The sequence below is a fragment of the Schistocerca gregaria genome, chromosome 2 (genome assembly GCF_023897955.1).
Source record: "Schistocerca gregaria isolate iqSchGreg1 chromosome 2, iqSchGreg1.2, whole genome shotgun sequence".
Taxonomy (NCBI): domain Eukaryota; kingdom Metazoa; phylum Arthropoda; class Insecta; order Orthoptera; family Acrididae; genus Schistocerca; species Schistocerca gregaria.
In genome coordinates this window covers 282929002-283212396 of record NC_064921.1, presented here as the reverse complement: position 1 = coordinate 283212396, position 283395 = coordinate 282929002, and the positions used below count along the sequence as shown (strand labels likewise).

The 283395-nt window shown below is 43.0% G+C and overlaps 1 protein-coding gene across 2 annotated transcripts; it reads left to right on the top strand.

Moving 5' to 3' along the window:
- Positions 1-40091: 40091 nt before the first annotated feature.
- LOC126336870 (protein gooseberry-like) lies at positions 40092-254554 on the top strand. 2 transcript variants are annotated; one of them, XM_050000976.1, is made up of 7 exons: positions 40092-40292; positions 163932-164260; positions 171891-172008; positions 204427-204598; positions 208330-208490; positions 213329-213677; positions 251939-254554. In XM_050000976.1, the coding sequence occupies exons 1-7, from the start codon at positions 40238-40240 to the stop codon at positions 252075-252077; spliced, it is 1323 nt and encodes a 440-aa protein (XP_049856933.1). In that variant the 5' UTR covers positions 40092-40237; the 3' UTR covers positions 252078-254554. The 2 variants fall into 2 exon arrangements, with proteins under 2 accessions (XP_049856933.1, XP_049856935.1); XM_050000978.1 differs by having other exon boundaries at positions 163932-164245; positions 251939-252168.
- The last annotated feature ends 28841 nt before the right edge of the window (positions 254555-283395 follow it).

Here is a 283395-nt window from a genome sequence, read left to right as displayed (position 1 = left end):
ATTTGTTTAATGAAGTCTTTGGAAATCGTTTTAGAAGAGTTACTTTCTTACATCGACAAAATTGCTGTTGAATAAATTGAATTTCACTTCAGCACCTCTTTCTATATACACTTCATCCCTTACCATCTGTTATAATTTAGTCCTGAAACATAGTACTCTGTTCTCGTTAATAAGCATCACTTTTTCGTGGAACATATCGTAGACCTGTAAGATGCTATGCTGTTAATTTCCGTTAACAGCACATCATGATCAGATAGTTCATTAACAACTGAGTACACATTAATTGCTTCAGCCGGAGCACAGTCAATAAAAAAGTTACCAATCAGAGTTACGCTACCTTGTTGCAGACGAGTGGGAAAATTAAGTACTGAATCAGACTAAAACAGCCAAATAATGATAGCAGTTCATTTTCCTTGTGAAAGTATTTTAATAAATCTATACTGAAATCTCCACAAACTACTAACACCCCCTTCTAACCTAACAGGTAGCTCAGTGATGCATGCAGACTTCTCATAAACAGCTGTAAGTTTCATAAAGTGTATCTTTGTAGGGTTACAATTACAAGACAAATATTCTGCAGTGACAATTCACAATTACATGTTTCTAGGTTGTGATCTACACAAAAACAACATAATATTTCTGCCTTATTATAAATGCCGAAATAACTGTCTGTTAAGCTTTCACGACAAAACCACTGAACCGGATTTGATAAAATATGCTATGGAGATAGACTGAACACTGACGAATAAAAGATGATTTGGGAATGAGGAAGCCTGGAGTATATAAAATTTCCTGTTATTGCCAAAAAGACGTATGTAAGACTGACTACTCGTACGGTTCATGATCGATGTGTGGAACATCAGCATTATACACATTCACTTCAGCCTGAAAAATCTATCGTCGATGAACATTGTCTCAATGAAGGGCGTACTGTGTCCTTTAAGGAGACGCAAGTTACACTACTGGTCATTAAAATTGCTACACCAAGAAGAAATGCAGATGATAAACGGGTATTCATTGGACAAATATATTATACTAGAACTGACATGTGATTACATTTTCACGCAATTTGGGTGGATAGATCCTGACAAATCAGTACCCAGAACAACCACGTCTGGCCGTAATAACGGCCTTGATACGGCTGGGCATTGAGTCAAACAGAGCTTAGATGGCGTTAGATTAGATTAGATTAGATTATATTATATTTACTTTCATTCCAATTGATCCAAAGTGAGGAGGTCCTCCAGGATGTGAAACATGTTAGAAAAACAACAATACATGACAAATATTTACAACTAAAACAAATAAGCAAATGTACCATTCCATAGGTCTCAAGTGGAATGATCGTCATTTTTTAATGAACACTATATGAAAGAGTCATTTTACAAATACTGATGCACTGAATTTAAAATAAAAAGTTTTTTATTTATTTATAAGGTAATAAACATGTAATACAACTACTATAATACTTATTTACAATGAACACATTACTGCACTGAAATGGTGCCAAAGTTAGATTTTACTTACACACACATACAAATTTACAACGAACACATTACTGCACTGAAATTGTGCAGAAGTTTGAGAAATTCATCAATGGAGTAGAAAGAGTTGGCCACCAGTAAATCCTTGAGGCTTCTCTTAAACTGAATTTCATTGCTTGTTAAGCTTTTTATGGTTGCTGGCAAGTTATTAAAAATGTCTGTTCCTGAATAATGCACACCTTTCTGTAGAAGACTAAGTGACTTTAAATCCTTGTGAGATTATTCTTATTTCTAGGACTGATTCCATGAATTGAGCTGTTGGTTTGAAAAACTGATATATTTTTAATGACAAATTTCATTAAGGAATAAATCTATTGCAAAGCAGTAGTTAGTATCCCTAGTTCCCTAAACAGGCTTCTGCAGGATGTTCTTGAGTTCACATCACATATAACTCTTACTGCACGTTTTTGTGCCCGGAAAGCTTTAGCTTGACTTGATGAATTACTCCAAAAAATAATCCCACATGACATTATGGAATGAAAGTAAGCATAGTATGGCAGCTTTTTCATTTTTATATCCGCTATGTCTGACAAAATTCGCATTGCAAACAAATATTTGTTAAGACACTTCAGCAGTTCTGTGGTCTGCTCCTCCCAGTTGAAATCATTATCAAGCTGTAATCCCAAGAATTTAACACTGTCCACTTCTTCTATCTTCTTGTCGTCATTTGTTAGACATATTCTCGTGGGACACCCCTTACAATTTCTGAACTGCTTGTAGTGTGTTTTTTCAAAGTTTAGTGACAAAGAATTGGCTAGGAACCAGTGATTAATGTCCACAAATATTTTATTAGCTGATCTGTCTAAGACTACACTTGATTTGCTATTTACTGCAATGTTTGTATCATCGGCAAACAAAACGAACTTGGCATTTGGTAATGTTACTGATGAATGGACATTGATATACACAAGAAAAAGTAAGGACCCCAAAATGGAACCTTGTGGGACCCTACATGTAATTAGTTCTTAGTTGGATGATGCCTGATAGCTTGATACATGTCTTTTTCCTAATAACACCCTTTGTTTCCTGCCAGATATATAAGATTTGAACCATTTTGCAGCATTCCCTGTTACACTATAATATTCTAATTTACTTAAAGGGATATTGTGATTTACACAGTCATATGCCTTTGACAGATCACAAAAAATACCAGTTGCCTGCTATTTTTTTCTAATGAATTAAGCACATTGTCACTGTAAGTGTAGATAGCCTTCTGAATATCAGAACCTTTTAGAAATCCAAACTGTGGCTTTGACAGTATGTTATTTGAAATAAGATGGTTATAAAGCCGACTGTACATTACTTTTTCTAAAATTTTTGAGAATGCTGGCAACATTGAAATTGGACAGAAATTTGATGATATTTCTTTGTCTCCCTTCTTAAACAGTGGCTGAACTTCAGCATATTTCAACCATTCAGGAAATATTCCACTGATAAACGACTGGTTACACAGATAGCTTAATATGTTACTTAGCTCAGAATCACATTCTTGAATTAACTTTGTTGGTATTTCATCATACCCACTAGATGTTTTTGATTTTAAAGATTTTATGATGGACATTATTTCTGTTGGGGTAGTGAGGGTCAAATTCATATTATGGAAGTTACTTGAAATGTCTCGTCTGAGGTATTCCATAGCAGCATCTACCAAACCTGACAACCCCATCTTTTCAATAAGAGTTATAAAATGTTTGTTAAAAAGCTCTGCAACACTATACACATCTGTCACCTATGTATCATTTACTCTTAATGCTATTTGTTTCTCTTCATGTCTGGTTCTACCAGTCTCCTCCTTCACTATATCCCATACTGTTTTTATTTTGTTATCTGATATTACTATATTTTCCCTTGTAATATATTTGCATTGATGTCTGTATTACAGTCTTTAATATTTTGCAGTATTTCTTGTAATGTGCAGTAGCATCAACATCGGAACTGTTTCGGATTGACAGATACAGTTTTATTGGTCAGTTTTGGGGGGAAACAGTGTTCGAATAAGGTAAGCACTTTATTAACAAAAATGTTATATTTTTCATTCATGCCATGAACACTGTAAACATCAGTCCAGTGAATGTCTCTAAGGAGTGTCCTAAAATAATAAATTTTTGGCTTATTGATTACCCTCTTGAGCTCAGATTTAACAGATTTTATATCATGTTCAGTATTAACATTTAACAGAAGGAACTGCATGTCATGGTCTGAGAGGCCATTGACTATTGGTTTTGTAATATAATTTTATTCATTGGACTTTTCTATAACGATATTATCAATGGCCGTTTGTGAGCAAGTGGCTACCCTTGTGGGGAACTTCACAGTGGGAATTAAGTTGAATGATAGTGTTACTAACTCAAATAAGTCCTTATTGGGAAAGTCTTTAAGGAAATCTACATTGAAATCACCAGCAACCACAATTTCTTTGTTTTTTTGTTGTTGTTAAATGGGCCAGTACAGCTTCAAGATGGTTTACAAACAGATTAAAGTTACCTGCAGGTGTTCGATATACACTTAATATTATGAAGGATTTTTGTGAAATTCTAATTCTGTTGCACATGCTTCCATATACTGTTCTAGGCAAAATTTATGATAGTCTATGTTCTTAAATTTATGACAGTTCCTGATGAATGTGGCAACTCCTCCTCTCTCCATTTTTGATCTACAAAAGTGAGATGCTAACCTAAACTCTGGAACACTTAAAAGTTCTATACCAGTGGTCACATGATGTTAAGAGAGGATGATTATGTCAGCTGGGTTTGAAGACTCTTAATTCATCTATGCAGATAGTTAATTCATTAATTTTATTTCTCACTCCTCGAATATTTTGATGCAATAAAGCAAGCTGACATTTCACATTGACTGAGTTAAAATTGGGTAGAGTTATAATATCTGCTGACTGTTGAAAATTCTTGCCCAATAGCTGTTTATGCTGATGTAATAAGCTGGAATTATGTTTTTTGATTTCTTTCTCAAACTGAAGGTTTGTCTCAGTTTTAACCTCTCTTAAAATTTGCTTTCCTTCTGTCCTCCCTACCCTAAAAAAGGGTCTTTTCTGAACCCTATAACCACTGGTATTTTACCACTCATGACATTGCCTCCCCCATTTAACTTTCCTGCTATTTCCCCAGCCAATTTACCCTTCCCATTCCTGTTGAGGTGAAGACCATGCTTAGCATAATCCCACCTACTGAGAGAATCAATAGGAACCACACCAATGTGTGACCTTGCACCCGACATAAGCAGCTGTTCCAGCTCCAAATTAACTCTCTTGACAGAAGAGTTCAAATGAGGTCAGTCATGGCACCCAAGAACAGATACAAACTCAACACTAGTATGCTTCGATGCTGATGCAATCTAACCCAGATCACACTCTATACTGTACCCAGGATCTCTGTCAATACTGTTACCTGCCCCACCCACTATAACCACAGTGTCTTCCTTAGTGAAATCTTTTCAAAGTGATCCTAAATCCTCTGTCACCTGCTCCATACAGGTACAGGTAAAGTTACCCATGCAGCTTCAACACGATACCACAGTTCATCAAGAGTAGTGACTGGCGTATTGTGACGAGCCAGTTGCTCGGCCACCATTGACTAGACGTTTTCAGTTGGTGAGAGATCTGGAGAATGTGCTGGCCAGGGCAGCAGTTGAACGTTTTCTGTATCCAGAAAGGCCTGTACAGGAGCTGCAACATTCGGTCGTGCATTATCCTCCTGAAATGAAGGGTTTCGCAGGGATCGAATGACGGGTAGAGCCACGGGTCGTAACACATCTGAAATGTAACGTCCACTGTCCAGGTTGCCGTCAATGCGAACAAGAGGTGACCGAGACGTGTATCCAATGGCACCCCATACCATCACGCCAGGTGATACGCCAGTATGGCGATGACGAATACAAGCTTCCAAAGTGCGTTCACCGCGATGTCGCCAAACACGGATACGACCACCACGATGCTGTAAACAGAACCTGGATTCATTCGAAAAAATGGCGTTTTGCCATTCGTGCACCCAGGTTCGTCGTTGAGTACACCATCGCTGGCGCTCCTGTCTGTGATGCAGCGTCAAGGGTAACCGCAGCCATGGTCTCCGAGATGGTAGTCCGTGCTGCTGCAAGCGTCGTCGAACTGTTTGTGCAGATGGTTGTTGTCTTGCAAACGTCCCCATTTGTGACTCAGGGATCGAGACGCGGCTGCACGATCCGTTACAGTCATGCGGATAAGATGCCTGTCATCTCGACTGCTAGTGATACGAGGCCGTTGGTATCCAGCACGGCGTTCCGTATTACCCTCCTGAACCCGCCGGTTCCTTATTCTGCTAGCAGTCATTGGATCTCGACCAACGCGAGCAGCAATGTCGTGATACAATAAACCGCAATCGCGATAGGCTACAATCGGACCTTTATCAAAGTCGGAAGCGTGATGGTACGCATTTCTCCTCCTTAGACGAGGCATCACAACAACGTTTCACCAGGCAACGCCGGTCAACTGCTGTTTGTGTACGAGAAATCGGTTGGAAACTTTCCTCAAGTGAGCACGTTGTAGGTGTCGCCACCGGCGCCAACCTTGCGTGAATGCTCTGATAAGCTAATCATTTGCATATCACAGCATCTGCTTCCTGTCGGTTAAATATCGCGTCCGTAGTACGTCATCTTCGTGGTGTAGCAATTTTAGTGGCCAGTAGTGTATTATGGCTTCTTCTCGTTATTGTGATTGTGTACTTAAGGAATCCACGGAAGTACAATTACACTATGACATTATCAATAGAGATAAGGATTTTCCTTTAAACAATATGTGAAATCCTATTTTATTAGGTACAAAAGAACAATGGTCTGGTTTTTAACTTGCTGTACCTTAATCTGCGATTCATCGCTTTTGTATTAGTTTCTACTGCCGGCGGCGCTGCAATTCTTCGCTTCGCAGAGGGCAGCCCTTCCGCTTTTAGTGCACGCGCAGCGGCTTGTTCCCGATGCATGAAGGAGCCGCCGTATCTGACGTTACCTCAGTTCCGACGTGACTGTGCACCTGCAATCTCACCTGGAGATGGCCGCCAGTTGGACCGCCAAAATATCCTGTTGTCAGGACGATGAAATCCGGCTGCGTATCCGTGAAAAGCATGAACTAATCTGGCTTGTTTTTCAGCGCACTAATAATCTAATGAAGCAAACTAATTTTAATTTTTTGGAATTTGTTACACGTGGTAACGTTCTGTACTGTTCTAATTTATTTCGAGACTGTCTGTCTGCAACCTGATCCTTACCTAAAAAATCTGCCCTGCTGACTTCAGTAACCATAGAGATTTTTACGTGTGTGCTTCTGGCCTCCCTTACGCTTGCTGCAAGATACTCAGCTAATCTGTCCTCCCCTTCCTATTCAGGTGCAATCCATAATTTTTGTATCCCTGCTGAAAGATACATCGCCGTCGGAAAGGATAAACCATGAAGGGTTGCAGGTGACCCGCAATTATTTTATTCAGTGCACAGATGCCATAGGGCCATAGATTACTAATGTAAGCCCTATGGAAGCCCAGCTGAATGTCCTACCATTGTATAGTAGAAAAACTCCGGCCGACCTGCGCCAGGCGTGTTAGAGCAGCCCCTCAACTGGGCGTATCCAGACATAACCGTCAATCTTACGTAGCGAGGAATGTGATTCGAACTATCAGACGACACGTTCCCGTTGATCCACGGTCTAACTTTGATTATACCTTGTCCACTGCAATCGTAATTGATTGTGTCGTTGGGTGAACATGGACACAAGTAATGGTCGTCTGCTACGGAGCCTCATTTTCCGATAATGTGTGCTGAAACACTTGTGCCTGCACCAGCATTGTATTCTGTTGTCGGATCTCTCATATATTTCCATCTATCTTGCTACACAGAGCGGCCAAGCCTCCGATCTCCACGTTCTATGAAGAGGTGTGGATGCCCAACACAACATCATAAACGCGTAGTTTCTCCGTTCATCAACCACTTTTGATGGTTGCTCACGGTAGTAGCATGTGAACAGATTACGAGGTTTGTCGTTTCCGAGATACTCGTTCCCGACCATCAGACCATAATAATAAGACCTTTATCAAAGGCATTTATATCAGTTAATTTCCCGACTTGCGGCCAGTACCGTCATTAGAAAGATTTGTCTGTTAGTACCTGCTCAGGTTATGTACAGGTTGATTATAAATAAACTTCCGCTCCTTGAGCGAGTGTGGGCTGAAAACTACACTGAAGCGCCAGAGAAACTGGTATAAGCATGCGAATTCAAATACAGATATGTTTAACCAGGCAGACTACAGCGCTACGATCGACAACGTCTATATAACACAAGTGCATGGCGCAGTTGTCAGATCGGTTACTGCTGCTACAGTGGGAAGTTATCAAGATGTAAGTGAGTTTGAACGTGGTGTTATAGTCGGCCACGAGTGACGGGACACAGCATGTCCGAGGTAGTGATGAAGTGGTGGTTTTCCCGTACGGCCATTTCACCAATGTACCGTGAATATAAGTAATCTGATAAAATATCACATCCCCGAATCGCTGCTGCTGCAAAAATATCGTGCAAGAACGGGAGCAACGAAGACTGAACACAATCGTTCAACGTGGTAGAAGTACAATCCTTCTGCAAATTGCTACATATTTCAATCTTGAGCCATCAACAAATGTCAACGTGCGAACCATTCAACGAAACATCATTGATACGGGCTTTCGGAGCGGAAGGCCCATTCGTGAAATTTTGATGACTGCACGATACAAGCTTTACGCCTCACCTGGGCCCGTCAACAGCGACGTTGGACTGTTGATGACTAGAAAAATGTTGTCTGGTCGGACGAGTCTCGTTTCAAATTGATTCGAGCAGATGGACGTGTACAGGTATGGAGACACCTCATGAATCTACGGGCCCTGCATTATAGCAGGTGACTGTTCAAGTTGGCGGAGGCTCTTTAATGACGTGGGGCGTGTGCAGTTGTAGTGATATGGGACCCCTGATTCGTCTATATACGACTCTGACAGGTGACGCGTACGTAAGCATCCTCTCTGATCACCTGCATCCATTCATGTCCATTGTACATTCCAACGGACGTGGACAATTCCAGCAGGACAACACAACAACCCACACGTCCAGAATTGCTACAGAGTGGTTCCATGAACACTCTTCTGTGTTGAAACACTTCCGTTCGCCATCAAACTCCCCAGACATAAACATTGTTGAGCATATCTGGGATGCCTTGCAACGACCTGTTCAGAGAGATCCCCATCACCTCGTACTCTCGCTGATTTATGGGCAGCCCTGTAGGATTCATGGTGTCAGTTCCCTCCAGTACAACTTCACACATTAGCCGAGTCCATGCCACGTCATGTTGCTGCGCTTCTGCGTGCTCGCGGGGGCCTTACACGATATTAGGCAGGTGTACCAGTTGCTTTGGCTCTTCAGTGTATTTACAGTATGAGTACCCAACTTAATGTGAATATTGTTCAGACTGAGAGCTGCAGGATATATGTTGTTAGTAGTGCTGTGTCATGTCCTGCCGTTAAGGGCCAATACTAGTATGGGGTCGTAGGGTTGAAACACAAGCATCAGTGTGCGTTAGAGTTGCAGACAGCACGGTCCTGGTCAAGGTGAGCAGAAATTTTCTCATAAATCTGTTTTATCAAATCAACATCAATAGTGCTGCTACTCTTCGCGAGTACCGACGTATTAAAGAGGTCCTCTTTCCGCAACGGGGCTGAAGGACATGATTCGGAAACTCTAAAACTGGCAATTTTCGAATTGTTTATGGGGGAGGTGTGTGTGTGTGTGTGTGTGTGTGTGTGTGTGTGTTTGTGTTTGTGTTTGAGGTTTACGGGCGCTAAACAGCGTGGTCGTCAGCGCCCAAACGCATAAAAACAGGAACACATGCAGTGAAGGGACTAAGACGAACAGCGAACAAGGAGAACAGCTAAAAGACACAGACCTCACGCAGTTCCAAATCCTCACATACGGAGGCAAAACAAGAGGAGAAGGAACGCACTAAAAAAGGAAAGGAAAAGAGAACAGAAACCGAAGGGAAACAAGGAGGTAATCGTGACTGGCGGACCTCTTACCTAAAACCTGAGTGAGCCAGACACCCAACAGCACATTAAAACCCTCTTCCCAAAATCCGAGACAACAAATTGGACAGAACTCAAAACTGTAAGACCTTAACCACAGTCGTTGCGTCGTCTTGCAAAATAGAGGGCAAATCCGGTGGCAAAGAAACCACCGCCCCCTGGTCGGAGAATAAAAGACAGTCAAGTAAAATGTGGCGGACAGTAATCTGGACGCCACAAGCACTGCAGATTGGGGGATCCTCCCGCCGGAGTAAAAAACCATGCGTTAAGGGACTGTGCCCGATGCGGAGGCGAGTCAGGAGAACCTCATCCCGCCTGCATGACTGGTAGTACGTACGCCATGGCCGCGTGGTGGCCTTGACCAGAATCAGCTTATTTTCACCGACCGCCAGCCACTCCTCTTCCCATTGACGCATAACACGAAAACACAGGAGGGAGGTAACAGCATGGAAGGGGGCGGCACATTCATCAACGTGAGGGAGGGAACATGCATCTTTGGCAGCCACATCCGCCAGTTCGTTTCCCCTAATACCCACGTGCCCCGGCACCCAGCAGAAAGAAACCTCCTTCCCCTGCCGTTGCAGGTGGAGTAGGGCGTCTTGGATGTTCTGGACGACCGTATCCGCTGGGTACAAGTGTTGTATGGTCTGAAGGGCACTCAGGGAGTCAGAAAAGACGAGGAACTTAAGAGTGGGAACACACCTCATCTGCTCCAATGCCCGCAAGATCGCAAACAATTCGGCATCAAAGATGGTAAACGCCGCAGGAAGCCGTAACCTGACGACTCGATCAGGGAAAACAACAGCACAACCTACAGAGTCCCCCTCTTTAGAGCCATCCGTGAATACTGGTACATTGTCGGGATACTGGTGTAAAATATCGGAAAGTAAGGAGGTAAAAACAAACGCAGGAGTGCAGCTCCTCCTGTACTCCGACAAGTCGAAAAGGACGTTGGGCCTCTGAAGCAACCAGAGAGGCAGGAGAGTAAAACCTTGTCGTTGGGGGGCCACACGCTCTACACCAAGGGACTCAAGCAAATACTTGGCACGAATCGCAAATGGTCTCGTAGCCCTGGGACGACTGGCTAAAAATGGTTCAAATGGCTGTGAGCACTATGGGACTCAACTGCTGTGGTCATTAGTCCCCTAGAACTTAGGACTACTTAAACCTAACTAACCTAAGGACATCACACACAACCATGCCCGAGGCAGAATTCGAACCTGCGACCGTAGCAGTCGCACGGTTCCGAAGTGCGCCCCTAGAACCGCGAGACCACCAGGGCCGGCTGGGACGACTGGAAAAGAGACGTTCCATAGGCGGTCGGGCAACGGTAGGGTACGCAGGGGAGGTAGGTCATGCAAGGAAATGACACACCCGTCGCACCATGAGTAGTTTCCGCCGGATGGCGAGCGGCGGTTCCCCTGCCTCAGCACACAGGCTGGGGATGGGACTGGTACGGAAGGCACCAGTGGCCAGCCTGATACCCTCATGGTGTACTGCGTCAAGTATCTTCAGATACGAAGGCCTCGCTGACCCATACACGGTGCAACCATAGTCAAGACGCGATCGGACGAAAGCCCTATAAAACTGCAGCAGACGCGCCCGATCTGCTCCCCAGGACCGATGGCTCAGACACTTCAAAATATTCAGTGCCTTCAGGGCCCGCACCTTGAGGTCTTTAAGGTGAGGCAACCACGACAACTTGGAGTCAAAAGTGAGGCCCAGGAACCTCACAGTGTCTCTAACAGGAAGAACGGTGTCCCTCAGACGCAATTCAGGGGAGGTAAGAAGACGTCGAGAACGATTAAAATGAACACATACACATTTGTCTGCAGAAAAGGTAAAACCCGTCTTCGCAGTCCATGCCTCTAATCGCTTTATCGTTAAGCTGCAACTGATCCGGATAGTGGACGTGATACTGTTAATGGCGACGACAAAGAGGGTGACACTTAAAACGCTTCCGTGAGGCACACCATTCTCCTGCACGAACAAATCAGATAGGGCATTACCAATCCGATATCGAAAGAGGCGGTGGGAAAGAAAGGACCGAATGAAGATGAGGAGACGGCCACGAAGGCCCCACTCATGTTGATTGAGGATAAGGCGGCGCCAAGTAGTTTCATACGCCTTATAGCTGACAATCAAGACGTAGCTGTTAAGTTTCTTGCAGGGGTTAAAGTTGACGACATGCGGTCTTGCAACATTTTGCGGTATGGTGAAGCACACTTTACATTCACTGGTGCAGTCAACACCACAATTGTCTTAGCTGGGGATCGTCAGCGCCAACGAACGTTTATGAAGTTCCTCTGTATTATGAAAGCGGCACTGGATGGTGTGGCTTGACGGCACAGTTCCTGACCGGTCTATTTTTCGTTGAGGAACATGGACCCCAAAGACATGCAGCGTCAACGTACAGTTACTGTGATCTGCTTCGCCAACCTGCGATCCCTACTCTACGGGAGAGAGGTGTTTTTGACTGAACTGTTTTGATGAATGATGGAGCTTTACCTCACAGTGCTCGTAAGGTCACTCGGATACTACGTTTGGAGAAAGTTGAATCATTGGCCCTTCGTTCCTGACTGTGTGGCTACCAAGATGTCCAGATTTTAACCCGTGTGGTTTCAGGCTGTGATATTACCTGAAGGACAGAGTTTATCAACGGGACATTAACACACATTGGGAGCTGAAGATGGACATGGCGAGGGAGGTAGCCAACATCCGGCCTGAGACGTTTCTGGAAGCAGTAGAGCGGTCTCTAGTGCGGTTCCAGGCTGCGGTGGGCGCAGATAGTCGTCGCATTGAGCAAAATTTGTCACCTGGTACGTAAACATGGTATGCGGTTAACTAACGTTACCCTCTCAAGTAGAAATCAAAATATGTTTCTTTCAATGGTTTATTCGTTATTGCTCTTCCGCACGTCCTCACAAATGTTTCCACGTTGTTTCGTTGTCCTACAATCACTCGATTTCATGAGCGAAAGTTTAATTATAACCAAACTGTACCTCGGAAATTTGTGGTAAGGTCCTATAGGACCAAACTGCTGAGGTCATCGGTCCCTAGGCTTACACACTAATTAAACTAACTTACGCTAAGGACAACACACAGACCCATGCCCGAGGGAGGACTCGAACCTTCGACGGGGGAGCCGCTCTTACCACGACAAGGCCCCCTTAAACAGCGCGTCAAACTGTACTTTCTGTATCGGATAACAACACCCGCAACGCCACCGGAAAGTATTTCCTCTCGCAGTGGGCATTGGTTATAACAGGTAGGCTCATCAGTGTACATCCAAACAATGTGTTATTAAGGATGGATAGAGTGCTGGAATATATTTCAGATAAGAAGTTATCATGCTTTGGTAACATAACGTAGTTTCTTCGAGATTCTATTTTTCTGTAGCACTGTATGGTTAACTTTATACTGAGTTGACGTTAAGTAATGGGATGGCTACATGCCCTTAACAGATGACGGTAGTATCGCGTACACAGTGTATAAACGGCTGGTGCATTGGCGGAGCTGACATTTGTGCTCAGGTGATATATGCGAAAATGTTTCCGACGTGATTACGGCCGCACGACGGAAATCGACAGACTATGAACATGGAATGGTAGCTGGAACTAGACTGATGAAACATCAGAGACCATTAGGGAATTCAGTATTCCGAAATCCGTAGTGACAAGAGTATGGCGAGAATACCAAATTTGAGGCATTACCTCTCACAATGGCCAATTCAGTGGCCTTCACTTCACGACCTAGTGCAACGGCGTTTGCTTGAAGTTGTCAGTTGTAACGGGCAAGCAACACTGCGTGAAATAACAGCAAAACTCGATCTGGGACGTTGGACCCTAGATTACTGAAAAGCCGTAGCATAGTCAGATGGTAAGAGCCGATGGTAGGGTTCGAGAGTGTCACAGCCTCCACATAGCCATGTAGTCAAGTTGTCAACAAGGCACTGTGCAAGCTGGTGGTGGTTGCATAATAGTGTGGGATGTGTTTACATGGAATGGGCTTGTATTGCTCCATAATGGTGTGAGCTGTGTTTACATGGAATAGACTGAATCCCAGTTATGTTGGGGTCTTTAGAACCATCTGCAGCCATTCATGGGCTTCACGTTTCCGAACAAAGATGGAATTTTCATGGATGACAATGCCTCACGTCAGCAGACGAGAATTGTCCGCGACTGGTTTGAAGGACGTTATAGGCAATTCGATCGAATGATATGGGCTCCCAGATCGCCCGGCATGAATCACATCAAACATTTATGGGGCATAATCCTGCACCGGCAACACCTTCGCAATTATGGACGTATATAGAGGCAGCATGGCTCAATATTTCTACAGGGGGCTTCTAACGACTTGTTGAGTCCGTGTCATGTAGAGTTATTGCACTACGCCGGACAAAAGGAGGTCCGACACAATATTAGAAGGTATTCTATGACTTTTTTCACTTTAGTGTATTACAAATTCAACTGAATTTCTTATAGAAACTGTCTTTTCGTCTCGTATTAGAAACACGGAATTAATTAACCAAACGAAAAATTTTGCAGTGTCGTGGGACGATCACTCTATTTTTAAAATTATTGAAAAGCCACGATCGCTTCAATATCGTTTACTAGATGACCGGTTTCAGCACTCTGAAGGTGCCATCATCGCAGATGGTCACCCAAAGCAGGATTCGAACCATAAAATTATTGATATGCAGCAAGGTATGAAAATCTTGCATAAAGCACGGACAAGAAGAAAACTCAACGTTTTGGAAAACATCGAAATGTAGAAAAACAGAAAGAGGTTTCCGAGCAAAAGTGTTGAACGACCAGTTAGAATCGGTGGATCATAATTTCTTTGACATATTTGATGCGGTGCTCTAGGGACCCTGTGCGACCTATTTACACATTGTGGTTGTGTGTATCTATTATGCCCGGATAGCCACCTTTTGAATACTGCTAATGTTATTTATGTGTTTTTAGTAGGGCCTACCTTGGTAAAGTACATACTTGTTATACGGCTTGAAGTGTAGTTGGCCAGCTACGCCAGTAAGCTACTCGATGTTTTTACTATTGCCCGCCAAGCGTGTCTTCGTTACGTTCTTATTTTTTTTTTATTTTACAGACATATTTGTGTATGAAGCCAAAACGCTTGTGTTTTTGGTATCATAGTAATGTGGTTTTTATTATTCCCCATTCGGTGAGGCCTATGGACGAAACAAGTGCCATGCCGATGGGAGCGTACATGGAGTCACTGTGCATTTTGGTCCGCATGTCATTTTCCCCCCTGTTCCTGTGCCCTTCGGTTGGCTTCTGACCTGGCATTCCTTAATTCCATGTGCCTATGCAGGTTTTCGTAGTTGATTCGTACCTTGCTCATAACGAGTGTATAGATGGTGAGAGACTTTATATCAAGTTAATACGTTATTTTGTAGCGCTTACAATACCTAAAACCACAATGCCTAGACAGGTAAAGCCCAGCATACAGGTTTTAATCGCTCGTCAAATTGTACATACGTCGTGTTATGAACAGCCTTCTGTGTGCATGTTCTTGGCGTCCTTATATGAATAAAGGTAAATTATAATATGTAGTTTTCTAAGGCACTAATGGATAATGTCTGTGCCTCGGATGCTTTTACTTTGTAATTGACGTACTTTATAGTGATTATAATACGCACAGGAAATGTATGCGCAAAATGTATGAATATGTGACAATCAGTTATAATAATGTTTTAGTAGTAGTAATGAGATGTTACACCGTGGGACTGTGTATGCGCTGCTTGGACAGCGCTATCTGGTGGCCTGTTGTGAACCGCTAGAATCACAGCAGGTAAGCCTGCGCGGAATAGGGCAGTGACGATGCCGACCAGTGTTAGGCGAGCAGTGGTAGTTTCATCTGGTGACTTCAGTTTTATGTTTTATGGAAAGAACGACAATTGGAGCACTCTCTTATTATTTTTTATTGTGACAATGAATCTTATCAGATGGCCTGCTTCATGTGCCATGATGTCCATATGGTTTTATAAATGTTAATCCACGTTTCAGGTTTGTGGTTCTGTAATAATTGTAATGTATATAGTTAACTCATGCGAGCCCTCCCTCAAACCTGTTATGTTATACCTTCACAGATCCGATGATGGCACCTTTAGAGTGCTGAAGCCGGTCATCTAGTAAACGATATTGAAGCGATCGTGGCTTTTCAATTATTTTAACAACAGAAAAATGAAACACATAAAGAAGGCACCTGAACGGATATTCCTGGTCGTCCAGCAAAGCTGACAATTGTACTTTCTGCTTAATAACATGATGACTGACCGTGTCATCGTTGCCGTGTACTGCAAGTGAGGAAACGATGAATTTTACATCAGGATACACCACTACTTCCCGTTATGAAAATTACATGATAAATAAATTTATCAGTCGCCCAAAAATATTCATTCTGTTAACACATTCGTTGCAAGAAAAGACAAACACATATTCATGTGCACCATGTCTGTAACCGATTTTTCTGTAGAAATATGAATAAAAATTATATTCCAGTTGTGTTCCTCGTCGGATAATGAACTGAGGATGGTAATAATTCCCCGTGAAAAACTGCAGCAATACGCCAGAAATTTATGAGAAGAGAGACCACAATTAATTTTCGATAAAAACGACGGGTAGAACAATTGGCAGTAAATAGATTAACCATAAAGAACTGACAGACCTAATAACAAACTTCGGAAGAAATGATAAATAGTATGATACTTACGGCGGTACGAAAGCCATTTAAAGCCGTAATGTATCTCAGCGAGGAATGGAGGTATGAGTAATGGAGGAGCTAGCTGGTGGAGTGGAAGGGGCTGGATTAGCTAATAAACACATAATACTTGAAAACATGTTTATGACAGATTAAATTTCCCAGAGGAGAAAAAGAAAATTACGCCTTTAATTTATTACATCCACTATGGGCTTAAGCAAGAATGACAGAAGGAAACTCAATCGCAGCTTCTCACTTAAACCTTGAAACGCTCAGTTAACTTTAAACTTCAGAAAATTTCTGCAGCTACAAGAAGTGAAAAAAATTTTCCAGTGACAAAATAAAATTGCAAGACAATAATAGAGTTAAAAACCAGTTAAACACTTACACAGCATTCTATTAAATGAATTACTTTCTGAGCCATTTAAATAATTAAATATCACATCCAGAACCAGCGGGCGTAGCTAACGGCATCAAGTGACGGATTAATTACACACAGCGATAAAAAAGGACCACTAAGCCATGACACACACTACGCTCGTCAGCCATCAGTAAAAGCTCTAGGATGTACAAACACAAGTATTAAGCTATCTGGAACGCATGAAAGAAATATAAGAACAGGCTCAGAAGAATTGCACACACTGGTTAAAAGAAACCCATGCAGATTTCCACAAATGAACGAAATTTAATTACTTGGGATTTAGCAACTAGATTTTTATTGAGTATACTGTTGTACTTTGTTGTACTGAAATATTCGTGCAAAACATTCTGTTAACTCTATTGCTATTTGCACATTCGCGTATGATTTTTGGAGAATAGATTTGTCAGAGGCATACTATTATTTTTACAATATTTTTGTTTTCACATAGACATGATTATTTACGAAACGTGAAGAAATATACTTGTTATAAGGCTTTATAACATTATAACCTCTCACTCGAGTAATTCCATTGTTTATGGTACACCACGAGTCTTTTTCCATTCGTCATAAATCTTCTCACATGGTTTGTTGTGCATGGTAAGTCGTGAAACATTTGTCCAAATAAAGGATGCTTTACATGTCACGTTCAAAACAGGCTTCCCCACTATGCCCTCGATCATAACAAATTTTGCACCTTCTGCTGCAGTGGTCGTCAAATTGAGACCCAAATTAGGTGTTCGTGTTACCCGCTATTCTCAGCCGTATGCTTCTAGCAACTAACAGCACAATCCAAACACGTCAGTGAACGTCAAGAGCTCCCCAACAGGGCATTTTTCTTGCTCAGTACCAAACAAAAATAATTACAGACACAGTAATATTTTAAGATGTGCTTAAATTTAATTGACTTTGGAGAATTCGGCAGTGAGCCAGGTAAAGTTCGCCACTTACGTCAAGAGCAGAGTAGTATGTAGAGCAGCCACTGCGGACTTAACAGAAGTGAGAGGGAGAATACTTTGTTGTCCAATGCTGACAGCTCACAGCGTAACACCGATCACCTGCTATGGAAGTGGTCATTGCGAATTTTTTTTACTGTGAGCAGTGGTGCTGCTTGCCGAGAAGTGTTCAGATTAGTTCTACTATACATCGGCATAGCTGTCAGTGACACTGGCAATGGAAGCTTGTTCCGTTACTTTTTAGCAAAAACTTTTTTGTTTCAGTCGTCTGATGTAAAGTAAGTCCTTTATTATTCTCGTTCCCTCACATGTGTGGAAAGTAATAATTTTTACAATATCGACGTTTAAACAACGTCTCTTAGCGTACAAATGTAGTTCCTTTTTTTTCACTTTGATAGTTCCTTCTGTGGATCACTAACACTAATACGGCGTCCGATGGTGATAAGTGGCCACTCTACTCGTCGGCCAAGGTATTTACCCCAGGATAAGTTAGTTACTTCCAAAAACGCGCGTAATACAACAGATAAAACTGATTTTAATCTCTTTTATGTACATCATCTATCATTCTAAACCTTTGTGACAATTTTGAATTTATTACGTTATATAATTTGAAATCTGTTCCGTTACATTGAGCCTAATATAAAATTCCAATTGTAATCCTAATGCGATGGCACTGGCCATATTATTCCCTTAGGTGGGAGAAATACTTTTTTATTTTTTATTTTATTTTTTGAAGTGATCAGTCTTGTGACTGGTTTATCTGGCCACGCCATGAATTCTATTCCTGTGCCTCTTCACCTCAGAGTAGCACTTGCAACCTACGTCCTCAATTATTTGCCAGATGTATTCCAATATCTGTTACCCTCTACAGTTTTTGTCCTGTAGAACCATGGAAGTCATTCTCTGATGTATTAACAGATGTCCTACCATCCTGTCCCTTCTCCCTGTAGGTGTTTTCCACATGTTTCTTTTCTCTCCGATTCTGCGCAGAGCTTCCTCGTTCCTTACCTTATTAATCCACGTAATTTTCAGCATTCGTCGATAGCACCACAGCTCAAATGCTTCGATTCTCTTCTGTTCCGGTTTTCCCACAGTCCATGTTTCACTACCATACAACGCTGTGCTCCAAACGTACATCCTCAGAAATTTCTTCCTCAAATTAAGGCTTGTGTTTGATTCTCTTGGCCAGGAATGACGTTTTTGCCAGCGCTAGTCTGGTTTTGATGTCCTCGTTGCTGCCTAGGTAGTAGAGTTCCTTCATCTACTTCATGACCATCAACCCTTACCTTAACTTTCTCGCTGTCCTCATTTGTGCTATTTCTTATTGCTTTCGTCTTTCTTCACTTTACTCTCAATCCATGTTCTGTTCTCATTAGGTTGTTCATTCCATTCAGTAGATCATGTAATTCTTCTTTACTTTCACTCAGGACAACAATATTTACCAATTTATCATTGGTATCCTTTCACCTTGAACTTTAATTCCACTTCCGAACCTTTCTTATGTTTCCATCATTGCATGTTCGACGTACAGATTCAACAGAGTCATATCCTGAACCCTTTTTAATCAGAGCACTTAGTTCTTAGTCGTCGATTTGTATTATTGTCTCTTGGCTCTTATATATATTGTATATGACCCGTCTCTCCCTTTGGCTTTCCGCTATTTTTCTCAGAATTTCGAATATCTTGCACCGTTTTAGCCAAACTGATCATCTTCTGACACATCATCAATTTTGTTTTCTAGATCCCTTAATCGGGCAGGTAGGTTAGAAAATTTAAAAAGGGAAATGGATAGGTTAAAGTTAGATATAGTGGGAATTTGTGAAGTTCGGTGGCAGGAGGAACAAGACTTCTGGTCAGGTGACTACAGGGTTATAAACACAAAATCAAATAGGGGTAATGCAGGAGTAGGTTTAATAATGAATAGGAAAATAGGAATGCAGGTAAGCTACTACAAACAGCATAGTGAACGCATTATTGTGGCCAAGATAGATACGAAGCCCACACCTACTACAGTAGTACAAGTTTATATGCCAACTAGCTCTGCAGATGATGAAGAAATTGAAGAAATGTACGATGAAATAAAAGAAATTATTCAGATAGTGAAGGGAGACGAAAATTTAATAGTAATGGGTGACTGGAATTCGATTGTAGGAAAAGGGAGAGAAGGGAACATAGTAGGTGAATATGGATTGGGGCTAAGAAATGAAAGAGGAAGCCGCCTAGTAGAATTTTGCACAGAGCACAACTTAATCATAGCTAACACTTGGTTTAAGAATCATGAAAGAAGGTTGTATACGTGGAAGAACCCTGGAGATACTAAAAGGTATCAGATAGATTATATAATGGTAAGACAGAGATTTAGGAACCAGGTTTTAAGTTGTAAGACATTTCCAGGGGCAGATGTGGACTCTGACCACAATCTATTGGTTATGACCTGTAGATTAAAACTGAAGAAACTGCAAAAATGTGAGAAATTAAAGAGATGGGACCTGGATAAACTGAAAGAACCAGAGGTTGTACAGAGTTTCAGAGAGAGCATAAGGGAACAATTGACAGGAATAGGGGAAAGAAATACAGTAGAAGAAGAATGGGTAGCTCTGAGGGATGTAGTAGTGAAGGCAGCAGAGGATAAAGTAGGTACAAAGACGAGGGCTGCTAGAAATCCTTGGGTAACAGAAGAAATATTGAATTTAATTGATGAAAGGAGAAAATATAAAAATGCAGTAAATGAAGCAGGCAAAAAGGAATACAAACGTCTCAAAAATGAGATCGACAGGAAGTGCAAAATGGCTAAACAGGGATGGCTAGAGGACAAATGTAAGGATGTAGAAGCTTATCTCACTAGGGGTAAGATAGATACTGCCTACAGGAAAATTAAAGAGACCTTTGGAGAGAAGAGAACCACGTGTATGAATATCAAGAGCTCAGATGGCAGCCCAGTTCTAAGCAAAGAAGGGAAGGCAGAAAGGTGGAAGGAGTATATAGAAGGTTTATACAAGGGCGATGTACTTGAGGACAATATTATGGAAATAGAAGAGGATGTAGATGAAGACGAAATGGGAGATACAATACTGCGTGAAGAGTTTGACAGAGCACTGAAAGACCTGAGTCGAAACAAGGCCCCCGGAGTAGACAACATTCCATTAGAACTACTGACGGCCTTGGGAGAGCCAGTCATGACAAAACTCTACCAGCTGGTGAGCAAGATGTATGAGACAGGCGAAATACCCTCAGACTTCAAGAAGAATATAATAATTCCAATCCCAAAGAAAGCAGGTGCTGACAGATGTGAAAATTACCGAACTATCAGTTTAATAAGCCACGGCTGCAAAATACTAACGCGAATTCTTTACAGACGAATGGAAAAACTGGTAGATGCAGACCTCGGGGAGGATCAGTTTGGATTCCGTCGAAATGTTGGAACACGTGAGGCAATACTGACCTTACGACTTATCTTAGAAGAAAGATTAAGAAAAGGCAAACCTACGTTTCTAGCATTTGTAGACTTAGAGAAAGCTTTTGACAATGTTGACTGGAATACTCTTTTTCAAATTCTAAAGGTGGCAGGGGTAAAATACAGGGAGCGAAAGGCTATTTATAATTTGTACAGAAACCAGATGGCAGTAATAAGAGTCGAGGGGCATGAAAGGGAAGCAGTGGTTGGGAAAGGAGTGAGACAGGGTTGTAGCCTCTCCCCAATGTTATTCAATCTGTATATTGAGCAAGCAGTAAAGGAAACAAAAGAAAAATTTGGAGTAGGTATTAAAATTCATGGAGACGAAGTAAAAACTTTGAGGTTCGCCGATGACATTGTAATTCTGTCAGAGACGGCAAAGGACTTGGAAGAGCAGTTGAACGGAATGGACAGTGTCTTGAAAGGAGGATATAAGATGAACATTAACAAAAGCAAAACGAGGGTAATGGAATGTAGTCAAATTAAATCGGGTGATGCTGAGGGAATTAGATTAGGAAATGAGACACTTAAAGTAGTAAAGGAGTTTTGCTCTTTAGGAAGTAAAGTAACTGATGATGGTCGAAGTAGAGAGGATATAAAATGTAGACTGGCAATGGCAAGGAAAGCGTTTCTGAAGAAGAGAAATTTGTTAACATCAAATATAGATTTATGTATCAGGAAGTCGTTTCTGAAAGTATTTGTTTGGAGTGTAGCCATGTATGGAAGTGAAACATGGACGATAACTAGTTTGGACAAGAAGAGAATAGAAGCTTTCGAAATGTGGTGCTACAGAAGAATACTGAAGATAAGGTGGATAGATCACGTAACTAATGAGGAGGTATTGAATAGGATTGGGGAGAAGAGAAGTTTGTGGCACAACTTGACTAGAAGAAGGGATCGGTTGGTAGGACATGTTTTGAGGCATCAAGGGATCACAAATTTAGCATTGGAGGGCAGCGTGGAGGGTAAAAATCGTAGAGGGAGACCGAGAGATCAGTACACTAAGCAGATTCAGAAGGATGTAGGTTGCAGTAGGTACTGGGAGATGAAGCAGCTTGCACAGGATAGAGTAGCATGGAGAGCTGCATCAAACCAGTCTCAGGACTGAAGACAACAACAACAACAACATTCTTCTGTATACTGTTCTTGTCAGCAACTTGGATGCTTGAGCTGTTAAGCTGACTGTGCGATGCTTCTCGCATTTGTCAGCTCTTGCAGTCTTCGGAATTGTGTGGATGATGTTGTTGTTGTGGTCTTCAGTCCATAGACTGGTTTGATACAGCTCTCCAAGCTACTCTATCCTGTGCAAGCTTCTTCATCTCCCAGTACCTACTGCAACCTCCATTCTTCTGAATCTGTTTAGTGTGTTCATCTCTTGGTCTTCCTCTACGATTTTTACCCTCCACGCTGCCCTCCAATACTAAATCGGTGATCCCTTGATGCCTCAGAATATGTCCTACCATGCGATCCCTTCTTTTAGTCAAGTTGTGCCACAAATTTCTCTTCTCAGCAATTCTAATCAATACCTCATCATTAGTTATGTGATCTACCCAACTAATGTACAGCAGTTTTCCAAAAGCCAGTTGGTCTGTCGCCAGGCTCCTACATTCTAGGTACCAGCGTGAATAGTAGTTGTGTTGCTTCTTTCCCCTATGAATTTAGAAATTCTGATGGAATGCTATGTATCCCTTCTGCCTTATTTGATCTTAAGCCCTTCAAAGCTCTTTTAAGTTCTGGTTCTAACACTATTTAATCTTCAGAAAAATGCATCTAGTCCTATATATTAATATCTTTTTCACCTAAAAATAATTGTTGTGATACCATGTAATTGTAGATTTGAAATGTGTAAGTGGCAAATTTCTATCAGTAAGCATGTTTCTCTCAAAACTGAATATATGAGTTGCGACTTCCCGCACTCCCACCCCCACCCCTTTCCGACCCTCCCGCCTCTCCTATGCAACACGAGGTGTTTCCCTACAACGTGAATATTGGCTCAAACAAAAAAGTTTGACTACCACTTTTATAGAAGGAGAATTTCCTTCTCTGTCGGGGTTATTTTCGCAGCAGAATGTCCCAGTCTCGGGCTTAAAAGTTTAGAGGGTTCTCTGCTTTGCTTGGTCGACGCTTACAGGAGTAGACAGGGAGAGCTGCATTCTTTAATAGTTGCTCCGCGACACGGAGCCAGAACGTTCGAGTTTCAATTTTTTTTCTTTTCATAAGCTTTCTTGTATACAGGTTCTTCGTGTCTGTAGAAAGAAGATAATCATACTCACAGAATTCTTTTAAGGCACGGGTTCTACCAGTATATGTTTCAAAATATTTGTAAATTTTGAGGGGAATCATCTCAACACCAACTGGCTGACTGTCTGCTGCAGATTGAACAATAGTGTGCCAAACGTGAGCATCACAGCCAGCATCAACAAGTTACTATTTTATTTTGCTTGAAATATCTGGTAAGCATTCTGTGTTCCATTAGTGTTGGATCCGCCAAAATTGGTATTTGCATTGTCTGTAGAAAATGCAATTACTCGTGTCTAAATTTTCTCCATAAATCGAATTTGTGTATCAGCTGTTTCGTCTGAAACATTGCTTATGACCAAAATTTTTTACTTCTGTGCCAAAACCAGGAATGTAATATCGAACTACTAATGAAATCATTTTCATTGCTTTGAGATTTGACGCATCAGTCATTATGAACACATATTTTGCTTCTTGTAGTTAAGTACGTATCCATGGCATGCCACGCAGGGTAACAAAAAATGGGGTCTAGAATACCGTCGGCATATAGTTGTGTTGTAAGGGTTTCGCGGATGACAGTCACAAGGGCCCTGCGATGAAATGAAATGGCACCTCAGACCATCACTCCTGATTGGCGGGTGACAGGCCAGTTTGGTATCCCACCACCCTCCTGCCGCCTCTAATCACTGAAACATCCCCTTAGAAAAATTTATGAATTACTGTGCTGATAAACCTCTTACGTTATTTGATTTTCAAACAGCTGAGCAGAACTGAGCGTACTCAGACATTTCTCTCTTTACTTATCCTGATCAACACTAAATTGACACACATTATTTTCAGAGCAACGCAATTTGACTTTCAATAATCCCTACAAAAGAATGGCCCTGACTAACAATAACCTATACGTTTCATGAATCACTTACCTCACAAAAATCTTCGTTACTCGAACTACTGCAATACAGCGAGCGCCATTACTGCCAGCTAAATAAAGGATTCTAACTACTGATAGGCATAGTTAGCAAATGAAAGATTTTGATAGAGAACAAACAATGTATTTACCTTAATAGTGTTCAAAAGTCACCATATATATATATATATATATATATATATATATATATATATATATATATATATATATCAGTTCATGATATCCGTAACACAAACTTACTCTTTTTGATGGACACACGTCCAGATCGTCCGCTCTGAAAATTCTGCCATCTCTCTCCCCACATCCACCACTGCTGGCGGCTCACCTCCAACTGCGCAACACTACGCGCTGTTCACATCCAACTGGCCAACACTACAATAGCAAATATTCCAACAATGCAAACCAGCCACAGACTGCACACAGCACAGTCGGTGATTTTCATACAGAGCGCTACGTGGCGTTGCCAACATAAAAACCTAAACAGCCCACTTACAACTCATCTTCTGCCTAGAATCTCATTCACTGGAGTAGAACTGTCTTCAGTGATGGGTCTCACATTCAGCTGAGCTCCGACGACTAGCGAAGACGTGTCTGGAGACGCCCTGGACAACGGTTGGACACCAAACTCACTGTCATACGGCCCGATAACCAAGAGTAATGCTCAGGGTGCTTTTTATTTTCACAGTAGACCCCTTTATAATCCACGGCACCCTTACACTCAGCACAACAGTACGTCGACTATATTCTACGCTCTGTTTTTCTGCCCTTCTTGGCAAGCTATCCTGGGAATACATTTCAGCAAGATAATGCCCGGCTGCACATGGCAGGAGTTTCTAGTGCTTGTCTTCGTATTTGCAAAACCCTACCTTAGCCAGCAAGGTCGCAAGATCTCTCCGCAATTGAGAACGTCTGGAGCATTGTGGACAGGGGTGTCCAGCCAGTCCGGGCTTTTGACGATCTAACTGACCGATAGGACAGAATCTGGGAAGATATCCCTCACGAGGACATCCAAGAACTCTGTCAATCAACAGCAAGCCGAATAACTGCTTGTACAAGGGCAAGAGTTGAACCAAGTCTTTCTTGACTTGCTCAATTTGTGAAGCTCATTCTCTTGAATAAATTATCCAGTTTTTCTACGTACATCATATATACCGATTTCCGTTCCATTCGGATACTTGGATGGTGGTGCGTTCTTTTTTTGTGTTTCTGTTAGTATATATACATGACCAAGCGGAAACGCCCTAAGTTCCATGAGGCTTTTCGTGGATGATATAGAAAGTCGAAATCTTGAAAATTATAGAGAAATGCAAAGGATTAACGCTTGTTGCAAGGATTGGCAGTTGACTCTCAATATGAACAAATGTAACTTACTGCTCCTAAGTAGGCATAACCATTATTGTATGATTACACGAGTGGAGAGGTGTCACTGAAAACAGTAACATCTATTCAATATCTATGAAATTTAAAGTCTAAAGAGCAGATAGAAATAAACATGGTTAAGGCAAATGCCAAGTTGAGATGCATTGGGAGAATCCTCAAGAAGGCAACTCACAAAACCCTCGTTCGACCAAACAGATACTTCTTGAATGTTGCCCTTCAGTGTGGGATCCGTGCCAGATGGGGTTCATGGGGGAAACAGAAAAGATCGAAAGAAGAGCAGCGCGTTTCGTTGCAGCCTGATTTGGTAAGCGCGAAAGCGTCACGGAGATGCTAAGACGCCTAAGTGACAGACGTTGGAACAGAGGTGTATTGCCTCACGGAGTGCTTTATTGTTGATATTCCGAGAACGTGCGTTTCTAGAAGAGTCAACCAATACATTGCTTTCTCCTACGCACATCTCGTGAAGAGACCATGAAGGTAAAATGAGAGAGATTCGAGTTCATACAGAGGCTTGCCAACATTCATGAGTAGAACAGGAAATGGACCAAGAGACTATGATACATAAAGAACCCTCCTCCATACACTGTTAGGTAGCTCGTGGAGTACAGATGTAAATGTAGATGTATGTTTTTTGTAATCCTGTTATCTTGTATGAACGAGTTGTTATATTTAGAGCCAATGTAGCTAAGTTACAAGGTGGACATGTCATTTTTATTTTTGTTAGTTATCGATGATATGCCAGAGAAGGAGAGAGAGAGAGAGCAAGTTGTGTTACTCTTAAACAATCTTTAGTCTTCCAGAATGAGATTTTCACTCTGCAGCGGAGTGTGCGCTGATATGAAACTTCCTGGAAGATTAAAACTGTGTGCCCGACCGAGACTCGAACTCGGGACCTTTGCCTTTCGCGGGCAAGTGCTCTACCAACTGAGCTACCGAAGCATAACTCACGTCCGGTACTCACAGCTTTACTTCTGCCAGTACCTCGTCTCCTACCTTCCAAACTTTACAGAAGCTTTTCTGAGAAACTTGCAGAACTAGCACTCCTGAAAGATAGGATATTGCGGAGACATGGCTTAGCCACAGCCTGTGGGATGTTTCCAGAATGAGATTTTCACTCTGCAGCGGAGTGTGCGCTGATATGAAACTTCCTGGCAGATTAAAACTGTGTGCCCGACCGAGACTCGAACTCGGGACCTTTGCCTTTCGCGGGCAAGTGCTCTACCAACTGAGCTACCGAAGCACGACTCACGTCCGGTACTCACAGCTTTACTTCTGCCAGTACCTCGTCTCGTAGGAGACGCGAAAGGCAAAGGTCCCGAGTTCGAGTCTCGGGCGGGCACACAATTTTAATCTGCCAGGAAGCTTCAATCTTTAGTCTTGTTGTGCCACCGTCTTTGCCTCTGCGCAGTCTGATACATTCTTAGTTGAAGTTGCGTGATGGATGTACACTATGTGATCAAAACAAAAGTATCCGGACACCTGGCTGAAAATGACTTACAAGTTAGTGGCGCCCTCCATCGGTAATGCTGGAATGCAATATGGTGTTGGCCCACCATGAGCCTTGATGACAGCTTCCACCCTCGCAGGCATACGTTCAATCAGTTGCTAGAAGGTTTCTTGGGGGACGGCAGCCCATTCTTCACGGAGTGCTGCACTGAGGAGAGGTATCGATGTCGGTCGGTGAGGCCTGGCCAGAAGTCGCGGTTCCAAAACATCCCAAAGGTGTTCTGAAGGATTCAGGTCAGGACTCTGTGCAGGCCAGTCCATTACACGGATGTTGTTCTTGTGTAACCACTCCAACACAGGCCGTGCATTATGAACAGATGCTCGATGGTGTTGAAAGATGCAATCGCCATCCCAGAATTGCTCTTCAACAGGGGGAAGCAAGAAGGTGCTTAAAACATCAATGTAGGCCTATGTTGTGATAGTGCCATGCAAAACAACAAGGGGTGCAAGCCCTCTCCATGAGAAACACAATCACACCATAACACCACCGCCTCCGAATTTTACTGTTGGCAGGCACTACACACGCTGGCAGATGACGTTCACCGGGCATTCGGCATAACCACACCCTGCCATCGGATCACCACATGGTGTGCCGTGATTCGTCACTCCACACAACGTGACAACGTTTCTCCACTGTTCAATCGTTCCATGTTTACGCTCCTTACACTAAGCGAGGCGTCGTTTGGCATTTACCGGCGTGGCGTGTGGCTTATGAGCAGCCACTCCACCATGAAATCCAAGTTTTCTCACCTCCGAAGTCTAACTGTCATAGTATTTGCAGTGGATCCTGATGCAGACTGGAATTCCTTTGTGATGGTCTAGATAGATGCCTGCCTATTACACATTACGACCCTCTCAACTGTCGGCGGTCTGTCGGTCAACAGACGAGATCGGCCTGTACATTTTTGTTTTGTACGTGTCCCTTCACGTTTCCACTTCACTATCACATCGTAAACAGTGGACCTAAGGTCGTTTAGGAAAGTGGAAATCTCGCGTACTGACGTATGCCACAAGTGACACCTTATCACCTGACCACGTTCGAAGTCCGTGAGTTCCGCGAAACGCCCCATTCTGTTCTTTCATGATGTCTAATGAGTACTGAGGTCGCTGATATGGAGTACCTGGCAGTAGGTGGCAGTACAGTGCACCTTATATGAAAAACGTATGATTTTGGGATTGTCCAGATACTTTTCATCACATAGTATGTAGTGGTGCTGTGTTGACTTGTGATGGTGTCTGTTACATGAAGATAGATTGTATTGTAAAGGACGGCAAGGATGAATATGTTGTATCTATCGAAAGGCGAAAGGAATAATGCTATTTTTGAAGAGAAGGAGTTTGAGGTAAGACTGCAGTACTGCGCATCTAAACTGGTAGAAACGATTATTGCAGTTAGTTTGTTCACTTGCTGAGGGCTGAGAGAAAGATCACCCCACTTTCCTGAGCCTTGCTCTAAGATATCAACTGAATCAGCTGTCTGATTTTTACAGGAATTCTCTGCCAACATTGTACTCTTTTTAAATCATTGTTCACTTTCTTAAGCATAGTATTGTTCAGACCGATGTTATGTGTGAAGCTCACGCGAAGTTTTACTTTGTCCTTTTGAATACATACTTCATTCTAAAATCGTTGTCTTGGAATATCATTTCATAGCAATAGCTACTCTCCGCAACCCACATTTTTCATTATGCAATACCACACTGCACCATGTTGTATGCAACAGTCTGAATATTTACTTAGAAATCTAGCTTAACCACTGCGTGCTTGTTGTTTGCCGCTGTGGTCTCGTGAAAGCTGCAACAACGTTATGAAGACGCGGGTAAGTGGAAATTTTGATTAGAGCCACATAATTGTGTTACTTCAGTTGCGCATTTAACAAAAGACGAAACCAAATACAGTTCACTCCAAACAAGATTCTGTTCAGTAAAAGGTTAGAATACCAATTTAAGTTGGATAACAGTTTGTAATTAAATAGCTTTGGTAGGACGCTGATGTTTTATAGAGTGGGACGTAAAGTTGGGCTAAATTCCATGCAGAAAAAAATATAGTGGGGAGGTTAGAAAGCACGTCATGGCAAACCAATAGAAAGAAACATTTGATGAATAATCAGAAATAAACAGACGAGTAAAGATAAGGACTGCAGTGCTATTGCTAAACTAAATAGGCTTTTCAAACCAGAGCCTCCAATTTGTCTAAAATGGGTCATTTACTGTCAACATGTACTGCAAGGTTTGATTTGGCGGATTATTAATGCAAAAAGGCTTTCTAAAACAGAGGGCTGTTCAGTGAGCGATGGGAAGATACATCCTGGGGGTTGCTGGGACAGACAAGAAAGGAAACAGAAGCATCAGTCTGTAGGCTGAAGTGAAAAACGCAGTAATAACTGCAACGAAAATTAGATGGATGTGAGTGGGACACGCAGACAAAGTAATGGGCCGTAGATAGACAGTGCTTTACAGGATTCCAGGATTCCTAGCTTGAAAAGACGACCTCCTGGGAAACATGCATGAAGGACGTGGAAACGCGTAGACGATAATGATGCATGGAAAAGGCTAGAGGAACAAGTCCATATTTAGGTCCAATAGAACGCAAGGCTGAGACTGTCGTGTGGGCCCTAACAGGGAAAATCCTGTGATTCCTAAAACGCAAAAATAGACTACCTAGCTACGGGCCCTGGCTTCGTACAGATAGCACAAAGTATATACGACCAGACGACTTGTCAGGCGCAGTGGTAATAAATGGTGTACACAAACCAGGCAAGTGAATCATTTTACCTATTAGTGAAAAACTAATCCAAATCCCTACGGTAGTTCCTGAATTTAGTTTCACATACAAGGAGAAAAACATGGTGGGGACTTCAATTTCTAATTTGTAAAGACTTTTTGTAATTGTATGAAATTTTACTGTAATTTCTGATTACTGGGATAGCTCTCTTTTCTATGACGTTGTCATTGTTAGCTTGCAATAGCAGCCACGGCGATTGTCTATACTGTATAGTGTACTGCGGCTGCGTTGACGGGCCCAGTCGCCATAATGCAGTAACCGGTATATGGACAAATTTTGGACTAGTTTTCATGTGGTAGTAGTACAGGTATTATGACAAAAATATTTTTAATAAAAATAGGATTGTATTTTCAGAAGCATTTGTTTATTTAATTTTGTGAATTTCTCGTTGAAAAACTATCGCTGGTCTCTTGACCTTGCTGTGACGTCACGAGCAAGGAAGAAGTCTCATTTTATTTGACCTGCTCGTACCAATAATACGTAAGTGGACATTTAGAGATATACACTGATGGGCCAAAACATGATGACCACCTGCTGAAAAGATTGTTTGTCCGTCTTTGGAACGAAATACATCAATGATTCTGCGTATCAGGGATCTGACAGTTTGTTGGTAGGTTTGTGGACGCATGTGGCATCAGATGTCTACGCACAAGTCATGCTGATAGAGAGCATCATGACTGATACAGGGATTAGTGATCACAAGGTCGTTGTAGCTAGGCTCAATACCGTTTCTTCCAAATCCACCAGAAACAACGCAAAATAATTTTATTTAAAAAAGCGGATAAAGTGTCACTAGAATCGTTCCTAAGAGACAATCTCCATTCCTTCCGAACTGAGTATGCAAATGTAGGCGAGATGTGGCTCAAATTCAAAGATATAGTAGCAACAGTAATTGAGAGATTCATACCTCATAAATTGGTAAGAGATGGAACGGATCCCCCGTGGTACACAAAACAGATCCGAACGCTGTTGCAGAGGCAACGGAAAAAGCATGCGAAGTTCAGAAGAACGCGAAATCCCGAAGATTGGCTAAAATTTACAGACGCGTGAAATTTGGCACGGACTTCAATGCGAGATGCTTTTAATAGGTTCCACAACGAAACATTGTCTCGAAATTTGGTAGAAAATCCGAAGAAATTCTGGTCGTATGTAAAGTTCACAAGCGGCAAGACGCAGTCAATACCTTCGCTGCGCAGTGCCGATGGTACTGTTACCGACGACTGTGCCGCTAAAGCGGAGTTATTGAACACAGTTTTCCGAAATTCCTTCACCAAGGAATACGAATGGAATATTCCAGAATTTGAAACACGAACAGCTGCTAGCATGAATTTCTTAGAAGTAGATACCTTAGGGGTTGCGAAGCAACTCAAATCGCTCGATACGGGCAAGTCTTCAGGTCCAGATCGTATACCGATTAGGTTCCTTTCAGTTTACGCTGATACAATAGCTCCCTACTTAGCACTCATATACAACCGCTCGCTCACCGATAGATCTGTACCTACAGATTGGAAAATTGCGCAGGTCGCACCAGTGTTTAAGAAGGGTAGTATGAGTAATCCATCTAACTACAGACCTATATTATTGACGTCGGTTTGCAGTAGGGTTTTGGAGTATATACTGTATTCAAACATTATGAATCACCTCGAAGGAAACGATCTATTGATACGTAATCAGAACGGTTTCAGAAAACATCGCTCTTGTGCAACGCAGCTAGCTCTTTATTCGCACGAAGTAATGGCCGCTATCGACAGGGGATCTCAAGTTGATTCCGTATTTCTAGATTTCCGGAAAGTTTTGACACCGTTCCTCACAAGCGACTTCTAATCAAGCTGCGGGCCTATATGGTATCGTCTCAGTTGTGCGACTGGATTCGTGATTTCCTGTCGGGAAGGTCACAGTTAGTAGTAATAGATGGCAAATCATCGAGTAAAACTGAAGTGATATCAGGTGTTCCCCAGGGAAGCGTCCTGGGACCTCTGCTGTTCCTGATCTATATAAATGACCTGGGTGACAATCTGAGCAGTTCTCTTAGGTTGTTCGCAGATGTTGCTGTAATTTACCGTCTTGTAAGGTCATCCGAAGACCAGTATCAGTTGCAAAGCGATTTAGAAAAGATTGCTGTATGGTGTGGTATGTGGCAGTTGACGCTAAATAACGAAAAGTGTGAGATGATCCACATGAGTTCCAAAAGAAATCCGTTGGAATTCGATTACTCGATAAATAGTACAATTCTCAAGGCTGTCAATTCAACTAAGTACCTGGGTGTTAAAATTACGAACAACTTCAGTTGGAAAGACCACATAGATAATATTGTGGGGAAGGCGAGCCAAAGGTAACGTTTCATTGGCAGGACACTTAGAAGATGCAACAAGTCCACTAAAGAGACAGCTTACACTACACTCGTTCGTCCTCTGTTAGAATATTGCTGCGCGGTGTGGGATCCTTACCAGGTGGGATTGACGGAGGACATCGAAAGGGTGCAAAAAATGGCAGCTCGTTTTGTATTATCACGTAATAGGGTAAAGAGTGTGGCAGATATGATACGAGAATTGGGATGGAAGTCATTACAGAAAAGACGTTTTTCGTCGCGTCGAGATCTTTTTACGAAATTTCAGTCACCAACTTTCTCTTCCGAATGCGAAAATATTTTGTTGAGCCCAACCTACATAGGTAGGAATGATCATCAAAATAAAATACGAGAAATCAGAGCTCGAACAGAAAGGTTTAGGTGTTCGTTTTTCCCGAGCCCTGTTAGGGAGTGGAATGGTAGAGAGATAGTATGATTGTGGTTCGATGAACCCTCTGCCAACTACTTAAACGTGAATTGCTGAGTAGTCATGTAGATGTAGATGTAGATGTAGATGCAATTCGCGTAAATAACGGGCCGCTGATCTGTGTACGCGTTAGTTGCGCCCGATAGCTGCCCGGGCGGGTTCCATAGAATTTACATCAGGCGAATTTGGTCGCCGAGACATCAACGTGCGATCTCTGCTGTAATACTCCTCAAACCACTGTAGCACGGTTCTGGCTCCGAGACACGAACAATTATACTACTGAAAGATGACGCCGCTGTCGGGGAAGATATCAAGCGTGAATAAATGAAGGTGGTTCACAGTTGTCATCGTGTTTTCCATTACTACCACAGGCCCCATCTAAGAGCAGGAGAATGTCTCCTATAGCATACTAATGTAGCCACCAGCCGGCGTCCATGGCACGCTGCACATTTCGAGTCGCCGTTCACCTCGATGATGGCGCCTGTGGAGACGACCACCGACCTAGTGTAGCAAAAATGTTATTCTCCCGCAGAGCCAACACGTTCTCATTGATCGACGATCGAATCCAATTGTTCCCGTGTCCACTGCAATCGTTATTGACGATGACGTTGTACCAACATGTGAACGCTTAGGGATGGTCTGCTACGGAGCTCCAGTTCAGCAATGTGCAATGAAGGGTGTGTTCCGAAACACTTGCGCGTGCACCAACATGTGGTCTTTTGGTAGAGATTTGACAGATATACACAATGCTACTTTATAGAGCAGACAAGTCTCTGAACCCACGTTCTGTGAAGAGTAGTGGACGTCGAACCATTTAACGCCCAGTAGTAGTTTTCACCGTCGAGTAGTTTTGACGTTCGAGATAATCGCTCATAGGATCTGTGTAATAATAATCTGACCTTCATCAATGGAGTCCCCCATTTGCAGCCTATATCATCGCTAGGGTGATCCTCGCCCGTGTCTGCTCCGCTTACATACTTTTGTCACCACGTCACGTGCCCGCAACGTCACCAGGTTGCTCCAACTTCACGGTGGGCAGTGGTCATAATATTCTGCCTTATAAGCGTAAAAGCTCAAGCTGTCACAATTTTTTCTATAGTAAATTTTTAACAAAAATAGCTTTAGAAATAAATTAAATGCTTTTTGTTATCATTTGACACATATACACTACATAAAATCATAAAGAATACGGCCGGAGCAGCCAGGCGGTTCTAGGCGAGGCAGTGTGGAACCGCGCGACTGCTACGGTCGCAGGTCCGAATCCCGCCTCGGGCATGGATGTGTGTGATGTCCTTAGGTTAGTTAGGTTTAAGTAGTTCTAAGTTCTAGGGGACTGATGACCTCAGATGTTAAGTCCCATAGTGCTCAGAGCCGTTTGAACCACTTTTGAACGTAAAAATGAAAATTTGAACAGTACTAAAACCTACAGATTTTTTCTTATGCTATCAAGGAAAGTCACAATCACTTTATAACGGCGAGTGTCTGCAACAATTCCGATCTTACATTGTGAAACTTGGAATACGAAAACAAGATTTGTTTTACATTAGCTCCCAGTTCAAAATCACACTCGCATGTAGAAGAACAGTAAATGTTGCTTCTATGTAAATGTAAGAGATGAAAAGAGGTGAGGTTAAAGTAGGAGCGAATGATGGTGGAAATCGTTCATCAGTCCAAATGTGTAAACCACGGCCTTGGAGGAATTTTGAGGTTTTAATGCCGCACAATAACCACCTTCCGTTTGTTGGGACACGTCCCACATATCGCGCCAGTGATGACTTTCTGGCTCTTGGCCCCCACGTAAGTAATCTGTAAACGACAATTTCAAATTAAAGACAGTGCGTATAGATGCAGTTTGCTTCGCTAATTCGTCAATTACCTCATTACAGAGGTTGCCAGCGTGGGAATACAACCTAAGCAGATAGACAGTCCGCCCCTCACCGTTTACTTTGAACATACTGCAGTACCACATTCAGCATACAACGACTGGTTGTTTTATTCTATCTCAGACCTGGAATATTTTTAAGAACACCCTGGGAGTCGTAACGATTAATATCTTTGAGAAAGTACTTGAAGGTACAAACTTGAGCGATTCCAAAACTGCCTCTGTTTCCGTCGTAAAAATTGAAACGCCTTTAGATAGTTTGTAAACTGTACTATACTATATCAACAGGCACAGAAAATCACATTCAGTATACTTGTCTTGGGAAATTTTGGATCCATCGGTATACATACAGTTAAAACCAGTCCATGAGCTCGAACGAGACGATTAATTCTGCAATTTCTATTATACTCTACGAGCTTGTCGTATTGAAAGACTCGTAATAGACTGAAATCTGGCAGCTGAGTGTGTCAAGATCATATACAAATAAAGGCAAACGCGAAGAATATCGTATAGGCTAGAAAGTTAGATGGGAGATAAAATGCCAAAGACGGTACAAACGGCCAGAGTTTTATTTCTCCTGCTGGAGGCAACCCGCAATTAAAACGAACAGTCAGTCACACACTACGAATCTTATGATATGTTGTATGTTCCGAACAATATTTCGTTAACGAAGGATAGTTATCTGAAATTTTTTTCCTCAGCTTCAAGAGCTCATGGATTGGCATCTGGCAAAATGAAATTTTATGGTTCATGGTTTGAATGAAATAACGTATGGAAGAAATTGACTATATCGGAAATCAAATTTAATTGAAATTGAGAAAATACCGTTAACCATTCTTCTTTTAAAAAAATCTTGGCGATTTGTTCTCTGAAGGGCCACGCGTCAGGTCGTGCTCCACTGGAAATTTGACTCACAGATGCATGGCTTTTAAGAGGTCAACGTTGACTTAATTCCGAACTGTCCACTGATAAATTCTACGGAAAAACGCTTGAAAAGTAATTACAGCTATGTGCTCCACATAAAGGTCCCCGCCACAGTGCTGGAATTAAGATATTTATTTATTTCAAATGTTTGTGATATGGGCACTTTCTAGAGTGGGCTCCCAGGGTTCGGCCTGTACAGCCTGTGCATAAATGCGGGCCGCCCCTTATGTAAAGCCTTTACCAAGCAGTGGGTGTCAAACGACTAATAGCGTTTATAGACGGAAGAGAGGAGTCGTACTGGGTAGGAAAATAAGGATAAATCATAAAACTGTTTGGAATATTTGTAAACATAAATTAATGAACTAGTGTTGATCATGCTTGTTGGAAACGCATTGTTTCCAATGCGCCACTAGGAGGAACAGTTAAAGTTTACCTTGCGGTTTGACGTGTGTAACAGTATTTTTAACAACATTTTGAACCAACAACTCGAAAATACAGAAACCTGCTTTGTCGTCATTTTGATTACCGCGTAAATATAATTCATTTAGAAACATTGCTATTATTTCTTTAAAGATAAAAAGTTACTTAAAACTGCAGTTTCTCTAGAAGCAGACAGGATTCTATGAAATTCTGAAAGTTATTTTTGTTTGTGGATGTATTTGCCTGTAGGCGGATGTTTCATACGCGCATTTGCTGGAATAATTTATGGATAATTTATGTACGATATGCAGATATGGAAGAAAATGTGCAAGATTAATGATCATTTAAAAACAGCTGTTCCACATACGTCAGATAAGGGACATTGTATTTAAGAATTTTACATCTATACTGAAGGAAGTAACCGAATTTTACTATTTAGGTAGCAATTTGGAGGACAACAATACATGTCTCAAGAAAATAAAGAAAAAAGTGGCACTAATCAAGAGGGTCTTGCGAAATAAGAATCTTCTGCTGAACAAGCACATAAGCGCCCCCACCAAGAAAAGGTTTGTAGGGAACTTTGTATGGGGTGTCCTGAAGTACGAAAACCTAGATGTTAACAAAGCAGGAAAAAGATCACTCCCTAGCTGCGTGAATGTGGATTTGGAGGAGAATTGCAAGAAATAGCTGGACTAACAGAAAAACGAATAAGATATTTCTGCAGTAAGTAATAGACTACTGAAAGTTATAGGCTACAGCAAAGCAAAACAAGTTGAACTCTTTAATTAGACATGATATTCTGCTGCAAAAAAATCTTCGAAAACAAGATCGTAGGAAATAAAACGAGAGGCCTACCGAGAACATAATATTCAAAAAATACAATTAGTAGATAGGGATGTCGTTAGTACATTCAGATGTAGGGGACTGCTGATGAGAGGAAGCTGTGGTTGCAGAAATAAGGCTTAGCTTTTTGAAAGAAGAAGAGAAGATCTGTACTAAGTAGCCTCACCGTACGATTTGCGGCGGAGGGTAATTTGTGTACCAGTGTCGTTTCTCACTTTCCGATCCGGTGGCAAGTAGTGCGTCGGAAGAATGATTGCTGATAAGCATCGGTGCTGGCTCGAATCTCTCTAATTTTGCCGTCGTTGTATACGATGATATGCGTAGAGGGAAGCAATATATCGGTTCACACTTCTAGGAAAAGACGCTTAGCACATTTTAACAGTAAACGTCTATCAGATAACGTCTGGAACTGCACTTGGATCAACACCTTCACGACGCTTTCGTGCTTTCTAAGCAAACCTGCGACGAAGTGCGCGGCTCTTCTTTCGATTAGCTTCCTCCGTCAGTCCTATACTGTACGACCGGTAGACGAGCAATATTCATGTATCGGTAGAACGTGGATTTTGTCAGCTACCCCATTCGTCGATGGAATGCGCTTATTCTAAATCAGCCCATCACTCTCCGTGTTACCTCATTTCTTTTAACAAGTAACATGGGAACACCGCGTTTCGGGATAATATTTAAATACGAAAGGCATTTGCTGACAGATGTGAAAATTATCATCTTGATAAGTCACGCTCGCAAAATACTAACACGGAATATTTACAGAAGAATAGCCGCCCGGGATAGCCGCGCGGTCTTGTGGCGTCTTGTCACGATGCGCGCGGCTTCCCCCGTCGGAGGTTCGAGTCCTCCCTCGGGCATGGGCGTGTGTGTTGTCCTTAGTGTAAGCTAGAAGGGTAGTGCGTAAGCTAAGAGACCGATGTCCTTAGCAGTTTGGTCCCATAAGAGCTTACCGCAAATTTTCAAAACAGACCAATAGAAAAACTGATAGAAGCCGACATCCGACAAGATCAGTTTCATTTCTACAGAAATGTTGGAACACATGAGGCAATAATGACCCTACGTCTTATTCTACTATATAGGTTAAAGGAAGGTAATCCGACGTTTGTAGTAATTGTAGAATTACAGAAAGCTTTTGACAGTGTTAACTGGAATACACTTCTTGGAATTCTGAAGTTAGCAGAGAGAAAATGCAGTGAGCGAAAGTTTATTTACAATTTGCACAGAAATCAGACGGCAGTTGCAAGAGTCGTAGGGCATGGAGGGGAACCAGTGGTTGAGAAGGGACTGAGACATCTGTACAGTTGTAACGAAAGCCAAGGGAAATATGGAAAGGAAATTAAAGTTCCGGGGTAAAAGGCAAAAACTTTGAGGTTGCCGATGAGATTGTAATTCTGTCAGAGACAGCAAAAACGTTGGAGAACTCGTTGAGTGGAACGGATAGTATCGTGAAAAGAGATTGTAAGATGAAAAGTGGCAAAATTAAAACAGAAGTAATGGACTGTAGTTGAACCAAATCAGACGATGCTGAAGAGATTAGATTAGAAAATTAGACACTAAAAGTAGTAGATGAGTTTTGGTACTTGGGCAGAAATTAACTAATGGTGGACTAAGTACTTAGGAGATATAACATGCAGGTCAGCTATAGCAATAGAAAGCATTTCTGAAAAAGAAGAATTCGTTAACATCTAATATAAATTTGAGTGTTAGAAAGTCTTTTCTGAAAATACTTGGGCGTGCTGAAAAGTAATGTCTTCGAATTTATTGCGTGAAAACTCTTAAAGCTTTTTAAATAAAACAATTGTTTATAATATTCTACATCTTAATTTTTCAGGTCTACATAACTATCTAGAAGCCTCTTCCGCTAGAGGGCTCCGAATTGCAGTGGGTAACGTAACGATGTCGGTGCGTGAAAAACAGTCAGCTGTAATCTTGTTTCGAATGTGAAGCGTCTGTCCGCATACGGACCATGAAAATGCTAGACCACACACGAGCACTGCGACATCTGGAACAGTCCGACGCCTTGGGTTCATTGTCATCGATCATCCTCCATACAACTCTGACTTGGCCCTATCCATTTTCACATGTTTCCAAAAAAAGATTCTGATGACGCGGTAAGAGAAGAGATGACGTTGTGGCTCCGTCAGCAAAGTCAAACGTTCTACAGTGACTTTGTCAACAAACAGGTTTCTCGTTGGGAGAATTGTGTTTGTCGCCAGAATGACTATGTTCAGAAATAAATACTTGTACATGAAGAATAATGATGTAGAATGTTAATAACCTTTGTTCCATTAAAAAACCTTTAAGAGTCTTCACATAAAAAAACCGGAGGCGTTACATTTGAGCACAACCTTGTATTTGTATGGAGATTAGCCACGCACGAAAGTGAAACGTGGGCGTTAAGCACTTCAGACGAGAAGAGAATAGAAGTTTTTGCAATGTGGTGCTACAGAAGAATGTGAAGATTAAACGGGTAAACTGAGTAACTAATGAGGAGGTACTGGATCGAATTGGGGATACAGAGAAAATTATGGCACAATATGAACAAAGGAAGGTAGAGGTTTATAGTATGTATCCTGAGACATCAAGGAATCTTTGATCTGGAAACTGCAGGAAGTTAGGGTGGTAAAAATGTTAGAGGGAGACCAAGGCATGAATACAGGAAGGAGGCTTAAATGGGTGAAATTTGTAGCAGTTATTCGGAGCTGAAGAGGACTGTGCACTAGCATGGCGAGTTGCGTCCATCCAGTCTTCAGACTGAAGATTACAACAACAAACGCATAACGTACGAACTTGTTGATCGCTGTGCGAGGTCGAAGCCCAGCAAATTTATTCTACATTTCAGTGTCTACAAAACACTAAAAAACTAATAACCATTTCATATATGCCACAGAGGCAACAGCTGGGGAAAAGGCGTGTTTTTTCTCTCCCGTGGTGTCCCCGGAACGTTTTCATGCAGGCAGCAAGCAGCTGGAAGCACGGCCTCCCGCGATACAGTTGCTCAAGCAGGCGCCTCCCCTCCACTGACGGGAGGGCGTCTGGGCAATGAACGTAATCAGCTGTGCGAAACGGCTGCGAGCACCCTGGGAGCATGCGTGGGCGTCGCCCCGCCCCCTGGCCAATGGGAGAGAGGGGCGGGGCTTCGGAGGGCGCGTGCGTGGGCGAGAGGCGTGGCCGCAGCCTGGCGCAGGCTCCCCGGCTTGCGGACGCGGGCTGGGGGCTCAGTTGGGCCTCTGCGCGAGGTAAGACAGGTGAGGGAGTTCTCCACGACCGCGGCGCACAGGCGACAGACGACCGACCACCGACCACCGACCACGACTGGGACGTAGCAAGGGCGGCGACCTCGACACCTCAGCTGTTGGCACGCACTACTCACAGCACGACCACATGGCGGTTTCCACCCTCAACATGGCACCCTACTTTACGGGATACCCTTTTCAAGGTAAGTTGTCTCAACGTATTTTGGAATCTTTAGTGATGATTTTCGGAAGTTCTATTGTCGTGGAGTGCTCAATTCGCTCGACCCGTAACTCTCCAACAAGTTCCTGTGTTGTGAGATTTTATCTAACCTGTTTATACACCGAAAAACACCTCTGTGATGTTACGACGTTCTACGGTTTAGCTGCTACTCAGCATCTGGTGCTGCATAATGACGAATTAGAAACTGACCGAAATGTCACGTCAGGACAACGACGCTATTACTTCACTGATTATCCGGAAAGGTTTCGACCGACTTTTTTTTGTACAAATAAACAGAATTTGCCAGTTACAAATTCCATAAATGCACTTATCACGTTCTGTAGCTCGCTTAAGACCATATCTGTATCACAGTTTCCGTGGATTATTTTGGAACATGCTTAAAACTGCTTCTTCACCCGTCAGGGAGTACAAATGAAATTCTTCTAGTGCTCGCTTCGTTCCTAATGTTAATTTCGTGATTTGTTTTGCATGTATCTCCGTACTTTTACGCTCCCTTGAATATTACTCCTAATAGACACCTAATATCCTTAATCCTTTGGAAAGCTCGTTTTACTTCGTAAATGAATGCGTGGTGCTTCAGCCACCGATTCGTACAGGACCATTTGTATTCTGTGTCGTGTACGATCCAGCCTGTCTGTTAGATATCACAATGGTTTTGAAACCGTGTTTATTTTTCTAGTGTCATGAATACAACCACTCCCTTTTATTGTTAATGCCGACATGAAACGTATTTCAGCGGAACCACCACGAATGACGTGTAAATTTGTCAATGGTTTCCTCGCTGTAATTCAGACGTTACTTTCAGGAACACTGTTGACTCGTTTCAGTCTTATATTTTAACGTCTTTCAGTCTCTCGCTTTCGTTAAGTAATACGTTTCCGTATAACAAAATGCACAAATTTCTGTGCTTCATGTCCGCTCTATGAATGTTGCCTGTTGTTTTAACCTAGTGTCATGCACCCGAGCGATTCCAAATGTTCTGCATTATTTTTCCTTGACAGAAACTCTGAAAATATAACAAGTAGTACTATTTCCAAACAGGAATCGAGTACCAGTGTCACAAAATGGAAATCACAAAATATCAAAACAAAATCAGCTTAATAATTTCAGCGGACTCTCTACTTCCATATCTTGTCCTAAACAACAGGATGTTAGTTATTATCGGATCGGCTGTATTCCAGAACAGCCGTGTATACATGTCACGTACATAGAGCCATAAAAAAAATTTGTTGTTAGAGTTCCTTTATTGTGAATTGGACGTGGAACTTTGCCTGTCAGAAGCAACAGAAATTCAGTCTCCTTACCGTTCCCATTTGCATAGAGATAGCACGTATTTTGCCTGATACTGCTGTTCGAATAAATCGTATCATAAATCCATAGCTTTCTGTATGCCGTAATGCGGGATGAAGTAGACAGCTAGAAGCAACTGCGTAAAAAAAAAAAAAAAAAAAGGACAGTGTCTGTTTTCAAAGTTGTGCGCATTCATTCTCGTACCTTTTTCACTGGTAGATTAACGTTTTTGACCTTTGATATTTCAGATTGAATTTGACCTATTTAAAGTTTATTTTTAAATGAGTTTTCGTACTATAGGCCAGTTAATCTTCTTATCCCTCGGACAATGTGTTTATACCAGCCTGAGGATGAATTCGCGGTGCTCGAAAACGGTGTGAAATAAACTAAATTTCTTTGTAAGTAGCTGTCCCAAAAATGGTTCCAAAATACAATATATATTACCGTATTTTACCCTAGAAGTAACACAATCATTAATTAAGGAAAACAAGTGACTATAACGAAGTTTATTTTGCAGTAACTCAATGTTTTTAAATAAGCTGACAACTGTAATTCAAGTCTAAAAATGTGGTCTATTGTATCGTTGGATAACGCAATGTTACTTCGCAGGATACATTTAAGCTCTTCGTGATAATTAGTGTCTGTAGGTCACATGTGTTACTGACATTAGTCATTTAGAATTTAGAATTTTGTTGCGTAAAACCTTGTTATGTAGAGTAAAATCTTAAATTCAAACGAAGGGAAAAAATTTGCTACTGTTTCAGCTATTTAGTTTTTAGACTTTAGCTCAGCCAAACATTTATAGTACTCTACCTTTTCATACATTTATTAAACAGCTAAAATACACGACTCATACGGATGTGTAAATAAATGTATTTTCGCGAAATGTAGCGTTCATTGGCTATCGAGGCAGCTGTTGTCACTATCATTGTACTGCAAAGCATTATATGAGACTCACTATCTCGGCAGCTTATCATTTGTCAATGTCTCGTGAGTCGAACATAAATTTGTTCGTAATCAAATATAAAATCAGAAAATCCAATGTTACGAAATGAAATTCGCAGTCCTATAAATTGTAATCTTTGATTTTAATGAAATATGATCCATCCGCGAATGACACCGACTTCCGATGTATGTTCTTAATTTTTAAGAAACTTAAAACGAAAAAAGGGAACACAATACATCTGCCGTAGCAGAGAAGCCATCAGGGAGCTGGCCTTAAGGATAAAGTATTATTTGTTGCGGTAACGTTTTAATTTTTGGGTAGAAAGGGATATTTTATATAATATGTGTACCATTATTATGTTTTTCTTACTTACTTAGTGCATTGTGACAGATATTTCTTTTTCCATTTGGTCAGCCATACATGTCACCTTCACCTTAAAACTGGAGACGTGAAGTGCTTATTAACCAGGAGTTGCTTTTGAAAAGTCTAGTCTTTCAGATAGCATTCGCTGTTTGTGGAGACGTCTCCCAAAATGCTGTCATGGAAACTGTATTTTAAAGATGAATGTTAAGGCACTCTAAGCATTGCTAATGCTAATTCACACTGACTGCAAAAAAGCTTCGCAGTAAAGTGTAGATTCTTCTTTTAGTATATCGACTGTCAAGCAAACTCGAGAATGTACTTGAAATGATATCGTGGCCCTGTTTAAATCATGATGAACGTGCATCATTTCTTTTTTATTGTCCAAATTTTTGTAATCTGGAGGAGAACCATACAGGATACAAAAATTGTAGAAGATGTAAGTTACTATAGGAAAATGACATATGCTTTTTGCAGATCTGACTTCGAACAAGGAGACTTGTAAATCGTCGTGGCATAAAGGTACAAAATAAGCGCAGTTTATTTCCAAGCTATTTAGATATAAGTAAGCTGAAAACGTTAATGAGATAGTATTTAATAATGACAGCTGCAAAATTATCGCTCAGACATAAAGAAAGAATTACATTTGTCATTTCACGAAAAATAGGAAAAATTAATGAAAATGAAGAAAACTCGTGTAGCTTTATTAGTCTGTTTTTTACGCCAGACTCGTTTCATTATGTCTTTTCCTTGACGTGTCCCAAAATTAAGTATTTTTCGTTTCCACACAGTCTTTATGGCTATTTTTTAAATGGAAATTTTCGTGTCGTTTGGTCATGTTTAGCATCAAGTAAATAACACACAACAGACCGAGACAGCTGGTGTGAAAGAACGACACATAAATGGAAGACGCGAGGGAACGTGAAACACAGCTAATGATCTGTCAAAACTTTGTGAACTTCTTCCGGAATAAATTAATACAAACGAACAGATCCAACCTGCAGATTCTCTCTCCCCAGCTTCATCATTACTAATACGCTGCCCGATAACCTTGCTAAAAGTGTCAAAAAAATTTTTGTGTGATTATTCTTCTTCTAGTCCTCAATAGATTTTGGCTTGTCAGCATACACTTTAGATTTCAAAAATACCCACAGAAAAAAGTCACAAAGCGAATCATGTGTGGCCAAAGCGGAAAACAAGACGTTCTGGAGACATTTTGCCTAAGGCTGCCATGAATGTTCTAGCTATGTGATGTAACGCACCGTCGGAACTACAACGACTTTACTATTATGAACATTCTTGCGTCGCATTTCCTACATGGCGAACAGTGGCAACATAATAATAATAATAATATCACTCTGACGTTACTGTGGCAGTGCCACCTCCTTCGTTCTTTTAAAAAATATGGACGCTTCGTAGCACAAAAGTTACTTTGTGATATGGCTTATATCCTGTGTGCAAAACATGTGACGTGCTTGCTGATCTCTGGGCTATGGTTGTTGCACCACTCGGAGCTTGTGATGCCAAGTAATATCACATGCAACAGCCATCGTAGACTTATTTCCGGGATTTGCGAATGCCGACTAACTGATCGCGCTGGACTTTTGATAACGACTAATACCAGAATGTTGCCGAAACAAAAGCTGCGTTCTACGACTCTGCTATACATTTGAAAAACTTTTCAACTGCGATCGTACTATGTACGTTTGAGCAACGGTTCATTATGACGTAGTGTTCTGAACCGCGCTGCGCCTTGATGCCAACTCAACTTTTTAGGAAGCCGTATTCAACAATGGCGCGCAATTTAAAACAGGTCATTGTTTCTGCCGCACCCTGTGAATGCAAATGGCGCTGTGAGAAAATAGTTGTGGTCTCCCAACAATAATAAAACTATGCTATGAAACTGCCGCCGGTCACCAAACTGATGAAATATTTAGAAATTTTATTGATATAACAGGTTTAGGGCAGTGAGTTTATCACCAGATGCGTCTCCGTATATTTATGGGAGTAATTTAGCAATAGGTAGCTGTCTCACAATACTGATCTCATCATATAGGAATGTCTGTCCTCAATATGTCATCCGTTGACAAAATATGTAGCGTGAAGAATAGTCTTTTTTCAACGTTTGATAACATTATTGATGACACCTGAATGAAACGTTGGTTATAGGAATTCTTAAGTAGCGAGGGTATCACCACTGACAAGCCTTTGTTACACAGTGGGTCGTGTAACCCGTTTCGTAGTCGCAAGGTATCCTAAAGAATATTGTGTCCGGTCAATAACTGCTTTACTTAAACATCCAAAGCAAATCAATAGACATTAATGAAAAGTCGTTGTCTCGTTGTTTAGACGAAGTGTTCATCATACGGTGCGATAAGTAGGTGCCCTGTCAAGATAATCCTCATAATTATTTATAAACAAATATTTATGTAGCATATCGCACCAGCTGTTACTATAGCTCGTAGAAAACATTTAACTTTTCCTTAAGACACCGCAAGCAAGCGAAGAAAATCAGTGAAGAGCATCTGTGCACAGCGTCTGTAAACGAAACGAAATAGAAAGGATGTGTGCTCTGTGCCTATTTTATTTTCTCCGAATGTTTTCTAACACTCAATATCAGATAACTCCGAGTCCTAAAATAAAGAGTGAGAAGATACTCTTGATTCTCTGCTCGCATCACAGTAACTAAAAGCGTATATTAACTTATCCATTTTAACGTAGGAAAAACGTTAGCTAGCTGTTTTTACGGTGATGTCGTGTGGTATTCAGCGCCACGGTGGATAAGCGCAACTCACTTTTATGTGTTTTCTACCGTTGCTGCAGGGTCGTGTTGGAAGCAATAAATGAAACATGTCCCTGTTTCTTGCAGGTGCTTTGTAACAGTACTTTGCTGCATATAGCCGGGTTTTAAGCTCCATTTTGCTATGTGTTACAGCCGCTGCTGCACAATTTACACACGGAACGGGGAACGTTAGTCTTGATCACAAAAGAATATTTTACGGGTCTGTTTGAGGTAGCTAACACCTTGAAAGTATTTATAACGAGGTTTTCTGTATTTTAACAACGTTTTTCTAAGAAAATGTGAAACAGTCAAGAGCGATTTGAATAACAGAGTTTGGATTTGTTGAGAAAAGGCATTGTCAGTTATATCTGACTTCCATGTTTTACTAAGGTAATGATGTTGGATTTACTCCACTCAGCAGCATTGCTCTTTCTCCATATCACCGTAATATTACTCGATATCAACATGTACTTCTTGTGTTTTGAACAATGTTCTCAGAAGCGAAATTGCTGCGACGATTCCCGAGGAACACACATTAGCAGTTTTCTGAGTATGGCAGCTTCGTAGACACAAATGCATGGTTCGTCACTGATAAAAATAAATTGATCAGATGCACTTAAAATATTGCGCCCGCTGTTTCCACGATGATTGGTTAATTAGCGTCTTTCGTAGTTGAAGAAAATATACTGATTGTGACTTGAGACGCTACGTATTGGAACGAGAGTAGGATGAACGAAAAGGTTAAAACTGCTTGTTACATGTGGGTAGTCAAGTATCTGTGATGAACTATTGTCCATACATATTTCCTAATTATTCTGCGTTTGTAATTACTTCTGTAGCTCTATTCGCCTATGTCGACGTCAGAATATTTTTATGTTATTTTACTGTCAGAAAATGAAAACACTTCATGCACGATTTTCATTCTGAGTAAATTCCGTGTAGTAAATTCCATTTTTAAAAGTGAGGTGCCTCATAAGGCTGACAAACCGCACTCGAAGGCTATTTTGTCACAAAAAAAGGAGAGAGACTATGTCTTACAATCTTTCTGGAAACAAAAATCAATAGATGATCATTTGTTAGAATTTTTAGTTTGCTTTCGGTCGATGGTAGAGCGAAGCCTCAGGATGTGTAGCTCTTCAATGCATTATTTTATGTTCGTTACAGAAAGTAAAAATAGCGAAATATATAAACGAAATACCACTATAATTAATGTGATTTTATTTCCCTCAATTGATCCTTGTAGGTGTTCTTGTGCTTGAAGACACGGGGGAGAGAGTCTAAAGAAGAAACAAATAAATGCTCACAAATGCTGAATGACGACAAATATACTCGTATAACTATGTTTTGCTAGAAGGCAGATAACGTTTAACATTTTCTATGTAGGCTAGGTCTAGGAGTTCGGACATCCAGGATGAAGGTTCCTTCGTTTTGTCAGTAGGAAACATGAAACTAAGTACCAACACCGTGCGTAGGTTCCTGGGCGATAACTCGAAGCAGACAAGAAAATCAGCAGCATATCTGTCTACTCACATCTTAATATGTTGTGGAATAATTTCATTCATATGAGACCAACAGCTGTGTGTTTGCGTATATTTGTTAATCAGTGCTCAACGATAACTGCAGCAGTGTTTCGTAGCACTCGGTAAAATATTGTGCCTGAATGAAACCAGCTAGGAAATTTACAACATACGAAACATTTAGATGTGTGATCACAGCAGATTTGGCTCAGACGTCGGCCATTATTTCAGACACTAAAAGGACGTAGTGTTGTTACTGACCGACGAGTAATGTAAGGCAATATGAATAACTTTGTTTTGCGTTTTGTTGGTAGGAGACTTTTATTTGGAAGTGGAACATCATTTGATCGGTCATTTGCTAATATAAGGTCTCAAAATTACACTCGCACTGCCCATACATTTATCGGGTTACATTCTGCTGATTCCGGTCCCAGTTATTAGTGAAATCACAACTGGTGGCCGAGGTCAGGCAATATCAATGCCACAACAGGCATGTGCGTGCGTCTGTGTGTGTGTGTGTGTGTGTGTGTGTGTGTGTGTGTGTGGTTGTGTGTGTCAACCCCCTTTACACTGGAGAGAATGGAAGCGAACATAAGGGAATGCGCATTAGTAACAAAACGCCATTGTTCACTACCGTTGTGAACAGTCCGCCTCCATAGGTGAGGGTCAACACGGCAGGATGCCATGCAAGGGGCTCGGGTTCATTCCCTGTCGGGTAGGAGATTTTCACAGTTGGGGGACTGCGTGTTGCGTTGTCTTCATCATGATTTCATCATTTTCGACACACAGGTCGCCGAAGTGGTGTTAACTAAAAAGATTTGCGACTGGTCTACGCAAAGGAAGGCTATGGCCATACGCACATTTCATTTATCTGTGAACAACTTTTACCCTAGCGCTAACGGAAGGGAGCACGAGACAACGAACAGCCTGAAACGCTGCGTCATTAGTTTTTGGCGCTAATAATCGGCACACGGGATACAGCACTATGAAACTGGTGACACGATGCAAAATCGGTGATATTAAAGGAGGGTTATTTTGCTTGGCGAGCGCACTATTTTTAACGAAGTAAGCAAAATGGCGTGGGAAGGGAAGGATTTATGTATCTCAGTTTGTACGTAAACGTGAGATTCATGGAGGAAGTGCACTTAACACTGATTTGCAACTTCACCTTTCCTTAGTACTAGTCCAAAACTTCACACATATTCCTGTTGACAATTTTCGATCGTTTTCACAGGTGAGGATAAAATTTAAACGCAGAATATTTTTGCCGAAGGCCAACACAACCTACAGAAAGGCTAGCACTTACGCTCTGTTTACTATTAACAAGAGACATTTATGTTAGTGATTGTTTGGCATTTCAGTGGCTGCTATATATATCAAATAGTTTGTGATGTCTGCAGTGACATACTCCAAGAAATTCAAGGATGTCATTAAAGTTGACGTAAGGAAGATAATGCCAATAAAATATGATTAATGAAATATACGTATGACCTCTCACGTAGGCTACTTGGTAAAATCTGGTATGTAGCCTAGTTTGTTAGAAGGCAGAAAACGTGATCCCGAGTGAAACATTTTTATTTATGATTAAAAATCTCTTAACATAGCAGTGATGCATCAACCATGTCTGTACAGATATCGTGGAAATAGGCAACGAGAATGATTGGGTATTTCGTATATTTTTAATTTTAACAAGTGCAAGAGATAGGTATTCACGCTTGTTTACTTTCAAGGAAATGTATTGTGCTTTACATTTTGAATAAGAAGAATTACAAAGCTTGTGCTTATTCACTCCGTTCCCGCGTGATGCAAGCATCTAATGAATGTATCATCTTTCTGACTTCCCTAGAAGGGCCTTTGAGTACTTAGGTACTTTTCTACCAGTCTTATTTCCTTTCCTTCGGCGTTTGTGCTGCGGTTCTATTGGAACCCAGAAGCATACATAATACACTCCTGGAAATTGAAATAAGAACACCGTGAATTCATTGTCCCAGGAAGGGGAAACTTTATTGACACATTCCCGGGGTCAGATACATCACATGATCACACTGACAGAACCACAGGCACATAGACACAGGCAACAGAGCATGCACAATGTCGGCACTAGTACAGTGTATATCCACCTTTCGCAGCAATGCAGGCTGCTATTCTCCCATGGAGACGATCGTAGAGATGCTGGATGTAGTCCTGTGGAACGGCTTGCCATGCCATTTCCACCTGGGGCCTCAGTTGGACCAGCGTTCGTGCTGGACGTGCAGACCGCGTGAGACGACGCTTCATCCAGTCCCAAACATGCTCAATGGGGGACAGATCCGGAGATCTTGCTGGCCAGGGTAGTTGACTTACACCTTCTAGAGCACGTTGGGTGGCACGGGATACATGCGGACGTGCATTGTCCTGTTGGAACAGCAAGTTCCCTTGCTGGTCTAGGAATGGTAGAACGATGGGTTCGATGACGGTTTGGATGTACCGTGCACTATTCAGTGTCCCCTCGACGATCACCAGAGGTGTACGGCCAGTGTAGGAGATCGCTCCCCACACCATGATGCCGGGTGTTGGCCCTGTGTGCCTCGGTCGTATGCAGTCCTGATTGTGGCGCTCACCTGCACGGCGCCAAACACACATACGACCATCATTGGCACCAAGGCAGAAGCGACTCTCATCGCTGAAGACGAAACGTCTCCATTCGTCCCTCCATTCACGCCTGTCGCGAAACCACTGGAGGCGGGCTACATGATGTTGGGGCGTGAGCGGAAGACGGCCTAACGGTGTGCGGGACCGTAGCCCAGCTTCATGGAGACGGTTGCGAATGGTCCTAGCCGATACCCCAGGAGCAACAGTGTCCCTAATTTGCTGGGAAGTGGCGGTGCGTTCCCCTACGGCACTGCGTAGGATCCTACGGTCTTGGCGTGCATCCGTGCGTCGCTGCGGTCCGGTCCCAGGTCGACGGGCACGTGCACCTTCCGCCGACCACTGGCGACAACATCGATGTACTGTGGAGACCTCATGCCCCACGTGTTGAGCAATTCGGCGGTACGTCCACCCGGCCTCCCGCAAGCCCACTATACGCCCTCACTCAAAGTCCGTCAACTGCACATACGGTTCACGTCCACGCTGTCGCGGCATGCTACCAGTGTTAAAGACTGCGATGGACTCTGTATGCCACGGCAAACTGGCTGACACTGACGGCGGCGGTGCACAAATGCTGCGCAGCTAGCGCCATTCGACGGCCAACACCTCGGTTCCTGGTGTGTCCTCTGTGCCGTGCGTGTGATCATTGCTTGTACAGCCCTCTCGCAGTGTCCGGAGCAAGTATGGTGGGTCTGACACACCGGTGTCAATGTGTTCTTTTTTCCATTTCCAGGAGTGTATGTTTCCTTCTATGAGCAACATTACATTCCCTTCGCACCGCTCGGTCGCTCACGCTACTTCATGTCAACAACAACAAGAGCAGACAAAATAGCAGACCAAAGCTCGCTGTACTGCTAATGGCGAAGCGGAGAGTTTGCGAACTTCCTTTTTGCTGGTCTGCTGAAGACGGATAACCAGTGGAACACAAGGGAATGCGAAGCGAACACGACCGAATACCGTTTGCTCGCACGCGTGAGCAGAGAGGATTCTCTTTCGCTGTTTTACGTTCGTTCCAGTATAAACTGAGTTCAGAGGCAGCACTTCTGATGACAGAATATTGCCCATATAAAAATAGGTGCCACTTTACAGGTGGTCTCTCGTTAATAACCGTTGGACATGTACCGTAATTGAAGTTCCAGAGTGGAATAAAATATTTACAGATACTGTCATTATTTTCACTTACGTGTAGCAATGCGTATAAGCCGATATAAATCGCTATACTAATAACTTTGCTTGTATGCTCAGAGCATGGTCACTGCAACTTTTGTTAACATACAATAAATTATTTATAACAATGAGATGGGCGATGTTCGATACATATCGTGCTTCATATTGTTGATCTGAAGCACTTGAAGTAAGGTAACAGAGTCGGAATTTCTGGCATTGATCACGAAGTAATTCATTTCAACTTCGTGTTAAACGCTTTACACAGCAATATTTTCTACCGTTTCATTCACGTTTATTTTTTTTTATATTTCTTTCACTCTTTTTCTATGCTTCTCTCTTCTAAAAATGGTTCATTTAGCCTCAGTTTTTCTAATTAGTTCTTTTTCTGGATATCTTTAACTTTATAACTTGTCATTCAATGAGAAAAAATGTGGTTCCTCAAGGCCTCCGTCGTTTAAGCCACCGGTGTCGCAGTACATAGGATATTCAATAATAATATAAAATATATACGATATTATGATTGACAACATTTACAAGTTCTTGGGTTTTGCATCCAAAGAGCCATTTTCTTTTTATGCGCTATTTCGACAACTTAGTTGTCTTGTTGGGTGTCGAGGGCCTGAAGGATAACATGATTGGCAATGAATTAGAATAAAGTGCCTAGACGTAATTTATATATCAGACAATCGAATGGAGAACTTGAATATTACTGTAATCTTCTTTCCTTTTGCTTGACCTGGAAATATTCCTTCCATCATTAAATTCGCATCAAATCATTTATTCTAAAGTTGTTTAATTACTTGCGTCTGCTTTAACTATCATCTTATTAACTTATCGGCCATAGTTGAATATGCTTTGCCTCGGATGGTTTTCTCATGTAATTCTTTCAGCTTTTTCTTTCATTGTTTTGATATATACAATAAATGCCCGCAGAGTATCTAAATGATTTTAGATAATTATCATTTAGGCAATAGTGTGGTGTCTTGCATCTTTCCTAAACTTTGATTTACTCTGCAGAAAGGAGCCGCAGGACATAATTTTCATTTACAGTGCCAGCGTTTGAAAGATTGTGAGTATCCATTCTTTAATACATTCAGTGCTGACAACATTTCAAGTAGTAATTGACAGACTCATGCTATTCTTCATATCAGACATTCTCCACGAAATCTTCTACATTACTGACAAGAGGCGTTCATGCGTCACTGCAATGAAAGAAAACTACGTTACTGGTTGGTTGGTTGGTTTGGGGAAGGAGACGAGACAGCGAGGTCATCGGTCTCATCGGATTAGGGAAGGACGGGGAAGGAAGTCGGCCGTGCCCTTTGAAAGGAACCATCCCGGCATTTCCTTGGAGTGATTTAGGGAAATCACGGAAAACCTAAATCAGGATGGCCGGACGCGGGATTGAACCGTCGTCCTCCCGAATTCGAGTCCAGTGTCTAACCACTGCGCCACCTCGCTCGGTCTACGTTACTGATACCAACAGAATTTCTTCTGAATTCCTGGCTTCACCCTGAAGTTGAGCGTTCGGACAGTAAATGTTATGACAGACCCAGCAAAAACGTCCTCAAGTAATTTCGCTCTTTGAAGACAATTATTTTGCACTTGATGCGGCAGTTTATTTGAAGCTTCAGATAAAAAATGATAGGGAAAAGTCCACTTACTTCGGCTAATGACGTTAAAAAAAATTCAAAGTAAGCCACACCAGCTCCTACTTCCATTTGGGGTACAGCTATTGTTTCTGAATCGATGAGTTCTAGTCTCTGTTCAACGGTAATAAAGGCACACGATATTAGAACTAATACTATAGCCCGACATTTAAAATGCATTCAAAGTCTTATGCGAGAGGGCGCTGAAAGTAATGCCTCCGAATATTTTATATGAAAAGTCTTAAAGCTTTTTAAATAAAACAAACGTTATTAACATTCAACATCATTATTCTTCGTGTCCACGTTTTTATATAAAAAGATAAGTCATCCCGGCGGCGAACACATTTCTCCCGACGAGGACCAGTTTCTTGTGCCGTCACTGTGGAATGTTCGATTTCGTTGACGGAGCCACCAGCCTCGCCTCCACTTGCACCGCTTCATCGCTATTAGTGGGAAGTCCTCGAAGGTATTCAAGGTTTGGAAAGATATGCATATCTGATATCATGCAAGAGGGTATTTGGCCCGAGAAGACGCGCCAGGCCTCAGCGCCACACACACCCGGCACTCTGTCCCACTCCAAGCAGTGTGTAAGCCTAGGGACTGCTGGCCTCAGCAGTTAGGTCCCACAGGAACTTACCACAGAATTCATTTCATGAACAACGCAACGTCTCACATTACTGATGATATAAACACCACCATACACAACATTTATGGTATGGATTTCAATTCGGGGCACGTTTTCTGCGGTTATAAACTCTATTAAAGCGTGCTGTTTCCGATTCAACACATATTTCCATTACACACCGTTGTGTTACACGCTAGTTTGGAGACCTCCAAAGGCAGAGGGTTGGAGCTTACGTCAGCGAAGCGGGAAAGTCGACTGAGTAATAGGCATGACACGTCATACCTCAACCGATATTGAAAACAGAAAAAAAATCAGAAGCATTACTTTTCAGCACATCCTCCTGTGTTCCGTGTCATGTGCGGATGCACACATACTCCCCGAACTCTTACGGGATTTGGTAAGAATGCCTTCCACGAGTAATGAGTGTGTTGGGTTCGAATGGTTCAAATGGCTCTGAGCACCATGGGACTTAACAGCTGTGGTCATCAGTCCCCTAGAACTTAGAACTATCTAAACCTAACTAACCTAAGGACATCACACACATCCATGCCCGAGGCAGGATTCGAACCTGCGACCGTAGCAGTCGCGCGGTTCCGGACTGCGCGCCTAGAACCGCGAGGCCACCGCGGCCAGCGAGTGTGTTGGGGTGGAACACTACGAATGTAGTGTGTGGACGTACAAGATGAGAATGTGGGTCTCGCGGGAGGCTTACGCGCGATAGTTCCTGCAGTCGCACTATCCTCTGTGCCCTCGGTGGCTCAGATGGATGCCGGCACGACAGCTCAGCGTGTTCGGTCAGAGGGTTAGCTGCCCTCTGTAATAATAATAATAATAATAAAAACTGAGTCAACGGCTCAACACTGAACTTCAACAGGTGTCATAGGACATCTACACCGAACAAATGCAACGAACAAAATCGAACAAAATGAGAACAATAATAAAAAGATGGTAGAGCGTCTGTCCTGCAAGCAGGAGAGCCCGGTCGGGGCACACATTTTCACCTGTCCCCGTTGATATATATCAACGCCCGTCAGCAGCTGAAGGTATTAACTTAAATCTAATTTCGTTCTAGTAACATATGTCCATCATCTGTTTTGTTAGAAGATATCTGATTTCATCTATCCAATCCATTTTTAACATCCTGCTATCGGCCACATTTCACAGACTTCTAGTTATTCTACTTCACTTTCCAAACTATTAACTTTTTTTTTAGTACATCGCTGTGTTCCTATACTCGGTTACAGTTTCAGAAACGACTTTCTCAGGTTCCCTCCAGTACGTGTCTTTCATTGAGGTACGCTTTCGTCAGTCAGTCACTAGATCGCTACATTCCACTTTCCCCAGTGGGTGGCAGTGGAAATGTTCATAGAAAACACAGCATACCTATTACTGCTCCACAGTGGTATTCAATCATAATACGGTACTTTTTTTAATAATTAATCCCTTTGTCGAAACTGGCATGTCATTGGAAATCTCACTAATGAAAGAGCGCTCTTTCGTTCCAGACGCAACGTTTTGTTTCTTACAAGGGAAAGAGCATGCCTTTTGTTTCTATCGTCTCTATATTTGGTATCACTCATACTCATAAATAATGATGTGAATGATGAGTACGTCTGTTAAAAGGAAATTGACGGTATTGTGAGTTCTTATGAGTGCCGCTGGCAACACGATGAACGTTCGGTGCTTTTACGACAGGTAAGTGATGAGCAATACGAACGTCGTCGCGAAAGATGTACTGCCATTATGTTAGACTTGAGAACAAATAACTGACAGATTCCCACCACTGTTCTTTTGAGCGGTAAATTAGTTGCATTTTCTTATTCTATGTCTGATTATGTAGCTGTGTTTTTCCTTCAATTCTCAACAAGAGCCATAAATGATTAATAATCGTTACCATCGGAAGGAAATCAGTGACTCTCCGCAGACAACAAGAAATCGACGATCGAGTTTCAGCCCTACCTAAATAGGGATGGAACTGTGGTTTATATAAATTACGTCCACATGTGGCCTCTGTCTTGAATTATTTTTGAGTGTGACTTACAAATTTATTTTTCTCCTACGCTGAAACCCCCATGTGCCACACCGCTTTCGGAATTAGAGTGAACCAGTACGAGAGAGAGAGAGAGAGAGAGAGAGAGAGAGAGAGAGAGAGATCATTTTTCTTCAGTGATGAAAAGGAATAAGAGCCTGTTGCTGTATCTTCATGTCTGTGTTACTATCAGTGACATGGCAATTACGCCCAAAAGGTACTTTTTCCAAGATAGGTGACTGTCTGTTATCTTTAAGAACCATATTTTCGGTAAAACGTTGTTCTTTCAGTAACATTCAAAAATTCCGGCTGACCATTGTAGTATTGCTACCGCTACTTAATTTAAGACAAAAAATGAAAATAAAATCACAGAGGTTTTGAGGGGTGTTCGCTGACACATACATTACTGTTAAAAAGCAAAGGAATATGGCAGCGGTTTTCTTGCATTTTTCGTCTCATTACGTCTCGGAAGGTGAAAAATCAAACCTCAACCAAAGCACTCCGACTGTAAGTCTCTGAATTTGTTGTTACTTGCCCATAAAACTGAGCAGTAAGAGCAGAACATATATGACTACCCGTCTGTCAACGTTATGCATACAGATTAACAGCGTTCCAAATAGACCCGACCGGCGATTTAGGTATTTGGCTAAAATTTTATATTTATTTTAAGAAAATTTCAGCCAGTGCTATGAAGGAAATTTCATTATTTTTTTTAAACATTTTGGGAGGTAATGGGCAATTTTTCAGTATAGAAATATTGCAATAGTTGTGAAATACGCTTTTAGTTTGAATTAACGTCCCACACATTTATTCTTAAAGCCTACATATATGCAGCCCTCTGCTGTTAGAGGGCTCCCAGTTGTAGCGGGTGACATGGCGATGTGTGACGGAACTGTGTTGGTTCATGAGTAACAGCGAGCCGCAATCGAGATTCGAGTCGGAAGAATTCGGCCACACATGGAGGACCCGCTCCGTTAGCACGACAATGTCAGACTACACAGGAGCGTTGCAACACGTACATTAGTCAGATGTCTGGGGTTCACTGTCCGACCATCATCCTCCATACAGTCCTGAGCTGAACCCACCCCATTTTCATATGTTTCCAAAAAAGAACAGATTCGAGGACTTTACTTTGATGGTACTCCGATGTACTCTAAACTAGAAGCAGACAGACGGGATACACAGATTCCTTCCTTAGGAGTGAATGAGAGACTGATGACCTTAGATATTTAGTCCCTTCAAATATTTAATCAGCAGTAGCAGCCGTAACGTTAATTTTTTCTAAATCTATTCAGCACCCATTAATTAGTTACCCTTCAGCAAATAGCAATACTCAAATCGTGGTGTACTGGTTAGCGTCGCTGCTTCTAGATCGCAAGGTCCTGAGTTCGATTCCCCATCGTGTCGGGGATTATCTTTTCTCGGGGCCTGGATGTTTGCATTGTATAAATCATTTCTTCCGATCTTCGTCGACGGGTAAGTCACCAAAGTGGCATCATACACTGAGGTGACAAGTCATGGTATAGCGATATTCACATACCCAGATGGGATAGCGATATTCACATACACACGTGGCAGTAGTATCGCGTACACAAGGTATAAAGTGGAAGTGCATTGGCGGAGCTCTCATTTGTACTCAGATGATTCATGTGAAAAGTTTTCCAATGTGATTATGGCCGCACAACAGGATCTAGGCATTCTGTTTTGGAAATCGTTAGCAGCGCGGAGTGGCCTTGCGGTTTGAGGCGCCACGTAACGTACTGAGCGGCCACTCCCGCCGGAGGTTCGAGTCCACCCTCGGGCATGGGTGTCTGTGTTGTTCTTAACACAAGTTAGTTCAAGTAGCGTGTAAGTCTAGAGACGATGACCTTAGCAGTTCGGTCCCTTAGGAATTCACACACATTTGAACATTTGAAATCGTTAGGGAATTCAATATTCCGAGATCCGCAGTGACAAGAGTGTGCCGAGAACAACAAGTTTCAGGCATTACCTCTCACCATAGGCAACACAGTGGCCGACGACCTTCACCCAGCAATCGACGACAGCGGCGTTTACGCAGAGTTGTCAGTGCTTGCAGACAAGCAACACTGTGCGAAATAATCGCGGAAATCTGTGTGGGACGTACGAATAACGTACCTGTTAGGACAGTGCAGCGAAATTAGGCTTTAGTGGACTATGCTAGCAGACGACTGACGCGAGTGCCTTTGCTAACAGCACGAAATCGCCTGCAGCGCCTCTTCTGGGCTGGTGACCATATCGTTCGGAGACCAGAGACTGGAAAACCGTGGCCTAATCAGATGAGTCCACATTTCAGTTGGTAAGAGCTGACAGTAGGTTTAGAGTGTAGTGCAGACCTCACAAAGCCTTGTAACCAAGTTGTCAACAAGGCAATGTGCTAGTTGGTGGTGACTCCATAACGGTGTGCGATATGATTACACAGAATCAGCCGGGTCCTCTGGTCCAACTGAAACGATCGTTGACTGTAAATGGTTGTATTCGGCCCCTTGGAGACCATCTGCAGCCACTCACGAACTATGTTGCTAAACAACGATGAAATTTTTTTTTGATGACATTTCGCCGTGTACCCGCCACGATTGTTCGCGATTGGGTTAAAAAAACCTCTTGGACATTTCAAGCGAATGATTTAGCCACCCAGATCGCCCTGCATGAGACCCATACATTATAGGACGTATTCGATAGGTCAGTTCATGCATAAAATCTTGCACCGACAACACTTTCGCAATTATGGACAGCCTTAGAGGCAGCATGGCTCAGTATTTCCACAGGGGACTTCCAACGACTTGATGAGTCCGTGTCGCGTCCAGATGCTGCACTTTGAAGTGCAAAAGGAGGTCCGACACGATATTAGGAGGTGTTCCATGACATTGTCACCTCAGTGTGTAGCTGACGGGCAACAGGTGGCCGAACACAGGCAGACGAGGTCTCCCCGTCAATAATATTTTACGGTCATTTCATTTTCCTCTAGTAACATACTTCTACACCTATTTTCTTTTCGTCAAAACTACTTATCGTCCATGTTTCACTTCCGCACATGGCTACACTCCAGATGAATACCTTCACAGAAGATTCCTAACATTTAAATTTATATCAGATGCTAATAAATCCCTCTATTTCACAGATGCCTTTTTTGGTATAGCCAGTCTGTTTTTTTATAATCTTATAAAATTCTACCTATTTCTCCTCCTCCTCCTCCTGTTACCACTATTCTCGCTTTTGGGTAGTGTACAAGAGTGATGCTTTTACGCCTCGTCAGTTTGAAATTTAATTACGTGGTTTCCTTCCTGTGACCAGCACACCTTGCTGTATGTTGGAGGAAAGGGGAGAACACCATCCGCATCATATACTTCATGTTTATATTTTTCGAATTTCAGTTGCTTGCTTGATGCGCATTTGCATAATATAGTTAACATCCCAATAGTTATTTGCAAACCAAACCCGATACGTCCAATTGAACCCGCGATTCTGAATCTGTCAGATCTGTAGCTCTACCGAGGTTTGGTTTGACTCCATTGTTCGCACACCAACCCTCGGCTTAACGCCAGATCGTACGGCAGACAAGACCTCTGCGTGTCTATAGAATACTCCTGGGAAACAAGTATTGGCACTGAGTACACATGTTCATTGTTCTGTTACTACGGAGACAGAGAAGCGACCTTCGCGCCGGATAAAGGTGTCTAAACGCAGCACCAAATATAATCACTAGATGCTTGGGTTTCCAAGAGGAGGAGGAGGAAGCTTAGTGTTTAACGTCCCGTCGACAACGAGGTCATTAGAGACGGAGCACAAGCTCGAATTACGGAAGAACGGGGAAGGAAATCGGCCGTGCCCTTTCAAAGGGACCATCCCGGCATTTGGCTGAAGTGATATAGGGAAATAACGGAAAACCTAAATCAGGATGGCCGGACGCGGGATTGCACAGTCGTCCTCCCGAATTCGAGTCCAGTGTGTTAACCACTGCGCCACCTCGCTCGGTTCGGGTTTCCAAGACATAGAGATGAAAGTAAGTTCCATATGATGTGTCGGTGGCAAGTAACATACCTCAATGAAATTTGGGCGATACATAGAAAGCAAAGAAGATAACTAAAAGAAATACGAAGTGGGACGAACAGAAATGAATATTTTATTCAAATAAAATAATTACACTGAAATCTGGACTGTGCACTTGATGGTCCTCTGGATTTTACAAAAGGCAGAGTGTGGCTTTTAATTAGGTGGGTGATCACCACGGACGACAATGCATGGTTGCAACTTGCTCGCATGCTGGCCACAAGGTTCGTAAGGAAGTCTTGTGGTAGAGCTTTCTATTCCTCAAAAAATGGTTCAAATAGCTCTAAGCACTATGGGACTTAACATCAGTCACCTAGAACTTAGAACTACTTAAACCTAACTGACCTAAGGACATCACATACATCCTTGCCCGAGGCAGGATTCGAAGCTCCGACCGTAGCAGCCGCGTGGTTCCGGGCTGAAGCACCTAGAACCTCTCGGGCACAGCAGCCGGCTTCTGTTCCTCCACCGGTGCGGTTGACAGGTGCTGGATGGTCGCTGGTGCACACTGAAGTGCTGCGAAACGTCTCTCTGACGCACCTCACGCATCCTCAGTGGGATTTAAGTAGGGGCAAAGGGCACACCAGTCCACTTGCCAAATATCCTCTCGTTCCGAGACCACCTCCGCTTGCGCTGTTCGATTATGTTGTGCATTGTCACCCATAAAAATAAAGTCATGGCCGATGGCATCGCTGAAAAGCATACAGGGAAGGAGTATACTGTCACAATAACATTGACCAGTAAGTTTACAGTGTCCAGAGATTTGTAGGCAACATTATGCTTCCCCACACCATTATACCTGGTCCGCCAAAACAATAACGCTCGATAATGTTATTGGGAGCATTACGTATTCTAAATCTCGCCATATGACGGTACGTCCAGTATTTTGGCCAGCATGAAACCACATTGCAAAGAATGCTTTACCGTCCGTGGTGATCACACACTCTATTGAGAACCATGTCCCGGGGTTTTTAATGTCAAGGGGGCAGTCGTGAACCACGGTGACTTAACTGTAATTAATATCTTTAAGTAAAAATATCCAGCAGGTCTTTCCATGAATGGTCCAAATCTGATCGAGCTATGTTACTTGGCAGTGACACATCTTTTGTGTCCGTGAAGTAATCGCAAACCTGACGCTGCAGCCGGCCGGAGTGGCCGTGCGGTTCTTTGCACTACAGTCTGGAACCGCGCGTCCAGTACGGTCGCAGGTTCGAATCCTGCCTCGGGCATGAATATGGATGATGTCCTTAGGTTAGTTATGTTTATGTATGTTTATGTAGTGCTCAGAGCCATTTGAACCATTTGACGTTGCACTTGCCCTAATAAGAATGAATACCACATTAAAGATCTATTTGGAACCCAGGTCGTCACACCTAGATGTCTGATCTATGTTCTAGCGTTCAATAAACTGACAAACCTCAACTGACAGATTGTCCGGAGTTTGTTGGTTGATCGGTCCCATCGGATTAGGGAAGCATGGGGAACGACGTCGGCCGTGCCCTTTCAAAGGGAGCATCGCGGCATTGGGCTGAAGCGATTTAGGGAAATCACGGAAAACCTGGGTCAGGACGGCTGGACGCGGGTTCGAACCGTCGTCCTCCCGAATGCGAGTCCACTGTGCTAACCACGAAGTTTGTTGAAATTTGTAGAGATAATTGTTGAGTGAATGTTAAGACTGGTTAATGTAATCTGTAAAGTACTCTCATTCCATTACAGTAAAGAAAGCAATGTTGAGAAATGTAACGTAAACAGGTTGTGTACGCTTTTCATATATTTGTAGCTGTCCCCGACATCCATACCCAAACATTTATTTATATGATTTTTACAGAATAGTTCCCCTATCGAAATATATGTTATATAGAAAAAGTTGTTGAGTCTTGCGTTACTTATTATGTAAAGAAAACGAAATTGGATAACATTTCTGGGAAATCTACTGTTGTCATAACTGGCTGACTGTTATGCACGATTTCCTTTGGCAGTAATTAGGAACAAAATTTTCGCCTACCGTAGCTTCCACTTTAACGACGCAAAATCGTGTCCTGACCCTCGTCCACTAACAAAGTACTCCCAGATATTCGGTCTTCGACGAGTTATGTTAGTCTTGACTTTCTTCTCGAAGCCAATGACTATAAACGAGTCTACAGTAATACGAAAGTGAGTGAGGTATGTTATATGGAGGAAACGTTGGGAACCCCTTTGAGACGTCACTCACATTATCTAATTACATTTGATAAAGAGAGAAGAATTCCACAAGTACATTTTAAGCGCAGTCCTTTACTGCTTATTTGTTCTCCCAACCACGCATATGGTTGGATAGCAGTATAAGAAGACTGCCCGTTTTCCGGCACAGCTCAGCTCAGTGTGTTCGGTCAGAGGGCCCATTGTCCTCTGTAATAAAAAAAAAACTGAGGAAGGAATCAACGATCAACTTGAACACATGTCATGTGACGTCCTTCCAGACCAAACTAAACGAACAATGATGAAAAAAATTATAAAACAAAAGAGACCCTGAGCTGGCACACAATTTTAATCTGGCAGGAAGTTTCAAAAGAGTGCAGACTCCCCTGTACAGTGAAGGGCACAATCCGACAAAAAAAAGAATCAGTGGACAACGCAGTATTTATGAGCACTAGTTTTTCGTCGTAACCTTATTGCAGTTTAAGCGTATTTTTCACAGCGCGTTTCGCTTTTATTTATAAAGCACTGTCAGTGGTCACTCTGGAGAGATCGTACACATATGTCAACAAATTTTGATGTTTTTAAATACCGAAAGGTATTGACGTATTATGTAAACCATATTTCCATAATGACCTGAAGATACTTCATTAATAGAAGTGAAACCTGTCTCGTGTGAAACCTTCCCGTCTAATATTGGATGAACGTTTGCTTGCTGACTGAACGCTGCGTCTCTTAAAATCTTTTAACTGCTGCTCTGTCAAGACTACCTGCTGATTATTACGACGAAACATAAAATGTGTTGTCGCCGTGGCCCTCAGTCGTTACCTGAAATTATTAAGACTGATTCTTACCTTTAATTATTTATACTGGATCGCCATCTGACTGCTACAGCAAACTGTGGAATGAATATACTTACTTCTCTTTAACATAATTATAAGCTGCTGGTGGAGTTTTATAATACTTTGTGACTGGAATTCTTTAAGTTGAAGTTAATTTAGATTTGATAAAAGCTGAAGCTCAGTTTAGACTTTTCTTTTAAGATAACAATAAATTCCGTAAAGCATTTACGTGAATGATTTTGGGATAGAAAATTCTTAATGCATTTAATCTGGTAGAAGTTAACTATATTCTGAGAACGATCTTGACAAACAATTACAAGGGGTATAGTTCTTTACAAAAATTCTTAAAAAGTAGCGTTGCGCTACATACCTAATTTTCCATCAAAATTACATAACTATATTCTGAGAACGATCTTGACAAACAATTACAAGGGGCATAGTTCTTTACAAAAATTCTTAAAAACTAGCATTGCGCTACATATAGCGAGTGGCTGGCGAGCACACCGCTTCTTTCAAAGTGTTAATTCATACCTCGCCTTACAGCGACCTCCTCTCATGTCTCGCTAGCTACGACTGCCTCGTCTCACATCTTACTCGCAACTGCTCGCTTCCAACGCTCAATGCTACAAAAGTGCGGTCTCGCCGCCAACAATGGTTTTTGGTGCAGACAATCCCTGCTACCATTACAGATGTATTACTGCGCGCTGTTTCCCGCTCTTTCTCAAAATGTATCTATGCGCGGTTTCCCGCTCTTTCTCAATAATACACAATGCAATTTAATTAACAAAACAATTTAAATAAGAAACAGTTCAGATAATTACATGCTAAAACAGTTTAAATACGCCTATTACATAATTACACGTGGTAAATGGTCTTAAACTGCAATTCGCTTAAGACAGAAAAATCATTAATTATTGATAGAGTTCAGCAGTAATTCTCCAGAATTGTCCTTTCAACAAAAACAGAGAAACTTCTTTTTGTTATTTTTATGGAATATGGTTGTGTTCCATTTTTGATGAGCAGACGTAAAATTCTTATAAACATTATGCTTTTGTGGTTTTTATTTCTGCTCTTTTGGTGAAGCTAAATAGTTATTTATCAGGAAAGCTCTAATTTCCAGTAATCAATGTTTCCGTTTTAGTGTTGCAGAAAGCGAACTGGAACTCTAGAATACAAACCGACAGCAACCACAGTGGGAAAGGAGCTAAGCATTAATTCTCGCGTAAACGTATGTTTATTGGTATCCTTAATGATCATTGTCCCCCGTCACTAATCTAAACAATGGTACATTATTGTGGGACACTTGTGAAATGAAAAGGAAGCATTATAAGTAAAGAGCCTCTCTCATAAGACCTTCAAATGTGAGACAATACAGCGGGAACTCTTGAGATGCATTATTTCACGGAACGCAAGATGTTTGACATAATTATCACCGAAGAAAGTAATTGATATCACACGAACTTTCATTTTCTGTTAATCGTTGTTTCGAGCATTTAATTAAAATTTATAATGAAGGTGTATACAACAAAGAAGTAGTTGTGATGTCTTTCGCCCTAAATCAAATCAAATATCTTTAACAGGAAAACCAGAGCGAATTAGAGAAGTCTGAAGAGTTTTGATTCGTAGCAGATATGTGATTTATCGTCGGTATGGTTTCATTAATAATACAATGAAACAGTACATCAGCTAAAAGTTACCGAAAATGAATCTTTAATCCTGATGTAAATGGAAATCATGACAATAGTACTATAATTCTGAATAATAACTAGAATACCAGTGTCCTACAGTCGAATGTCACACGCTGTTATATCTGTACAAGTGCTAGAAAAGGGTGTCCACATTCGCTTTTGTTCTGACATCTCTACGTTGACTCAAACACAAATTCTTACACTGACCCAAATCCAAAAAGTAAGTGCTGTTATGCCGAGCAAACTGTCCGATACTATGGCGGGTATAACTGTTACTAGGTATCTAGCACAATCTTTATCAACGATTAAAAAAACGTTAAATAAGTAAACGTGCACTAGCATGAGTACTGAGGCGACCTTTGTAGCACGCGAAGAAAATAACTAAGCACTAAGAGGTATAAAATTTATAATTTTCACTGGGGCCCAACACTTACGATCAGAGGTAACAAGATGAAGCATATAACAGCATCCAGAGTTTCGTTTTACCGTTCTTCCCTCACACATCTCACTGTATCGTGCGGTTTTGTTCCGAATTCTGTAAATCATCCTGAACCTGTCACGCTCCACGCCTATGTATTTCGATCAGTAAATCATTCACTTTTTATTATCTCACAGCGTATGGTGTATGATCTTCGCACACCCTCCACAGATACACCAAAAAAAACATAATCAACCAATAGACAAGTGTTGAATTTATATGGCGGAAAACCTTTTCATTTTACATAATTAAAAGTCCTGCCCTAGCACACGTTCAACTAACAACCGTTTCATTGCGTAGAAGATTGCATGCAGAGAGCTGTTTTCATCTGTGTAAATAGCAGCTGATCCACTTGACAAAGCAATGAAAGAAAATACTGAAACATATATGAGAGAAAAGTAAATTTTCTCTTTGAAGAGGAAAAAATAATCTGAATAAAATTAATACTGTCTGATAACGGTCGAAAAGAGACAACTCAGCAACTAGAACTAAAGCTTAGAAAAATTATGAGAGTAATCATCGGCTCCAACAAACAAGATTATGCTCACAGAACTGGACACGACAATAGAGCCTACCAACGTATGCAGCTGATTTTAACTGCAGTGAGAAAGAGGAGGCTAATCTATGGCCACGCAATCTAGATGGACAGCTAGAGAGTCACATCGGGGATCGTCAGAACAACAAATGGACAATACTGGTTAGCAAAGACCATGATCAACTCAATATTGATCACGACATTTTCGACAGAGCTCAGTACACGATGCTCATCGCAACATCGGATTCTCTCCAGTCTAATCACAGTAATAGAACTTCCGCGAACGAGGCGAAATGGACGAAGAAACGGAGCAAAGCACCTGGCGCGAGGACGACAGACTACTGGGCTAAGAGGAAATCTCGCCAGAATTAAGAACTATGTGATCCAGCGTAGGCCTAAACTGAATACAGTAACAATATACATATTCAGAACAGAATACACTGGAAAGACTACGATCTAAGGATGGACGAGATTTTGTCCGCGAGTATCACACTAGCGTCAGGAACGGCATCTAGCTGCTCTCTAAAGGTAATATTGCCAGATTCAGTAATTAATATGTCGACTACGTGAAGATACGGGATAACGCCACAAAAAAGAGGAAGACCCTCGAATATCATCCTGCTGGAAGATGAGACGTTGGTCGTCCCATGAAATGATGGCCTGAAATCTGAGGTTGGAATCGACTACACGTAAGTACTTAATGAAGTTAGTAAAAACTGATCGTTCAGGCATACGAAACAGTGATGATGTATTGACTGTTGTCATTTGACAGAATGTCATTAACTGCAGAGATACATAGCATCACGTGTTAAGCGACCAGTTAATTGGAGAGCACCGATCCACTAACGAGATCACATTTAACTGGCTGGAATATATGAGAACAGTCACATTTCAAAACTGCCAATAACTGCTGATAAAATAATTCTTTATGTACTATCTGTTTCGATCACTTGGTCATGTTCGGGTATCGTTACAGCAACGGAGAGAACATGTGAGATACATTTAACGTTTAATTATCAGTGTAATGATTTGAGTTGTAGGTCTACGTGCCCACGAAAATTGTCGCAACACAATGTAACATAATAACAAAAAATTATTTACAAAATCCTGCATGGAAACATTCTCCCAGTGGAATCGGATAACATAAAGGCCGACCTGAGTCACTGAAATTAAAGTACAAAGTGAAACAGTATAGTTTTTATTGTATTTGACATCATTGTGTTATGAGGATGTACGCCATATATCGTTACACCGATAGTTAAAAAGTAAATGTATCTCGCATGTTCTCTCCGTTGCTACAAGGATATCAGAACATGAATAGAGGATCGAAAACGGCAGTAAAATGATGTCTGTTTTACCAGTAGCTCTTGACGGGTTTGAAATGTGAGTTCTTTCAGATGCTGCGACGTGTGGCACACTACTTGTAAAATTAACTCATCGATTCTACATAGAGGGTGTGAAAGAGTTTGCCCCTCTTCCATCAGCAGTACATCGTGTGTAGCCACAGGGGCGAAGCGTTCCTAATTATTGGAAATAGCACAGGTCGTTCCGATTTTCAGGGAACGTCGTCAAACAGACGCACAGCACAATAGTCGTATATTTTTCCGACGTCGGCCTGTTCACAATTTTGCATCATACTTTATGCTCGCATATTATGAATTTTCTAGAGATGGAAAATCTTCTCTGTAGCAACCAACAAGGTTTCCGAAAACAACGATCGTCTGAAACCCAGCTCGCTCTGTTCGTTCACGAGACACAGAAAGCAATAGATACATGCGTCCAGGTAGATGACTTGTTCCTTACCTTCCGGCAGGCATTCGAGCATTCGATACAGTTCCCCTACTGCCATCTAATGAACAAAATACAAGCGCACGTAATATCAGACTAACTATGGAGTGAACACTTTCTATCAAACGGAACACAGTATGTTTTTCTGAACGGAGATAAGTCTTCAGACGTAAAGTAGTAGCAGTAGTAGTAAAAGTAGTAGAGGGGTTTTTGGCGCACGACGGCAAGGCCTTCAGCGCCCGTTCAGTAACATAGTGAGACAGGTGTCAAGAAAAATCCCAGAACAGGAATATCAAACGGAACAGAAAACATGGGTAACAATCGTTGAAAAACGTGTTCACCCACACCAAAGCGTGGAATGAAGCAGAGCGTCAGCAGTAAAACATGGACAACACAGGAAGAAAATGAGAGAGAGAGCTAAAACAATGTAGCAAATAGAAGTGGCTGGCTGCCCGCAAGGAAAAAAGAGGAGGAGTCAGCCACTCTGCAATACACTAAAACCTCCAGCCTAAAAGTTTAGGCCAGAGTCCAGACACATCACAAAACTTAAAAACCCTGGACACACACGTCTCATCATTAGCTAAAACAGAAGGCAGATGGTTACTTCGGATGCTCCTTTGGGGAGTGTTATAGACCATTACATTTTACAGTGTATCGAAATGACCAAGCAGATAACTTTGGAGTTTCATGAGGCTTTTTGCAAATGATTCTGTTGTAAACGGAGAAGTCGTGGCGCTAGAAAATTGTAGCGTAACGCAGGAAGACCTGCATGGGATCAATTGAGCCTCAACATAAACAAATTTAGCGTAATGTAAGGAAGACGTTAAAAGTAGACTAGCACTAGCAAAAAGGGCGTTCCTGTCCAAGAGAAGTCCCTGTAGAAATTTCTGAGGATGTACGTTAGGGGCACAACATTATATGGTAGTGAAACACTGTGAGAAAACTGTAACAGAACAAAATAGAAGCATTTGAGGTGTGGTGCTAGAGACGAATGTTGAAAATTAGGTGGACTGATAAGGCAAGGAATGAGGACGTTCTGAGCAGAATCGGAGAGGAAAGGAATATGTGGAAAACACTGACAAGGAGAAGGGACAGGATGATAGGACATCCGTTAAAACATCAGGGACTGACTTCCGTGGTATTAGAAGGAGCTGTAGAGCGCAGAAACGGTAGGGAAAGCAAGGGATTGGAATACAGCAGATAATTGAGGACGCAGGTTGCAAGTGCTACCCTCAGTTGAAGAGGTTGGAACTGGTGAAGCACTGAAGAGGAATTCATGGCGGGCCGCATCAAACCAGTCGGAAGACTGGCCACTCAAAAGAAACCTAATACAAATACTTAGACAGGAAAACCCTTTATCGTATAATTACTCAATTGCAGAGTAATCGCTGGAAGCAGTTACTTCCATAAAATATCTAGGAGTATGCGTACGGAGCGATTTAAAGTGAAAGGACCACAAAGAAGTAAGGCAGATGCCAGACTGATATTCGTTGGAAAAATCTTCAGGAAATGAAGTCCAACAACAAAGGTTCAAAAATGGCTCTGAGCACTATGGGACTTAACATCTGTGGTCATCAGTCCCCTAGAACTTAGAACTATTTAAACCTAACTAACCTAAGGACATCACACACATCAATGCCCGAGGCAGGATTCGAACCTGTGATCGTAGCAGTCGCGCGGTTCCGGACTACGCGCCTAGAACCGCTAGACCACCGCTGCCGGCCAACAACAAAGGAAGCAGCTTACAAAACACTCGTTCGACCAGTACTTGAATATTGCTCGTCAATATGGGATCTATACCAGACAGGACAAATAGAAGAAATAGAGAAGATGCAAAGAAGAGCAGCACATGTTCATCTAGTAAGCGCGAAAGCGTCAGGCAGATGCTCAGCCGCTGCAAGAGAGGCGCTCTGCATGACGTTGTGGTCTGCTATTAAAGTTCCGCGAGTGTACGTTCCAAGAAGAGTCAACCAGTTTACTGCGTCCTCCTACGTATATCTCGCAAAAAGGCCATCGTGGGTGAGCCCACGTGGACACTTAACAACAATCGTTATCCCGGCGAACCATACGCAACTGGAACAGGAGATGTGGGAAATGACACTGGTACAGAAAGTATCCTCCACCACACACCGTCAGCTGGCCTTGCGGTTATAGATGCAGATTTGAAATATGTTGACTGAAGTATATTTACGTTATTCTCAAACGTAAGAACTTTCCTTGCTCGCTGTTTGAAGGTGGCCTGTAGTACTTGCTCATTTAACAAGTGGATCAATGAATAAGTGCTCCAACAAATTCGTTAGGACGCATATGAAAAATAAAACTGTATCAGAGGGTCACATCCAAGTGCTCCAACAAATTCGTTAGGACGCATATGAAAAATAAAACTGTATCAGAGGGTCACATCCAAGTTTCGAAACATGGCGCTGCAGAACTGCAGTGTATGCGGCTGTATCTCTCGTAAACGACTTCTAGTTTTTGCGTCGCGAGCGAAAGTAAGAATCACGAAAAAAAAAAAATCATCCCGGAGTAATGAATTTTCTTATCGGTATAGCTTTCCCGTTTTACGAGCCAAGCAGAAGAATTGTTGACAGTTCCTTAAAGAGCCGCAGCCATTTTCGGACGGAGCACGCCGTCGGATATCGCCACGAAATAAGAAAACACGCTGTCGTAATGAACGAACGTAAGGGAGGTGTTCTCCTCCTCGCCGGCGTTCGTCGGACTTATCGCCTACTAAAACACTTGAAGCGGCGGCCATTACACGCTCAAAGCTCCGATCGGGTTTTAACAGAGCCAATTTCCGGTGGCAATTCGGGGAGATTTAGGAGCGGCGCGGGCCACGGGCCGGTAATTGATGTTTCCTGTGTTTCCCCAGCGCAGCGTCTGTTTACGATAGGCACCGCCTCGCGACGATGCCACGATACGGGCCGGCGCCGAAATAGCGTCGGCGCGGCTTGCACGGCAGGCGTCGAGTGCTCGAGACGGGCGCTGAAGTGTGGCTGCGCGCTCCGCGGAGACGAGACAGGGAGCGCGCTCTGGAACTGCTGACGTCATTCTCACTCAGGGACGAATTTCTTCCTATAGAAATCGACCCGACTGTGAATGGGGATGGTGGAAATGACATTACTTCGTTAGTGATTCAGTCTATAGTAATTTTTTTTTTTGTGTCTACTCCCGCGAGAGTCATTTGTACTTAATAGCGGAAAATTACGTTAAATGGCACGTCTGTGAAACTTTTAACAGTCTTGGCTGCAAATTTTGGAGGTTGCACGGATAAAACACAGGGAGTGAAAGCTTATATACAACTAGCAAGGAAACTAGACGGCAGTTTTAGAGTCGAAGGACATGAGAAGGAAGCAGGGATTAGAGAGTGAAACAAACTAGTTGTCTCTAACGTAATTCAGTCTGCATATTCAGCAAGCAGTAAACGAAACCAAGGAGAAATTTGAAAAATGAATTAAAGTTTGGGGAGAAGAAGAAATAATAACTTCGAGGTTTACTAATGGATTCGTCATTCTGATGAAGACAGCTGCGAAGGGCAGTTGAACGATATGGATAGTATCTTGAACTCGATGAACAACAAAATACTGAAACAAGCGTAAATGAATGTACTCGTAATAAATCAGGCGATGCTGAGGAAACTAGATTACGAAAAGAGACATGAAAACGAGTTTTGCTATTTGGCAGTAAAATAGCTGATGCTGACTGAAATAGAGAGGATATAAAATGGAGATTTGCAACACTAGATTGCTTTTGTCAAAGAGAAATTTCTTAACATCGAATATAAATGTAAGGCGATGGAATTTTTTTCAGAAGCCGTCTGGAAAGTAAACTTAAACGACTGTGAAATATGAATGGTACATTATTCAGTTAAGAAGAGAACAGAATCACTTGTGATACGGTGCTACAAAAGAATGCTGAAGGTTTGGTGGGTGGCTGAGGAGGTGCTGAATCGAATTGAGGAGTAAAGAAACTTATGGGATAACTTGACTAAAGAAGGCATTAGTTGATACAACACATCCTGAAAGCCAACGGAATAATCAGTCTGGCAAGAAGGAAGTGTGATGAGCGAAATCAAAGCTGCACTCTGCCAAATATCAAATAGATGAGGTTGCAACAGTTATGTAGACATAAAGGGATCCGCACAGGTTAGATAGACTTCCGTGGAGATCTGCCCTAAACCAGTCTTCGGACTGAAGACCACAACACAACAACACGACTGTTGGCAGCAAAATTTTTGCAATCACAAAACAAATCTGCAGTGCAGTGAACAATATGGCGGTCAAAATACAGTTGGTTTCGATTTGACTATCGATCTATGTGGTGTCAGATGTGTAGATGTCTTCTGAACGTCTTGTTAACGTATTACAGATGTACTGCAGGTTGACGAAATACGTTACAAATTTAGCACCTGTTACAATATTATTGTAGAAATCGTGATATAAACTATTTTTTTTACATATTTCCTAGCTGTTGCTGGGGCTAGAGTCAAACGACTGTATGTTTTGTATCTTTTATTCTAAGAGTAGTGTAGTGAAACTGGAAAAGAAATGTGTATCTTTGAAGTCTGTCATTTCATTCAGGATCTCGTTATTCCTCATGTGGTCATGGATGAACATTTCCATTTCTTCCAAGATGTACATTTTTCAAAATTTTAAAAAGAGCTGAAAAATGGACATCTTAGAAGAAATATTCATCCATGGCCTCATGTGGAATAACGAAACCCTGAATGAAATTACAGACTTTATAAATACACATTTTTTTTCCTGTTTTACTACAGCGCTCTTAGAATAAAAGATACACAAATATAGTCGTTTGATTCTAGCCCCAGCAAGATTTATTTTTGTGAATGTGTTTCCAAGTTACTAATACTTTAGGGAAAATTTGAGAAAAGTGATCAAGACAGTCAAGAGAGCTACGGAAATGGAAACACCTCATTTCATCACAACGAGACTGCCACGCCAGGAGAACAAAGTTAGTGACTGACAAAAAACATTTTCATGCAAACATCTGTCCAGCTTCCAAAGTGACATCGCCTCTTACAAAGTTTTCTCTTCTTTCAGAGGAAAACCACAACATTTATGAGAAGACTATGTAACATCATTACGATCTTATTGTGAAATTGTTTTTGTAATGCCATTTAGCCTGAAGATGAGGTATTCCGTCGAAACATGTCGCACAATTAATAAATTATACAATAGTTAACAAAGTTTGTGACTGGTAGCGGGAATTAAAAAAAAAAACCTTTACATATTTCTTGAGACAGTCACCTTCGAGAAAAAAAAAAAAAAGGCTGCAGAAAGATACCCGTAGTTTCTAGTTCACACTACATCGAAAACCTACTGTTTGGAGGCAGGTTATGTTATATAATAGTCGCAGCCTGATCTGTTACGTGCGTGTGTCTGATGACATCTTGTGGCAATCCACCGCAGAATTTGAAAGGTTCGTTCAATTCTAGAATATAATGTGGTGAAGGTGAGTCTGTGGGGGACGTGCAGTTTCAGCGCGTACATTTTCTATTGAGGAGAGATCAGTCGATACTGTGAGCGGTGGAATTGTATCTGCTACTTCCCAACAATTCACACGGTGTCATATGATGTGGTTAGTATTTTTCTACTGGACGATTACGGCAGGATGCGAGATCAAGAATATCCTGGTAGATGCTTGGTATATCAGCTCTAACATTGTTAAATCTTTTACTGCAGGCAGTATCATCCCATAACATGACACTTGATATTGGACCAACGTGGTGTCCAACGCTGACCTGAGTTCCTTCACCACCCAGGCAGAGGCAGCTTTCACTATGGAACACCACATGTTTTCATTCTGGGGTGGCCGAGTCTGCATGACACCATTGCGCTTTTTCCTGGCAGTGAGATCCTTGCAAAACCGGTAAGGATTGTAATTTTTCTCGGCGAACCCTCCTCTCTCATGAATGAAACAAGGATGGCGGCTCGTTCTGTAGCTGTCGTATCATCCTCCGGTCTTCTCTGGGCATGATCATTGTGAGCCTTATAGACCCCTCCTGCGTCCAATGCCGTGCATTGGTTACCGCTGCAGACCCACGTCGGAACGACCAACCAGCTTCACTGCGACTCAGACTGCAACCCCTCGCGAACTCATGCAGCTGTTCATATTGTGCTGCGAACTGGGGTGTCTTCCCTGTCGAAAGTCCCCCATGCACATTGGAGACTCGGCAACAAGGGCAGCAAAAGACTTACGGCAAGAGACGCCCCACTATGGGCGGCAGATGATCTGCGGAAATCACATCATCATCTACTAGCGTCCACTACATTCAGGTGAAATGATTGAATACGTTAATATCTCCTAACGTGAAAGCTGCTCTCAAATCAGAAACCATTCCTTCACATCGCACCACGTCATATTGGAAGAGTGCATTAACTGAAATGATAGGCGACCAAAGGCATGACGAATAGCTGCACATATGGGTCACCACCCAACAGACGTGATGCCAGAGTTAACGGAATGCTTCAACTTATTACAACACTGTGCTCCATTTCATAACTTTCCAGACGAATTCCTCGAGACCTTTAAAAATTAGCCACGTAACGAACCCCGTTCACCGTCTGTTGACGGTGATTCCAGCGATGTGAAATCATAATTAGAAAGCTCAATTTAACTTGAGGATTAAAGTTGCAGCGAGCAATTTCTTTGCTCGTATACGGGCATTCTTCAATAGCTTAAAAAAGTTTTAGTCAATGTGTTCGACGTATTACGTTCGTCGAGTGATCGACTCAACTGAAAAAAGGGCTAACTATAGAACAGTGAATCTGTTACCATTTATAATATCTGCAGGTCTCGGTGAATGAGACTAGGTAAAGTATAAAGAGTGATTTATTCTCTTTTCGATAAATTAATTTTTAAAAAGTACTGGTATGCATTTTCTTCTATCCGACGGTTCAAGAAGAACGCGGTTAGTCATTTCGCATAAAATTGCAGTATATATATATATATATATATATATATATATATATATATATATATATATATATATATATATCAACATAATGAGTGAAAATGGATTTGTGTGTCTGGAAACACCAACGTCGTATTTATATCTATAAAGAAGAAACAAATGTGAAGACACATAAGTCCTTTCTAGCTATTCACTTAATTCATTTCCATATCAACCGTTTTCTGGAAAACGTAGTGTATTTTGTCACCATTTCGCATTAAAAAGCAGCAGAGGTGCTGTACCAACTCACCTGCTGATAAAAGAAACAAAGGAAGGGGAAATATCTGACGATGACTTCCATGTAACACTGATCTATATGTGTTACTGTTCAGTGAAGCATCACGGCAGTACTCCTTACACAAGAACGTTGTGCGTGTATATTATTTGAAAGACGTTATTTGTTCTAATTCTTTGTTTTAAATGTTAGCAGCCTACTTGAAAAGTAAATATAATCAATGTAGACTGCAGTAAAGTTTAAATCACGATTCGGATTGCACAACATTTCCCCACAGTCCAGGAGTAGTAGGTAGTGTGGGTAGCAAACTAACTGATGATGGCATAGCAAGGAGGACATAAAATTTATGGCGATATCAATAAAAGATTTTCTGGAAGAGAGAAATATATTAATATCAAACATAAATGTAAATGTTAGGGAGTAATTTCCGAAAGTGTCTGGTATATATTTTTGTATGTATGTGTAATTGGGGTGATAAAAGATAAAGACAAGAAGAGAAGCTTTTGTAATGTTACAGTAGAATGCTGAAGATTAGAGTGGTATATGGAAAAGCTACTGAATCCTGTCGATATGAAAAGTTCTGTGTGGATCAACTTGATCAAAAGAAGGAACATATTTAAAGAACACTTTCTCAGTCGCCAAAGGCTAGTTATTTTGGTTATGGAGTGAAATGGTAGTGGGAGGACGGGGGGATTGTGAAACGACATCACGCTCGACTACAACAAGCAAGAACAAACACGTTTAGATGCATGTAGTGCAGTAAGTATACAGAGATGAAACGACACACGGGACAGACTATAACGGAGAGTTGCCTCACATGACTCTTCAACGCGAGCGATAAAAAGTCTAAACCAGTTGACACCCAAAGAGAGACGAATATTCCACGAAAACCAGCTTAGAAAACCTGAGAAACCGCTTTCATGATATAACCTGCCATTTTTCAGCAGTTTATTATGCGTTACTTCCCTACAGCCTGTGAACATAACTAATATCTTCCACAGAGGCATGTAAGTAGTCGTTCTTTCCCATGCTGTATCGGTGAAGGAAACGGAAAGCAATCCTTATACATGGAACAATAAAAACTACTGTCTGCGTGTACTTCATATTGATTTACCGATAACTGTTGTAGAAAAACACTGGTAGTCATGATTGCGTAATGTATTATTACATGCAGCGAAGCGAATCGCAAATGCTGCAGCTAGAATTTTTTTTTTTCTCTGCTATCTGTGCATGGCTGCTTCACTCAGAAGGAGAATACTCAGCAGTTTCTATTCCCCACTGATCTATAACGTATCTGGAGCCGTCCATAATATATTAAACGTCACGTAGGGCAGTAGACAATATGCCGTATGGAATACCAGTCAGACCATGTCCCAACTGCATCATCGTTTCGCTTCTATCACAAAAAGAAAGGTAGGTGAAGTACCGTCTCTGACTGTCGTTAAATACAGCAGGCAGCCGGCAGTTGTTCAGATACACGGTAGCCGTAAACGCTTCCGGAAAACGGTATTATGTCTCGGTTTCGTGGGGTGTTTGAACAGGGATCTATGTAGCTGTCTGAACACCAATGATAATTATTCGCTGCTTAAGGACTGCCATAGTAGCGTAATTTTCGTGCTTTACATCTGTGACATCATTTTTCCACGTTAAATGAAGGACCGAGATGGACGATTTACATCTACATCGAATTAGTTACTCTACAAATCGCACTTGAGTGCGTGGCAGAGGGTTCATCGAACCACCTTCACATTAATTATTATTATTCCACTCCAGAACAGGGCGCAGGAAGAACGAACACCTATATTTTCTCGTGCGAGCTCTGAGTTCTCTTATTTTATTATAATGATCGTTTCTCCCTATGTAAGTCGGCGTCAATAAAATATTTTCACATTCGGAGGGGACAGTTGGTGATTGAAATTTCGTGAGAAGATCCCGCCGCAAAGAAAAAAAGGCCTTTGTTTTGGTGATTTATACTCCAAATTCTGTATCATGTCCGTGACACTATCTCGCCCATTTCTCGATAATACAAAACGTGCCGCCCTTCTTTGAACTTTATCGATGTACTCCGTTGATGCTATATGGTAAGGATCATATACCGCGCAGCGTTACTCCAAAATAGGACGGACAAGTGCATTGTGATTCACGTGTCATTTTGAGCAACACGTTGCTATAACTTTCAGACGCATCAATAGTAACACCAATCAAGCTATCCAGAACAGTGACTTACATTCGACAGGTACATTTTTTGTGAAACTTTACGTGCCTAAAGTTGCATATTGCAGAAATGAGTCAATACAAAAATCTGTTATGTATGTTTGATAATTCCATTTCTACCACGTTCAATTGTTCTCTACTATGTATTTAATACAAATGTAATTCCTGTGCATCTGATTCAACGCTATTAGCGTTGACAGATGACATCATGCAATTATTTACAAGATGCGGCAGAAAGTGGGTTGCTAAGTAAGTCTAATGGAGAAAGATAGGTGGTTGGAGATTAAAGCGAAGTGCTGGACCCTAAGAAGGGGCTACTGCTGCTCCGTAGGCAAATACTCGTCATCAGGGCTCGAAGAATTTTGCACAATAATAAACCTGTAGCGTTTTGTGCAATTTAACACATTTTAGATTATGAGAACTACTATTATTTCATCCATCATGGGCTGCCTTGCAAGGACTGTGACCAAATTCCGATTCACCATTCGATTCACAATGCATTTCGGTGATCGGGTTATCTAAAAAAAGAATCGCAAAGTACACCAACTAATAATGATGGTATACGTACCTAATCTCATAATGGGTTGTGTTTTAGTGTAATTCGCGGACCATCCAGTGATTAGTATCTAGCCATTTATGCATCTGTCAAGTTTCGTTTGCTAGTTTACGTTCATGGGGAAACAGCCAAGGATTATACAATTATATCTAGATGGTAAATGAGACTAATGACTCCAAAAACCCACCAAGGAAAGGTAACAACTGACGTACCGTTGTTCCCAAATAAAGCGAATGAGCATGCCGTATAAACGCTCTTCACACTGAAGCAACGACAGTTTCTAATTGACCACGTCAGTTCGTTGACGATATTACTGCGGGTAAACCCTTTTAATCTTTATAAAACAATTAGGAATTCGAAGCAGATCCATTTAAGATTGCAGATCGAGTTCGGGTTTTTATAAACGCGTGAAATCAAGTTGAGCGTAAAATGACGCAAGATACTGAAGCCGTTAGGCTGCGAAAGCCGGGTGTTACGTAATAGAATCCATCATACAGTGGTACGAAATGAAAAAACTGCTGCTTGGGGCCGCTAGTAATCGTATTTCATGGGGTGTAAATGGCTCGTGTACGAGCTTGTAGATAGTGCCTCTACACCAGCTGGTTCACTATCACATGTTCCATATTATTTCCTCTAATGCCAACAGTAACAGTTACAGCTCGAAAACTCAATAAGTTTCACAATCCCTGTTACAGGTGGATTGTAGATGAGGATTAGTAGATAACAGTTCTGACAAGGAAGTCCAGAAATAAGTTTAAGTATTGAATCACTTTCGTATCTTCCGCTTCACGATAAGCACACAAAAGAAGAAGAGAACTCTGACGTCAGTCCATTTTGTAATTATAACGTCACGTAACATTTTCGTCCGGTTACATGAACGGATACGAGAAACTGGTACGTTCGAAACTAGAAGAATTGGCTGTGGTGCTACACGGGCACGCTGCAGTCTCGACTTTCAAGAGAACGTCCTTCGTCTCAAAACACTGCCAATGTCATGGACTCTCGTGGAACACACAGGTCTGAGTTCCTTTCCTCCACTGCGTGCGTACTGTCGAGCGGGAGATTTGAAAGTAATCCTATCTTTAAACTCATTTTGCATCCGGAATGTACATTTCCGGCCATGGATTCCTTATTAAAACTTTATCTTCTAAGTCTGCAAATCTGCGTTCTACGACTCCTAGAAGACTGTAAAGGAACTGAGACGGGGAGCAACCTTCGACCATAGCAAGCATGTTAAGATGGATCCAAGGTTGTAAGTCTTTTCCTGTCTGTCACAGTATTACAAAATTCACCTCTCTTATTTGTTCTTTGTTCTTCTTGAACTTTAATTTCCTTTCCAAATATCTCGTTGGTATATGCTCGATAACGCTTGTTAATTCAACCTGATGCGGGTTATATAGCTAGTTTCAAGCTATATATAGTAAAAGGGGGGGGGGGGGGTTGCTACGCACGTCTTTAGTAGGCAAATGCAGATCCTCAGTAGCCTACCACTAAATCTGAGCTTTCCATTTACCTGTCTGTTTTACTGGGCGTATGTGCTACACATCAGCTTCGTATCCCCAGACACTATGATTAAACAATGGTAAACGCAGGATGAGCTGTAAGAATATTATAAAGAAAGTTGCTACTCAACATATAGCGGAGACGCTGAGTCACAGACAGACACAACAAAAAGACTGTCACAAATAAAGCGTCCGGCCAGTAAGGACTCCGTCAAAAATAGACAAGACACCCACACTCACAAACTCAAGCAAATGCAACTCACACGCACATGACTGCAGTCTCAGACAATTGAACCCACCCTCACACTGTGGCTTCAGTTGCCTGAGACTGCAGCCATGTGCGTGTGAGTTGCGTTTGCGCGAGTGTGTGTGTGTCGTCTATTTTTGACAAAGGCCTTACTTGCCGGAAGCTTTATGTGTGTCAGTCTTTTTGTTGTGCCTATCTCCGACTCAGCATCTCCGCTATATAGTGTTCAGACACCATGATTCCTAAATATTTGTATCACAGCTGACTTGAATTGACTCATTAATGATCAAGGTAAAGGCTAATATATATCTCTGTTGTAAGAAATAGCTTAATTATTTGATATTTAAAATAAAATTCTGCTTGACATTGCTGCAATTTTGTCTGATAATTGTTCTTCACAGAATACTTCCGTCCTAGGTCACACTGAGCAGACCACGTAAACAGCTCGCCCGCTGTCCCACAAGACTCACCACCACTTTCAATCGGTAGATTTGACGAGACCATGAAACGGTCCACGTGCAGTGCTATAAGGTGTCATAGCTCGATTCCACTGCCATCTAGCGAAACGCCGACGTAATCGTTGCGTAAAGGCACACCGTCGACGTCTTTAGATATAGATAACGCACCAGCTCACTAACATTTGATGACGTGATAATCGCCGCCGAAACGTCGTTACAAATTAATAACTATTTTAAGTGCTGTAGACCAATGTTCGACGAATGTAGCAGACGTTTAGAATCGGACCTTTACATTAAGCCACATATAAGAAAAAAGAGACGGTTTTAAACTACATAAGTCGTCTGATTTATGTTATTATGTTATTAGTGTTACCTCACTTGTATGGATCGTGATATATGTTTACGATATCAGTGTTTAAGCATCTTGTGCCCTATAAATACCGTTCCTTCGTGTGCGTTAAATTACATAATTAGTTCAAAATCGTCGCAAAGAGATAGAATGGCGGATGATAGCTTTGTATATAAAAGGGTTTAAAAGTCAGTTTTATCTACTGAATTGTGCGTGTTTTTTGCAAGTAACTAATCATTATCGAGGTGAGCAACATGGCCAGTTTCCATGACGAATAGTGTGGCCGCTTTTTCCGATCGGATGCCAGAAGAAATTATCAGTCACCAAGGAACTGTATTTATAGGGCACAAAATGCTTAAACACTGATATCGTAAAAATATATCACGCTCCATACAAGTGAGGTAACAGTAATAACATAAATGACTAATCTTACATCAGACGACTTAAAACGATAAAACAAACTTATTCGGTCATCCTCCACTAACAACAATGCCAGTGTGTATTAGAACTGCTAAGACTACTTCTCGGCAGCCAGCAGCACGGTTCAGAACAAAATCATTTTGCAATGGACACTTTTTCCGTGCTGGCAACTTCCCCACACCTTCCCCTAACGATCTAACTATTAACAAGTCATCTGTATAAATTAGTATGTTACATTATTTAATAACAGTAATTCCAATATCATACACAATCACAAATCTTTGTTAAATGTTCTGAACGTTATTCCTTTTCTCATTGTATTGTATTACAAAAGCTTTAATTTGACTTGCTACAGACACGTACCACATTTGAAGTTGACCGGCTCGGTAAAGAGCGTTCAAGAATTCAAGTTATTTCCGTCTGACATTTATCCCATAGTAACTGATCGGTGCCAGTTGCGCTAGCTCGCGAGCTATCAGAATTGGAAGATAAACAATAAAATAGTCCCCATGTCAATTCTGTTAAGTCTGCAGTACCCGCGCCACATAGCACTCTGACGCTGATATAAACGATCGAGTTCACTAACGTCACGTCTAAAAATATTACTATGTTTCTGACTACTTTTGTTTGTTCCTGAGCAAGAAAAATACGGGGTGTATAAAAAAGAATCATCAGATTTGGCACATTTATATTTCTGAAACTAATAAACATATATAATGAATTTTCTTTTTTGATGAACAGGGAACTCTAGAAGTTTCTTTCATACCATTTCGTAGGATTCAATATGCCCTCTTGAGATGCACAGCGTGTCGGTACGGCATTCAAATTGTTCCCACACTGCAGCGAGCATGTCTTGAGTTATAGCTTCCACAGTTGCTTTACGTGATGGCTCAGTTCATTCATTGTTGTTGGTAATGGAGACACATAAGCAGTCTTGTACAAACCCCCCAGGAAATAATCACATACAGTCAGGTCTGGTGATCTTGTAGGCCAGTAATGTAAGGCTGAATCATTTGGTACAGTACGACCGATCCATTGTTCAGTAATCCTTTGCTTTAAAACTTCCCACACTTCCAGATGCCAGCCTGGTGGTGCCCCATCGTGTTGGTAAATGAAGTCGTTCGAATCAGTCTGCAACTGGTGGAAAAGAAAGTTCTCAAGTATATCGAGATATGTGCATCCTGTAACAGTGTTCTCCGTAAAGAAAAATGGACCATACACCTTTTCCCGTGAAACTGCAGAAATGACTTTTAATTTCCTAGAGCCCCTCTCATGTTCTACAATTTCATGTAGTTGTTCTGTACCCCATATTCCCACATTATGACGGTTCACCTTTCCATTTAAATGGAATGTTGCCTCGTCACTAAACACTAAACGTGGGAGAAAACTGTCATCCTCTACTTTGCCAAGAACGAAATTACAGAACTCTACAAGTTGTTGTTTGTCACCTTCACGAAGAGCTTCCAGTAGCTGAATTTTGTATGGTTTCATGTGCAAACGTCGACACAACACACACCAGACGGACATCGGGGGCATGTCGAGCTATCGTGCGGCACGGCAAACGGGTTTCTCTGGACTCCTTGTGAAACTACGGCGGATGCGTTCGACGCCTATGTCAGACACTCGGGGACTTTACACGAACAACCCGATTCTCAGAATTGTTGATACCATCGTCCAATGCTCTGTGTTGTAGGAGGATCCACACCGTACCTAGTGCGAAAGTCTCGCTGAACTTTTACTAACGAAATGGGCGCACACTGCTGCTACCTAGCGGGAACCATGTAAAACTCGAGAGTTTGCTCTTTCCCAAAGTACGTTGTTCATGCACTTATCTGAAATAACACAATAGTTATGATTTTTTTAAAAATCGGATGATTCTTTTTGGTACACCCTGTACATGCTTAAGATGGTCTTACCTTTAGTTGACGTTTTCGGATACTGCTGTCAGTTGCTAGAACTATATTATGGAACACGGCTTAGAACCGCAGGCCACACAAATACTCGTTTCGGGTAGCATGCGGCCGGTGGAACGCAGCTTGACGATCACTGCTGTATACGGCTTTATTCAGGAAAATCTACAGTGATCGCAGACTTATTTAGGAAATTTGTTTCCTTTCTTAATTACGAGGGTGAGTCAAATGAAAACCTTAAATATTTTTTAAAATATTATTTGCTGTGCAGAAGTGGTAAAAAGCTGTATCACTTTTCAACATAATCTCCCCCACGTTCAAAGCAATTCCTCCAGCGCTTCCTTCGGAAAAAAATTCTTTTAGTAGTCCGCGCAACCACTCATGCACCACGTGGCTTACCTCTTCATTAGAATGGAACTTCTTTCCTCCCATTGCGTCTTTGAGTGGTCCAATGATATGGATATCACTTGGGGCAAGGTCTGGTGAGTATGGTGGATTAGGAAGACACTCAAAATCCAGGTCTGTGATTGTTGCAACTGATGAACGGGCAGTGTTGGGCCTTGCATTGTCATGTCGCAAAAGGACACCTGCTGACAGCAATCCACGTCGCTTTGATTTGATTGCAGGCCGCAGATAATCTTTTAGGAAATCTGTGTATGATGCACTAGGCATGTAATTCTCCAATATGACTAATTTTTCTTCCCAAAAGAGAGTCAGCATAACCTTCCCTGCTGATGGTGATGAGGAATAGCGCCATTCCTTGCTCGCTCTCTTCATTTCCGGTTGGTGGAAGTGAACCCAGGTTTCGTCCCCAGTAACGATTCTTGCAAGGAAGCCATCGCCTTCTAGTTCAAAGCACCGAAGAAGTTCTTCCCAAGCATCAACATGTCGTCCTCTCATTTCAGGAGTCAGCTGCCGTTGCACCCATCTTGCAGACACTTTGTGAAACTGGAGCACATCATACACAATGTGGTGTGCTGACCCATGACTAATCTGTAAACATGCTGCAATGTCATTAAGTGTCACTCGGCGGTTTTCCTTCACTATGGCTTCAACTGTTGCAATGTTCTGTAGAGTTACAGCTCGTTGTGCCTGACTTGGACGAGGAGCATCTTCCACTGAAGTCACACCATTTGCAAACTTGCTACTCCATTCGTAGACTTGTTGCTGTGACAAACATGCATCACACCTTCACTACGCAAAAACCGAATAACAGAACGCTGTTCTTCCCTGGTGCAAGTCGCAAGTGGGGCGGCCATCTTTATAGTGACACTACGACGGTATGTGTGCATCTGCACTATGCTGCCACCCACAGGCCATTCTGCACGCTGTTTTTAGCACGCTTACCAACTTACAGGATAACGGCGCGAAATTTCGATTTGTAATTACAAATTTAAGGTTTTCATTTGACTCACCCTCGTATTTTCTAAGTGACTGAGAGCATGCTTTCTTTGGAGAACAACGGAGAGAGAGAGAGAGAGAAAGAGAGAAAAAAATGGCTCTGAGCACTATGGTACTGTGGTCATCACTCCCCTAGAACTTAGAACTACTTAAACCTAAATGACCTAAGGACACCACACACATCCATGCCCGAGCCAGGATTCGAACCTGCGACAGTAGCAGTCGCGCGGTTTCGGACTGTGCGCCTAGAACCGCTAGACCACCGCGGCAGGCAAGAAAGAGAGAGAGAGAGAAGGAAGTTAGAAGGAAGTACGAGCAAATAAAGGAGAAGTGAGAGCATATGAACATGCAATGAAACAAGAAGGGGAGAAAAAGGTGGTTTCTTGCTGTGACCTTTCAAGGATTTTTCCTTGAGGCAGTCGGGGTCGAAAAAACTGTATCTGTACCGAGAAGTAGTAATTATAAGTACACGGAGCGGGTAAAGATCAAAGAGCATCGCGCTGCGGTTACTAGTGCGCTGCAGCCTGCTTCGACGCCCGTTTAAATGAGTAATGAATTTCTGAAATGTGGAATTAAGGCGGCGTCCGATACGGACGTGCCGTCAATTAGTGGCGCTCATTTAAGGAGGAAGCTGCGTATCTGGAACAATTAGCCGGCCGCCGCTCACGCCCACGGCGTCGATAAATCAAAATTAATAATCAGCTCGGCCGGGGCCCGATCGAGAGCTCTTTTTATGCCCTCCTTCCCGTTGCTCGCCTTTCCTCCTCTCTCGCCTCGTTTTCTTTTTTTTGTATTATTTTCTCCCTAGAGTTCGCTGGTGGCGCAGCCGCGGCCGCTGCCGACTGTCGCAGATAGGAGAACCGCTCCAGTAATGAAGCCGATGCCCCCGCCCTGACACCATCGCGAATGCCTCGGAAAATTGATTTCCTGTCTTCAAACGCTCGTTACGATCTCTTTCAGACTACTATCGCCTGAGCACTCAATTTCGGCAGACGGTGCTGTAACACAGTTTATTCTGTCGAACGGAATGCCTGTTGAGATTGCGTACTCTAAACATATGCGTAGAATCCCATTCCATTACACAATGTGTTATTAAACTTTGATTTAAAAAAAATACCCCGTATCGATTTAGATGGTGACAAGACAAGTGATTTAATAGAAGACACTGGGGGTCGCAAGCGTCGGGAAATACCCGGTAGTGGATGACAAAAATACTAAACATGTGACGTCACATCCAAAATACGGAGGGTATTTTCGAGCGGGTGAAGGGATGATTGAGCGATGCAATACTTGTATTCAAACGAATGTTGCGTGTTTCGAACACCTTTTGTAAATGTGATCTGTTGGAAATGTAGGAATTACCAAATTACTGCCCTCGCTGTAACCAAGCAAAACCTGTTCTTATTTTCAGAATGAGATTTTCACTTTGCAGCGAAGTGCGCGCTGGTATGAAACTCCCTGGAAGATTAAAGCTGTGTGCCGGACCGAGACTCGAACTCGGGACCTTTGCCTTTCGCGGGCAAGTGCTCTACCACCTTTTTTTGTTTAATCTCATTTTGTTCGCTTTATCTGCTCGGGGCGGACGTCGTAAGACATCCGTTTAAGTTCGTTGTTGATCGATTAACTCATTTTCTTTTATAACAGAGGGCAGCTAACACTCTGACCGAACACGCTGAGCTACCGTGCCGGTACCAACTGAGCTATCCAAGCACGACTCACATCCCGTCCTCACAGCTTTGCTTCTGCCAGTACCTTGTCTCTTACCCTCCAAACTTTACAGAAGCTCTCCTGCGAAGGTGAGTTGTGCTTGGGTAGCTCAGTTGGTAGATCACTTGCCCGCGGTAGGCAAACGTCGCGAGGTTGAGTCTCGGTCCGGCACACAGTTTTAATCTGCCAGGAAGTTTCTGTTCTTATTTTGTTTATTTACATTTCTTCCTTCCTTTTTATTTCCAGGCTTTAGGTAGGAAAGAAATGGTAGGTCAGTTAGTAGTAACAAAGCAGTTCGGAAGCCTTACACTCACTCACTTGTTACGCAATACGCTAGGTTATTGTTGTACTGTGCTTTCCAATAAACCAGCGGAGACAGTGAGATCGGTGAATAATTAACACTTCATTGTAAACACGTAATTGTCACACACAATGAAAATGAAGAAGCTGCTAGAGCGGCATGATTCGGACCCTGAGCCGCACGCGCTGAAGTCGCGCACTTCCGGCGCTGAACCACACTAACGTGAATACTTGACTTGGCTTGAGATAATCAGGTGGGACAGGCCCACTGGCTCAACCGCTGCATGTCCGGTATGGTACGTCATTTGGTGACGTCACATGTCCAGCATTTGTCCTCTACTTTCGGGATATTTCACGACGTTTGCGACCCATGTGTCTTTTTTCGAATTACTTCTACATCTACATCTACATCCGTACTCCGCAAGCCACCTGACGGTGTGTGCTGCACCGCTGCTCGAACCCGGAACCTTGTCTCAAGCAGGTAATGCGTTGGTACCTGCAACTTATTTTGTGTGCCAATCGGAAATGCCAACCACACGTTCCCTTATACTTTCAACTATTAATGTAGATGTTATAGATTTTCGATTCCACATTCTTGCAACGAAAAGACGAGAAGATCCCAGTCAATGTTTTCTTCTTTAATATCGAGAGCTGGATGTCACCACACAACACGTGAGTACACAGACAAACACAACTAATACAAAATTTTAATTTCTAATCTGGGACAACAGACAACACTGTCACAGAAATAAATTATTGCCACATGATAAAATCCTACTACTACCCAAAATACTGGGGCAAAGAGCGAGTATATATCAGTGAACAGTACTACTGGCGCCACTTCCGTATTTTCTCAATACTGCGGACATACAGCTGCCAACCAGATGGAACGAGGGACGGCCACTATTTGTCGATGTTACGGTATACTGGAGGGTCTCCTAGAACGAACTGCCAAAACATCGAGAAACTAGAACCAAGGCTAGAAATGTAAATAAACCACTTTACAGCACGAGCTAGTCACCTAGGACGGCCACTATTTGTCGATGTTACGGTATACTGGTGGGTCTCCTAGAACGAACTGCCAAAACATCGAGAAACTAGAACCAAGGCTAGAAATGTAAATAAACCACTTTACAGCACGAGCTAGTCACCTTCAAACGTACGACAAAAGACAGAACCCTAGCGCGGCCCCTCCCGCCGGAGGTTCGAGTCCTCCCTTGGGTATGGGTGTGTATGTTGTTCTTAGCATAAGTTAGTTTAAGTAGTAAGTCTATGGACCGATGACCTAAGCAGTTTGGTCCTTTAGGAATTCACACACATTTGAACATTTTTGAGCAGAACCCTAGACCCCCGAAACATCTCTATCGGTCTTGGGCACTAAACATCCTTCTGAAGGGAACCTCAAAGTGTCTCGGCGTAACTCTAGATAAAATGCTGTCCTGTGAATACCAACCAGAGACGTCTGTCGAGAAAGAAATGCGCAGAAAGTGACAAGTCATGCTGACCAGGGTAGATGGCACATGGATGTTTATGAGGCCCTTCCCAATTCTGTAATATTCTGTGCGATTCTGGATGGCTCACAACATGGAAACGCCAAAAGTATGCGTTAGCAAAAAGGCTGTTTTGGTGAATGAGTTTACGAGTATCAAACTATGTGACGTAAATGGCCGTATCTTTCGACTGAAGTGAATTAGAAATTCAAAATTTTCACGCCGCCATAGGACCACAGCAATATGTGACATAAAATTGAGCTTGATATGTCTACCCGTTTCTGAGAAAAAGTGTTCTTAACAGTCGGACCGACAGCCGCACGGACGGACAACAGAGTAATCCTAAAAGGGTTCCGTTTTCACAGACTGAGCCACGGAACCCTAAGAAATGGGGGAACCATAGCTTCACGCAGTGTCTTAGAACAGGTGTAGCCGTGGGCTGTTTGAGGGAAGCGTTTGTTGGAATCGCGTGGCTGCGCGATGCGGCGGCGTCTATTCCTGTTTTGTTTGGCACCGTGACACGCCAGGGAGAGGCGCGACGAATCACGGCCGGCTGCGGGCAGGCGCTTCAGAGTCCGCGAATGCCAGCCGCTGTCCGCTGTGCAACGTCACAACCCGATCATTGTGACGTCACACTCGTCGGCTTGTCCGCCACACTTCGCGAACGCTCGGCTCCGAGCAGGGCCCACAGTAAATCACAATTTAATTGAAAAGTTGCAATTTTGCACGTGTGTTATCGGTAATTTGCATGCATTTAAACACGCAGTCAAGGATTGTTAAATCGTCTGACACAGTTACTTGCTCTCTGTCGAGAACGGCTGCTGGCATTCGTAAGAACGGCAGTGTCACTTGCTCTGACGCATCCGCCACGGCCTGTCCTTCTCTTGGATCTCGCCGATCACTGTACCTGGCCGGGTTGCTCTCCGTCGTTACTGATAACCACAGTGCCGACTAGAGCAAGAACGGTGGCGGCGGACAGACATCGCGCAGGTATCCTGGATTTAGGTTCAGAGCTCTCCACAGCGTCTCGTGGAGTGAGGACCCGTGAAACTTTGGCAATGACGGTACATGTTTAATCCTTTTTTAAATAGCGGGTAACCGCAGCCAAATTTCCAAATTTTGTTGTGTTGCCAGAAGAGCCAACACCGTGTTAATAGTGGGGGCCGTATGCACGCGTTTTAGCTCACGCAGGCTGGCGTGAGGAGGGAAGGACTCTACTGACGTGAGGCCTGGAACATGACAAGGAATTAGGATTCAGAAAGTGGACGTAATTAGTTTGTTACTTAACTTTAATCCATTAATGATGAACGTCGCTCTTGAGGTACATGATTCACAATATTATCTGTTCAGAATAGTAACTGGATATGGCGCCTTGCTAGGTCGTAGCAAATGACGTAGATGAAGACTATGCTAAACTGTAATCTCTGCAAATGAGAACGTATGTAGACAGTGAATCATCGCTAGCAAAGTTGGCTGTACAACTGTGGTGAGTGCTAGGGAGTCTCTCTAGACTAGACCTGCCGTGTGGCGGCGCTCGGTCTGCAATCACTGATAGTGGCGACACGCGGGTCCGACGTATACTAACGGACCGCGGCCGATTTAAAGGCTACCACCTAGCAAGTATGGTGTCTGGTGGTGACACCACAAATTTTGAAAGAAATGATCCACAATGGACGCTCACTTTTTATTAAAATCACAACTGGTTTCTCGTCAATTGGAGACGCATCATCAGGTGATCCATACAAATAGTAAGGAAAAATTCTTTTACAAACAATCTCTAACGCTCGTCTTAAGAATAAAGGGATACCGAACAGTAGCTTTATAGAGCTGTGCTTGAAGAGTACGCACAAAGGTTAATACGTCATCGGCGAATGGTAACTGTCATAGAGCCACTGCTCATCATTCACGTCAAGTTGTGAACAAATAACGCGCTAAAAGCGGTAGTCCATATTTAATACGAAGGGGATAGTTGTTCCTATAAAAACAAAATATGCATAAAAACTAAATGGGCCAAACCAAACTCTAGACTAGTAATGCATTGATACAATTTCAAAGTATGATCCCAGTAAACAAGGATTGTCTTACCGTGCTATAAATAGTATGGTAGTTGAGCGACAGCAGGCAAGACAGTAGTAAATGTTATGCAATGGCGAATATGTTTACGGGTAGTGTCAGAGGCGACGGGAACCAACCGTCGCAATTTCTATAGGTTCTAATATCCCTTTCGTTTTAAATAAGTACTACCGTTTTTAGCGCGCTGTTTGTTTACAAATTGACGTGAATGATGGGTAGTGACTGTAAGACTTGTAAGACTGTAAGACTTGTTAAAAAAGAATCTTTGTTAGCACTCATCAAGCACAGCTCTATAATACTACTTTTCAGTCCCATTATTCTTTAGATCATCATTACGGATATTTTGTAAAAGAATTTTTCCTTATTATTTGTACAGGTCACCTGAGGATGCGTCTTCAATTGACGCGAAAGTGGTTATGACTTCTAATAAAAAGTATTCTGCAGCCAATGCGGATCACTTCTTTAAGGTATCTATTTCGTTAGCAAAGTTCATATGCCAACGACGCTATTATTATCAAGACAAGAATAACAAACCGCAAGAACCATGAGTTTCTTAAGTTGAAACAAAGCACAGTATTATTCGAAGTAGTTCCCTAGGAGTCCTTCCAATCAGGGTCTCCAGACAACATATGAATTTACATTTACAACACTGCTGAATCTGCAAGTGTCACTACACCACATCAGTAGTCTCAGTTTGGAGGTAACTGTTTCTACTCTATTTCTACTCTAGTGCCTTGATGCACTTTGGTGTGTTCCTTTTGTCAGACAGATAATATCGATCCAGTGAAGAACATGAACTTGGTTTGCATATATCGTTTCCAGTTTCGGGAACTACTACTGTTTATTTTTAATTACTATTAAAGGCTGTCCTGTAGTCGGATCAAATATGTGGTGCAAAAAACAAGGAAAGAAACAGAATAGTTACCGTCGTTTCAGTCGTTATCGTATCCTCGTTTTGGATTACTTTTGTTTCCGGTATTTTATTACCCGTGAGTTATTGCATGTACGCGTTATGGCCTTGAGACTGGTATTTGGGAGGATACATCTTTTTTCCACGCTGGTCGTACTTATTTAATTAAGATCATGTGCCAGTTACAGGTTTTTCAACATGGCAAAGACAATGAAATACAGTAAGTATGAGTTTTGCAAGCAGAGACAAACTGCAGCATTATTACCAGTAATTTTTGCAGAAAGATCATGTTATGGATCCAAGCAAAACATATACACAGTAATGTTGGTTTGATTCTAATAAGAAACTGATGTGGATTGCTAAATCATTTATCTTAAACAATAATTTTAGCTTGAAACTCTCCCACTGGTCTTTGTTTGCATACAAAAACCAAGAATATGAGATTGTGGGTCCGCCTTGAAACCACTGCCTCTTTACAGAAAGAGAAATAAATAACAGAAGAAGTCAGAATTGCTGCTACATTCTTCATAACTTTCTTGCAATACGCGATACATTTGTAGCGACAGACGCGAACAGCAAACTGGAGTAATGTTTTGGATTACGAACAAGGTAGCTTTCTATGTATGTAAAAGTATCTGCAAGCCGTCCAACGAACGTGAGTACATGACATTCTACGTAACAACCTATTACACACCAAAACTGTATCCACAACATTAACGCAATACCAACTGTATAATGCTGGCATACCTAAGTTCTTGTTTTTGTATTCGTTTACTAACAGCCACTCATACAGTTCCGGATGACATGATGAATGCTGAGAAAAAAATGCTGATAACAGCGGAAATCATACTTTGACGTATAGTAAATAAGGCATTATGAAATTACTCACAGAAAATATTTGGAACAAAACAGTACACATGTAATAATGTTTCATAGTGTTTCATACGTATGCTATTTCTGCATGTTAGTCAAAGGATCCACTGGTGATGGCGACATTTGTCGCTGAAACTTATATGGGAATAGATAAATAACAGAAGTCTTTTGTATCAAGGAGCGCCCACAATCTCATATTGTTGTCATTTGTCTGCGTTGTAACAACTCACCTCTAAGTCAAACTATTTAGTTGCACGTAGAAACTCCTGTTCCTTGTCAGGACGATGTTAAATTTTAAGCAACAGCAAAGTGCCAAACGGAACGAAAGCAAGAAAAACAGTGAAGAAATTGTCGGTTTTAGAGTAAGCGTGATTCAAATTTGAAACATACGTTACAGTATGCGTGGAAGGGAAATTGTAGTCGAGTGTTGGAACGGCATTTACCAACTGCAAGAACTCTGAAATTGGTCAGTATGGCATGAGTTAGTTCTTCCGGTACGTGATCGGCATACCCTAATTGATACTGACGTAAGGTCATTAATAAAGGAGTGCTAACAGTGTATAAGAACCAACACCAGCGCCGGGTTATCGGGCATACGTTTTCCTGGGAATAAACGGCGTAAAATCGCAACCATAAAAACGTTTTCAAAAAAGTAAAGAGACAAGACGTGATATGTTATTTGTGACGAACAACTCTTAAACGAAAAAAAGAGCGGTAAACGGCTGGCTTACATAATTCATGAAACCCAGTCCGGCGGGGAGACTATCGTGGCGTTGTGGCCTGTAATTACTTCGCCCTTTTTGGTGGCGATCGGGTGAGGCAGATACTGAGCCGCGGCGAGGGCACTCCGAACCCCGGCGGGCTCGCGATAGCCTATGCAGATGACGCCCGCCGCGACGATTACCGACACCAGTGAAGCAACAGGTGAATCCACTGTGCAGCCCCGAAACGGGCGTGTCGCGTAGGCACTTGTCCAGCTCAGATCGATACGTACTTCACCAGCCTGCAATGCCTCCCCAGCTACGTTCGCATGCTGCAAAGGGATCGCTCCTATTTCGGCAGAGTATCAAACTGTAATGAACAGAGTGGCTATAGTCACGTCGAAGGTGTACATCATGCAACGCCCAAATATCCAGGTTAGATGCAGAGTGTGGTGCCACCTACATTGGATCTTATGTTGGCCGACCATAAGACGACATCGGAAGGAAAACAAATGCCAGAGTTACAATGTGAGTGCCTACGGTTCATCGTTACTAAATTGTGATGTGAGTCTATATATGCTCCTTTGTACGCCTTACAATTCAATATATGACTTCGGAATCTGTGTTTTATCCAGTTAGATTCTTCCCGTGTCTCTGGGCCTTTTCCAAGTATACCTCTTCCACTTGTGATACTTGAACAGTATATTCGCTATTACAATCTGAAATTTATTGCAAAATTCAACTGGTCCTTCTCCTCTCTCATTTCTACTGCCGAGTCCATATTCTCCCGCAATCTTTTCTTCTATTCCTTCCCATGCAAAAGCTTTCCAATGCTCCTTGATTGTAAGATTTTCATCTCGCTTTACACACTAAATTACCTTCGAATATCCTCATATACGTTACCTATATCTTTATATTCTGCTTGCGACGTCACCATGACGTCAACATGTACACTATGAGACAAAAAGCTTTATCTGAACTGGGTGGCACATAATGGCGAGGAAAACTGACAAAGAGTTTTCAACTGCTCTTGTGAAGAATGAGTACAGCCCATGGGTCTAGCGAAGTAAATACGACCATAACCAGAACATTAAAAGTGAACTGTATGTGTCTAATGGGCAGCCACTGTTTCTAAAAGTTAAGTACCAACTAAATATTTTTAATGTTGGTTTTAAAATTACTTAATTTTACTACAGACAATTATAAATTGCAACTGAGTTATAACTATTATCATTTAATAGTTAAAAAGCCAATAATTGTTATTGCTAATAGGCGATTTCGTATGTCTTGATTCGAAAGTGCCTCTGACGATTTCAGCCCGCTGTGCCGGTCTATTGAAGATTCTAGTTCAACTACTTCGTTGAAGTGATGATTCCACAGAAGAATCTAATAATTTCGCGGGCCTGAAGAAACCACCGCCTTCACGGTCAGTCGTTATGTTGTGCTATAAACAAATACATTAGACTACTCTCTGTGCTTTGTCAGTTTCATTTTCTACATATTTTCGTGATAAATGCAACTTAGTAGTCATAATACTGGAGACGCATTCCGCGTATCTTCTTGCCCTCGATAGCCTGTATTTGAAAATCCTCTCTTCGTATGAGAGACGTCATTTGGAGTAAGATCTCATTCGATAAGCTTTCAAAAGATTTCCATCGTCTCCAAATATGGGCTAGCTTCAACAATTCCTCTGACAGGTCGTTGTTCGGATAAATTGGTATGGTGGTTCTCCTTGAATGTAAACACAGTTTGGTAGTCCTTGAATACACCTGGGGAATTTCGTAAAGGTTGTCAGGTTCCAGAAAACTTCCCTGCAGATCTATCCTCATTAAACTAGTGTATCCATACGCATTTTATTAGTCTCTTATTAAGGAGAACGTTCTTCTTCAGTGCAAGCAAAATAAATAACTAAGTAAAATATAATCTTCAGAGTCACTCATGTTACCACCCCCATTCCCCCAACACAACTGCAGCTGGCTCCCGATCGGATATTAACCGAAACGTGTGCAGACGCTCAACGATGAATGGCATCGGGCGACGTAAGGTCATGTAATCACCCTGCATCGCATCACGAGAAATACGGATGCAATGTAGGTACAGGGTAAGACGTAAGGAAGTGTAGACGCGATGTCCCTGCAGTCTACAAGGTGCGACAATAAAATAATGAGACTGATGTGAAAAAAATGTTGATTACCGTTTGAGTCAAGTTAAGTGTTGTCTCCTTCAAAGTAGTTCCTTTCTGATTGCACACACTTATTCCAGCGCTTCTGCTATTGATGGTAACATTTCTGGAACTCATCTTCTGTAATATCCCCCACGACCCTCGTCACAGCTTTTTGGACATCTTGTGTTGTTTGAAAGTGGTATCCCTTGACCGCCGTTTTGACTCTTGGAAACAGAAAAAAGTCGCACGGAGCGGTGTCTGGTGAATAAGGTGGCTGTGGTAGTACTGAAATTTGTTTTGAGGTTAACTGATAGAGCAGTATGGGATGGTGCATTATCGTGATGCAGAATCCAATTACAGCAATGTTGGCACGGACCGAAGAACTCTTTTACGATGCTTTTCTGAAATTTCCTTGTAGTAATATTGGTTAACTGTTTGTCCATGAGGCACCCACTCTTTATGAACAATTCCCCTGGAATCAAACAAGCACATTAGCATGCATTTCACTTTTGACTTTGATATGCAAGCTTTCTTTGGTCTGGATGATCCCTTTGAGCACCATTGCGAACTTTGGCGTTTTGTCTCTAGTTCGTACTGAAAAAAAACAACTTTCATCACCAGTGATAACATGGCTCAACAATTCTGGATTGATTTCCGTTTGCTCTAACAGATCAACTGCAACATTTTTCCGTGTTTCTCGCCGTTGTGGCGTGAGATTTTTGGGGACCATTTTTGCACAAATCTTTGTCATACCAATATCTTCAGTTTTATTAGACGAACTGTTTCTCGATTGATGTTCAGTTCTTCTGCATTTTCACGGATAATCTTCGATCAGATCGTACGAGTTCACACACCCTGGCCAAGCTGACATCCGTCCGTGAGGTTGATGGTCGTCCACTCCAGTCTTCATCTTCAACATTCGTTCTGCCTTCACTAAACATTTTATGCCAACGAAAAACTTGAACTCTTGACATAATCTCCTCTCCAAAAGACTTCTGAAGCTTACCATAAGTTGTCGTCGCGTTCTCACCCAATTTAACCCCAAAAGAAATAGCATACCGTTGCGAAATATTATGCGGTTGCACTTCCATGACGAGAGACATAAACATGTGTTAACTTATTACCGCACAACCCACGACCGAGCATTGCATCGATGTGCCGCTTGGACTAGAAGGGGCTTATAGACCAAGGTCAAAGATATTGTGCCTACGCAAGCCTGCAGCGTTGCCAAGCATCTTCCAAAGAAAATCAGTCTCATTAGTTTATTGTCCCACCTCGTAATACAGACAGCTTTGTAGAGAAAACGGCAACATGTCGTAAGTTAATCTACTTTTAACGTGGTGTGATAATCGATGTTAACGGTTAAGACAAGATTAGAGTAATTGCAGCACGCCCAAAGGCTTTGAAGCAGTCATTCTTCCTGCTTTTCATATGCGACAGAAACGGGAAGAAATGCGTGTTACCATGCTGAGTAATCCTCTGAAGTACGTTTCACAGTGTTTTACGGGGTATGTGGATTCAGATGCAGGTGTACGTCGGCTACCACTACCATTTCCGGGTTTCCTTATTCCATTCGTGACTGTCGCGTGGGACGCGATTATTACACTCCTGTAAATGGAAAAAAGGACACATTGACACTGGTGTGTCAGACCCACCATACTTGCTCCGGACACTGCGAGAGGGCTGTACAAGCAATGATCACACGCACGGACACACCAGGAACCGCGGTGTTGGCCGTCGAATGGCGCTAGCTGCGCAGCATTTGTGCACCGCCGCCGTCAGTGTCAGCCAGTTTGCCGTGGCATACGGAGCTCCATCGTAGTCTTTAACACTGGTAGCATGCCGCAACAGCGTGGACGTGAACCGTATGTGCAGTTGACGGACTTTGAGCGAGGGCGTATAGTGGGCATGCGGGAGGCCGGGTGGACGTACCGCCGAATTGCTCAAACACATCGATGTTGTCGCCAGTGGTCGGCGGAAGGTGCACGTGCCCGTCGACCTGGGACCGGACCGCAGCGACGCACGGATGCACGCCAAGACCGTAGGATCCTACGCAGTGCCGTAGGGGACCGCACCGCCACTTTCCAGCAAATTAGGGACACTGTTGCTCCTGGGGTATCGGCGAGGACCATTCGTAACCGTCTCCATGAAGCTGGGCTACGGTCCCGCACACCGTTAGGCCGTCTTCCGCTCACGCCCCAACATCGTGCAGCCCGCCTCCAGTGGTGTCGCGACAGGCGTGAATGGAGGGACGAATGGCGACCTGTCGTCTTCAGCGATGAGAGTCGCTTCTGCCTTGGTGCCAATGATGGTCGTATGCGTGTTTGGCGCCGTGCAGGTGAGCGCCACAATCAGAACTGCATACGACCGAGGCACACAGGGCCAACACCCGGCATCATGGTGTGGGGAGCGATCTCCTACACTGGCCGTACACCTCTGGTGATCGTCGAGGGGACACTGAATAGTGCACGGTACATTCAAACCGTTATCGAACCCATCGTTCTGCCATTCCTAGACCGGCAAGGGGACTTGCTGTTCCAACAGGACAATGCACGTCCGCATGTATCCCGTGCCACCCAACGTGCTCTAGAAGGTGTAAGTCAACTACCCTGGCCAGCAAGATCTCCGGATCTGTCCCCCATTGAGCATGTTTGGGACTGGATGAAGCGTCGTCTCACGCGGTCTGCACGTCCAGCACGAACGCTGGTCCAACTGAGGCGCCAGGTGGAAATGGCATGGCAAGCCGTTCCACAGGACTACATCCAGCATCTCTACGATCGTCTCCATGGAAGAATAGCAGCCTGCATTGCTGCGAAAGGTGGATATACACTGTACTAGTGGTGACATTGTGTATGCTCTGTTGCCTGTGTCTATGTGCCTGTGGTTCTGTCAGTGTGATCATGTGATGCATCTGACCCCAGGAATGTGTCAATAAAGTTTCCCCTTCCTGGGACAATGAATTCACGGTGTTCTTATTTCAGTTTCCAGGTAAACTCATATTTTTCTTGTAGTCCTCATTTCGCCAGACGTGTGGGAGGAAATAATAAAGTGAAATCTCACTTCCTAGCGAGCAAAAATCATTAGTTTGTAATATGTATTCCGTAGATATTGTGATTTTGTTGCTATACCTTTTTCGATTCCTCATGTCTGTTTGTCAATACTTTGCATATCCAAGACAGAAAGGTTATTCGTGTCATGCACTGGATCCCATTCACCAGGTTTTCCACAGCTTCTTTACTTTCGATATGAAGACCCTTATTCTCTGACTTTTCTAAGGCGGCTAACTACAACGACTGTGTGTCAGTCTGTTGTGCAAACCAGGTTTCGGCACACAGATTGAACGTATCAGGTACTGTCTCTGCAGCGTCCACTCCGTTGCGTAGTGAAAGTTTCAGTTTCTTTCGATTACAATCGCTTCATCTACTCCTGTGAAACCTTCTGAAGATCATTACGCAGTTAAGATAGAGGAATCACAGTTTATGTTTCCAGGACGGTTCTTTCAACACTAGTGCGAAGAATGGTTAATGTCCCGTCGACACAGAGGTGATTAGAAATGGAACAAAAGCTTTGAATTGACAATGAAGAACGAAACTGGCCACGGTCTATTAAAAAATACCATCCCCTAATTCACTTTAAGTGATTTGGAGGTAGGATGAAACACGAAACTCTAGGTGGCTAGATCCCCGCTCATCGCTAACATGGTCCCAGAGTCTTAGACACCGCCGAATTTCTTGGTTCCTCAACGACGTAATGGCCGATTTACTTTTCCACTCTTAATCTTTAAATTGAGCTAACAATAAATGAACCAAGGAGAAATTTATAAAGGGAATTAAAAGTTCAGGGAAAGAAATAAAAACCTTGAGGTTTGCAAAGGACACTGTAATGCTATGAGAAAGGACAAATGATTCGGAAGAACAGCTAAGTGCAATGGACAGTGCCTAGAAAAAAAGAAATTATAAGATGAATGTCAACAAATGTAAAAGACATGTAATGGACTGTAGCCGATTAAATCAGATGAAATGGATATAAAATATAGACTGGCAATAGCAAGAAAGCATTTCTGAAACAGACAAGTATATTTATTTATACATAAAAAATAATCTGAGTGTTAGGACTCCTGATATTTATTTGCCGGTGATGTAGTGTTGTTCGGAAGTGAGACGGGCACGGTAAACAGTTCAGATAATAACAGAGGTTAGGCTTTTGAAGTGTAATATTGCAAAAGAATGTTTAGTATTGGTTGGGGAGATCGAGTAATTAGTATACTGAGTCGAATTGGACAGAAAAAAGTTCATGGCGTCACTTGGCTAAAAGATGGCATTGGTTGATGGAATACATTCTGCGGCATGAAGGTTGATAGTTCCGAAATGGAGGAAGAGTAGGAGAGTAGAAATTGTCCAGAAAGACCAAGGCTGGACTATAGCAAACAAGTTCAAATGGATGTAGGCTGCATTAATTATACAGAGATGAAAAGACTTGCACGTGCTAGAACAGCGTAGAGTGCTGCATCAGATAAGACTGATTTGACGACCGTAACAACAACAACAACAACGACGACGGCGACAACGACAACGATAACAACCACTCAGATTTGAGCTTGCAATCCACAGATTCGATGACCACAATCAGCTGCTTTGTACTGGTGAAATTCCGAAGCCTGTAGGGGAGTACACAGGAGGTATCTTCAAAAGCAACAGGCATTTTGTATTTTAGAATTCTGTATTAGTGCGATTCGCGTCTTTTTCCTTGTGTTTATGAACATGTCTTGTTTGTTAACCATACCAGACATTTAATCTGTTGTGAACTGCCACAAAGATTACATGTGTTTCGGTAGTAAGGGCAATTATTTTGGATAAAAATTAATCAGAGTATTTCTATTAAATTTTTCTGTGAGTACGGATTGAACTATGGAAAAATTTCAGAAATGTTAAATATTGCTTTTGGTGAGTCTGCTATGACTGAAACAAAGGTTTGCGAGTGATATAAGCGTTTCCAAGATCGCTGTGAAGACGTTGAAGATGACGAGCGCCCTGTACGCCCCAGCATCAGTCAGTGGAGGTGTCGGAAAAGTGAAAGAATTGATAACGAAAAATCGCTGAATAATAATTAGAAAGTCGCTGATGAGGTTGGAATAGCGGTTGGCTCATACGATGAAACTTTTCTCATGTATTTTGGTTGCGAACGTGTGACAGCAAAATTTGTTCGAAAAATGTTTCATTCCGAAGAGAGGCAGCGATATTTGCAAGTTGGCCAGGAGTCGCTAGATTAAAACAAAGACAATTGAAACTGGTCACAATAGGTGAGGAAACATTAGTTTATGGGTATGACGTCGAAAGTAAGGCTCAATCGTCCCAGTGGAAGCATTCTGAGTTGCCAATATCGGAAAAAGCTCGACAAATTCAGTCAGATGTGAGCGTTGTGCTCACTGTGTTCTTCGATGTTAACGGCATAGTGCAACACTAACTCTTACCACAAGGTTGAACGATCAACAATGAGTTCAACATCGTTTCCGTGAAGTAATTCGAAAAAAAATATACGTATTTGTGGCGGACCAATCGTGGCCTTTGTTCCACGATAATGCACCTAGTCACAATTCATTGCGTGCTCCTGATTTTCCTAGAAAAACAATAGTGTAATGATGCCTTAGATCCCATATTCGCAAAACATGGCCCTATTAATATTGTTGTCCTCGCAGAAGTAAACAAAAACCCTAAAACGCCGCCGTTTTACAAGCGTAGAGGAGATTAAAAAACTAATCGCGGAGAGCTAAAAGCTAGTCCAAAGACAGACTTTCAGAGATGTTTCGGAGACCGGGAAAAGCGTTGGCATACATGTAGGATGTCAGTTCAGAACATAATCGAACATTTTAAATTACGTGCCAACAATTTTTCGGGACATGCGGTTGGCAGCACTGCCCGCTCATTAACTCGTTTGTAACTACGTATTTTTGGCCTGTTGATATCCCATTTAGTTTTCGATGTATTGTTATTTTGAGTGGTACGAGTTTAAGTGTTAGTGGCGATTTTTAGAATGGGTGATTTTTCGGGAGCAACGACGTAACTTATAATTTTGCGTGAAATTAGGGAAAACTTTTATCGAAGTGTTTCAGCTTTTGGCAGAGCTTTGGTGTTCTGTGTCATACGCAGTGTAACAAACGGTTTTCACTATTTAAAATTGGCCGCCAGTGATTTGAAGATGATCCTCGGCCAGGAAGGCCTTCCACATCCACTGATGACCAACACGTTCAGAAAATCAACCATCTGGTGCGTGCAAATCGTCAGTTGACCGCTTTGGAACGGCTACGTGAAAAGAAAAACACAAAAAGAGACCAGAGCTGTGACGAGACAACTAATGGCTCTTGCACCACACCTGTTCGCCCGCACACTCAGCTCTGTCAATTCGTCAGTTTTGTGCCAAAAATTAGATGACTGTCCGCTCGCAGGATCGGTACTCGCCAGATCTGGCACATTGCGATTTCTTCTAATTTCCGAAATAAAAATCAGTGCTGAAAGAACGCCTTTTCCAGACTGTTGACCAAATCATAACAAATTCATCACAGACCTCAAAGGCCATCTCAAATGAAGCTATCCAGGACTACTTCGTGAAATGGTAACACCTTTGGGAAAGGGAGTAAATTGACGGGGACAAGGAACTGTAAAATTAATAATAAAGTTTTAAAAAATAAAGTTCGATTATTTCCTGAACAGACCTCGTAAAATATTTAATAGAGACTATTTCGAAGATTTTTCAGGTAATTCATGGCACTTGGGTGCATTAGAACGATTTATTAATTTGCTACCGGTTTCGCCCACTGACCATCATCTGGCACAGAAAATTGTCTACTGCAGGTCACATGTCATCACGTTGGACCATACAGTCGTATTAATTGTCACTTTCATGAGCGCTAATGTAGAAGAACAATACTTTTTCGTACTTCAACAACCTTCTTCATGCACACAAAACAGGAAATTAGTTGAGTTTCCAGTTGTGTGTATAAGGAAGGTTGATGAAGTATGAAAAAGTGTTGTTATTCTAAATCTTAAACATGGCTGCGAAGCACCAACTGTGTAAATATTAAAACATTGAAAAATCAGCCAACCAGTTGTAAATAAAAATTTATAATCTCTTGACGACGGTCTCGATATTTGTAAAAATATCTTCTTCAGAAGTAGTGGCCTTATTATATGACATGATGCACAATAGATTAGATGAAGCCAAGCGGCTCTTGTCATAGACAAAATTGATAAAACAAGAATTATTGCAAGCCAAGGCGTTAGGTAGCACCACATTACATATAGCGTATTTCAGAATGAATACTCATCAGTAAATGCCCACAGGTAGAGGCTCTTGTCAACATAAAATTGTAATAGGCGTCACAGGGTGAAATATTTGTATAAGTGACATGTATCTTATGCCAGAATCTAAGGCCACTACTTCTGAAGAAGATATTTTTACAGATATCGAAACCACGATCAAGGGCTAGCAAACATTTATCTGCAACTGGTTGGCTGATATTTCAGCCTCTTATTATTGTTCTTCTGTATTAGCGCTCATGAAACTGAGAGTCAGTACGGTTGTATAGTTCAGCATAATTGACATATGTGTCCACTCCGATAGTTGAGTGGTCAGCGTGACGTAATACCGTCCGACAGGCCCGGCTTCGATTCCCGGCTGGGTCGGAGATTTTCTCCGCTCCGCGACTGGATGTTGTGTTGTCTTCATCATCATTTCATCCCCATCCGGCGCGCAGGTCGCCCAATGTGGCGTGGTCTGTAATAAGGCCTGTACCAAGGCAGCCGGACCTGTCCCGAAAGGGGCCTCCCGGCCACTGACGCCAAACACTCGTTTCCATTGATATATGTCATGCAGAAGCTAATTTTTCGTGGCATATGACGGCCAGTGGCCGCCCGGAGTGGCCGTGTGGTTCTAGGCGCTACAGTCTGGAGCCGAGCGACTGCTACGGTCTCAGGTTCGAATCCTGCCTCGGTCATGGATGTGTGTGATGTCCTTAGCTTAGTTAGGTTTAATTAGTTCTAAGTTCTAGGCGACTGATGACTTCCGAAGTTAAGTCGCATAGTGCTCAGAGCCATTTGAACTGTTTTTGATGGCCAGTGACCGAAACCGGTAGGAAATTAATAAATTGTTCTAATTCAGCCAAGTGTCATGAATTTTCTGAAAGATGTAGCCGCTGCTGACAGTTGCCTGGAGAAAACAATTGCTGTTTTGACGGTGATAACACTGACGTGATGATAATGAGGTCGCATACTCCGAGGAGCGTAGGGGACGATGAGGAAGACCCGCACCGCTGTACTAGGCAAGGTCTTAGTGGAGCTGGTTTGCCATTGCCTTCCTCCGACCGTAATGGGGGTGAATGATGATGATGAAGACGACACAACAACACCCAGTCATCTCGAGGTAGAAAAAATCCCTGACCCCGCCGGGAATCGAACCCGGAATCCCGTGCGCGGGAAGCGAGAACGCTACCGCAAGACCACGAGCGAATAAAATTCTGTCCAGACACAAAAATTTTCTGAACACACGTCGTACACGGTGCGTGAGCTGTCAGTGACTGAGCAAAGTAGTCGTATGTGTATCAGTAGAGACTTTTTCTCAGCAGTTTTCTGGGGTAGGAAACTGAGTCGACGAAAGCTGTAATAACGTGTTGGAGGGAAGGCGTCTCCTGGCAGACCAACTGCCGCCCCCTGACGAAATTAAGGACAGATGCGTGTGGAGGACAAATGCGCTGGCGCTGCCGCTATAATGGCCAGCGACGGTAAGGGCCGAGCCGCGCTAGACGCCGCACCGCGCCGCCTCATCAGTTCTCGCGGCTGACAGCGGGCTCTGCGCCCGCAGCGCCGCGCCGCGGTGGGCCACCCACTGCCGCGCCGACAGATTGCCTCCTGACGTCACAGCGCCGCTTCTGCCCTCTCCTAACGCAGGCCTGTCAGGCGCCGATGAGCGTACGGCAGCCGCAAGCGATGGCCACTACTTATCACCTGGCAGCCACACCGAGGAGATGTTCCAGATGGAAATACCTTGCTTCGCACGCCGGTTAGGATTCTTTCAAGGGAACCTCCCCATCGCACCCCCCCCCCCCCCCCCTCAAATTTAGTTATAAGTTGGCACAGTGGGTAGGCCTTGAAAAACTGAACACAGATCAATCGAGAAAACAGGAAGAAGTTGTGTGGAACTATGAAAAAAAATAAGCAAAATATACAAACTGAGTAGTCCAGGTGCAAGATAGTAACACCCAGGATAATTTGAGCTCAGGAGCGCCGTGGTCCCGAGGTTAGCGTGAGGAGCTGTACAACGTGAGGTCCTTAGTTCAAGTCTTCCCTCGAGTGAAAAGTTATAACTTCGCTCTCCAAAATTCCAGGACATGTTCATATTTGCTTGGACATATGCAGGATTTGACGGTCTACACACGGAAAAATTTGAAAACGTTAAAAACATATGTTTTGACAGAACACAGGGAAAACTGTGCGACTGTGAAACTGTTGCATTCATTTGTTGCAGTTTATGTGAGAAATTCATATGTTTTCATCACTTTTGGGGAGTGATTATCACATTCACAAGAAAACCCAAATGGGCATGGTAGAAGAATCTTTTTACCCATTCGCCAAGTGTACAAGTTAGGTGGGTCGACGACATATTCCTGTCATGTGACGCACATGCCGTCACCAGTGTCATATAGAATACATCAGACGTGTTTTCCTGTGGAGGAATTGGTTGACCTATGACCTTGCGATCAAATGTTTTCGGTTCCCATTGGAGAGGCACGTCCTTTCGTCCACTAATCGCACGGCTTTGCGGTGCGGTCGCAAAACACAGACACTAAACTTATTACAGTGAACAGAGACGTCAATGAACGAACGGACAGATCATAACTTTTCGAAAATAAAGAAAGTAAAATTTTCACTCGACGGAAGACTTGAACCAGGAACTTCTCGTTCCCCAGCTCCTCATGCTAACCACGGGACCATGGCGGTCCTAAGCTCATACTGTCCTTGATGTTGGCTGTTTTCCGCATGGACTACTCAGTTTGTATATTTTGCTTTTTTTCATAGTTCCACACAACTTCTTCCTGTTTTCTCGATTGATCTGTTACGCTGAACGATTCGTGTCAGTTGTCGTTGGTTCCGTTCTTGCAGGAACTTTTTCCAGCCGCAGCGATGATACCGGAGATTTGATGTTATACCGGATTTCTGATATTCAAGGTACACCTGTGAAAAGGTAGTACGGTAAAATCACCAGTTTATCGCTAACTCAGAGATGCCATGTCACTCGCAGTTTGCCGTTGTAGCAGCATTAACCGGTCTAACAACTGCGCCAGACACTTTTTGTCTTTTATAGGGTGGTCCATTGATAGTGACCAGGCCAAATATCTTACGCAATAAGCATCAAACCAAAAAACTACAAAGAACAAAACTCGTCTAGCTTGAAGGGGGAAACCAGATGGCTCTATGGTCGACCCGCTAGATGGTGCTGCCATAGGCCAAACGAATAACAACTGCGATTTTTTAAATAGGTTCCCCCATTTTTTATTACACATTCGTAATCATGAAACGACACATTATCGATATGGGCTTTTGGAACCGAAGGCCCAGTAGTGTACTCTTGATGACTGCACGACGCAAAGCTTTATGCCTCTCCTGGGCCCGTCATCACCGACATGGGACTGTTGATGACTGGAAACATGTTGCCTGGTCGGACGAGTCTCGTTTTAAATTGTACCGATTGAATGGACGTGTACAGGTATGGAGAGAGCTTCATATATTTATGCACCCTGCACGTGAGCAGGGGACTGTTCAAGCTGGTGGAGGCTCTGTAATGGTGTGGGGCGTGTGTAGTTGCAGTGATATGGGACCCTTGATACGTATAGACACGACTCTGACAGATAACACGTACGTAAGCTTCCTGTCTGATTTCCTGCATCCATTCATCTCCATTGTGCATTACGACGGACTTGGGCAATTCCAGCACGACAATACAACACCCCACACGTCCATAATTGTTACTGAGTGGTTCCAGGAACACTCTTCTGAGTTTAAACACTTCCGCTGGCCACCAAACTCCCCAGAAATGAGCATTACTGAGCGTATCTGGGACGCGTTGCTACAATGCTGTTCAGAACAGAACTCCACCCCTCGTACTCTTACGGATTTATAGTCGACCATGCAGGATCCACGGTGTCACTTCCCTCCAGCACTCCTTCAGCCATTAGTCGAGTCCACGCTACGTCGTGTTGTGGCACTTCAGCTTGCTCGCGGGGGCCTTACACGATATTAAGCAGGTGTACTAGTTTCTTTTGCTCTTCAGTTTATAACCGAACGAGGTAGCTGAATGCTTACAATGTAATTCAGTGCTCCTGCCCAGATACAGTTTCTGCACGGGTTCCTTCAATCACCTAGCATAACTGCCAGGAAGGTCCCTTCAAACAAACCGTCTCAGCCACCTGCCATACTCATAAGAAAAAAAGATGCATGCCGTACACGCTTTGTTTGTGAATTTCAAAAAGATACACGACTCTGTCGACAAAAGATCTCTGTTTCAAATACTGGCGGAGTTTGGTGTGGGTGATAAAACAACAAATATAGTTTGCCAAACACTTGCAAACACAAATCCAAGGAGATATACCCGAAGCTTCCGAGGTGTGAGCAGATGTTGGACAAGGAGATGTTTGCCCCGAGAATGAGAAGAAAAACGTAGAGTGTCTGGAGTACATTTATTCATAAATGTCTCGTCTTGGTCGCACATTACTAGGTAATTCACATTGACAGAGTTCAAACCGTCATGAGGGCGAAGGATGGGCACACCCCAGGTTAATGTCCAACACACAATTTGAAAGTATTAGCTTACTCATACTGAGTATGAAGGGGTAATATGTATTTGCTTTCTTAGAAGAAGAAAAACTTCTGGCCCAGATCGAAATAAAACGATGTATTGTGGATAACCGGTTTCGATAAACTATGTTACCGTCATCAGATCTTCGTGCCAGATGCACTCAAAATCTTTCCAGTAAATTTCCAGATGCACAGGTGAAATTAAATACTTTGTAATGTATACTTCTTTAAATTTACCCCAGTTTTCCATCACGAATGAGAGCATGTTATAATGTGCGAAAATTCCGTTCCATTTGTGTGAATGTTAAGACACGCGTATGCTCTCTCGCTTATTTATCTCTTTATAAGATGCTTGCTGACGATATCTCAACTGCGACAATTGATTCAGTAGGTACAAAGGAATGTATGCTTACTACTAACGCAGAAATTGTTACTTTTGTAGGGCCTATGTACGCAAAATAAACACTGTAGGATTTGCGTTATGCGATTGGATTTTCCTTTCGAATACGGCTCTCGCATCTCAGTTTTCTGCCTATAGTTGAGTATGTTGCTGTTAGCAGGCAATGACGCATGAACTGGTGCTTTGTGCATTATCCGCAGTGATTTAATTATTCATGTTTATACAGCTGTCGGATGACCCTTTACCCATGTTGAGACGCTGTGATTTTGACACATGTGTATTATTACGTTTTACTATGTTTTCGTTGAATTACTTATTGTTATTTTTCATAGAAAGAATTATTGTTGCAAACTAATACTGCTTCAGGCTTTTCGATCTCAATCCGACGTACATGTGGCAAGCAAATTTATTGTTTTCGTTCACCTTGGAATAGAGCAAACAGACCCCCAAACTGAGATCAGCTGAGGAGCAAGTTCTAATACGACATTCACCTTGCAAAGGTATTTATTGTGTGATTGTGACTAACAAAATGTTCAAATGTGTGTGAATATCTAAGGGACCAAACTGCTGAGGTCATCGGTCCTGGAGTTACATACTACTTAAACTAATTTGTGCTAAGCATAAGACACACAAGCATGCCCGAGGGAGGACTCGAACCTCCGGCGGGAGAGGCCGTGCAATCCGTACATGGCGTCTGAGACCGCGCGGCCACGAAGTGCGGCATTTTGACTAATATACGAGATCAATGTACTTCATGTTACTGTATGAGTATTCTCACGCTCAGTGGATCTACGAGCTCTGATACATACGAATAAATCTATTTACATATTAAACACCGGGCGAAGTCGAACAGTGGTTAGCACCGTGGACTCGCATTTGGGAGGAGGACGATTCAAACCCACGCCCTGCCCTCCTAAATCACTTCAGGCAAATGTCGGGATGGTTCCTTCGAAACGGCACTGCCGATTGCCTTCTCCACACTTCCCTAATCCGATGAGACCGATGACCTCGCTGTTTGGTCCTCTTTTCCGAAACCATCATATTAGACCTTCCGTAGAGAATTGTGTCTATAGACTTTGGCTTGCAATTAAAATAGTAAACTAGTCACTAATTACTATGGTTAATTGTCCCGGTTTTTTCGTAATATTGTTACTGAGGAACATTAATTTATCGTTGTTCCATATGGCAATCACTAGGCAATGGATGCGCGATATCGTAGAAAGATATCACCAGTAGCATGTGTCAGCGGCGGGGCCAGTAATGTACAAAGTGGCTATTAGCCGTGGAACAAAGGGAAAATGTCGATTATACACTTTTAAAACCATGTGTAGTGGTTTTTAAATGCCCAGTTTTACGGCGTCTTACATGACGTATAAGAATGTGGGAGTCCAAATGGTTAGTTTCCAATTAGTACTGTTGTATAATAAATTAATAAATAGCTGATAGTGTTCAGGGTGCAGTTAGATTACCTTTCCGCTAAAGATCGCTGTCAGCCGGAGAGTAGCACGCTGAGATATCAGACCAGTGGGACGTTAGTCGCAGCCTTGGCGAACAGCGCGTAAACACGGCCGGAAATGTCTCAAGCAACGAGCCGGGTGACTTCATGCACGGCAGGAAAATCGAGCAACTCGAATCTGCATATAAAGCTAGATGGTAGAACACCAAGAGCGTAGTGTCCCACTATCATTTCGAGGCTGCGGCAAGCCCCTCTGCGATGGGAACATAAACCCAAGAATGCAGTACATGATTTGCGTGGCACTGCGTTGTTTCCGTTGAGTACTGATGTAATATTTAGCGAATTTAAAAAGCAGTTAATTGTTTGTACTGCTCCCTTAAAGTCAACAATGTTATACATTCGCAGAAATGTAAGGTAATGAAAGTGTTTGAAGGAGAAAATACGAAGGCCATTCGGAAAGTAGGTCGATGAGTAACGAAATGGAAACGACAGAGAAACTCCAATGAAACAGATGTTTTGGTCGGTGTCTCTAGTATGCCCGTCGATCACATCACGTCGCTATTTCAGTGTTAGCGCGCAGTAAACATATAAAGATGACTAGAAAGTAATGTTTCCTGCCAAGTGTGAGGGTCTGGTGAGAGATTTCGCCTGATATCATGCAGCCAACATAAAATAACTGGCATGCGTTTCTTTCACCATGACAATTCTCGACCGCACTCTGCAGGGGCAGTGAAGATGCTCCTGCAGCGTTTTCGATGGGAAGTGTTTGATTACCCACAACACAGCCCGTAATTGGCTCCCACTGAGTTTCGATTCTGCTCACATGAACTGCTTTGCTGTGAAGACACCATTTTGGCACAGAAGCGAGCTGTAGACCGGCGTAGAGATTTGGCGGAAAAGGCAGGCGGCTGTCTTCTATGACGAGGGCATTGGAAAGTTGGCACAACGCTACGACAGATGTTTAAGCGGGGGCGGCGACTCTATAGAGATTTTTTCACAGTGGATTCCACTTCGCGATTGATCGGACATTACTTTCAAATAGCCCTCGTAAATTACATTAGCATATAAATAATGTCAGTATTAGTTGCCTTCCTACGACTTAAACTTATTACGTGTGGGAAAAAAACCTTCGTAGATTCTTACAACTAAAGTATTATGTCATCTACGCCTATAGCCCTCAAGTCGTATTAAGGTGTGTGACAGAGGGCACTTTTGGTATCAATATCGTTCTCCCTTTTGTGTTCCATTCGCGAATGGTGCGTGGGAAGAATATCGAAAAAACTCCACATGAGCTCTAACCTGTCTGATTTGCTGGTAAGGGTCATCTACAGGGACACATGTGAGAGGAAATAATATGTTTCCCCAGCCTTCTTTGAATATGCGCTCTCAGAATTTCAACAGTAAACTTCTCGGTGATAAACAATGCCTGTCTTTTAGTGTCTGCCGCTGAATTTGTTAGTAACTCCGTAAACAACTTGATTTTACTGTATGATCTCATGAAGAAACCCGTCTACTGCCGTTGTATCTTCTCGACCTCTTCTATTAACCCAAGGTCATACACTGGTGAGAATTACTCAAGCGTTGTTCTTAATATCTGTTTTGTGACACACTATCAGGAGCATGCGGTCTTGCGGTTAGTGTTGCTGACTCTCGATCACGATGGCCTGGGTTCGATTCCCATCCAGTCGGATATTTTCTCCAGCACCAGGCGACCGAACATCCCAGATTGGGTCTCCCTGCCAATAATGTCATACGCACACTTTTTTCCGAGCCACTTCTCTCGAGCATTAATTATATTTACTTAAAATTGTTCCAGTGAATCTCAAACTGACATCCACTTGTCTTAAAACAGAGCAAAATCCGAGATGGAATACTGACAATATTATGATAATGATAGTTGCTACTCGCCATATATCAGATATATATGTCGCTGATAGGCACATCCAAAAGACAAGGCTTTCGGCCAAACAGGCCTTCATCATAATTAGACAGTGAACACATACACACACAAACGCAACTCACACACACATGATCACAGTCTCTGGCTGCCAAGGCAGAGTATATTACTATATTGCACATTTTATTGCTGTCGAAATCATACAGTCTGGCCTTGGCAATTAGGGAATGCGGTCATGTGTGTGTGTGGCTGCGTTTGCAACAGTGTGTGTGTGACATGGTTTTTGTTGTGTTATTTTCGACTCAACATTTCCGCTATGTTCGACGCGCAAGTCGCCGAATTGGCGTCAAATCGAAAGACTTGCACCCGGCGAACGGTCTACCCGACGGGAGGCCATAGACCATAGTCACACGACATTTACCTTTTTCATCTCCGCTATGTGGTGAGTAGCAACAATCCTTTTCAATGTTGTCTTACAGTTAGTTTTATGCGGTAATTCCAGTTCAGGTCGGTCCGAATAGCTAGGTGGTTTTCGTTTGTTGTCAGTCATTTGTCGCATAACCGAACAGTGACGGATTTCTTCGCCTGTTACTTTTTTCTTTATTTCGCATATAAAAGGAACTGAAAACGACACAGTGTGGGATGAGTACTGTATGTTTGCAGTTGGATAGACACGTAATATTACCGGCGAATGTAGAAAAATAATTCGTGTAAGACACCCCGACTTTCAATAAAAGGCGGCAGCAATCTCATTTAATAAGGAACAGGATAATGTCTTGTTCTGTGAGCTTAACAACATTAGCGTTAAATTCGTTCTGAAACGTTACGCAACGAATTAAAATCACGCTCTAGTTGATCATTAAAGGGTGCAACGAAATATAAGTACGGCTGCAGTTATTAAGTAATTATAGGAAGAAAAGGGAAAGTGAAACCTTCGTCATTTTCTCCCTTGGGGTCTTACGCCCACACGGCCCTCGTAATTCCGAGTAATAGCGGGTAATGTTACCGTGCGGGCATACCAGCCGGCCGGCGTGCTTCACACGCACTCCGACCGAACGTACGTCCGTACATCGGAGGTGCGTGCGCGAATTACACACATTAGACGGGGCTCTCATCACCGTCATTATTCCGGCCTTTCTCGCAGCGAAATTTCTCTCCTCCTAATGCCGTACAGAATGGCGACAGAGCAGAATGAAGAGTGAGGTGTGGGCAAGACGATCCAAAGTGCTTGTACAGTGCAGCGAGCAGGGTGAGGAGGAGGCGGAGAGAGAGAGTTGAAGAGCGAATGCTGGGAAGAACGAGTTTGAAAGGGGAGGTGGGAGAGTATGATGGGATGCTGGGAGATGGGGTGGGGGGAGGCAGAACGGACAGGCCGGCTGGCCCGCGGGAGGCCGGCAAAGGAATACTAAAATCTCGGTCTTTAAGAGACAGTCGGCTCCTTTGATCTCGCTAATTCCATATCCACAGCCTCTCGACGGTACAGTAATGCTCCAAAGATTGTGCACCGACTGCGAGGGGTGGCCAAAATTACACGCGAGCTGTTGACGTGTGCGGCGATGACGACACGATAATGACGGCGGTCGCGAGACACGGGCGTTTAACGCCGCAACCTCTCTGCTATATTTAGACGTCAGCACTCCTACCGAACTGTGCTGCTATTAATATCTCTACTCCACATACACACTCAGATTTTATGACACACCTGCGGAAGTGTGCGTCTTATTTCCTTTCTATTTCGCTCAAAATTTACTACAGGCGGCAAAGCGGCCGCTACTAATAAGTTATGAAGATTCGTGAACTGCGCACGGGAACGATTAAGAATCCAAACTCGGTTCTCCCGTCCTTACCTTTGCCTCATTTTCTATCTCCTCGGCTGTTTACGGCGGAGCTCTTCGTTACCCCTCGTGGCTGTGGGAATAAATCCGATGTTTTTATCTGTAATTTGCCTGACGCGAAATTACCTGCGACGCTGTTTGCGGGCGTGGACAGGGATGATGAAAAGAGGATTCAGGGATGACGCGGCTTTTTCCCAACAAGAAAAAGTGGATAGGTGCAAGTTGAACGTCCCTTCCTTTTTCTCCAGGCGAGTGACGCATGGCAGCCAGCCAGTGAAAAGTGAGGATAGGAGGCACGTGACACAGACTACTCCTGCCCCACGTGTTTCTGTCTGAGCTTGTAGTTTGGCCATCTCAGACTTTTCATTATCTGCAAGATGAAAATGAAAAATCAAGAGAAGAGAGGTGCTTCTGTCGAACTGCGGTTGTATATCGAATTATTTTTAATAACTGCTTCGAATCTTTTCCTCCTCTACAAGTCGTTTCCCAAGATAAAGATATAACACTTCTCCCTTGGAATTCTCATCTTAGCTATGGGCCGAAAGGACATTAAAAAATTAAACTCTACAGCGTTCCATGATTTCGAAAAACTAACAATATAAGTTTACTGGATTTATATAGTTTCATCTTGAAAATTCAATATTTCTGCCGAAATCACCTGCTGAAGTATACGCTGGGACATGAAACTTTGTTTTGAGATTTTCTACGGTTTGTATTCGATGCACGCCCTAGGACACATATAATATGGAATATATTTACGCGAGTTGTACGAAAATATTGATTAAAATGACAGCAAGTGCTCATATATCCAATAAAAACTGGAAGCATATTTCTGATGATATTCATGACAGCTCCGTACTTTGTTCCTCCATGCCAATTACAGTTCTTTAGGGTCATTTACAGTTCTTTAGGGGCAATTATAGTTCTCTAGGGTGTTAATCGAGAGTTCTCATTTCTTATCTGATCCTCAGCAACAGAAAAATCATGAAATTGTAAACGTTAATAGTAAAAATGCTTGTTGATGTTCGCAAAGAGACCTTCACTTTCTTGAAGTATTTAACGGTGTAGTAATGGTTTTCTTAACTTTAGCGCTGGTAACGTGCGTAAAGCGGAACTTGTATACTGAGGGTGTACTATCTTCAATGTGGTTAGGTCTCATTTGAGTTAAGAGTAAAAGAGAACACGTAGTAAGCAACAAAGTTTAGAAGGCGATTAAACTTCATTCTTCACTTTTTTTGTTTTTTAACGATCATGCTTTTAAATGACGATAAATAAGTAACAGTCAGTCAACGTTACAACAAATGTAACTGTCGTGTTATGTAACTGATTAAACGAGGAAATAACGTATGAACGAAACTTTCGGTACCATCTACTTCTCGTAATACTTATATATTCAGTTTGGTATCATCCAATGTACACCGAGAGTCGTGATCCAAGTTCATTCGCTTCCTAGCTTTTGTTTTCATTGATACATGACACAAAATTCACTTTCACACCTGCAGGCTGTGGCGAAAGGAATCAGTGTTCTTGCATCTTTTTCCAATAACGATTGATACTTGCCAAAAACTCTTCATCAGTTACAATTTTGCAAAGTCTGGTTTCAGTTTGTTGTTTTCGCAGAGTACTTTATGAAAATGTTCCTTCATTTGTTCTAAATGGTCTTAGAACCCAAGCATTTAACTTGTCGAGTTTAAAAATCTGGAAAGCTATTGGTAAAGGAATTTTGTTAATGGTGGTAAGTGACGGCTACTACGACTAAATGAACAGAGACAAAAATAGAAGAATACATAGGGCATAGACGGCTTTTGGTAATTTTAATAAAGATTTCAAAATTAAGGTGGGAGTGCCTCTAGATCGGAGAGCCTACAGTGTATCAAAAGTTGTGACTGAAAGCAGTGAGACAGACTTTTGATGCTCAGACTATTCAAAAACCGCTCAGCTCTCAATTTAGTGATGCATGTAGGGAATTATTGCAGGAGACTAGAAAGCTAAGAAATGTATCAGCGAACAGGCTACAGCGTGAAAGATATTATTATGAACGTAATAAGAATAAAACAAAGATTAAGGGCTTACGTTGCTATGTGAATGAATGATAGAAGGACAAAGGAAACCGTTTTACGAAGACAGAAAGAAATCGAGACAATGTCCCAGTGGAAGATGGAAAAACGTCATTAGAAAACATGCAGGAGTGGTATGCATGTTTGTAGCTGTAGAACATAATGCATGGAGGTGCCTGGAGAGGCCCTTATCCAGTAGTGAGTGTAAAGTGGCTGACGGTGGCAACGATCTAAAAAGGATTAGAATCTAACTAAATCGTGATAAGAGCTTGTTCTTAAAAATAGTTTTCCTCCGTGACTGATTCACAATTGAATCACTTTTATTTTGATCCCAAAAGAAAATTTAATATTAGTCCCTAGAGGGTAATTACTCCCAATTGAATATTTTTGATCTAAGTAGATTATTAAGGTCACTTCATACCGACTGGCCTTGGGATTTCCATCTTCATAATATATTCAGACATATACGCTGAAACTGGTGTTCTAAGGATCGGAGCATGGAATGTCAGATCCCTTAATCGGGCAGGTAGGTTAGAAAATTTAAAAATGGAAATGGATAGGTTAAAGTTAGATATAGTGGGAATTAGTGAAGTTCGGTAGCAGGAGGAACAAGACTTTTGGTCAGGTGACTACAGGGTTATAAACACAAAATCAAGTAGGGATAATGCAGGAGTAGGTTTAATAAAGAATAGGAAAATAGGAACGCGGGTAAGCTACTACAAACAGCATAATGAACGCATTATTGTGGCCAAGATAGATACGAAGCCCACACCTACTACAGTAGTACAAGTTTATATGCCAACTAGCTCTGCAGATAACGAAGAAATTGAAGAAATGTATGATGAAATAAAAGAAATTATTCAGATAGTGAAGGGATATGAAAATTTAATAGTCATGGGTGACTGGAATTCGAGTGTAGGAAAAGGAAGAGAAGGAAATGTAGTAGGTGGATATGGATTGGGGCTAAGAAATGAAAGAGGAAGCCGCTTGGTAGAATTTTGCACAGAGCACACAACTTAATCATAGCTAACACTTGGTTCAAGAATCATAAAAGAAGGTTGTACACATGGAAGAGCCCTGGAGATACTAAAAGGTATCAGATAGATTATATAATGGTAAGATAGAGATTTAGGAACCAGGTTTTAAATTGTAAGACATTTCCAGGGGCAGATGTGGACTCTGACCACAATCTATTGGTTATGACCTGTAGATTAAAACTGAAGAAACTGCAAAAAGGTGGGAATTTAAGGAGATGGGACCTGGATAAACTGAAAGAACCAGAGGTTGTACAGAGTTTCAGGGAGAGCATAGTGGAACAATTGACAGGAATGGCGGAAAGAAATACAGTAGAAGAAGAATGGGTAGCTCTGAGGGATGTAGTAGTGAAGGCAGCAGAGGATTAAGTAGGTAAAAAGACGAGGGCTAGTAGAAGTCCTTGGGTAACAGAAGAAATATTGAATTTAATTGATGAAAGGAGAAAATATAAAAATGCAATAAATGAAGCAGGCAAAAAGGAATACAAACGTCTCAAAAATGAGATCGATAGGAAGTGCAAAATGGCTAAGCAGGGATGGCTAGAGGACAAATGTGGATGTAGAGGCTTATCTCACTAGGGGTAAGATAGATACTGCCTACAGGAAAATTAGAGACCTTTGGAGATAAGAAAACCACTTGCATGAACATCAAGAGCTCAGATAGAAACCCAGTTCTAAGCAAAGAAGGGAAAGCAGAAAGATGGAAGGAGTATATAGAGGGTCTATACAAGGGCGATGTACTTGAGGACAATATTATGGAAATGGAAGAGGATGTAGATGAAGATGAAATGGGAGATACGATTCTGCGTGAAGAGTTTGACAGAGCACTTAAAGACCTGAGTCGAAACAAGGCCCCCAGAGTAGACAACATTCCATTGGAACTTCTGACGGCCTTGGGAGAGCCAGCCCTGACAAAACTGTACCATCTGGTGAGCAAGATGTATGAAACAGGCGAAATACCCTCAGACTTCAAGAAGAATATAATAATTCCAATCCCAAAGAAAGCAGGTGTTGACAGATGTGAAAATTACCGAACAATCAGTCTAATAAGCCACAGCTGCAAAATACTAACACGACTTCTTTACAGACGAATGGAAAAACTAGTAGAAGCCGACCTCGGGGAAGATAAGTTTGGATTTCGTAGAAATACTGGAACACGTGAGGCAATACTGACCTTACGACTTATCTTAGAAGAAAGATTAAGGAAAGGCAAACCTACGTTTCTAGCATTTGTAGACTTAGAGAAAGCTTTTGACAGTGTTGATTGGAATACTCTCTTTCAAATTCTAAAGGTGGCATGGGTAAAATACAAGGAGCGAAAGGCTATTTACAATTTGTACAGAAACCAGATGGCAGCTATAAGAGTTCAGGGGCATGAAAGCGAAGCAGTGGTTGGGAAGGGAGTGAGACAGGGTTGTAGCCTCTCACCGATGTTATTCAATCTGTATATTGAGCAAGCAGTGAAGGAAACAAAAGAGAAATTCGGAGTAGGTATTAAAATTCATGGAGAAGAAATAAAAACTTTGAGGTTCGCCAATGACATTGTAATTCTGTCAGAGACAACAATGGACTTGGAAGAGCAGCTGAATGGAATGGACAGTGTCTTGAGAGGAGTATATGAGATGAACATCAACAAAAGCAAAACGAGGATAATGGAATGTAGTCGAATTAAGTCGGGTGATGCTGAGGGAATTAGATTAGGAAATGAGACACTTCAGGTAGTAAAGGAGTTTTGCTATTTGGGGGGCAAAATAACTGATGATGGAGGAAGTAGAGAGGATATAAAATGTAGATTGGCAATGGCAAGGAAAGCGTTTCTGAAGAAGAGAAATTTGTTAACATCGAGTATAGATTTAAGTGTCAGGAAGTCTTTTCTGAAAGTATTTGTATGGAGTGTAGCCATGTATGGAAGTGAAACATCGACGATAAATAGTTTGGACAAGAAGAGAATAGAAGCTTTCGAAATGTGGTGCTACACAAGAATGCTGAAGATTAGATGGGTAGATCGCATAACTAATGAGGAAGTATTGAATAGGTTTGGGGAGAAGAGAAGGTTGTGGCACAACTTGACCAGAAGAAGGGATCGGTTGGTAGGACATGTTCTGAGGCATCAAGGGATCACCAATTTAGTATTGGAGGTCAGCGTGAAGGGTAAAAATCTTAGAGGGAGACCAAGAGATGAATACACCAAGCAGATTCAGAAGGATGTAGGTTGCAGTAGGTACTGGGAGATGAAGAAGCTTGCACAGGATGAGTAGCATGCAGAGCTGAATCAAACCAGTCTCAGGACTGAAGACCACAACAACAACAACATATACGCTCATCGTCAGTGATTCACATAGCCTACTTATGCTAGTTCGTAAAGCACGAAAAACTTTTTTTGTACAATGAATGTTCGTTAATTTCTTTTCTTGCTTCATTTACATGAGTTTGCGCAGGAGCTACAGCGACACAAAGGAACCAATATTTTGATAGGGATATTGTCGGTTTCCTGAGGTTTCTTCTGTCAGACTCAAAAGACGTCATCTGTAACTGTGACGAGGGACAGAGTTTTATTTGACGCTGATGTTTAATATCTGATGCGATTCTTCAAACTTTCCCGATATGTTGTAAATAGTGTTTACGGGTCTGCCGCCGTATGACGTTGTGCAAATTCCACAATATTTCCTCAGAGTAACTGTCCGAAATCTTCTGGTGGTTGAACCTTGCTGGTGGCTAGGTATGTTTAATATCTGCCACACAAAGTGAGAGGCCTAGTGCCTTGTTGGTATAGAGAATACAAGCCGATTTTCTAAATTCGAATCGCGTTATATCGAAGGGGGCATTTGAATCGCTGACATTTGTTGCTACGGTGTTCACGACCTGACATGTGTAACAACGGCAACTGAACGATAAATAAGAGTCTTCAATCCTATTTCTGTCACATTCTCGAGCTTTCGCTCGTCCCGCGTCTCCGAGGATGATTTTGCCTCTGTAATTGATTTTCGATAGAGGAAATACATTCAGTTTACCACGATATATTTCGTTTCTTAGGCATTAAATTATTCATTAATTTTCTTCGACGTTTCATTTGAATGTAGAAATTCGAAGTAAATCGGCCAAGAACTTTGAAGTAAATCGCGCAAGTCTTTTCAAGATTTTTGATAACAACGTTTCACTGTTACAAACATCTAGGACTTGCAGAGTAGAGTGAATACATTGTATTTTGAATAGGAATCCACGTACGGAAACGGTACAGTTTCAATTCAGATGATTAGTCCAATCATCTCTGCGTGAGGAATTGTTTAATGGTAAATCACCTCAATTATTAGGTAACAAGTCGGAAGGAAACATCAGGAAACATCCTATTTATCACTTAAGCAGATTTGTTTGTATTAACGTACAGTATGCTAGGTGCATTTTGGTTTTGGAACAATGTAAACACGTAATGTTGAAGTGTTGATACAAACAAACGTGTTTGAGTGGTAAATCAATGTTTCGTAATGTTTCGTTTCGAATTTTTACCTAATAATTGTGTCCGTCTGGCCTAATTCAGTTCCTCAGATGGAAGTGGATGAGTTAAACTTTTGAATTGAAACCATCGTAGAATGTATGTACTCACTCCACGCTACAAGTCCTAGAAGTTTGTAACGGGAATTTCGTAACACCCTGTAACTGTGTATATAGCATGTGCCCGTCCAAATGTCAAACGTTCATGAGGGTATCGTGTATAAATCTTATATCGACAGTGATATACGTCCTTTCTTGAAGGTGAAGTGTGCAAAATCTAATCAATATCAGAATAAAACTGTAGAGTTGTATGAATTACAAACAAAAGGATATGTGTGTGTGTACGTGTGTTTAGGATGTCTTATGAGTATTATTCTCCCCAGTTTCCACAAAACGTGTGGTAAGTAGTCTTCGTTTGATGTATTATCGTAACGAAGAAGTAGTGGTGGTATTGGGACGTCGAGTTCAAGAAAGAGCAGAGGACTGTATCTTTATTGCCTTAATGGAGAACCGTGGTAAACGTTGGGTCAAGCGTATAGACCTCTTATTATAAAGTCAGCCTCGCGAACGATGCAGTTGAATTATCCAAGTACTGCGTCCACAGTTCAAGAAGTCATCTAGATTGTGCTGTCACTGTTGCATCATTTCGGCTCCTGCCAAGAGCGAATTGCCGGACGACGCTCCGCTTTATCAACGGACTGCGCCATTTCGTTTTGGTCGATCTAGCGGCATGCTACAGTACCGTAGTGAAGAGAATTCAATGTGTGCCAGGACTGCAGACATGCACCTGTAAACAAACCACACATTAACTGCGGCATGTAAGTAAATACTGGTCCAAGCGCCAAAAATCTGATTTAATCAACAAAATGTGTCTAGCAGTTATACAACATCACCATAAAAGCTGAGGCTTGCGACATAAACACAAAAACTATACAGGTTTCACGTCATATATGTGTTTTTATTCTACGTCCGTAGCTTTAAGAAAAAAAATATGAATTGTTCCGTATGCAATGGCTTTAACATAAATAATGATACAACCGGCATCATACCAATTTTCACTCATTTCACAAGGTTCTCATAAAACCACTTATTCTCCTCTTTTACAAATAGAATAATTTTAGCTAAATCCGCCCTTTTTTTTAAATCAGGCAACCTGTGTTCCAGCTGCACCTGCTGAATGTCAGAATGCTTCACGTTTAAGATGTAACGTTCCTTGAACTATTCAGTTGCATTGAGAGCCGACCGAACTCGTAACCGTTCAGCAGTCAGCCTCATCCACTGTGATTTTGAAATATGCACATTGGTGAAATTCATATTTTTTTCCAGCAGATGACTTAAAATCGGAAAAATCTCTTTCGTGTGTAACAATTGCTGTGATTGGTGTTGTGCGCTTACATCACGTGATGAGGCTAGCTAAATCGTTCCGAACTCCACACGCAGTTATCCTCTCTCGTTTCTCAATGTAAGCAAAATCACGATCGCAAGACATTAATGAGTGTCCTTTCACCAAAAACTTGTATTCTGTTTCCGTAAAGTAACCATTTTCACTTAGTTAAGTACTTGGTTCCATGCAAGCAATCAACTATAACGTCGTAATCAGAACGATGATTTTTGTCGATACGAAATTCGTTTCAGTAGTAAATTTGTAAGCAGGCTGTTTAGGTTTTCATGTTTGTAACGTCACGTAGCGCTCTGTTTGAAAACCACTGGCTGTGCTGTGTGCAGTTTGTGGCTGGTTGGCAGTGCTGGAATATTTGCTATTGTAGTGTTGGGCAGTTGGATGTGAACAGCGCGTAGCGTTGCGCAGTTGGAGGTGAGCCGCCGGCAATGGTAGATGTGGGGAGAGAGATGGCAGAGTTTTGAGAGCTGACGATCTGGACGTGTGTCCGCCAGAAAAAGTAAATTTGTAAGACCGTATGTCGTGAACTGATGACTTTTGAACACTATAGTGTTTGTTCTCCATCAAAATATTTTAATTGCTAACTATGGCTATCAGTAGTTAGTGCCTTCAGTAGTTGGAATCTTTTATTTAGCTGGCAGTAGTGGCGCTCGCTGTATTGCAGTAGTTCGAGTAACGAAGATTTTTGTGAGGTAAGTGATTCATGTAAGGTATAGTTAGTCAGGGCCATTCTTCTGTAGAGAGAATAAGTAAAGAGAGAAATGTCTGAGTACGTTCAGTTTTGCTCAGCTGTTTGAAAATCAAATAACGTAGAGGTTTCCAGCACTGTCATTCTTTTCATACTAAGGGGATGTTTCAAATTAAACGCATGAAAATACTTTAAGATTGCTTACATTGATTCCAATCCTTATAATAAATGCTAAAATGATAGTCAAGGTGTGTCTGGTGGTCGGGAATCTCTCTATTTGGAATCACAATATCGTCTTTTCTGGTATATTCCTTTCCTTCATTGCCTAGTTTCTTCCTTTCACTTTAACCTCTACATCCAACTCTCTTCCTCCGTTTTGTTGCAGTTTTCCTTTCCATTTCGCAATACTGTATATAACATGTAATAATTAATCTAGCAATACGTTATTGATGCAAAACAAACCACATAGCTACATCCATTGTCAGCAACTGAGACGATTGCTATCTTTAAACAGCTAGAAAAAATGCTACCCGCCGTTCTGGTGCTTTTGTCAGAATATAAGTTATTGGCCTTTGCATTTACGGGGGAATTTCACCAGTAACTTGAATTTTCCTTTTCTGGCGCTTGACCCGTATTTACTTACGTGCCAAAATTACGTAACTTTATTTCCTCGCGACGATAACTTTGTAATTACTGTTCATATTATTGTAGTTCGTTGTACAAAACGTGTGTTCTTGGATCAGCGATAGTCTCATTCCACAGGGACTCGGAGGCAGAGAGGCCAGACCCGTTTTTAAGTAGACTGGCCACGTGAATGCAGACGACCGATAGGTACAAGGGTTAACAGCGGTAATCGTGTCCCGCTCATTGATAGGGCGAAGAATGGCTGGCACCTGGAGGCGGCGCGGCAGGCACAAAGGGCGGCCGGCGGCGTGATTTAGGGCGGGGATTTCATTAGGCCGCTTGTCGGCTGCCGCGAGGGTGCCAAGGGACCGCCCTGCGCGCGCCACCCACCGCCAGCCGCTGCCTCACTCTCCCTACTTTATTACTCGACTCCCTTATAACTAGTTTATACCTCGCACTCCATTCACCTCAACTCGGGATTTTTGTTTTCATTCTCTCACTTTTCCATATTTACCTCGTCTCTTCTGTATCACAGACGAGGTACCATAATTCCCTCAACCGAGCGAACTGGCACACTGCTTAAGACCCTGCTCTGCCATTTGGGTGGAATGTTGAAAAAGTGCTGTTTCTGTCTTCATTGCGAAGCATACACGTAACTATGGTGGCATTTACTCTGGCGGCATCCATACAGTTACGAATTTACTGATTAAGCTTATCCATTATGTACAGGGTGTTCTGAAATTTCCGTTACAAACTTCTAGGATTTGTAGATATAATATTCTGAATAGGAACGCACGTCTGGAACCGTAACATTTCCCTTCTACGATGGGTTGAGTTCAGATGTTTAGCTCATCCACTTCTTCTTCTGAAAGTGGCCCTCAATAGCAGGGAAATAACAACGATCCCGCTGAACTGTTGACCGAACTAGAGCTGTCAGTGCTGTCGGTGTGACAGCCGCACAGGACGCCTCGATGGTTTCTCATAGCTCATTCAGTGTAGCTCGATGGGGACAGCTGGAAATGTGTGCCCGGACTGGGACTTGAACCCGTGATCTCCTGCTTACATGGCAGACCAGCAATGCTTGTACAAAATGGTACCATACGTTTCCTGAGTTCTGAGAAAAATTGTTACCTATTTTACTGGAACCTGGAACAAGCGAGATAAAGCTGCTGTGGTTGAACCTCATTGGAGTGATAATAGTTTTGGGATCTACTGACACGTTATCAAAACAAGGAAAGCAAACCATTTGGGGTTGAACCAGCACATAATACTTTATTTACATTTGATATTTCCCATTCCTCTTTCCCGTGGACCTGACTTCCAGATTTTTCTTGGTGTAATCAGTCTGTGTAATTTTGTTTTCTCTTGGGCTGTGCCACGGCTGTTAATCTGTAACTGCTTTATTGGAATTTGCACTACAGACCTATGCTCTTCTATGCTTATTATTTTTTGTGTTTTTTTCCCTTCCTCTGGACCTTCTCAGATGCACTTTTGTTCGTGATTTTGGTTCACAGTCATATAATGTTTGTGTAACATTATTATTACTATTATTATTTAATGTTGACACGTAGTGTGATTTTCGTTCAAAATGGCTGCATGTCAGAAGTAACATTAGCGGATTACATGAATAAATGTGCCACTTTGAATATATAAAATAAACTTCCCCACTCCCCCTCCCCTTCCCAGTGCAAGAGCTGTAATGGTATGTCATTTTCTTCCATTAATATTGACTATAAAAGAGTGTGTACGTTTATTGGACTCCTGTTTCTATGAGTATTGGATTTATTTGGTCAGTATTTATGTAATGAACTTCAACAGTGATTTATTTAGCGTAGCTGTCATGTCATTGGCTGTTTTAAGAAATTTAACTATAAAACTATAACTACAACAGTGAGTGTTCTCTGATAGGCTACTGGCTCGTAATATACACGTAAGTGCCATTAAGAACTTAGAAGAGAGAGAAGAGGGTTGGCTTAGAGATATTACTAGTTGTCACATCTTGGAATTTCTGCAGGAATTTTTTTCCCAGTTCAGTCATGTCATCGAGAAGTTGGTCTGGTGGTTCAATAAACATATATGTTTGTTGATGAAAATTTCACCTATATCAAGGAGGTAAACTTTCATACCTTTGTTAGCTAGACGGAGGACTGACGGTTCTGTTGTCTGCTGTTTGTAGAATGGCTGTGTTGAGCAAGACCTGTGGGAAAACTGGATTTATTCCAATCGTTATGCTAGTGTCGCAGGTTCGAATCCTGCCTCGGGCATGGATGTTTGTAATGTCCTTAGGTTAGTTAGGTTTAAGTAGTTCTAAGTTCTAGGGCACTGATGACCACAGCTGTTAAGTCCCGTAGTGCTCAGAGCCATTTGAACCATTTGAACCAATCGTTAAATCGGAGTGTATTCATGTGTTCGACAGCCGCTAGGTGGTAACGTAGTTCCGCGTATAAAACCATACTCTGTAAACCACTATGAAGGGCATGGCATACGTACTTTCGATTTTACTATTTATTACAGGGTCTTTTCCTTTTATTCGCGTATATAGCACGAGAAGAATGTTTACATACCGCTGTGCGCAACATAATTGTGGTATAGCAGTATTTGCACTGGCAAGTACGGTGACCCTACAGCTCATGGCACACTGCAGTGGTGCCGACATAATTTCTCCGTTGCGGCACAATATTTACTAGGCATCAGGTGAGATGACTGGACGCGTGTTGATGTTATAGTACCGATTGTGGCATTGCAGCAAACGTTAGGCCTACATACAAGGAAAAGAAAACGATGATGTTCGATTCGAAATAGGATTTCGCACAGGAATAAAATGGCGCAACAAATACAAATTAAAGGAAATAACTCACTAACATGAAAATATCTGGTGTGTAAAAACAACCAACAGTTGGCTTGTAAATATCAGTTGAAGGCGCACCACTCTATTAGGATTTTAGAATTATAGTGTATTCTTTAATATTGGGTTTCGAATAATTGTAGTATTTGCTTTCACAGTTACCACATCACACTCAGGGCTGTTTCTCCCTACATACAATCAATGATTTCTACAGTTTTTAGTCTCTGAAACCACCAACTTCATAGAACTCGTTTCTTTGCTTTCGTAAAGGTTGCTCTTTACACTGTTCCAGAAACTACAAAACTGTACTTGAGAACTATATTTTGTGAATTTTTTGCAATAGTGAAATCGAAAAAACAATGAAATAAACGGACCACAGCAAAAATTATTATACAAAAAGCATGCAGAGTGCTTGGTGTTTCGGAATAAAACTACCAGAGAGCAGTGGGTTGGTGGGAGAAGGGTAATGGCGTCAGTAAGTGCTCGTAAAATCGAATAGCGTTTAGTACCGTTGCAGGAACTGACACCCTTCCAGTGATGCAGAAGACAACTGTGTGTTCGCACATGCAAATGTACTGCCGCTGGAGTCTGCCAATAACATGGAAAAGGGCGTGACACTCATAGTACCTCTATCATTGTGGGCGGAGACGGACGTGTAAGGTTAGCTCTGGATTGTCAGGAGCAGTTTCAACCAAACTTGGTACTCACTTTGATGATCCAGAATATTATGTCTTCTAATAGTGTATCATCTATCTTGCTGGAAGGAGGCATCGCCGTCGGGGAAGACTTCAGGCATGTAAGGGTGCATGTGGTCCGCAATAATAATGACGTAGTCCAGAGCTGTCAAAGTAACTTCGATTGCTACAGGTCCCGTGAAAGCACAGCTGAATGTCCCTCCATAGCTTAATAGTGCCCCCAGCGGCTGCGTTCGTGGCGCGGCGCATGTCTCGCGCAGCTGTTCACCTGGGTGACGTATCCGGACGCGATTGCACACTTGGTGAAACAAGAAATATGAGTCATCCGAACACGAGATGCGTGTCCAATGATCCACGGTCCAGTTTCAATGACCAAGTTTTGTCCCTTCTTCCTTCCGTGCCTCGGAGCTTTCGTTATTTCACGAGAAAACACACTCGCGTCTACGACCAGAATCCAGGTGCTATAAATCAAATGGCTCTAAACACTATGGGACTTACATCTGAGGTCATCCATCCCCTAGACTTAGAACTACTTAAACCTAACCAAACTAAGGATATCACACACATCCATGCCCGATGCAGGATTCGAACCTGCGACCGTAGCAGCAGCGCGGTTCAGGACTGAAGCGCCTAGAACCGCTCGGCGACAACGGTCGGCCCATGTGCTGTAGCACACTGTGCAACAGAATGAAATGATCACTTTTTCGAAACGCCTTAATTGCCTTCTGTTGCGACGCTTTACGTTGAAATTTGGCTCATAGGTGCATACAACCTTACTCTGTAAAGGTGCATAAGTTTGGCGTCGTGCGACGTCACATCCCGTCTTGGCGGCGCTCCAAACACCAAGGTGTCGACATATGCCAAGAGAAAGAAGTTAATGTGATCTATTGGTTGGGTTAACGATGTCACATTGGCGCCAAATTTCATAGAAATTCTGGCCAACGCCACCTGGAGTGGCTTGTCACAGCCCTCTTGTCAACATTTCAGCTCTTCTTTCGGAGCCACATCGACGGAGCTCAGAACCGCGGCGCCTAGCCTTGAAATCACGCGGTTTTCTTACGAGTGTCCGAGGGAAACATTCTAGAATCAGCACGAAGAGGTCTCAGGGGATGGTATGAAGGGCGTCAATGAAACCACGTCTTTACCTGGGGTCCCAATTCTCACGTTTTACGCGGTCGTAAATGACAGCTCAGGGCATTGTGGGGTTGCATCCCCGTTAAACGTCTTCGAACCACTGTGCAGTGCAGCGCAACCGTAAGTTTTGATCTCGTGTGCAGGTTAGAACTACTAGGTACCGTTCAAAACCATTCGACGAAATTTGAACTTTATTCGAAGCAGTAAAGGGTGTTATTATTTTCCCAGCCCTCTTGTTTGGCCAGTTCGGGAAAACCTTAAGTGGCATCCGGCCTCCTTTATTCAGAATTTTTAAAAAATGAACATGTAAAGTAGTTCCAGGAGCCTGTAGGGAGGCAATTGCTTGACACCACTCTGATTCCAGTTGCCTGCCTGCTGGGCCTTAGACTACTTTATAGATTGTCTCTGAACACTAGATTCATTTTTAGAATTCTCAATAAAGGTGGCCAGGTGCCACCAACGGTTTTGCCAAAGTGTGGGGTATTTACCCTTTGTCATTTTATTCATGCATGTGTCTACGTCGCAGCCGTCCAGCATAACGCCACAGGACGACACGAGACAGGGTTAAAAAAGGATAAGCACCGTTTCCTGCTTCGCATCATGGATTTCGTCGAATGGTTTTGAACAATCCCTAGTGATTCCTTCCTGTACAGCAGAGCAAAAATTGCTGCCGCACTGCACTCCAGAGCGGTGAGATCACATTCAATGGGGGTTACTAGACCTTAGAGAACAACTGAAGTGTCAGGGATATATCTGTAGTGACAAAGATTATCAAGAACATCTTCCTGTTGCTCATCTCACTATGAACTGTCATTTTCGACTGCGAAATGTGTATGAATCAACTTCCCAGGGGAAGGCGTGGTTTAATTGATGCCCATTATGCAACCCCCTGAGGCCTTGTAAGTGAGCAGCCTCTACTTGTGTGTGTGTTGTCGTAAATACAAACCTGGGGATGTGAACTGACGCCTTAAATGTGCTACCTAATTGTACTACTGAGCTCAAAACCCCATCACTTACAAGAAAATGAAAAGAATCCTGTGTGTGTGGAAATCGATCTTATTCGTAAGCATATAAATAAGCAACCCAATAATTCCTCGCTGAGTAGACTTGGTGGTCAGTGCGAACTGTTTGGAAAAAAAGTAACTGCATAAAAAAGACAAAATGTAATGTCGACCTGTATAAGGATGTAACCTGAAACGCACGAGACGGCGCGGCCTTTCGGACTGCGCGGCCCCTCCCGTCGGTGGTTCGAGTCCTCCCTCGGGCATTACTGTGTGTGTTGTTCTTAGTATAAGTTAGTTTAAGTAGTGTGTAAGTCTAGCGACCGATGACCTCAGCAGTATGGTCCCTTAGGAAATCACACACATTTGAACATTAGAAACACACGAAAATTTCTGCACTGCCATATTGCTCTGGTAAAATAAAGAAACTGACATAACCTACATTGCGCAGAGGAAACGAAACAATCACGTATTATGAATCTCACCTGCAAAATGAAGTACTGGCAGAAAGAACAACACAGCAACACTCCGCTATTGCTAAAAAAAAAAAAAAAATACTGCTAGAAACTAACTACAGTTAGTCCTGGCAAACTGGATTCATAATCTGGATACAGCATGCCAGTGAAACACATGACTCAACATTTAAGTTCTGAAATTTCAGTTAGGGAGGAACTCATAAAGAAAACAATTATAGATTCTAATATGAAAATTTATTTAATCCAATGACATCCATGGTACAGTAAATTAACTCAGAAGATCAAGCAATAGAATAATTCGATTAGGACGAGGGTGAAGTGGACCAACAATGCAAGTCTATAAAAGTAAAAATAAACTTTTTACCTCATCAAATAATACCTTGTTCTTCATTTCAAACTCTTTCTTATGTCCGTACACTATTCAGCCATTTTCTGAGTCATCATTCCTCCTCGTAATAAATCTGCTACTCGCATAGTTCCAAAAGTGATTCTATGCATTACACTGTACACTCAACGAACTCCCCCCCCCCCCCCCCCCTCCGTTGATGCACACTGCAGCTATCTACAACTGACTGCTACTGCAGACACTGATACTGTTGCTTAACAACTGTTTCTCTGACCACAGTTCTTCAAATATACCATTTTCCTTTACAAACATTAACACGTCCAATAACATCATCAAAAAATAAGCATTCGAATAGCGTCGCTACCAGTAAATGACCTACGTTTTCTTTACTAAAAATAAGGCCCGTGAAAAGAAGAACCGGGTAAAAGGAAAGAAAAACAAAATAAGAACAGCCTTTGCTTGGTTACAGCGAGGACAATAATTTTATAACTTCTACGTTCACAACTGGTCACGTTTTCAAAAAGTATAAAAAAAGTTGTCCGTCGGAGCGATGCGCAGCATTGCCCCTACCGGCGAGGGCAGGATCGAAAAGCCGAACTGCTCCTGCTGTGGCGAGGTACATCATCTGGTGATGTCACATGGTCATTGTCAACCAGTTTTTGGGCACTTCCCGACATTTGCAGTCCACCTGCTTAGCTGAGTGGTTACGTAATTGGCTACAACGCCGCGGGCCCGGGTTCGATTCCCGGCCGGTTTGGAGATTTTCCCCGCTCCTGGACTGGGTATTGTGTTGTTCCCATCATCATCTACTCATCACTGACACGCAAGTGGCGTCACCTGAAATAAGAATTGCACTCGGCGGACGAACTTCCCCTATTGGGGCCTCCCGGTCAACAGAGCCGCGCGATCATTTCATTTCCCGACATTCGCTACCCCATGTATCGTATGTTAAGTTACGTGTCTCAGCGTCGTCTACAATGTTCTGCGTTTTTTTAAACGTTGATAAGAATCACCCTGTATAAGAGAAACGCAGAAAGAGGAGATGGTCCGCGTTGCAGACATGTAGCACATGGCGGCGTTACGGATTCCCTGAGTGTCGTCACTATTGTTGACTACTGCGTGACCGCCACAACGGCAGCTCCCCGGTCAGCGGGCAGCGGAAGGCCGCCCTCTGTGACGTCGTGTGCCGTCAGTGTAATTACAGGCTGGGCGACACGGTACGACTAGGCCGCGCGTCCTTCTTCCTCCTCCTCCCCCTCCGCCTCTGCCGCCGCCGGATTTATGTGGCTACTGGTCGGCGCGGCGCGGTGGGCCCCGGAATGTGAACCGCTAAATCACGGCGCCGCGTCGGCCGGCACTGCCCGCCGCTCCCGAGGTTCGGTTCGGCCCGCACCCGCTGGCTCCAGCTTTCGGCAGCGCGACCGCAGGAATTGCCGCTTATTTGTCTTCAACGTGCTATCCAGTGGGCACCGTCATCAGTGTCTCACGCTTTTAAGAGCTCTTAAGGCCTCATATTTCCCGGCTACTCTTTCGACATCTCGTGACTTCTCCTTGCTAGTTGTAATGCGTGCAGCCCACGACGGCTAGGATCATACAAACGGAACAACGAACGTGCAGTCCCTCCGCCTGCAGTCAGCAACGTTCTTATACGCCACCGCCCATTAAAGTTGCTACACCAAGAAGAAATGCAGATGATAAACGGGTATTCATTGCACAAATATACTATACTACAACTGACATGTGATTACATTTTCACGCAATTTGGGTGCATAGATCCTGAGAAATCAGTACCCAGAACAACCACCTCTGGCCGTAATAACGGCCTTGATACGCTTGGGCATTGAGTCAAACAGAGCTTGGATGCAGTGTACAGCTACAGCTGCCCATGCAGCTTAAACACAACAGTTCATCAAGAGTAGTGACTGGCGTATTGTGACGAGCCAGTTGCTCGCCCACCATTGACCAGACGTTTTCAATTGGTGAGAGATCTGGAGAATGTGATGGCCAGGGCAGCAGTCGAACATTTTCTGCATCCAGAACGGTCCGTACAGGACCTCCAACATGCGGTCGTGCATTATCCTGCTGAAACGTAGGGTTTCGCAGAGATCGAATGAAGGGTAGAGCCACGGGTCGTAACACATCTGAAATGTAACGTCCACTGTTCAAAGTGCCGTCAATGCGAACAAGAGATGACCGAGATGTGTAACCAATGGCACCCCATCCTTTACGCTAGGTGATACGCCAGAAGGCGATGACGAATACACGCTTCCAATGTGCGCTCACCGCGAAGTCGCCAAACACGGATGCGACCATCATGATGATGTAAACAGAACACCATCGCAGGCGTTCCTGTCTGTGATCCTGCGTGAAGGGTAACCGCAGCCATGGTCTCCGAGCTGATAGTCTATGCTGCTGCAAGCGTCGTCGAACTGTTTGTGCAGATGGTTGTTGTCTTGCAAACGTCCCCATTTGTGACTCAGGGATCGAGACGCGGCTGCACAATCCGTTACAGCCATGCGGATAAGATGTCTGTCATCTCGACTGCTAGTGATAAGAGGCCGTTGGGATCCAGCACGGAATTCCGTATTACCCCCCTGAACCCACCGATTCCATATTCTGCCAGCAGTCATTAGATCTCGACCAACGCTAGCAGCAATGTCGCGATACGATAAACCGCAATCGCGATAGGCTACAAAAGAAAAAGAAAAAAAAGGTTAAAATGGCTCTGAGCACTATGGGACTTAACATCTATGGTCATCAGTTCCCTAGAACTTAGAACTACTTCAACCTAACTAACCTAAGGACATCACACACCTCCATGCCCGAGGCAGGATTCGAACCTGCGACCGTAGCGGTCACGCGGTTCCAGACTGAAGCGCCTAGAACCGCACGGCTACACCGGCCGGCGATAGGCTACAATCTGACCTTTATCAAAGTCGGAAACGTGATGGTACGCTTTTCTCCTCCGTACACGAGGCATCACAACAACGTTTCACCAGGCAACGCCGGTCAACTGCTGTTTGTGTATGAGAAATCAGTTGGAAAGTTTCCTCATGTCAGCTCGTTGTAGGTGTCGCCACCGGCGCCCACCTTGTGTGAATGCTCTGAAAAGCTAATCATTTGCATATCACAGCATCTTCTTCCTGTTGGTTAAATTTCTCGTCTGTCGCACGTCATCCTCGTGGTGTAGCAGTTTTAATGGTCAGTAGTGTTGTTATGATATGTTGTCTGCCCAGTAAATGAAGTAACAGCTTAGACCTACATCTACATTCATACTCCACTCGGCAGTGGGTACGAACCCTTGTACCAGCTATAAGTGTTTTTCCCGCTCCATTCACATATGGAGATCGTGAGGGAGTGTTATACGTAGTAGATCCTTGAGTCATCATTTAAAGCCACTTTTGAAACTTAGCAAGTAGCCTTTCTCGGGACAGTTTGCGTCTGTCCTCAGGCGTGTGCCAGATTAGTTTCTTCAGCATCTCTGTGACACTCTCCGACGGGTCAAACAAACATGTGACCATACACGGTGCCCATCTCTGTACGCGTTCAATATCCTCTGTTAGTCGTACCTGGCATGGGTCCCACACATTCGGGCAATGTTCTAAGACAGGTCGTTTTATTGACTCAATGCATTTCCCTAGTATACCGCCAAAAACAAAAGTCTGCCACTTGCTTTCACACGACAGGTGAGCATTCCATTTCATATCTCTGCAAATTATTACATCCAAGTATTTGTATGAGTTGACTTATTCCAGTTCTGACTCATTGAAGTTGTAGTTGTAGGATACTGCGTTTGTTTCGTTTTGTGATGTGCACAGTTTTACATTTTTGAACCTTTAAAGCAACTCATCACTCTTTGCTCTCTTATGAAAACTCATCAAGTAACACACTACGCACCTGAATAGAGTATCTTTTTGTTCATGTCGCTGTCTGTCACCTGCAGCGCTGCTGATATTTTAAAACACCTTGTTATTTGCTACTAATAAGGATTTCTCTACAGTACGTTGCTTGTGTCGGAGAAGGAAAGTTGTTGTTGATTTTGGGGTTATTTTAGGTTTATTTTAGTTTTATTATCCTACTGTTATTGTTAGCGCGTTAGTTCTGCTGTCAACATAGCTAAATTACAACTATCTTTTAACGTTTGTTCGCTAGATTATTGTGTCCTAAACTGTTGTTGTTTGTTGGTTGTGGCGAAAGGTTTTGAGTGTGTGTGTGTGTGTGTGTGTGTGTGTGTGTGTGTGTGTGTGTGTGTGTGTGTGTGTTTGTCTGTGTTTGTGCGTCGCACACGAGAATGTGTGTGTTCACCTACTATTTCATTTCCTTCTACTACAGCTTTCTGTATACGGTGATTTGATCAGTTACTAAATACTTGATACATTGTAAAACTAAACATCAGGAATAAGTGTTCCGGAAGAGGTCTCAGAATCCAAACGGAAAACGAGTTTGTGTTACATAATCTACTGGAAATGTGTTGATAATGGCCTATGAAATATAACATGCAATATTTTAGAAGCAGGTAGCTACCAGTTTTCAGCAACGTGTGAAAATAAAGAACTACGTTCTCCGCTATTTTTCATGAAGGGTCTGTGTGAAAACTCACTGAATGCTACAGCGGCTGCGTGCGATTGTGCGTATGTTTACATGTGACGCGGGGGTATGAGTGACCGGGGAGGGGTGGTTAGGAGCCAGCTACCTGAGTTCAGTTAGACACCGGAAAGACGGACTAACTTTCAGCTCGAATTATTGAATATCTGCTCGTTCAACATAGTACGTAAATAAGCTAATAGTATTTTTTATAAATTAAGGACAGAGAACGAACTATTCAACATTTTTAATTATATGCGGATATCTCCTGCCAATCTTTGTAGATTTATTTGACCAAGATCGCAGGGTAGGAAACAGAGATTACTATTTTCAACTGCTTAAACAGTCATCTTCGGCGTTTAGGATAAAACATGCGGTGTCTGAAGCAGTCAGACATTTCGTCATTACAGTGTTAAGACCCTTGATAAAATGTCAACTTACAATCGCATTTACAATATACGTATGTAAAACATATTGTACAAGCATCGGTATAGTAATTTGAAAACGACGTCTTACAAGTCGTAATGTCCGGTCGTACTGTGATTCAAAGTTGAGGCGATCAAGGTAACAAACAAACTGTTTGCTAAGCTGAAGGCAATGGTTTAATCGGTTGCAACTAGTAATAGCTGTTTTCTACACTGCGCTATTGGCCAAATACCGGTTTTAGTAAAAACTACAAGATTCAATTTTACAGACTGCTGTCTCCATGCTGACAGTGTTAGGTAATTACTTGTAGAAATTAGTGAAAGTTTGTTGTTTTAGTTAGTAGTTTTTTTCATTTCGGATGACACAGTTACGAATATATTGAAGGAAAATTCCATTTTCCACCCTGACGGTTATAAAATCGCTATTATTCACACCAGCTTAGGTTAGGTTAGGTTAGTGTTTTTTAACGTCCCGTCGACAACGAGGTCATTAGAGACGGAGCGCAAGCTCGGGTTAGGAAAGGATGGGGAAGGAAATCGGCCGTGCCCTTTCAAAGGAACCATCGCGGCATTTGCCTGAAACGATTCAGGGAAATCGCGGAAAACCTAAATCAGGATGGCTGGAGACGGGATTGAACCGTCGTCCTCCCGAATGCGAGTCCAGTGTGCTAAGCACTGCGCCACCTAGCTCAGTTTCACACCAGGATCAGCACTTGCAGATGACTAACATCCGAAATCAGTGTTATATACATCACGACCAGCACTTGAAAATGGCTGAAATCAGCAAATCGTGGTGTAAATAATTATGATTTGTATAACAACCTGGGGGGAAAACGGAACTGCCTTTTAAACACAGTTGGGTTCGTGGCTGATTTGGTGTCACGCCACATACCCAAAACAATGCAATTAAATCGACAGTCACTCCTAGAATTTTTCTGGTCACTCATCGCTTCTTCCACCTCTGTAAATAGTTTGTTAATGAGGAAAATGTGGAATTTATAAGAAGGTCAGACAATATAGGCGTTATCAATTATAGAGGAGATCAACAGTTGCATTTTAGTGTACCAACTCTAGTTTTTACAATATAAAATTTAAAGTATTGTGTGGCTGTTGTAATGTAAATGCCTGTACTTATCTTCTTGAAGGCTACAGTGGTCCAGCAGATGTCACAGTTTCTTTGAAATCTGAGATGTGTTGGTCCGGGTCTTCCACTCTTAATTACTGAATACACTACTTCTATTTTAAAATCGCTGTTCTGTTGTGCAGTCCTTGCACTTGACACAAGTGACAACAAATAACTCTCGAGGTACGTTTTTCTTAAGTATTGGTTCATGATATCACAGTTCCTTGACAATAAACTTCGAACTATTTCAGTCTATGTGCGACCATCCTTCTACGTTAGAAAAGCAACTTCCAACACACTAACTCGCACTAAAGGAGTCAATGACAACTACAGAGCGTCTTCAAGTCGGAGACATATATCTGAGTATTTTCTGTAAAATTAATATTCTCTGTGTTTTTGACAACGTCGGTGAAATACTAATTTTGTGTGATTGTTTGTCACATTAAAACATATTTTTACTTTATACAGTGTCATTCTGTTTACTTTTAATTTAGTTGTGAGAAATATCATGATGATTAGCTTGTTGGAGTCAAATTATTTTTTATCTGTCTTACTGAAATGTTTTAGTACTTTATAAAACGGGTACTGAACTTGCCCTGAGTTTCTGAGTAAACAGTGAGAATTCAACAGAAAGTGGCAGCGGACGATTCATCTGCAGAGAACCCAGTATCAAACAGTTTAATTTACATGAGACAGTTTTGGGTTGTTAGAAATTGCATCTTAGTTGGAAGTTCGCCTTAAAACGGTCAGTTCGAAAGTCTCTTACAGGGTATACCACATCGAACTGGACCTTACCTAGTCAGGCGCTGCAACATCTAAACCAACTGTCGGGTTGACGTCAGCTTCACCTCACCTCTACTCAGATGGAGTATTTGCCGACACGCGACCAAAATTGTCTCTGAAAGTATCGCCTCCGCATCTCTCACCGACGGTTCGGTACGAACTTTGGTCTTCTTGTACACATATCTGTGCTCTAGCTATCGTTTTTAACGAGCACCCTGTTGCGTTTCATGTCAACTAATTAAATCTTCCGGCGAGGTGTCCCAATCCTTCCGATACGGAAAAGAAATAAGTAAAGCGGACCTAGCACACACTTAGAATACTTGCAGCAGCTCAAATATTGGTTCAGTGCGCCAGTTTTAACGACAAACAGATTTTCACTAGTTCTCACGCCAATAAACCTCACTGGTTCACTGGCTCTGAGCACTATGGGACTCAACATCTGAGGTCGTCAGTCCCCTAGAACTTAGAACTACTTAAACCTAACTAACCTAAGGACATCACACACATCCATGCCCGAGGCAGGATTCGAACCTGTGACCGTAGCAGCCGCTTAGTTCCGGACTGAAGCACTTAGGACCGCTCGTCCACCGCGGACGGCTCAATAAACATCTTCCGAGTGTAGTGGAACAAGTAGTTTCATTGCAGCGACGGCATTAACTTGGTTTACATCTTAGTTCTTCCAAACGTCATGTTGATGCCTCCATTCTGTTTAGCAAACAGAATGAGTGGTCTTGCAATCTATATTCTAAAATACCGCAATAATTATTCCCAAAAAAATGGAAACTGTCATTTATGCAAAGAACGGCAAAAAGAAGTTAATTTTACATTAATGACATCGTTTCTTCCCCTACAAGACGTACCAGGTTTGAGGAAAAAGAAAATTATACGGAAGAAAATGGACAAAAATTGTTTCATATTCTTCAGCATCAAAATTTAATTTCTTTTGACTGTCTGCCATTCAGTAAGCAAGTAGGAACGCCACAAAAACGAGAGAATGCAAATACTGAACACTCTTCTTTCGGTATTCTCTAGGAAAATGTTTAGGGGTAACGCAATGCGATGGTGGTGTCAAGAATCACCGTAATTCTCTTTCTAACTTCTTGATTTCTTCTGTTAGTGTATGATATATGTATGTAGTTAACTTCTCAAACTGATCAGAAGCTCATTCTGAATTGTAATAGGCCTATGTTGAGTAACAAACATACAATTTCTTACGTATTTAGTGCAATAATTCCGCCCTATGACGGAGTCTCCGCAAACAGCATTGAAAAAAAAATATTCATTCACCGAATTAGTTAAAAAAAACTACAAACAAACCTGTTGATGACGGTGTAAGATCGCGGAAATGGATATGGACGTAAGCAGAACAATGTAACCTTGTTCTTGCTCTTGGAGTGAGACGAGCTATTTCACATTTTGCACATTGATTTTTAGTTGTTCTTACAACTTGTTTTCGGTACTCTTAGTTTATGTTTTATGAGTAATTATGAGCGTAACTGACTTTTTTTTTTTACTGCCAGTGAAGTTGTGGAAAAATCAAAGCACCATCGCACACATACTTTGCAAAATCGTGCTGTGAACCCATTATTTCAGTTAGTAGAAATGTACGCTTTACGAGCAGCGGTATTGGCCTTGTATCCAGGAGAAACGTGGTTCAAATCGCGGTACGATCAATCAGATTATTTTCCCTGGTTCCCCGAGGTCGCTTTGTCCCTTGGAGAAAAAGAAATAACAATTGCAGATTTCCTGTGTCGTCCTTGTCCAGCCAGAGTTTATTATGAGATCCTAATGATTCATTCGGCGGCAGGACGTTAAACACTAATCTTGCTTTCCGAAACAACTCTACCTAGGAACAAAATTACGCTTCGCCCACCCATGTTGCTGAGATTCGGGGTCGTGAGCTGATAGTCCTAAAATGTTTGGACGGAGACAAGACGGAACTTACTACAGAGGGCCAGAAAAGTGGATTGAGTCATTAGGACTACCAATGACGGAAAAGGATCGCTCCGCGACCCGTTTGGAGCTGGGGAACGCGACTGTACGCCAGCGCGCTAGAGGAACAATCATTTCTTTCCCGCCAGCGCGCGTCCAAACACGTATATTAGGGGAGGGAGATGACCCGTCGCTGGCTCCTAATACCCTCGGCGTGCGATGAATACAAAACGCCGGCCGCCGCTGCGGCCGCCTTGAAATATAAGCGCGGGCGTCCCCCCCCCCCCCCCCCTCCCTCCTCTCCCCTGCCACCCTCTCCCCCTACCTACGGGGCCGGCCTCCTGTGTAATTTAAAATTAACTACACACCTTACATATTGATTCCAGGCACGGCGCGGCGCAAGTATAAGGAAGTGGAGGCGGCCCGCCCGGCCATGGGTATAGGTATGGGTACGGGCCTTTACCGGCTGCTGGTAACGGGACCCCGGCAGCCACGCCCCCCACAGTCAGCAGGCGCTGCCCGCCTAGCTCTCTGGTAACGGCATCTACTTCTGGCGCCACACACACATACACGCACACACACACACACACACACATACTAGCAACACCTCAGCCGCGGTTATATTGCCTCGAGACGTGGTTCCAAGGCTGACGCAATGTAGAGCTGGAAACGTTCCTGGAAAAGGAAGTTCTGTTTCGTTTTACTTGCACCAGCGTATACGTTCTGAAGTATGACATTGTGCCACTTATTGGATGGATTGAAATATCCCTTTATTGACGGGGATGAGAGAGCCCAGTGGCCGGCCGGTGTGGCCGAGCGGTTCTAGGCGCTCCAGTCTGGAACCGCGTGAACGCTACGGTCGCAGGTTCGAATCCTGCCTCGGGCATGGATGTGTGTGAAGTCCTTAGGTTAGTTAGGTTTAAGCAGTTCTAAGTTCTAGGGGACTGATGACCACAGATGTTAAGTCCCATAGTACTCAGAGCCATTTGAACCATTTGGCAGAGAGCAGTGTAAATAACGTTTGTTTCTATTTCAAAAACTTCAAGAGTTTTAACGTAAAAAATTCAAAGACATTATTATTTCGCACGCCCTCGAACGTTCAGCCACGTCTCGGATGATATCAGTTCAAAGAAACTGCACTGTGCTAAGCACGGCCATATTGTTTGTGTTTATCATAGAAGCAAATGCAAATGGCTCGGACACTTCGGGTGACTAGGATCAAACACAGAGTGGAAACCTCGGCCGAGAGAGCTGTTGCGATGGTCGAGACTCTGGACCCGCAACCGCAATGGTGGCAGATCAAATCGCGGTCCGAACGCCCACATTTTGTAAATCACTTAAGGCAGTTACCTGTATGCACTGTGAATGTACATTACGCATTTTGTTGACATCTTCGGAAATGCCGTTTTCGATTTCATTATGTTGATTTGAAAACGGGTCTCGGCTCGAAACTGGTAATCGAACGAAAAATAAAATATTTGCAACTTCGACTGGTTTTTCGTTCTATCACACAAGGCAAGTGCCTGAGTTGTTCCTTCGAGAAAGGTGCCACCGATTTTATTCCCCATCCCTGCCAAATCTAAGCTTGTTTTCTGTCACTAATGATCTCGCTGTCGACGGGTTTCAGTAACTGACCTCCCATTAATACTCTTGAAAAAGTCAGTCGAAATCAGTAACCATATAATCTGCAATGAAAACGCTGTATACTTTCATAGCAAGACAATGAAAAATAGCCAACCAAATAAATGCGGCTCCTGATACACCTTTTGTGTCCAAAAGTACTTCTTAATTCTTTTAGTTCAGAGCAGATCCTGACCTTATACATTTTCAACGTTCTCCGTGGTCCAAAGAGTGTGGCACCAGCAGTCACCTTTCTTCGTACTCTCGTCACTTGACTCTTACCTGCGAATTGTAATTAAAAATGGTGTTCCTTATCTGTCATCTATAATTCGTAAGTAACGGCCGTGCAAAGCACTCGTGTGCCGCACATGTATTTCAGCCGAGCGGTATAGGTCGCGGCGCGTGCAACGCAATCGCCGACTCTCGTCTGTGTATCTGACGTTATCGTTGGGGCCGTTAACGTTCATGCTACGGTGCTAAAATTATCCGAACTGCGAACAGTTTTCCGAGCAAGTTCATCCACCTCGGAGTTAACATACGGCAACGGTCACCGATTCAACGATTGGCTGCAAAGAAACTTCGATTTAGAGTTTTGTAGCTGTATAAACGATTTGCTTAGAAAAGGTCTTTCCTTCACCGAGATCTCATTTTACTTTTAGCCTTTCGTAGAGCTTCACGTGCAAACGTTGGCGACGTCACTACAGAAGGATCACAAGCTAGTTCAAACAGTGGAAGGATGGATAAGAAAATCACTGCGCATCTCTTAAAGAAATCATCTCGCGATTCTTCTATATCGGTTTAGAGAAACCGCAGAAAACCTGGATGGCCAGAGTGGTTTGAACGTACCTACTCCCGATAATCCAAAGTACAGTGTCGTTAACCACTGTAAGTAGAGATAAAGTGAGTCTTGGTTTCGTCAAAAGATGTCTTGTAAGAGAAATCGTACTGGAAATGACTTTAATGGCCTGGTCGAAATCTGAAGTCCATGGTGGAACTGCTGGGCCATTTCAATATGGTCAAAAGTACCATGTGCTGCATATCCCGCTTATGGAGTGACCTCCGAATAATCTTTAGCTCTCCTTTCTCAGAAGATTTGTTCAACTATAATTTTGTGATATGTAGAAGGAAGCAGTCTAAAGCCCGTCTCACATGGAGCAAGATTCGCTGTTAAGTTTCCTTGCTGGCTCGCGCGACAGCTACCTTGCGGGCTCCGTCGTCTGCTAGCGGGCTACCTTGCTGGGAACCTAGTAAGATTTCCAGGGTAGGTCCGGTGCTATTTCTCTTGTAAGGTTCCCTGCGTGCTACCTGCGTTGGCCAATCATGAGACGTTCCGTTTGTGACGTCAGATGCGGAAAGCTTGAGCGGGAAGCCTTTGTTGATAATCGCTTTAAAAAAAAAGGGGGGGGGGGGGTTCAAATGGCTCTGAGCACTATGGGACTTAACATCTATGGTCATCAGTCCCCTAGAACTTAGAACTACTTAAACCTAACTAACCTAAGGACAACACACAACACCCAGCCATCACGAGGCAGAGAAAATCGCTGACCCCGCCGGGAATCGAACCCGGGAACCCGGGCGCGGGATAATCGCTTTTTTGCTGATGTGAGGTGCGGTAGGAAGTTCATTATAATTATTAAATAATGGCACCGCAGTGGTCCAAGGAAGCGATTGAAGCATTGATATGTACTTATAGGGAAGAACAGTGTCTGTACGTCGTGAAAAGCGCAAACTATTATAATAAACAACTTGCTTGCAGAAGCACTCGAAAGAGCTGCAAGTGCCGTATGTCTTTTTCGACCATATACGACGAGCAAGGAGTGCTATAGCAAAATGCACAATTTACGTGCTCAGTTTAAAGTGGTGTACGCCAAAGTAAAATCATCGAAAAGCAGTGGCGCTGGGATGAACGACGTAAGTACAAAACTACTACCTGAAAAAAAATCGGACACATTTAAGACTATTTCCTACAAATATCACACTGAATATTCACCAGATTTTTGCAAGCGCATAGTCTTGAATGGTAATGGATTACGTCATTATTGGTATATTTATAAATTCAAACAGTAATGAAATGGTGATACTTTTCAAACAAAAGCAGGTGTTAGGCGAACTAACCTCAACTCTTTACGAAGCATGGAGAGCACATCTTTTCCAGCGTTTCTCCTCTTAATCCAGTTTTTCGTCCATTCTTGCTTTCTTCTTTCATTAGCATGCATTTCTGCATCGTTTAGCACCAAAACAGCTAATAACGCCAGTTTGCTCTGAACTTCTGTACCTGAAGCAGCCATCTTGGTTCGATACAACATGCAGCCGGGAACAACGCAACTAGCTGCCGATATTTCACCGTGGGAGAGCTTCGACATGGAAGATAGCCGGCTCCTTTCCCTGCAAGGCGGCAGGCACGCACGCCATCTCGCAAACTAGCGGCGAACCTTGCTCCGTGTGAGACGGGCTTAAGCAAAGACTAGTCCCAAGAGGTTTCGTGTGTGGTTCTGGTTCAGCCGAAAGACGTTTTACGTTTTCACTACGAAGAAAGTGTTTAATGTGTAATAACTCTGGCAGTCGATAAGGCTGCATCGCATGAGCTTGCCTCGATATTCGATTCAGGGATATATTTCACTGAGGGAAACAACAAAACGAACAGCATCAAAATATACAGCATCAAACTAAGGAGTACGCTGCATCGCATTGACTCCACAGTAGCGAGACGCCGGCCGTTGTGGCCGAGCCGTTCTTGGCGCCTCAGCTTGGAACCACGCGACCGCTACGGTCGCAGGTTCGAATCCTGCCTCGGGCATGGCTGTGTGTGATGTCTTTAGCTTAGTTAGGTTTAAGTAGTTCTAAGTTCGAGGGGACTGGTGACCTCAGATGTTAAGTGCCATAGTGCTCAGAGCCATTTGAAGTACGGCGACGCTGGTGCCGTAATCGGATTTATGACAAATTTTCTACTATCAGTCACTGGTGTCAGCTAGTTTAAAGCGGTAATGTACTGCAAGTTGCAAGTTTCTACTCATCGTCAAGTACTGTTACGTCGTTTAACTGAATATCGCGACCAACTGGTTTGACGCCTTCCTGTGCATGGGCTATATATATATATATATATATATATATATATATATATATATATATATATATATATGTGTGTGTGTGTGTGTGTGTGTGTGTGTGTTAGGGAAATCACACAAAAACTAAATGCTGAATGATCATTCGGGGATTTGTATTCAAGTCCTTAAAGAACTTCTTTCAACTGTTCTCCCAATATTCATCTCCGAAAAAGATAGAGCAGTTCTTTAAGTGGTTGACTTGCACTCCGGAGGACCTGAATACAAATCCCCGAATGATCATTCAGCATTTAGTTTTTGTGTGATTTCCGTAAATCGATGCCAGGATGGTTTCATTAAAATGGAGAATGACAATTTAACCCCCTAACTTTTTCTTATTCGAGTCTTTTCTTCATATCTAATGACTCACCGACGGGTCGTTTAACGCTGATCATCCCTACTTTTTCACGGAGGGTCTATCCAGAAATGAGTGATAGTAGTTCGCTCTTTACTGGCGGGCGTACACGTCTTGAAGTTTGGACGGGACTGACCAGAGTTTAAAGTCGCACACAACTGGCCCGCCACATTATCCCAGTCCATGAGGTTGAACTATCTGAATTTGTCAACGAGACTTTTCCAGTGACTGAATGCATCCTACATATTTATAACCAACGACTGAATATTTAAACGGCGTCACCCACTTTATGAGGTGCATTCTTCGTTTGTGCCTCAAGTTTCAACTTGTCGCTGTTGGCAGATTGTGCAAAAAAATGGTTCAAACGGCTCTGAGCACTATGCGACTTAACTTCTGAGGCCATCAGTCGCCTAGAACTTAGAACTAATTAAACCTAACTAGCCTAAGGACATCACACATATCCATGCCCGAGGCAGGATTCGAACCTGCGACAGTAGTGGTCGCTCGGGTCCAGACTGTAGCGCCTAGAACCGCACGGCCAGCAGATTATGCACCGCGCTCTGGATTTGGAGGGAGATCTTCTAGCTGGAGCTTAATGTCAAAAGAATGTGAGCATCATTTCATACGTAGTATCCACATTTCGCTTTTGTTTGACGTGTCATACAGTCAGACAAAAAAATCTTTATATGAATGTTGGTTTCAAAACCTTCACGAAATGGTGAAGCTAGACATTAATAGACGCAAGAATGTTATCGCCTACAGCAGTGTTCAAGGAGCTTACGCCATACAAGCGGAATCAAAATACTTTAAAAGTACTGTAGGTGGACAAAAAAAGGAAACACCAAAAACGCAATACACACCATGCCTAATACGGTGTAGGAAACCCGTTGATAAAACAGCTTCCAGTTGTCTTGGAATGGATAAATACAGGTGGTGTATGGTTTTCGAGCGTTTCGTGTACCAATATTCGTGCAAAATAGTGACAAGTTAGATAGCAATGATGGAATTTTCCCTAAAGTAGACCACAAAGAATCAATCATTTTGAGATCTGTTGACTCTGGTGGCAAGGGAAGGTGCGACAATTCATACCGTTGCTCACAATCCTGGTTCTGGTCTCCGCGAGCTGTATGAATAGGGTCCTTACGTTCTTGGAACTTAGTGTCATCATTGCTGAACAAACGTCGTACCGAGGGATGGATCTGGCGAGTCAAAATGGTAACATAATCCTTGCGACCTTGCAGAGTAGCCGTGGGGCAGAAGAATACCACGATATGGCTGCCCATTAAACATCGAATTCTCGCCATGTTTCATTCCTGGAACATAAGCTCGGCGCGAATTTGGAAATAGTATGAAACGAGATCCGTCCGACCAAATGACTTTCCTCCGTTCCTTAATAGTTCATGTTTTCTGGCGTCGGCACAGCGTTCTCCTGTTGTATCACTCAGCTCGCCCTGCACTTCCCTGTTTCTGGAGCTCCCTTAGTGTTGTTTTGTTACCGGCGGGGATCGCCGAGCGCGATGTCCAATTCTGCAGTGACTTTGCAGCTGCCGTCTTCTTATTTTTGGTCATAATCACCTTCAATGGCCGTCTGTCACGATGAATCAACACAAATTTTTGTCCATGTCGTGACTTAGCGGATGAGGTGTTTCCATTTTCCCTGTACGCGGCGCAAATCTTCGATAAGGTGTCCACGAAACATGAGACTTGGGTATGGAACCGCGCACCATACGAGCACCATCGATTTTCAAATTCAGTTAGCTCCGACATAATGCGCCCACAAGTACCGGGAACACGGTTCTGAGCAAGTCTGGCTCTTGCAATTTATTGAGGACATTGCACAGCTGCCGTTCGTGCTCCAGCATAACAGCGAAACTTGCACATTTGGCTAGGATCTGAATTTATGTCAAGCCTGTATTTCTGACGATGCTTTCATTTTTTTGTCTGACCCCTGTCTGGGGAGAACTAATTCTTTGATGAGAAGGACCTGGTCGAGTGAGCAGTATACCACTGAGGAGCGATAGGCAGGAAGGGCACGTTGTTGTGTGGTGGGCGCCGTTTGTAGCCCGCGCTCCGTACGAGAGTGAATGAACACAGTTTCTGTCGACGCTTATGTAGTTCCCGCGAGATAAACGGCTGCGCGGCAGGATGATGAAGTGCCCTCCTGAAGGAGGGGCGGCCGATCTGCCTTTGGTGGCTCGCCGCCAGGCGAAGGGGAGCCACGCAACACCCCCTCCCGGCGCGCACAGTGAATGGGGTGGCGACAGCGCCGGACCACCCAGCCGCACTCGCCTCTCGTCGTAGGCGTTACCCTCGGCGGCGCCTTTAATAGCAGATCTGAGCCCCCCATGTGAACTTTTGGCGACCTACTGTGACACCACGTAGCCTTAGACGAGATTTAATAGTTGTATTCGCCTGACTTTCTCTTTTTTTTAGCCATCAGTTTGATGTAGCCCGCCAAGAATTCCTCTTCACCTCATAGCGACACTTGCACCTTACAACCTCAATTACTTCTTGGGTGTATTCCAATCTCTGTCTTCCTCTAATACCATGAAAGTTATTCACTGATGTCTTAACACACATCCTGCCACTGTGGCTTCCATATTTTTCTTTCTTCTCCGATTCTGCGGAGAACCCCATTCCTTATCTTACCATTCCACCTAATTTTCAACATTCTTCTGTAGCACCACATCTCAAACGATTCGAGTATCCTCTGTTCCGGTTTTCCTAGTACCCATGGTTCACTGACACACAGTGCTGTGCTCCAAACGTATGTTCTCAGAAATTTCCTCCTCGAATTAAGACCTATGTTTGATACCGGTAGACTTCTCTTCGCCAGAAAGCCCTCTTTGCTTGTGATAGACTGTTCCTTATGCTCTCCTAGCTTCTTCTATTATGGGTTATTTTGCTTCCAAAATAGCAGAATTCCTTAACTTCGTATACTTCTAGATTACCAATTTTGATATTAAGTTTCTCACTATTCCCATTTATGATACATCTCTTTACTTCCGTCTTTCTTTTATTTACTCTCAGTCCATATTCTGTACTCATTAGACTGTTCATTCCATTCAGCTGATACTGTAACTCTTCTTCACCTTTGGTGAGGATAGCAATGTCATCAGCAGATCTAATCATTGGCATCCTTTCACCCTGAATTTCATTCTCAACCTTGAACCTTACTTTTGCTTACGTCATTGCTTCTGGGATGTATAGATTGACGGCTGGTCTCGGTGGAGGTTCGAGTCCTCCCTTGGGCACGGGTGTGTGTGTTTGTCCTTAGGATAATTTAGGTTCAGTAGTGTGTAAGCTTAGGGACTGATGACCTTAGCAGTTCAGTCCCATAAGATTTCATACACATTGAACAGTAGAGGCGAACGACTGTGTCCCTGCCTTTTTAATCCGGACACTTTGTTCTTAGTCTTCCAGACGTAGTGTTCCATCTTGGTTCTTGTACACGTTGTTTATTACCCGTCTACCCCTATAGCTTACTCCAGTTTCTCTGAGAGTTTGAGGATCTTGCACCATTCTACATTGTAAAATGCTTTTTCCAGGTTGAGAAATCCTATGAATGTGTCTTGAATTTTCCTCAGTTTTGTTTCCATCATCTAGCATAACGTCAGGTCTGCCTCTCCGGGCCGGCCGGGGTGGCCGAGCGGTTCTGGGTGCTACAGTCTGGAGCCGCGCGAACGTTACGGTCGCAGGTTCCAATCCTGCCTCGGGCATGGATGTGTGTGATGTCCTTAGGTTAGTTAGGTTTAAGTAGTTCTAAGTTCTAGGAGACTGATGACCTTAGAAACTAAGTCCCATAGTGCTCAGAGCCTCTGCCTCTCTGGTGAGTTTACCCTTCCAAAATCCAAACTGATCGTCATCTAACAGGTCTACAATTTTCTATTCCATTCCTCTGTATTTATTCTTGTAAGCAACTTGGATGCATGAGCTGCTCAGCTGGGTGTTCTATAATTCTCGCACTTATCTGTCTTTGCTATCCTCGGAATTGTGTCGATGGTATTTTTCCGTAAGCCTAATGACATGTTGCCAGTCATATAATTCTAAATACCAACTTTGTGCTTTACTTGTCACTTTGCACAATTATTTTAAAAATGCCTTTATTGTCCTGAAAACAACATCCATAGGAAGAAGAGACTGGCAATTCATCCTGAACTTAAATAAATGTTGTATGTTGGTCATAAATAGGCGAAGACATCAATTACTCTGTAATTACGCAATCAGCGAAAAATCATTGGATATAGTAACAACTGTAAAACACCTAAGAGCGGCCAGGGCGACTTAGAAGTGGAATGATCATATAAAACTAGCTGTAGGAACAGCAGATGCTAGGCTGAGATTCATAGTGAGCGATTCCTTTCGTGGATGAATTGCATTTCCTCAGAGTCTTTCAGTGAACCCACTCAGCCTAGAATATATTTTTTCAGAGTCAGTATAATGTGGTCATTCGACTTTAGGTTATTGGGGGCGGTTGCTCCTAGATACGGCTAGTCGTCAACACTTCTGATTCTTGAGCATTTTTTATCAGATTGGGACAATTACTAGATTGGATTAGTGGAAGAGGCATAGAAGCTCCAACGAAGGTCGGCACGTTTCGTCACGGGATCCCTCAGTAAGTGTGAGAGCGTTACAGAGATTCTCAACGAACTACAACGGCAGACGCTAGAGGAGAGCCGTTGTACATCACGGAGGGGTTTACTTTATAAATTTCGAGAGAGTACGTTCCAAGAATAGTTGGGCAGCAGTTTACTTCTTCCCACATAGCCCTCGTGGAATGACCACGACAAGAAAATCAGAGGAATACTTAGGGTTTGTCGATTGTCGATCTTCTCACGACCATTCCTTGAGCGGAACAGGAAAGGGGACCAATGAAGTATCAGAAATACTCCCCACCACATACCGTAATAAGGCATACGGAGTATAAATCTAAATGTATATGTAGAAGGGATGCTCAGAATGGAAAACTTATTTTTTTTCGACCCTGTTTGTTTGAAATTAGTACTTTATAGGGAACTGGTGGCCAGTTTCAAACTTTAGCTCACTGTACCTGCACAAATGAATGTGGATACGTCTACCTCGTAAATATATAAGTCACATGCCATACATAATAACACATGACATGGTCGTGTCAACGTACACAGCCTAGGAATATACACGAGTATTCCGTGGTTTCTGGATATTTATTCCAGTTTTGTGATCAGTAGGGTCCAAGCCACTTTGCAGATGTGTGTGGCATGTGACTTTTGAGTTATAATGTATAGAACGGAGTGTCCACATCCATTTGTGTGCTTGCAAATGAGGTAAATATCGAAGTTCACCCGCAGCGATGAATAAAGTACTTATTTTACCCGGACCAGGGTGAAAATGATTTCCAGGTTTGAATTTATCGTGGCTGAGGTGGCTTTCGAACAAAACTCAGTTGATCTCAACAACTAAAACAAAACTCTGTAATTAATTGTGCCTGTAACTTTTATTCAACTTTCACCCAGAGCCTTTGGTTTCGTAGGCCAGATCATTTATTACATCATAGAACGCGTATTTGGAAAATTTACCGCATTTTGCTTTCAGTATACGCTAACATCTGCTATTTTTCACGTGTTTTTTCTGTAATTTTCATTTATTTTCTTTTCTCGCGATTTTAACATTTGACACCCAATCTTCTATTTACATGAATGCGCTATTCCGAATCACCAGCTCGCTCAAGAGAAAGAAAATGTGAGTACCTACCTATATACATGATATGATGCGGCCCCAGGGCCTGAAATGCAGTGTGCAGTGTAATAATAAACAAACAAGGCGTTGTTTAGTATACTTTTCATTGTATGTAAAACGCACTGCCAAATTATAAACTAAACCCGATTTTGAACGGTCTGTAACAACAAGAACTGAAGTAACAATGTAAAGAGACGACAGAGTATTTCAGCTATATAAATCAACTGTATGCAAAACTCAAATGAAACTCTCAACAGTAATTAGAAGAAGGAAAACAGCTATGCCATTAGCAAACACTTTTCGCGAGAGGGAACAGATATTTAGCTACTTGCGCTCAGTTTATTAAAATATCAATAATTCTGTATATAGGAGATCGACAAAAGAAGATACCGGAAAACAAATGATATCACACCGGACTAACACAGTAAAAGAACGAATCAAATGGCCGGTGACTCATTATCTCTTACTGGTAATGCTTGGTTTACTAAGAAGAGTATCACGAAGAGAAATTAGTATCGTGGAACTGGTATTTTCCACTACATTTCCAACTTCCAGTATGAAATTAATTGTATTACTATTATGAATAGCATACTTGCTAACTGTAACAAGTCGTTTCATGCTTACCGTGCTCGGGACGGTAACTGTACTGATTTCATTTTTCTATAGTTTGCAAGAAAGACTCGTCTTCCACAGCTGGAAAGGCAGTTATATCAGCTTACATGGATCACTTCTGTTTAGAACATGGAAGGAAGAACATTTTTTTTCTTTTCAAATTACAGGGTTAAACACGTTTGATTTATCTGTCAGGACGGAAGTGCGCAAGTGATTGAGAGTTACGAGCAGAGTTTTCTATTTACTGAATTCGCCTGTTTGACAGAAACATGCTCGTAATGAACACCTGTTTGGAGCGTACCCTTCACGTTCTTTGCTGGCAGCGTTTCAAGGGCAATAACGTGTAACTACCCCACTATTTAAAAAGTATGTCGCGTTTCGATTCAAGAACGTAAACTATTTTGTGCTGCTGCAGTGCTGATGCTCCACACGTTTCTTCATGATCTTCGCCTAGCCGTAACAAATAATTGTTTTAATACAATTTTTAGGATTGTTTTATGTTCTGTTCTACCAACTGAAATTTGCGATACCAGTTTGCGACACGAAACACAGAACTTAATCCGTGTTACGTTTTATCACAGCTTTCCTTCTCACCTTCCTACTCTGCTCCTCACCCTTTGTTTCGCAATATAACCAATACGTAGTCACAAATTAATATCTGAAGTAAATTGTCCAGAGAATTAAAGTGATTCTATATCAAGAGTCTGGTACATGCTCGCGTGTTACCCCATTTACAAGCTACAACACTATTGTATCTGTTTCTCACTATACCAACACTACTAGGGCTCTCACATATATGAAACAACATTGTGTAGCATTAATCTCGTGGCATACTTCCGTCCAAAAATTACCAGCGAACGCCTGAAGGACTCTGTTCTGGGGCTGGTGGCTGCTTGCCTTACCGTCCACGTAGTTAGTCGTTCAACGATTCAGCTGATTCGGCTCAGATATTATGCTTCCTATTCATACCCAGCATTGAAAATATGAACTGCAACTGATATCACAGATGATCTGTAACGATTAAATCGCATTCTTGCTATTTAGTGTGCAGTATCGCCCTGCAGGGTACTACCAACGTGAATGCTGTTAGCTCCGTCACCGACGTATTGAGAAATTATAATGAATGTGTATTCACCTATTACTTAAAACTTTTCGTTGTTCGCCTTAGATTCATTCACTTGCTTTCCATGTAGTTAACACACTTTACCGCCACAAGCCACCTGATCTATTTTGCTTCTGCTATCAATGCTATGCACTTTTCGAGGTCCACCGTATGAAACTACTTGCTGAACGAGAGGTTAGTTACTTGGCTCTCTCATGTTACTCACTTCAAAAGAACCTGATCTATGACAGTGAAGACTGTCGAGAGAATCATCGACTTTGCTCAGTGTAGATATGAACACACACATTAATACAAACAGTAGGCTTTCTTATCATTTAACTGGGACGTATTATCCCAGAATTAAATAAAAATAAGTCTGCTCCACTCGATCTGATCAAGATTTTTGGGATGTTTCTCATAGTTGTAAGGCAACTCCCGAAACTGGAAACCTTCCCCTAAATATTCCCTGTTGTCCCACAACAAGCTCGCCTTATATTTGCCTGGAGAGGCGACTTCTGTGTTTACCGTGAACATCAACTATAGGTAATTGGTACACCAGTTATCGAATCATTGCTACATTATTGTTTTCTCTTTTTATAATTTTTATTTTACCTTCAGAGTGAGTACATTCTTCAGCCGTCAACAGTTACGCTACGTAGCCTTCAACAATTGCCCATTTAGTCATCAACAACTACAACAAAAATCAAATGGTTCAAATGGCTCTGAGCACTATGGAACTTAACATCTGAGGTCATCAGTCCCCTAGAACTTAGAACTACTTAAACTTAACTAACGTAAGGACATCACACACATCCATGCCCGAGGCAGGATTCGAACCTGCGACCGTTGCAGCAACGCGCTTCCGGACTGAAGCGCCGAGAACCGCACGGTCACAGAGGCCGGCTCTGTGATTACAGATTCCAGCTGTGACTCAATAATATTATTAGGTTGGTGCGTACGTTTGTGCCGTTTCTGATTTGCATTTTGATATTCCGGTTGCTATGGGTTTATTTGTCGATTGTAATTTTTTTATTTGTAGCCGGCCGACGTGTCCGAGCGGTTCTAGGCGCTTCAGTCTGGAACAGCGTGACCGCTACGGTCGCAGGTTCGAATCCTGCCTCGGGCATGGATGTGTGTGCTGTCCTTAGGTTAGTTAGGTTTAAGTAGTTTAAGTTCTAGGGGACTGATGACCTCCGATCTTACTCATAACCAACTGTCGGATTTATCAATAATAACAGGAGACTCTTGCCTTTAATCATGATGAAGTACATTATATTGGGGACAAAATAAGAACAATAATTAGGCATTATTTATGTTTGTGCACGTAAACCGTATTTTCATCAGAAGTAAGTCATTGTGTTACAGAAAAGCGCAGAAGTTACACGAACAATAATTTTTTGTTGCTTATGCAATTTATATTCTTCAAGGATAAAAAAGACACAACGGGACTAACACTGAATGACGCCGGGTTCTAATTATGAGCAAAGCAAAAAAAAAACGAAACAAGCACAAAAAAGAGAAGTCGCCGGCTCCCAATTTCTCCCTTAGGCATTCATTTATGTATCTTTCAAAAATGGTTCGAATGGCTCTGAACACTATGGGACTTAACTTCTCAGGTCATCAGTCCCCTAGAAGTTAGAACTACTTAAACCTAACTAAGCTAAGGACATCACACACATCCATGCCCGAGGCAGGATTCGAACCTGGGACCGTAGTGGTCGCGCCGTTCCAGACTGTAGCGCCTAGAGCCGCTCGGCCACCCCGGTCGGCTATGTATCTTTCTCTACCAGTGGTACCAATGCTACCGTTATTGCCTCCATTTGCTACGTCATTTATGCAGTGTACCAAAAAGTACCGAATCGTAGTTTTGGTAGAGCGGAATTCTGGTACTAACAACATCATCATACAGCCGACAGTCAGCTGGAGTAGTGTTGAGGAGCTGCGAGGAGAACATCGAGCCGCTACTGGTCCAGTGCACATTCGAGTTGAGGGAAGCGGTAGCTTTTACGCCGGTTAAGTATCGAGAGAACACAATCGCGCGGAGGAAAGGCGATCAGTCCGCGGTCCGGTGCCCCAGTAAGGACTGCTAAGTGCTGCACAAGAGGCGGCCGGCCGGCCGCATTGAGCGCAGGGCAGGGGGCGCGGGCCTCCGCAAACACGGCCGCCTTCGGCGCCGGCTGCGGTGCGGCCGCGCGGAAACTCGCCGCCGGTGGTCCTCTTTCAGCGGCTGCGCCAAGTTGTGATGTCCAGGCACGCGTGCTGCGCCCTGTGTGCGCGGCGTGTTGTGTCGTGTCACGGGTCATCGCACTCTCCCACTCCGCGCTACACACGTTGCGCTCCCGTTGGGTGTACTTAAGGGGATGTGGCCTGACAGGTGCTTCAGAGAAATTCAGCGCGGGCCTCTGATGCTACGCTTCTGTAGCCGGGTTCCTGTCTTGCTATTAAGGATCATTGTATATGGCTGCAGCTACCTGTACGTTAGCAGGCCTGGTGGCTCGATGGTAGCGATTTAGAAGTACTAGATATTAGGACAAAATCCATTGCTCATTTCACGCAAAATACACTGTCGGAAAAGAAATAAGTACACCTTTCTTGAGGACTCCAGTTCAGTCAAGAATTAATGTTGCCACACTGTATATGGAGTATATGAAATAATTACAGATCAGTAGTATAAGCGGTTCTGAGATACCACGTCTCTCTCGCGAAGAGACCATGAGGATAAAATCAGAGAGTTTAGAGCCCACTCAGAGGCATACCGACAATCCTTCTTTCCACGAACAATACGAGACTGGAATAGAAGGGAGAACCGATAGAGGTACTCAAGGTACCCTCCGCCACACACCGTCAGGTGGCTTGCGGAGAATGGATGTAGATGTAGATGTAGATGTAAACCCATGCTGACACATTCATATTAGTACGTGGCGGAGCCTCCACAGGCGACAGTGCAGGCGCTAACTCTGGGATCCAATCGATCGGACAGATGGCGTATACTGTCCTGGTATACGTTATGCCCCACCTGTTGGACCATCACGTAAAATCTGTAAGAGTTGTTGGCTGACGCTGGCCGGTGTGGCAGAGCGGTTCTAGACGCTTCAGTCTGGAACCGCGCGACCGCCACGGTCGCAGGTTCGAATCCTGCTTCGGTCATGGATGTGTTCGATGTCCTTAGGTTAGTTAGGTTTAAGTAGTTCTAAGTTTTAGAGGACTGATGACCTCAGACGTTAAAGTCCCATAGTGCTCAGAGCCACTTGAACCATTTGTTGGCTGACGAGTCGTAGGAGTCACATCTTGTCCCATCATATCCCCCACGTCCACGATTGGAGACAAGTCCTCAGATCGCGCTGGCCAGCGAAGTTGCTGCACCTCTTGCAGATCACGTTGGGTTTCATTGTGTGTGGGCGAGCATTATCCTCATCACATTCATGATGCAGCAACAGCAAAATAATGACTATAAGAACATTTTGCACGTAGCGAGCTATGAATGGCGTCACCTTCACGAACACCACAGGTGAACGACAGTTGGAGCTTATTCCACCCCAAATCGTAGGGCCTGAGGTGGGGCCAGTGTGTCTTGGAAGAATTCACCCTACGAGACAGCACTCACCAGGTCTACGTTCGTACGCGCAAACGACCATCACTTGCTTGTAGACAGACTCTGTTTTCATAGCTGAAGATCACGGCACGGTATTCCAAGTGATCCTCTGACGGGACTAGTGGAGCCGGGCACTTCGGTGCCGTGGCGTGAGGGGAAATCAGGCTAGACATTTACGAGCCCTTAGTCCTACTGCTCATAGCCAGTTGGCAATAGTTCGTGTTAAGTCTGGGCTCACAATCCCTCTTATCTGTTCTCCGGTAGCTTTCCTAGTTTTCGATCTGCCGTTGCTGCCCTTACAATGCGACCCTGGCGGGCGTCTGTGCTGCGTTGACGTCCAGAAGTGTCAGAATGTTCACGTGACCACTAATACCAGCATCGTTGCACATCTGGCGCAGCACGTCCAACTTGTGTGGCATTTCTCCGGAAGGACCATCCCGCCACTCGGAAGGTCACAATTTAACCTCTTTCAAACCCATTCTTTCAGACTCGCTTAATTGGCTATAGGAAGCACGAGTGCGGCTCCGTGCCCAGGTTTCCTGCGTGCTTCCCACGTTTGCAGTGCACTGGGTCTTCTGGCTTTAGTATTCCCTATTAACGGGTAGACACAGATGGCGCCCTGGAGGTTATGCCATTACGCCAGCTGTTGGAGTACGACGCTGAAACGATTGTCAGCACGTGAACTATCCCCCACGCGGCTTATGCCATCATCGGATCAAAATCGACGTCGTCTTTCCAGGCGAAATAATTTTGTTTAAGGCAGTGTATGTTCTATGATCGGAAGTTATTTAATTAAAGAAACAGAACAGCAGAAGTATCAATTGACTGCGATCTAAAAGTAGGAGGGCTGTAAAAATAGTGACTAAATTTTGTAGCATATGCATTCGATATTGTCGTGTCACTTTACTTTCATTATGACACATACGAGGGTAATCCCAAAAGTAAGGTAAGTACATAAACCTGTTTATTTCTACAATGATTTACATCAGTTTACAGCTTCAACATTTAGCTGTTTTCCGACATAATCCCCATTTCTGTCGATGCATTTTTGTAGACGCTGTTGCAGTTTTTGTATGCCCATGTCAGACCAGCTCGCCGCTATGCTGTTCAAAAAGTTGTGAACCTCTTCTTTCACCTCGTCGTCGGAGCTCAATCGCTGGGACCAGTAATTAACGCTGACGGGTACTGTGAGACTCTGAAAAAACTCAAACGGGCAATTCAGAACCGGAGAAGAGGAATGTTCAGCAAAGGCGTATACATTGTCCATGACAACGGTCGCCCACACATCGCTCGGCAAACCGTTGCGTTCCTGCAACAGTTTCAGTGGAACATAATCACCCACCCACCCTATAGTCCTCACTTGGCGTCCAGTGACTATCACCTGTTCCCTAGGTTAAAAGAACATTTGGCCGGAAAGCAATTCAGCTCCGACGACGAGGTGAAAGAAGAGGTTCATAACTTTTTGAACAGCATGGCGGCGAGCTGGTATGACATAGGCATACAAAAACTGCCACAACGTCTACAAAGATACATCGACAGAAATGCTAAATGTTCAAGCTGTAAACTGATGTAAACCACTGTAAAAATTAAAAAGTCTATGTACTTATAAAAAAAATAGGAGACCATACTTTTGGGAATACCCTCGTGAATAGTTTTTTGCTAACCTGTAACAGTGAAGTCTTACAGGTGTGGTTGGCTGGGAGAACCTGAAGTGCAGATTCAGCCGCCCAATTGGAATGTTTTTTAGTATCCCTCGAGCACTCTGGCATTTTTTTACTGTTCCGTACCTCAATCGGTAAAATCGGAACCCTTACAGGATCACTTCGTTGTCTGTTTGTCCGTCCAACTGTTAAAAACACTTTTTCTCAGTAACAGGTGAACTATCAAGTTGAAATTTCTGTCATATACTGAGATTTATAGTCCCTTGGTGGTGTAAAACATTCAAGCTTCTAAGTCAACGAAATACAGAGGTACGGCCACGTATTGCTACACTCGCGAACTCGCTATCAAAACCTATAGGCCTAAGGCACTTACCGTTTGCCTAGAATCATGAAATTTGGCAAAAATCTAGGTTTCACAGTACAACCAAAGGAAAATATCCAAAAACTGTGAATTTGTAATTGTAACACATGAAAAAAATGTTTAATTCATTCAATGTCTGTCCGTCCGTCTGTTAAGAGCCCTTTTCCCCAGGAACTTACTAGTGAACGAGTAAAAAAAAAAAATAAAATAAAATAAAATAAAAACCCTAGCTGTAGAAGTAATGCTAAAATTTTTCGTTTTTAAATAAATCTTTTTTAAACTAGGAGTAATTTTTATTTGTAAAATTTGCATTAGTTTGACATGTTGCGGTACTATAGGAAGTGTGAAGAGCGAACAGTACTATTTTAATTACACCGCCGACCGAGTATAGCAACAAACACATGGCGTAAGAAAATTGGTACACTACTGCTGAGTCAATTACGTCCCTCTTGCCGTGTGCCGCGGCTTAAGGTACACGTGTTCGTGCAGTGTGCAGGATTTGCCCTCACTCGGTCTGTACTGTAGTTTCTCGGTGTCGTCGGCGTACAACCGTTGTATTGCAAATGGCACCAATACTAATATGGAAATATTTCTGAAAAGTGACGTAGCAATTAAGTACAATGCGTCATTTGCTTTGAAAGATGAAAAATATGTCTGTCGTTTCTGCGTAATAATAAAAGAGGAAGTGAATTATAGTAACAGTAACAAATTAAGAAAAAATGTGTGTGAAGTCCTACGGGACCAAACTGCTGAGGTCATCGGTCCCTAGTCTTACACACTACTTGAACTAACTTATGCTAAGAACAACAAATACACCCATTCCCGATGGAGGACTCGAACCTGACAATTCATTTAAAATATGCAATAAAAACTGAAAGTAGTTGCTGCATTATCTGTGTCTACGCAATATGCCTTTATTTGCTTGTTGCAATTGGAATCTGACAAATCAACACAAGAAACAGAGTTCTTCAGCCACAGTTCTCACCTTTTAGCACTGACTATTCATAACGCCCAAATAATCATATTAGCCCCGAGTACGACATTATTTCTGAGCAGACTTTAAAAAAATAGGACAACACTGGTGATTTTTTACAGAATTCAACCACTTATCTCTTTTCGAGAGAAACAGTGAACGATGAACGGTCTAAGTTTTCTTTTATTTGCCTGTTTAATTTAAAATTTTCGATTGTAAGAATCTTGAAACTGATTCAATTTTTTTCAATCTTTGTTTGATTTCTAATTTTATAACAGAAAATAATAAGGATAAAGACCGCAAATCGGTTATTTCAGAAACTGGTTATTTTGAGTTGTTTAAACAGTCAGGCTAATCTGTCCAGGGAAAAAAACAATAAACAGAAAACTGGTTGTTTTAATGATAATGGCCGTCCCTACTACAGGGGCTAGGCATGGCGACATACAGTCGCCGGACGTTATTAGCTGCGTTCCGGCAACGTCAAACCTCCGTTGAACGTTGAGAGCTACCGAAAAGCAGGCGGCGGTCGTACGGTGGAAATCGCAGCATACGGAAGAGAAGGGTGGGAAAATGGGGAATTTCACGCGAGTCGGACACGAACTGCATTTGAGGAAAGAAACCACGCCGTGTGAAAAAATGTTTTCGAAGCCCAATGTCACTAACGATTCGCTGTGCAGAGAATAAGAAATTGACTGGGGAATACATAAGCTACTGGTTTGGCCAACATCTGGCACGTAAAGCGTGCGTGGAAGAACACGCACGACCAGCGAAATATTTCAGGGACTAACGAAATGGTACTTCGGAGCTAATGGAATACTCGTCACGCAGTAACAAATTCATATGCAACAACGCTACCCACATCACTACCGAACGTTATTTATGGAACACGGCTGCGTCTACAGAACCATAAATCGAAAGTTAACGACTATAAACCTGTATCGCGCAATTCAATGATCGAAAACAAAAACCGGGAACAGGCCAGTCCTAATATTCACGACCTATTGATTAGCTGCAATGTTTGCTCGGTGTAGTCCAAAATGGCGTTTAGAGAGATCACAACAAAAACCCGGTTACACGATACAGAACTTTGTCTCCCAGCCATGCGACCGTCATACAATTTGCAAGACACAAAAGATAACAGACTGTTACGTTGTCAAATACCAACGATGTGGGTACGTACGAAAATTGGCTAATGAAATGAGATTATCGCATCACAGAATAATCGAAGATGATTTACTGCTTTTTTTTGTAAAAAAAGAAAGAAGGAAATGCACACAGCTGGTTACTGGCAATCTGTACATACAACGTGACATCGAGAAAAAGAAAGAGGCAAGTCTGACAGAATACTAGTTTTACAGTAGTAGGGAACATTACGAATTACAGAAATACAACGGAAACGTCGCAATATTCTTGATAGTAATTATGCCGTATTAGCAAATTATAAAATAAACACAGCACAAAATGAGAAAGAAGAATCACAGTCGAAAGGAAACGATACAAACGTGAATATGCTACAAATTAACTATAGTTATAGACTCCCTCCTCATAAATGACAAACGAGACACATAATACGTAGAAGTACTTCCACAATTTTGTTATTGAATACTTAACTGTGCATGTGTTTACAGCGTACAAAATTGTTCACGTAGTGAGTTTATTTTGTTATTGTAAAGAAATTATGTGAAATATTTTACTTGTGAAATTAAATTTCGTGAAAAAAGGTAGTAAAGTACTAATAGAGGAGAAGGTCATGGCTTCGATCCCTGGTCGGTGCTAGGATTTTTACTATAATCAGTTTTTTTCTCCTCTAGCAATGTCTGTCAATGTGAAAAATGCAAGTTGCACCATGCAGTTTAAGCTTTGAATCACCACATGACTGGCTGGATGAGGCAGTTGAAAGACCGAAGGAAAGCAACGGGATACCACCTCCACCTAGGCAACCAATGTGGTGCGCAATTCAACCTTCGGGGTGATGTCAGCCATTTTTTACTTGTACGATCTTATATCTTTTTCCAGGTTTCAGATTTATTTACAGAAGCCAGTGACTGTAAGCACGTAATAAGACTTTTTAAGTTTTCGTGGTAGTTCAGAGTCATATAGAACCGAAAGACATTACCGTCGTCTACCATTCCTAAAACTATTTATTCATAAATTCTACTATTGAAATTTTGGTCATTTTCTTGTAGACTGTAGAAAAATTTTGTGCTTCAGCGCATGTCAGAATTTTTAAAAATACCTTTAAGAATGTCATATTTAGATACTCGCATATATTAGCTACATGTTTTTAAAATTTTTAACATGTGCCGAAGCACAAAATTACAATATATTTATTGCTACGTAGCTGAAATTGTAATTGTGGACTTCATGCACAAATAATTTTAACAGTCATAGTCGACAATGATGTCCTTCAAGGGATGTAAGACTTATAAATTACAGCAGGGAATTTTGTGCACTAATCGCGTTTATGTTACAAAGTGCAATAAGCAATGGAATAGTCCTGATCAGAATCTGTACCTACTGTTTACAAAAATTAACTAACGTTGTTGTTCCAACTGCATTACTCGCCTGTAATCTCTGGAAATTCACAGCCAATGACACTGGTGAACGATAATTATTTGTATTTCGTATTCCGATATCGCAACTTGTTTGATACGACACATCACGATTTCCTTTGCTGTTCCCATCTCATCCTTTCAGATTTGCCAAAAATAGCCGACGGATACGGCAAAGCAACTGGAACCAAGGCGCTAAAGCGAAACTAATTATATTGGTACTGCTATTGATAATTCTGACAGCAAGCCAAAACACAGTTGTGTCCCATTTCAATCCGTCTCGCCAGTACTTGAACAAGACAATCATAATGGAAGGGCTCTATGCTGTCTGAATACAAATACATTGTTTCTCCGACGGTTAAGACTTCCTATCTGACATATCAAGCTACAGTCTGATAAAGATTTCACAGGTCTGTTGGGCAAGTCCACGTAACATATTTTTCTGTGGTAACAGCTATACATAATAAAAATGTTTCGCCCCTAAATGCACTACGAACAAAGTGAAATCCAATATTTTACTAACTGGTGCTCCGCAGCTACTAGGTGCACAGCTTTTCTTTTGTGGCCCACTTTAGTCATTTAGCACATCTTCAATTACACTGTACTGATGTTTACACCTGAAATAGGTTTGAAAAATCCAAACTGGTCGTAAAGAAAAAGCAATTGATTCTGGGGCCGCTTGTATATCTACACGTTAACAGTTTTGTAAAGAAGCAGGAATACTGTGCTGGCGTTGTATCTCACATACGTGTCCAGGTTTCCACAGGGATGTGTTACTTTTGTCATTTTGTGGCATGGAAGTGTTTCGTAGTGACTCTCTGAAATGTTAACGCTCTGTTTTCAATTTTTCAGTGATTGCGCAGCGTATGAGTGGCTGTAACTGAACTTTGCCTTAAATTTACGATGTTTGGTTAAATGTAAAACATGTTGTATCTTATCCTCAGTTTTGTCAGGTTTCCCAAACGTTTGACCTCATTCAGTCCGTGTTAACTAATTTAAAAGGCGAGTTATTCTGTGCATTATGGAACTATTAAGTCTGATGAAGTAGGGATACAAACCAGTTATTGCCAAGGTATGTGAGGGTAATTTGTAGATAACGAAACCAGGACGGAGAAATGGTTAAATCCCTAGTGTTTCTTCTTATTATTATTTTAGACATGTAAAAATTTTTGTTTTACATTTCGTTGGCTGTGTAGCCTACTATATGAAGTGAAAAAGAAGAAGGAGAACATTCTGTTCTGTCTTGTCACAAGATGATATTGTCCCACATGTTTCACGTATTTATCAAGGTGAAAAATCTGGCTCCGAAGCTAGTCAGTAATCTCCCTTCAGTTACGATACTGAAGATGTATGATAGATAATTTGTGGTGGAAACGGGGTTTAACTGGTTTTTAAAATCGATGTTGAAAGTTAGTTCAATGCAAATATATTTAGGGTAACTTAGTTGACAACCTTCCTTCTTGAGAGAGTATGTAGTTTTTTTCTATAAATGACGTACCTAAGTATAAATCAGTAATATCAATATTTCCAGTACTAAAATGTTGCTATTAGGGGAAACTGTTGTACCTGGAAGATAGTGTACCCAGGAACTCATGACATTTCCGAATCAGTGGGTCAATCTAGTGACCTAGTTTGGAGTCACATGAAGGAATGCGCATTAGAAACCACAATAAGCAATTCCCGGCATTTCTACTGTATTTGTTGCTTTGAGACTCGAGTTTGTGATTTGTGCAGCGATTGTAAATATTAACTGTCCTACGTATTTAAGTTCTACATAATAACTGCATGACAGCAATTTGTAGGACATGCTAATTCCTCAGTTACAGAGCTTAATGGTGAGTAAAATACAACATATTTTTAAAACTAGTTAAATAACGTCTTGAGAGTTATGCAGTATTTCGTTGGTAGTGTACCACCATCTTGTACGTTGAAACGGAGGTCTTCTACCATGAACCACGTGATATTCGGAACTTAACTGTATTTCTTCAATGTCTTAACAGTTTTTTATTTCTCGAAAGTGGAAATTTGTATTAGTTACCAGTAGCTTCTATTTCGACACGTTTTTTACTTGTAACTGGCTTTTGATTTTGCTTTTTGGAAACTTTAACTTTCCCGAAGTAATTTTTGTAATTTCACAAAAATATAGCAGCGTGCATGAAGTGAACGCTATCTTTTGAAAATGTAATAAGAAAGTACAGTATGTTAAACTTCTTTACTGGGCTGGCTAGAGGAAGAAATCTGAAAAGAGTTCAGAGGTACAGGACTCTTACTTTTAATGAAAAGAAAAGCTAAAGGAAGTGTTCCCAGAGAAAAACTGGCAAAAACATTTTTAAAATGCCCTAAGAGAAGATTACATCGTGATGCTTGTATACCTGAAGATTGGTTCATGACAAAAAAAGAAGTTTATATAGTTGTTTTAGCCTGACACTTCGGCTTTTCTTTTCGTCAGGAAATGCGGGAGTCTTTGACCCGACATGAAACATCTGTTTTGAACGCTACGATGCGGAGCGTATTTCACAGCAGAATTTCACATTGTGGAAGTGTGTCTACTGTCACTTCATCAGTAGCTTAAGCGTTTAAGTCAGATGGACAATCCTGTTTTGAGGAATGTCAAACTAGAAGTGAAAGTATCATTAAAAAGTAATGATGATTGTTTCTCACTACGGTTAAACATCAACTGAATATGGTTAAACATCATTCGAGTAATACTACCTCGAAAAATAGGAGCTGGTTCTTCAGGTTCTTTTTTTATGTCCTAGGGAGAGTGAATAAAACGAATATAACAGCAATTATGTTCCATTGGTATCGCACTGATGTCTTGTAGATGACAAACCTAACCCCCATATTATCTTTGTTATTTAACACGTTCTCCAGGAAAATTTTAGACTAAATACAGTGAAGGCAGCCGTTAATCTTTTATTGAGTCGACTACTTAACATGTAACACCGCGTTACGCAGCACCCCTCTTTTCGAATTACTGTCGAGAGCTCATGGTTCTCATTGAATGAAAAACTTATCATGAGATACACGCAACTGCTCTGCCATAAAATCTTGCAGGAACCATAAAACTTTCCTGTGCTTGGTTGCTGTTCTTTGTATACCCCGCTTTCATCTATGGCTATAAACAGACGTTAATTTAATTTTTCTTCGGACTTGAATAGACGTCTTGTGAAAGGATTTATTTCAATAAAAGCGCTGTTGTAGGTATTACTTGCTGCTTTGGAAATTTCATGGTCCAGAACGACAAAAGTATCAAGAATTTTATGAAGATTTTTTTGTGTTTCGAACATGAGATTATAACTAGTTAGTTCGTATCCGATTTACAGCTGCACTTCGATTGTATGCACATGTACAAGTAATTTTTTATCCTCTTTCATATGAAAGCCATTAATGCGTTACAACAGATGGTGTAAGACAGCTGAATAACATCACTGAAGGAAACGAGACGCAGTGGAAAACATTGTTGAACGTACGAAGGCTCGTATAACTCTCAAAGTAGTGTGCTGTACAGACCGACAAAAGATCGGTAAAAAAAGAAGGCAGTGTACGAACGTGACTGAGATTAAGTACGCTTTACTGTATGTAATAATTTCTTCCAGTAAAATGAGAAGTTTCATTCTGTCTTATTAAGTGAAAGACAACGAAATACTTCACTTAACCGGCTATGTTTTGATTTATTGGCAGATGATCATAAACTGCACATGCTTCGTAAATGTAAACATTATTTGAATTTAACGCCGATCCGACAAAGGATTCTTTATGGACGCAACATTCAATTTATAGTGGCTGGAAACATATAAGGAACCGCCGAAAGTCATGGTGTTTAGAGTGCCGTGTTTTGTTATAGATTTTCCCGAACTATTTCCCTTGTGGAATTCTCAAGAAATTACTCATTTGTTACCTGAACGATACGTTGCAAGTCTTTTACAGTTGTTGAGCACGCTGGGATACTTCTAGGTAAACTTTCATTAAGTTTACTAGGGCTGCTGAAATTATTCGATTGTAAATATGACTGTAAAAATTGTCAAGGAACCGCAATGTTCTACAAACATTTTTAGGGATGCACTGTTGGATCATCGAGCAAATTTATAGACTGAACGTAAACACCGGTCTTTGAACCCGACATCTCAGTCGTTATATTATGTTACTAACTATTCAGCAGTGAATGTAGTCTTCCGAAAAGGATAAGAGTTTGATAATTTTGTGCCTGTCTTTTTGTGGCCAGCTGTCTTCCTCTGAGCTGTTGAGGACACTGACTGCCCCTCAAGTGAATCTACGCTCTAAAGAGAGTTCATTAATTCTGTCTCGGAACCAGGCGTATAAAATCATGCAAAGACACAATAACTGTTATTCTGAGAAGGATACAAATGACGGGAGATGTTCCGCATGATACGCTAATGGTGGCGCGCCTGGTCGGACGCTATCTGATCCCAGAGTGTCAACTCCCAATACTTAAAGGTCTTCAGACGCTCGTTCATAGCGGAACTGCGGTCCACGCCCATCTTTAAGATCTTACTGATACTGCATTCGGAACCTACGTCCTCTTAAGATTTAACCTGCGGTATGACGTCACGGCGAATGAATTTCAATAGTTCATTAGTGCACGCTAGCAGAAATTGTTTGATCACGCAGTTTCAAATCAGCGACAGAGTTATTTTTCAGTGCACTGTGATTCTGTTTATCACACACATAATTAATGTCTGCGATGGGCAGAAGCCATGTCTTCGTGGCAGAAGCCATTCCATCTTAGAAAATATATAATAGCAGTGTTCTCTTCCTGCACAAAGTCTGTTTTCGATCGAAAATCGATTCGTACCACACACACACACACACACACACACACACACACACACACACACACACACACACACAGACAGACAGACACAAACACACACTCAAATACACAAAATAGGCATAAAATTATACCTGCCAGTTAGCTGCCATCCTCATATTTCATAGACTCCTGAATTTTTAGGTCACTGTAGTAGCTTCCAGCTAGAGTGATTTCCACAAAGCAAACATCTCACAGGGCAATTCAGTATTCCGACATTATTGAGTTCTCCACTAATTAACGCTTCCATCTTTCCACGAAGTCAGAACCTCCTACTACGTAAATAACTGTACCGCCTTGTTATATTCTCTTCTTTAAGCTCTAAGAACATTATTGTATGATCCTAAAATACTCGTAAATCACCGAAAACTGAGCAATATACACGACAGAATTATCGCCATTATCCCGCAGAGGTTCAATTGCGGACCCAAGTTTACTGGAAAGTTTTTGGTTCTAAGGTAGGAGGAAGAGCAGCTTCGGTCGTTAATCTTTAATCTGTTTACTGAAGATCGGTTCAGCTGCTGTGGAGCTATTTTCTGTGCCACATGAATAAATGAATATAATGAGAATCAGACGTTAAAATATCAAATAAAACCGGGTCACAAATACAGCACTTTTAAACCATGAATTTACGTGCCATATTCAAGTTATGGTGACTCATCGTAAATAATATTGCACGTGGATACCACATTGCCATTACAGACAACATACAGTCAAAATCAGATTGCTGCGTATATTTCCATGCCGCTAACCTCAGTATGTGACGTCAGTAGTAACTTTTTGTTGTCATTTGCATACTACATTTAAAAAAAAAGTCACAAATAAAACTACAGTGACATCCTTAAATACTAAGATATATTCAGTAATCATGTTAAAACCAGGAGGAAGAATCCACGTATAGGTGGCTTAAATTGATATACTAATAGCATTTGTTTATGTGTGAAACCTAAAATCTATACTAATATTAAAACAAGATACGCGTTATACATATCGCACACTGACTGCATAATTATCTCTTCCATCTTAGCTTACATTACTAAAAGTAACTTATGCAGCTGAAATTGTGAAACAATGGGACGGGATCAAGGAATTACAACGTAAAAACTGACTTATAAAATATTATAACTGTTTATTACAGAAACAGATGTAACATGGTGTCGTGTTGATAATAATACAAATACATGAACTGTCAGTGGCTTCTGGAAAATTAAGTTGGTTCGTCAGCTATGAATTTTGTTCGCCGTGAGCCATAGCACAGAAGTACACACAGCCTTGGGTTTGACGTGTCCTTTAGACCTCTGGAAGCCTTTATTTTTATTAGCTAGTTGGCTTTGGGAAAGCTCTTAAAACTGGGTGATTGTCATTGCTACCTACTCATTTATCAAGGTGGCATGGGGTGAACTTTGATGATAAAATATCTCCGTTTCCCCAAGGAGATCCCAGAATCTACCATTATCCCCTTTTTGTTCCTGTACTTACAAGATTTTGCGAGTCCCTCTTTTGACATCTGAAAACCCTTTATTTTTCTTAGTTAGGTGGTTTTCGGTAAACTCCCAAGATTGGATGCGGCTTTCGGTAAACTCCCAAAATTGGATGCTTCTCGTTGTTACCTGTTCATTGAGTAATGTGGCATGGTGTCATCTCTTTGACAAAAATCTCCATTTCCCTCAGGAGATCCCAAAATCTACCCTTATCCCCTTTTCGCTTCTATTATTATATAATTTCATCCGTGTCATTCCCCGTTGTTAATTATGATACACCCTATACTAGGAAAATAACAGAGATCCTAACATTGATCTTTGAGGGACACCCGATGTTATGTCTCCCGAAGTTTTTTCGTCCCCTTCATCACACACATTTTGCGCCTTCTTAGAAGTGAAACAAGACGAAGCAAGTAACAAAATCAATATTTTCTCGTCACGAATAGTTTTGTAGAGGTAAGATATTGTACCAAGTAGGCAGCTGCACTGGATTCAATTTCGTTACGAAGGGCTGTTGTCTGTATTTCAGGCCAGGGCCGCGTGAACCAGTTGGGCGGGGTGTTCATCAACGGGCGGCCGCTGCCCAACCATATCCGGCTGAAGATCGTCGAGATGGCGGCGGCCGGCGTGCGGCCGTGCGTCATCTCCCGCCAGCTGCGCGTGTCACACGGCTGCGTCTCCAAGATCCTCAACCGCTACCAGGAGACCGGCTCCATACGGCCCGGCGTCATCGGCGGCTCCAAGCCGCGCGTCGCCACGCCCGAGGTGGAGGCGCGCATAGACGACTACAAGAAGGCCAACCCGGGCATCTTCAGCTGGGAGATCCGCGACCGCCTCATCAAGGTAGGCGACCCACAGGTACGGCTGCAGTGCCCTCACGTCGCTAATTCTGTGTTCTGCGTGTCTTCAGCTCTAAGCGAAATTTTACGCTAGCAACTACAGTTCCTGCTTTCATGATAAATCTTGTTGGTCGTAATTGTCTTGACCGCATTTACTGGTTTCGAATCTTGTGAGTCATCATCAGAACCAGCATCTTGTTACGAAGGTAACGGGTCAAGTAACCATCTAGTGCTCATCATGGTAACTAAAGGACCATTTCCTTTCTTTTTTTTAATGCGAAAACATTATTTGGAATTTTCTAATTAATTTGGTGCACGATTTATTAAATATGGTTGACTGGAAGCATATTTAATTTAATTAGGTGCATATGACATGTTTTGAATTTCAAAAACCATTGATCAGTTACAAATTAGTATTCGAGAACCATCAGATCTTAAAGGCTGTAGTCTGATTTAAATTCCAGTGAGTTACCTTGCGAAGGAGTTGGTAGGTCTGGAATAACAGTTCTGATTGTTGTTTACGTTGTGTACGTGATGTTCTTGGTCTAATGTATGTATTTTATTCTTTGTGCTGTTGTTTTAATGTACTGTTGGTCTAATGTATTAATTGCTGTATTTGATAATGAAGGTAGCAAAATAAATGTTGGAGTAAGTGAGAAACCAAGGAAACCGGTACTGCTAAACTTATACTGGTGTGTCAGAGATCGCGAGTGAGGTTAGGAATAAAAGTTCAAACAGTACTTCAGCTTCAACCTCTACTATACCTTCGAATCTCCTCCAAAAAGAAACTTGCGAAATGTGATAAACTGGACTCAAATAAGTGAAATGGGAATGATGAAGAATTAACATCATTAGAGATTTCAGTATTGTCGGTTCAGTGTTCAATGAATTTACAAATTTTAATTAGTGTAGAGGGAAAATAAACATAAGGGCACATGTCTCTCAAACATATGGGTTATTTTGTAGCGTGAAAATTTCATTTGAAAATCGTAAAAGCCATAATTAATATTTTACTTCAGATAATTGCAAAGATAATGATTTATTTGAGTCAAACACAAACTGTTTGTATGGTTGATAGAAATGGAACAATGAGAAGCCATATGATTGCATTACTTGTTTATTGTAGTCTTTTCAAAGAAGGTCTTTGAAAGTGCTACAATAAACAGCTAATGCGGTCATATGGACTTTCATTTATTTTAATTGTAATTTGCTGATAACACCTTGCGTAATATTATGTTACTAAAGTTCCAATTCTGTCAGTCATGTGCGATTTGAACTGTGGTTGTCCCACCTATAGAGCAGTTTGTATTTTTATGGATTGAGGTGCGCTGGGAAAGGGCCAACTGATGGAAAAATATTTGTTGTGTAATGAATATACCACGCTCCACTACAAGGACATCGAGACACAGAGACATTTTACTAGACAATGTGTGAAAGTAGCAAAACAATCAATTAAAACTGCAGCACAGGATTTACCTGAGGAAAATAGAGACAGCAAGACACTACTGACCTAACAATTGTATTTGATGGCAGAAGAGGGGCCATCAGTTTTTCAACTCCTGTGGAGCTGCCGCAAGTATTGACAAGATTCGAGATGTAGGAATTTTATGCAGGCACTGCCGTGGATGCAGTATTGCCATCTCAAATCCAGACAACAAGACACATCATGAACCAAAGTGCACCAAGGAGTTTACAGGCTCTAGCGGAGAAATTAAATGTACCTCAGATGTAAACAGTCTTCATCGCTCTCTATAAAAACGAGGGGTACGCCACGTGCAATTCATTGGTGATGTTGACTCATTCATTAAGGCAACAAGATACCATAAAAGCTGGAGTGTGTCAACCACGTACACAAGAGAATGGACACACGATTTCGATGGCATTTTTAGCAAATGACACGTTTTCTCCGAAACTATTGAACATTTAACATTTTTTACAGTTAACGTATGCTACCCTTACGCAAATATACATCTAAAATGATAGAGATACCTTATACATTTCCAGTACAAGGGACAAAAATTTAGGGAAAACTGTAATATAGAATACAGTAGGAAAATTCTATCCTAATTCCTAGAATATATACTTGAATCAAACTAGAGGAGTAAGTACAGGAAGCGCGCGTGAGTAACCTGCAAAAGTTTCATTGAACTGCGTTAAGTAGTTTTTGAGAAAATGGGTCATGGAATTAATAAATTGAATATTAGCAGGATAAGCCACTCACACGCTCCTTAAAATGTCGGGTTAATTTTAAGTGACCACGATGGGTACTACGTGCCTGTTTGACTTGCTAATTTCGTAACAAGACGCTGGTGATGATGATGACTCTTAAGAACCGAAGTAAATAGACAGTCAAGTCCGCCAAATGCCATCAACGCAGTTTTAAGTAAAGAAGTCTTTTTTCCAATATAGATCATGAGGTCCGATTTAAAATTTCAAACTTCATTAATTTCTGGAAGTATTTTATAAAGAGCACTCAATAACACGTGTACTAACAATTTAGTATAAAGCGCAATAAAAGCAACAACAACATACATAACGTTGTTCTCATATTGAAACCATTATTTCAGGAGATATTACTATCACAAATTGTTAAAAAGTTCATTTTATTGACATGAAAATGTGTTCAGAGCAGTTGCTTTTTATGTTGTGGCTACAGTTTAAAAATCAATGAACTGTATTGTGATCCATTTTGCAAAATGGAGTTTTTGGGCGTTCAGCTGTTTTTATTAATAATACATGTTTGTCTTCATTCCTGCTGTTTACAAACAAAATATGTTACTGATTTCAGACCTATGTAAGTCAGTACAGATTTACAAAGAATGAACTATACAATTCCGAAATGGATAACGTATTGGACGTAAATAAACAGCAAAAATAAAGTCAGTTGTTTGGTACAGGTCAAACACAAAATAACCAAGAAACTCTACATGGAAACTGTCTCGAGGACTAATATATCTTGTTTCTGACACCTCGTTTGTTGTTTGTCGTGTGTGAGAGAAAGCCTTCTCTTAGTGGAAACAGTGCTAAGCAACTACTGTTGTAGATAAGCTAGATACAGAGCCGATTCAAGAACATTCTTCCATACAAGCGTCTTATCATTTGCCATCCCCCTCCCCTCACATCCCTGTTTTCCGTCGTTGTCTTTCACTCGGGTCAGTTTTCGCTACAAATTGTGATAAACACTACATAGAAAACTTTCATTTGGACGCCCCTGGCAGCTCTCTCAGCTTGGCGCCCTAAGTGGCCGTTCCTAGTTATTTTGTACAGAAATACACATCTGTGTTAAACCGGCTCTAGCTGCGTGTACACTATAAGCAGACATGAGCCACCAGTAACCAACTTAGTGTTTCCCAACACATTAGTGTGTGGCCAATATATGTCAGGTGTATCGTGAGATATTTAATGTCTTGAAATCTTCCAATAAAATACAGAGAACACAAAAAATTATCGCCAAATCGTTTCCGGGAACAGCCCAACCTGCAAGAAATAACCCATAAAATGTATTTGCTTTATGTGATTGCTTTTTTGTCTCTAGGAGAAAAAATCACGTGTTGGAGTGTCTCATAACTTTGAACTGTGCCCCAAAGGAACGATTGTTGAGAAACGCGGATCTAACTAGTAGGTAGCACCACACTAACAGGCCAGAATGAAACAAAATACAATTAGGAACACTCTGAGAAGGCTTTCTTCCACAATCTACATTACATTATAAATATTTTTAATCTTTTACGAGGTGCATTCAAGTTATAACACAGTCTTTTCTTTTCTCTGGACTGGAAAAAGAATCATGCGGTTTGTTCTAAAAATCATGTACTCTCGTCGTGAATCAGTGACAGAGATGTCAGCACTGTACGACACACAGAACTCTTTTGCTGGTACTTAAAATGGTGACATTTTCTTTTCAAGAATACCGTGTGATCATTCGTTTTCTCAGTTTATGTGGCGTGACACAGACTGAAATTCATCGCCAGGTAACTGAAACATGTGGCGATGATGTCATGGGTGTGTAAAACTTGCCTTCGTGGGTGCGACAGTTCAAAGAAGGCAGAACGTAGTGTAAGAACGTAACAATCTCAGCCTCGCACTAGCCGGTCTTGTGACATGAGCGAATGAGTGGAGGATCGCCGAATGACTCCGGAATACACTGTCTCCAAAGTTGGCGTTTCAGTGGTATCTATGCACACAATCCTGCATGAAGAGCTGGAAATGCAAGTGCCCTCCAGGTGGGTGCCACAAACGCTTACGGATGACCACGAGGCTGTCTGTATGTCATGTCGGCAGACATTGTTAATGCGTGATGACGGCGTGGATGGAACTTTCTGTTATTAACCGAATGTGAAAATGGATGAGACCTGGATGTTGTGTTTCAATCTGGAAACGAAGTGCGAGTAAATTCAGTGTAATAAAGTCTCAACAACAGCATTCACTCTCGCCACTGCCGCGGGAATTCTGTGTATCCTGAAGCGCTACCACCCCTGTCTGTCTCCAGCCCTGAGAAAAAAATGGAATATGTTATAACTTGAATGCGCCTCGTATTTGTGATTTAGAAGTCATAAGTTTTCTACTAGTAGTTTCAGACATCAGTTTTACCAGTCAGAACGCATTTGTATACACCCTGAGTGTCCCTGAGGGTATGTTCAGTTGAGTTGTGAACTAACATATTCAAGTGCCTACAATTGTTTCGAGTAGTTTGTAGTTTGATTTGCAGTTTAGTTTATTAGTATGTTACTCGCCCCGTATTTGTTTATTTTTAAAAATTTCAATTCTCTGATGATGAGTACTTGGCTGTTAATAGAAATCAGTAATGATGCCATTTCTGTGATCTGATGATAGAATAAAAAAACTGACCAAGTGCGATTAGGTAGCGCACGCGCTCTGATGGTTTCGTACACACTCAGTTATTTATAAGTACAGATAACACATTCATCCTGGGAACAGAGAATCTCTTCGATTTTTGCCTGTTATCGATATCGATACAGCCAAGATACGGATCGAGGGAGTTATAACTTTCGAGTTTACTAGGTACGAAATATGTGACATAAATGGCCGTGTCTTTCGATCGCATAGACATAGAAGTATACTTTTACACCGCCAAGGGGGCGTAGACGTTAGTATGTGGCACACAAGGTGTTCGGAAATTCCCGTTACAAACTTACAGGACTTCAAGAAAGGTGGTAGGAGTAATCCACAAAAATTACAGGCCCATATCGCTAAATTCTATATGCAACAGGATTCTGGAACATATATTGTGTTAGAACATTATGAATTACCACGAAGAAAACCGTCTATTGACACACAGTCAACATGGGTTTAGAAAATATCGTTCCTGTGAAACACAACTAGCTCTTTATTCACATGAAGTGTTGAGTGCTATTGACAAGGGATTTCAGATTTATTCCGTATTTCTGGATCTCCGGAAGGCTTAAGACACTGTACCACACAAGCGGCTCGTAGTGAAATTGCGTGCTTATGGAATAACGTCCCAGTTATGTGACTGGATTTGTGATTCCTGTCAGAGAGGTCTCATCTCGTAGTAACTGACAGAAAGTCATCGAGTAAAACAGAAGTGATTTCTGGCGTTCCCCAAGACAGTGTTATAGGCTCTTTGCTGTTCCTTATCTATATAAACGATTTGGAAGACAATCTGAGCAGCCGTCTTCGGGTTTTTGCAGATGACGCTGTCGTTTATCGACTAATAAATTCATCACAAGATCAAAACAAATTGCAAAACGATTTAGAAAAAATATCTGAAAGGAGCGAAAAGTGGCAGTTGACCCAAAATAACGAAAAGTGAGAAGTCATCCAAATGAATGCTAAAAGGAAGTCGTTTAACTTCGGTTACACGATAAATCAGTCTAATGTAAAAGCCGTAAATTCAACTAAATACCTAGGTGTTGCAATTACGAAAAACTTAAATTGGAAGGAACACATAGAAAATGTTGTGGGGAAGGCTAACCAAAGCCTGCGTTTTAATGACAGGACACTTAGAAAATGTAACAGACCTACTAAGGAGAATGCCCACACTACGCCTGTCCGTTCTCTTTTAGAATACTGCTGCGCGGTGTGGGATCCTTACCAGATAGGACTCACGGAGTACATCGAAAAAGTTCAATGAAAGGCAGCACGTTTTGTATTATCGCGACATATGGGAGAGAGTTTCACAGAAATGATACAGGATTTGGGCTGGAATCGTTAAAAGAAAGGGGTTTTTCGTTGCGACGGAATCTTCTCACGAAATTCCAATCACCAACTTTCTCCTCCAAATACGAAATTATTTTGTTGACATCGACCTGCATAGGGAGGAACGATCACCACAATAAGAGAAATCAGAGCTCGTATGGATAGATATAGGTGTTCATTCTTTCCGAGCGCTATACGAGATTTGAATAATAGAGAATTGCGAAGGTGGTTCGATGAACCCTCTGCGAAGCACTTAAATGTGATTTTCAGAGTATCCATGTCGATGTAGATGTAGATGTAGACTTGCAGAAGGGAGTGAGTACATAATCATTTTAATAGGAACCCATGTCCGAAATGGTACAATTTCCGTTAAACGGCGGTTTCGTTTCAGATGTGTAACAGCCCTACGTCTGCTGAGCGAAAGAGGCAAGTCTCAGGTTGCTTGTCGTCGTATGCAATAGGATAGACGGAATGATGTGTACTACTTCTTGTGGGGTCGTATGCAAAGTTTAATTTCGGAAACTCCTGTAGAGACAGAGGAAGACCTGCTAGCACGATTTGTGGCTGCTACGCTAGGGACTGAAGGCAACTGAACGAACTGTAGCAACGTTGGTGGTCGCCACATCGAGCCGCAGTTGCAATTGCATCAGTACTGTTCTGTACGTACAGTATGCTTGTTCTGTTTTGTTTACGAATAATATAAATACGCAATATTTGAGTGTCATTACAAACAAATGTGCTGAAGTGATAAACGGGTGTTTTCGTTATGTGGTGCGTCACGCCTAATCCAATTCGTTAATCACAAGTGGATGAGTTAAACATCCGAATCGAAACCGTCGTAGAATGGTAAAGGTACGTCCTCGGATATGGGTTCCTGTTTGAAATGTTATGGACTCACTCCCTTCTACAAGTCCTAGAAGTTTGTATCGGGAATTTCCGAACACTCTGTACATTTCAACTTGATACGTCTGTCCGTCACTGACGAAAAGGGGTTGTTAAGAGTCAGGCAGACAGACAAGCGAACAACAAAGTGATCGTGTAAAGGTTCCGTTTTTACTGATAGAGATAAGGAGGCTTAAATAGTGTTTTTTAATTTGTTTGTGCTACAATTGCAAAGGTCTAGTGTGGATATGCACAGCTATTGACGTGTGTTCCAGTGTAAAACAGATGAGTAGCGTGAGTGAAGCTTAATGTATCTGGTACCGTGTGATAGTAGATTGACATAGCAAAAAATATGAGCCAATACCGATAGGGAACAAGACATCTTGTGTGTGTGTGTGTGTGTGTGTGTGTGTGTGTGTGTGTGTGTGTGTGTGTGGGTGGGTGGGTGGGTGTGTGTGGACGCGTGTGTGTGTGTCTGTGATATATATATTGCTGTGACGTGTTGTCAGGCAGATCGTTGCTCGCGTTGTGTGATTGTGTGGCAAGTGCTTGTAACGCGGGCCCGTGTTTCCGTGCTTGTGCCGCAGGACGGCGTGTGCGACAAGAACAGCGTGCCCTCCGTGTCCTCCATCAGCCGGCTGCTGCGCGGCGGTCGCCGCGACGACGCCGACCTCCGCAAGAACCACTCCATAGACGGCATCCTCGGTGAGTACCAGCAGCGCCGCCCGCTTGGTTAACCGTTCGATCTACCGCACTGCTTTCTGGACGGGATTAGTGTCGAGGTCCGGTGTGCCGGCCTGCCTGTGGATGGTTTTTAGGCGGTTTTCCATCTGCCTCGGCGAATGCTGGCTGGTTCTCCTTATTCCGCCTCAGTTACACTATGTCGGCGATTGCTGCGCAAACACTTTCTCCACGTACGCGTACAACACAATTACTCTGCCACGTAAACACTGTGGTCACACTCGTCTGGTGTGAGACGTTCCCCGGGGGGCCGAACCGCACAATAACCCTGGGTTCGGTGTGGGGCAGCGGTGGGGTGAGTGGACTGCTGTAGCCGGTTGTAGGGTTGTGAACCAATGAGGGCTACGGCGGGGACGAAGCCTCTCCGTCGTTTCTAGGTCCCCAGTTCCATACAATACAATACCAACAGTGCTCCGCGCGACGCGTACGAGAAAGACTCTGCGCGGAGTGCGTTTCATGAAGGTAGGCCAAGCTCACCAGCTCGCTCAATTCAGCAGACAAACTGCGTTTTTACGACTGTTAACTCGCAACTGCGTGTATATGTACAAACGAGAATTGTCCCGGCAACTGTAGCCGAACGGGTTCTAGGTGCTTCAGTCCGGAACTGTGATGCTGCTACGGCCGCAGGTTCGAATCCTGCCTCGGGTATGGATGTGTGTGATGTTCTTAGGTTTAAGTAGTTCTAAGTCTAGGGGACTGATGACCTTAGATGTTAAGTCCCATAGTGCTCAGAGACATGTTTTGTGCATCTTCTACTGGAATCCACTATTATGGAATCATACTGGTATTAGTCCAACAATGATAGAAAGTCCATCGTCCTACTAATATTTTGTTGGGGATATACTGCTGTACAAAAAAATTAAAATAATGCCAAAATGATTATCACTTGCATAAGGTACGACTTCTTGCATGAAATGAGGGCTGTTACGCAGAAGAGACTAAGTGCTATAAACAATCTGTTATACCACTTACATCTAATAATAAGTAAGACTTCATAACAGCAGATTCCAGTAGAAGATGCAATTCTCGAGAGTACGCACACACACAGGTGCGAGTAAATTTGTTTAGAAACGCATTTTGGGTGCTGAGCTGAGCGAGCTCAGTCCTTCGTTCGTGACGTACGCGACGTGGCCTGTCTTTCTCGTGGGCCTCGGCCCCGCGCTGATAACGTCATGCCTGTCGCTGGCGGTGGCAGCAAGTACCGAAGTAGCGGCTCCTCTGACATGGGTCTCATAGCGCTTCCCATCACTACAACGAAACGTTTCACTTCATGGCACACATGTACGAAAAAGTCTTTGTCGGTTCCCAGCTAATTCTCGCAAACATTACAGATAAATCCCTTTCCTATCGTTTTACAGAATGTCGTTACCTCCGCCCACGAGAACAAACGACGCAAGGCTCACTAAATGATAAACGAACGTGCCCTCGATGTACGACACAAAGGAAAGTGGTACCTTCTGGCGTGTTGCTATGGTATTTTTTAAAAACACATTGCCTTCCGAAATAGTGAAACACCGATAAGCCAGGGTCGGATGTCAATGAAACTTAGTACATGTACACGCCATTGACTGGTACGTAAGTGATTAGAGCTGCATTTCTCTGTATAATGTAGAACGGCCACCAGAGTGCGTTAGTGTTGCTCGTGTTCAGTGTTGTTACCGGGCCTCTTACAGTGCACGCTGAAGTGACAGAAGTCACGGGATGGCGACATGCACACTTACAGATGGCGGTAGTATCGCGTACACAAGGTATAGAGGGGCAGTGCATCGGTGGAGCTGTCATTAGTAAGCAGGTGATTCATCTGGAGAGGTGTCCCACACAATTATGGCCGGCCGGAGTGGACGTGCGGTTCTAGGCGCTTCATTCTGGAGCCTGCCTCGGGCATGGATGTGTGTGATGTCCTTAGGTTAGTTAGGTTTAATTAGTTCTAAGTTCTAGGCGACTGATGACCTAGAAGTTAAGTCGCATAGTCGTCAGAGCCATTTGATACAATTATGGTCGCACGACGGGAATTAACAGACTTTGAACGCGGAATGGTAGTTGGAGTTAGACGTGAGAATACCGAATTTCACGCATTACCTCACAGCACGGACAACGCAGTGGCCGATGGACTTCACTTAACGACCGGGAGCAGATACGTTTGCGTAGAGTTTTCAGTGCTAACGGAGAAGCAACACTGCGTGAAATTACCGCAGAACTCAATGTGGGCCGTGCGACGAACGTATATGTTGCGGCGACATTTGCGGTTAATGGAATACGGCAGTACACAACCGAAGACAGTGTCTTTGCTAACAACATCTCCTAGCCTCGTGACCATATCGGTTGAAACCTAGACGACTGGTAAACCGTGGTCTGGACAGACGAGTTACGATTTCAGTTGGTAACAGATGATCGTAGGGTTAGAGCGTGACGCAGACCCCACGGAGCCATGGATCCAGTTTGTCAACAAGGCACTGTGCAAGCTGGTGATGGCTCCATAATGGTGCAGACTCTGTTAGATGGAATGGATTGGGCCCTCTAGTCCAACTGAACCAATCATTGATAGGAAATGGTTATGTTCCGCCACTTGGAGACCATTTGCAGCCATTCATAAACTTCATGTTCCCAAACCACAGTAGAATTTTCACGGATGACATTGTGCCTTGTCACCTGGCGACAGTTGTTCGTGATGGGTTTGAGGAACATTCTGGACAATTCGAGCGAATGATTTGTCCACACAGATCGCCCGACATGGATACCATCGAAAATTTATGGGATATTGTCAAGAAGTCAGTTCGTGCACTGAACACTGCATTAGCAACACTTGCGCAATTATGGACGGCTTAAGAGGCAGTATGGCTCAGTATTTATGCTCCAGCGACATGTTGACTCGATGCCAGGTTGAGCTACTGCACTACACCAAACAGAAGGAGGTCAGACATGGTATTGGGATGTATGCCATGTGTTGTGTACATAGTTCCGCGTATGTCAGCGCGTACACAACTTTCCCACTAGAGCGCGCCCCGCTAAGCACAACAGCGCAGGCGCAGCGCTCGTCCGTCTCCGCACTACGAGATGGCGCTACCTTAGAGATGGACCAAACTCTGCTTCCGCCGATCCGCGTATTAATATGTAACGCAGCCAATGAGATTGCTGCTAACGTAGAACCTTTTCTCCTCGCGGATCACACTCGTACAGTGATACCTGAACGATCGAGGTATTATAACGAGTGTACAGACTTCCGATTAGTCAGTCTGCATTAGCCTGCATTTGTCTGTACCAGTCTACAGTCAAGTTTCAGTCTGCGCCTACTAAGATTGTCATATTCCTGTACATAGCCCTGAAGAGAAATGCATAGACACTTTGTCAAGTATCAGAGATATGTGAGAATAAGATTTAACGTATCAAGACCAGAGGAACTTCTGATTGTCAATTGTAAACAGTATCCAGAATCAAGTTAAGTAATCTCTATGCTTTTCATTATTTTAATAAATGTGTGTGAAAATTAATCAAGTTCTGTTTAAAGTTGGTCACCGTCAATCTGCTACTCTAAGCGTGCAAGTGGCATTTCTGTCGTCTGACCTAACGGCAGAAGATAAACACGCCACGATAAGACCACGCCTATTTCGCTAGAGTGACAAGTCAAATAATCTGATGGTGTGTGTACCGAAGGTCTTACAGTACGGACACCACACCATGGCTTCCGTCACCTCACTGCACGTAGCTGCATCGAGAGTGTTTCCGTTGCGCATTATGGTTCGCTCACAAATGTCTGTGAGTGAGCCAGCCGGCGGTGCGCGGCGCGTACAGAACGCCGCCAGCTGTGCAGCGGTGCAGCGGCGGCGCGCGGGCGTCACGTTCCGATATTCAATCGGTGATGAGGCGGCGGCGGCGGCGGCGGCGGCGACGGGGGGCGGCGCGGGGCGGCGCTGCGTGACGCCGGCCTGTGTGGTCCGGCCGGCCGCTAATTGTGATTAACAACTGGACGGCCGGCCGGGCCTCGCCGGGCGTCACAGCCGACACCCCGCCGGCCATTACTCAGCCGCCGCCTGTCAGCCTGATAAGTGAGCCGCCGCCGGCCCTGGCGATGGCGCTCGCGCAACGCCCGCCTCCGCCATTTCTTCACCTGTTGGCAGTTAGGTTTTTGACGGAGACTTGGGGAACAGGCGGGATGAAATGCACGCCTGCCACTGAAATACTCGTAGCGCTGACAGGAATGAGGTCGTCTCTCTTCGCTAAACTCGTACTACACGCCTTTACTGGGATTCATACACTGCAATGAAGACGGCATGCATCAAACTTCAAATTTCCGTGAAGTGTAATTACTCAGTGGCAGTTCGTCGCAAAAGTTTACCAATGTACTACAATGTGGTGCCCTAAAGGCATTTGTCTTGCAAGGGTAGTAATGGTAACTAAACTTATTAATTTTAATTATGAGCGGTGAATATTAATAGAACCAACAATCAGCATTGACGGATTTCCGACTGGGAATGGAGATAAAAAGGTCCTATGAACGTGTGTCCGAAAATGCTTCGTTGTCACGGTAGATGGCGCTGATAAGTGACAGTTCCCCTGACCACGTGTATTTCAGGCCGTGTCACAGACGCAGCGTACTGTAAACAGCAGAATGGTCCGGTATGCATGTCCATAACAGCCAAGTGAGGAATGATGAGGTTCTGTGCAGAATCGGAGAGAAAAGGAATATGTGGAAAACACTGACAACTAGAAGGGACAGGATGATAGGACATCTGTTAAGACATCAGGGAATGACTGTCTGTCCCGATAGCTGAGTGGTGCCGGCACGGTAGCTCAGCGTGTTCGGTCAGAGGACTGCTCACCCTCTGTAATAAAAAAAAACTGATTAAAGGAATCAGCGATCAACTTGAACAGATGTCTTGTCACGCCCGCCCAGACCAAATGCAACGAACAAAACCTAACAAAAAAATTAAAAAAAGTGGTCAGTGTGACGGATTGCCGTCCTACGGGCCCGGGTTCGATTCCCGGGTGGGTCGGAGATTTTCTCCGCTCAGGGGCTGGGTGTTGTATTGTCTTCAACATCATTTCATCCCCATCCGGCGCGCAGGTTGCCCACCGTTGCGTCGAATGTAATAAGGCCTGCACCAAGGCGGCCGGACCTGCCCCGCAAAGGGGCCTCTCGGCCAATGACGCCAAACGCTCATTTCCAGGGAGTGACTTCCATGGTCCTATTTTGAAAGCCAGTCTTTACTATTGCTTCTTAAAGTGTACCTTTTCGTATTGTGTCCGTGTCGGCTGCCTCATTTTTGATATCTCCTTCCATATGATCCTGGACTTGTAATTCTTTTGTAAAGGTTTGTGTAGTTGTTCTGTGTCATTCATGCAGCGTAGATATTCATAGAATTTTGATCTCCTCCTTCCCACTACATCCATTAACTTGGCAACTTTCAGATAAAGTTCTGTATTAGATGTTAATTGGTAGTTTAATCCACTGCTGCTTTTGGGTCCTAGTATTTTCTTATGATTCTTCTTTCAACTTTTTCTAATTTTTTAAACTCTCCTTTTGTAGTCAGCTTAAGAGTTTCCACTGTATGGAGTATTTCTCGTGTCACTACTGTTTCATTGTTTCAGTTTTCTGTTCCAAGGTAGATATTTTTAGTGTATTTATTTTAAACCTTTGACTGATGTTAATCGTGAACTGTGTTTTTCCAAGCTACATTTGTAGACCCACTTTTGCTGCTTGACAAGCTAGTTCTGTGATTTGTTCTTGTGCACATTCAAATGAGTGCAGAGGGCAAAAACTGTAGAGGAAGACAGAGATTGGAATACATCCAGTAAATAATAGAGTACGTAGGTAGCAAGTGCTACTCTGAGATGAAGAGATTGGCACAGGAGACGAATTCGTGGGGGGTCTCATCAAACCGGTCAGATGACAGATGACACATGAAAAAGGAGAGATGGTGTTTGTGTACGGCCAAGCAGATGGAAACTACAGAGAGCAGCACGGCTCCGCTATATCAAAACAAGCACCCTCACAGACACCAACCACATCACATAACATTTCAAGCCCTTTTTGGGCGTCTTTGTGATCATGGGCTCTTTCAGACAGACGAACGAGCAGGGTGGAGACGGACTGTGTGTAACCAGGATATTTAGACGAACACTAGTACAAGCTGCAGGCAAAATCGTGGAGAAAGCGCTACAGAACATGTTTTCGTACAATTTATTTGCATACCAACTCGCATTCGAAGAGAACTGGCGTCATTTTAGTGCGATGTACAGGGTGGTCCATTGGTCGCGACCGGGCCGAATATTTCATGAAATAAGAGTCAAACGAAAAAACCACAAAGAACCAAACTTGTCCACCTTGAAGGGGGAAACCAGATGGCGCTATGATTGACCCACTAGATGGCGCTCCCATAGGTCAAATGGATATCATGTAGCATTCTCAACCCCGAGGTTTTTGAGCTATCTGATTCTCGTGCAATTTTTCTGCTACTGGTGTGCGGATTAGCAGCGCCAGCAGCTAAAACACCTATTTGGGCATCATCATTTGTTGCAGGTCGTGGTTGACGTTTCACATGTGGCTGAACACTAATTTGGCCATAGGAGCATCATCTTTTATCTCTGCTGCCCCTAGTTTTGTAAATTGCGTGTCCATGATGACATTGTACTAACTAAATATGTCTGTGGCATATAGTAATCCTGGAATCGTAGTTAATGCCACTTCGAGTTTTAAAGCCTGCAAGGTTTAGAGCGGGTGGTCCAAATTTGTCGCAACGAAATAAAGTATTATTTAAGACCAGGTTTTGGTGGTTTGGAAACGTCTTTGCATCTGCATCTACATAAATACTCCGCAAGCTACCTGATGGTGTGTGGCGGAGGGAAGTGCTTCTGTTACTGCTACCTGTCCCCTCCGCCTTTCCGCTGCACCGGGGAAGAATTATTGTCAGTAAATTAGCTCGAATTTGTCGGATTTTTCTCGTTTTGGTCATCTCTCGAGGCGTATTTGACAGGAAGTAATTTATTGCCCGTATCTTTTCGGATTGTATTCTCTCGGTGTTTAACTTTCGAGTGATGCACAACGCCTCTCGTGTAAGGCCTGCCACTGGAATCTGTTGAGTCTCTCTCTGCAACGCTATCGCGCGGACTAAACGATCAAGTGACGAAACGCGCCTCTCTTCGTTGGACCTTGTCACAACGAAGGATTACGTGGATTATCTATGTGTGAGAGGTACAAATAAATTGATGTTGACCTTCTTTTGTATGTGAAAAAAAGAGCGATTCTCTCGATAGCTTTATGTCGTAGACCCGAGTTTGCAAATCAAACATAGATTAATGCTGACAAAAAGCTTTAGTTGTAGCAGATTTTTATTGGGAGAAAAAGAAGAAAGGTGCACAGATTCTGTCATTTCAACAACATCGCGTGTTTGCTATATTTACAACATTAATGACGCCATTTTACGTGACACAACCAGAGCTTCTGCTTCTGTCTGTTGAGGTTTCTTGCTGTCAGGGGACAGGTCACCACAGTTTGGGTACAGTCTAGACGACCATCAATTGAGATCTGCGCGAAACACACTTTAAGTAGACAGACTGGAAAATAGTTTTCGACATGCAACTCTAAACTTTGAAGCATGTTAAACATTCGCATGAAATAGTGGAAGACAGTTCTGAAACTATTCGTCTCGGGCACAGCATTCTATGAAAAAGAATGAATCGTGGAAAAAGTGGAAGCATTTGAAATGTTAAACTGTACAAAATTTCAAAAATAAAATAAATTGATGCTGTACGGAAAGAAGCCGAGACCGATACACTGTGAAAAGAAGCGAAACGAAATATAAAAGAAAAGTAAAAGAAATTTTATCACAGTTTTGAACATGGCTGTCTCTCAGCAACCGAAGATAAGTTCCAACGGAGAAATACCACAGTCAACCCCTTGCAAATAATTTTTAATACATTGGCCTAGGTTTCGACGCCTCTAATGATGTCTTCAGAAGAATGAAATTTTAACAGCCCTAAATTTTGTGGAGTTGTTGAAATTTCGTTCTGATTAAGACAACGTTAGAGGTATCGAAACATAGGTCAATGTATAAAAAATTATTTTCAAGCGGTTGGCTGTGGTATTTCTCCGTTGAAAAATCTTATCACATTATTCTGGTTTATATTTGCACTTAAGGCTATCAGGTCTATCAAGAGGAACCAAGTTTCATCTAAACCGAAGAACTTAGTGGCAGTGGACGAGCAGCTAATGCAGATATGTATTCTTTCATCCCTCGGTGAAATTTAGTATACAAAGTTTTACACAAAAGTAGTGAGACTGATGGTGCTAATTTCTTCGAATTTTATGCGATTAGCTTGAATTTCAATGCACGTAAGCCTGTGTTCGTTTGTTATATTGCTCAAAAAAATTTGTATGTCTTTTTCTGTGATGTTGTGGAGAAACTTTGCTCTTTTTGCTTCCGGGGAGTGCAATAAAACGGGTATAGTACGGTTCTCGCCCACGACCACTTGGATTATCGATTTTGGCGAAATTTTTCTCAACGTAAGATAGTCAGAAACAGCTTATACGTGCTGACACTAATTATTCGGGCATTGTCATTTATGTCCTGCTAGACCTGATATACAGACTTATCGGTTTACTGAGCTCTCGAAGGAACAACAGAAATAAAAAAAGTGTAGAATAGACAGAGATTATAATATACAAATATATTATTAAAAACATTTGGCAGGGTAAATACGAGGTTTGGAACTTGCATAGTGGCAATTATTTATTTACAACTTATACAAAATATATAGGCCTACGCATCTCGAAGTTTTACTGTCCTTCAGAGTAGTTACCATCATTTTGCAAAGCCCGTTGCCAGCGTTGCAAGTCGTAGGAAACCCTTAGCAGCCCCAGTTGCGTTGACACTTGGAGTGGATCGGTGTGTTGCCCCACGGACCTCTGTAACAGTTATGAAGCGATCGCCATGAAATGCTTCCTCCAAATTAGGATATTAGTTGAAATCTCAGGGGGCTAAGTCCTGGAGTGTGATGGGTGATACAGCACTTCCTAGACCCATCGATCGAACAACTTCTACTACTTGCTCCCGAGCATTTGCCCTGCCAAATGATGAGAGGATCCTGCAAAAAATGTCGCCGCTTCTTTTTATTAGCTGTTTGGAGGCTGTGTTCCGTAAACGAACAGTTAGAAAAACCACGGCGCAACTTTCTGCAGGACTCGCCCATCATTTCGCAGGACGGTGCTCTAGCGCATGTAGCGCAAGTTGTGACTGATTTGTTCGATCAGTGGGGCTGAGAAGTTCTGTACTGCCCACCACACTCCTCAGACTTAAGCCCTTGTGACTTCAGATTGATTACTAAATTGAAAGGAGCCCTTTTGGCATTCAGAACTGTTACAGAGATTCGTCTAGCAATATACCGCACCTCTCTATCAACACAACTGACTCTGGTAAAGGTGTCCTACGACCTCCACGTCACTTGCAACCGGTTATTCGCACTGTTGGTGACTACTTCGATGGACAGTAAAATTTTGAGTTGTAAATAAATAGTTGCCACTATTGAACTTCAAGCCCTCTTATGTAGAGATGAAACATACTACATTTTCTCCAGCCGCAAGACTTATCAAAGCCGAGAAACAGCTATGTCTGAAAAGCATAGAAATGGATTACTTCAGCGTCTGCAGAGATTCGGAAAGATAGTTACATTGCGTAATGTGTTAAACTCCAGATGGCCGTAGTTGGCTACAGTGCTAAACTCCGAGCCCTGAGGTTCCAGGATCAGTCTCGGATGAAAGCAAACTTTTCCTTGTTCCATTCTCTCCAGGACAGCCCCTACACTCACTCACTCTGCCGTCAGAATGAGTACCGGCGTTCTTTCCCAACGGTTGAAGGGGGGGGGGGGGTGATGAGCTAGCTGTCCTCCCCTTCGTAATGATGCAGCGAACGAAAGTGTGAACTCAATTGCACTCTGGCCAGAAGGGCATTCACGACTTTAGCGCCCTAATTCCGGAATATAACTGTTTTAATATTTAACACAGCAGACTTGAACTCAGGGCGACCACAGCCTAGGTCTATCGTTTTGAAAAGATAAGACCGCCATAGCTGTATGTCCTGTATTTATGGGCTCGGCCGGTTTCATGGCATTTTAGCTGCATCATCAGGTACAATAAAATCAAGTCATGTTCCGATCGAGTAAAGAGAATGGTATGACCCTGCGTTCACAGTCAGCAATGTTCGGCTAAGTAGCGGATTCAAACTTAAAATAACATTGAACGCTCCCGTGATATCATGAGTAATAGCATCTGTTGAGCTAACGGGGCCCCATACACTGAGTAGTGATGAAAGCACGGACCATATATGATCCGTTTCGATAGCTGAGTGGTCAGCGCGACGGAATGCCATGCAAAGGGTCCCAGGTAAGATTCCCGACTGGGCTGGAGATTTTCTTCGCTAAGGGACTGGGTGTTGTGTTGCCTTCATCATCATAATCTCGTCCCCATCTACACGCAAGTCGTCGAAGTGGCGTCAACTCAAAAGAATGCACCAGGTGACAGGTCTACCCCGTGGGAGACCCTAGCCACACGACATTTCGTCTGCGGGATAATAAAAAATGTGAGCAGCTAACTCTCTCTCAATTGCTGACAGCGACCCCGTGTACTGGACAGTGTACTCTTAGGCCATGTGTGAAAATGTAACATTTAGGACGCTGGGTCGTCCCATTCTCTTTTGTCGATCGGAACATGACGTAATTTTATTGCTCTTGATGACTAACTAAAATGTTGAGCAACCGGTCGTGCCTGTATATAAAGGATTTACAGCTATAGTAGTCATATCATTTCAAAATAATGTTTAACATTTTTCCGCAAGAGAGAGAAAAGCGTCGGTGAAATGACAAAAATTTAAAAATTTCATGCGAACAGTTTTATGTGAATTATTTTTGTGATTGAAACGTCGCTGTTTCTGCTTTTAAACATCTAGCAAAACCTCATAACTTTTTCTGGCAGAATACGTCACTTTTTACTATGTAGCTGCAGAAATCTGCTTTCGAGAACATTTACGTGCTCTGAAATGTCTTGAATCGAAAACAGTAATACGGAAACCGCGTTTCGAAGCGATGAAGGACGAAGTGTAGCAAAGATTTCTGTAGTGCCTCGCACGCGTGTGGGATAATATACTAACTGTTTACAGCATACGGAGCTCCTCGGCATTGTCTCACCTCAACCGGTTCACCGCGAGCGGAAAGACTCGAGGCAGCTGTCGCGAATCATTGCAGGACACATTAGTAGGAGGGAAAACAACATGTCGGGTGCTAGCAGCGCGTCTCCAGTTGAGCTGGATTCAATTGTTACAAGACTACTTGCTAATCAGTCGCCGAAGAGGAATTTTTGATAGAGTACTTCGACGTTTGTATCTTGTAGTACTGTACGATATTTTCCATGACATACCTTTCTGATCCCATGAGCTCCACTATTACAGAACCAGTTGCTGTTCTGGAGCTCGGAGTAGTTTATATTTTAAGAGCGATACCCAGTTCATCCACTGTTTTCCGACAAACGATAAATTTTGTGGTTAATTCAATACAGGCATGCTGTTCCTGGCACTTATATCAGATTCAGGTAGTTAATATACATTAGCCTCCTTGTAACTTTGGGGTCAATATGATCCCAAAAGTATATCGGAGATGTACTGGCCATTAAAATTACTACACCATGAAGAGGACGTGCTACAGACGCGAAATTTAACCGACATGAAGAAGATGCTGTGACATACAAATGATTAGCTTTTCAGAGCATTCACACAAGGTTGGCGCCGGTGGCGACACCTACAACGTGCTGCCCTGAGGGAAGTTTCCAACCGATTTCGCATACACAAACAGCAGTTGACTTGCGTTGCCTGGTGAAACGTTGTTGTGATGCCTCGTGTAAAGAGGAGAAATGCGTACCATCACATTTCCGACTCTGATAAAGGTCGGATTGTAGCCTATCGCGATTGCGGTTTATCGTATCGCGACACTGCTGCTCGCGTTGGTCGAGATCCAATGACTGTTAGCAGAATTTGGAATCGGTGGGTTCAGGAGGGTAATACGGAACGCCGCGCTCGATCCCAACGGCCTCGTATCACTAGCAGTCGAGATGACAGACATCTTATCCCCATGGCTGTAACGGATCGTGCAGCCACTTCTCGATCCCCGAGTCAACAGATGGGGACGTTTGCAAGACAACAACCATCTGTACGAACAGTTCGACGACGTTTGAAGCAACATGAACTATCAGCTCGGAGACCATGGCTGCGTTTACCCTTGACGCTGCATCACAGACAGGAGCGCTTGCGATGGTGTACTGAGCGACGAACCTGGGTGCATGAATGGCAAAACGTCATTTTATCGGATGAATCCAGGTTTTGTTTAGAGCATGATGATGGTCGCATACGTGTTTGCCGACATCGCGGTGAACGCACATTGGAAGCGGGTATTCGTCATCGGCCATACTGGCGTATCACCCGGTGTGATGATATGGGGTGCCATTGGTTACACGTCTCGGTCACCTCTTGTTCGCATTGACGGCACTTTGAACAGTGGACGTTACATATCAGATGCGTTACAGTCCGTGGCTCTACCCTTCATTCGATCCTTGCGAAACCCTACATTTCAGCAGGATAATGCACGACCGCATGTTGCAGGTCGTGTACGGGCCTTTCTGTATACAGAAAATGTTCGACGGCTGCCCTGGCCAGCACACTCTCCAGATCTCTCACCAACTGAAAACGTCTGGTCGATGGTGGCCGAGCAACTGGCTCGTCACAATACGCGTCACTACTTCTGATGAACTGTGGTATCGTGTTGAAGCTGTACCTGTACATGCCATCAGCTCTGTTTGACTCAATGCCCAGGCGTATCAAGGCCGTTATTACGGCCAGAGGTGTTTGTTCTTGGTTCTGATTTCTCTGGTTCTATGTACCCAAATTGCGTGAAAATGTAATCACATGTAAGTTCTAGAATAATATATTTGTCCTATGAATACCCGTATATCATCTGCATTTCTTCTTGGTGTAGCAATTTTAATGGCCAGTAGTGTATGTCCCTTGTTTTCAAAACTATTATTTTCAAAATATATGATTTCCTCCCTCTGAGTCAGTTGTATGCAATCATGTTTCGTACAGTTTTATACTTACAACACACCAAAATTTATTTACTATGTTTTTGCGGTGAGTACCAGTGGTATTAATATCACCCCAGGCTAAACTTCTTGTGTCGTGAAAGTAATATTTCTGAAAATAGTATCATTACTGTCACAGTAAACAACTGTAATGTGTGTTTTTATGTTAGTTCATTAAAATATTGCCAATATATCTAGTGTAAATTACTTGGGGTTTATACGGCCCAAGAGGTACTCAGCGAGATAAAACAAATCCTGGTACTCGGAAGTTAAACAATCTATGCCGCTGAGTCGGGTGAAAATTGCATTTTAACGCTGCTGGAGAGGGCCACATTAAATGCTGGAATAGATACGGAATACTATCTCGCGATCACGTTCGAGACATCGGAGTCTTTAATCAGAAATCAGTTTACTGAGTGACCAAGATTTTCAACCACGTTCCCGCCGTGAAAGTCCTCGAAGTGCCGCCAGCTGCCTCAGCGCCAGAGGCGGCTCTTGGACAGCCCTGCCACCTTACAAACAGCGCCGCAGGGTCAGAGGCCCGGCAGGCGGCTTTCTAATTATCTGGAACCTCCCGTGCGGTCTCTGCTCGCCCTTTGACACTTCCATTCATTCACTGCTCGCCACCCGGCTTAGGCCCCAGTTCTTGATGCAGAACAGTGATTTAAGGCGTGCATAATTTCTATAAAGTGAAACTGTTATCAAAGTTTAATTTCATTCATCACGATCGATGATTTTAACTTGAAACAGTTCCACCAAAACAATATGGGTTTGTGGGTCCCCCCTGATGTAAAACACTTTTGTTTTATTTATTTTCCCTCCCAAACTAGATTCAGCGACAATATCGCCATTAATAGCGGGTTTTCTTCATTGTAAAACATGCAAAACTAGCATCACTATAAACATTCTAAAATGCTTTTACATGTGTACTATTTGATTCCAAACAGTGTATCTATATTCTGTGAATAGTTTCACAGTACCTTATTAAATTTAATCACAGGGTCGTTTCTACGTTTGTAATCGTTATTTCCCTGTGTTTTTGCTATCGTTTTGTCGGCATACACCATGTCATCTGGAACTGTATGAGTGGCTGTTATTAACAAATATGAAAAAGTGAAATTATACAGGGCGAAGAAAAATTCGGCACTCGGATATTACAGCACAATTTCTCACATACTGTTGTTGTTGTTGTTGTTGTGGTCTTCAGACCAGAGACTGGTTTGATGCAGCTCTCCATGCTACTCTATCCTGTGCAAGCTTCTTCATCTCCCAGTACCTACTGGAACCTACATCCTTCTGAATCTGTTTAGTGTATTCATCTCTTGGTCTCCCTCTACGATTTTTACCCTCCACGCTGCCCTCCAATACTAAATTGGTGATCCCTTGAAGCCTAGAACATGTCCTACCAAGCGATCCCTTCTTCTAGTCTCACATACTGGCAATACAAAAACGTCACGAAATTTCGTTCTGCGCATATTTTGGGTAGTAAATTGACGTTAAAGATCGGCAATCTAGCGACAATGTAATCACTTGAACGGTAACTACCTCTGAGAGGATATATAAGTAGTGCTGTGCGTTTGGTGCAGTGAACAGCGCTTTGGGTTAGTATGCAGGAGTTCGAGGGTTTGATTCTGGATAGTGGATTATTTGTTTTTATTTGCTAAAGTAGTCTGCATGGCACAGTGTCTGGCGTCTTACTCGTCATACAGTGCCTACAGTGGTTCTTTTCAAAACTTTTGCAGTTACGTACTACGAACACAGAAATGGAAATACAATTGTTTCCATTGTTCATCTGTTAAAGATACTTTTTGCATGTCGTGGAGCACTGTATCTAATACATTCTAAACCTGTTTTCTGTGTACTCTCCCCCAATGGTCCCATCGATTCCTACAATTATTCTCGCCACGTTCAGGTGTATTAATTTTCGTTAGGGCCTTACGTCACAAGTATGGCTCGCGACGTGCATTGCAAATAGTTTCGACGGGACAATTGGGGGAGGGTACACAGAAAAAAAGGTTTGAAATCTAGAAGATGCAGTGGTGCGAAACAGTTCCTTTCACGACGTGCAAAAGGCTTCTTTAAAAGCTGACCAATGAAAACGATTGTACATCCATTTCTGTGTTCGTAGTACGTAATTGCAAATGTTTTGTAGAAAACCCACTGTAATCGCTGTATGACGTCATGTAGCGTACCAAGCAGACTACTTTTAGCAAATAAAAACAAGTACGTCTCAACCCAGAATCGAACCCTCGACGTCATGAATGCCAATCCAAAACACTAATCACAGCACCATCTGCGCAGCATTGCTCTATTTGTTGACTGAGGCAGTTACCTTACATGCGGTCACAGTGTTGCCAGATTGCCAATCTTTAACGTCCATTTACTGCCCGAAATATGCGCAAGACGAAATTTTGCGAGAGACATTTTTGCACTGCTGCCAGCAAGAGGAATCGCGCGGCGAAGTCCGTGTGCACAAATTTTTCTCACCCTGTGTACGTCAGCGTTATGCAATTGGCAACTGCGGTAGTGTTGTGAATACAGTTTTGGTGTACACTAGGTTGTTACGTAATTTGTCATGTACCCACGTTCGTTGGTCGGCTTGCAGTTACTTTTAAATACAGTATTATTTCACTGTCCTTAAAAGCAACCACAGGCCGACAAATCAACGTGAGAACATGACAAATTACGCAGTAAAGAATGGAAACTACAAGTTGGAATATCAACAATGCAAGAAAAAGATAGATTACTACTTACCGTAAAGATAACAGACTAAGCTGCAGGCAGGCGTGCTTACCTGTCTGCAACTTAACTTGTCATCTCTAGGGTAAGTAGCAATCTATCTTTTCCCTACAGCGTTGAAATTACGTAAACAACCTAGTGCTCTCCAAACTTGTATCCAGTATCATAATGCTGACGTACATAAGATCAGTTTTTCACATTCTTTAATAACTGCCACTCAGGCCATTCCTGATGACATGCTGTATGCCGATGAAACTGCAACAAAAACACAGAAAATATTCCGGACATAACGGGAACAAGCGTAGAAACTATGCTGTGACAAATTAAATATGGTTTGACGGATCTATTCACAGAATACAGTATTTGGAACCAAACGGTACACATGTAATAATGTACCGTAATGTTTATAACGATGCTAATTTTACATGTTTCATATTAAAGAAAAACCCCTAATGATGGCAATATGATCGCTGAAACTTGTTTGAAGAAGAAAGTAAATGAAACAAAATGTTTTTAATTAAAGCGGACTCACAGTCATATTCGATGTTTTCTTGGAAAGCTTGTAACTGTGTCATTCATTATTTAAATAACGAAAACTGCACCAGATACATATTCTTTCACTCTTAGCACGACGCGTTTCGAGAATTTATTCTCGTTGCGAAGTACATTTCTTCATATAAATATTTTATATGAAGCTATAACCTCCATCCATATACTTACCCTTTAGACTGTTAGTTTCATTCAGTAGGTTCTCTTTCTCTACTTGCACTGAGGAGAGAAATGTCAGCAGCGAATCGTATCGGTGAAACCCTTTCACCCTGAATTTCAATCCCACTCTTCTAACTCTTTTCTTTATTTCTGTCTGAGCAGTAGTTGCGAAAGCCCGCATTCCTGTCTTACACCGTTTTTAATCCGAACCCTTCGTTTTTACGCTTCCTTTCAGATTTTTCTTACACTTCCAGTGGCTAATAATACGAATATGTTACAGCAGACCTGCAACAACTGGAACAGTTCTTCCCGTGATACATTACATTACACTACATCAATCACGTTTTTATTGTGAGACTTATTCAGTAATGCAGTATTAATCGTATATTACGCAATATAGCTGCAAGTTTTAAATCGTTTTCTGTTTGTTAACTCCTCACCATAATGATTATTTTTAGCTAGCAGCAAATACAAAAATTATCCGTTCACTGCCTAACCGTTTTTTAAAATAAGTTTCGTATTTAAAACTCTCTGAAATTTAAGTAAAAACGTAATCATTATCAGCTGTTTGATATCAGTGCTTGGTATTTTTTCATGCAGTGCGGTCTGCCAGACTTGCGTGCTTAATGTAGTTACGTCTTCCGCACTACTCTGTTCTCCGATATATTCACTTCAATTTCTCCCTTTCTAATTCATAACACGCATTTGTCCATTGACTGAAGAGAAACCCTCAGTTTACGAACGATTTTCAAATTAATAATACCTACTTCCCTGTCCACCAAGTTACCTTCAACTGTCCTAAACGCAAAGGGTAAGCTAAAAATAAAGGTAAACCCGGAAGTTAAAACAGTTGAGATGAGTTGTTTACACGTCACACGGGGGTAGGATGTATGATTCAAAACGAGCTGGAAGATATTAAAAAAGGGAAGAACACTAAACGGTTATCGTTTCTGCATGTCCTCCAAGATCACTTTAAATCAACGACAAAAGTTTAAAAACAGCGCGCTTTGCTTTTCGTGTATCCAATCCCCATACAGCTGAATTTTTTCCATATGCACAACTAATTTATGGAAGAATGACATTTCATGGATACTGGAAACGCCAGTGATCCCTTGTTTTGGAAATAATTATTTGTCCGTTTTAGTCACAACAATTTCAATGCGAAACTGTATCAGGTGGTATAATTCACTCTCAGTACTACGGAAACCACACTGACATTGACAATGTGGTTTCCGCAGTGACGAAAGTGAACCACGGCATCTGTCTTACAACCTGAGGATGGATGTTGACAGCCGAATTCCGTAATTTCGTGTTGAAATTGTTCTGACTGAAGTGAACACTAGTTTATTTTCGGCGAAAGTAGTTATCACAGATGGGCGTTACGTTAACTGCTGCAGAAAATAATCCTTGAATCCAACGTCCATCGTTTCGACTTCTGACACTGAACCGAGTAGTTCTCAAGCTACAAAATGTTATGCTTACATGGCACAAATTTAGTTGTTATATGACAGTTTTAGTATGTGTTATGCCGTCAGTATTTCAAGTACACCTCGCTCTGCGTATGAAAAATGACATAAGTGATGGGTTTTATACACAATAACAGCTGTAGCAGCTGAGTACTGACTGAGTCGTAGTCGCTTGGATCCAAAGTTATAGAAAATTAGAATTAATTTACACTTAAAGCGTAACAAGACGAATATTATTTTATTTATTACTAGTTTGTCATCGGACGTAAGAATCTTCAAATATCAATTTCTGTGATGGCAATAGGTACATCCAACTCGCACCACTTTTTGCTGAGGACGGTTCCGATCGGAGTTTTAAACTTTTAATGTATTGCTGTCAGAGTGATGAATAACTGATGACGCTCACGTCCGGTGAGCGAAGGCCACGAGGAGACTTAAGAAAGTAAGTAACACATTATCAGGACAGCAAAATAACTTACACTGAAAGTAGCACTAATTTCATAGTGACACAGATACATGACACTCTTTTCACCGTGGTCAACGAGGTTTTTTAAACACTGATCGGAACGTTCTATCAGTTGTTCAATTCCTCAATGGAAATCCGCTCACTGGTCACGGAGCCATTCGAGAACCGTTTGCCGAACGTTTCAGTTTGCCGAAAAGGTAATCTCATTGCGCAACATCTGGAATTCGCGATGAGCATCAGTCACGTTTGTGCGGCCATGATCATATTATTGTCTCCATTTCACTACGGCTCGATGCGAGATTGCATTTGGTTCTTATATCACCAGAAACACACGGTGAATCTGTGTGCATACCAGACGTTTTGGCCACGAGAATCTTGCTGTCTCGCCTACTTCAACTTTGGAGTATGTTTTAAGTTGCCGCCCCATAAGGCTCAGACGCTGTGATGCACCTGTTATACGTGCCGCAGCAGAACTGTGTCTGCAGGAATGCCTGAACGCGTACTCACTTCTGACAATGCGCCATTCTTGTTGCGCAATGATCTTAGCGTGGGACGACGTGTGCAACTTCCGTTCTGACTTCGTAGTAGTACAAATAACACACGATGTGAGGCAGTTTATACCGACATTAAACCCAAACGCTTGGCGGTTACCGCTGCAGGCGAAGCTTGCCTTTGCTGTGGAAACTGGAATGTTGAAGATTACGAGCTGACGAGCACAATTTTATGCAGGTGGGGATAAAGATAACGGGATAACAGCACGTCCGTTTATAAATGTCAATATCGCTTTACCACTCTTAAAAAAATAAAATCGACTGTAGAAGGCTAAATCCGGCCGCAGTGGCCGAGCGGTTCTAGGCGCTTCAGTCCGGAACCACGCGGCTGCTACGGTCGCAGGTTCGAATCCTACTGCGGACATGTATGTGTGCGATGTCCTTAGATAAGTTAGGTTTAAGTAGTTCCAAGTATAGGGGACTGATGACCTCAGATGTTAAGTCCCATAGTGCTTAGAGCCATTTTTGAGCAGAAGGCTAAGCAGAAATGCGTTTCTCCCGCGACACTCTTGAAGTAACACCGTGGTTACTTTGGACTGGAGCCAGTGACGTACTGAAGAAGGGATTCGGTGTACGTAGCGTTTTCGGTTGTGCCAGTCCGAAGAGGACTGGCTGCATATGGCAGGTGTACGTGATCGGATTCCTGTCCAGTATACGGGCTGATTCAGCTGTCCCTACCGATGTCGTTTTATGCAACCTGCACTGTTATAGCTGGTCTGCAAAAACCACGATCCGCGCAGACTAATAGTCCTACAGAAAAAAATGAAGAGGACCTTCTTGCAGGAAATTTCAAGTAGTTAAATTTTTTGCTGGGTTGCGTTTTCACTGGAGGCCACGGTTTCCAAGTTATTCAAGAAAAACCTACAAAAGTGACTTTCAAACACACCTGCACCTCCACACTCATCCATCACCAATCATGATTTCGTGGCAGTCACTCCTATTACAGTACAAATATTCCCGACTACACAAACTGTTCCGGATATTCGACCTTTTTCGATCTTTATTGATTGGGCTATTACCCCGCCAGCGTAGTCGGCTATTTCGTTGACATTAATTTAAACGTGGCCGTGAAGGTAATGAAAGAAAAAGCACTTTTGTAGCTTTATACCAAAACAAAGTACGTCGACAGTTTGATGGAAACTTAACTATTACAAGCACGGTAGAAGGCTTGACTAGTACAACGATGTAATTATTTATTTTATGCTGTTAAAATCCGCAAAACTAGTAGGTAGGTTTACGCAAACGTCAGTTCTACACTTTACTCAGACGAAAATGTTGCAGTTTGTAATGGCCCGACTAAGCCGGTGGTTTAAAAGGGCCACTCAATGAAGAACAAAAAACGTGAATATCGGACACAATTTGTGCAGGCACAAATTTTTGTAGTGTTAGGAGGGACTGCCACGTAGCAACCCTAGAAATCCTGACTGATTTGAGCTGAGTGTGTGAGTGTTGGTTTGGTCACATTTGTATGTTTTTCTTGAAGAACTCGAAAACTACGGCCTGCAGCGAAAACGTATTCCAGTACAACAAGGACATTCATAACAATGTGTGTTGCATAAAACACTACATACCGGGTCATCAAAAAGTCAGTATAAATTTAAAATTGAATAAATCACGGAATAATGTAGATAGAGGGGTACAAATTGACACACATGCTTGGAATGACATGGGGTTTTATTAGAATCAAAAAAATACAAACATTCAATCTATGTCCGACAGATGGCGCTATATCTGATCAAAATAGCAATAATTAGCATAACAAAGTAAGACAAAGCAAAGATGATGTTCTTTATAGGAAACGCTCAATATGCCCTCCATCATTCCTCAACAATAGCTGTAGTCGAGGAATAATGTTGTGAACAGCACAGTAAAGGATGTCCGGAGTTATGGTGAGGCATTGACGTCGGATGTTGTCTTTCAGCATCCCTAGAGATGTCTGTCGATCGCGATACACTTGCGACTTCAGGTAACCCCAAAGTCAATAATCGCACGGACTGAGGTCTGGGGACCTGGGAGACCAAACAAGACGAAAGTGGCGGCTGAACACACGATAATGACCAAACGACGCGCGCAAAAGATCTTTCACGCATCTAGCAATATGGCGTGGAGCCCCATCCTGCATAAACGTCGTACGTTGAAGCAGGTGTTTGTCAGTCAGGCTGGGAATGATGCGATTCTGTAACATATCGGCGTACCTCTCACCCGTCACGGTAGGAGTTTTGCTGTCCAGCGCCATTTTTTGGGCATTTTGAGAATTTTTTTTTTGTTCTAATAAAACCCGATGTCATTCCAAGCATGTGTGTTAATTTTTACCGCTCTATCTACATTACTCTGTGGTTTATTAAGTTTTCAAATTTATACTGACTTTTTGATAACCGGCGGTAGGTCGGGGCAGCTAAATCACACTGTATAGTTTTAGCTTGTCTTTAGCACTTTAGAATCGATTAGTCTGTTGTCATTCTTGCTACATATCTTGACACTCTTGAATCCTGTAATATTTCACATTAATGACGAATAATACTAAACTTGCCCAATTTTGTGTGTGTCTTTTAAGAGCATTTACAATATAACTGACGTGACACATAGAAATGAAAGCAACACTACTAAATACTAAGGGATGTTCGCTACATTTGTGTGCGTCGTACATGTTTCTGTATGTCTCACTTCCATGTCCTCACACTTTCCCTTCCTCGTTGTTATCTCCCTCTTACTTTCCTTTCCTTACCTTCTCTTACGTTTTGTCGAACGCCAGTAATACTCACTTTAAGGACGCACGGAGAGCGTAGCCCAGACGATTCCATTAGAATGCATTAAAACCGTAGCGCACGGGACCTTCGATCCGGGATTCCGTGCAAGCGCCGGCACGTGGCCGCGCGCACCACAGGCCGTGGAAGGCGCTTCATTATGCCAGCATTGTTCTCTCCAGATCGCAGCAACACCCAGCCATTAAGCCGCACTCGCGTTATCACAATTTAGCGCACACCGCTACGGCCGTAATACCTTTAACGGGTCTGTTGTCATTAAAATAATAAGTTAAGTGAGCTGGATTGCTTAATGGTGCCAGCCCTCTGTTGAAGTTAGTTCTCCGTGAGGCCAGGAGTAACCTCTACTCCGTATATTACGGTGAAGGAATTTTTCGTGAAACTATAACGAAACTTGTACACTGTACGAATCTTTGTTGATTCTACAGCAACAAACTAGATAATACTACAGACTGTGCTAAAATTAAACTGTAATTTTAATTATCGGCTGTTCTTCACAGTAAAATCGTTGGCAAAATAATAAAGGTCTCTAGTCATCAAGGACGCTGACTAAAAAATATGTAAGAAAGGCATGAGACGAAGCAAAAGAGAAGATATTGTAAATTATATGCGCCGGCCTTTGTGACCAGGCGGTTCTCGGCGCTACAGTCTAGAACCGAGCGACCGCTGCGGTCGCAGGTTCGAATCCTGCCTCGGCCATGGACGTGTATGATGTCCTTAGGTTAGTTCGGTTTAATTAGTTCTAAGTTCTAGGCGACTGATGACCTCAGAAGTTAAGATGCATAGTGCTCAGAGCCATTTGAACCATATTAAAATTTTAAAAGCTCGTTAGAGAAAAGTAAAGATTTTAGTCATTAACTGTGCATAGTCGTCTTGGAATCCTTTTCTGGGCTTTCGGCCGCTGATGACGGCGAAAATATAGTGAAGAAATCCTTCCTTGGGGCTTTCCGAGGAACTGCCCCTAAACTAATCGTGCTTCTGTAAGTCCCATCAAGACCCTGGTAGATCACGTCAAATGCAAAAAGAACTTACCGAATTGCTCTATTTGCCTAAGCATAAAGAAGTTTCTAATATTCATACTTTGACCCTGTACCGTAGTATAGTGAAACTGAGACGAACCTTCAGTTGGGTATACAAATGGTCCCTATCGCAATAGCCAAAGGGCTACCCGAAACACTTTACCCTACCTTTTTATATCAATAGAAACCTATGCATGAACACCAAAAAATCACGTTTTAATGCGCGGCTTTTTAGAAAATAAACATATTAAAAAATCATCGTCAGGTACGCTGTCTCTGTGACAGTCTCACCACTGATTGAAGAAGTACTTCTGAATTCCATGAAGATATGCAATGAAGTGGCGATACAGAGGATAGGAAAAGACGTCAATCGAACGTCCTTACAAAAGGAAGCGACAGGTTAGCAGGAAATCTGCTAAGTCATTCTTGCTGTAGTTCTTAGTACTTAGCAATGTAGGTGAAAATTGTAGGGGCAGACTAATAGTACATAAGAAGGTTATCGAGAATGATATGTGTTTTACAATTGAAAAAGAGAGGCAAGCTGGTCGAATAGCTATTTAAAATGTGACACTACTGAACATTCATGGAACAGGAAGTGTTGGAATGATGTAATTTTAGCAAAGCAAGTTGACCATTAAACAGCATTTATGCGAGAGGAAATGCAGAAATGCTTACATTAAAAGGACAGTTTCATTGCTAATGCACTGCCGTTGCTCCCAAAGTAAGACGAATCTGCGGACACAAACTGACAAAAAGTGCTCGGCACTGGCTTCACGGGATCAGCGTACTGAGGTATTTACGACTTCACTAAGAGACATCAGCTGAAGTCTCGTCATTCAAATGCTGCTTCTAACATTATTGCTCGGTGAGCACAGGATTTACGTCAGACACCAACTACAGTACTGAGAGCAGGCTCATTACAAGTAGCGTCTGAACGGTACAAAGTGATTTTAAGCCGGTGTCAGGAGGACGGCAGCTAGGGGATCAGCGGCAGACAACAGCCATGCCTGGGCCGCTTAATCGACTGCATTACGGGGTATCACTGGCACGCCGCCCTTGAGTAATGGCGCGCCATAAATCTACCAGTGGGGCCTCCTAATGAGAGATGGCCGGCCCACATACAGATGGGCCAATCACTCAGCCCGGCTGGTTCGCCGACCCCAGCGCATCCGGGGCTGTACGTGTCCTCAGCGGACGAAGAGGCGAGTGTTAAATCAAGAGGCAGGCATACCCGCCAGTGCATCTACTGTAGTCACGACTGAAATCCCGAATAGATGCTGGCCATTACGGAAGTGTATCGAATATAATACAGATGTTGGCGTAACTTCTCTAAACTGGTGTGCAAAACTTACGAGACGAAAGTAACTTTCGCATGATCTGTTACCCGCAGCTCGTGGTCGTGCGGTAGCGTTCTCGCTTCCCGTGCCCGGGTTCCCGGGTTCGATTCCCGGTGGGGTCAGGGATTTTCTTTGCCTCGTGATGACTGGGGGTTGTGTGATGTCCTTACGTTAGTTAGGTTTAAGTAGTTCTAAGTTCTAGGGGACTGATGACCATCGCTGTTAAGTCCCATAGTGCTCAGCGCCATTTGAGCCATGATCTGTTTCTGTCTTGTAACACAGCTCGATGAAACTTGGACCGTACAATAAAGAACTATTACAGTATAGTATAGAAGGTAACTGAAAGAAATACGCAATGAGACAAACATAAATGACACTTTTATTATTCAAAGACGATAATTACAGTATAGTCACCGTGATTTATGATGGTCCCCTGGACCACGGATGGCAATGCATGCTCTGCACCAAGCTTCCATGCTGGCCACGGAGGATGCTCTATTAGCACAGTAAATACTGAAGGATAAATGGTTCAAATGGCTCTGAGCACTATGGGACTTAACTTCTTAGGTCATCAGTCCCCTAGAAATTAGAACTACTTAAACCTAACTAAACTAAGGACATAACACACATCCATGCCCTAGGCAGGATTCGAACCTGCGAGCGTAGCGGTCGCGCGGTTCGAGACTGAAGCCCCTAGAACCACTCGGCCACAATGACCGGCCACTGAAGGATAGTCGTTGGTGCTTGTGGACATACTGAAATACCTCGTTCCAAAGCATCTCACACGTGCTTGATGTGATTTTAGTTGGAGAAATGAGCAGGCTAGTCTATTCGCTGAATATCCTCTCGTTCCAGGAGTTTCTCTACTTGCGCTGATCGAAGCGGCCGTGCATCCATAAAAATAAATTCAGAGCGAATGCATCCCTGAAAAGGTCTACATGGTGTAGAAGTACAGTGTCACAATAATACTGACCAGTGAGTGTACTATGTTCAAAGATTTGGAGGTCAGTACGCTCAGGCAACATTTTAACTCCCCATATCATAATACATGGACCATCAAAACGATTGTGTTCGACAATCTTCCTGGGTGCATTAAGTTTTCCCAATTGTCGCCAGCCGGCCACGGTGGTCTCGCGGTTCTAGGCGCTCAGTCCGGAACCGCTCGACTGCTACGGTCGCAGGTTCGAATCCTGCCTCGGGCATGGATGTGTGTGATGTCCTTAGGTTAGTTAGGTTTAAGTAGTTCTAAGTTCTAGGGGACTGATGACCACAGATGTTAAGTCCCATAGTGCTCGGAGCCATTTGAACCATTTTTTGAATTGTCGCCATATGACGGTATGACCAGCATTGTCGAACATGACCGTTTTGCTGGTCCAGGTGTTATGGCGCAGGGGCGCATAATGTTGTATATGCATACTGATGTCCAAATCCTTGAATACGGTAACCTCACCAGTTATTGCGACACTGTATTCCTTCCATACCTGCGTTTTTTGAGTGGTGTATTCGCCACTGACATCATTTTTATAGACGACATCGAACACCACATGTGGATGAGCTCCCGAAACCGATGGATATTCAGCGAACAGACTGGCCTGTCCGTCCCCCTGACTTAAATTCCATTGAGCACGTGTGAGATGCGTTGGTGAGACGTATTGCTGCACGTCCATACCCACCAAAGATTATACAGCACTTGTCAGTCGCGCTGGTGGAGGAATGGAGCGCCCTACCCCAGGAACTCCTTACCAATCTTATGCCTACCATGGGGGCACGTTACAGATATTGCATTGCCGTCAGCGGATATCACAGACCCTATTAACAAGCACGTCACGTCTTTTGTAGTGACGAGTGTGTATGTACAGGCTTTCATCGCCTCAAGGAGAACAAAACCAACTTCCAGCCCACTTTGAGTCTGGGTTAGAGAGCCGGGTTCCATTGTACACAAGCTCGCAGATACGCCAGGCTTTACACAGTATTATGTACTGTATTGTTACCACAAGTCAGTTGTCAGCAAGCGCACGGAATGTGACGCTTTTGACGCCCGAGTCAACTTGTTCCTCGCTGGTCATGGTCGTGTCCTACAACAACGTTAATTTTTAATGCTGGGTTGCCCCTTTTGTGATATTCTTCAGGCACTTGTGCTCATTGCTTTTGAAGAAGTGTCATCTGCTTACATATTCTATAGCGTTTTGTTTATGTCAAACGGCTGGTTTCGCTTCTTCGTCGAGAACTCGATAAGAACACGTCGTTTCGCAGTCCATTGTTCACTAGCAATGACACAAGATCCTGTGTAGAGGAAACTTGTCGTATATCAGCTAGCAAAGAAATCGAGATAGTTAGTGCATTACTTTCAACCCAACTTCTGTGGCTCAGTGATGTAGCAGACTGCGCGTCTAAATTTTGTAGGATTTTTGTCAGTCACTCGTTTCTTTTCCTCAAGCAGTGTTTGTCAGTGTGAAAAATGCTGAGATGGGCTGCGATTCGGAGTCCACCTTAAACTGTACGTCACCGTACAACTGGTTAGGTGAGTCAGTTTAAAGGTCGAAACAAGCCCACCTCGAACAGGACTGCGACAAGTAGAGCGCAATGGTGTTCAAAGTAGCCTTCAAGTTGATGATACATTTACTTACCTTACAGCACTCGTACGTGCCAACTAGAACTAAGAATTACAGGAAAGAACTGAAACTATTATCACAAGGAAAAAATGTTTATGATTTCACGGAGAAGCGCGTATCGGCCAACTCCGAATTGCGCGTTACTACGACGAGAGGAGAGCGTGAAGAGGCGAAAGCAACGCTGCCTGGGTCTCGCACGCCCAGCAGAAAATCTGCAAGCCTCAATGGCGCCGTTAAGAGTATTCGATGAAACGGAGGGGCGGTAGTGCCCTTTAAGGCTTCGGAAAGTGTCAGGAGCGAAAGGATCGCGGTTCCCCATATTTCACTGCATCCTTGGCCGTTACGAGCTGCGCTGCAGTCGCGGCATCCTTGAACGCCAATGCCTTCGCACCCCGCCGCTGGCATTCTGGCGCGCTGAGCTATCTCTCACGCTGGAAACACTTTACATAGTGACGATACGACGTGACTCGACAGGGTGACAATAGGGAAGTCGAAGTGAACTCTATAAGAAAGCAGGATGCTCTCCACAAAGAGTTATCTACCTTTGTGTCTAACGATTTTCTCTATTTTAAGGCATGTTAATTTATACACGGTCCAGTCGCATTAAGGTGACTACCGGCTCTGTTCGAAGTCAATATGCAATAACCACTCACAGACGACAGAGGGCTACAGTAATAGTGGAGGATGCATAAAGCGTGTTGGTGGGATGCGGAAAACGGTGCAATCGTTGTCATAATGGAGAAACGGAAAGATTTATCTGACGGCCAAAAGGGCATGATCATTGACTTCGAGCCAAGAGTGGAAGCATTTCCCAATCGGCTAAGTTTGTAAATTGTTCACGTGCCTTGCTTAAAGCATACTGTGTATGGCAAAATGACGCTCTGCAAGCCGGCGAGAGTCAGTTGTGTTGAAGCACGGACAATAGGAGACAGGCGTGCGAAGATTTGTATTGGGCGAATAGCGGTGCAACTGTTGAGCAACTAACCGCTTAAACGAACCAAGTCTCTCAACTACCGTTTAGCGGCCGTTGCTGTGTATGGGCCTCCGCAGCAGGTGCCTGGTTGCTTCATCCACTGACTGCTGTTCTTTGGCGACGAAGGCTAGAATTTTCATGCCAGTGGCGTCCACTGAGTGGCGACAGGTGATCTTTTCAGATGAATCAAGTTTTATGCTCTAACGGACAATGGTTGATGGCGTTTATGGCCCTGCAACAATTATTATCGGAAGGATCCAACCTGAAGAGAGTGCGTTATGGCCTGTATTTCTAGTATTTCTAATCTATCTAAATTATAACTTAATGCCAAGCATTTGCTAGCGTATAGACATTCTGGCTTCACTACTGTGTTGTAATACCTTATCTTTGCATAGGAATGTTTTATTGCAGATGTCTTTGGTGATTCCATATGGTTTCCACTCCTCTATTAAAGACTTTTCCAAAGAACTTTCTTGGATTATCTCCTCTGGATATTTGAATTTTTGTACCAATTCTATCTGGTCAGTATCTGTTTTCAGAAATTTTGGAGGATGCTTATCGTTTCTTACAAATTTTGTTTTTTCTGCAGAAAATCTAAAGCCAGTTCTGATAGCTATCTCTTCCAGAAGATTTATTTGAGTTATAGCAGATGCCACATTTTCGGAAAATACACCAAAATCATTTGCATACTGCAAGGCAGTTCATTTCGATCTTTTTGCTTCGTCTTCCTAACTTTATATGTGAGATGATGAGTTCAATAAGTTTTTCGTTCCGAATTCTTACTGTTTACTGTAACACACTATTAAAGATAATTGGGGATTGGCCGTCACCTGGTCGTACGCATATTTTAATTTTGAGCCTGCCGGGGTGGCCGAGGCGCTACAGTCTGGAACCGCGCGACCGCTACGGTCTCAGGTTCGAATCCTGCCTCGGGCATGGATGTGTGTATATTCTTAGGGTAGTTAGGTTTAAGTAGTTCTAGGGGATTGATGACCTCAGAAGTTAAGTCCCATAGTGCTCAGAGCCATTTCGAAAGGCTGTGAAATTTTTCCCATAAATTTTACTTCTCGCTCTGTTTTTGTAAGTGTTTCACTGATTAGGTTTGCCAGTTTAGACATTATGCCGAATTCTTGATTTATTTTGCTTTACTTTTATTGATTTTCGTCTTATAGCCAACATGCCGTTCATTCCGTTCAGCTGCTTTTCCATGTCGTTAGCTGACTCTGACAGAATTGTAATGGCATTGGCGACCATCAGACTTTTTATTTCTTCTCCTTGAATAGTATCAAGGGTGATTTTGGGGAGGATTGGACACTTCAAGGAACAAAACATGCCACTCTGCGCGCGCGCACACACACACACACACACACACACACACACACACACACACACACACAGACAGACAAAGTATTGTACTCAAGAAGAACGGTAACCTGTAGTCTCTTAAGCGACAGGTGCCCCGTGACATTAGGACGTACCTCCCGCGCATCTGGCGGCTGCCGGTGCCTCAGACAACGGCAGAACCGTTGTACGAAATGACCCGCTGAGGCACGAACTGTCAACTTCCGGGAAAAGCCCGCCGTTGTCCTCTAGTGGAACAAATAGGGCGCAGCGGGACGGCGGGCGTCCTTTGGAAAGCGCGTCTCGCCGAATGGGACACCCGGCGAGTGTGACGAAGCGCGCCCGGCGGCCGCTGGCTGCGATCCGACACGGCGGCCCCACTGTTCGCCCCCAGCTGCCAGGCGCCCCGGGCCGTTCGCGGCGGCTCTTTTCTGGAGCGCGGCTGCAGGAGTCTGCAGTTCTCACACAGCGGAGGCGCTGTCTCCAGGTGTGTCCATATTGATCTGGTAGGAGCAGCCTCGCAACCAGGGTAACGCTCGGCATTTTACGACGCTGCTTAGGACTTGTTTCACACGTATGCGGTTCCATTCCGTTCGGTTCGTTTTCTCTTCTTTTTCAGTCGCTGCCGACAAGATTGAAACAGTCCTTCAGTATGTTCGGTACCTTGTAGAAACAGGTGAGCACCGAATCCTCAAAAATGGTTCAAATGGCTCTGAGCACTCTGAGACTTAACATCTGAGGCCATCAGTCCCCTGGACTTAGAACTACTTATACCTAACTAACGTAAGGACATCACACACATACATGCCCGAGGCAGGATTGGAACCTGCGACCGTAGCAGCAGCGCGGTTCCGGACCGAAGCGCCTAGATCCGTTCGGCCACAACGGTCAGCTGCAGAATATGGAGTCAGTGGGTTCAGGAGGGTAATACGGAACGCCCTGCTGTATCCCAACGGGCCCGTATCACTAGCAGTCGAGATGACAGGCATCTTATCCGCATGGCTGTAACGGATCGTGCAGCCACGTCTCGATCCCTGTGTCAATAGATGGGGACGTTTGCAAGACAACAACCATCTGCAAAAACAGTTCGACAACGTTTGCAGGATCATGGACTATCAGCTCGGAGACCAAGGCTGTGGTTACCCTTCACGCTGCATCATAGACAGGAGCGCCTGAGATGGTGTACTCAACGAAGAACCTGGGTGCACGAATGGCAAAACGACTTTTTTCGGATGAATCCATGATCTGTTTACAGCGGTGAAGGCACATTGGAAGCGTGTATTCCTCATCGCTATACTGCCGTATCACTAGGCGTGATGGTATAGGTTGCCTTTGGTTACACGTCACGGTCACCTCTTGTTCGCGTTGACGGCACTTTGAAAAGTGGATGTTTCGTTTCAGATGTGTTACGACCCGTGGCTCTACCCTTCATTCGATCCCTGCAAAGCCCTACATTTCAGCAGGATAATGCACGATCGCATGTTGCAGGTCCTCTACGGGCCTTTCTGGATACAGATAATGTTCGATTGCTGCCCTGGGAAGCACATTCTCCAGATCTCTCACCAACTGAAAACGTCTGGTCATTGGTGGCCGAGCAACTGGCTCGTCACAATACTCCAGTCACTACTCTTGATGAACTGTGGTATCGTGTTGAAGCTGCTTGCGCAGCTGTACCTGTACACTCCATCCAAGCTCTGTTTGACACAATGCCCAGGCGTATGAAGGCCGTTATTACGGCCAGAAGTGGTTCTTCTGGCTACTGATTTCTCAGGATTTATGTGCCGACCGGAGTGGCCGTGCGGTTCTAGGCGCTGCAGTCTGGAACCCAGCGACCGCTACGGTCGCAGGTTCGAATCCTGCCTCGGGCATGGATGTGTGTGATGTTCTTAGTTTAGTTAGGTTTAATTAGTTCTACGTTCTAGGCGACTGATGACATCAGAAGTTAAGTCGCATAATGCTCAGAGCCACTTGAACCACTCAGGATCTATGCACCCAAATTGAGTGAAAATGTAATTACACGTCAGTTCTAGTATAATATATTTGTCCAGTGAATACCCGTTCATCATCATCATTTCTTCTTGGTGTAGCAATTGTAATGGTCAGTAGTGTATGTCTTTGTGACTTTGAGAGAAGGGTGCATGATCGTTATCCACCCCTATCATCGGTACCTGCACTTGCCACTATTTTTGAGGAAGAATGGTATAAGATTCACTTGAAAAGCATACAACGCCTGTACGTGTCCATCCCGACACGACTGGAAGCTCTTTTTCAATACCAACGGTTTTCCTGCACCGTAATTGGCTTGGTAATGTGTTTTTCGTGTTTCCATATTTTTGTCCGCCCCTTGTAGATAGACTCCCGGTATTACTTTGGGGTTCACGAGTGATTCCTTCCGCTGATTTCACGCGATTTTGTACAACCACTCTCCGCAGTGTTCAACAGTGCTTGTCCATCAGTTCGTACAGTCTGCCTGCTCTTGATTTAGCTGTGGGTGTTGCTTCGCATTTCCATTTCACACTTATATCAGCAACATGCGCCAGCTGTTGTGACCGAGCGGATCTTGGGCGCTTCAGTCGGAACCGCGCTGCTGCTACGGTCGCAGGGTTGAATCCTGTCTCGGGCATGGATGTGTGTGCTGTCCTTAGGTTCGTTAGGTTTAAGCAGTTCTAAATATAGGGGACTGATGGCCTCAGATGTTAGGTCCCATAGTGCTCAGAGCCATTTGAACCATTTTTCACCACCACGCGACTTGGGCAACTTCAGAAGGTTTTAAATGTCCCTGACGAATTTGTTACTCAGCTGTCATGCAATGACTAATCCGCGTTCGTAGTCACTCAGCTGGCCTGACTGACCCATTCTGCTGTTACTTCGTCTCTGCTCCCCGTCTCCCTTTACACTAGCGGGTTGACCTCTCGTGACTTCTAGTGGCCAATTCCGAGCTACATAGTGGTATCCGGATTCTCTTCACCGGACAACGTGAAATGACTGTGTCATTCACATTGCGGAACTAGCACAGTGATTTTAGTTCCTCATTATTAAAAGCCTGTTTTTCAAAATGAGGGGTAATAAATCTCAACTGTATCTTGACGTTTGGGGTCCTCGCCCTTCAAGAGAAGGAGAAAAGCATGTATAGTACGTAAACACACTGCAGTAATTTAGTGTTGCTGCAATAAACACACACACACACACACACACACACACACACACACACACACACACACACAGAGAGAGAGAGAGAGAGAGAGAGAGAGAGAGAGAGAGAGAGAGAGAGAGAGCTGACACTTTGTGCCACAGGTCCGAGCAGCGCCGACGAGTCGGACACGGAGTCCGAGCCAGGCATCCCACTGAAGCGCAAGCAACGGCGGTCGCGAACGACGTTCTCAGGAGACCAGCTCGAGACGCTGGAGCGCGCCTTCCAGCGCACGCAGTACCCGGACGTCTACACCCGCGAGGAGCTCGCCCAGAAGTAAGTGGCATTCGGTAAAAAAATGTTTGAGCAATGTTTATAAGCTCATTAATACGAGTACCTGTGTTTGTCATTCTGCATGACTGGAGGTGGCGTATTTCTTGACCGAAACTTAACGACATACAGCTATTACTCCAAATCCAGAGCTTTTAAAAATATTTTAAAGTTGTAAATAATCGCCCCTTTAATATAATATTATGTATCAGGTGCTGATAGGCGTGAATATTACGGCACTATGAGTTTAATAAGTTATGGTTCCAAATTCTGGCACGAATTATTTACAGAGGAGTGTAGAAACTGGTAGAGGCGGACCTCTGAGAAGGTCAGTTTGTGTTCTGGAGAAATCATGAAACACGGAGAGACAAAACTTTTGAGAAAGTTTTTGACAATGTTGACTGGAATATACTCTTGGAAATTTTTACTTAGCAGGGGTAAAATACAGCGAAACGTTATATTCAGTTCCCAAAGCGAAAGTTTTATACACACAACTTGTACGATAACCAGTTCAGACATGAAGAGAAGCTTTTGAAAGGTGATCCTGAAGATTGTTTGGCATAACGTGACTAAAAGAAGGGCTCCGTTGATAGAACACAGTCTGAGACATCAAGGCATCGTCAATTTGGTATTGGAGCTGACTGTGGGGGTTTAAAGCTGCAGAGGGACTTCAGGAGACGATTACAGTAAACAGGATCAAAATGGATCAGGGTTGCAGTAGTTATTCGGAGATGGAGAGGCTTGCACACGATAGAGTAGCGTGGAGAGCCGCATCAAACCAGTCTTCGGACTGAAGACCGCAACAACAACTCACTAGCTTACTTGGAACAGGACTGGGAATTAATAGTGATTAAATCAAATATCATGACGTCTCACGGAAAACTACTGGAGCACATATAGTAAGAAAACTTTGAAAAAATGGTTGACTTCACTTATCTAGGAACCATTTTGACTGCAGACAACAATGTCAAAGAAGGCGTAAGTGGAAGAATACAACTGCTGGACATAGAACGAAACAAAGATATATCAACAAATTCAAAAAGACTCATAAGCTAAACTTGTTCAAACATACACTTGTGAGACACTGAGCACTAACAAAATTAGAGTAAGGGAAAACCAAAAATCCGTAAAAGAGGAAACTGAAGAGAGATATTTGGAGAAAATAAAAACACAGCAGGATGGAAAAAAATTAGCAAACACATAAAGTCTACAATTTATTTAGAGAGCCATATAAATATCCAAAATTAAAGCAAGGGAACTCCGTTAGTTTGGACACTATTCGATCTCTGCAAGAATCGAAAGTTCCCAAACTATGTCCAGGACGGAGACCTCTCGGAAGAACTAGTCTACGTCTCTCTGACATCATCAGAGAAGATTAAAAAATCCTATTCGGAAATTAAATACGTAGACGGATCTACGCAGGAAAGTTCTGCAAGATCAGTAGTGAAAAGGAAAGAAGAAAGATTATGGTTTAACATTCCTTGGACAACGAGGTCATTAAAGACGGGGCACAAGTTCGGACTGGGGAAGGAAAACGGCCGTGTCCTGTTAAAGGAACCGCCCGCCATTTGCCTTGAGCTATTTAGGGAAATCACGGAAAATCTATATCTGGATGATCGGACTGGGAAATCAATAGTCAAGAAAATTTGTAATCTGCAAAGATAGCTAATAATAATAATAATAATAATCTTACAATAAATTTGCAGTCCTTCACTTATGAGCTTTATTATATGCAAGATAACTTTACGGCAGTGATCGAGTAACAATGTCGAGCACGGCGGAAGCCTGTTTGACATCATGAAATGCATTACTGATTCGGGCAATCAGCTCACAATATTGACAGCTCCCACCCAGAAAAGGAAGAAAAAAAGAAAACATTAAGTGGTTTTAAATCAGGCGAAACGCTGAGCAGACGACCGGCCTACTTGACCTATCCAATGTTATCATTGAGCTGAGCTTACCAATGAATGATGCTGTATCGTTCTGGAATCAAAGATTGGTTCTCACATCAAATGTTAATGGGCCCAATATATCCCCAAGTGTTGTATGCGGAAATTGAAGAGTAGCTGTTGTATGTAAGCATGATGTCTGAGATGCTACTCGAATGTTCACGGGAAATCTTTTCTGGTGATATATGACAGCAACCACATATCGCAGATGTGACTAAACAGACTGACTAAAGAACCAGCACAAATGAAACAGGCCTCATCTGTGGAAAGACTCGCTTATTGTGGAAGCTGAACGCGCATTACTGGCAGTGTTACCTCAAATACAGGAGTTCTCATTGAAACATCCAGCACTCACACGCTTCGGCAGAAGTATCAAGGCGTGGTCTGCTGGAGGTACAGCAGCACATCAACAACCAATAACGAATTCGCTTCATACATGCGTTCAACATAAAAATTAGAGGTTAAAAATAGGGTGTTTCTTGACAAAATATGGGTTAGTGAGTGATTTACCGTTCCCCAAAGTTTGCTGGAGAGATTCTGGAGCTCTCTATGTACAAACTGTAGTATAAGGGCTGAGTCCTAAATGAGGAAAAGTAATACGAGGATTGGATGCTGCTACACATAACCAGTCATGATCAGTTGACTTGTTTTCTTCGTGAACTTATTGTTTTACAAAGCAACGAAAACTGGTAAGAGTTTAACAAGGCGCTGAGTAGCCTCTAGCTCCAGAAATGTTATTCTATTGCAGATATATGACATAATCCACCAAGTCATGATTTGTAGAAAACAACAGTGGGAATATATCAAAAAATAAACCACTTATCTGAAAACGCATGTGCACTTGTGAAGCAAACACTGACGAATTTGTACATCAGCTCACGGGAAGTTTGAGCTGTAAGCGGAAAGACTGGCCAGCATAGACTACCACAACACACTTTACAGTTCTGTTGCTCTTTCCTCCTGGTTTATGTCGGTACGCACGCAAACAGAAAAGTTGAAACTTCGTGGCTGATTAAAACTGTGTGCCGGACCGAGACTCGAACTCGGGACTTTTGCTTTTCGCGGGCAAGTGCTCTGCCACCTGAGCTACCCCAGCACGACACACGACCCATCTTCACAGGCGTAATTCCGCCATTACCTCTTCTCCCGCCTTCCAAACTTCACAGAAGCTCTCCTGCAAACCTTGCAGAACTAGCACACGTGGAAGAAAGGATATTGCGAAGACATGGCTTCGCCACAGCCTGCAGAGTGAAATTTTCACTCTGCAGCGGAGCGTGTGCTGACATTAAACTTTCTGGCAGATTAAAACTTTTTGCCGGACCGGGACTTGAACTCGGGACCTTTGCCTTTCGCGGGCAAGGGCAAAGGTCCCGAAAGGCAAAGGTCCCGAGTTAGAATCTCTGTCTGGCACACAGTTTTAATCTGCCAGAAAGTTTCATATCAGCACACGCCCCATTGCAGAGTGAAAATTTCATTCTGCACACTAAAGTTCCACGTACAATTCTATATTTCATGAAATTCAGTTGCATTGCCTTTTGCCGACACAGATACAAGGAAAAAATATTTTAATTTTAGTAGTTCAGAGAGTGAGTGCTACTGTAAACAGAATAGTATTCATTATTTATGATTCACAGAGTACAGCCCTCACTCTTCAACAACGCTATAAAATCGACATCTCTTCACACTGTATGTCAGTAAGGAATAGTGCTTTGATGCTACTGTTGTAATAGGATTAAGAGGTATACACTGTAATGAACTGAAACTTACGTATTCTTTGTCGTTCTTCAGGACGAAGCTGACAGAGGCACGCGTGCAGGTGTGGTTCAGCAACAGGAGAGCACGCCTCCGCAAACAGCTCAACAGCCAGCAGCTGAACGCCTTCAACTCCATGTCGCTACAACCGGCATTCCCCACGCAGTACGATCCCACAGCCAACTTCAATGCACAGGGTGAGTGAGGCTGAGATACTGACTGTTTTATTACGACAAGGATCGAGAGAAAATAACAGGACTGGCATGAGCGTTGGAAAAAGTCCCATTACTATAGTCAGCAATACTTCAGAGCGTTTCATTTACTGTTCTTCGTCTTACATGTCGATTAAATGCCAAGCGGGTGTATTAGTTTCGCATGAGTGGCTGTGAGGTGTCAGTGAGCAGCGTTATGTTGTGTTTGTCTTGTGTTGTGCTAATACATATGATATCAAAGGAAGGAAGTCGGGGCAGATAATTACAACGGTGACTTATAACGTACAATAGCCAATCTGCTCCTCTTAAGAAGTTTGTGAGAGGACTCTACAACAGATCCGAGCAGAGGAATTTAAAATAGGACGTGATCACACAATCTCTCAACTGACCCAACTTTAGTGGTTTAGAGATATTGATAATTATGGTGGGGAGCTCATCTGATGTGGTTTTCCGCAAACATCACAGGTTGGATGGTACAGGTTGGATGGTACAGGTTGGATGAAACTACCGTTCACCAGCTGATGGTTCGTTCCAAGTAATGTAAGTATTCGAGTTACTGAAGTAACTGGGGAGTACTGATAGCCAAATATTCGTCATTGTACTGAACAGCTTTGAACATTGTTCTTCTGCCATGTTTAATGATCATTAGGATGCAAACACATTTCGGTAATGAGTCAAATGGCTAATTATTTCGATTACACCTTCAATTACTCTTTGGTACGACAATTTAGGAACGGAGGTGTTACCTGAGATTAAGTTTCAAAGTTTTGACCTCCAAACTTAAAAAATGGAAACGTCAGCACACAGCAACAACGTACATGTTCTATACCCCCATTCGGTCGGAAGACGTTCCGGTGCTCTGCGAGCTGCCTTCAGCGTCACAAAGAAGTTCCGCTCTTCAGATATCCTCTGTAGAGGTGATTAATAATATTTTCAAATATCCGTTTATGAAAAGAGACGAGCATTAAGTATGTGTACACCGGAAACACCTCACAAACGGCTTTCGCTTGACGCCTAGCGCCAGGAACCGTTTTTAAATGCAGTCTTTCATATGCCGTAAAGTTACTCCCTGTATATGGCTGTCTGCATTAATTAGCAACTCGTGAGAATGAGAGAAATGTTGTTCAAAAGTACTGCAGCGAAGTTGGTGCATATACTGGGAAGTGTAAAATTTTGCGAAAAGAATCTGTTCGAGGAAAAGGAAATACAAAATATTTCTTTGAGAAGGACTTTTAAAATATTTAGACGCTTCTGAATATATATTCTGCAGAAACACATAACATGAAACCAAGCGTGATCTCACCATATTCCATTTCAGTCGCACAGCAAAAAACTAAGAAACAAGCGACTCTTAAAAGTTCGTAGGTCCACAGTAAGTTTCAGTTTTAATAAAATCATTTTGCGCCTTAGGCCCGTCATTGTGAAACTGTAAAACAACTAAAATATCGTCGTTCCGAGCGTCTTTGCAACGACCCTTTTCAGGGCGACTCAGCGCTGGAGAAGATGGTTTAAACATCAGTCTTTTAGTTGTTTTAGTGCTTCATAATGATGTGGGCAAATATCCAAAACTATATGATTCAAAGTTACTTGAATGTGAAATCGACAATAGTAGATGATGAGCACACAATTAAAGGGAATTACACTTTAATTTGTGACATGATTGCCCCTAAAAACCTCCCGTGTAATTTCTTTCTATACATTACTCATTTTGTGATATAACTAACTTTGTTATGTAAATAAAGAAACTATCAATTTTATGCAGGGTTTTTGATATTCAGAAATGATAATTACGTACATACATCCTCCAATCTCCGACTTTTATTACGAAAATGACCATCAAAAAAAGCAACCGATGGCAAAGAAGGCAGCCAAAGGCGCAGCAACAGAACCTCCCTGACCCGGGGCGTTTGCCACCGCCATGCAGCAGCGCTATTCGGCCCATGCTGGAGTACTGGTTAATCATCGTGTCGAATGGGCACGTAAAATTCAGTTTTAAAACTCATTTTGTTTGTAACGGGAAATAAACCGACGCTTACTGTCTAAACTGGACGCCGATGGAAAGATGTGACGAGCAGATTTTTTTTGTGCTGATGCCGACTATACAGCGTGTTACAAAAAAAGTCCGGCCAAACTTTCAGGAAACATTCCTCACACACAAAGAAAGAAAATATGTTATGTGGACATGTGTCCGGAAACGCTTACTTTCCATGTTAGAACTCATTTTATTACTTCTCTTCAAATCACATTAATCCACATAACATCCTTCCTTTATTTGTGTGTGAGGAATGTTTCCTGGAAGTTTGGCCGTACCTTTTTGTAACACCCTGTATATTGCAAACACGAAATTACAAATAGCTACTAAAAGCACCAGAGAATATGTGCCTCAAGGAACAGACCTCCCGCAATAATTCTTTGTTCAGAAGCAAAATATCAAGCAAATGTTGTTGCCAGGGGTACATTAACCAGCATAATTACCTTTATTGTAACAGTGATCGTTACGGAGCTGTACGCCATTTTCAAACATCACGCTGTATCTTATATTCGCTAATCCACTTCGTACCAGCAGTATGTGCGGAAGAACGTATCACAGTTGGGATATTGCGTGTGTGACTGCCCGCTCGCCTTGGCTACTGGAGAGCGCAGAACTGACTCTTGGCACGGAGAGAGCGGAGTATCGCGACCTGTGTGGGCGCGTCGGCGCACGGTAGCCGCGCCGGCGCCTGATGGACGGCAACCCGCGGTCCACAGCTGGCGACAAGCCGGCCTTGCGGTGTAGATCACGGGGCCCCGTCGCGCCGCTCAATGGACCCTTAGCGTCAGCCGTTTACGGTCGCAGCAGGGCGTCGCGTCGCTGGCGGCGGGCGTGGCGCGAGATCTCCCTCTGTGTCGCGGGCCGGGGCGAGCGACCGTTTCAGCAACGGCATGCATCACACGCGGGGACGCCAACTGCGCACCGTAAATCAGCGCCAACAACTGCCGCCTAATTGGACGAGACACTGACTCGGACCCCGATGAGCATCCACTTGTTCTACTGTCATTAAGGCAGGGTATCGATGTAAACTAGTGATGCCCACGTGATAAAGGGAGTTAGCGAGGATCCCACATGCTAATTTGGAGTATTAGTGGATAGCACCTGTCCATCAGCTTCGTCCTACGGTTGTGAATCTACCCTTGTATAATGGAGATTGTGTTAACAGTTAGCTGCCACCATCGCGCAGTCGCCTTACTTGATACTAATGTAACAAGTAAGGTAGACTGCCGGATCCAGAGTAGAGTGTTGTTACGCACGCCCATACGACTGTGACCTATACAACCGAGACAGCAAAAAAGCCTAAAAGAAAAAAAAAAGAGCTGGCAGTTACGCAGTAAGATACGAAACATCAGAACATCGAACGATGTTACACAGCTACGAAATACGAAAGCCATGTTCCTACTTGAAAAAAAAAAAGACCTACTGATCTGTGTGAAATGTTGCTTGTCTAATTTTATCTGCACACTAAGAGGTAGAGATGTATGGGTTGAAGAACGTTTGTAGCTTCTGTCCTGAAAGATGAAGAAGATCCTCGCGAGATGTCCGTAACGCCCCTCAAAACGTCAGCCAATTGACACCAAGATCACAGATTACTTAACTTTTGTTCATATACGACATGATATTTTTGGGTCCACCTTCACAGTAAAACCATTGATATAATATAATCGTTGTATTTTCTGTCCTCTTTTGACATATTGTCATTGATTGATTTGATTTGATATAATGATGAAGACAAAAACAAGAGTGGATATAGTTCGCCCGCATCTCGTGGTCGTGCGGTAGCGTTCTCGCTTCCCACGCCCGGGTTCCCGGGTTCGATTCCCGGCGGGGTCAGGGACTTTCTCTGCCTCGTGATGGCTGGGTGTTGTGTGGTGTCCTTAGGTTAGTTAGGTTTAAGTAGTTCTAAGTTCTAGGGGACTGATGACGTAAGATGTTAAGTCCCATAGTGCTCAGAGCCATTTGAACCATTTTTGAACTGTTAGTCTTGACCACTAATTTATTAATTTTATACTGCCTTACCCGTTTCAGCCTTACACCATTCCCAAGTTCACAAAATATCTATAACACATTCTTAGGCAAAACGAAACAAGCTGCAGACTCAGAGGTCATCAAATAATATACACCAGATACTTTCTATCGAAGTTTGATAAATTAATTGTCGTTTCACATAAGAATGTGTCACAGGTATTTTGAACGTTTGGGAACGACGTAAGGCCGATTGTGTAAAGCAGAATAAAATTAATAAATACAGTGGTCAGGAGTAGTATCAGTTTCTAAGTGCATGAAACTTCTCTATGCCACGGAGTCCACAATCCTTACGCTCGCACATTTCGTGATTACTCACAGGGACGGATATATATTTTATCGCCAGTTGACCCCTTCGAGGCAGGGATACGTCATTTATGGCAACAATGTCTGTATTTGTAGTGTCTGTATCTTCACGTTACAATGTGCTTCAGACATGCATGCAAGTCTGAAGGACATAGTAATATGAATATAAAAAAGCTGTATAAACACGGACATTGTAACCATCAGTCATATATCCATAAGTTTAATCACGATAGTGGAAATAATACAAAATATGGAGTCAAATGGTGATACAGTTTTCATTTTAAAAAAACGATAAGCATTGGTTTGTGTATGTATGAGTGTGTTTGTATTTGTTTGTTACAGTCTCATTTGCGTAACAGATTGTGTTTGATTTTCATGCAATAGATGCCGGAATGGCTTATGTTCGAAAGCCAAAAATAAATGAAAAATATAACAGGGGGCTGTTGTGTTGGCGGTGCAGGCCACGCAAGCTCGTGGGCGCAGTCGGGCTACCCCACGGCGTACAACGCGGCAGCAGCCGCCGGCTACGGCGCAGCGGCAGCGGCGGAGGCGGCTGCGGCGGCGGCCGTGGCAGGGGGCGGCGTGGGCGGCGGCGTCGGCGTGGGCGGCGTGGCGCAGGCGGCGGGCGGCGGCGCCGCGGTGGCGCAGTTCGGCGGCTACCACGGAGCCGGGAGCGGCGCCGCAGCGCAGCACTGCCAGGCGTCGCCCTGGACGCGGCCGCACCCCCAGCACCCGCAGCCCGTGCAGACCAAGCAGGAGGTGTCGGCCGCCGCCGCCGCGGCCGCCGCGTGCTGGCCCGACAACTACAGGTAAACCGCGCCTCTGCTTGCGGCTGCGCTGTTGCTAAATCACTTTAAAATACAGGCTGACTCTCCCGTGTGAACAGAAAATCTAACGACACACAGATAATGCTGAATGACATCGAAATCGAGCGCGGTGGCAGCACACTGGACTCGCCTTCGGGGGGACGACGGTTCAATCCCTCTTCCGGTCATCCTGATTTAGGTTTCCCGTGATTTCCCTAAATCGATCCAGGCTAATGCTGGGATGGTTCCTTTGAAAGGGCATGGCCGACTTCCTTCCCCATCCTTCTCTCATCCGATGAGACCGATGACCTCGCTGTTTGGTCTATTCCCCGAAACAATCCAATCCAAATCCAAAGACATAGAAAAAGTTACGTACTATTTTCACTCATCAGTATGAGTGGCTTTCAATAAGGAACGAAATACATTTTGTTCTGAAAACAGGTTGGTTTTATTCAGGATTCCAATACACAGTATTATTCTCCATTCTGTTGGTTACAAAACCCTGTTTTCCAACGTAACCTCAGTTCAATGTGACGGCTTCACGTCACCTTACTGACAAGGCCTCTATGTGTCGAAGTCGGAGCCAACATCTCGCCTCATCAATAATCTCCCCATCATCCACGTATTGCTTCTCGCGGAGTTCATCCCACATTGGACCAAACAGATGGAAATCGGAAGGTATGAGATACTGGTTTTAGGGTGGGTAAGGAAGAACAATCCAATGAAATTTTGTGAGCTCCTCTGGAATGCGTAGACCTGCGTGAGGCCTTGCGTTGTCATGGGGAAGAAGCTGGTTTGGAATATTGCGAACACGCTCAAAACGTTTCTTCGGTTTCCTGTGCGTAGCGCAATACATTTCAGAGTTGATCGTTGCAACGTGAGGGAGGACATCAAGCAGAATATCCCCTCATAGTCTCAGAAGACGGTCGCCATGACTTAACCGGCTGAGGGTGCGGCCTTGAACTTTTTCTTCGGACGAGAGGTGATGTGGTACAACTACAAGGATTGCCGTTTTGTTTCCAGTTCGAAGTGATGAATCCTTGCATCGCCATTGTTCGACAAAAAAATTGTCGCCATGAACTTCATAACGCGCAAGCAGTTCTGCACAGAAGGTCCTATGTTGCTTTTATGGTCTGGTGTTAGGCTGTGATGAACCCAGCGGGCACATACCATCCGGTGGGCGTGTCTGCCAGCACTGTCAACAGAGAACATAGCTGGGCAGCGAGGTGTTCGGATGTGATCCTTCAGTAACGTCCAATGAGAGTGTCTGCACGCTCCAACAGTGCAGTAATCACAGCTGTATGAAGCCGACCGGCACGCGGAAGATCGGACAGTTCTGTGCGACCATTTTGCGACGGTGACAGACAACCTCGCCCAATGACTCGCCGTGCTTTTGTTCACTTCCAGGTCTCCGTAAACGTTATGAGCACCTACGATTATCTGCGAAAGATCTGCTTGGAACGTTTCTCCGTTCACACACTATTTTTAAGGCTACGGATAGCGCCTCCACCCATCGGAATTTCGTGAAACTATAGGGGCTGATGCAAGAATATTCCATGATGTCCCACAATAAATTCAGAATTTTTTCAACCGAAATTTGGCAAGAAAAAATTTATTGCTTTACTTATTGAAGGCCTCTCATAGTTACTGATGAATTCTCTTTTCCTGTAGAGCCACAGAACAACAAATAAATAACTGAAAACAAGACTAAAATTTCGTATCTGAAATGATATAATTATAAAGACTTTATGAGGGCGCCTTCCTTTAAGCGAACTGCAGCGATCTGAAAAGACACGAAAAATATCAATACTGAACGAAGCAGAAGCTGGCTGAAGTTTGGAAACACGGTTATTCTGCTGGGCTTGAGCGGTGAGGTACTTGGTGAATGGCGTCAAGCTAAGTTGCATACTTCGCACAGTGAACGCTTTCACGACTGGTTGACGTAATTGTTGGTGAAGCTTCCACACTGTATGGTTGTCTTCCGTCAGAGGTGCTCCTGGTTCCTTTGAGTGTTGCCGGCCGACGGGTCGGACGTCCGAGACACATAACTACCTGGAAAATGGCAGAGGTAATACTTATCAAAGATGAAACTTAACTATTGAGCTGTCATCTACCAAAGATTATCTGTTGATTCTGTGGAGCTACTATCTATGGCTTCTTCATTTGTGTTAAAACTGTCGCTATTCTTATGTATTTCCCTCGCTTCTCTTACAGCCCTTGAGAGTAATTCATCATAGTGGACAAAAGTTTGGTTTCGGTAAACCTCACGCCGTAATCTGCTGACTAAAGAGCGTGTTATTCAACAACTGATTTCTCTTCCTTCCCCCAGCCGGCAGCGGTGGCCGAGTGGTTCTAGGCGCTTCAGTCAGGAACAGCACGACTGCTACGGTCACAGGTTTGAATCCTGCCTCGGGCATGGATATGTGTGATGTCCTTAGGTTCGTTAGGTTTACGTAGTTCTAAGTTCTATGGGACTGATGACCTCAGATGTTAAGTTTGATAATGCTCAGAGCCATTTGAATCTTCCTTCCCTAGTCGACAAAGCCTTTCTTTCAGACCTCTATATTCACGCTTCTCTCTATAGTTCCAGTATAGGTCTTGATGCAAGTAAGTACCCTGCACGCCCACGGAAAAGGGCTTCTATCCTTTTCTATCCATTATAGATGGCTTGACTTATTTTCTCTGTTGGTCTAAAAACCGGCCTCGTGTTATTTTATGTAACAACTTACTGAGTTGATTAGTTTTTAATAAAAGGGCCAGAACTGTGTTCTTCCATTGTTGTTTTCAATCCTTACCCTACTAACTTACACCCAGAACTCTATTTACTTTTTTTCCGCCGCCTATTTGCGACTCGGACGAGTAAGTCTCCCTCTAGGCTACTCTGTTCTGATATCACTACCTGTTGGAAGTATAAAAATGGAATAGAATCATCCTTTTCAAATTACCTGTAATTTCTGCATGCGACGTTCGTGTATTCATCGAACAGCACCGCATACAGTAGCATCACATAGTATATTAGTCACATTTTTTGCTTCATTGATTTAGCCTATTTTGCTACACCGAGGACAACTGATTCAAATGGCTCTGAGCACTATGGGACTTAACTTCTGAGGTTAGCAGTCCCCTAGAACTTAGAACTACTTAAACCTAACTAACCTAAGGACATCACACAGATCCATGCCCGAGGCAGGTTTCGAACCTACGAACGTAGCGGTCGCGCGGTTCCAGACTGTGGCGCCTAGAACCGCTCGGCCACCCTGGCCGGCACACCGAGGACATATACTACTAAATTATTCATGTTGGCAGCTTTTAACAGTTCTACAACAACTATGGCGCTACAAAGCGTCCAGTGTGTTCTCTATTCAAAAAATGGTTCAAATGGCTCTGAGCACTATGGGACTCAACTGCTGTGGTTATTAGTCCCCTAGAACTTAGAACTACTTAAACCTAACTAACCTAAGGACATCACACACATCCATGCCCGAGGCAGGATTCGAACCTGCGACCGTAGCAGTCGCACGGTTCCGGACTGCGCGCCTAGAACCGCGAGACCACCGCAGCCGGCTGTTCTCTATTGTTCGTGACTATTTTGACCAGTGAGTTTATGTATATCGAGAAGTATTAGTGTTTGACTGTAAGGAAGCCCTGATTAAAGGAACCTTCTCCCCAATAGTAAAATTACGTGTGATATCTGATACGAAATCGAGAAACACTCTGTATCGGACTTGCTATGAAGGCCGTAGAATTTGTTGAAAACTAAAACAGTGAGAGAAATACGACATGCGAACTACTTTACACGAGTATAAAAATAGCACGGGCTCCAGTAACAGTGAGCCGTAAGGCATCGTGTTACAGTAACACAGAGGCTCTGCTGGGCTCTCAGTATATCTTTTCTGACTGTAACGTGTCCATGAGGGGCTTTATAAAAACAAACATTCAGACGCTACACAAAACACGTGACACCGCATATCTTACCGCAGTGCAGAGAATATACAACACGCCTTTAAATTATCGTCGTGTCACGTCCGCCTTTGTATTCCAGTGCGACCTGCTCCAGCGGACTGCTGAATGAGCATCTGGCCGTATTCACGCGCTCTGCGCTATTGCAACCGGCGTGGACCTGATCGCCGAACGAATTGTTCACCCGCCATCTCACGCTCACAATGAACGCATAAACTTCCGACGGACGCGATCTGTGTTGGTGTACGGACGTATCTGACGAAAATTACTCCCGTGTGAGGTGTGCTTTCATAAGCTTCAGTTTCGAATCAAGATCATTCTCCTGCTTGCCCTTCTTGTGGTAGGTGCTTTTGCTTCCAAGCCGACAGCAGGAAAAAAATCTGTGTCAATCAGTATTCCAGTTGAAATTCCTAGAAGATTGAAACTATGATGTTTAGAGAAGTGGCAGACTGAAGCTTCATGACGTTGTCTGATGGCTCATTTAGTAGAATTTTGAATCTTCGTAGGAGGTTGCAACAGGCTGCTGGACCTTGTTTCGAAACGGATACCTTGCGTTTTGCGGGCCTTACCGACTAAGGTATCATGCACTGTCAAGCTTTACTTCTGCTCGTACCTCTGTATGTATGAAAATTATTGTAAGTATGGCTCCTTTTTTCTCGGTCTTCAGACTTTTGACTCATATGGTGCAGCCCACCATGAATTTCTCTCCTGTACGACCCACTCCATAATTTGCCCTCAACGTTTCGACTTCACTATCACATCATAAAGAGTGTACCTAGGGATATTTAGGAGTGTTGAAATTCTCGTACAGTATGACACAAGTGACGCCCTATCACATGACCACGGTCGAAGTCCGTAAGTTCCGCGAAGCTCCCTGTTCTGCTTTCTCACAATGTCTAATGACTACTGAGGTCGTTGATATGGAGTACTTGGCAGTAGGTGGCAGCACAATGCCAATGCACCTAATATGAAAAACGTATGTTGTTGGGGTGCCTGGTAATTTTTGATCACATAGTGTACTTCTCCCATATCGATACCCATTTGTTCTTCTATCACTTCATCAGACAGTTTCTCCCCCTCGTAGAAGCCTTCATTATACTCTTTCCACTCATCCACTGCGTGCAACAGTGTAGTTCCTCTTACACTCTTAATGTCGGCGCCCTTACTTTTAATTTCAAAAATGGTTCAAATGGCTCTGAGCACTATGGGACTTAACTTCTGAGGTCATCAGACTCCTAGAACTTAGAAGTACATAAATCTAACTAACCTAAGGACATCACACACATCCATGCCCGAGGCAGGATTGGAACCTGCGACCGAAGCGGTCGCGTGGTTCCAGACTGAAGCTCCTAGAACCGCTCGGCCGCACCGGCCGGCTTTTAATTTCGCCAAATATGTTTTGACTATATGCTGAATCAGTCCTTCCGACGCACATTTCTTTTTTTTTAATTTATGCTTTACAGTCTAATATATGAGCTCGGAATCTCTGTCTAACCTGACGTATGGTAGCTGGAATTTTCTCTTGCCCCTGGGCCTTTTCCAAATGTACCTTCTCCTCCTGTTAATTTTGAACAGTATATTCTCTATTACTAGCCGAATTTTATTGCAAAACTGAGTCTTTCTCCTCACTCATTTCTACTATCGGGCCCATATTCTCACGTAACTCTCTCTACTACCAAGTTCCAATCACCCGTGATTATTGGCGTTTCATCTCCCTTCACTATTGTTTCCGTCGTTGGTTTGTCATCGATTATGATGAAAACAATCCTATCACGGAACTTTTCGTAGAAAATCACATTTTGGTGTTGATATTATCTTATGTTCGTCTTACCAGAAACATTTATCTTCTCTCCATTTCACTTCACTGACTTTCTCCACGCCACATCCGTTGTATCTAGATTAAGGTTTAGTATTTCCCTTTACAGAGTCTCGATAAAAAGCCGTATGTCCTTCCCTGTCTCTATCTTGCGAACAGGACCGACTAGTTAGTTCTTGAAAGATTGTGAAATCACTATCGTGCATGAAAGATTGTTAGAAACGAAAGACGTGTTAGTCGATCTCAAGGATGGACCGGATAAGCCTATTTCTGTTCTCCAACCATTACAATGGTAGTACACTACTGACCATTAAAGTTACTACACCACGAAGATGACGTGCTACAGACGCGAAATTTGACCGACTGGAAGAAGATGCTGTGATAAGCAAATGATTAGCTTTTCAGAGCATTCACACAAGGTTGGCGCCGGTGGCGACACCTACAACGTGCTGACATGAGGAAAGTTTCCAACCGATTTCTCATACAGAAACAGCAGTTGACCGGCGTTGCCTGGTGAAACGTTGTTGTGATGCCTCGAGTATGGAGGAGAAATGCGTACCATCACGTTTCCGACTTTGATAAAGGTCGGATTGTAGCCTATCGCGACTGCGGTTTATCGTGTCGCAACATTGCTGATCGCGTTGGTCGAGATCCAATGACTATTAGCAGAATATGGAATCGGTGGGTTCAGGAGGGTAATACGGAACGGCGTGCTGGATCCCAACGGCCTCGTATCACTAGCAGTCGAGATGACAGGCATCTTATCCCCATGGCTGTAACGGATCGTGCAGCCACGTCTCGATCCCTGAGTCCCCAGATGGAGACGTTTGCAAGACGACAACCATCTGAACGAACGGTTCGACCACGTTTGCAGCAGCATGGACTATCAGCTCGGAGACCGTGGCTGCAGTTACCCTTGACGCTGAATCACAGACAGGAGCGCCTGCGGTTGTGTGCTCAGCGACGAACCTGGGTGCACGAAAGGCAAAACGTGTCATTTTTTCGGACGAATCCAGGTTCTGTTACAGCATCATGATAGTCGCATCCGTGTTTGGTTACATCGTGGTGAACGCACTTTGGAAGCGTGTATTCGTCATCGCCATACTGGCGTATCACCCGGCGTGCTGGTATGGGGTGCCATTGGTCCCACGTCTCGGTCACCTCTTGTTCGCATTGATGGCACGTTGAACAGTAGACGTTACATTTCAGATGTGTTACGATCCGTGGCTCTACCGTTCATTCGATCTCTGCGAAACCCTACGTTTCAGCAGGATAATTCACGACCGCATGTTGCAGGCCCTTTACGGTCGTTTCTGTATACAGAAAATGTTCGACTGCTGCCCTGGCCAGCACTTTCTTCAGATCTCTCACCAATTGAAAACGTGTGGTCAATGGTGGCCGAGCAATTGCCTCGTTACAATACGCTAGTCAGTACTCTTGATGAACTGTGGTATCGTGTTGAAGTGCATGGGCAGCTGTACCTGTACACCCCATCCAAGCTCTGTTTGACTCAATGCCCAGACGTATCAAGGCCGTTACTACGTCCAGAGCTGGTTTTTCTGGGTACTGATTTCTCAGGATCTATGTACCCACATTGCACGAAAATGTAAATACATGCCAGTTCTAGTATAATATATTTGTGCAATGAATACCAATTTATCATTTGCATTTCTTCTTGGTGTAGCAATTTTAATGCCCAGTAGTGTAAAACTGAACAAAAATAGCCACTACACCCTGGAGTGGCGGTAAGCGTGTCGCAGCGATAAAATATGTCGGTGAGTTTTCGGACTCGTGGATGAGATGTGCAAAGCACGGTTTATGGTGGATGTGCGGTCCACGGAGGGCCGGGAAGAGTTATTGGTCCGTGGGCCGCGCCAGGAGAGAATATTGAAAGGTGACGTGGGGCGTGCCAGGTAATCGCTGGCCGCGGCGGCACCTTTGAAGCTGCAGCGGTAATTAGCACGTCGCCTTCATTAGCCGCCCCACGTGGCCGGTCGGGGCCACACCGCCCGTGCCCACGCGCGTGCGGTCGCGCAGCTGCACGCCTGACGGCCGCGAACAGCACGCTCACAAAAACGTTCTGTGCGATTTGCTGTCCATCTGGACAGCACCCTGCTAACGGTGCGTTGTCTGTTCAAGGCGTCGCCAGAGTGGCTTGCTAGTTACACTCCTGGAAATTGAAATAAGAACACCGTGAATTCATTGTCCCAGGAAGGGGCAACTTTATTGACACATTCCTGGGGTCAGATACATCACATGATCACACTGACAGAACCACAGGCACATAGACACAGGCAACAGAGCATGCACAATGTCGGCACTAGTACAGTGTATATCCACCTTTCGCAGCAATGCAGGCTGCTATTCTCCCATGGAGACGATCGTAGAGATGCTGGATGTAGTCCTGTGGAACGGCTTGCCATGCCATTTCCACCTGGCGCCTCAGTTGGACCAGCGTTCGTGCTGGACGTGCAGACCGCGTGAGACGACGCTTCATCCAGTCCCAAACATGCTCAATGGGGGACAGATCCGGAGATCTTGCTGGCCAGGGTAGTTGACTTACACCTTCTAGAGCACGTTGGGTGGCACGGGATACATGCGGACGTGCATTGTCCTGTTGGAACAGCAAGTTCCCTTGCCGGTCTAGGAATGGTAGAACGATGGGTTTGATGACGGTTTGGATGTACCGTGCACTATTCAGTGTCCCCTCGACGATCACCAGAGGTGTACGGCCAGTGTAGGAGATCGCTCCCCACACCATGATGCCGGGTGTTGGCCCTGTGTGCCTCGGTCGTATGCAGTCCTGATTGTGGCGCTCACCTGCACGGCGCCAAACACGCATACGACCATCATTGGCACCAAGGCAGAAGCGACTCTCATCGCTGAAGACGACACGTCTCCATTCGTCCCACCATTCACGCCTGTCGCGACACCACTGGAGGCGGGCTGCACGATGTTGGGGCGTGAGCGGAAGACGGCCTAACGGTGTGCGGGACCGTAGCCCAGCTTCATGGAGACGGTTGCGAATGGTCCTCGCTGATACCCCAGGAGCAACAGTGTCCCTAATTTGCTGGGAAGTGGCGGTGCGGTCCCCTACGGCACTGCGTAGGATCCTACGGTCTTGGCGTGCATCCGTGCGTCGCTGCGGTCCGGTCCCAGGTCGACGGGCACGTGCACCTTCCGCCGACCACTGGCGACAACATCGATGTACTGTGGAGACCTCGCGCCCCACGTGTTGAGCAATTCGGCGGTACGTCCACCCGGCCTCCCGCATGCCCACTATACGCCCTCGCTCAAAGTCCGTCAACTGCACATACGGTTCACGTCCACGCTTTCGCGGCATGCTACCAGTGTTAAAGACTGCGATGGAGCTCCGTATGCCACGGCAAACTGGCTGACACTGACGGCGGCGGTGCACAAATGCTGCGCAGCTAGCACCATTCGACGGCCAACACCGCGGTTCCTGGTGTGTCCGCTGTGCCGTGCGTGTGATCATTGCTTGTACAGCCCTCTCGCAGTGTCCGGAGCAAGTATGGTGGGTCTGACACACCGGTGTCAATGTGTTCTTTTTTCCATTTCTAGGAGTGTATATTTGTTGGGTGAATTCTGTGGAAGTGTAGTTCATATCTGAAATAAACCACTTCAACATTTCTGTCTGAAAACCATGTATGAAACAATAGATTTCAGTAAAGCAGAATTCTTTCTGTGCCGTTAATAATAACACAGCCATCTTCTTAAAATCATTTTATGTGTCAGGAACACGACAGTAGGACATCTTCCTCAAAATAATGGAGAAATTACGCTCCTTTTCGCCCTCAAAAAGCAGTAAACGATCACAATAGCTATCTGTTCCACATACATATCTCCAGCTCACTCTGACTGACCCCTACCCCATCTTCCTACCCCACTTCAGCTCGGAGCACCTTACCACCCTACGCTTCAGAACAGTGTTCTCTACTGAAACAGTTTGCTCTTCCACAACAGTCACTGTCACTGTCAGCTCAGTCTTTTCCTCTACTAATGTCCATTCTGTTTCTGACGTTGTTGAACATAGTTTCAGATGTGCTAAACTAATTATTATTATGATTAATGTAAGTTTGAATTATTACTTGCTTTGGCAATTGTATCATCGTGATAATATAACACTCTTTTTAACTCAACTTGCACGTACGCACAGAAACTAAGATAAAATGTAGTAGTCTTTGATGTACATGTAGTTCCTCGTCCTCTGTAAGAGATGGCCAAAAGGCTCCAGTCTGTTCAGGCTAAGTGAAACAGTGCATAAAATCTTTCCTGAGTATTGTTCTCGTTGGGGTCCCTGATATCATTGGAGGTGGAATCAGGGGAAGGTCACAGAAGGAAATGGACAGTGCCAACTATCGCGATATTTGTCTTAAGCGATTAAGAGAAACCACGGAAAACCGAAATCTACCGAAATCTGTCTGGGCAAACGGAGATTTGAACTGCACCACCACACTCGTTACGAAGATGTAGAAGGAATCCAGAGAAGCGCTCCTAGGTTCGTAACACGTATAATCCACACGCAAGACTATTTGATTTCATCAAAATATGATGCACTGGAAAACATTGTGTTATATATGCGGTAGGAAGTCATTTTTAGATCCGTGCAAATTGTTATTTCTTAGTTTATGAAAGGTTGTCGTGCGGTTTAGCGTACTTTAACCGACGGTTAAGCAAAACCAAAATGTTAGATTTTTCGTGGCAAGCCCTTTTTCTGAGCCTCCTGAAAAACGTAATTTTGTAATCATTTAGTAAAAATGTTCCAATTACACATTAAATAAAACAGAAACCCACTGATGATGGCACAGAGGTGCTGGAAGGTGTTTGGGAACTTGGAAAAAAACGGTGTTTTGCATAACTGGTGGACCTTACATCCAACAATTTTAACTGCAGATACTAAAAACACAAGGATTGATGTGCTTTGCAAACTCCCGTATTCCAAGATAACAAAAGCCATTCTCAAATCGCTACATGCGTAGTTTCCACGTATAACGAGCACTCGGACACCCATTCATACCTAGATTGCCCCCGACCGACGAATGTGCCGCCGTGGTCAGCGCACTATACTCGCATTAAGGAGGAAGATGGTTCAAATCAACCTCCAGCCATCCAAATTTAAATTCTCCCAGATTTTCCCATATAGCTCCCGACAAATATCGGGAAGGTTCCTTTGAAAGTGCACGACCAATTTCAGTCTCCATCCTTTCAACAGTTGGAGCTTGTGTCCTGTCTCCAATGATCTGGTTTTCGATGGGTCGTTAAAACCTGATCTTCCTTTCTTCCTTGGACTGTTTGGAATATTGGGTGAAGTGTAGCTATTCGGTAGCTTCCAGGAGATAATTGCCAATGAGTGGCTGCAGCCCCATGTGGAATAACTGGAGAAAGTTGGGGAAACCTTTCGTCGCTGGAATGACGAGGTCATTCAAGGCCAGAGGCGGCGAGGCACGGTAATAGTGCGATGTATGCCGGGGGTTGTCTAATGTTTATCGGGTGTGCTTAGATACGAGTCAGAGATGGCGGTTATTCGTCTCCAGTTTAAACTGAGTATTAAAACCGCTCAAAGTAACAGGTTTCAGATATAACTGATTTTCAGTTTCTTTATTGTTGTAACTTGCAGCAATAAGAGTAGATTTCAATCAAAGATTGAAAATTCTAATGAAGGTGAAGGAGTAGATCACGATCGATATGTGGTTACGGCTGCGGCAGAAATCGAGCTTATTGTTTCCAGCAAAGATTGTAAAGGTGAAGGAGACGGTCGTAGTGACAGCGAGAGCGAAAGAGTTGAAGTAACCCCAAAATTACGGCTTCAGTTACTTTCTAGTCGGTAAAATTATTCGCATGTGAATCAAATTTTCCTTCTCTTTCTATGAACAATGTGGATGTTTTAGAATTATTTGATGTCACAAGTTTGTTGTGCCTCGTCCGGCATGTAATCTTTTAATACAAATGGAACTTTGTACTTCATTGCTACCACATTTCGTAAAATCCTTCTAAACTAGGGGTAGCGCCATGTTGCAATACAGCCAATGTCCGAGGACGACAGCGAGAAACTACTGTACAGACCGCTTAGGGGCAAGTCTTGCGCTCTCCACGTAACAGGCGTACCGTCTAGTCGGCCACACCACGCACCAACAGGTACATTATTGTCTCTACAGTGCTGTACCGATTCTTATGTCACGTGTTTATAGCAGGTTTGTAGCTGTGGGCGTTGTTATATAAAATTTATATAATAATCCAGTATTTCAGAGCAGTGGAAATTTTAGGAATAAAAATTACTCGCTTTTTTTTAGAAACAAGCTTTTTTTTAAGACAAAAATGTTAGCACTGCAGCTAAGGCATGTTGATATGCCGGACTTTTACCCTGTTATTTGTAAAAAATGAAAACAAACCTGTTATAACCGAGAACAAACAAATACCGCAAAATAGCGGTTATTCAGAACTAAAATAATGGTACTGGATTTAGCCATCCGGTTTTTCCCACCCCTAATACGAGTCCGTTCACAGAGCTTTTACACACACATTGAAGTCATGATTCCTGTGACAGCGCAGACAATACACTCCATAATAATACCTGACCAGTTATTTCAGATTCTCGTAAGGACTGTTCCTACACACTGTTCCTACACTTATCCGTTGTGGCGTTTTACATACCTGTGTGATCCACCTGCCTTTAGAGGGCGGGGCCAGTATTTTTGGAAACTCGGGTAGCGCGCGTTTGTGCGCCTTGCGGAATAGACGCATCAGTGGCGACATGGGCGGTTCGAGTGCGGTTCGTAATTATACAGCCGCTGCCAGAAAGTACAGCGTCTTGCTGGGCACTGCGTAATTAACGGACCAGTAATCGCCTTCATAAACTCAATTCTGCAATGTACATAATTAACCCGTCGAGTTATTAGCCAGAAATCTGGCCGCACAGGAAATATGCTAATAGCAGGGCGGCTGCAACTTGCGGTTGACACATACTCCTAATTGATGTGACATTAATGAACACTATCACGCAGCGGGAGGCGCCCTGCGAAAAGTAATACCAGGTCGCACAGCAGTCAGAGGAAGATGTCTCCCGGTCGTGAAATATAGACTCATCTCCGTGGGCTGCCCTGGAGCGGCAAAAGGAGAGAAAAACGTCTGGAGCTGCGGCGGGAAATTCTGCCAGCGGCTATAACAGCTCGAGATAATAAGCCGGCACTGAGTAATTAAATATATAGCCAGTAATTGAAACGGGGGAGGTCTATGGACCATTTCGACGAAATTTAATTAATGCAGCCTGTAATTTTCTCGTGTTCAAGCCGAACCTATACTTTGTCCAGTAGTCGAGGAAATTCATTAGTTCTCATATGTCGTCCGCAGTCGCTGCCTTATATTTTGTGAGAATCAGTCACTTTTACGACGCTGGTAAAATCTGTACTTCGAAATTTCGAAAGAAGTATGCCCAGAGCAAACTCATTCACTTCAGTTTTAGAGTCAGATTTATGTTACCGAACAGCACCGACCGAACGAAAGTGTAATTTGATGCGTGGACTCTAAACGTTTTTTGGAAAGAAAACCTGGCAAATATAACAATAACCATGGTAATTACAGATGCATAATATATCACAGACGTATCTCTACCGTACGTAATACATAATATCATATGGGAAAAGCTGCCCAGTAACGTGAGGTTTATTTTCTTTCGACATTTAAAAGCTATACAATCATTAGATTAGAGGAATTCTGTATCAAAAAATACACGATTGCCGTGTGGAACTCTTTCCACTGACGAAACTATTTATGTCTTTCCATCGCAAATTCACGTATTGTTATTAATCATGTTTGTTTAACTGTTATGAGCTGCAATAGGACGGATGTTACTTTTAGACGTTTAGGAGTGAACAATAAGAAAGTGAACTTTTACAGCCGAGAACGAAAATGGATTCACTGGTATTTTTCCTCAGTTGTGTACAACAATAAATCGCTAATTTGCAGGTTCTCTCGTTGTGAAAGATGTTTTGGTGAGTGATTGGTCACACTGACAGTCAACTATGGACCACCATTTATCACTAGGTTTACGCAACTGCACGTGGTTGCTCGTATTTTCTGAACGCTCATTCCTTGTTGACAAATAAGGTTACTTATCCTTTGACTTATATACCTAAATAAAAAATTAATTGAAAACAAAACTGAATTATGGCAGACAGCAAAAGTTTTGGTACCACAAGAAGCATAAATTTCCGACATCGATATTTTGTCTTTTTCTTTCTAATTAACTTTTTATCGGCATCGAGAGTATAATACATTCCGTATTGACAATCAGTGAGAAGCGTTCCACATTTACACGCGGGTCGTAATCCTGAGTATGTGATTGGTCACCGTGAACTAATTCTCTATCCACTCGTGGACTGACACTAGAGCCTTACTGCGATAAATGAAAGGTTTGTAAATTTCTTACTCGCGGAATGAAAACATTAAATGGTTCAAATGGCTCTGAGCACTATGGGACTCAACTGCTGTGGTCATTAGTCCCCTAGAACTTAGAACTACTTAAACCTAACTAACCTAAGGACATCACACACATCCATGCCCGAGGCAGGATTCGAACCTGCGACCGTAGCAGTCGCACGGTTCCGGACTGCGCGCCTAGAACCGCGAGACCACCGCGGCCGGCTGAAAACATTAGTTCAGTGTCATATTCTCAATAATTTAACACACACTAAATATGCTTAGCAACAGCGCAAATACATTGATGTAGAAATCTGCTGCATACACCTGAAGATGGCGTGAAAAACATCGAAGTGCTTCGTTCATATAAAAAATTATGTCAATGACAAAGACACCTGTATCATGTCTCTTCAGTTTCCCCTATCCTTGATCCTGAGAGAATAGCCCTCGGCAGTACAGCTTGATATCTACTTCCAAAGGGCAGGTTACGTCTGCAAGTAACAATTATTGCCATCGTCTCGTGCTAAACAGAGATGGGGTTTCAAATAACAGTAAATATGCTCAAAAATGCCCATCTTACAAATGAATGAATATTGCAAATTCCAAACAAAAAGAAAAAAAACATCTTTATTTCGTTTCTCGTTTTTAAATTGCTTTTATTCAAATTAAAAATGGAACATAGTGGCGCAGACAATAACGAAGAGGACATTCAGTTTTGAGTTCCCATAATAAGCATAAACCGCTCAAAACGGATCCGGTACTTGCTTTGAAAATGTCATTGCTGGTTCCCTTCCCATCCATGTCGAATCCAAGCGTGTATTCCGTCTCTAACAATTTCTTCATCGAAAGACGCTAATTCCTAACGCTCCGTATCCTTCAGTGAAACTGTAGTAAAAACTGTAACAAGAAGAAATAAAAAAAGAATATCTTGTTAATTAAGTTGTTAACTTGAAATGTTAGTTCTAGGATCACACTCAAATAAGCTGAAGTGTCTGATGTACTGAAAGGTTTTGGAAAAAGAGAGAGGGAGAGAAAGAGAAAGAAACCTGCGTATTGTAAGGTTCGTCAACGTCACACATTATAACAGAATACGCTATAGACAGCGTCTACCGTCGGAGTCAACAAAACAAACTACTGTCGTTGTTGCAGTTGGGATAACATTATTTCGACGATGGTGTTATTCTAAATGACATGCATTCCATCACCAGTCGGCAAAGAGATGACTACAAACGAAACATCAGTCAGTTTGAGAGGGACAGGGAAGGAAAAGTGGTCCTCTCTCTTCTCCTGTCGAAGGGCATTCATCTAAAGTCATTCTCATAAACGGCAGAGATACTACGTGTTCATCATTTTTGGTAAGGCAGTGCGGACAAAAACTGCTTCTATGAGTTTTCTTTTAATTATTCGAACTATTTTGAGAAAGAAAACATGGTCCATGCAAGCTTAATTTGTTTATTCACAGTTCCCCATTTTCAACCGTGGGCTATTTTTAAGCACAAATTTAACCTCCACGCTTCATTTCACATTCTAATACATTGCGCTGGTACATGTGGACTGGTATACATCGTATTTCTGTTGCGTGTGTGACCCAAAAATACAATGTATACATGTCCACAGTTACCAGCGATGCTTTAGAATGTGAAATGAAGCGGGAAGCTTTAAGTGTGTGCTTGAGGATGACCCGCAGTAGAAACTGGCCACTTGTACCGACAATAAAGAAAATACGGTCTACTTGGACCACGTTTTCATTCCCAAAACACGTTGGGGCTGTGTAACGCCACAAAAATAAAATTTAAAAAAATATTCAAACTATTTTGCCAGACCTTTTTTTATTACAGCCCATTATCAGCGGCTTGAGAATCTATAGGGTGTTTCAACGTCTTTACATGAAACGTCTAGTAGTGATAGATAAGTCATGGGGAACAACATTTGCTACAAACATAATGTTCGCTAACTCTGCCTGTGTCTTTTAGTATTGGTTATCTCCCTGAGAAGCGGGAAGGCACATGCCCTCTGCAGCGTTTGTATGCAGTGTGTGTTGCCCGTAATCCAATCATCTACTCTGGAAGAAAAGGGGTAGGAAAGAAAAAGGGATTGTACGAATTCCTGATTCACTTCTAAAATGCCTTTCTCTGCTTGCAGACACTCATTGTTAAGGTTTTCTTGTTGAAAACCACTTATTACTTACTGGAGTAGGTTACATGCAGCGCATCTGCTAGTTCAGTGAAATCTCGTCGTCCCAGGACCAGCGAATTCGGTAAAACAACGCCTAGCGTCGTTGGGAAGCATCAACGAACATTTTGTGGCTCACTAAAGTTGTTCCCCATGACGTCATCATTAGACGCTTCACGCAGACTTTGGAACACCTGGATTATTTGTGTAGTCTCTTCTTATGACCTCTTATGTAAAACTTCTTGTGTTCGTGTAGGAAACAATCTGCCAACCAACGTACAAGAAACTGTAAATACCAGGCTCTATTAAAACACTTATTAAATAATACATTTTAATAATCACTGACTATATATGCTCTAGCTGCAGACGATGGACCGTAGCGCCCCATCTGGTCAGCCAAAAAACTTTGAGTAAATACACAAGGTGATGGTTTATCACCCATACTGTTCAACTACGCTCAATGGAAAAAACAAAGCGTCTGGGATTTGGAGCTAAAAAATCGTAAAATTGAGCCAATAATTCTAGGAAGGAAAACAAGTGGAATTAAGAAAAATTCCTGGCTTTTGCTGACGATTTTGCAATACTTTCAGAGAATCTGCCAGACGTAGTTATTCAAATAAATCTTCTGGAAAAAAACAACAGAAAACTCAAAATTTCAATTGAAAAAAATTCATGAGAAATACGAAAAACGCACCAAAATTCATAGAAACACAAACAGTTAAAATGGAGCGAATAAGTAAATACCTTGGAGAAACTATGCAACAGAATGGAGTAGAATAAATTGCAGTAGATGCGAGAGTTAACAAAATTGAGCGACCATATGTTCGACAAAGAATATTTACAACAAGAAATGCATATGCTGAGAAACAGAACTAAAACACTGTACCACAGTGGTACGACCGAAATGTTTACATGGAAATGCATGCGAATGCCTAACGGTGAATTATAAGCTGGGCAGAATGGAGGTAACTGAAAGACATACGAAAGACGATGAGAAGTAATGAGGAAATCTACGAAAATATACAGAAAATGTCAGAAGTTATGGCAAAAAAAGAGATTAATCTCTTTTGGACATTCTAACGGATGAATGAGAAAAGGCTAAGGAAACAAATATTATGTATTTCTTGAAGAAGAAATCACCAGTAGTGTGGATTACAGAAATAAGGAAAGAATTAGGTTCAGAGGATAGGAAGAATAAAATGCTAAATTTGGAAGGCTTTCAATGCGCAAGAAATAAGAAAGTGGGAACAACATGGGCAGAAGAATAGAAAAGACAACATGGGGAGAAGATGAGGGAGTACTGGAAAAACAGGAAACAACGACAAGGAAAGAACAGGAATGGAAGTTGCTACGTGATACTGGCTGGTCAATACGAAGATAAAAAGAAAACGAAATTAAGTCGATAGCTACGTAACAAAAAATAATGGTCATTACACGCACTAAAGCTGCACAGCGGCCAAACTACAACGTTTTTCGCACCATAGTGGTCGCGTCGTTGCCTGAACCGCGCCCTTCCAGAGTATGTGCCCTGCCTTCCGTGGATCACACCAACCAAACTGGTCATGCGGCGAGGACGGCAGCCTTACGGGCGAGACTTGTACACATCTCGCGCTGGACTGTGGCGCGATATATTCGGGCCTAATTTATCAGTGCGACCACCCGCTCGCGTGTCTTATTGAATGTATAAACAGGCTCCCGAGGAAAAACACTTTAGGACAATTAATCGGGGCGCTCGGCCGCACTCGCCGTACGTTTAGCGCGCATATATCTGAAATAATTGCAGACGTGGCGGCGGCTATCTGTAACATTCATCTGCGCCGGCCATAAATCAATTACTCAGCATTTAGGCCGCTCCTCGGATGTGTAATTAAATGCGCGTTGGAAATAAACAGCGGCCAAGGAGATTTATCGCCGCCGAAGCTGGCGCAGCGCTCCGGGCTCAGCTTCTTCAGTAGTCGCCGGCCGACACAGCCAGCTTCCGGACCTGGCCACAGCTGGAAGGGGCGGGCTCACCGAGAGGCGTCGCCCGCGTCAGTGTTCGTGGTGAATCCTACAGTCCGCTCGCGCTAGCCATCGAGCCATTAGTAACTGCTGAAAACCTTGTGTGAGCCCTCTCACAGTGTGCCTTATCTGGATCAGCGGGCGGCCGTCTGTCTGTCGACGCACGGAACCTAGGTAGGATGATGCGATGATAGCTCGTGGTCTTGCGGTACCGTTCTCGCTTCCCGCGCACGGGGTCCCAGGTTCCATTCCCGCGCGGGGTCAGGGATTTTCCTTGCCTCGAGATCGTCTTCATCATCATCATTCATCCCCTTTACGGTCGGAGGAAGGAAATGACAAACCACCTCCGCTACGACCTCGCCTAGTCGGTGGTGCGGGTATCCCGTATCGTTCCCTACGCTCCTTGGAGTATGGGACCTCATCATCGTCTAGGTGGGATATTCTGTAAGAAATGCTTAAAAATAAAGAAGATAAAATAGCGCAGTATAAAAAGAAAACAAAACATACTGGACTGTATGAAATAAAATCGTCGTAACTTCTGAACGTTTAGCGTTAGGACGTTCAAACGGCGCGGTTAGCCGTGGGGCGTGACGGGGATTCGTTTGGACGGATTCGTCTATAAACAAAACTGGTGAATATGGAAGACCGAGAATCCGCATTTCGCTTTCGAGACGTCTCTTCACCCTTCTCACACCCTTGACTGTGAGGTGTACAATGTCCAGTCACGGAATAATCGATGAGATATTCCTCTTTGGCACCGCGACTACCGAACGGTACATGAAGGTTTTGGAACATGATTTCATCCCCGTTATCCAAAGTGACCCTGATTTTGACAAGATGTGGTTCATGCAAGACGGAGCTCGACACCATCGAAGCAAGAGAGTGTTTGCTGTCCTGAAGGAGCACTTTGGGGACCGCACTGTGGCTGTGGGGTACCCAGATTGGCTGACATAGTTTCTGGATCTGAACTCATGTGACCCCTTTTCGTGGGGCTACATTAAAGTCAAGCAATAATGTACACCTGCTAAACCGAAAACAGCGATTCAGGAGCTCTTCGACAGCATCGATGTTCCGACACTTCAGCGGGTCATGCCGAATTTCGGTATTCCTCTGCACCACATCACTGCCTGTAACGTCAGGCACATCGAACATGTCATAACCTAAATCCCAGTATCTTTAGTGACATTTACCTGTTGTATAAAGTGTGTGCACGCCGTAGTTTGTAACTAATTTATGTTTTTTTCATATACTTCAATAATTGTCACCCTGTATGTCCTTGCACATAAAACTTTTGTGTAGGACAATAGACAACATAGTCACAGAAGTAAATTAAGATTGTTCAAACCCTCCTTCAGCTCCGAAAAAAATTTTTGGGATATTTCTACGGGTTATAAAGCGAATGCTGGAATTAGAAATCCCTTGCCAAATATCCCCAATGGGAATTCATTTGCTCCAATCCCGGCCTGCTAGTCGAAAAGACCAAAGACTCTATAATGGATCGTTTCTGAAACATCCCACTCTACGGGTCGGAGCAGAGAATGAAAACTACAGGGTGTATAAAAATGATGTCGCAAACTTACACGGCTGAAAGCTGAAAGGACACGATAATAGAAACACAAATGTCAAGTAAACATAGGTTGTAAAACGCATACCTTAAGAGGTATGAGATATTCTTGAGTTTCAATATTGTGAAACAAATCTTTTCTACTGCATACCGTTTGTTTTCCATATTTTGGGAAGTGGTAGTATGGACCAAAACAAGAAAAAAATGTCCAGTACACATGTGCTGTAAAATGCACACGTTAAAAGTTATAAGCACTTGTTCATTAGAAGAGTTGTATTCCAAAGCACCGAAAATGAACAGGTGCTCATAGCTTTTAAGGTATGCATTTTAGAGCACATGTGTACTGGACATTTTTTTCTTGCTTTGGTCCATACTAACACTTCCCAAAATATGGAAAGCAAAGATTATATCGCACCCATTATGATCTTAATTTTCGATGTCTTTGAACAGACGTGGGAAGATGTAGTGGTGGGGTAGTGTGGAGTCACATGTTCAATAATGTGCGCTGAACGGTATGCCCCGAACTATTCATGCTTCCAGCAGTACTGAGCCTGTCTTCATCTATGTAACAGATTGCCAACTATCCCGCTTTGCAGAGCTGGAAAGTCTCCTACGTGTGCGACCCGTGTTGAGGCGTGGACGCCCACTTGTACCTGAGATGATAATTACCTGTCGCCGAAACACATCAATCTTAACTTTCTCAAACTCGCCCACGCTAGTGAATTTCAGCTTTGTGACCCGTTTTGCACTAAAATGACTCCCCACTCATCTCTGCTCTATTTATATACGAACACAGAAAGAAAAAAGAAAGAAAGATGAAGCCCGCAGAAGAAATGGTCAGATGTTAGACTAACTTCGTAACCGTATATACCATCGGCGGGTATGTACGAGGGGGGTTCAACAACCCATGCAATACATTTTTTCCTCCGTCAGTTACAGTTGAAAAAATACGGTATTTACTGTGGGACATCGTGGAATGTTGTCGCTTCTGCCCCTTTAGTTTCATTAAGTTTCGGTAGGTAGCGGCGCTTTACGTCGCCTTCAAATTCCGCAGCTCGTGGTCTAGTGGTTGCTGCCTCTGAATCGTGGGGTCCCGAGTTCATTTCCCGGCCGGATTGGGGATATTTTCTGAGTGTTTATGTTGTCCTGATCATTTCGTCATCATCGTTAGTGACAGTGGAGAGATGGGACTGCATAAAAAGTAGACAGTGTAAAAATTGAGACTTTGTATGGGCGCTAATGACCGCGCACTTGAGCGCCCCGCAAATCAAACATCTTCATCATCACGTCGCCTCCAAAATGGCGTCTGTAATGGATGGGCGCTCGACACAGAGAGCTTCACAGATATTCATAGGCGCTTGCAGGATGTCTGCGGAGTCTTTCGGCGAGTCGTCTGTCATCATCGCAAAAAGGTCGCGCCAAATTCATCAAATCTGCAAGGAGGCCGGCTGTAACTCCTGCAATTTTGGAACGTGCGGACACACTCTCATTCGTGGTGATCAAACACCTCGCTGCTCAATCGGAAGTCTCTGTTGTTATTGCTGACACACTCGTCTACCATTTGGCATACTCAAAGGTGCTTGGCAGCTTGGTTTCTCTCCATCTAACAGAAGACAATGAGCAGCAACGAAGAATCACCTGTGCGGAACTGCTTCGCTTTACGAGGCTGAACGTGACAATTTTTTGGCGAGCATCGTCACAGGCGATGAAACATTGATTCATGACTTCGAACCGTAAAGAAAATAGCAATCCATAGAGTGGCGCCACACCATCTCTCCTCCGCAGAGAAAGTTCAAAGCCGGACCTTTAGCCATTAAAGCCACTATTCCCTACTATTTTGCAGCAAAAAGAGTGGTTTATAATATAGTGTATTCGAATCCTGAATAAAACTAGACTGCTTTCAGGAAAGAAAACTTATGTTGGACTATTTGTTGAACGAACCTATTCCCTACTATTTTGTAGCGAAATGAGTGGTTAATAATATAGTGTATTTGAATCCTGAATAAAACCAGACTGCTTTAAAAAAAACCCTGTGTTTATTTATTGAACGAGCACCGGAATACATTAGTGTTGTTCATAGGGTGTTGCTACTAGGTCTGGTGGGGTACATAATGAACGTGAATAGTGATCTTTGGGAAGGACACGGTGAAGTCACAGTCTCGTGTGGGACTGCGTTATCACCACCTGACGGAATTTGTAAAGGACCTCATTGAGGGTCTCCTTTTCGCCGGCTGATAGAATAGCGCCGTATGCAGATTGCTAAGGTGTTCAGATGTGACAGTGGGGCCGACCCAACAAAATGCTCAAATGTGTGTGAAATCTTACGGAACTGCTAAGGTCGTCAGTCCCTAAGCTTACACACTAGACAAACAAACACACCCATGCCCGAGGGAGGACTCGAACCTCCGCCGGGATCAGCCGCACAGTCCATGACTGCAGCGCCTCAGGCCGCTCGGCTAACCCTCACGAGGCGGGGACTACCCTCTGAGCCGGCCGATGTGGCCGAGGGGTTCTATGTGCTTCAGTCTGGGACCGCGCGACTGCTACGGTCGCAGGTTCGAATCCTCAGGCTTGGGTGTGTGTGATGTCTTTGGGTTAGGTTTAAGTAGTTCTAAGTGATAGGGGACTGATGACCTCAGATTTTCAGTCCCATAGTGCTCAGAGCCATTTGACCCATTTTCGACCGTCTGAAAGACATCCAGCCATGCGCCCGCCGCTGATTCGTGTTATGTTCCGGGCCCCATGGCAGGTCTTTTTGTCGTTCATTTATGTATTGAACGTAGAGAGGGCGAGACTGAGTCTGCCGTACTGTCGATTTCTTGCCGTGCTGTCTCGTCTCTGATTTCATTGCGTCTGGCCTGTACAGTGCATTGGAACTTGCTCTGTGGAGTCTCTCTCCCCATACGTATACATTAATGGAAGGCTAGTCTCGGAATGACATTTTCTAGCGTGACTGGAGGTGTCATCCAAGTCGTGTGGGTTCCGTCCGAGCTGCGGCACGAGGAATGCAGCCGATGCGTCGGCAGCGAGGCAAGCGTCGACGTAACGGGCCTACCTGGAGCCGCGCGCAGCCGTAGCGCACGTGACGCGGCGGGTCCGCGTGAGGCTGATGGGAGTTCATTTCATTTGTCCGCGCGCCCGGCAGCCGAGATTACACGGCGCGGCTAATAAAAAGCGGGCCCGCGATGGCTGTCATTGTGGTGTTTTTGTGCGGCTACTGGACGCGGACGGGGCCCTCCCACTAATAGCAGCCCGCCGCCTCCTCGCAGCGGCGCACAGCACACTGGGCGCAGCGCGGCCACTGTAATCGCACGGCGGCCGACAACCGGTGCTTAAGCCCGGTAGTGGCGGCCGGGCGCGCTCACTACCGCCGCTACCTAATCACCAGACATGTTTATACGTGCGCCGCGCCCGCCCAGGTACTGCGCCTTTCTCCGAATCTGACGTGCCGGATGAAAGGGACCGCGAGCGGGACTTCGTTGTCTCTGACTGTCCAGTTCGCGTTTTCGGACTGCTGTGGAGACCAGCGGTGGGAAGCCGGAAGATCGAGCTTTCACGTCGCGCCGACGACGAAGTCACTGGAGACTCGGCGCTAGCGCGGTTTGACGGAAGGATTGCGGAGGAAAGCGGGCGCGTCTTTTTCTGAGGAGCCGTCGTCATACTTACCTTAATCGATTTAGGAGAAGCCCGGAAAACGCAGAACTGGACGGCCGGAGAGAGACCTGAACCGCTGTTCTCCCGCTGAGCTCCCTCGCTAGGTAGTAGCGGAGGGTAAGGTCCACCGCGCGGAATTAGCCGAGCTGTCTTAGGCGCTGCAGTCATGGACTGTGCGGCTGGTTCCGGCGGAGGTTCGAGTCCTCCCTCGGGCATGGGTGTGTGTGTTTGTCCTTAGGATAATTTAGATTAAGTAGTGTGTAAGCTTAGGGACCGATGACCTTATCAATTAAGTCCCATAAGATTGCATACCCACTTGAACATTTTTTGGGTAAGGATCCATACTTGCTATGGGCCCTGGTCACTGAGGATTTGGTGGTAATGAAGAGATAGACTGGCCATTACACGGACGACGATTCCATTTAATGGACCGTAATCTGTCCTAATCATCACCAAGACGATGGTAAAATACCAAAAAACATTGCAAGCTAATCAAGCGGAAACTATGTTTCGCGACCTAAGGGCTTGACCAGGTGGCTGATTAAACTCTGGTCATGAGAACTTCAGCGAACAGCTGCACACAATGGGGACAGAGATGATGAGATAAGGTCTCATTCTCATTGACGGAGCGTAGGGGACGATGCGGGAGACCCACACCGTCGTACTAGGCTAGGTCGTAGCGGAGGTCGTTTGCCATTGCCTTACTCAGACCGTAATGGGGATGAATAATGATGATGGTGACGACCCAACAACACCCAGTCATCTTGTGGCAGGTGAAAATCCCTGACCCCGCCGGGAATCACACCCGGGACCGCGTGCTCGGGAAGCGAGAACGCTACCGGGAGACCACGAGCTACGGAAGGGGACAGAGAAAGGACGTGCAGACTTTGAAACTGCACCATATTCAATACTCCAGTGTGAAAGACTAGAGGCCTAAAGACTCAAAATATTTCAGTTACTAACTCCTGAAGAGACTGTGTCTAACAAACACCTCGTAAGCCTAGAGGGTTTCCTACTGCTCCTGAAGGGAACCGGATGTCTTTACTACAACAGAAGGGAGAGATACCGCGCAGTAGTTTCAGAGCGAGCAACATGGGGCTAGGATTACCGTTGTTCCCTCTTCCTGATTAAATAGTGTTAAATCAAAAGGTTCATGCCACACTGCGAAGAATGGAAGTCGCAAGTCTCTCTGCCCTCCGTCCCCTATTGGTTCTGCAATCATTCTATCAGAAATCGAGAAACCGCCTTTTCTTTTACATTTGCGCAGATTCTCCAGTGTACTATGCCCACAGTATCAGGCGCTTCACAGATACTGGGCGTATGGACGTACCCAGGGAGACAAGAAAAACGATCTTGCCCCTCCATATCGATAAACGTATCGTTTTGTAGAGACGGGGCAGCAAATTATGGACACCGCCAAGTACCAAGTGTACCAAGAACCATTTCGCGTGAAATCTCAATAACGATCTGAGATGCCGCTCTTCCCCGCTCCAGTCAGTCGCTTGGCTCAGATCCTGGTTACGCTCATTTGTGTGTGCGCGCAATGAAGAGAAAAAAGGTTACTGGTAGACGGCAAATACTGCTAAAGAATTCGTGGTAAAAGAAGAAAAAATTAAACATTTACAACACACTGAATCGACCTGAAGTTGGTGGAACAGTGCTCCGAAACACAGAAGACTATGTTTTCGGATAAGCGTGTATCTCAATTGATAAAAAAATAGTTCAAATGGCTCTGACCACTATGGGACTTAACATCTGTGGTCATCAGTCCCCTAGAACTTAGAACTACTTAAACCTAACTAACCTAAGGACCTCACACACATCCATGCCCGAGGTAGGATTCAAACCTGCGACCGTAGCGGTCGCGCAGTTCCAGACTGAAGCGCCTAGAAGCGCATGGCCACACCGGCTGGCCTCAATTGATACGCACAAAACTGTTATAAAACAGCTAGCTTTAAGTATTGTGCCATTTGGCTATAATTTCTGGTAGGAATTGTTCCCCAAGGTATGCACAACTATCGGATTAGCAGTTCGACATTAAACTAGATTACCAAGCGTTTGGTACCAGGCAGTTTTTGATGCAATCGCGGACACAAACGTAGAAATACGAATATTAATATGGCATAAATAAATAAAAAGTTAAGCCGTTAACATATTTGCAAAGACACTACGCATTCTCGGCAGTACACTAAGGTTTGACGCGCCTTTGCAAGTCTAGAGATACGGAATATTTCTTGTCAGTGGCGTCCTACCCTAGTCAATCTGGAAAGTTTCAAGACTGATTTTTAAATAATATAAGACATTAAGATGGTGGTTTTAATACTTTAGGTGTTCAAGATAGACGGCCCCCCTTGAGTACAACTCACAGAACGTTCATACAACCCTGTGGAAATGTCAGAAATATCCTTCTTCGGATTGTCGTCAAGTTGTACGTAACGTTGACATGAATATTGATTATCTCATCTACGCGTTGTCATTACGCGAATTTCTGCATCTTACCGTTTTGTGGTAGATTAGCATTGCTAACATCAAGTCACAACACTAATGATGATTTTTTCCAGAAAAGAATTATCCGTGTTTTTGCATTTCAGTCTAGCTGCGGCAGCAGTTCAAGCGTTGTTGCTTTTACTCGGGAGTCAGGAGGCGCGGCAGGAAATTAGCACACACTTTTCTCTCCTTCGAAACGTACTGGAGAATGGCTGGAACACATTATTTAGAGATGTTGCACCATTTCGATTTGCAAGACACGTCGCCTGCTTTACAATGCATGCTCACAACTGACCGATATAATGCACATCTGCTGCTTGCATACGGTCGCAGGTTCGAATCCTGCCTCGGTCATGGATGTGTGTGATGTCCTTAGGTTAGTTAGGTTTAAGTAGTTCTCTCTCTCTCTCTGTCTCTTTTTCCAGTTGTTAGTTCAAGTTGAGGCCATAGTTACTGCAGTGACTTCGCTTATACGCCAGAAGTAAAATCAGTCTGGGGGCGTTTCGGACGGACGATGTAGATCATGTGTGAACAGTGCGAGCTGTGTTCTCCATATGAGTGGTACCCGAAATTCGTTACGTGTTCAAAGGGAAGATTTTCTTTACGTATATTATACTCAAGTTCAGGATGTCTCCTAGCCATCTGTAACAGCAGACGTTGCTCATTCTCGTGTATAATTTTACCCGCATGTCTTTTTAATCGTCCTTAAAAGCTAAAGTAGATGTTTTATCTCTGGTTGTCTGTGTGTACTCACTAAGCAAGTGGTTCCGCGATGATTGTATGCAAAAATCGCTTGCGTAGTGACTAGGGCGGAATTAGGTGATTCGGTAGTGAGACCCAATGTGTGTCTCATCAAGTCGAGGTGGTTACAGCAAATAGAGACCTGAAATCCGATTGATTCCTCCACCCGCATTCACTCTGGCGGTACACAGTCCACAGTCTGTGCCGCCTGTTCGCTATGATGGATTAGGAAAGAAGGTGTAATTGTACCGAAGCACGCAGCTAATTTCGCCGGACGGCCGTGTCACCCGCGCCGCTCCAAATGAGTGCTGTAATTAGAGCGTAAATTAAGGAGGAACGGTAGCCGGCGATTCCAATTTGCCGGTGCCGGCAGGGCCGCCGCCCGGGGCCGGGTCCTCAGCCGCAGAAGTGGAACAAAGGCGCGCCGCCCGCCGACAATGACCACCGCCGAGTGCCGACTTCTGAGCGCCGAGCGCCTTCCCACGGCCGCCCCTGCTGATGGGAATTCCTCTGCTGCCTCTCTTGCACAGCTCTTAATGCCACCTGGAACTCCGCAGCTGCGCCTCGAAACTCTCTCATTTCGTGGCACTCTCACCCAAGATGTTTTTTAAGTATCCCGCCTGGAAGGCGGTGCGTGGGTAGGAACGGGAAAAGGTAGTACAAGTCGGTACTGCGAGAAAATGGTTTACTGGTGCAAAAACAAGGTGATAAACGATTACATAACTTTATACGTAGGTGCGATGCTGAAGCGATGTGTCCTGGCTGGCTGCATCTGATGAAAGTTCGGTGGTTGATCCTTCCACTCAGTTTTTCATTACAGAGGCCAAGCGGCTCTCTGACCGAACACGCTCAGCTACCGTGCCGGCTCAGTTGCGGAGGTCGTAGACCTCGACAGTACCGGCTAGAGGCCGCTGTCGTCGGTGTCTCTCGTAGCGCCATCCTAGCAGAGCGGACCTACGTTGTGGCACCGTAGCTATCGATACCACAACTTGTCATAGTTTTTGTTTTGCAAGCTGCGGGGTTCAACCAAAATATGCTGGACATTTTTTCCATTTGTCTACACACGCTGAAGGAAATGGAAAGTGCAACACCATTAAGCACCAGTCAGCCATTTGTCAAGTTCCTGTAGAGGCACATTTCAAAGCTAGTATTAAGTGATTAAACGTTCATTCCATTTGGAACCTGTGTCCCTCATCAACATTCGTATAAGGTGTGATGCCCCACGGGCGCGAACAAGCTCCTGTATTCGATATGGCATGGAAGTGACTCGGAACGTCAACTTCAGATACCAGGGTGAGTCAAATGAAAACCTTAAATATATTTTCAATATTATTTATTGTGCAGAAGTGGTACAAAGCTGTATCACTTTTTCACATAATCTCCTCCACGCTCAATGCCAAGTCCTCCAGCGCTTACACAGTGCATAAATTCCATTAGAAAAAAATAAATTCTTTTGATAGTATTCGCAACCACGCATGCACCGCGTGGCGTACCTCTTCACCAGAACGGAACTTCTTTCCTCCCATTGCGTCTTTGAGTGGTCCAGACATATGGAAATCACCTGGGGCAAGGTCTGGTGAGTACCGTGGATGAGGAAGACACTCAAAATGGACGTCTGTGATTGTTGCAACTTTTGTACGGGCAGTGTGGGGCATTGCATTGTCATGTTGCAAAAGGACACCTGCTGACGGCAATCCACGTCGCTTTGATTTGATTGCAGGCCGCAGATGATTTTTTAGGAGTTCTGTGTATGATGCACTGGTGGCAGTGGTCCCTCTAGGCATGAAATGCTCCAAACTGACGCCTTTTTCCTCTCAAAAGAGAGTCAGCATACCCTTCCCTGCTGATGGTTCTGTTCGAAACTTCTTTGGTTTTGGTGATGAGGAATGGCGCCATTCCTTGCTCGCTCTCTTTGTTTCCGGTTGGTGGAACTGAACCCAGGTTTCGTCCCCAGTAATGATTCTTGCAAGGAAGCCATCACCTTCTCATTCAAAGCGCCGAAGAGGTTCTTCGCAAGCATCAACACGTCGTTCTCTCCTTTCAGGAGTCAGCTGCCGTGGCACCCATCTTGCAGACACTTTGTGAAACTGCAGCACATCATGCACAATGTGGTGTGCTGACCCATGACTAATCTGTAAACATGCTGCTATGTCATTCAGTGTCACTCGGCGGTTTTCCTTCACTGTGGCTTCAACTGCTGCAATGTTCTGTGGAGTCACAGCTGGTTGTGTCTGACCTGGACGAGGAGCATCTTCCACTGAAGTCACACCATTTGCGAACTTCCTACTCCATTCGTAGACTTGCTGCTGTGGCAGACATGCATCACGGTACCGAACCTTCATTCGTCGATGAATTTCAATAACTTTCACACCTTCACTACAAAAATACCGAATAACAGAACGCTGTTCTTCCCTGGTGCAAGTCGCAAGTTGGGCGGCCATCTTTATACTGATACTGTGACGGTATGTGTGCATCTGCACTATGCTGCCACCTACAGGCCATTCTGCACTCTGTTTGTAGCACGTTTACCAACTTACAAGATAACGGCGCGAAATTTCGATTTGTTATTACACATTTAAGGTTTTCATTTGACTCACCCTCGTATTTCCTGCTGCCAAATGAAACTGTGTGGTTCCAGAGACTTTCCACGTTTCACACATCTGTGGTGTATATATGCAGACTGAAGCAAAGAATGAAAATTTCACAGCCTTAGTAAAAATTTTCGTCCTTCGTTTTGGTATGCGTATATATACTGAAGCGCCAAAGAAAATGATATAAGGATAAATATTCTAATACAGAGATATATAAACGGGCAGAATACGGCGCTCCGGTTGGCAACGCCTATATGCAAATATTCTAATACATGATTCTACGAGTAAAACTAAAGAAAAAGTTGATATAAACATAGGTCCCCAAATGTTTAGTTACATAGTAAACGGCTAATAAAACATATTGCCTCAAATTCAGCAACCTAGCTAATATGGAGCCATCACAAAACTGTGTGAGGTTAAAGTAAAGCACGATTTCCATTTAATTTGATGTTATTAGTCTGGTGAATCTGATAAAACATGTCCCAGACATGTATTTCCACTAGTTGTATTGTGAAATCGTATGTACACTGTAGAACCTCCTTAACACTGAATTTTGTTTTTCCGGTTTAACATGAATTCACGTGTGCTATGGTACTAAAAAAAAAAAGCAGGTTATCTGACACATTCATACAGTTTCAGTTAAAGTTATTAGCATCATTTTTTCAAAATTAAATTCTCTACATTTCTGTTGAAAACTTTGCGCAATTTCCTGGGATTTAATAAACAAATTGGGCCAAGTAGTTAGTAAATTACAAATTTTACGAAATTACTTCTTTTCTTCTCTGGATGTTCTAGAAAACAACTGTAGACGCCTGAGACATGTTTTATTACGTTCACCAGATCAATAACAACAAAATAAATGGGAGAAATGATCATCACGAAAAAATAAGAGAAATCAGGGCTAGCACAGAAAAATTTAAGTGCTCGTTTTCCCCGTGCGCCGTTCGAGAGTGGAACGGTAGAGAAGCAGCTTGAAGGTGGTTCATTGAACCCTCTTCCAGGCACGTTATTGTGAATATCAGAGTAATCACATACGTAGATGTAGATGTACAAATCGTGCTTTACTTTTACCTCGTACAGTGTTGCTGTGGCTTCATATTAACGAAGTTGCTAAATTTCAGGCAAAATCTTTCATTAGTCGTAACTCCGTAACTAAACATTTGAAGACCTTTGTTTATATGAACTTTTTTCTTTAGTTTTACCTGTAGAATAACATATTAAAATATTTACATATCTTCGTGAATCACGCTATATAAGACAAGTGTCTGGCACAGTGCTAGATCGGCTACTTCTGATGCAATGGCAAGTTATCAACATTTAAGTCAGTTTGGACGTGATGATACAGTTGGCGGTCGAGCGGTGGTGAAGCTGATGACGTTTTAGTTTTGGTGGGCGCTCAACGGCGCGGTCTTCTGAGCCCGTACAAGTCCCAATTTTTACACAGGCCAATTTTGTTCACAATCCAATCTAGCCTTTGTCACTAATGATGATAATGATGAAATTATGAGGTCAACACGAACACGCAGTCCCCAGGCAAAGAAAATCCCCAATATGGGCGGGAATCGATCCCGGGACTCAGTGATCCAGAGGCAGCAACGCTAACTGCTAGATCACGAGCTGCGGACACGAGCGATGGGACACAGCATCTCTGAGGTAGAGATGATGTGGGGATTTTCCCGTACGACCATTTCACGAGTATACAGTGAATATCAGGAATCCGGTAAAACAACAAATTTCCGACATCGCTGCGGACGGAAAAAGATCCTACAGGAACGGGACCAATGACGACTGAAGAGAAGCGTTCAACGTGACAGACGTGCAACCCTTCCTCAAATTGCTGCATATTTAAATGCTGGACCATCAACAAATTTCAGCTTGCGAACCATTCGGCGAAACTTCATCGATATGGGCTTTCGGAGCCGAAGGCTCACTCGTGTACCCTTGGTGACAGCACGACACAAAGCTTTACGCCTCGTCTGGGCCCGTCGACACAGACATTGGAATGTTGACGACTGGAAACATGTTGCCTGGTCGGACGAGTCTCGTTTCGAATTGTATCGAGCGGATGGACGCGTACTGGTATGGAGGCAACATTATGAATCCGCGGACCCTGCACGTCAACAGGGGATTGTTCAAGCTGGTGGAGGAGGCTCTGTAATGTTGTGGAGCGTGTGCAGTTGGAGTGATACAGGACTCCTGACACGTCTAGATACGACCCTGACAGGTGACACGTACGTAAGCATCCTGTCTGATCACCTGCATCCATTCATGTCCCTTATGTATTCCGACCGACGTGGGCAATTCCAGCAGGACAATGCGACACTCCACACATCCAGAATTGCTACAGAGTGGCTCCAGGAACACTCTTCTGAGCTTAAACACTTCCACTGGCCACCAAACTCCCAAGGCTTGAACTTACTGAGTATATCTGGGATGCCTTGCAACGTGCTGTTCAGCAGAGATCTCCACCCCATCGTACTCTTACTGATTTATGGGCAGCCCTGCAGGATTCATGGTGTCAGTTCCCTCCAGGAGTACTTCAGATATTAGCCGAGTTCATGCCACGTCGTGCTGCGGCATTTCTGTGTGCTTACGGTGGCCCTACACGATATTATGCGGGTATACCAGTTTCTTTGGCTCCTCATTGTACATTCTTTGTCGTGCATGAAATAAATGCTGCAGGTTTCTATGAAAATGCAGGTCTTCTCATTGACTCTGACATGCTCTGTGGCTGACAAACCACATGACTGGATAGTACAGTCAAGGACCTTCGCATTCCTCAAGGTGTTTGTTGTTTGAACCTTCATGCAGGGTCTTCCTGCGCAACAGCGTACACGCCGCTTTCCCATTATAATATTCCCATCTTCAAGCGAGTCTGTTGGAGAAGGAGTGAAATCTTCGAGTGCCTAAGATTGAGTTATGTAATATTTATGTTTGTTTTTCGATTGTTGAAGATGATAAACCGCTGTGATAGTTGTTCCATGTGGAAGTCTGTCTAGATTGTTTCGCGGTACAGGAAACGAAAGTTGCTGTGTGTGAGTGTGTGTGTTTGTTTTTTATTTTAGACCGTCGAGGGGGGGGGGTATCGGCGCGAAGAGAGGGAAGTGGAAACACACATCTTCACTCACTGAACTGTGATTAGATTGCGGTTTAGTGTCTAACTCAGTATAGTAAGTATAACAGTACGTTCCAGACAGGTTTCTCGTTGTATGAGAAAGGCGTCTTCAGTGGATTTTTTCCTTGAGTAACTTAAATATCACATGTAAAATCAAAACTGTATTATTCCAGAAAAACTTCTACTGAAGAGGCCTTCAACACAAACGGTGATTCACGTCTGGAACATCAATGAACGTTAAACTGCTGCAAGAAAGATTTTAAAGCGAATATACTTGCTGCTGGGAAAGAGCACATCATTTAACTTTTTCTCGAACTCAGGTTTGATAATTGGGGGCAAATCGATAGACGAATGCTGAAATTTCTATGTCCAGTCGTCGTTTCGGCAAGAAAATCAAGTTCAGCCCTTTCTGCGTCTGTTCAGTCAAGCAGTATTCACTGTTGACTATTCAGAAATTCTTCCGCCTGGGTTTCTCTGAATTCTGTTTATTGGTAATAACCTCAGAAATTTTCTCATCGTATATGTCTATTGCGAAGTCTCATAAGGTTTTTATGTTTTTGTCCTTTATAACGTGTCTGTATAAGGACTTGAAAACGATTGTGTAATTATTTCAAGCGGACTTACTAATAAAGTAAATGTGTAACGGAAGCTCTTACTTGCTTCTACTAGCGTACCCTCCGTCAAAAACGCCCGGCAGTGGTACTCGGAGCCCTCTAAACATGCCACTTATATGTATACGCTATAAATTTCTGCGTACTTTCCTCGACGCTGATCGAACGATTTCATGCGTGATTACCGTGATGCACAGGGCCTGATTGCGAACGAGCTGCAGGTGGACACGGCGGGGAAAAAATGTCTCTATCCGGCGCAGCACAGAGTGCCAACCAGGCAGCGACAACCGTGGAAACCGTAAAACCACAGAGCGTGCAGCGGCCGGTCGCCTTACGACCTCGCAGTAGCCCAGCTCTGAGCCGGGCTGCCTTAATACTTACGCAAATCGGGTGGCAGTTTCCTCTGCCACTCCCCTAGCACGATGCCGCCGCAGAAAGAAAAACGAAGACGAACGGACTTAACCAGCGGCTTCCGAGGGACAGATCGCCTAATAGGTTTCCGCTCTATGATTTGATTTGAACATCGCACATTAACGTGGGCCATTACGGAGCTGTAGTACACGGCCGGGTAATTCATGTCTGCGGTGAACTAAACGGCCGTTGTAAATTAGTCGCCGCGCTCGTCCCACTCGATCCTTCTCCCGCTGCTCGGTCGGCATTTCGAGGAACAGAAAACGTATTTGGAGCGTACCGACGCGCAACCAGACAATTGTACCCGCCAACTTTGCCCTCTGTTCCGCGTGTTTCCCGTATTTTTCAGTGTTTCTCTTTAGTTTTATTCTGAGGAGTGGCCTCAAGCGAGCCGCAGTCTGCTCCTACACAGCGCTGTGCGTGTGAATGATGCCGGCCAATTAGCGGCAATAGCAAGGCTGCTCACAGTAGCCCGTACTTAGGGCGCACGGTGATCATAAGGCTGGGCTGTGTCTTCTCTCAGCGGCGGGCCGGACGTCAGCAATCACATACTGCATCTTCCACTGATGGCCATGCCGTTCCTGTATAGGAATGACTATTGCAGAGGAAAGGGTCTGAGTAACTACTCTGTTTCCGTGCTACAGTATTGCAAAGAAATAAGCAGGCAATTGTTCGCTTGTGAAGAAATTACTGTTCAAGTGCTTTACCAGTGCAGTATGTCTATAATAACCAATGCAAATAACAGATCAGCATTTAAAATTATTCAGCAAGGGGGACCTGCACTACGGTGACAAAACTCACGAGATGGCAATATCCACATATAAAGATGGCGGTAGTGTCGTGTACACAAGGTATAAAGGAGCAGTGCATTGATGGACCTGCCATTTGCACTCAGGTGATTAATGTGAAAAGGTGGTCAACGTGATTCTCATTTGTAAAATAATCAGTTGTTTCAAGTTGTTTCATACAAGGCGCACTTCGGGTCTTTGAACAAGCGGGTGTGTGAGTGGGAGGTTTTCTATGCAGTGAGATTTGACTCGGTCGCAGCTTATCCCACTTTACGTCATGTTGCCAGAGAGTCTTAGTCTTCGTGATATTGGTGATGTCACGTACGCTTGAATTTCACTCAAGACCTCCTCCACCCACTGTAGATGGATTTTAGTTCTTATCTTCCTCTTTGGCACTTTGGTGTCCGTGTCCTATTGCCCAAAGAATTCAACCCTTCCACTCTAAATGACATGTATGGGAACTGCCTATCTATTGTAGGATGGTTTTCTCAAAGCAAGGAACTTCTACCAAACTTCGATCACTAATGGGGCCCACGGTCCAGGGGACTTCTTCGGCTGATTGTGGCAAGTATTCATATCTACTCTCTCTCACCCCCCCCCCCCCCCACCCTCCACTCCACCATCTGTGAATCTGTGAACCTCGAGGCTAAGACCACCGCTGTGTGCTTTTGCGGTATTCTTGAATGGATGCGGGCGTTCGCAGATCCCGCAAGCTGCGATATTTGTCACGTTCGCAATGGCGTGGAAGACGTAGAAAACTGATCCGTGACAGATTTTGTCGTTTTCCACTATCGCTTCGATTGTGAAGCGTTCTTTTCAACACTTGTCTTGCGATTCCAATTTTTTCAGAGACGTGATCTGCCATTCGTCATTTGGAATTGTCTAACCACATTGGAATTATCTTACCATCTGACGACCGTGTAATATGATGGTGCTTTGTTGCTGTGCTCTGTCACCAACTAAGTATGAATTGTTGTAGTGTTTTTACACTTAAAACGGAGAAAGCATATCACCACACGTTACTCCCATTTTATCAACGAGCTGCGCCATTTTGCTTTGGGTCCTCTAGCGGGGTGCTGCAGTACTGTGGCGCTGATATATTAGCATGTATCAGGACTGAAGACATGCAGGCTGTCCCAGGAGAAATGGTCGGTATTCAGGAGTATAACCGGAATCATTATTCGAAGCAAAAAAATCTAGAACACCTGGACTCTAAAGTGCATACCTCAAGAGCTACGAGCGCTTGATCGGTAGAAGAGACGTGTTCCACATTAGTGAAAGTAAACAAATGCCCATAGCTCTAAAGGTACGGATTTAGTGCCGATGTTTATGGGACATTTTTTAGTTGTTTTGGTCCATACACCTCTCAAAATATGGAAAGCAAAGAGCTTGCAGCAGAATGGAATTTTTTGCTTTTAGTGATGGTTCCTGCCACATCTCTCAATACTGAACATTACTCTTGGGGCACCCTGTATACCTCCTACCAGGGCCGAGCACAATATTACTTTTCGCGGGGCGGGGCAGTTGGAAAACAGAGGACAAATTGGAGGGCTAATTTTATCAATTGTGACCTTTCATATTACAATATAATTACAGATTCGATTAAACGTTTTAATATACCAGACACGATGACAATAATTGATTTGCTGTTTTCGTTCGTCTTAAGTGATCCATAAATGTGTTAATATAGAAATATTAATTTAATTTACAGCAGTATAAGTAAGCAGTGGAAAAACAGATACCTCGAAAAATTCAAAGAAAGTAAGGGAAAGTTACGAAGTAAAGTCCAAATCATTCTTTATTTTTTTCTATGTAAAAGGCATCTACTTATTTTACACAAATTTTTCGAACAAAGATACTAGTAACCTTGAGTCTGATCAGTTCCTAAACAGCCCAGACGCAGCCGTGTTGCACCTAAATTTTTCCTTGTATATCTACGTTTGGTACTGAGACTGGAGATAAATTTAGGAATTATCTCAAAACTGTCCTTGGGTGGTCTGTTTCCAATTAAAGGATATCTGTACTCAGATACAGATTTCGTAATGTTAGAAAACTACTCACCTTCTACTCTGCTTTACAAGCGATGAAGTATCTTATACACTGGTATCGAAAATTAAAGCAACAAACGGAAATTTTACAAGGTTGCGTTTATCTTGCTACGAAAGAGTTTAAACAGTTGACAGTGAAGTAGAAACAACGTGAAGAATGTAGAACGCAACCAAGTGCAACTTGCATGAAGGTAGACAAAAATGTTCTTCGTTTTTTTCAACTTAACGAATTTGTTCACACTTTCCGACTACTGTGCTGAGTATGGTGTGACATTACTTGTAGCAGAAATGCAGGCCTTACAACGGTGGGGCATGCTGTGAATGTCATCAGTCTCACTATGAAACAGTAACGCGCGTACTTCCTGCAGAGCTGCTCGCAGGTCTTGAAGAGTGGTCGGCGGATGCTAACGTGCTGCAACAGGTCTCTCTAGTGCATCCCATACAGGCTCTATGGGACTCAAATTGGGAGAGCGAGCGGGTCACGCTATTCGTGCACTATCTTCCGTTTCCAAGAAAACATCAACCACCCGCGCTCTATGTGGTTGAGAATTAGCGTCCATCAATATAAAGTCTGGGCCTACAGCAACTCACAACAACGGCACATGAGGTCCTAAGATTCATTACGATACCTGACAGCAGTAAACCCTGCCGATTCACCTGTATAATTTTAGGAAGAGTGGTCAACATAATCTCTTCCCCCGCTATTAAGGATCTTCCTCTATGTCGGTCCCTTTCCACAATGTTTGGATCCCTAAATCGTGTTCCACGTTCTCTTCAGATGCGAATCCGTCGAGAATCACTCTCCAGAATAAATCGAGACTCATCTGTGATAATACGTCATGTTGATAACTGCACTCTAGATGTTCCCCTCTGGGAAGATGCACCAGCGGTACACATACAGCAAGTCTCTGGCAACAAAGCCCACTCTACCGAAGGTTTCTGTACACCGTTTGCCTCGATACAACTCGTACAGTGGATGCTGGAGGTCGGATGCCAGTTACACAACAGTAGTACGGCGGTACCGTCGTGCCCTTGGACCCAAATAGCGGATTTCTCTTCCTCATACCTCATTTGGTCGGCTATGCCCTGGTCTTCGATTTATCTTCGAGATACAGTTTCGGTCTCTAGAAACAGTCGCAACAGAACAGAACGATTCACATTAAGCCATTGAACCACATAAGTTTGCACTGTTCTGGTTCCATTCTTCCTTTGGCACTCCACCGCCGCATGTCTGGGAGGCGTCTTCTCTGTGCCGTACTGCACCGTCTGTGACCATGTACACAGCGATTGTGGATGGGAGACTAACCAGCAAACACTACTCCGTTTGACAGGTGCTCTGACGTCATCGTTGCCGTGGGTGTCCGTCAACCGGAATGCTATCCTCCGTGCAGAACATGATTGTACGGACATCGGTTGACAGTCGGTGCGATTATTAGTCACAGGACGGGGAAATAGCAGTTTTTTGCTTTAATTTTGGACACCAGGGCAGTTACGTGAAGCTTCTTCATCTGTTTTTCAACAACTTCCTTACACTTGAAACTCCTTTCACTTGACTTTAATCAGGAATGAATAACAAAATTAAGAAGCATTTTGGTACTAGAAATTTTTCATTGTATCTAGTATAAGCCTAAACATTTTTGGGGTAGGGAAGAAGGCACGCGCGCACTTGCGCAGCCCTCCGTAACCGCCCCTCCCTCCCTCCGTCCATCACCTTGCAGGCCTGTCTCCTCCCATCAAAAAAATTAAATGTGAGATTTTATTTTTTCTAGGTGATTGTTAAAAACTTTATGACCAGCCTTTGCAGTTACTGATATTATTTTTATGTCTGTACCTGGCACTGATGCGATCCTTTTCGCCTTTACGTTTCAGTTTGTTTGCGAGCGGAGCGACGCACTACGGCGGTGCCAACCTGACGCCGCACTCTCCCGGAGAAGCGAAGTCCGGCTACCCGTACTTCGGCCAGCTGAGCAGCATGGACGCCGGGATGGTTTGCAGTCGTGTCCACTAGGCTCCACGGGAAGCAGCGAGGAAGAGGCCCGAAGCTGGCCGCGTCACACTGTCATCACACCGATGCTACTGTGCCGCCGTCCAAACCTGCTACCTTGTTATCGAAACTCTACGATTCGAGCGAACAGACCACGCAACGCAGCTTCCTGCAGACATTCTGCTGAACATATGCCAATCATAGGACAAAGTGGCACAAACACCATTTACTGATAGCATGTTCCAACTGCAAACAGCCACAGGTTACTCCCCATCTCACCTGACAAATACTGTGAATTGGAACTCGTCTCCTTTGCTAAACCTAGCAAATTATCTCACTAATGATCAAGAAATCTTGAATGAAAATAAGAAATGTGTTAGTGGATCGTATGCCAGTAACAGAGAGCGTGTGACGGAGATTTTTCCAGCAGAGTTCTCACATCTGCAGCTTTCCACTTATTCAAAACAGTGTAATCTACAGTGCTGATTTCAGGTTCGCACAGTTTGATTCCTGCAGGGAGATGTCACGAGTGACTCTACATTTTAATTATCTGACTTATTTTCGCGGAACGAATTCTTCGTTAAGGAAATATTTCTTCGTTAAGGAAATATTCCTGTTGCTACGCGTCATTATCTCTCTGTCTATCCTAAATCAGCAATAGGATGTTGATATGTGTCTTTTATGTTGGTAATACCAGAAACCAGGTCTCACTTCAAAGACATTAAAGCTTGGTACTTTTTTCACATTGAGAATGAAATTCATAGCTTCAGACGTTAAAGTAATTCGTCGAACCTCGTTCAGTCTGTGAGATTGTAATTGTCACAATTTGTTTTCAGTCCATGAGCACTACTCTCTTAATATTTTGCTTTAGCTGACACAAATATCTTATAACTGTATGATTACAGAATCCTTTAAAAAGATAGGAAGCAGAATTTTAAAATTTTACCAATTCCATCCATTGTACCGTCTCATAATCAGATGATGTTTTGCTATAATATTTAAAACGAATTTATAAATATGCTATTTTGTATTTGTAATTTGTATAGTGTATTTATTAATAAATAAGTACTAAGCATCAATGTACTAGCGTCTACATTGTAAATAATAGGTCTCATAATTTGAAACATATGTTTTTATTAATATATATTTTCAATATGGGTGAAGACGTTTGTACATATTCCAGTGTAGATAGTCTGTATAGAGCGTCAAATACATCTCAAAATGTCTGTTGCAGATTTGTTCACTATGTTAACGAACTTATTACTTTCATCAACAAATGGTTAGCAAAAGAGTTGTACCCATCTTTGGCGCTTATTGTTTTCGTATACAGAAGTGTATTCGAGAAAACAAGAATCGAAATACATGCAAACCGACAGGAAAAAATTATTTTATATCCAGTGCGTGGATCATAATGAGAAAAATTTTCTCTGATTTTTCGCTTGAGTCATGAGCAGCATCTTCTGGCAGTCGCTCTACTATAGTTGACCATAACGTACTAAATAATGAAGTGATGCCTGCTTGTAACAAGTGTGACAGTGAGGGGACAAATATTATGTTGTTATAACAGATAATGACCATGAAAACCGCTAACAGCGTTGTTGGTACTTCTTTCACACATGTTGATTATGGCACTGGTGATAAAACGTAGAATCCCGAAAACTCAACAAAAATTAAATTTCTACAAAAATTTTAGACTCGCTCACCCTTTAGTTTTCCATTATTCAGAAGTTTTCTTCCCTTTTATTATTCAGTGACGAGTCAGAGGTAGGTGACAATAATGATAGTAATAACTGTTGTAATAACATACGATGCAACTATTTCTAACGTACTAGAGCGACAGATGCGTTAGTGAGCAAATTAGTTTCCACTTACATCTTTACGTTGTAAAATTGTTTGTAAGAACATCGCTGCAATGACCGTGATCTAGCCGCCAGGTGCCTTACCGATATTTCACCTTCAGCTTGTCATTCGCGAATGACTTAATACATTGTGCGTAGTTCAAATCATACCGAGAATAAAAATAGTTTTGTAGCTATTGGAATGAATTTACACGAAGTGTTAATTTACATCGTCATGTGTTTTATGAAACCAACATAAGCTGGAGAGAAATGTTATATGATTGTAAATTACTTAGAATATTTTTTATTTGTAACATTTTTGCTAACATTTAAGAGTTTGGGTATGCTACACCACAAACAAAGAAGTTTTATGTAGTAAACAACATTTTGTACATTGATTTTTTAATTTATTGCTTCCTATACAATTTTAGAGTGCCTTGTTATAGCTTAAGTGCCTTAGAAAAATCTCTGCTACGAAATCGTTATAAAATTATTACTTCTCACTATTTATACATCGTCAATTTGTAGATACCAACAGTTAGATTCATTAAATAATTAATAAGTTTGAGAAGTTTGTAATAATCACTTTTCGTGATTTTTCTTGTAATAGTGTTACATGTACATGGGAGAATTTTTAAAAAAATAAATCTTCGTATAAAGTAAGTGTGTTATTGACAAACAAACCCAATCAGCCAAGAAAATTTTCAAAACGATTTCAGTAAAGGTTACCGTAACACTCGAAAAGAAAATAGATGTGAAGTACGTCATCATCATTGTCATCAACAGTGGCAAGAATTAAACCATTTATGGTTTGTTTCAACCTTAGAAGTCTTGGTCTAGCCATACCTATCTCGGTTGTCTTGTTTTCAATGTTTTAGCTTGTAATATAAAATTTAATAAATACAATGAGAGATTAGGTTTATCAGTTCATAAGAACCTGTCTGAAGGCGAAATGAGTCTCCTGGGTAAATAGACATCTGTGAATAAAGACAGCTGCATCAGAAATGGAAACGCAAATTTTTTTTCTGCATCTGTTCTCACAAATTCCATAGAGTACATGTGAGATAGGCGAAGTACTCTGAGACTTCAAGAAGAATATAATAATCCCATTTCCGAAGAAAGCAGGTGCTGACAGGTGTGAATGTTATCGAACTATCAGTTTTATAAGTCATGGTTGCAAAATACTAAAACGAAATCTTTACAGAAGAATGGAAAAACTGTAGAAGCTGACCTCGGGGATTTTCAGTTTGGTTTCTCAAGAATTGTAGGAACACATGAGGAAATACTATCCCTACGATTTCTCTTAGAAGTTAGGTTAAGGAAAGGCAAACCTACGATTATAGCACTTGTAGGTTTAGAGAAGGCTTTTGACAATGTTCACTGGAATGCTGTCTTTGAAATTCTGTAGGCAGCAGGGGTAAAACGCAGGGAGGTAAAAGCTATTTACATCTTGTACAGAAACCAGAATGGTAGTTGTAAGAGTTGAGGGGGCATAAAAGGAAACCAGTGACTGAGAAGGGAGCGTGAGAAGGTTGTAGCCTATCCCAGATGTTACTCAATCTGTACACTGAGCAAGCAGCAAAGGAAACCAAAGAAAAATTTGGAGTGGAAATTGAAGTTCAGAGAGAAGAAACAAAAACTTAGAGATTTGCCGACGACATTGTAATTCTATCAGAGACATCGGAGGAGATTGAGGAGCAGTTGAGCGGAATGGACTGGGAGATGAGCATCGAAAAAAGCGAAACAAGGATAATGGAATGTGGTAGAATCAAATCAGCTGATGGAGAGGGAATTAGATTTGGAAACGCGTAACTTAAAACAGTATATGAATTTTGATATTTGGGGGGGGGGGGGGGGGCAAAATCATTGATGATGGCCAAAGTAGAGAGAAATGTAGATTGGCAATGACAAGAAAAGCATTTCTGAAGAAGAGAAATAAGTTAATATCGAATATAGGTTTAGGCGTTAGGGAGTCTTTTCTGAAAGCGCTGGCACGGAAGTGAAATATGGATGATAAATAGTTTAGGCAAGACGGGAATAGAAGCTTTTGAAATCTGGTGACACAGAAGAGTGATGAAGATCATATTGGTAGATCACGTAACTAACGATTTGATACTGAACGGGAAAGAAGAGAGAAAATTTGTGGCACAACCTGACTAGAAGACAGGATCGGTTGATAGGACACATTCTGAGACTTCAAGGGCTCGTCAATTTGATACTGGAGGGAAGAGCGGGAGGGGGTAAACTAGCAGAGGAAGGCCACAAGGTGAATACAGTAAGCCGATTCAGAAGGACGTGGGTTCCATTAGTTATTGGGGGATGAAGAGGCTTGCCCAGGATAGAGTAGATGCAGAACTTCATCAAACCAGACTTCGGACTGAAAACCAGAATACCAATAGGGTTCCATTTGTTCAGAGACCTTAGAAAATGTACCACGATTATAGCTGGTTTCCTGTCAGGATCTAAAAAAGGAATGATTAGCGTAGGCAGTCCTCCACATTTTAATAGCTTTGCCTTGACGCAGCTGGTGAAGTACCCAAAGAGAAATGGATTAACATGAAAAAAAAAATAGAATCGCAGTAGGATTACTCTTGAATGATATTAAAATATAAGGAAAGAGACAAATAGTTTAGAAGGTTGACTCTAACGGTTTTAATATCAAGAAAGGACGAGGATTAAAATTACACTTGACTAAGTACAGCACAGTCTCTCTGCAACAAATTACATGATGAGGCTGAGAAGAGGACACCATCGGAATTGCGTGTAGCATACGAATGTCAGTGTCATTTTCGTAACACAGATGTAAACTAAAAACTGGTATTCCGTTGCAGATTTGCATGTGTTGCACGAAGTCAGTTGTTTCTGTGCATCAACACTAACCACCATTAAAATAAGAATTTTGTCAGTTTTATAGAAGCTACAATCGCTTCAAAATAAATCTGGTACGACTCTTCCACAAGTGGCCATTTTTCGGAGCAGCTGTGTGCCGGACACGGCTTACAACATTTGCAGAATAGTTAAAGGAAATCAACAACACTGAGCGCCGTGAAATTAATTTCAGTAAAAAAGAAAATGCACCTGCTACCTATACAAAGAAATGATACGCTACATTACAGAAAGTAAGTATTATTATAAACACAAGCGTCTACTACTTTACTAGGAGAACAGGTGAATTATTTACAGAAACTGGAAACATTTTATAAAAACATTCCTGTGGTAAACTCAAAAACACTGTTACAGAGCCTTTGCTCAAATCTCCTTCCACCCCGAAGGCATATACAAAATATACACCTCCCTTGCCCGTCCCCGACACCCATTTGAGAAGCTGCCCTCTCGTCACAGCATAGTTGTTGCTGCAACCCCAGTTCGACCCCACATAACCGTTATACTCAAGCGCCGCTAACATCTCTCGAACAACTCGGCCACCGCCTTTTTCCCAACGCTGTTTTCTAACCCAAACCCCACCTCTGACTCCATACATGCCATCCTGTGGAAGAACTTTGTATTAGTAATTCAGCGATGTGAAAGAACGTTGTATTAGTAATTCCGGCATCAGGCACAGAAGAAGACGCGATGCCGATCAGCTGCGGTCTCATCCTCTGCCAAATGGTCGTATGGGAGGGGTAAAGTATCAGCTTACCGCACTCCTGCCCGTTACCAGCTTTGCAGACCGATGAGCGGCTACAAATCATTTAAAGGTCTCCTCAATCGGCCTCACGAGGCTGAGAGAGCCTTGTCCCAGTCCTCACATTCCAAAATTACTCAAATGCTGAAGAGTCAAAGAATTAGGTACAGGTGCATAATGTCGTGTAGGGCCCCTGCATGCACACAGAAGTAGTTCTGGAGGAAATCGAAACCATGAATCATGCAAGGCTGTCCGTAAATCCATAACGGTAAGAGGGATGGAGGTCTCTTCTGAACTGAACGTTCCAAAGTATTCCAAATATTCTCAGTAATGTTCATGTATGAGGAGGTTTGTGTGAGCGGAAGTGTTTAAACTCAGAAAAGTGTTCCTGGACCACTCTGTAGCAACTCTGGATGTGTGGGGTGTCGCATTGCCCTTCTGGAATTGCCCAAGTCCGTCGGAATGCACAATGGACATGAGTGGATGCAGGTGACCATACAGGATCCTTACCTACGTGTTACCTGTCAGAGTCATATCTAGACGTACCAGAGGTCCTATATCACACCAACTGCACACGCCCCACACCATTATAGCTTGAGTAGTCTCCTGCTTATATGCAGGGTCCATGGATTCATGAGGTTGCCTCTACACTCGTACACGTCCATCCGCTCTATACAATTTGAAACGAGACTCGTCCGACCAGGCAACATGTTTCCAGTCATCAGCAATCCAATGTCGGTTTTGACGGGCCAAGCGATGCGTAAAGATTTGTGTCGTGCAGTCGTCAATAGTACTCGAGTGGGCCTCCAGCTCCGAAAGCTAATATTTTTATGATGATGTTTCGCTGAATGTTTCGCACCATGACACTTATTGATGATGGCCCAGCATTCAAATCTGCAGCAATTTGCGGAAGGTTTGGACTTACGTCACGTAGAACGATTCTCTTCAGTTGTCGTCGGTCCCGTTCTTTCAGGATCTTTTTCAGGCCACAGCGATGTCGGAGATTTGATGTTTTGCCGAATTCCTAATACTCACGGTACACTCGTGAAATGGTAGTACGGGAAAATCCCCAATTCACCGCTACCTCGGAGATGCTGTGTGCCATCGCTCGTGCGCCGACTGTAACACCACGATCAGACTCTCTTAAATATTGATAATGTGCCATTGTAGCAGCAGTAATCGATCTAACAACAGTGCCAGACGCTTATCGTCTTGAGTAGACGTTGCCGACCGCAGCGCCGTATTCTGCCTGTTTACATGTCTCTGTATGTGAATAAGCATGCCTGTACTAGTTTGTTTGGCACTTCAGTGTAATATCTCTTCGCATCGAAGCAAACAACTATACAGTGTGTGCCTCCTAACAGTTGTCAGGGACATTTTCTGTGGTGGATTGTATTTTGCAACGTGTAGCTGGGGTCAGCCCAAACGTCTTTCATGGGGCGCGCAGCATCAATGGAGAGCGTCCGTTTGTTTCCAGATGGTTTTCAAGATGGAATTTTACGTGCCCATCCGACAGAGCGGTCCCTCATTAGCCTAGTGCGATATTCATATTATCGCTGTGTATTAACAGAGACAGTAAAACATGAATAATTGCCAACACTGCAGCGGCGACAGCACCGCCCTGGCCCACGCTCACTATTGCTGCCATGCGGAAGCGCTGCTGGAGTAGAGATAATTCTTCGTGCTTTGCTGCTCTTGTTAATGCACACTGATAAAAGGAACAACGCGCCAGACTAATCTGGGAAGCTTGGGGAATGGTCACGTAAGATTCCACCGTAAAAATCACTTTGTTTGTAACTGGAAAGCAACCGGTTCTTTCCGGTGACATTGAGCGACCCTTGAAAGACATGATGAGCAGTATTTGCTTCGGCTGACTCCAGCTAGAGGTTGAAAAACAAAAATTTTAAAAATCTGCCGAAACACAAGAACAAAGCGCCCGATGACCCATAGGAGAGGCACCCGTATACGACTGGACGCTCGTCGGACTTGCTGTCCAACTGAGTAAACATTGATTCGAATCCTTTACTCTGATCCTCTACAATAACTGATACAGGTTGTAAGGAAAAACGTATTCACCACTTCCAATCTGAAAATACAATGTGTCTAACGCCTGGAGACGTAACATTAGGAGAACAAACCAACAACAAACAGTTAACGATATTTACACATACAACACTAAATTGGCAAAGTAGTACAAAACTAGCGTCCTGCCCCTTTCCACTCGAATAACACTAACGCAAATAACTGCAGCCGAACGACAAGTCTGGTGCAGCAGTAATGACTTATGTAAAAATGGCTTTAAGCACTATGGATGGGACTTAACATCTGAGGTCTTCAGTCCCCTAGACTAAGAACTACGTAAACCTAACTAACCTAAGAACATCACATACATCCGTTCCCGAGGCAGGATTCAAGCCTGCGACGGTAGCAGCAGCGCGGTTACGGACTGAAGCGCCTAGAACCGCTCGGCCACCGCGGCCGGCTGACTTATATACACAAACGTTCCATCATTCCACGTATTAGCGACATCCATATCAAAATCCCTACAGTAGTTCCTGATATTAGGCGTCACATACAGACAGAAAAACTTGACAAGAGAACTTTAGTTTATAATAAGATAAGATACGAAAACGATTACAAAAAAAATTACATTTAAGCGTCAGAAGATCGCATTCGTATCGATAGTACAGAGCTAACACACAACGATCAGCCAGAGCATTATAACCATCTACATAATAGCTCGTATGTCCACCTTTGGCACGGGTAACAGCGGCGACGTGTCGTGGCATGAAAGCGATGCGGTCTTGGTAGGTCGCTGGAGGGAGGTGGCACCACATCTACACGCACAAGTCACCTAATTCCCGTAACTTCCGGGGAGGGTGGCGATGAGCTCTGACGCCACGTTCAATCACATTCCAAATGTGTTGATTTGGTTCAGAACTGGTGAACTGGAGGGCCAACACACCAATTGGAACTCGCCACTGTGTTCCTCTAACCACTCCATTACACTCCCGGCCTTGTGACATAGCACACTATCTTGATGAAAATTGCCACTGCCGTCGGGAAACATCATCGTCATGAAGAGGTGTACGTTGTCTGCAACGAGTTTACGATACTCTGCGGCCGTCATGGTGCCTTGCACGAGCTCCACTGGACCCATATATGCACACGTGAATGTTCCCCAGAGCGTGACGGAGCCGCCGCCAGCTCCTCTCACTCCAGCAGTACAGGTGTCAGGGCGCTGTTCCCGTGGTAAAAGACGGCATCGCACTCTCCCAATCGTATGCTGAAGAAGGTATCGGGATTCATCAGACGATGCAACGCTGTGCTATTGCGCCAAATCCAGTGCCGATGGTCACGTGGCCACTTCAGTCACAGTTACCGATATCATGGTGCTGACATTGGCATATGCATGGGTCGTCGGCTTCGGAGGCACATCGTTAGGAGTGTTAGGTACACTGTTCGTTCACACACGCCTGTGCTCTGCCCACCATTAAAGTCTGATGTTAGTTCCGCCATAGTTCCTGTGTCACCAGCCTGCTTCGACGTCTGACGAAAAACAATCAATGCGTTCTCTGGGCGATAGCAATGGAGATACTATCCAAGACAGTGCTGCCAAAGCAGAGTTACTAAACACAGTCTTCCGAAATGCCTTCACAAAAGAAGACGAAGTAAATATTCCAGAATTCGAATTAACATGAGTAACGTAGAAGTAAATATCCTCGGAGTAGTCAAGCAACTTAAATCATTTAATAAAAGCAAGTCATCTGGTCCTGTCTGAAAACTAATTAGGTTCCTTTCGGAGTGTGCTGCATTAGCTCCATACTTAACAATCATATACAACTGTTCGCTCGACGAAAGATCCGTACCCAAAGACTGGAAAGTTGCACAGGTCACACCAGTATTCAAGAAAGGTAGTAGGAGTAAGCCACTAAATTACAGGCCCATATCGTTTACGTCAGTATGTAGCAGGATTTTAGAACATATATTGTGTTCGAACATTATGAATTACCTCGAAGAAAACTGTCTATTGACACACAGTCAACATGGGTTTAGGAAATATCGTTCTTGTGAAACACAACTAGCTCTTTATTCACATGAAGTATTGAGTGCTATTGACAATGGATTTCAGATCGATTCCGTATTTCTGGGTTTCCGGAAGACCTTTGACACTGTGTCATACAATCGGCTTGTATTGAAATTGCTTGTTTATGCAATATCGTCTCAGTTATGTGACTGGATTTGTGATTTCCTGCCAGAGAAGTCGCAGTTCGTAGTAATTGACGGAAAGTCATCGAGTAAAACAGAAGAGATTTCTGGCGTTCCCCAAGTTAGTGTTATAGGCCCTTTGCTGTTCCTGATATATAGAAACGATTTTAAAGACAATCTGAGCAGCCGTCTTCGGTTGTTTACAGATGACACTGTCGTTTATCGACTAATGAAGTCATCAGATGATCAAAACAAACTGCCAAACGATTTAGAAGAAGTATCTGAATGGTGCGAAAAGTGGCAGTTGACCCTGAATAACGAAAAGTGCGAGGTCATCCACATGAGTGCTAAAAGGAAATCGCTAAACTTCGGTTACACGATAAATCACTTTAATCTAAAAGCTGTAACTTCAACTAAATACCTAGGTATTACAATTACGAACAACTTAAATTGGAAGGAACACACAGAAAATGTTGTGAGGAAGGCTAACCAAAGACTGCGCTTTATTGGTAGGACACTTAGAAAATGTAACAGACCTACTAAGGAGACTGCCTACACTACGCTTGTCCGTCCTCTTTTAGGATATTCCTGCGCTGTGTGGGATCCTTCCCAGATAGGACTGACGAAGTATATCGAAAAAGTTCAAAGAAAGGCAGCACGTTTAGTATTATCGCAAAATATGGGAGAGTCACAGAAATGATACAAGATTTGGGCTGGAAATCTTTAAAAGAAGGGCGTTTTTCGTTGCGACCGAATCTTTTCACGAAATTCCAATCACCAAGTTTCTCCTACGAATGCGAAAATATTTTGTTGACACCGACTTACATAAGGAGGAATGATTACCACGATAAAATAAGAGAAATCAGAGCTCGTACGGAAATATATAGGTGTTCATTCTTTCCGCGCGCTACAAGAGATGGGAATAATAGAGAATCGTGAAGGTGGTTCCATGAGCCCTCTGCCAGGCACTTAAATGTGATTTTCAAAGAGTATCCATGTAGATGTAGATGTAGACGTCCGTAACGAGGAGGCTGTCCAACACCACACCTTCTGGACGTGGTTTCACCTTGGTTTCGCCACATGTCGAAGGCACCCACCACAGCACTCCTCGAACACCCAGCAAGCCTTGCAGTTTCCGAAACATTCGTGCCGAGTCCCCGGAGCCATCAAAACCTGCCCTCAGTCAACTCAGGTAGATCGCGCGTTCTCCATTCTATGCACAGATAGCACACTGGTTGATACTACATGCACTGTGTATGTCTTCCTAGCAGTCATTCCTCGCCAGATGCTGCTGCTATCGCCTGGACTGTGTTATGTAGAGAGTGGGTTGGTGATCATAATGTTCTGGCTAGTCAGTGTATAACAAGGGTACTCAGTCAGTGCTGCTTGTTGGTAGCTGACGAAATAGTGAGTCAGTTTTAAAGACAGTTACCAAAATTTAAAGAGTTCATGTCGCATTTTGCACATACATGACTGTATGTCAGATCGATGTGGCCAAGAACAGAAAAGTACCACGAATCTCCAACAACGGATGATATTACTTGTCAGTGCCGACAAGCTTTCTCATAATCACATTTCAGTCATCGACTCTTAATATGAGAAAGAGTGAAAGGAGTGGTGAAATGATTCAGACGAATGACGTCTATATGTTAATTGAAGTACCTAGTTTTTTCCTAATTACTTCAACAAAGCCATTCTTCTCCGTTGTTGTCTGACGTATGACATCACAACAGCCTCAGGGTAAAATAGCTGTATACCACAGGTCGGTAGCCGGAGCGAAAACAAGGGTAATGAAGTATTGAGTGAGTGCATAAGATTTATTAATGAAAAATATTACAATAACAAATCAAAATTTAAATATTTGTCTGCCACAACAATTAAATATCAGACAACTTACACAATGAATGGGTTGTTTTCACTACTTTGAATGGACGTTTCTTCACTGGTTGCAGGCAGCCTATACTGAGCGTCGTTCGGGACGACTCACAAAATTTTGTATGCAACGGATTCTCTTAACGATCTGCAAAACAAATCGCATTAGGATTTGGCCAAGACAAAGTGTTATAATCCATAGAAACACTAAGCCTTCACAGTGTGACAATAAAATTCCTTTTACTCACATAATTCAAAAAGTTCATATCTTGATAACATAACCCATGCTCGGAGTTTTAAGGGAAGACAGCACCTTAGTGAACAACCAAATAATAAAACTTCCTGGCACTCCGCTGCAGAGTGAAAATTTCATTCTGGAACCAAATAATACTTCATAAAATGATTAGCATGTGTATGAGTAAATGGCTTTAAACAACATCCTCCTAGGTCACAGTGTAACTTGGGATAGAGAAGAAAAACAAAACTAACACTACATAAAATAACTAATTTGCGAAGCACCGTTTAATTTTCAGATTTCCACGACATATAACCTTTCACACACAATAAATAAAAATAATAAGCACTTCTTTAAATTAACAAATGAAAACTGATACAACGCTTCCTGGGCACCATCGTAGTTCAGAATTTTAAATAAGTTTGATACAGGAAACACCGAGTTACATTTTCCGCCAATAGACTACGTCTTACGAATGGGTCATATCCAGTTCACATACCACACCAAAAACAGCAACAAGCTAAATCAGCAGTGACCGCAATGCCTACTTAGTTGCGTCCATAATGACCGTAACCAAATCGGAATGGAGCCCAGCTACCGCCCGACCTTGTTCACTTTCCAAACTCGAAACATTAGAAGCCTAGGAACGAGCCCTCGAATCACAATGGCTGTTAAAAGCCCACAAGCCAAGGCGAGTTGACCCACCTCGAACGTAGTCTACAGTTAAGGAGTCTAAAGTTGATGACAGTGAGATGTACCGCTTGCATTCTATGTCTAGTTGAGTAGTGTGCATCTATCAACAAATTCCCTCACGAAAATTCGAGTTCTCTCAAGTAGATGAGGAAAAGTTTCGTTGAGAAGCTTGGTTTTGGTTATCGACAGCGCCGGGCGCTCCACGAGACGAAAGGACAGATGGAAACCAAAGATCAGATGAAAGTACGAGTACAGTCGTAGTGAGTCAGGACACTGCGACGCCCCATTTAATTTTGTATTTACTTATTTTTTTAGTCATCAGTTCTCTGGTTGGTTACGAGCCGCCATGAATGAATTGCATTCTCTGTCTGCCTCTACAGTTTTTACCCTCTGCAGCTCCATCTAGTGCTACGGAAGTTATTCCCCGATTTATTAACGTATATCCTATCATTCTATCCCTTCTTCTGCTCAGCGTTTTCCATACATTCTTTTCCTCGCCGATTCTGCGGAGAATCTCTTCATTCCTTGCCTTATCAGTCCACATAACTTTCAGCATTTTTCTGTAGCACCACATATCAAATGCTTCTGTTCCGGTTTCCCGACAGTCCCTGTCCCACTATCGTACAACGTCGTGTTCCAAACGTACATTCTCAGAAATTTCTTCCTCAGATGAAGGCCTATGTTTGATACTAGCAGGCTTCTCTTGGCTAGGAATGCCTTTCTTGCCTGTACTAGTCTGCTTCTCATGTCGCCTTTGCTCCGCCCGTGATGGCTTATTTTGCTGACTAGCTAGTAGAATTTCTTAGCTTCATCTGCTCCTTGATCACCAATTTTGATGTTATGTTTCTCAGTATCCTAATTTCTCCTACTTCTCATTACTTTTGTCTTTTTTCGATTCACTCTCAGCCCATATTCTGTACTAATTAGTCTATTCATTTCATTCGACGTATCTTGTAACTGTTCTTTTCTTCACTTTCACTCAGGACAGCAATGTCATCACCGAATCTCATAATTTCTCATTACTTTTGTCTTTTTTCGATTCACTCTCAGCCCATATTCTGTACTAATTAGTCTATTCATTTCATTCGACGTATCTTGTAACTGTTCTTTTCTTCACTTTCACTCAGGACAGCAATGTCATCACCGAATCTCATTATTGATATTCTTTTATCTTGAATTCTAATCGCACTATTACATCTTTCTTGTATTTATGTCATTGATTATTCGAAGAACAGACTGAACTGTAGGGGTGAAATACTACATCCTTGCTTACAACCTCCTTAATACCAGCACTTCTTTCGTGGTTTTCCGCTCTTATTGTCCGCTCTTGGTTGTATTACCCGTCTTTCCCTATAGCGCTCGCCTATTTTTCCCAGAATTTCGAACATCTTGCAGCACTTTAAATTGCCGAACGCTTTTTCAGGTCTACAAATCTTATGAACTTGCTTCGATATGTCTTCAGTCTTGCTTCCATTATCAACCGCAAGATCAGAACTGCCTCTCTGGTACTTTTACCTTTCCTAGAGTCAAACTGACAGAGCCTCAACTTTCTTCTCCGCTCTTCTGTATTCTTGTCAGCAGCTTGGATACATGAGCTGTAATGCTGAATGTGCGATAATTCTCTCATTTGTCAGCTCTTGCAATCTTCGGAATTGTGTAGATGATGTTTTTCCGAAAGTCTAAAGGCCAGTCTCATAGAATCTACACACCAACATGAATAGTCGTTTTTATGCCCCTTCTCGCAATGATTGTAGATATTCTGATGTAACGTTATTTATCCCTTTTGCCATATTTGAGCTTAAACTTAAGTTTCCCAAACCTCTTTTAAATTCTGATTCCAATATCGAATCTCCTGCCTCTTATCTATCGACTAATCGACTACTGTTTATTCTTCTTTAATGCCATCAGACAAGTCCTTCCCCTCATAGAGGCCTTCAACGTACTCTTTCCATCTATCCGCTCTCCTCTGCATTTCACAGTGGAATTCCCATTCCACAAAAAATGTTACCGTCCTAACTTTCAATTTTTCCTAAGGTGGCTTCGACTTTTATATAAGATGAGTCAGTTCTTCCGACAATCATTTCGCTTTTGATTTCTTCACAGATTTCCTGCAGTCATTTCGCCTTAGCTTGCCTGCTTTTACTGTTTATTTCATTACTAAGTAACTTGTACTTATGTATTCCTGAATTTCCCTGAACATTTTTGTACTTCTTTCTTTCATAGATCAGCTAAAGTATTTCTTCTGTTACCCAAGGGGTTCTTTGCAATCACTTTCTTTGCACCTATGTTTTTCTTTCCTTTTCTGGCTTTTTTAGAGTTCTCCATCCTTCTTCAACTGAACTGCTTACTGAGCTATTCCCTATCTCAGTATCTATAGCCTCAGAGAACTTCAAGCCTATCTCTTCATCCCTTAATAATTCCGTATTCCACTTCTTTGCGCAATGATTCTTCCTTACTAGTCTCTTACACTTCAGCCTACTCTTCATCACTACTAAATTGTGATCTGAGTCTGTATCTGCTCCTGGGAACGCCTTGGAATCCGCCAACTGATTTCGGAATCTTTCCTTGACCATGACGTAATATTACTGAAATCTTCCCGTATCTCTCGACATTTTACAAGTCTACCTCTCCTCTTGTGATTCTTGAACACAGTATTCGCTATTACAAGCTGAAATTTATTGCAATACTCAATTAGTCTTTCTCCTCTATCATTCCTAATACCAAGCCCATATTCACCCGCAAGCCTTTCTCCTATACCCTCTCCTAAACCCGCATTCCGTTCCCCCTTGACTATTAGATTTTCGTTCAGTGTTCTCATATACTTCCTCTGTCTCTTCATCTTCGGCTTGCGACGTTGGCATGTATACCTGAATTATCGTTGTCGGTGTTGGTTTGAAATCGAGTCTGATGAGAACAACCCTACTACAGAACTATTCACAGTAACGCACTCTTTATCCTACCTTCCTACTCCAAAAGAATCCTACAGACATTACACCATTTTATACAGCTGTTGATATTACCCTGTACCCATCTGACCAGAAATATCTGTCTTCTTTCCATTTCACTTCATTGACCCCACTGTATCTAGATTGAGTCTTAGCATTTTCCTTTTCAGGTATTCTAACTTCCCTAACACGTTCAAACTCTTGATATTCCACGCCCGCTTTATGTACAGTACAGTAACACTCGGTGCTCACACTGTAAATTCCTGCAGTCAGTTTACTGTCCCCTGAGGTCCCCTGTAAGTAGGCTCACAAATGATTCATTTCGTGGCCTTCGCCTATGACAAAGTGTCACGAAGCGGCAGAGTTTCCACAATGATAAAGTGTCGGCCGAACAGTATAACACAGCCATACATCCAACAGCAGCAGGGCAACAAGATCATTTATTTTCCTCTTGCTCGTAAAGAGAGTCCATGGTGTACTGGAAATTATTCGCACGTGCACTGGAGAAGCAAACTGAAAAAAAAGCATGAAATCTTACGAGAACTGCATGCATAAAGATTGGATAATTGGAGATCATGAGTTCAAGAATGATTTGCTACTGTTGAGTGCGTATGTATCCCCAGTCTTCAAAGATCACCTCAGGATGTAGTACTGACAGACTACTGATAGTGCGGTGCATTAAAATCATAACCATTACCTGGAATAGAGCGAGAATCAATAAAGAGCACGTTTCCAGATAAACAAATGAGCCAGGTCATGTGGGACATCAGTGGAGGTACTGCAATGTTCAGAAGTCTCACAGGAGAACCAACCGCATGAAATACGGAGGGATTTAAGGTACTTGTGAGGTATAACGAAATTTAGAGCATGTAAAAACAATAAACGTAAATACTTCCAATCACGTATTACAGCGAGATAGTGGACGCCACGGGTAAACTGTTAGATTGCATGGAAGGTCAGCAGCAGCGAAATTCTCAAGTAAGACATCTCAACGTGTCCACCACATTAACCTATTAGCAGAAATTCGAATGACATCTGGCTGCATTGCATCCACAAGTGATGCTACAGTACTGGACATTGAAGTTGCTACACCAAGAAGAGATGCAGATGATAAACGGATATTCATTGGAAAAATATATCATACTAGAACTGACATGTGATTACATTTTCACGCAATTTGGGTGCATAGATCCTGAGAAATTAGTACCCAGAAAAACCATCTCTGGCCCTAATAACGGCCTTGATACGCCAGGGCATTGATTCAAACAGAGCTTGGATGGCGTGTACACGTACAGGTGCCCAGCTTCAACACGTTACCACAGTTCACCAAGAGTAGTGACTGGCGTATTGTGAGGAGCCAGTTGCTCGGCCACCATTGACCAGACGTTTTCATTTGGTGAGAGATCTGGAGAATGTGTTGGCCAGGGCAGCAGTCGAACATTTTCTGTATCCAGAAAGGCCCGTATAGGACCTGCAACATGCGGTCATGCATTATCCTGTTGAAATGTAGGGTTTCGCAGTCATCAAATGAAGGGTAGAGCCACGGGTGGTAACACATCTGAAATGTAACGTCCACTGTTCAAAGTGCCGTCAATGCGAACAAGAGGTGACCGAGGCGTGTAACCAATGGCACCGCATACCATCACGCCGGGTGATAGGCCAGTATGGCGATAATGAATACACGCTTCCAATGTGCGTTCACCGCGATGTCGCCAAACACGGATGCGACCTCCATCGGAACGATCTACAAGTTTCCAGAATGATATTTTCACTCTGCAGCGGAGTGTGCGCTGATGTGAAACTTCCTGGCAGATTAAAACTGTGTGTCCGAGCGAGACTCGAACTCGGGACCTTTGCCTTTCGCGGTCAAGTGCTCTACCATCTGAGCTACCGAAGCACGACTCACGCCCGGTAATCACAGCTGTACTTCTGCCAGTACCTCGTCTCCTACCTTCCAAACTTTACAGAAGCTCTCCTGCGAAACTTGCAGAACTAGCACTCCTGAAAGAAAGGATACTGCGGAGACATGGCTTAGCCACAGCCTGGGGGATGTTTCCAGAATGATATTTTCACTCTGCAGCGGAGTGTGCGCTGATATGAAACTTCCTGGCAGATTAAAACTGTGTGCCCGACCGAGACTCGAACTCGGGACCTACAAGTTGTTCAGTTCCTCGACACATAACTGTCAAAGTGAAGAAATAAAACTGTTCTGCACAAAATTGTTAATGAAACAATTTTCTTTAACGTTAAGACGACCGCAGTGGCCGAGCGGTTCTAGGCGCTACATTCTGGAACTGCGTGATAGCTACGGTCGTAGGTTCGAATCCTCCCTCGGGCATGGATGTGTGTGATGTCCTTAGGTTAGTTAGGTTTAAGTAGTACTAAGTTCTAGGGGACTGATGACCACAGCAGTTAAGTTCCATAGTGCTCAGAGCCATATGAACCATTTTTAACGTTAATTTCCGTTGTCATCGAATCAAAAATTTGTTTTGACGCCAGAGATCAACCAATAATGGTCAAGGAGCTATTCGAGAACCTCTATGATAACGTCGTCATCGCCGAAAGATCTCTTTCCACTCAGATGCTCTTGCAGCTTGCCGAAAATATGGAGATAAGATGGTGCAAGATATAAACTGTATGGCCAATGCTATCAAACCTCCCATCGAAAACATTGAAGCTAAGCTTGTGTTGTGCGCGCCGTCATTGCTATTGCTTTGTGATGCAGGAGAACAATGCCTTTACTTAATTTTCGCCGCCTTTTGTTCTTTATGGCCATAAACCTTCGTCTTTGTGTGCGGGTGACCAGTAATCGTGGAACCCCGCACAATTTCCGACACTGCAGACATTGTCGGAAGATGGAATGAGCACCATTTATTGAGATGCGCATCTGCTGAGCAATGTCCGCGACAGTCGCTCTGCCTAGACTGCCCAGACATTGCCGTCTGTGCTCGATGTCGATGGCTTTCCACCCCGATCAGCATCACGCACGTCTGTTCTGACAATATGGCACTCTTGTTGACAAATGGTATTAGTGTAGGACGGCTGTATAACTTCATTTGATACGATTTAATCAGGGGGCCCTTGTTGACGTCTCCATTTTTATTTATTTATTTATTTCCTGTTATCTCCCTGTCATTCTAGTAAAGCCGCAGAAACCCGTTCGCCGTGCACCTCGACATCTCAACATGCCCCCCGATGTCCGTCTGGCGTGTTTTGCGTCGACGTTTACATATGAAACCATACAAAATTCCGCTACTGCAAGCTATTCGTGAAGGTGACAAACAACAACGTGTGAAGTTTTATATTTTCGTTCTTGGCAAGATGGAAAACAACATTTTTCTCCCACGCTTGGTGTTTAGTGATGAGACAGCATTCCATTTAATTGTAAAGGTGAACTGTTATAATGTGAGAAGTTGTACAACATGAGTGAGACTTTCCAAAATTTAATGTGTTTTGTGCAGTTTCACGGGAAAAGCTGTATGGTCCATCTTTCTTTCCCGAGAACACTGTTACAGGAAGCACGTATCTCGATATACTTGAAAACTTTCTTTTTCCACAGTTTCAGACTGATTCCAACGACTTCATTTGCCAACAGGATCAGGCACCGCCACTGTGACATCTGGAAGTGCTGGAATTTTTAAATCAAAGGATAACTGAACACTGCATCGGTCGCACTGGACCAGATGTTTCAGCCTTACATTACCAGACTGTATCTGATTATTTCTTGTGGGGGTTTATAAAAGGCTCTGTTTATGTGTCTCCGTTAGCAACAACAATGAATGAACTGAGACATCGCACAACAGCAGCTGCCTTTTGTATCTTTCTATAAATAATATACAAGTATATGTAAGTCGCACATCATCTTACCTGTATTTTCGACATTCTGTTGTCGCCTGACGATGGCCTGAGAAACCGAAAGTCGTATCATGACCAAATAAATATAGTTATGCCGAATATTAGAAAAACTATTAGAGATTACTTTTTTTTTATCTAAAGCCATTTCTAGATTCCTTCGTTCCAACAACTGTTTCAAGGGTGGGGAGGACAGAAAGAAAGGAATATTTGAGAGAAATGTGGACTGAAACAAAATACAGTTTCAGAAAGTAACTAAAGAAGACAATTTCAACACACAGGACCCATAAAACGATTCATGAGAAATGTTAATTTCTGCAGTTTCATTTACATGATATAAATGATAGTTTGAGTTATATGTAATGAATAATGATCATCTCTATAGTTAACTGTTCACAGCGCCGGCCGCGGTGGTCTCGCGGTTCTAGGCGCTCAGTCCGGAACCGCGCGACTGCTACGGTCGCAGGTTCGAATCCTGCCTCGGGCATGGATGTGTGTGATGTCCTTAGGTTAGTTAGGTTTAAGTAGTTCTCAGTTCTAGAGGACTGATGACCTCAGCAGTTTAGTCCCATAGTGCTCAGAGCCATTTGAGCTAACTGTTCACAGCTATTCAGTCAAAATATTCAAGTTAATAGTGATCGGGCATAAGTTGAATGATAAGGAAATTCTCTAACACTAGCAACTAACCTTGATAACAATTTACACTGATTCGCAAGATATCCCAGTTACAAACACTCAGATTTGAAGATGATGTGTAATTGCAACTACTCATTCATCATTCCTGTCACACAAACTGTAAAAACAAGTTTGGTTTTAAATATACAGTTGAGGCATTTCTCGAGTATTGATGCCACCCATCATCAAATTATCTCTTCGTTGCAGCTAAATTGTCAGCAGTCGGCAGAGATGTTCTCCTCCCAGTTATAATTCGGTCAGTGTACGACAGTATAGGCAACGTAGGTGTACAGCTGTACAACTGGTAACCTCTATCCAGTAACTCTTGACATATCAATTCCGTGCCTGAGCAGGTGGACAAAGACTAATTCTGGTAACAGGTGCTCCACAGAAACCGTTGTGTGTTAAATAACTTGAGCCAAACTAAGCAAAATAGCTTTATGGGGATCTGTTGAGTGCTGTTACAATTTTCACAAGCTCCTGTTCACTTTATACTTTACTACACTTTCCTTGTAAGCCCTAGATCTTGTTGTGAGACACAACGTAAATCACCAGTGCTGTCAGCCTGTTGTTGTATCCACGACTTACAGAAATATTTTCCAGGAGTAGGGTGGATTGACAATCATGGATGGATAGCGCAGTTAGAAGAGCACTCTACCGCGAAAGCCAAAGGTCCACGTTCTGTGCACCATGTCCTCCTCGACACGAGCGCTCGTATCTGGTCGTTAATGGAAAATACGTGGGACAACTTCGTCTGCATGCCATAAAAATGACAGATTCGCCGCTGTGCCTCGTTGTCACACACTTGATACGGATGAACATCGATTGATGTGTGGATCTTCTGTAGAGGTGTGGCAGCTGATTCAGAAGATGCTTCCCTTTCTTCTACGTACGGCTCCCCATGACATTGCGCTGAAATCACTTCTGCTCCCAGATGAGACTTATTTCCCATGTACGAAACCAACGCTGTGAGCTGGATGAAAGGTCTCTCGATCTCTTATTTGTTCCATGAAGGCGATAACAGTGTTCTTGATTTTTGGACGTTCCTGCAAGATCGCTTTACTTTTATTGTGCACCATCCACTATACCGTCAGTACTATGCCAACTTTTTGGGCAGTGCCTTCTTTGATACCCCTTACAGCTGGGGCGTCCCAGGTATGCGAAGGTGATATCAGTGTGATTGTGTAATACCAGGACTCGGTCCAATGTACCGGAATAGTGAAATATTCCTCGCGAAGACGTTCCTGGAACATGCCTGACTGCCTTGGGATTCAGAGTGCGTCTACCCACACGTTGGCGGGGCACGGATGCTACTTTGTTTGTTCTGGCAGGAGGGCGTTTTCTTTACTTCCCTTTATGTTGTGTTTGTTATTGACGCTAATTACACATCACTATTTTTCGCCTGGAGGGTACCCTATGTGAACTAAACAAATAACAAAAAAAGAAAGAAAAAACAAAAATATTTGGTATGGTACATGATCTGAAACTGATGTTGAAAAAGTATACTTATTTGCGTTTCCAAAAACTATTTTTTATGAAGAAGACCGTCATTTATTTTAGAGCACCAGCGATTTTTATCTGTTTTGTGCAAAAAAAAGCGACCAAGGCGTTAGACTGTGTTCGATTCGATTCTTGCTTGTGGGATTATTTTTTATTCGATATTTTTTCGATGTATCTAATAATAATAACAACAATAATAATAATAATAATAATAAAGGTCCCAGGTTCGAGTCAATGTCTGGCATACAGTTTTAGTCTGCCAGAATGTTAAACATTTCAGCAATGCACAAATAAGAAATATTAAGGATGTTATAGGGAAATCAAGGTTTAGATAAGCAATACTACGTATTTATTGTTTACTAATCTTACATAGCCCGCAGTTCAATCGATGTACTGTTAATTTGTTGTCTGTAATTGTTCTTCGTGGGTCTGACACGTAATGAAAAGTTTTATTCATGTCTTCTTATGTCAGAAATGGAGGTGCACAATATTCTTACAATGATGCTTGGGAGTCGGGACCATTTGTCAGTTTTCAATGGAAAGAAGATTAAACGTGGCGGATTCCATTTAATCGGGGAAAAATTCCGCCTTCTACATCTTTTGGGTTGCTTTCTTAAGATTTAAGAAAATTACTGCGGGATAACGCTCAAACGGGAAAAGATATGAGAAATTTATCGATTAACATAGATCACACACTTTCAAATGTTTGCAGGAACTACGAATTTTCCGTAGAAGACACGAAGTTAATCACGACCAAAACAAACACATCACTTTCTCTCACAAAATTCTACCCGTACAAAAAGTTTACTCTCACCTCGATCCAAAATATTTGCACATCCAGGAACCTACCCAAACTTCTGCTGCTCATACCCTTTACTGATACCTTATATCAATAGGATTTCGTCTTGTAATGGTCTTAAAAAGCAAAGTCGAAATGCGGTATCATCTGAATGGCAAAGGAAAGTATTGTTGATAACAATGAACTTTTTTTGGCCAGCCTATCTATTCGCAGTACATGAACTAAGAGAAAATTTCATATTTCTAAACCAGAGGAAGTACCCGAAATGGGTCTACTCGATTACAAGGACCTGTTGATCTTTTGGGATTGTCCAAGTTAACTTTGCCAACTGAGATATAACATTGCAAACATTAACATCCGAAGTTGTCAACCAGATATGGTGAAAAATATAGTAATTAGACAGCAGGAAACAATAACACCGCGATTAGTAGTCGCATCCATCGCTTAATTTGTAAGTTATTGACATTGCGAGTAGCTTTACAAAGTCTGAAAAATGGCGTAGAGTAAAAGCTGAGAACTTGTTTTCAAATACGACTATTACTTTTTAAACGAGTTCCTGTCCAAAGCTTGAGACTAGAACTCTCATCGATTCTAGTATTATGACAAACAATGGAGGAACATCCACAATTGAGCATTATACCTGGGTTCCCGGGTTCGATTCCCGACGGGGTCAGGGATTTTCTCTGCCTCGTGATGGCTGAGTGTTGTGTGATGTCCTTAGGGTAGTTAGGTTTAAGTAGTTCTAAGTTATAGGGGACTGATTACCATAGATGTTAAGTCCCATAGTGCTCAGAGCCATTTGAACCTTTTTTTTTTTTTGAGCGTTATACCAGAGGTTGAAAATACCGCTACAGTTGTAAAGTTCTTTTACTATCACACGACCGGTTTCGGGCTCTTATACGCCCATCTTCGGGTGTCGTGACTTGGTGCTGTGACCCCCGAGTGCTGCAGTGGACGTGTACTAGGCGCGGTGTGCTACCTACGAGAGCGGTATTTTCAAACTCTGGTCTAGTATTATGGTTTATCTACTTGCCTGTCAGTGCAAGTTTGCCGGCTGAAGTGGCCGCGCGGTCTAGGCGCTGCAGTCTGGAACCGCGACACCGTTGCGGTCGCAGGTTCGAATCCTGCCTCGGGCATGGATGTGTGTGATGTCCATAGGTTAGTTAGGTTTAACAGGTTCTAAGTTCTAGGGGAATAATGACCTCAGAAGTTGAGTCCCATAGTGCTCAGAGCCAGTGCAAGTTTCATACTATGAAATACACTAAAAAAACCAAAGAGGACGCACCATGAAGAAGTATTTCAAGTCTATCACACATTGATATTTATACAGGTATGAACGGAAAACGAAAAATTGTAAACTTTGGCTGCCGATGGGTGATTGCGTGATGCTAGGGCGCAATTTCAACGAGCAGCTAGCAAGAGTAATAAACATGGTACACGTCGATATCATGGCATAAAGTCTTTGAAATTTCACTCCGTGTACTCAGTTGGACAGTAACATTGCCTCTCTGACAAGCGCGTGAAAAATATATGCAGGTGTCAGCACTTGCGAGAGGACCTGCAGTTGGGCTCAAGGAAGACGGTGGGGGGTCGTCGACGTTTTCAAATGAGCGACAACACTATTCGAAGATACTGGCAGAGGTGAACCACGGACGAACAGAGCATCATGAAGGAAGCGGCCGACCTAGAGAGTGGACGTAATGCGAGGACTGAGCAATCGTCACAGAGGCACTCAGAATACTGCATTCATCATTATCATCGATCCAGCGAGCAAATGGTGCGTCACTGACCACAAGGTCCATTAATAAACGGCTTACAGAGGATATAGAATCAGTGCGTAGTGGGAATGTCCGTGTTACTGATAAGTCGCATATATGTACAGTATTTAATAATCACTTTCTGAATATAGCAGGTGAACTAAATAGAAACCTAGTCCCAACAGGGAATCATATAGCGCTCGTAGAAAAAAGTGTTCCGAGACTGTAACCTGAGATGTTCCTCCATGATAATGACAAGAGGGAGGTTGAGTTAATAATTAAATCACTAAAGACCAAGAACTCTCATGGATATGACGGGGCATGTAGCAGAATACTGAAGTATTGTTCTATGTATGTTGGTCCAATACTTAGCCATATCTGTAACTTTTCCTTTAGGAGTGGTCGGTTTCCTGACCGATTAAAGTACTTGGTAGTGAAGCCACTTTATAAAAAGGGAGACAGGGATAATGTTGACAATTATAGACCATTTCTATGCCATCGGTATTTGCTAAAGGTATCGAGAGGGTTGTGTATACAAGGTCAATGGAGCATTTAAATTCACATAATTTGCTGTCAAATGTACAGTTTGGTTTTAGGAATGGCTTAACAACTGAAAATGCTATATTCTCTTTCTTCTGTGAGGTTTTGGACGGATTAAATAAAAGGTTGCGAACGTTAGGTGTTTTCTTTGATTTAACGAAGGCTTTTGACTTTGTTGACCACAAAATATTACTGCAGAAGTTGGACCATTATAGAGTAAGGGGAGCAGCTTACAATTGGTTTGCCTCTTACTTTAAGAACAGAAAGCAGAAGGTAATTCTCCGCAATATTGAGAGTGGTAGTGATGTTCAGTCCCAATGGGGCACTGTTAAGTGGAGCGTTCCCCAAGAATCGGTGCTGGGGCCACTGCTGTTTCTTGTTTATACACTCCTGGAAATTGAAATAAGAACACCGTGAATTCATTGTCCCAGGAAGGGGAAACTTTATTGACACATTCCTGGGCTCAGATACATCACATGATCACACTGACAGACCACAGGCACATAGACACAGGCAACAGAGCATGCACAATGTCGGCACTAGTACAGTGTATATCCACCTTTCGCAGCAATGCAGGCTGCTATTCTCCCATGGAGACGATCGTAGAGATGCTGGATGTAGTCCTGTGGAACGGCTTGCCATGCCATTTCCACCTGGCGCCTCAGTTGGACCAGCGTTCGTGCTGGACGTGCAGACCGCGTGAGACGACGCTTCATCCAGTCCCAAACATGCTCAATGGGGGACAGATCCGGAGATCTTGCTGGCCAGGGTAGTTGACTTACACCTTCTAGAGCACGTTGGGTGGCACGGGATACATGCGGACGTGCATTGTCCTGTTGAAACAGCCCCTTGCCGGGCTAGGAATGGTAGAACGATGGGTTCGATGACGGTTTGGATGTACCGTGCACTATTCAGTGTCCCCTCGACGATTACCAGAGGTGTACGGCCAGTGTAGGAGATCGCTCCCCACACCATGATGCCGGGTGTTGGCCCTGTGTGCCTCTGTCGTATGCAGTCCTGATTGTGGCGCTCACCTGCACGGCGCCAAACACGCATACGACCATCATTGGCACCAAGGCAGAAGCGACTCTCATCGCTGAAGACGACACGTCTCCATTCGTCCCTCCATTCACGCCTGTCGCGACACCACTGGAGGCGGGCTGCACGATGTTGGGGCGTGAGCGGAAGACGGCCTAACGGTGTGCGGGACCGTAGCCCAGCTTCATGGAGACGGTTGCGAATGGTCCTCGCCGATACCCCAGGAGCAACAGTGTCCCTAATTTGGTGGGAAGTGGCAGTGCGGTCCCCTACGGCACTGCGTAGGATCCTACGGTCTTGGCGTGCATCCGTGCGTCGCTGCGGTCCGGTCCCAGGTCGACGGGCACGTGCACCTTCCGCCGACCACTGGCGACAACATCGATGTACTGTGGAGACGTCACGCCCCACGTGTTGAGCAATTCGGCGGTACGTCCACCCGGCCTCCCGCATGCCCACTATACGCCCTCGCTCAAAGTCCGTCAACTGCACATACGGTTCACGTCCACGCTGTCGTGGCATGCTACCAGTGTTAAAGACTGCGATGGAGCTCCGTATGCGAGGCAAACTGGCCTGCGCAGCTAGAGCCATTCAACGGCCAACACCGCGGTTCCTGGTGTGTCCGCTGTGATCATTGCTTGTACAGCCCTCTCGCAGTGTCCGGAGCAAGTATGGTGGGTCTGACACACCGGTGTCAATGTGTTCTTTTTTCCATTTCCATGAGAGTATAAATGATATGCCTTCAAGTATTACAGGTAATTCAAAAATATTTCTGTTTGCTGATGACACCTGCTTGGTAGTGAAGGATCTTGTGTGTAATATTGAAACCTTATCAAATAATGTACTTCATGAAATAAGTTCGTGGCTTGTGGAAAATAATTTGATGCTAAACCACAGTAAGACCCAGGTTTTACAGTTTCTAACTCACAATTCAACAAGAACTGATATTTTGATCAGACAGAATGGGCATATTATAAGCGAGACCGAACAGTTCAAGTTCCTAGGCGTTCGGATAGATAGTAAGCTGTTGTGGAAAGCCCATGTTTAGCATCTTGTTCTGAAGCTAAATGGTGCTTTATTTACCATTAGAAAAGTATCTGAAATACGTGACATTTCAACACGAAAAGTAGTCTACTTCGCATATTTTCATACGCTTATGTCATATGGTACTATTTTTCGGGGTAATTCTTCTGATTCAAAAAGGGTATTTTTCGCTCAAAAACGGGCTGTTCGAGGTATGTGTGGTGTGAGTTCGAAAACCTCTTGTCGACCCCTATTCAATTGTCTGGGAATTTTGACATTGCCCTCACAGCATATATTTTCTTTAATGTCGTTTGTTGTTAGCAATATTAGCTTATTCCCAAGAGTTAGCAGCTTTCACTCAGATAATCCTAGGCAGAAATCAAATCTGCATGTGGAATGCACTTCCTTGACTCTTGTGCAGAAAGGAGTGCAGTGTTCTGCTGCATCCATTACCAATAAGCTACCACAAGAACTCAAAAATCTTAGCAGTAGCCCTCATGCCTCACTCCTTTTATTCTGTCGAGGAGCTCCTGGAAGAGCTAAAAAATTAAGCAAATTCCAGTGTTACATTGTAAATTTTGTTTATTTAAACTTATGACTTGTCGCCTGAATATGTTTCTTTATTTCATTTAATCTGTTTCTACAATCGTGTTATAATTTCATGTATTGACTCGTTCCATGACCATGGAGACTTCTCCTTAATGTGGTCCCACGGAACAATAAATAAATAAAAAAAAAGCAGAAAGGGGACTGAGCTGACGGCGCCCCTTGCACCGACTACCTCTGGCCTCTGGCCTCTGTAAACGAACGAGCCCACTTGCAGTGATATAGGGCACATTCGGCCTGGAATTTCATTGACTGGAGTGGAATTGTCTTCAGTGATGAGTCTCACTTCGAACTGAGCCTAGATGACCAGTGAAGAGGTGTCTGGAGACGCCCCAGAGAGCGGTAGGATACCAACGTGACTGGTGCCCGCCATACAGCCCAACAACCAGGGATGATAATCTGGGGCGTCATTTCTTTTTATAGGAAGACCCATTTAGTTGTCATTCGCGGCACCGTTGCTGTACAGAAGTACGTCGATCATTTTCTAAGTCCCGTTTCTCCCCTTCATGGCAAGCCATCTTAGACTTATTTTACAGAAAGGTAATTGCTCGCACTCGATGAGAGTTTCTACTGCTTGTCTTCCTGCTTGCCAACCCCTTCCTTGGCCAGTGAGGTCGCCCGATCTCTCTCCAACTGAGAACGCAGAGAGCATTATGGGCAGCAACCTCTAACCAGATTATCATCCCTGGTTGTTGGGCTGTATGGCGGGCACCAGTCAAGTTGGTATCCCACCGCTCTCTGGGGCGTCTCCAGACACCTCTTCACTGGTCATCTGGGCTCAGTTCGAAGTGAGACTCATCACTGAAGACAATTCCACTCCAGTCAATGAAATTGAATTGTTGGAAGTCTTCCTGAGGGACATCGTGCCAAATTCTGTGTGCTCGTTATTGACTTTCTAAATTTGTGAAACCGTTTCTCTTGAACAAATCATGCAAATTATTCTGAAATTACAAGCGTTTGTTTGTCTGTACATGTATACCACATCTACCTATTTCCCTCTCATTCGGATAATTGCTTCGTTGTGCGTCCATTTCTTTTTTGCTTGTTTGTTTTAGAGCCTAAATGAAGTTCACGGCGATGGTCTGTGAAGCTGTGTCATTCCGATTTCCCAGATACTTGGTCGATAGAACCGATCCCCAGTCGTAGTGATGAAAAGGCGTACAGTAACTTTGGAGATTAAGTTTGTTGTTCTTCATCTATAGTACATTACTCCTGAAAAGATTCGTGCCTACGGTACGTATGGTCTAGTTAAATGGGGAAACTTATTTCGTTCATGATACGATTAACTTCGTGCAGAGCTCGTGGTCTTGCGATAGCATTCTCGCTTCCTGCACACGGGGTCCCGGGTTCGATTCTAGGCGGGGTGAGGGATTTTCCTTGCCTCGAGATGACTGGGTGTTGTTGTGTTGTCTTCATCATCATCATTCATCCCCATTACGGTCGGAGGAAGGCTATGGCAAACCACCTTGCCTAGTCGGCGGTGCGAATCCCCGCATCGTTCCTTACGCTCCTCGGAGTATGGGACATCATCATCACCGTAAACTTGTTTAACTGAGATGTCTAGAATTACATCTTTTTTTGTGTGATTTACTCCCAGTGATACTACTAATAAAAGAAAAAAATCTCGCATAATTTTTCTGAACACAGGTTTCGTCGCATTGGTGCTCGTTATCGTTTCCTCTTTTAATGGATTTTTGTTTTCTGGTCAAATCAAAATTTAAAGATGGTGAACATGAAGTTACTTGAAGTTAAATCTGAAAAATAAACTGGATGAGGTAATCTGCGCCCCTCCCGCTTTCCCTTCCTCACAAACACGGCTTAATCGAAAATAGTAGTCTTCAGCGCTGGTGCAGAGTTCTCACGGACTTCATCCAACTCGACTTTGATCTAAGACTTCGTCATTTAAATGAAAATGTTTAATAACATAAAACAATAGTATTTTCCCCATGTTGGTCAGTAGATTCCACAAAGACCACGTAGTTGTTAAGGGTAAACGCCAAGTCACGCGATTTAAACTGTGTTAGTAGGTAAAACAGACTAGTCAACAAGGATGCCTTTTGACGAAAGTTCCGCCAGTTCACAGAAATTTACCCCATTTACCAAACGACCCTCGCGTATTTGACATTCTAACTTAATGCACTCGCATGTTTTCATTGTCTCGATCTTGAAAAACATCCATCCTCCATTTCACTTACAATATAGTAATAATTACGTTTTCTACTTCAGTTTGTTCCCTGACTCACATCATTGTATTCCTGTCATTCCTAGTAATTCCCAAGGGACATTTCACGCTGGGAAGTTGTTAAATTTTGAATATTTTTCACTATAAAATGTTTGTTTTTGAGTGTTCTAGAGAATGAGAAGATGTGTAAAATGTGTTTACACTGTACCAGCAGATTAACACCACGCACAAGTTCATTAACTTAATTAGAAATGTGTTGCACGTTCAAGTTAACATTAACTTAGCTCTAATATATGCTCTCCCACTGTTACAACAAACGATAAAGTCATTCAACGTCATTAAACTCGTAGTGAAAATTGTTATATTTCCATGTACACCTCAGCTATATGGTAACTGAGATGTTAGAGCGGTAGACCGTCGAATTTTGTAATATGATGTCCATATATCGCTGGTTCGAATCTAACCCGAAAGAATATTTTAACGTATCTATAAAACGACTCGACAGTCCTCTCATATGAAAACCAAGTCACAATTACAAAACTTCACCACAGTGATCAGAAAAAGAATGTTATTGTGTTTCCTTTGCTGTTTAAGTGCTCTTACATCTGCAATCGCTGTTCATATACATTACTTTCAAAAAGATATTTTCTAGTTTTGTGAGCATGCACTTTTTGCTTGATAAGAAACAATATTTTTATCTTCTTACTGTCCAGCTAGGAGCCTTATTGTTTAAACTTTTGCAGTTTCATCATCTTACATAAAGACGAAGTAAGTGTGCATCAGACGCTAACGTAGTTTACACTCACAAACATCACAACCCTTATGTTTGTGTTACCTGATGTTGTACACGCTTTACATCTCTCCGTATAACCACATGGTCCTGTACCTCGCTGTACTGTCGGCGTATGGTGATATCTTCACTACTATCAATGCTTTCCGAAAATGTGAATTGTTTGTTCGCAAAGTAAATGCATTTATCCTTTGTTGTCCGTTTCTCAGACTACGATTCAAGTGACGCTGTACATAACACACTCCACAACCGAAACACTTGTCCAATCAGTTCTTGGTAACGTTTTTTCGTATTTTGTGTAAAACTTTTGATACAATATCACCTTTACAGGAATCGAACGTGTGACCTCTCTATCTGCATTCGGAGGCGCAATCCATTGAGCCATTGAAGCCTGCTGAAAAAAAAAAAGCATGAATGTCCGTCTTTGCACATATGCCGCTCTAAATGGGTGGAGCATAAGCGCATCAACTTTCGCAAGCCTTCCACTGTCAGTGTTTCACTAAATCTCTTTCTACTATTACTTAAAAGTTGTAACAGCGTTTTCCATCACTAAATAGCAAAACGGTTGGCAGAAAATTTCGTAACTTCGGCTAACGCTTCTGTAACACACAAATAAATTCCTCTTACAGCTAGTCTGTGACGTCACCAGCCAATAACAGGGCGTTTCGATCACTTGACCTGATCTTGATGTTTAATGATTTTTAAGCTTTAATTGCATAAAAATAACAGATTTTTGTGAGAACATCGACCATAAATGCTGTTTAAATGCTATAAATAATCAGATCAGCAACAATCCGAACCATATTTTTAATATAGGAAAATAGCCTATGATACAACCAAGTTACCATGACTGCACAACATGTTTATAGATAGCACAATGTCGTATAAACAACTTTTAGAGCGTGTTTCTTGGTCTCCACTTTGAAGAATGTCATTTCTCGATGGTAATTTTTTGTTGGTATCTAGCAAGATATCTTCTTTCCGTTTCCAGTTTTCAATGTAAACTTAATGTTATTGATACGTGAAAAATACTTCGTGATTATTCTCTAGCTTTATTTCCTAATTCGTGGGATAGGCTTAATTTTGTCATATTCACGGAATAGATGTATTTGAGACCATTAACTAAAAAAATCGTACTTTCCACATATTAACGGAATATAGCCTAC

Coding starts and splice junctions, on each gene's coding strand:
- LOC126336870 (XM_050000976.1), top strand. CDS start 40,238: ATGGCGGTTTCCACCCTCAACATGGCACCCTACTTTACGGGATACCCT. Junction 40,293..163,931: donor TACGGGATACCCTTTTCAAG/GTAAGTTGTCTC, acceptor TCTGTATTTCAG/GCCAGGGCCGCGTGAACCAG. Junction 204,599..208,329: donor CGCGAGGAGCTCGCCCAGAA/GTAAGTGGCATT, acceptor GTCGTTCTTCAG/GACGAAGCTGACAGAGGCAC.